Here is a 288358-nt window from a genome sequence, read left to right as displayed (position 1 = left end):
ACCTTAAAAACTGAAGAACTAATACAATAAAACATATTTTTCTTGACTTGATAACTACTAAAAAAATACTTTGATGACTTTCAACCTTATAACACACTCAGAAGACTACTGACCGTCTCTCCAGGAGTCCAGTGAAGTTTGCGAGGTACGTCGACACCTATCAGACTGGTGTACATGATGACTGAAGATATAAACACTGATAGGCTGTTGAGGACTGTTTTCAGAGTCATCAGGACATCGGATATAACAAACAGTCTAAAAGACCGATGCAGCTGCCGATTATGGACTGCATGTTTTGCATCCTCGGTATTTACCCTTCGACTGATTGCCTGGTGATATTTTCACAGGAAAAACTGGATTTAAATGCTTCACCAGAACATTTTAAAGGGTTGTATTTATGCATTTGCAGCTATTCATGCATATGCTTTTATTATTTTTGTGTATAATGTGTCTTTTTTGCTTTTAAAAAACTTGCTTATACAAAGAGTTTAATTGTAATGTTGGTTGAAGCCAGAAGTGACCTAGAGAGTGGTTATTGCTAAATTATCATCTAGCACGTGTTAGCATGATGAACTGCACTTGTGCAACACGCATTAATCAGTTAGTTGACATTACTGCCAAGTAACTGACTGAATTTTATGGAACATAAACTTTTAAAGAGGCTTGAAAAGGCATGAAAACAGTGCAATGGCTCAACTGACTAATTCTGGAGTGTTTTATAAGCACACTTGCCAAAGAAACAGCCAACTTGGCTGAGGAACAAGAGGCACTGCTTCTATTGGCTTCATTCTCAGGCCCTGAGTTTCCTGCTTGTTTTAGATTAAAGCAAAAATGACGACTACACAGGGTCAGCGGGTCGAAGGATACTGCTGATGATGCTGCCCAGGGTCCAGAATCCGATGCAGAGGCGCAGCAGGTAGATGGTCCTGCTGTGGATGTGGGGCTGCATGCAGTAGGAGAGCACCGACTGAAGCATGATGTAAAGAGCCCCGAACCCAAAGGTGAGAATCGCCCCCACGAGGTGCATGTAGAAAAGGGTGGTCTTCTGCTCAGACAGACACAGAGATACACTGATAACACGATCGATGCGTCAGAACCTGAGCAGGTAGAAAATGATTCCAGACCAGCAGCAGCACGCACCTGGAAGTTGGCCACCACGCACATCCCGAAGGAGCTGGTCCAGCCCACCCAGAGCCCGATGCAGTTCAATCTGAGGAGTTTGAGATCGTCCACACCCAACAGAGCCTCCACCTGTTTGTAACGCACGTACATCGTGGCCATACCTGCAAGCACAATAACCATCAGCTACACTATGTGTTTGAGCACTTTTACTGTTATGAGTGTGTGTTTACACCATTTTTACAGAATAGAGCCGTGTGTGTGTGTGTGTGTGTGTGTGTTACCTAAAAAGGCTGACACATCCATCATGATGCCAAACACACACCTCTCTGGTGCCATCGTTCCTGTGTCACTGTAACACCAAACAAATGCTGGTTTATAAAAGTCTGGTTTGTTTCTTAAACAGATCAAAAGGTTGAATAAATTATTATTTAACATCAAAAATACTTAAATTTCTTCTGTGTTTGTTCAGACCTGATGTACGGCACAAAAGGATCCACGTGTCTCAGCACCACCGCCGTGATGTAAGGGAAGATGAAGGACGCCGCCGTCCAGACGACCAGAGCGGCAGGGAGGAAGCACATTCCCTGCTGGAACCACCACATGGCGCCCTCACTGGATGTGTGCACTGATGCTGATTCACTGTGCCCTGTCCAAAACATCAGCATCATCATTATTATGAGAGCACTCCATCTTTTTTTTTTATGTCAGTTTCCACCTGATCTGCGAATCAGCTGGGGAGTTGTGCACCATTACTTTAGCACATTTACCACTCAACGTAAAATTGAACATTTATACTGTGAAACACAGGAAGACTTGCAGCTCGCAAAGGTGAGCCTGATATCTAAATGTGAGTAAAAACAAGACCTTTCATATGCTCTAACATTCTTTGACCAGCCACCTGTCACACACAATGACACGGCCTGTTAAAGTTTACCCAAAAAGCACTTTTTGAAATTTTCTCCAGCAAATAATCAGAAACAAGAGCAAGTATTGGCACTCTGGATGTTTTATGTGTTACTTAATGTAACAGCCATTAAACATGCAGTTTCAATATTGAAACTATCATATATCCTATTATATTGATGGTCAAACTAGGTTACAGAAAAAAAAAAGCCATTCTGCTTGGATTTCAGCCTGACTTGATCTCATAACAACATCATTAACTTTAAATATTAAACTTTAACTTGTTAAGAGGCCAAAGAGGGTGAATATCTTGTTAAAAACAGCCCAACTCTACTGTATTTTTACACTGATATGTCCAGATACTGAGTAATGCTTTCACATGCACAAGTAACTGTGAAGATGTACATGCACCCAGTGACGAATGTTTTTAATCATTTTGTTTGTTTTTGCATGTGAAAGAGTTTAAGTGGGGTTATATTCTCCTATTTGAGATTGTGATTTAAGTGATCTGAAAAAAAAGTGCTTTGATCATTGTTTGTGACTGAGTCATAACCCTTCTGTTGAAAACGGGAAGTAAAAAAAAAATGTTAAAGAACTCATGAGACAGATTGTTACAACACAACTGGTTTGGAAACCTGTTCTGGTCCAATGATGATGTAAACCAGGATGATTAAAATAAACCTGAAGTGAATCCTTTCAGTTATGGAGGAGACATTTTGTATTCAGTAAGGAAATGTATATATGCACATTCACAGGGAAGTAAATGTAATTTTGGTACTTCTAATACAGAAAATAAACATTCATACAATATTTTTCGAATGCATCCTTTACTTTGTCTAAACGGGATATTATTAGTTTGTTTAAAGAAAACAAAATATCATCAGCTGTGTCTTTCTGAAATGTTTAAAAGAAATTAATCTGAACCTTAATCAGTTAACAACATATTTATATTGATATAAAAGCACTGTTCAACATAACACTTCCCCACACAAAAACAGCCAAAGTCAATTATATGGCTTTTAATGTCTAAGAAATAACAAAACTAGATTACAATTTTAGAAGGAGAAGCACTCAGTAAATTAAACACATACACCAGCATTAACCAAAATATCCCAGCAGCTGGTTGTTCAACATGCCCAGCATACTTTTTTTAATGGCCCAGAGCCATTGTGTCATTTTTTTTTACCTGTAAAGTTTAAAGAACAACACTTTCATGTTCGTAATAGTGTGACCCAAATAACTACTTGACATGGACACAATTTTTATCCTCAGTCCTCCCATCCCACATATCGAGACAATGGCCAGCATTTTTATTAAATGTAGTTTACTAGATATAACTAAAGAAAATACAGATTTAAAGGTGCATCCTCACCAAAAACCCAAATCAATAATTATTATAATAATTTTATTAAATATATACAAATATAATTAAGTTGTATTGTATTTTGGATTATTCTGCAGTAAAATTCTGCTACTTATTTTCTAAAAACGTACTTTTGAAGAAGTAAGTTTCAGTAAAAACCCTTGAATAATAACAGGTAATAGTTTATACTGTTTTTGCCCATTTTTGTGTAACATGCCATTTTCACTGAAGGGCAGGTAGATGAGTGAAATCACAGTTACCAGGTGAGAAAGAGGGAATGCAGAAGTGTACAAAGACTATGATATAAGATCTTAATTATTATTTCACCTCTTAGCAATAATGATGAGATGCACAAAAAAATGCTAAATTTTACTGGGAGCTAGCTTAGAATATACAAAATGTGTTTTGATATAGCACCAGACTTTCGTTTAACAAAAAATAACCAATACACCAGGATGGAATTTTTAAAAAGAAAATATCCAGGTAAGCCCATGTGAGTTACTGCATGACTCGTGAGAGACAAAAATGTGTTAGGGTACAAACATGAGTGCAGGAAATTCCCTTGTTCTCACTGAGGAAGCGAAACAAAGTGAAAATATCTCACAGGGGAGACGTTTCAATACCAAAGTGCACTGTAAAAATAGACAATTTAAGGCGTTTGACAACACATTAAGCTGCAAATGAACGCACGTATTTAGTTACACGTGAAAATAAACAACCACCTACAAACAGAAGGACCAAAACAAAGCATGGAGCTAAACTGGCAACATAAAGCCAACAAATACTGACAGAGACGTCTACAAAACATGGCTAAAACATGGTTAAAGCATGGCTAAAATCATAAAATTTATAGCAACCAGTTAGCCACCTAAAGTTAGCTTCGTTAAGTAGCCTTCACTAATGAATTTGCTGAATAGGACATCTTTACTTTAAAGTTTTCTCTCTTGAAGCAGACAGCTGCTACAGCGAGGAACCAACAATCGCAAGGAGAGAAAGTCAGTTTTTCTCTACTTCAACATAATGACACTCACGTTACTTGAGTCCTCCTGCGACCATAACCCCCCCAGCGCGCACAAAACTGCTCCAGTCACTCGTTTCACACCCCGAAGCAGTTTCTCAGACCTCCGGTAATCACCGTAATCGCCGGAAAAAGGAACCGACTCTCATTTATAATATAAACTTTTTAAAGCGCCTACAACGTTCGAGTTCCTTACTGAAAACTGCGCATGCGCCTGTCAGAAGCAACGAATATTACTTTACCTCCTGAATTTTGACTCGCAGGCGAGCTTGTAGGCATTAAGGACATACACTCAAAACTCATAAACTCAAACATAAATAAGTACATGAACAGCTAAAATATTAAATGCATTAAATATCTATGTGATGTTATTTGATTTTATTTTTCTTTATTGATTTTATTTCATTTCCCAAAGCAATGGACAGTGTGAAGAGAGGTAAAAAAAAGAAAAAAAAGAAAAAAAGAGTGTGTGTGGCGTGTGTGGAAACAAATTTCAAGGACAGCATAAAGCACAAAAGGAAAAATTTACAGCATATTGGTGAGACCTACTGTGATGTGTGGTTTGGTGACAGTGGCACTGACCTAAAGACAGGAGGTGGCAGAGGTGAAGATGTTAAGATTTTCACTTGGAGTGACAAAGATAGACAGGACATGTGGAGAGAGAGATTCATATATGTAGTGAAGGATGACATGCAGATAGTTGGTGTGACAGCTTAAATATTCCCATTTATTTCTCATTCATTCATTTTATTTCTAAAGTCAGTTTTAGTAGCCCATGGACAACCTACCTTAGGAGGTCACCAGCTGGTGTACTCCTATTGCTGGTCTCAAGTCCAGATAAATTGGAGGTCTGCATGAGGGCATCAAATGTTATAACAACTCTGTGCCAAATAAAAAAGTGTTGATTCATACACTATGGCAAACTTGAGGAAGTAATGGAGCAGCTGTCTTAGTTAGTGTTGGTCGTTTATAAGGCTGCAGGTTCTCTGAAGAAGATTTGGAGTGCTGACGTTTATAGTTATTCATCAGGAGAGTTTCTGGGATGTTTGTGTTTAGTAAAGTAAAATATTTTTGCATCATAGAAAAAGAACCTAAAGTGAAATTACCCACAAATCATTCTATCAATGGGAGTCCTTACCTGTTAAAGGTATTGTAATTTGTTTTTAGAGTTATTCAGTCTGACATGTCAGATAAAATAAATTTCAGCTTTGTTCAAACAGACTTTGCCAATGAGATGTTAGTTTTCATTAATATCTATAACATATTTCTGAGAGATGAGATCTGCTTTTGATATCAGAGAGTCAGGTTTCAGCTGTTACACATCATGACTTGAGTTGCTTTGAAGCCCTTTGATGTTCAAACGTCTTACAGGGTCCAGACTAATTTTTCTATGTTGTGCCAGATGGTTGTATGGTACAGGGCAACCAACAGTCCTTGGACACCTCATGTTCAGAGCAGTATTTTGTGCACAGAAGCTCTGTTCCTTGCTAAGTTCAATGTCAAACTCATGGCGGGAAAAACAACACCTGGATGGTGGAACAGGTGCACTAACTGGTGTGCATTCGAATTCAGATGGTGTTAATAAGTGTTACTTTAACCCAGCAATAGTGGTTCCCATATAAAATCTGTGGGAGAGTTTATTTGAACTCTCAGACTTTTTTTTAATTTTTTCTTTATTTTGCTGTGTGTTGTTTCTAGTTTTCCAACTAATCTCAATTCTGTGCTCTCAGAATGTGCAAGTCTGGTTTTTAAATTTTTCTATTTCAGTCAGGGTAAAACAATCATTCTAATAATCACTGATCAAAAAATATTAACCAAAGAATTTCTTTTGAATTTTATCTAAAAGGCTGTAATTGGGTTTTCACTTATGATCACTTGGGCTTTGAATGTTTAAAGGGAGAAAAGTTTTATAGCAAGATAAGATGGATTTTGAGTTGCCATGTAAATCTACTCCAGTGGAGTCAGAGAATTAAAAATATGAATTTTGAAATCAGCATTTAATCTCATTTATGTTATTTATGTGCATGTTTGTATAGCAGACACATAATTCTGTGGCTTAAGAGACTTTAGATGTTGATCTATCAAGCAGAACCTCCAGGGAAGCATCTGATCCTAAATCCCGCTGCAGCACAACAGAAAGCCCAAACATACTGCCCGACTCAGCAACAAGAGGAGAAGGAGCTTTAGCAGATGGTGGATCCCACTGAGCTCTGATCTTCGCATATTACATTCAGTCTGAGTTACATGAAAAGACAGAGAATACTGAGACAAACTAAATCCAAGGAGGGGCTGTCAAGCTGCTTTGGGAAGCTTTCTAGTAGCATGAAAAACTGTGCAAGTGTGGCGTTTAAAGGAACTAATATCACCACTGGGTGACAGTGTTTCACCAGAAGGTGTTTGTGTAGCTGTAGAAGAAACAAGGAAATCCTGTATTAGATCAGGGCGGTGCAGCGGTTTGCATGGTCACCTTACTGCAACAAGGTTCTGGGTTCAGACTTCCTGGTCAATGAGTCCCTTTTATGTAGTTTGCATGCTCTACCACAGTCCAAACACATACTTTTTATCTTAACTGTAGATTCTAGATCAGCCATAGGTGTGGACATGAGAGTAAGGAGTTCTCTCTTTTGGCTGGACCTGATAGACTGGCAACATGTCAAGGGTCACCCTGCTCTCACCCTATGGCTGCTGAGGTAGATCCAGATCAAAGCAGCCGAGAAACTGAAGTAATTCCCCCAGGTAACTGTTTTGGCAGATGATGATGATTTCTTTAAACATTTACAACAAAAACATGAAAGAAAAAATTATGAAGAAAATTCTAATTCCAGCTACTTGAGGTAATTCGGCTGTCTTGCAAGGATGCTTCCTGTGCGTCTCCTGCATGAGTTGCTTCGGGCATATTCCACCAGAAGGAAGCCCCAGGCCTCGAGTTTGACACGTATACAAAAGGAACATTGTCACTTTAGGGGTCAAGCAGGTATTTCTTTTAATTTCCATAGTGCACGCCCATATATATGAGGAGGATAGAAAGATCTAGATAAGTTCGTTATATTTTCTTGAGAACATCAAGACCGTCAACATCAAGATCTCCCAGTTTTTCTCATTTCATTTTGATATGCATTTGCAAAGATACGACACAAAAGATCCTACCTCACAATAGTAAAGCTCGTAAATTCTTCCAAAAATTCCTGGATCTGTTCCAAAGACAGTTCCTCTGACGCTGGGCCTCTAAAAACCTCACCGTTCATTACGTATTTCTTCAGATCTGTCCCTAACTTATTGAGTAATTCTGCAAACATGCATTATGGAGACAATAAATATTAAAGCACTCCTTTGACATTTATCATCTTGTTCTTACATCACTGTTTAAAACTCAAGGCGCTCTGTGCATCACCAGTCTTTTCCATGGAAGACAGAAAGGTACAGAAGCAGGCAGGTGAATCCATCACTTTGATGTTCACAGTAAAAAAAACACAAGTACAAACCTGATTCCAGGCTGGAGTATGAAATTTATTCGCAATGGCAGGTGAAGGAGAGATTGTCAGGTGACTTTGTTTACCATCTTAAGAGAACACAGTGTTGTGCACACTGATGAGATACCTGAGCTTGGCAGTCTGACCAACATAACCAATGCACACATTGACAACACGCTGGTCTCTGTACAAAACAATAGAAAACAAACGGGTTTAAGGCAAACCTTTACTGGTAACAATGAGAGATGTGACCTCACATCAGGAACTATATATGTGTTGATGCTGAATCTCTCAGAGTCTCTAGTTACAGTACAAAACTATACAGCAGAATACTACACATGCGTATTAGCTCATTTCTCATCATCTCCTACATCAACGAACAGACACCAACTGCAGAATTTAGAAGGATAAAAATGAATATTACTAATAAAATAAATGTGACATTGAGTCAGTACTGTTCTTTATTGCACAACGTGCAGAATTTACAACTACAAAATCTGTCAAAAACAAATCAACAAAGAATGGACTCATCAGTGTTCTTCAAGACGCACTTCATCCAAACCGCAAAACCACCTCAGAATTTTCTGAGATTTTAATTTTTCTTTATGCCTTCAAAGCAAAACAGAAATATTAGAGAAATTAAGGTTTTCTCTGTTTATCAACTTAGTTTTACTTTGCCCCAAAACTGAAGCTAGATTCTGATATTGTTAAAATGATTTTATTCTTTACAATTATGAATAAACTTAAACTTAAAATTTTTTGTTTTTACCATATTTAAAATTTTACTTTACCATTGAAAAATACATTGGCATTTCATTATGAAGTGATTAAATCCAGAAATATCTTAAAGCAGTTTACCTACTCATAGCTATTTTACCTATTTTCTACCATACCAAACTATTTTTATTGCCCAGCATTTTTTAGAAAACATCCACTGAATATAATTTTATTCTCAAAGTATTGCAAATTTTCTTCTTTCAGCACCTTTATAGTCGATTCTTTCCTCTGCCAGCAGCTTTTCAGTATTTATTGTAGTTTTAGTCTCAGTATATTAAAGCTTTTCTTCTACATTAATTTCCCATTTAGTCTAATTATAATATTCACATTTTCTGTCAAAAAGGGAATAACAACTTAAAATATACATTATATGAGCTGTCAAGACTTTAAATGTGTTACAACTTTCCCATTTTCCATCACATTATACACAAAACATTTAAGCACTCTACCCTCACTCCAATGTTTTTCTTTTAACCTTTATTTTCATTAAACCTCTTTACTCAAAATGACTTTATTTGCATGATATAAAAACACAATACACTGAGCCATAATATTTCATCTTAAGGCATTAGAGGACAATGGTTTGTGTGATTTTGGGTGAAGTGGTCCTTTAACACTTGTGTGTAGAAGGCTTTGTTTACATGAATCAATGGCCATCAGTCTCTTTTCATCCAGATAACACCACCACCGCTGCCCTGCACAAGAACTCATCCAGCTGAGACAATGACGCAGCTCGGAGAACAATGTACACTGAGAGCCTCTCAATTCAGTCAACATTTGGCATTGTGGGTCATTTCAAACACGGCGCAGAGGCAAAGCACAGTATCTGCAGATGGAAGTATTCAACAGAAAGTAAATAAAACAGGCACAAAATGTAAAAGCAAGAAGCTATCCCCTGCTGTTAAGGACAAACATGAGCTCCACGTGAATACAGGCCGTCACTACAGGTCCTCTCCAGCAGCCACAGCGATAAACACACTTGGTTTGAGGCGTAACAGCATCAGACGACGACGACGATGTGGAGGCAGAGCGACCAGCAGCCACATTTCAAATCAACACATTTTTATTAAGTTTGATCTGACTCAATCAGTCACCACCTTAAAAACCGTGACATCATCAGGTGACCTCACCTCCCGCACACTCACATGTGCACCTGTTCTGCTGAGGCAGGCGTGTGTTTTGGAGGAAACGTGATGTACTGTGCAGGCGGATGGTAACACTGAAACACACGAAGGACCATTTTTCATGTGTATGTTTCATTTTCACATTTTCTGTTATTCAAAACTGTTCTTTGACAAATACAGTGAAAGGGAAATTTAACCGACCTACTAACAAGCATAGTCTATGTCTCAAAGCCAGATAAATCATTAAAAATGAGCTAAACCGTTGCACTACTGGAACACACATGGAGTGCAGTTTTATTTTGACATGCTGCAGGGAATGCATCTAATATAGAGCACAAAATGCATGTTAATCTGCTTTTCAAAACAATACCACTCCCCCCAAATGCACCATTTCAACCTGATTTTTTTGCGAAAAGTACACAGGATAAAATGTTTCAGAAAAATTAACAAAAACAAAGAAGCAGGCGGATTATTTTTCTTATCATTGTGGAATTTGACACTTAAAAACAAAACAAATAAACAAAAAACACCAATAAATAGAGCAGAGATCAGTAACAGAATTGGATGAAATAAGTCTACTGCTTCACTCCACCTGTAGATGCTTTGATCTTTGCTCTCATCAACTGAAAAATGAGAAACTTGAGTTCATTCGTACATGAGGTCAAAAGGAGCTGACGGACCTTTCACTACAGCACACTAAATGACCTTTTGCCCTCGTCCACAGCCCCCTTTACGTTTACAATATAAATAAAAGAAAGCCTATACCCCGTAACAAAAGTACCAACTTCATGATGACTATATTAGCAAAAAGCTTAACAAAAAAACCAAAATCTCACCTGAACCTAAACCCAAAGTGCAAATTTAACCAAGAAAGTGGCAGTGAAATAATTTGCAGGCTTGTACAAAAAGGACGTTCTGATTTGCTTTAAACAGAAAAGAAAGAAAGAAAGAGGAAGTAACATTGGCATCAGGTTTCCTCCAAAACCACATTTTGCTAATGTAAAACAGCTGCACTGTTTTTGTGTAGGGGATGGAGTGTCTTTAAAAATCATACACATGAAGGAAGGTTAAATAAATGTGTCAAAATAGGATTTTTAACTTAAAAGAAAGCACAGACACTGTAACAGTTTGGTATTTACAATAGCAAAAAGGTAAAGTTACAAAAATTATAATCATGAAAAGCAAAGAGAACGATTCGGTTCCTATACATTTTCTTGCACGTGAACAGTTAAAACACGCTGTAAGTTTCTGTCGTTGAGCATACTGAGTAGCACCTGTACGCTCCTGAATATCTGCTCTTTGCAACCGTAAGTTTGTCAGAAGATTTCTTAGTACTGGAGCAGAAAATGAAACTGGTATAAATGTAATTCTGCACTGGTGAAAAACAGACAATGACAGTAATATTCCAGTATCTTAATATATATTATTTGTCCTGACATTCAGTTGGCAGAAGCACACAGTTTACACCACGTCACCCCCCCTTGCGTCTCTATGTGGAAAACAGAGGGAAGAAAAGGTGAGTGCAGCTAACAGGAAGGGTGCAGAGTCAGTAATGGCTGGCGTGTCCTCAGTGAGGAGCTGAGCCGAGGACTGAACAAGGCTTGATTTTGAAAACAAAAATGTGAAGATGGCAGGCAATCTGGTTGCAAACACTGACACAGTAACGCACCAAGTCAAACAAGGAAAGGATCTGCGGGAGAGAAAGAAACAAGGTCACTCTTTAAAAGCAGAAAAACAGGAGCTTAACACACTGCGGAAACCCACTGATGCCAAGAAAATGAAAACTAGATACTGATATACGGGCTGGCCAATTAAGACACATTTAAGATATTCCAGCATGCGCCCGTACGACCCTTTGATAAATCACGGTAGCACTTTTTATGATAGCTCAGCAGCAGTGTTGTCATAAGGAGAAAACAAGAAGATATTTCAGAACCTGCAAGTTATTAAAACTTATTTACCACATAATATGTAAATAATTAAGTAATATCTTGTATCAGCACTGGGTTTAGCTGAGTAATATTACACAGCAAATGTATGGCTATGAAGCAAAACCAACAGGTAACAGTGGTATAATACTGATACTGGTATACTGGCCATGCATACTGTGTGTTGTGACGAATGCTGGGGACATATGGCAGGACTAATTCCAGCATTATAACACAGTAATAGTCTCCTAATATGTTAAAAGACCAATCAATACTTTGTCATCATTATGAATTAATACCACTTTAAAGCCAGCATACAAGAACATTAAATGGACAAATGTTTCCATTTTATTCTAAAAGATTTTAAAGACGATACTGATTACTAACTGGTTTTCTCAAAATCATGCATGTTTCCACATTATCCCCCCAGTTTCTGACACCTTATTACAAAAAAAAATCAAAAAAAAAAAAAAATCACATAAACTTCAGTGTAACATTGCTCAGCTAAAACCACTGTTGATACAAGACGATTAGTTGGCTTTTACTCAAGCATTTAATTGGTAATAACTTCTTGTTTTCACCTTATTAGCCCACTATTACCACATTATTATTATTATTTTTTACAGAGCTGCAATAACAAATGCAACCAAAATTATAAATATATTAAAAATATCTGCTTGGGTCCACTGGATACAAATCTGTTTCTACTCGACAAAAGGACAAAATTGGTTTATTTTAAACTGTAAATTTAGATATATTTAATTTTACGGACTTACGTTTTGTTTCTAGGGATGATTTGTATTTGAAGTATGCCAGCAATTCATTAAGTGATGTGGTTTGTCCTTGTTAACAAGCATAAATGTTTGGGCTAATTTAGAAATAACATCATTGTTCATTTATAACAGTCTTGACACTGGCCTGGTGGTGCAGACTGAAGCAGGGTTTTTGCACTGAACACCAATTTCACTTATTGCTTCGTACCTTCGTACCGCAACAATGGGCTTCCATACAGCACAGACACCATCAGTGTAGGGCTGCCACAAACGATTATTTTGATAGTCGACTAGTCACCGATTATTTTTGCGATTAGTCGACTAATCAGATCATCATCCATTGGACGTAAAACATACAGCTTATTGCACCAGCAGCATCTGCTCTTATATAACTATCATTAGCTTACAGCTTTAAGTGTTTAAGGTGCTAACTAAAAATAAAGACAAGATGATAGTTTATTAAATTTTAATGACATTTGCAGATTGTTTCGGTGAAGTTTAATAAACTCCTTGCTATCTAAAATATAACAGGACACTGGAGTAAATTCTCCAGCATCTCACACTTCTGATAATCAGCTGTCTGCTTGACTTTATTCAGCTGTGTAAAAACTATAACTTTGATCTCAGCCAAACCGATTTACTCAGGAACAAATAAAATACTAAAAAAAGCCAAACAATAACATTTTTAAGTTATCTAAGTGACTCATATATGTTTAACCTGAGTAGCAAAAGAGGGAGGTGGGTTTGAAGCCGGGAGTCCGGTGTTCTCACGGCTCTAATGAGCCTTGAACCCCGGCTAGCTATCGAGCTAGTGGGTAACAGACGTCTCCGAAAACGTGGGAGCGCTTTTGAAAATATGTGGTGTCTTGATAAACTGAGCAGATATTTGAGGTTTACACAGCTACATTCTCGCCTGAAAATATGTTAAACGTTTATTTTGTGACCCAGAAAGAATAATAAGAGTAATATTAAAACTAACTAGCTGCCGCCATTGTTGGAAACTGAGCTGGGCCGCGCTATGAATTCTGGGACAGCTTCTTCTTCTTCTTCGGGGTTTAACGGCAGCTGGCATCCTTGTACATGCAGTGCTGCCATCTTCTGTTTCAGTCCGTTATTACACTCTTAAATCCTACTACTTATTCCTGCGTCTTTTGGGATCTTACAAAGCTTCAAACGATGCGTCGACTATTAAATCAGTTGTCGATGATTTTGATAGTCGACTTAATCGTGACTAGTCGACTAATCGTGGCAGCCCTACATCAGTGAGAAGGTGTAACGATTATGGATTAAACAGCAACAATAACTGACTGAAGGTGACACTGTGACTATCAGAGTAGGAAAAACACAAAGATATAAACACTGAATTCTAGACCTGCCAAAGCCTGGACATGACCCAGCTAAATGGAACACATCCATCACTCATATTATTAGTTACCTCTGTGATTTTCCAGCTTTTCAAAGTATAAATGTCATGACCACATTTATCCAAACTTGGCATCGTGCGTACTTACCAGTGCAATCCAGAGCACCAGGTACTCATCAATAAAACTATTGAAATACTGATCCAGGAACAGTAGTCCTGGTCCCAGGAAGGCTAAATCGTGGAGATGCATCTCACTTTTTGTCATATGTGCTACCTGTACACAAAGATCACACACAAACAACACACACACACACACACACACACACACAGAGTTTCAATTAAACAGTCATCTCTGCAAGGCACTCGAGTTGTTTGAAGTTTCAGTTTTCTACATAAATTGCATCAAACGTCCTCTGCTACAGTTTGATGTGGTGGCCCGCCTAATAAATCTTGCATGCAGCTTAAATTATTGGGGAGTTTTCCCACCCCATCTCTGTCCTAATTTTATAAAGTTTAGTCTGTGAACATCTTCAGAGATGCCTCTCATCCAGCATCTCTCCAATTTGAGCAGGAAAGGAAGACAGTTTTAAACATGAGCAGTTCAGAAGTCTCTTCCTGGGGATGTTTAGACTATTGATCCCCCCCCCCCCCAAAGATTTATTTATTTTTTTTACAATAACAGGTTTTAGAATAATTATTTGTGGCATTTGTGAATCTTAATGCTATTTTGAAACCTGTATTTATAACTTTTTGTTATGATGAGCACTAACAAACATGTTTTTTAATGCCAGCAGAAACTCAAGGTCCAGTAGAAAACCTGGGTGAGAACGAGGAGACAACATGCAAAGTTCACTCCAAAGCCCCCTGCCTGGATCTGAGTCCCTTTTGCTGCTGTTGGCAACAATGTCAGCAACCAAGCAACTATGCTGTTAAATGTTTTTGCACTGAGCTACATCAAACGCTACCTTGTCTGCTCCAATAGCTCAGCTTTAAAATGACCTGCAACTAAATCAAAGCAATAAATTAAACTGAGAGTCAAATGTTGAGTTTTAATGTTAAGTTTCAACCGTGTGTCATGATTGTTGATGGAAAGCGGCTGAAAAGCCAACAGTGTAAATTAGAGAAACAAACAATCCTGTTTTTATCCTCCTGCAGTGTCTGCAGTGTTTTGGATGCTGTACCAAAAACCTGGAAGCAGTTTTACTGGTTGGCAGTCTTTGTCCTTACGTACGGCTATGAGCTGTGGGTAGTGACGGAAAGAATTACACACTAACACAAGTGGTGGAAATTTACTTCCTCATTGTCTGGGCCCTCAGAGATAAAGGAGTTTGGTTATTTGGGAAAGGCTCAGAGTAGAGCCACTAATCCTCAACACCAAAAGGAGTTAGGTGTGGTGTTTCGACATGTTGAACAGAGAAGAGACGCCAGGGCAGAGCCAGGATAGCCTGGAGAGATCATGTCTCTCAGCTGGCTTAGGAAAAATAGCTATGTTTGTCAGCATCTATGCTTTTTCAGGAATCCTTTCCCAATAATTATTATTTCATTGATAAGCTGAAGTAAAGCTGAAACGATTAAATATGCACATTAGCTACCGCATGCATGAGGTTTACAAAGTGAAAAATATAAGCTTTTTTTGGTTTGTTGATGGAACTATTCAAACAGTTTTATCCTACTTTCAGTCTTTATGCTAAGCTAGGCTAATCACACCTTTGATGCTCACAAGTAAAACTTGCAAAATGTTAAAACCTCTCTTGAACACTGAGCATCGTTCATCCTCTCCAGACTATCTTTATGCAGGATATCAGGAATAACAACTGTGAAAAACACAAAGCGCAACCATAATTCAGTAAATATAAACTAATGATGATTATAAAGAGAGAAAAAAGTATGTTTGACTTACAACTAATTTATTGGTGATTTTGGCCGAGACAAAGCCAAATGCCAGGATATAAAGACATGGATGATTTTCAAAGAGCTGGACAGCAGACTTTTTGTATATCATCATCGCCAAAATTATGACTGAACCAATATGTAAGACTGGAGAGAGGACACTGGTTCCCTGCAAGACAAGGAAGGAGAAAAAGACAATTAATATCAGTGGAAACCGACAGAGGAGCTGCTCAGGTACAAAAAAACTGTAACACAAACTAAAGCTAGCCTAACAATGCTTTTATTCTGAACGGAAATGAAACTTTATTCTGCTCTGACCTGCACCAGAAGAACAGCTGAAAGGCTTCTAATACATTACACATATACACTTGGCTGATCATACAGAAAATGTAAACCATTGCTTATCCCTCATATCACTATTGCCAAAATGCTGACCAAAGCACTGCACCACAAAACCGGTGGGCCACAAGTTTGAGCCACTTTTGTCAGTAGGGCTGCCTCATAGGAAAATCCGATTTGGACAAACTGTCCTGTAATTAAAAGGTAAGAAAATATTGTTATATCTTACCATGGGCACCAACAAAGTATTGTGTACCGTTTGTCTGTTATTTGTAATGTTGTTTTGCTAAAATCTCATGTTTACATTACATATTTTTCTACAGATATCCATTAGCATAGGTTTCAGCTGTACATACTCTGCTACATAAGACACAGCCTGCAGATCAAGTTCCCCCCGTGTGTAAATTACCCCATCATCTGCTATGTAAAAATAGGCTGTCAAGCTGGTCAAAACACTGGGCAGTTCTCATAAGGCACCAGGGCAGAGCTGTGCAGCGCATCAGTCAAAAAGAGGCATTACAAACCAGGACAGGACACTGAGGGCTTACTGCTATTGTGGATCCGTTTTTGCCCACACCTCCTGTGAAAATAACTCTGAAATAATTGGTGCAGGAGAAGATGGCTCCTAACAAAGTGCAGATGGCAGGAATCATTTTCATCTGGATATTTAGGATCGGAATCTGGAATTCGAGACATTGACATGGAAATCTTAGATGTTTTTATGCAACACAAAGTCATCAAAACAAATCCTGATCAGACAGAAAATTTGCATTTTTGTACTTTGAGAGCACTTCACTACACCACCCTCATTTAAACAATCATGACTAATGTTAGAGACTACTAAAAGGCACTTACTTATAACAATTACAGTAAAACAGTTCAAACATGACTGTTAGAGCAGCATTACTGTAAAATGATCAAGTTAAACGTCATGACATTACAGTCTCACTGTCATTGGTTCCAATTTCTTCAGATTAAGATCAATCAGAATTACCAGTGACTGCCAAAAAGCAGATCCTCCCACGGCGGCCAGCAAATACACGATTATAATGAAGATTTGCACCTCAGTCACATCAATGCTGAGTGGGAGGAGAAAGCAGAGAGTTTACGGTGAGGATTAGTGACGTATAACAGCACACAGTCATCCTGCAGCATTCCTCCACAACACGCTGCCGGACACGGAGCCCGTTCTTCTGCTCGACACGTTTGATTTGGAGGTTAAAAGGTGCGATCAGTAATATTTCACTGGCTCGGTCAACAAAAGGACGAGTTTTGTCAGCAGAGTGAGTCACTCCCCTGATCTCTTTGACTTGAGCAAGTTTACTGCAGGGCAAACTGTGACATGGGTCTAGTAAACGTCACTAGGACATCAGGTTTGATGCATGTAGACAATACCCGAGCAAGGCTGCAGTTCCTCTACTGCTCGTTTCCACCTTATCTGCTTCTTGCTGTGATCATGGTGACAGCTGAAGTTTGTCTTATATTTTGATTATGAAAACCATCTGATAACATGTTTTCATTTATTATTGGCTCCAAAGCTGACAGTCTGTCTTGGAATATACTGCACTGTGTGAAAGTCTGAAGCCACCGCTCATTCGTTCATGCTTTGCTTTCAAGAAGCCAGATTTAATTTTTTTGTAAGCGATGTTGAGCAGTAATTCTACAAGTTTTCTGAGGGTCTTTCAAAGTTTTTCCTCTTGACATTGGCTGCTTTTTCCACTCATTTTCAGTCAAGTCCTTCAACCTGACCATTTCCAGGACTTTCTTTTATTTGTTTTTTTTAAGCTACTAAAGACTGACCTATGAATCATTACAGGATAAAGGCACCCAACTCAAGAGCTAAACCAATGTTTTGTCTACACATAACAGAGACTTTGTGACTAGCAGCCTGTTGCAAAAAGCATGTTATGTTTATACCCAAAGAGCTGTAAGCTGAATAAATTGGCATCTGTCAGCTTGGTGTGCAGTGTGTCTTTAAAGATTTTGAGGAAACTAAACTGGAGTACAAAAGACGACGTGGGAGGACTAAAAAAAACAACAACAACAAAAAAAAAAAAAAACCTGTGTAGAGCAGACAGACAGGATCTGAAAGTCATATTCTTAAGAGGCGAAAAAACCCTATTAAAGAGAGATGCATCTGGCCCCTTCAGTTAATACACTGTTATACTGCTTCATCAAAAATAGTCTCAGTGGAAAGGTGGCTGTCAAGCCATTCTCAGACTGACATATGCCTAATTACACAAGTCATTGGCTGAAAATCAGTGGGAACGGGTCTCAGAGTGATAAGTCCAAGTTTTAAAGTTTTGGTTCACTGCCCATATCTTACGGTTGACATGAAGAGAGAGGTACAACAGAGAGCGTGTACAGCCACTCTGTAAAACCAGGTGGAGGCTCTGTCATGGCCTCTAATCAAAATATTTAGTTTATAAAAATGTAAACGCATAAAGTCCTTCTTAACAAAAGTTTGAAACTAAAATCTTATAAATGTTATATTTGACAGATGAAAGCTAGCTGCCCAATTGCTTCAGCTGATGCTACTCAGAGCCATACTTTACTGACCGCACCTTCAAGCAGAAATGACTACGAGCTGATCTGACCATGTGACTCCATGCAGGTCAGAGTTGACTGTGGAAGCGGACAACAGTGAGCCATGCAGGCAGCAGCCAGCAGCCAGAAAGTTTACCATTACGTTCCACAGGCAGGGACCCACAGTGGCTGTGAGCATCTGTAATCCTGCTAGACAGAGCTGCACCTCTGTTATATCAAATCTACACACAGAACACATCCACATTTACTGCGGGTCACCTGAACACGTAAATGCTGTGATCTAATGACAAGACTAAACCTCAGGTCTAATTAACTTGCTGCACCTTTTATTAACTTTTTCAAAGCTTTGGACTGAATTCCTGAAAAACCTGTTTATGACTACCTCACAGGTTTCAGTAGGTAAAGTCAGAAGGTGTTTTAAATGACGACATTCTTTCTATACTAATAGTCCATTCTGCCTAACATGAAGATGTTGGCTTTAAAAATCAATCACATAAATCTAATATTTGTGTTCAAAGAAAAATCAGTGTTTATATTTATACAGAAAGTGTTCAATAAAAGTGAGAGCGCACATAAAGGTCAAGTAAACAACTAGAACCTTTCAGGGTTTTCAATTCTTAAGTCAGTCACCATAAAATTTTTATGTCACCCTCATTTGTAATGAAAATCAGAGATTATTGGTTGACAAACTGAGCAATTTACTACTAATAATAAAAAACTCAGACTAGCTGACTAGTTTAACAGCCAGAAAAACATCTGAAACCTAACAGATTGAATTAAACAGACTCTACAGCTGTTGTGTGTGTTTAAGTACCATTTGAGACTTAATAACATCCTTTGATAATGAAATCCGATGAATTGTGCGGCCATTTGAGTCATGCGTAATATTACGCATATAAAATGCCAGAATACACAAAGTGGGGCTAATGTTAGCAGTCTTTGTTGCTTTCAGTTTAAAATTTTGCATAACTGTGTAAAATTGGCCTGGCTTCATGGCAAAACATGGAATAGTTACAGAAACTCAAGTAAATCGAGTTCATGGCCATGAGTTGTCCTGTCAGGAAGTATTGCCTAAACCTAGCAGAGTATTTTTTTTTTTTAATAATTAGGAACACCATTAAAACAGCACAAATGTTTTGAGGTAATCTGTCTGAACTTTGAACTACTCCAGCCTCCAGATGTGGACATTTATTAATCCTTTAAATCCTACATAGAGCAATTCTATGTAGATAGACATGACAGAAGAAATGAGACTGACAAAAAATGTAAAATGAAAAAAACCAGAAAAGGAACATTTGCACCCAGAAGTAAGAATCGATAGACTAAAAATGTATTTCATGAACAGCAGTGAGGCTGTGATTGCATATTGCAAAGTGGTTGCATATTTAAACCCCACCATAAATAAACAGTACTTAGCCTCCCTGTAGTGTTACCTCTTAGCCTCCCTGTAGATAAACCGATGGTATCAATTTCAAAATCCTTCATCACCTTGTTCTCAAGTTATCGTACTCGCAGGATTTTCAGAAAACTTGACCTTAAGGTCGAGGTCACTGAAATTTGAACTCATCCAAGATTTTTAGTAGGTGCACCTACGATATCAATTTGAAGCTCCAGCATTGCCTTGCTCTCGAGTTATCACATTCACAAATTTAGGTGTCCACGCCACCCACCCGCACGATGGGTGGACAACAATACCCCATCAGCCTTTTACGGCTGAGGCGTACAAATAAAATGTTAGTTTACTGAGACACAACCCACGCACAACTGCTCACTTTGGAGATCAGAAGAAATCTGTCTTTGTCTTACTTTCCACCACAGATAGAGACAAAGGTCTTCAAAGCAACAGGTACTAATGGTGTGCGGTGATGAGATATTAATAAATTCTTTAACAAACTCAGCACAGTGAAGCATCAGTAAGAACTGCTGTGAAATCAGAAATGAAACAGGCTGGTCTTAAGACGACTACGTGTGTTGACAGATAAGAAAAATGGCTGCAAACTGTTCTCTTAAAGAAGAAAAGGAAAATAAGCAGTTTTTATTGACTCACATCCCAAAGCGCAGCGTTCCTGACACATATGTTTGCCAGTGTGCACAGTAGAACATAAACATCCCGGCGAAGCAGCAGAAGAACATCCAGTCTGGGTTGGTGCCCAGCTGCGCTGCTATACTGGTTCCCAACACCACAAACACTGCAGAGAAAAAACACACAGATTGTTCACTGAGCTTCAGATTTTCTGAAACACAGAATCAAACAGGATGTAAACTGACCGGTGGAGAGGGAGTCACAGCCGTGGTCAAACAGCTCACCCAGCGGAGAGCTGCTGTTAGTGCGTCTGGCCTGCTTCCCGTCGATGGCGTCCAACGACTGGTAGATAAACAGACCCACCGCACACAACAGGTATGCCCAGAGAGGAGCCTGGAGCAAAAAACACAAAAAAAAAAAAAAAAATCACATGAAGAAGAGGTCACTCTATGGTGATGCTCACGAACAGGTGCAGTCCAAGGCAAATTTTACATGCCGTGGCTGGTGGAGGATTGGGCAGCATGAACATGATGGTTTCTTTCACCTCATTAACATACATAAACACAGAGACTGCAATTGTTAGGGTTGTGCTAACACCTTTCATAATGAGTACTGTGGTGCTGGTGAAAGAGGAACTGGGTGGGGAGTTTAGTTCCTACTATGAAGTAAAGGCTTCAGTGTGAGGCCTTGTTCACATACAATGATGAATGAATGATGTAGATTAATTAAGTGAGCGGAAATGAACGGAGATCATCTGAACAGTCATTAAAATTTTTTTGCCTTTAGGCTTGTAGTTGTAGTAACTCATCCAATTCAGTCTATTATTACATGTGTGTAAAATGCCTCACTTGTCGCTCTCATTCAAGCCTTTACAGACAAACACACTCAAATCAGAATCAGAATAATTTATTAAACCTTAAGGAAACTGGAGAAACAAAAGCACCTGTGCAGTTTCTAATGTAACAGCAGACAAAAATACTCTCACTTTTCCCCTCTCATTGTGAGATTTGATATTTCAATGTAGCTGAAACGCCCACAGATGACAGAAGCAGCAGCAACATGTCAGTGCTGGCTGCAAGAACGTCAGTTGCCTTTTTACTCCCCTCTGTCACCCAAACAAATATCACCAGATTAAAAAAAACCAATATATATGGTAGCTGAAGTAATTATAGAAGCTCTCATATATTTGAGTCCTAAGAGCTCACATATGAAAGTCAATAGTTTTTGTTGGAGGTTGAAGGTAGTTCCAAAGGAAAGTCACTGGTATTCAGGTATGTGGACTCTCCAGACCAACCAGGATGTTTTCAGTGGAAATTAAATACAGTTACAGTCCGATGGGTTAGCATTACAAAGACTAAAAGATCATTACAAAGCTGTCTACATGGATATAAGCCAGAGCAAGTGACATGTCTTTATGATTTGATTCATTCATGCGGACCCTTTGTCAACAAATTAAGTCAGCTCAAAGTGACTTTATTCAAAACATGCATTTAATACTTATTACCCTGTTTAATAAGATTGATATTGATAACCATTTATAACCTCCACAAAAAAAATGAAATCGTGACCAAGCAGCAACCTCAGCATCTGAACAACGAAGTTAACACCAAGAACAAAAAAGACTGCAGTCCCTCTAATGGCCACTTGAGGCTGACCCTCAAACTTCATCAACCCCATAGATTCCCATGTTAAAATGTCCAACTTTATAGAATTAATAAGCACATTTATATTATTTTTCTGTTGTTTTTTTGAAAGTTCTCTCCATCCTGTGTTCAATTAACATCATTTCTGTCTCCAAAAAAGCAACACTGAGGCTTAAATGTGCAGAAACACACGGACAATGTTTTTCTTTTATATACTAATCTAAAAGCATCTTTACCAACACTGCTTTCAATCATGAGTTAACTGATGATTTTCTTATAACACTTTTCTTTCTCCGAGCTCTTCTGATGTTTCACATTAAAAGCCTTCCAGCAGAAGAGCTCGGAGACCTAATCTTACCACTTTGATATCTGGTTATGTTTTAATATAAAACACTGACAGAAAATAACAACAGTAGCGCTGTAGCTATGGACCTCATCCTCTTTAAGATTATCGGCTAACCTGCTCAGTAGCAGTTGGGCAGTAGTAGACGAGCACGAGGGTGGTGAAGACGTTGGTGGCCAGGCCAATGATGGTGATGAGATTGGGTGCAATCCAGGAAGGGACACGTCCTACCAGCCATTCCCAGTAGCGCTGCATTAGAGGCTCCAGCAGGGAGCGTCCAGCACTGCTGTACCTGCAGGGATGGGCAACAGGTGGCGGCAGTTGAGACACAGAGGAGCGACAGATATGAATGTTTACCGACTTTTACGAGGGCTTGACAATTATTAACTGTGTTTAAATATATCTCGCCAAGCTGTAGAAACAGAGTTACAGCTAGAGTTTCTTGAGTTTGTGAGCTGCAATGAAGAGTTATCATCAAAGTACTCAATGAAGGTTAATGCTCCAATCAGCACGAGAACAAAACACAAAAATCTCATCCAGACAAATGGGACGCTACATTAAATGGCTTATGGTTGATCTAAAACATTTTGCTTTAGTACATAGGTGTTTCGTCAAATACATGAATATTTGTTATAATTTTACATTAGTCTCGGACGGTTAAAAGATGGTAGATTTGTTCCTCTCAAAGGTTCACAAACTTTTTCTTGCAAAGATTTATGTTTTAATTACTTAAAATGTCTTGTGATCTTCATCTCACTCACAGTTACAGACACAAAACAGAGGATACAAAAATATTTATGAACTGAAACAGTTTTCCAGTGAGGACTTGTCCGTAAGTCCTCCTCGTGCTTGTTTAAGTCTCATTAGCAGCTTGTGGGAATACTTCAAGTTTGGTTCTGCTAAAGGAGGTTCTGTGAGTTATAAACTGAAGGGTTCACCTACTTTTCTCAGCGTGTGCTCTAAATTATAACTAAATACATTCTAAAAAGACTTAAAGGTACAATTTCATTTCTATAGTACCTTTCAGACAAACATAACAAAACCCCTTCATAGGTAAATACCATAGACATCAAATAGCATCATTAAAAACTTTAAACCAATAACTATAAGTCCTCTGAATTCAGAGGTGGCTGGCGGCCAGTCCTTTAAATGTTAAAATGTTTAAGATGTTTTCAGATTTAATAATAGAAACATTAGTCAAAGGAGCTTACAAAGAAAAGCGTCTGGACTTCTTTAAGTTGCTTGAAGACGTTTCACCTCTCATCCGAGAAGCTTCTTCAGTTCTGAACTGAAGAAGCAACTTAAAGAAGTCCAGACGCTTTTCTTTGTAAGCTCCTTTGACTACGATGACCTGGATGACTGAGAACCTTCACAGACAATAGAAACATTACCTTAAACTCCATTTGGATGGATTTTTAATGTTCTTAATCACGTCACTGCAAGAAATTCCAGCACCGTTTCACCTCCTACACATTTTAGATAACACACTGTGGCTGCTTCTTTAAGACTGCTATTATATGTGTAAATCCAGTTAACAGTATCATTAGCCAATTTATCTTAACAGCCTAATTTAACATCTTAAAAATAAATAAAATCCCAGCTGCTTAGGCCCAAGAGGGGATCAATTTCACCCCATCGGGCTTGTAACACCCTGATGGAAACACTAAAGATGATAATGAAGATGTCGGTTTTGCTAGCTCATTAGTCTCAGACAAGACTAATGGCTTCAAAATAACAGTTCACCAGAACTCTGTGGTTAAACGCAAACAATGTTGTTAACTTATTTGGATTAAGTTCTTAAATTCAAACAAGTACTTTTGTTGAACTTTTTTTTTAAATTTTGAAATGACTTCCTGTTTAACTGGGAAGACTATGTTTTCACTTCTGATGCATTATTTGACCTTAAATTAAACTGAGAGTGATAATAAGGTTTTTGACTCAACTCGAGGTGTGACTCAACCCGACCGGTGAGTCTGAGAGGGAAACACGAAGAAGGGAAGGGAAAAAAAACTCAGCACAAGCTGCTACAGGCCTGATCTGTTAACAGTAACATAGCTCGTCAATCCTGACATACCAGCAGTTTTTTTTCCTAAACCAATCATAATAACTACGTACATCTGTTATCCATTAATGTAACACTATTTTCGAATTACATATTTCAATAATAGAGAGCGCTAGCACAAATCTTGACAAATATAAGCTTAAGTCACAAATTTTCCTGGAGAAATTGGGTTTAATTTAGGAGGTATTGTGTCTGAGTGGCTGTGGGAATCATTTCATTTTTTTTTTTTCACGTTGAAACAAGTCTGTGAGAACACTTGGTGCAGGCAAGTCGTGTTTCATGCTGTGGAGACCACAAACACAGACCTGAAGCTAAAGTCTCTACAGAAAATTATTACAATTTGAGTCACTATGCTAGCTATAAATATGAACTGGAAACTGATATTGTAGACAAGGGCTGAGGACTCAGCTCCATTCTCTTCAGACTGTTAAAAGGCAACCTATTATAGGGCCAAAAATGATACTGTCTGAGATAAATGAGACGATTATTTAACACAATTATTCCTGGACTTTGGAAAAATGACAGTCTTATTACGGTTTGAAAAAGAAGAAATTTAGATTTCCTTGAACTTTCATTTTATTTTAATCAAATAAACCCATTATAAAAATGTGAAATTAAAAAACGCTGCCACACTTTTTTAATATTTGGTGTAGAGGAGCATCTCGTGACTCAGTGTCAGCCCTCTTCTGACTGGATGCCCCTCACAAAAAGATTTGAACACTGCACCTGTGCGCATGAGATGATCATATTATGACTACACCCTCTCTTTGAAATCATACACAGCCAAGAGTAGAACAAAAAACTGAGCATGTGCTTTTAGCTCACAGGGATTACTGTAGAAACGCTCACCTCCTTATTTGAAATCTTATACAAGCATCCAGTAATGCAACAGTACACATTTGACATAAAATAGATTTCCCACATTTCACTGTCTTTTCACTCCACTTACTAACACTTTGTTTTCCTGAGTTCAGCGTACACAGCAGAAACCTGCATTACCTGTGCTCCTCCAGTCTCTTGAGTTGGTGTCGAGACAGGGGGGGTGAGGGCAACTCAATCAGCCTGCGCAGGACTCCAGGGGACAGCCAGCAGGTTGCCTCCATGCCCATGCCGTGCCCGGGGTCTTTGTCCCGGCTAAGGCCTCGGCGAGTACGCAGACCCCCCCCTTGCTGCTGCCCTGTGGCGCTCATGAAGCCCTGCTTCCTGCTGGTCTGGTCCCTGATGGCTCTACCTCTGCCACTGCCACTGCCCTGCCCGAGGGGCTAAAGATCCACAGTGAGGCCGGATGATGCCTAAGAAGAAAAACCCAACATCATAAAACTGCCCTGTGGAAATATCTCAGCAAAAAGAAAAAAAAGAATGCAGCTCCTAAAATCCCAAAAACCAATTTCAGAGGCTACAACTAAAAATTATTATTATTTCATAATTATTTTATAATTATTCTTCTAGGCTACTTGTTATACATCAATGTTAAATCTGGTGCTTAAGAACTTTCTCTAACAAATCCTTCAATTGGAAAAGCTAAAACTTGAAAACAGCTAAAATTTAAAAAATAACATACTTTTTTTTTTTTAACTAAAATTAAAAAAAACGAATTCACTTCACTAATACCAAGAGCCACATGGGAATACTGCATGACCAACTGCAACTGTTATTGATGGCATAGATTTTTTTTTCCTGCTTGAATAATTTTAGTGAACATTTACCTATTTTAGGTAAATGAAACACTTACTATGCCCTAGTTTTAGCATAAAGTCAGACAAAGGCTCCTGCAAAGTGAGCTGTCAAAAGCCTAAACAACCAACCTCCCAAATACCTCTATAGCCCTGTTGCACTATGGAAATGTGGATGCAATACTCTTGAAAGTGAAAGTGCAATGCAGATATCTGCAGCTCCTGTAACACCCACGTAGACATGCTCAAGACTGGTTAAAGAATGCAAGTCTGATGCCATGTTTAACCAGTGCTAAGGCAACAAGTAAAGTGGAAATGCATCAGTATAATAAAGGAGGGTTTGCGCGCCCCCCCATGATCCTGTCTCTATCAGATGAGTAGCACGATGACAAAAAGCTCTTTTACACTTCACCCATTTCTGTTATTCATGTTTTATAAACCTAGATTAATTACCACAAAGCCAAATAGGCTCATGTATTATTGTTTTAAAAAATACAGGGGTAAAGTTTAAAATGTGACAGCAGATGTTTGGGTTAATCAGCTGGTCAATTATATCGATGTACAATCAACATTAACTGACAGTTTCAATATGGAGAAAAGAGCCATTAGCAGATCAATAGAGACGAAACTCTGACTAAGTCTCTGTGATGCAGGCCCTGAATGCTAATGCTGATAGAACAAGTTCACAGCAAGACTGCAGGTTTTAGGCAACTGACGTGGTGGAGCAGCAGCAGCAGCACTAACATAACCAGACTGGACTTACAGGGAAGTTAACTGTACGCTGTTACATAACATGTGAAGGAAAAAGGTGCACAATTATGGATTCAACATTTTCCTAGTACATACAGACTATTTAACACTTCTGTCAGTGCTAGACAAAGAAAATTTTCCTTTTTGCAAATATTCAGGATGTTATAAAAATTAACTAAGAACAGCAGAGATGCCTCAACAGCCTGTCAGGCATCTGTGCGCCCACTGAATTTAAACTGCCTGCGAGTTGTTGGTTTAGCGAAAAAACACACTTTTAAATGTGGCTTTGTTTAGACTCCTTAAGGTTTATATTTTTTGCTGTACAGTACAAGCAGTGCTTTTACATGGAAAAAAAACTTATATAAGCGTATATGTAATAGATGCCATAGTTGTAAGTAGGGCTGGGCTATATAATACCGTTCACGGTAATACCGGTGTCATTTTGGGCAACGATAGGAAAATGAAATATCGCGATAGAATATGAGTTAAACGCGCATGCGCAGTGCCTATGTTTACATACGCACAATGGCGTTGGCGCAGAATGAGAAGAGCGAAAGTGGATCGTTGAATGAAACAGATGAACCAGAATTGGTTTGTAAAAATGCTGCAACTTCAGTGGTGTGGAATTGGTTTAGCTTTCGTCCGTCAGATACACAACAAAGCACTATTTTTTGGTAGAGCATGCTAGCGGGCCGTGGTTATTACCGTGTTTTTTGGAAAATACGGCACACTTAAAATCAATCCTTTGATTTTTCTGAAAATCGACAGTGCCCCTTATAATCCCGTGTGCCTTATGTATGAATTCTGGTTGTGTTTACTGACCTCGAAACCATTTTATGTCGTACACGGCGCTCGAAAATCTGTCAAATGTTTTAGTACGACTTTGCTAAGCTACGAACCCGCACCACTTGATGGATTGTCGGAGCATTACGGCTATCGTAGGCAGGAGCCTCCCGGAGTGATACGTACTGTGCTTCAACATAATATTACCGTATTGTGTGTGTATAACCTCTTTTTAAGTTTTGTGGATATTATACATGGTTATGCTGAGGATATGTCGGCCAATTTCCACTGGAAATGCCTTTTGGTTAAACTGTCAGCAAGGAATTTGCACTGTTACATTTTTATATAACTTTAATGCACATAAAAAACAGCTGCTTGTTTAAGTGAAAATACATTGATGGGTTTTTTTTGCACTAATAAAGTTGTGGAGTTGTAAAGTATTTTGTCTAGTGTCAATTATATCGTCAGTTATATCTTTATCGCAAATTTTCAAATGTATATCGTGATAAATATTTTTGGTCATATCGCCCTGCTCTAGTTGTAAGTTTCCTTGTGTCTTTGCAGGAGCAGATAGATGAGCCCATAACTATGATAATCTGTCTGAGCTTTTAAAAAAAAAAAGTATAAGCCCATCCATCCATCACCACTTGTTAGGAGTTAGGTCATAGAGGCTGCAGCCTAAGCAAAGAAACCTAGACCTCAGTCTCACACAACAAGACATTGCTAGGCTTTACTGGGCCTGAACACCAAGGTGTTATCCCAGTAGGACATGCCCAGAACACCTTAGCTTCCTCCTTTCGATGTGTAAGAGTAATGGCTCTTCTTTGAGTCCCACCCAAATGACCGAACTTCTCACCCAGCCACCCTTTGGAGAAATCTCATTCCCACCACTTGTATCTATCTCATTCTTTCAGCTGGAGCTTGTTCTCAACCAGGAAAGAGTGGAGTTCCCGCTCCAGGTCAGGGATGAACTGCTGCCCCCAGTGAAGGAGTTTAAGTATCTTGGGGTCTTATACAGATATATATAGAAAATGCACACTGACAAGACATCCACATGACGACGTCATCCGGAAAATGACTCTCTGTATTGAGCTTGAAAAGACACTCCTGCAAAGAGCCACCCAGTTATAATCATAGGTGGATGTGAGTAATCAGCTTAATTATGCTCCCCATAATATTCTGAGATTAAAGGCAAGTTAAGACTCGTAACTGGGACAACAGGGCACATCTAAATTTCTGTAGTAACAGAGAAGGCCCATGTGTTGCTGATGACAGGACCCAGAGCAAAGATGAAAAAAGATTAAATCAATAACGCAATATTTATTGAGACATTACTGACACTGACAGGGGTTAATTCGCCAGCGGTTGACGCTGTCGGTCATTAACCTCGTCTACGTTTCTAAACTACTTCTTGTGACTGTCACTTGAGCTGCTGACAAAGCTCGGAGGGCACCAAACAACCTGCTTCTTGAAACCTAGCACACTTGCTGTTAGCCCAGTCCCCATCAGTTAGCGTGTGCATTAGCTGGACTATCTGCAACGTTAGCGCAGCGAACGGCTACGGAACACTCATGTCAGGGTGGCAATATAAATTTACACGCTTGCAGCAAGTTTATTGACTCTTTTTCATACTTATTTTGCTAAAGGCACCGGTGCATACTCAGCATATTGCCGAGATCAGACGGAAACTCATGGACCTCCCGTGGTGACTGCGGCTAGCCTAGCTAGCTAACCCATACTGCTGGCAGGATGCTGAACGTAATGCCGACTGACCTGAGCGATTAAAGGACGAGAGTCGCGGACAGTCGAAGGGCCAGGTGGGAGTGCTTCAAGTCGACAGACAGCACCTTTCTGTCCTCGGTTAGCTTTGTGATTTCCCCTCTATGACTTGGAGTATCAAAACAAGCGTCTGCATCTGTAAGGTGGATCACCACGACCGGTGTCACTGTGGTTTGACACAGCAGGCTAGTTATCGTTAGCCATCACAGAAATCTCGCGAAGTTTCCTTTTTATAGTGAGTACATTTTGCCCTGAACACATCTCACAGGCACACAGCCCGCTCAAACGCCCTCTAGTGTAGGGGTGTCAAGTTCGTTTAGTTCGTTGGCTACATACAGCCCAGATCTGATGTCAAGGTGGTCAGACTAACAAAACCACTGCATAAAAACACTCCACCAAAGGCTCCTATTTCCTTATAAAGAAGATTGTTTCTGCCAGGCAGATACGAGTAAAAATTTGAATTGTCATCTCTAAATTTTGAATATCGCAAAGTTTTGACTTGAGTTGGCTTTCAAGTAATTTGAGATTTGAAGATTATTTAAAAAATGGACTTGCTGACAGTGGTGAGACTTGCTTTGACAAGGACTTTGGGTCAGTGCTACAAAGAATGTATTTTAGTAACTAAGCTCTGATAGTTTAAGGTTTGAAGCTTTTTTAACATGGATTTAAAGGCTTCTCATACCCAAGCTGCAATAAATCAATCATTATCTGATAATGAAAAAAACAACAACAGTTTTTTTTTAATCCTCACAACCAAAAAAATAGCACTTAAAAACACAGAAAACCTTTTGTATTTGGCCTCAAGAGAAGTTTTGAGATTTTACCTCAAAAATAATATTATCTAGCTGTCTTTTCTTCTTTGTTTAGATAACACAGCCCTGATTTAGTTTCTCTCATCCACTTCAGATGCTGCAAACCTTGCACCCGACTTTATTACACCCAGAACTGATTGACAGCAACAAGTGGTCTTCAGGAAGTTCAAAGTGCAGCAGTTGTTATCCAAAAAGTTAGATCATAATTCTCCTGTCCGGGTGTCTTTGCAATATAAGCCAGACCTGATTTCAGAATCTTCCTCCTGACCTTCAAGGTCCTAATCGGATTATCTTTCCCCTGACATTTCCAGCCCTATTACTCAACATACACCATCACACCCTTCACGCTGGGCTCTTAACTGTCCCTGGATTCAGTAACTAAACTCCTTTGAGGATACAGCATTTGGCCACAGAGCTCTTCTCCTTTGGCACAAACCTCCAGTCCAAGGTCGCCAGGGTGGCTAAGTGCAGATTTTCAAATCCAGACTCAAACTTTTCTCCTCAGTTCTGTAGCAGTAAAAGTCCAGGCTTATCAAATGATGCCAAGTTTATTTCAGCTCATCTCCAGCTGCATATTCTTTTCATTTTTGGACTCCAGAGTAGCTTTACATGATTCAGTATTCAAAGAAATCCTACTTATACTTCTCTTATACGCCTGTGCTAAAGCACTTGTTGGAGCTGCATCAAGGCTCAGCTCAACAAGCTGCACGCCTGTCTCTCTCTTTAAAGCAAATGAGTGTCTCTCCCTTATAAAGAACAGATCTGAGCAACAGGTAACTGGAGTGTCTGTGCTGAAAGCCAGCGCTGACCACATCTGGAACATCAGCACAGTTTATCACATGAACCTTTGTCTCACAGAGATTACACAGGCTTCACTGACCCAACGTCCCAGCGCAAGTACTGCTACTCAACAGCCATCTTGAAATGCCCTTGGGTATTTATAATAGGTATTTTGAAGAATTACATAAATTTATCTTAATTTCAATGGTTATTGGAACAAAACTGCAGCTGATTAGATTTGATTAGGATGGAAGGAACATGTGACACAATTTTCTTAATTTTGCTTCTGTACACAATAACAGTGGATTTTAAATCTAACCATAAAGATGTTAGAAAGAATTACAATACAATACAATACAATACGACTTTATTTATATAGCACACTTAAAACTGAAGGTACACCAAAGTGCTTCACAACAAGGTTAAAACATAAGATATAAGATAAAAGGCTATAACAGAGTACAAAAGTACAGACAAAATAAGAAATAAAACATTAGAGCATAGTTTAGGAGATAAAATTACTGGGTATTCATAAATATAAGGTGGGGGTATTTATACAGGGGAACATTAGTAAAAGATAAATAACATCAGGGTAAAATACAGGAGATGTGCACTAACTAACTGAAAACGCTCGGTCAAACAGGTACGTTTTTAACTGAGATTTAAATGAATAGATGGAATCAGAGGTGCGAATTGCAGCAGGAAGATTGTTCCAGAGGCTCGGGGCTGCTAGGGCAAAAGCACAGTCACCTCTGGTCTTTAGCCGGGATCTAGGCTGCACTAAGAGGAATTGTCCCGATGATCTTAGGGCTCTCCTAGGGATATAGGCACTAAGGACTTCAATGAGGTAGCACGGTGCAGTATTGTTTATGATTTTAAAGGTAAGCAACAGAATTTTTAACTCAATTTGGTATTTGACAGAGAGCAAATGCAGGTCAGCAAGGACTGGGGTAATAGAGGCAATCCAAATTTTGAAACATACTCTCCCGTTCTCAGAGGCAAAGTAATTACACATTCCCTTATTATTCCATGACAAATTTAACAGATATCTGGAGTTAATTGAGCTGTCAATATGAGGCCCAAAGAGGTGTTGAATGCAAAATGCCTCAGAGACCACAGAAGACACCTAAAGTGGATGATTCCTGAACTCTTTCCTGGGTTAAGAAAAACCCTTCACACCTGTAACCGAGTCAAGAACACTCGCGAGGAGGTTCCTTTATCATTGTAAAAGTCTCTAATCATGAGATTAGATACAGAAATACAGAGGGTTTGTGACAAGGTGCAAACAACAGGTTACACTCGGGAACAAGAAAGACAGATTAGACTTGACCAGATAACATCTAACACTAACTGCACAGCCCTGAAACAATGCACAATCCCTGGTTTCCTGGTACCAGGAAAAACCTGAACCAGGTTAGCAGGTTGAACAGGATGAACTCTTTGCTCTCTGCTCAGATTCAGGTAAAGTCTGCGACACTGATTGATGCGACAAAGCATAATGAGTCCCCTTTAAGCAGTAAGCTGACACAGACCGTGACCGTGTGTACAACTGTGCACCACTTAGTTTAATATAAATATTCACAAGGTAAAATTGCAGTCATTCAGATTAGTGTTGCATACATACTTGCACATTTCTTTATACACTGATCACACAAATTTGTAAATGTTACTGAGACTCTGGGTAAATTCAAGCTGCACTATATGACATGTTAAACTTAACACAGTTTTGCATTTTCACAACTGAACCAACCACAACGCACTGATTTTATTTTACACAAAGCACTGGTCTAACGCAGCCAAGAAAAGCACAATGACCATGCACATTTTCCAACATGCTGACAGCTGCATAAAAGTTGCACAAAGCCAAATGCAAATGATTTCAAATATTTGCAATAAGATCTAAAGGTGTCATCATTTCCCTCCTTTCCTCTCCCTCTTACACAGTTGCATCAGTCTTCTTGAATGTAGTAACTGCAGCTTAAAGCCCCTCATTCCTTCCTGTATTGCAGGCTTTTTTGTGTCTGTAATCATTCACTTTGTAACATGAATTCACTGAAAAGGCTGAAAGTCAAAATCCTCAGTCAGCTTTCAGTATAGGAGTTAAATCAGACCATGCTGCTGTAATTGAACATAACTCTCTATTGCCTTTTCTGCTGTACATATAACATGGTCTTCACCTGCAGCCACATCCTTGTTTTGTTAGGCAGCACATCTTTGTCTGGGTCTTGGTTACTGTATAATACTCATTGGACAATAGGACTTTTTGTAATCGTTGGATGGAGATGCTTACATTCAAGGGCACCTCTTAAATCTCTGTGGTCTCCTTGTAGTCTGCGTCCCTCTGTGTGGTTTTCAATAGTTTTGACTTTGCTTTTGTCAGACTGGCTGCGTTCTCAATATGTGTTCAGCTTAGTTTTTTCAATTTTTCTGTTACTCTGTTCGACTTAAAGCTTGCTGTTACCTCTGCATTTACTTTCTCGGGTTCTCTTTTCAGAACGTATCATAGCACACAGTGCTACGATGCGTGTTAAGTTCAGGTTAGACTCCCTGCAAAAACTGTGCAGAGAGGGATGCTATAGGCAGCTGTAGGATGCAGAGCAACGGACACCTCCAAAAAATCAACAACACTGTTGGGCATCAGGCAAATTTGCTAAAAGCAGCACAATAAAGGACAAAAGAGACCAACCTGAAAACATTTCAGTTAATGATAAAAAGCACTACTGAGGTGTGGGAAAGGCATAGCTGCAGGTATGTAAATATGTTCAGTCTAATGCTTCAAGGACCTTTTAACATTACAAGAAGATAACATAATTAAAATGCTATTTTTATGTTATAAAGTGGACATTGAAGAGGGTATTTTAAAAAAAAAACCAAATTAACCAATTTACGCAATTTAAGTTTTGTTGAAGTAGGAGCGTTGTTTTCTCCCAAATGTATTTGGGAATCCCATGCTGCTTCTCTGCCAGCAAAATCACATAAAAACTATTTAAAAGAACCCAATAAATTTTGGTTCTCATCCAGATCAGGTTCTTTAAAACTGCTACATGCCTTTGTGCCAGTTCTCAAAGTGTCTCTGTCCCACACTTTTTTCTGGGCTTCATACTTTCGCCATCTTTCTGCCGAATCAAAAATTTGTATATTTGCATTTGATGGACAAGAATGAGAGCTAAAATATGTAGCAGAGCTGGGTCACGTATTATAGCTTTTATATATCGGGGGTGATGTGTTTATAATTCAAAGAATTTATACAGGAAAAATCTGCATACAGTCTTTTAAATATTTATGCTTGCTGTTACCAGGTGGTCATTTTTTTCCCAAAATTGAAAACTAAAGGGTTACAGCATTTCGTTTACAAAAAGTAAGCCTATTCAACTTAACCAGGTAACCAGCTGTAGGAAAATGGTCAAAAAAAGAACGTCACAAATTAAACTGTCCATTTTAGTATAAGTATGACTTTTTAAGAAATATCTGAACAAAAAAAGCTTATTTTTCCATGAATAAATATATAACAGACTAAATCATGTATCTTTTATCTGTCACAGTTAGGTCTGTTGTGACTTTGGGTTTTCCAGGCATCATCTGCAGTTATGAAACTGTCTAAATGACGGCTTTCAAACACATGAATATGCTGGTCCTAAAACTAAAGCTGGATATTGAAAAAAGTCTGCAATAACCCACAAGTTTTATATTCGTTTTCTAGATAATTTGTCGTGTTTCCCTTAACGTGTGATATTCAGTCATGATTAAAAAACAACAACATCAAAAAACCCCAATAAATATTTTTTAAAGCCTTTGCAGTCATATAGACGTATGCAGTCATACATTGAAACCTTACCACTATACCCACTGGTACACTTTCATGCAGCTCTATTAACTAAACTTAAACTTACAGCTGCTTTTAAACACTTGAGACACATCTGCAGCTGAATGGGTGCTTTGGGCACTCGGGATGATTTTGTAGTTGTGCTTTTTGTGCATTTTATTATTCAAACAATTGATACAATAAATTTTTTATATATGTTCAGCTTCATGTTTTGCTTCTGTGCATTGTTAGTCGTCTCCGTTTGACAGGTACAGATTAAAGAAGTCTCTCAGGAGGCTCCTGACTCGGGCATTCTGGGGGTTTCCATCATCAGGGATCAGCTCTGGATTCAGAGCCAGGTTTAAGACCTTTGTGGGGCTGAAAGCAGCAGAGTGGGTCTGTGCTGTGTGGAGACCCTCAATTGCGCTGGACAGCCAGAAGAGTCTCTTGAGACTCTGGATGGTTCGGCCACGGTCGTGCATCAGCTGGTGTTCGGTCACAGCTCGGCGACTGCAGAAAGAAAACAGACAGCAGGAAGCAGCTGCTGGTCAGCGCACAGTCTCGAAGTTCATGCAGCAACCATCAATGACATGTTCTATCCAACACACGGATTCATTTATGGAAACAAAATCAGAGCCGCAAACGCAGCACAGCAAACAGGGTCCATTCATCTCTCAGCACATGAATACATTTTAAATGAGTGAAAACTGTTTTAGATTCAAAGTGACACCAAAAACAGAAAATGCGTAATAAATAAGTAATAGTTGTTATTCATAAACTCTGAAATAAATTGGGAACAGTGAGCCCACCTGTCGCTTTGTTGGCCCTGGACTGTTGTAACAATGACAAGAAGCATGACAGCGAGCCACTGCACAGGCCTGTGGGACGTCTGCATCTTCTGCATGAAAACAGCAGCCAAGACAAAACACATTAAAACCTCTCATACGAAAGGCAAAAAACAAACGTTCTGAATGCACATCAGCTATTGCTGAAGGTTGGTGATACTGAACCCTGAGTTGCCTTTGATGGGTTCATCTATGGGAATGTTAGATTAAAAAAACCCATCCCGACATAGAAAACAGTGCTTGTATATATGTGTGTGTGGATGGGTGAATGAGACATGCTACATAAAGCACTTTGAGAGCTTAGGTAGAGTTGAAAAGTGCTATAAGAACCAGCCCATTTACTTTATTTATTTATTGGAAACATTTTTCTTTCTTATGGATAAAAATCATCCACCGGTTCCCAGGCAAAAGGAGCACAGGCTCAACAAACTGAGGAAAATGAAATTTTCTTCAGCAGAGATGAGTCGTTTTCACACATGAACTGCAGGAGAATCGTTTATGGGCATTTTCCACAGTGGTCTCCTCTGACATGCAGCACACAGCAGGAAACAGAGCACCTCAGACACTTTAGCGCTGCTGGAAATACTCGGTGTGTTTTAGGCCTGCACAGAGCGCGCAGGAACACAATGCCCACTCGCAGCGGTTAGCTGCACTATATGGAGTGATGCAGTATGACATCACATAAATGTCAGACTGCATCTGACATTTGTGTTCTCGTGCTTGTGTGTTAGGTAAACTGTGGAAATGTTTAGTTCAGCGGTGTACGTGTGAGCGAGTGAGTGCGTTTTTCTTGTGGCTATGATTAGGTGCCCAAGTCTATTCAGCGACTGCGCCACATTTTTATCCCCAATCCCCACGATCCACATACTGAGACAATGTCCAAGCTTTTGATTGGCTCTCAAATCAGGAGCCCATGAGTCTCATGAGAAAAGTGGCACTCAATAAGAGACGTGCTGATCTGTGGATTCATCCCTACTGAAACTCAAAGATAATCAGCAGACAGAAATGCAGCTAAAATTAAAGTTAACAAGTTCTTCTGAATGAAAAGAGAACATGGGAACATGCAAAGACTTTTGCATGAGAATAAACCTCCCATTTAAGCTTATCGTATTTTCTGATTAGAGTTTAAAAACTTGTCTTCAAATAAACTGCTAAATAATAACCTGTAACGCAGTCCTTGCCCTATTTAGATAGCTGCCAACAGACCTTTAACCTATTACCAGGTCCTGACCACTTCTTATGGAACCACTGAGTTATGCAAGTTACTGAAATATAACAATACAGAAAATATAAGATACTACTTTAGGTGTCTGCTAAGAAGAACAACTTATATTTACAGAATATGCTATTTACATCTGCTTTTCTTTCATTTCCTGTAAATATAAAAGCACAGTAATCAGCCTGAAAAATACCAGAAATAAATGTGCTTGTAGAATATGAACACAAAGCATCGTTTATGAAGGTTTTGTTTGTGTTTTAATGTTTGATGATGTGGACAATCTGGATGAATCTGATTCCAAGTGTTGGAGGATATTTTTGGTTTCATTAGTGGATGCAACCAAATTATCTTCCACTACCTCACAAAGAGATAATTCTGTGAACCCACAAACAACAAAGAGTTCTCCACACATCTGATTCCTCTGCAGCCATTCATTTTTTCCCCAGCATCAGAATCCAGAATGAACACAGCAGCTGTTTTCTGCCTCGAAGCAAACTACAAACTTTTCACAAAGCTGGAAGATCGGCTGTATGCAGAGAAAGGTGTGATGGGTAAGTCTTGATGAGCTAATGATCTCCCAAAGTCAAAGACAAATCAAGCTGATGGATCCTACTCCATCTGGGCCTCAACACACAAAAAAGAAAAAACACGTAAAACGAGCATGCAAACGTTTCCGATATTGTCTGTTTCGTCCCCATTGGGTCGGTCTGTCCACAACAAGAAACTGCTTCAGTTTTCTTTAAATGAATCTGGATTTCATATCAATTTCAATTTTATAAAGTTCAATTAACTTTTAACTGTTTGACTGACACAGAAAAAATAAATACCAGCAACATTTAAGTACAAAAAAATTAAATTAAAAACTACAAAACTATCATATGAAAAAAAAATTAACTAAAAGCTTCTTTAAAGTAATCCGACTCTTAAAGAGGTACTTACATTGCCCGTGTTTGCGACTGCAGTCCTTCGGACGATTAGACACTAAACTGACTTCAGATTCAACCTCGAGACCTTTTATAAAGCCCTCTCCGTCACACACACACGGACACACACTTTACTCAGACCTCCCACTCTCTTAATTGAAAATGGTTTGATTTGCTCCTGAAACAAACGTCAGCACCATCATCTCTGACATGTGATCTTTGCGTCTGAAGAGTGAGAAAAAACATGAAGCATTTTTTGGGGCTTATTCATGTTAATAATTTGATCCCCAGTGTGACAGTGGAGGAGGTTTACACACTTATACATGCTCTTTACATAAGCAGGTGTTTTCAAAAGGAGGATGAAATTCAATTGAGGGATTATCATTTTTCTATTTTCTCGTCTAATCCCCTCTGGTTCCTCTTGCAGACTCACGCTGGCTAACAATGGGGGGAAGAAATGGGGCTGAATGGTTGTATTGATGTTGAGGGTGAAGACACGGAGAGGAATGAGTCAGCGTGAATGACGCGAGCGTCAGCAAACCGTCTGCCAGTTCAGCTCTAAACTTTGCTAAATGATCTGTCTGCAGTTAAGATGTTTGTCGCCTGGAGCTCTTCTCCACATTATGACCACCGTCACTAATGAACCCAAACAAACTGGAGTCACTGGTTGCTGTGGTGGCGCCGCAGTCGCCATTAGAAATGCAGTCGTCGTGACAACATCATGCAGGGCGAGTTTCCCTCAGCGAGAAATGTGGGCTGCCATCAGAGGCTCGTGGGTGGAGAGATGGGAGCGAGAAGAAGTGATTTAGGTCATTAAGGAGTAAATGATGGCAGTCTGAAGAAACTCAGAGACGGACAGCAAGGGAGGAGTCGTGAGGGTGAAAGAAACCAAGAGACAAGAAACTAATCAACCCGATGGAGGTTAATTTCTCACAGCAGGAAGTGAGTGTTTACACGACTCACGTCCAAACCCAATACTCAAATTCTGTTTTATATAGAAGACTCATTGTTAAACTTTCACAGTGGATTAGCACTGTTGCCTGGGTTTGAATCCACTGGCCAGCCGAGGCCTGTGCGGCGTGTCTGTGCAGGTTCTCTTCGGGTACTCGGGCTTCCTTAAAAAGGCATGCATGCAGGTTAATTGGTGATTTTGAATTTAAGCCAGTGGCTATGTGATAGTGATCTTTCCAGGATATATGCAGTGTATCTATTCTACATAGCATCCAGTAAACAGATGTTCGTACAACAGATAAGGATGAGAGCACGTTGGTAAAGTGAAAACTGCATCTAGAACAGAAACAGCTGCATTATACTGCTAACACAACTCTTTCCAAGCACCTGCACAGACAGCATGCTAATGCTAAGCTAGCCAGAAACCCAGAGTGATGCTGTGAATGTTGACCCCATCGCAGCAGCCAGACCCTGAACTTCCACAGTAACAACAGCAGAGATTAGCAGTCAGGGTGCAGCCTCTGTTTCCACCTGTTCATGTTTCTACAGTAGAATCACTGCAGTTAACGTTTTTAAGTCACTGTGCTGGTTTTCATCTTTGCTTTGTGTTGATACCTAAAATACTAAGACAAAGATCATGTGGTGTGTCCTCACAGGGACTTGTGTTGGTGTGTGGGACTGTAGCCCATAGGTTAATATTGTTAAATGGTAATTATATGAAAAGGCATTTCAGGCATTCTGTGTAACATGTGTAATAACGACCCCCAACACTGATCACAACAATGAAGGGAACTACCTCCAACTTGCACAAACATTTGAACACAAAGCTTGTAATTAATTTACATGAATGTCTTTGATGTGCTGCTAAGAGATGGTGGTGACTCAAAGTGGAGCTAATGAGAATCTAAGAGAATCGCAATAATAACTGATGTCAGTATTGGATTTGGAATTCTTATCAATTCCCATTCCTACTCCCACTGCATCTACTGCCCTGAAGTATTAACCTGGAATTAAGACACTACAGTTTTGTAGTGTCTTTTGGGCGTGTTTAATTTGCACAAGGTCTGCTCTGCCGTTCCTGTGTCTGTTTTGTACCAATGAGGCACTTTTAAGATGTCTCACTGTCCAACACATTACTGAAATTGGTAATTTTCTGGTAATCAGTTGTACAGATAACTGATTACATAATTTCCTTTGGGATAAATAAAGTATTCTGATATCTGCTGGTCTCACAGTCACTATGACGGATATATGAGATAGAGCTCATACAACAAAAACCATGACCTGGGGATCATACCAGTTGCTTGGCTGTTACGCACTAACAGTGGTTTACCAAATTCTCTGTCTTTGATTCTCGCATGAATCAAAGGTTTGCAGCAGTTCCAACAAGGATCCAAATGCGGGGGGGAGGCGATTTGATACTAAGATGATTCAAGGCTGCAGAAAAATATTAAACAGGAAAAATAACAAACAAACCCAAAAACAATGAATCCACCAAGGCAGAAAAAAAGAACAGACAGCAGAGTGAGAACAGGAGAAACCGATGAGAGTAAAAAAAATAGAAAAAGACAAAGTAAAAACAAACAAACAAACACAGAAAGTTATCCTTTCAAAATAAAAGAGGAATCTACAGAAATGTGTAAAATTCTGTCGTGAACCACAATGTTCAGATAAGGTCTATAAATACCAGTGAAGCACAATAAAAGTTACAGATTCTTAAAAGAAATCGAGACAGAGAAGTTCAAGCATGAGTAAAATCAGGGAACACTTTCCTGTGAAAGTTTTAAGACAACTTAAAGGAAGTCTCTGACTCAGCAAACCAGATTTCCTTCAGTAGAGCACTCCTCGCCTCGAGGTGCTTCTATAAATCTCCTGTCCTCTTTAGTTTTAGTTGTGCTGTATTTCAGTCTGGGCTGAATGTTGTTTAAGCTACTACAGATACCTGATAAAGGAACTGTGTTTATACACAGTTCCCAGACGACAGCGTTTCCAGGGAAGTCCTTGCATGTTTTGACAAGATAATGCTAATCTGCATAGTGGGGTTTAGCTTTACTGTACACATTCTCATTTTAAAAATGTGATGTGTTTTCTTTGTTCAGTTGTAAATAAAAAAGGGGTTGCATTTTGTTTTTACAGTTTACAGAGCGTCCCAGCGTTTTTGGAAGTGGGGTTGTAAAATTGTATATTTGTCCAATTACTTTTGAGCATCTGAAAATGTGAGACTATATGTATAAACAAGAGTGTAACTCCTAAAAAGTTTATGCAATACTTTTGTTAAAGCCGTCAGTTAAAGCTAAAAGTCTGCATGTCAGTCGCATCCTGATGGTGAAGATAAGTTTCCACTTCTAGAACAGACAGAAGGAAAAAACAATGCGCCCAAGCAAAGGACCTTAAAAGGGTCATTTATAAGGTCCTTTAAAGTGTTTTTGGCTCAGACGCACACAGCAGTAAGCTCGTCCCATCAAATCACAGCCACCTTCACTCACAGCCTGCAGGCTCTTTAAGCAGCAGAGGAGATCCTTGGTGTAGTTGTTCAGGAAAAGGCACCAGGAAATACAAATGGACAAATTATGGGCCACATGGAAGAGAGAAGGAGAATTACCGTGGGCCATAACACACCAGCTTTTCTCAAACTTTTTGCGACACACCACCTCAGAAAAATTATTAATAATAAAAAAAGATGTAATTTTTAGTTAAATAATGATTGGCGCTGATAGCAACAGTAAACTGTTTATTTATTTCTCCCTAAAAAAAACAAAAAAACATAACAACCAATATTTCAACATGCAGTGGCTGTGCCCCATCGTTTGGGATGATATCCTCAACTGTAAAGCAACCTGTATCCACATGGGGGCAGTGTTGTATTGAGCAGCTGAGTGTTGCTCATGAACCACCAAACAGCAGGTTTAAGACACTGCAACACTAAATTCATCTGCTGAGTAACATACAGTAAAATACATTAGGACTGCTCAGTAACGCCCCATAGAGGCAGCAGCGTTCATTACAGTCACAACATGAGCAAACATCTTGATTCTGTCCTTCTTACTGTCTTGATGCATGCTCAATCATTCAGGTAAGTAAATCCTAAAAGGTTGATTCTGTTCATCTGGACGTAGAGTTTTCAGTGGGAGAAACGTTTCGTCACTCATCCAAGTGACTTCTTCAGTCTCAGCTGACTGCAGGTTTCCCCAACCGTATAAACAGGTTTATACAGTTTATACTGTTTTGTTTATAAAAAAAACAAAACAGTCTGTGCAATACTTTTATTAAAACCCTCAAATTAAAGCTGATGGTCTGCACCTCAATCACATCTTGATTGCTTGATTTAAAATCTACAGAGTAATCTAACTGTAAGTGGAAGTCCGTCAATAACATTCAAGTGTCACATGCAACTGGCACGGCCTCGGGCAATGTGCACAAGATCTTTCTCTTGGCATTTTTGTCTCTCGGTCCTTGAATCACTCAGGTCTCAAAGAACAGAGCCAAAAGGATACACACCTGCATAATGAAAAGCACTACATCAAAACACTTTAAATGCAACACCTTTTTAACGTTTATGAAAAGCATGAGCAGCCAATACACGGTGTCTAATGTACCTGCATTGGTCAACAACTATGAATTCTCTTAAAGACAAATCGCATTGTTACCATGACGTTACTATTGGGTTTTTTTTTGTTTGTTTGTTTTTCTAAGCCTCAAAATCATCAGCTGATTTGGTTAGGAAGCTGCATCTATAAATGTCTATGTGGAAGGCACTATCAAGTGCCAATCAGTTGTTTGATAATTTTATTCAATAGGAGCCCGGCAACAGATGGGTGACCTGTCCAAGCTGTACCCCGCCAGTCGCCCTGTGGCAGCTGGGATAAGCTTGGTGTTTCCCCTGCAGTGACTGCTCCCTGCTCCACTCTGTGTTACTGGCCAGGAGCAAATATACACATGTTGATTTAGCCATCTTTGAGAATCAATAATCCATTCCTAACCTGGGTTTGACCAACACCTAACTGTCAAACCATTATTATGCATTCAGACCGAAGTGAAGTGAAGCTTCACTGAAAATCTGTGAACATTTGCCCCTAACTCCGAACTGGTGGAAGAGTGCACCCTGACTTGTTTTTCCTCACTTTTCTCCCAGCTTTTATTTTCTTCCTTTGTCTACATAAAAGAAAAGTTTAATCACACAGTAGGTGCCAAAAATGATTACATGTGCCCCACCTAGTGGCTGGAAAAGGAGATAAAGGTAAGTGATGCTACCTGGAGGCTGTGGCTGGTAGTGATGTGTCGGTGGCAAACGAAATGGCTCTTAGAGCCGGGTCTTTGAAGTGAACGCCGCGAGCTGACTCCTTATCGCGAGCCGTGGGGCTTTTTTTCCTTTTCTGTCCCTCTCTCTCGCACTTTTTTTCCGCTTCACTCGGCACGCGAGCCTTGTGCTTTGCGCTGGGCAGAGGGGGGAGGGGCGGTAGTTGCACTCGCAGTAGCACAGGAACAGAGCGGGAGGGAGAGAGAGAGAAAGAGCCAGGGACAACAACGTCACATTAGAAAGGTATAGTAATCATCCACAACTATTTTCAGTTGTGGATGATAAAGGATTCAGAAAGTTTATTCATGCAGACCCATATGACAGAGAACGTGCATCTTCTTTTTGTTTTCATATTTTAATTTATATTTAATTGTGTTGTGGTTTGTAGTGTTTTGTGTTGTTTCACTTTAAATTTGTTTAAAAGGAAAAAGATGAAAACTTAAATAGTTAAAAGTTGAACTGTGACTAGTTGGTTTTTGTATTATATGTGTAGCGCCCCGGACTGTGTACTCCACTGTGGAGTGAATAAATAAAAGCATATTTATGGTGGCCCCTAGAGACAAAGCACGTACAAACTTCAAAACACGTACAAAACACAACAGAAGTGCTCCAGGATGCTAGGCGCAGTGTTGAGCTTTTGTTACCTAGTGGCTACACAAGCCAGCAAGTACCAACGACCGGATTTGGTTTGTGGTAGTAACAGGTAAATGAACTTTTTTTTTAAAATTATTTGAATATATATGAGTGCTTGTGTATAAATACACAAACCATACACATATGTTTTCAATTGTGTAATTTAAGTGATCTAGGTAGCTCTGTTTTGGAAGTTCAGTTAACGCTAGAAATGTGTTTTGGAGTTTGTACGTGCTTCGTCTCTAGGGGCCACTGTAAATATTTATATATAAACATATATAAATAAAACCACTTTTTTTTACATTAGTAATTCCTTTTGTGCATAATTTTATATTATTGTTAATAATAAATTAATTAAAGCAACAAAACAACCCGAAGAGCCGGTTGGGAGCCGAAAGAGCCGGCTCTTTTTAGTGAGTCGAGCCAAAAGATAAGATAAGATAAGATAAAACTTTATTAATCCCTCGGGTGGGTTCCTCTGGGAAATTCGGTTAGCCGGTTCTCTAAAAAGAGCCGGAAATCCCATCACTAGTTGCTGGAGCAGGAAGACACAGTCTTTGACCTCACAAGATCAAGACCTCTACAGACACTGCTCCTCAGAGGTGGAAAGTAACGAATTACATTTACTTGCGTTACTGTAATTAAGTAGTTTTTTTTGTGTATTTGTACTTTTTAAAGTCATTTTTCAAGTCTGTAATTTTACTTTTACTTAAGTATATTTTTAAAAAAGTATTGTAGTTCGCTACGTTTTCAATCACACCCGTTACTGAGTAAATTAAAAATAAAAAAAACCCATTGCGCTTCGGAAATACTGCAGGGAATGATGGGTAGTAGAACAAATTGGCGCTAAGGTCACGTTAAAGATGGAGTCTGACATCGGTGTTACGGATCCAGCGAAAAAAGAAGCCCCGTCGAATTCTGCTGACCCTGAACTCCCCTGGCCGTATTTAAGGGACCATTTCGGCTTCAAGTGCAAGAAAGGCAACAGCTTTATTATGCAGTGTAAGCTGTGTTTGCCCAGAGAGACCGAGTTAGCAGCTTTTAAAAATTCCACATCAAACCTGCGCAAGCATGTAGAGGTAAGTTAAATACAACTCGTACCGTTATGGTAGCAAAAAGGCTGTGTTCAAATTAATCACATTAAGTTAAGACATCTGTGAAGAACACAGATAACGTTGGTTGGTACTAGCAACTTGCTGTAATCGGGCACGTTGTTGTCCACGCAACTTACATTTTTTTTACTGGGTTGGTAAATTGCCAAAAGAAAATGTGTTTGCCTACGTTTTTCCTGTTTGTTAATAATAATAATTTATTTAAAAAAATAGTTAAATTAAAGACAGAAGCGGCTACTTTCTTACTTAACCCACATATGTTCACACTGCAGGCAAAAGAATAACAGAGCGCTCACTTACCTTAGATTAGTCAAAGACAGCTGACTTCTGTTACTTGTTAATTAGCACTTGCAACCTCCCGTTAACTAGCCTGTTACTGTCCAATAAAACAAAACACGAGGTATATTGGTATAATTTACCAGCGGTAGCTATGTAATGCATTGATGTCTTATTAGGGACGTCAAAAAACTTTCTCTCAAACTTAACACTGGCCTGCCTGCCTCAGCTGCCTTCGAGCGTTTCTTTAGCTGTGCTGGACTACTGTTCACTGCAAAGTGAGCAAGGATGAACTCTACTAACTTTGAAAATCAACTGCTCCTCAAAATTAACAGGAAGTTCAGAGAGTAACACTCTAGGATGGATACAAAGGAACTTTAATCTAGAGGTACAGTAGGGCAGGGCCAAGTTTAAAAAATTAAAAAACATTTTTAAAGCAGCTGCCGTTCAGTTCAGTACTTGTTCTCTTATTTGACAGTTTAGAACACATTCTCATGTGAAAGAATCATATGGTTTTGTATTGAAAACACTGTGATACCTGACAGTTTGGTTGATTGGTTTGGTGACCATTATCCATTTTCATGTATAGACTTGCAGTTTAACTGCCACTGCACTTTAATTTGTAAAGTTTTTCTTTTCACTAAAAAAGAACTACTTTGAGATTTATATCCCACTGTCTTTTTTTGCACTACTCAGAAGCGGCTGTCCTCCTGCTGACAGAAAAGTAACTATGTAACTTTTACTCTGAGTACATTTTAAATGAGCTACTTTTTACTTTTACTTGAGTACATTTTTAGACAGGTAATAATACTTTTACTTGAGTAAAATATTTTAGTACTCTTTCCACCTCTGCTGCTCCTTATCTCACACAATCCTTAGTTAGTCTTTGAAATCCTTATTTTTAGTTTAGTTAGGTAATGTTTGCATTTATTGCAAAAAATTAATACTGCTTAATCTTGGCAACAACGCTTCTCTGTGGACCTTGGATTATTTTGGACATAAAGAGTCAGTCACTGTCTGTGGCATCAGGTGAATCCAGTCTTTGGGAGAGTCTCTGCTAAAAGAGTTTTGTGACCCAAATTTTTCTCCAAGGTTTAAACATGAATGAAGTCAGGTTGATTTCCGTAGACTTTGTTCAGCAAAAGATGAATTCAAGGCCACAGGAAGTCATTCCTGCCTGCGGCCATCAAACTTTATAACTCCTTCTTGTGATACCTGGACTAATTTTACTTTTCTGTACTATCCATGTAGTATTTCTAATATTTAATTCTAATTTAACACATCACTTTGACTGCTTTTATTCATTTTTGTTTTATATATTGAGATTCCCTTTTCTATCTTCTCCCAGGATTAATAAATACCCCTGAGTCTGTGTATGCACCATTACTCCAACCTAGCCCAACCATTATCTCTAAAACCAAGTGTTGCCTTCAAATAGGCCTTTGAAGGGGCAGACCAGCCAAACAGTTCCAGCTTTTACAACGGCAACTCTGATGGACTAAACCTTTGAGACTGTTATGGTCGCAAAAGCACATAAATCTGCGCACACACTGAAATACACACATGCGCACTCAGAGATAAATGCACAAATGCTTTTGCTTCAACGATGACCTCATGTAAACCTCTAATTTGTAGAGACTTTCATGCAGGCAGCGATGTGAAATGATAAACACTGTATACAGTAGTGAGTAGTTGTTTATCTAAAAGCCACTGAGGTTAAGAGAAGGCAATCAGATGTGGAAAGATGCAAACTCACTCAGGTTTTATGACCCCTGCGGTGCTTTTTATGATCGCCTTCGTGTGATGCATTAAGGGGACATCTGTAAATAACAGCTCTTACAAAACAGTCTGGTTTTCATCCCTCCAGCAGGTTCAGGTCTAGTTTTATTTTTAAAAAACCTGACATTCAAAATCTGACAAAATAAAATAAAATCACAAGTTGACACAGCTTTATTTCAAATTTCAATGGCTTTATTTTATGTGTATAGATTTGTATATATTTATATATATATATATATTTATATATTATATATATATATATCTTTATGTAACAACTTGTACTCAGTTGCTTGATTATCATCTTTTGTTCAGCTTAAGTTCAAACGACATGACACTAAGACCAAGGCATTCCACATGTTCATATTTTACAAAAGAGTAAAGAAAACGTGTGCGCGTGTGTATGTGCATCTGTGTGCACACAGCTGCTGTACACAAACACACACACACGTGCGCACACACACACACACACACAGACATATATCAGTGTACAGGTGGTGTCGTGGTTCTGTCTGTACAAAGAACTGGAACACAAAAAGCAGATAAAAGACGGAGACGAGCGGACAGAGTGAGAGCGCGAGGGAGAGAAACCGGATGAACCACTGGAGGCGAACTGAAGGATTCTGTTGCATAGATTGAAGCAAACAGGAGGAGGGTGTCTGACAGGAACGGACAGGATGGGAGTGAACAACAGGGAAGGTGACACACACACACGCACTGAGGAAACACACCTTTGTCGAGCCAATACATCCACACGAACACACTCACTCAGGGAAGCACAGGATGTTTTATTTTGGCTCAAACAACAAACCACCACTGCGGCTCAGAGTCTAGCAGACAGGACCGAAAACACAGAGGTCACGACCTCTGCGTTTCAGCCGATGGAAAGCTAAAGGACCACCAAAGCTGTTACACCTCATTCAAAGGGGGACACCAAATGTTTTGTGCAAAACTCCATGTCTGTCCGTCCAATAAAGTGTCCAGATATTTCACTAAAATGTCACCCTCGTGTTAGCACTGAAGGGAAAGTCAGTGTGAAGGATTTTTCTTTTAGGGAGTCTGATCGCCACTGTGGCCGACCAGATCTGTGGACGCCATGAAGCCAGCCAGGCTCCCTCATCTATCACGGTGTTCCTTTATCCCAGAGGGAGAAGATTCCCTGTCCGAGAGTCACGAATGTTTGTGCAGAGATTTCAGTTCTGACAGAGCATCCAACGGTTACTCCAATATTCTAGTCTGGACCAAAGCAGCCGACCAGATAACCAACACTGGTCAGCTGTGATGATAGAGCACGGTTGAATTTTGGGATTTTTATCTTTGTTTAATGTCGTCGCATCACATGTTTTTTGTAAAGCACTTTTTAACATTGTTTTGATTCATATTAATTCAACTAAAGCTGAAAAGTATTACAACTTGGACACATAAACTGTTTTACAAGAAAGGAAGAAATGCAGTTTGAAACTTGTACATTTCACTACTTTTAGGCATTAATGTCAAGTTTCAAGTTTACTCGATGATGTTGAGAAACAGAACGCTGATAACAGAGTTGCAGACTTAATAAGGATCAAAATAATTAGAGACAAACATTTTATCTTTGCTTGCGCTGGGGGCTGAATTGTGTTCATGACCTCAGTGTTGCTTTAATCCTGTCAGTGACCCTGCTGTCAGATTTCATGCTTCATGCACTTTAACGCAGTCCTTTCCACTGTGATGCTAAATTCTACAGCCTGATAAAAACAAAAAAAAAAATCTCAAATAAACATTGAGTCCATAATTGTTTGTATCTAAGCTGCAGCTGTTTATTAATGTAGGCTTGAAGTAAAATGTCGTTCTCTTTTGTGGAAACTGAAGGACTAAAGGATTTATTTTGTGTCTTCAAACAGGAAACGTTATGGCATTTTGCACGCCGCTCGACACAATTAGGTGCCGCTTGAGATTTTAACACTAAAATATGGAACGTGGCTGTTTTTCTTTGTATTACATGGAGGGTAAATGAAAATGGGGAAACAAGGCAGAGCCCACATTTCACAGCTAAAAAAAACAGTTCAAATCCCTAAATCATATCACATGATGACTCCATTATCCTCATTTTTCTGTCCAGCGTAGCCTGTAGAGAGATTCAGGAGGATAATGGATCGATGAATGTGATCGGTGGAATGAATGGACGCCCACCTGAACCACATCATGCTGAATGTTTCAGGCCTGTTTAATTGCCATCACCTTCCTCCCTCCTCCTCCTCTTACTGCACACAAGAGGGTGATGAGTTCAGGAGAGTCTGTAAAAGTGAGTGTTTGTGTGATATGAAAGAGAATAAGGAGAGGAGAGACGTGATGAGTGGACTTATGTGTTAAATGAGATGATGAAAAAAAAAAGAAGAACCTTCATCTTTCATCAATCCATCCACCAGAAGTCGCACAGTTTTAATTTCCTCAGTGTTTCACCTCACAGTGCACATACCCGTGTGTGTGTGTAATGCTGCATGTGTTGGGGGGCGCGTAACTGAGATTCATTTGGAAAACAAGTCAACATTTGGGATGTTTCATTCCATACTAAAACATGCAGAACACAGAACATTGAACACATATACTGAACAGTTAGTTTTATCCAAATGCAGTTTCTCTTTTTTTTGTTTGTTTGTTTTTTTTTTTTTTTTTAATCTTTTTTTCCCGTACAGAGTGATTTTAGGATACACAGAACACGACGGAAACCAATCGCACCAGGTTGGACATATTGCTTTAAACCACCAAATTTTGTATATATGTCATGCATGCCACATAGATGATATTATGTTTATACAAAAATAACACCAACGCCTATTACTGTGTATCATAGTAATTACAGAAAAAAACTTTCAGTGTTTTTTGCAATGAAGTTCAACTGAGAAACCTTATACATCTATGTATTTATATCTAATACACATATACATACAAATATATATTAGATATAAATACATAGATATACTATATAAATATATAGATATATATGTTAAATGGTTATGACTTTTCCAGCTGTGATATTCCAGTTCGACTGAACCCCTTTTTTTTCTTTGTTAACGTTTGATGTGGTTGTGAAGGTTCTTTAAAGATTTCCTGTTGTGAAAAAAGGCAGTGCTCTGAAGAAGAAGAAGCAACGCAGTCAAAATGCAACAGTGACCGGATAAGACGTGAGTTCCTTCTCCATACAGAAGTCCTAATGAGGGAAGAAAAAAAAAAAAGAAGATCTGTGGCAAAATGAGATCTTATCTAGTCCAGAAATGAACTTTCGAAAAACTAAATCCAGGTGAGGATTTTCAGTCTGCTGAGTCTCGTCCGGACTGTTTTTTTGTTTGCGACGTGGCTGAAACCAGTAGCACAAACAGGCCGCCGCAGAGTCTCTGATTGCATGGCTCTGCTTGTGCAGCTGGCATGAGACGTGAGGGGCAACCAGTCCAAGCAGTCCAACACATGACCACCGCGGCCACAGTGAGGCGATGGCGAGAGCACGGGGTGGGGGGGGGGGGCACTCTTATCCAGACAGGAGGGAGGAGAAGCGAGGCAAGGGGAGGCGGTGACAAAGTTGTGCAGAAGAAAAAGACGACTTTGGCAGAACATTCTTAAAGCTTTGCTGGGTGATGATTGGCTGATTGCCCCCTCTCCCATTTCCTGTCACCGACACAGACAGCAGGTACACTTCATTCACTTATTTGACAATATTTACACTGTACTGACTCTAAGGAGGAGTGCAGGTGTTGAGCAGTTAGACAAAACAAAGAGGAAACACGTCATCGTTTGGAGGGCGTGTCTCGTTTACAGCCAACGGACACGTGTCGGGAAGAGGAAGTGATGTCACCAGAGCTCTTAAGTTCCTTCTCTCTTCCCGGAAACAGTTTCTGAAAGCTGTTAGTCGCATATAAAACGGTGATGACCTCCACAGCTGCAGCTGTGTCCCTCCACAGGCTCCGCCTCCTCCAAGATCTGAATTTCATGACCACAACAACAAACAAACTGTGGTCCAGGGCCGGACTGAAACTTCTTAGGGTTCTTACAGACAAGTCCCCCTTTACCCCCAATATGTAACCATGCACATTAACGCCTCAAGTAAATTCATAAAGCTCCTGCTGTTCCTGGATGCTGTAATAAATATTAACTCTACAAAGTGAAGCCTCACCTTTATCAGTTTAACCAGTGACCGAGTCCTGAACACAAAGCCAAGTCGCTGTGGGCTCAAATACATTCAGTCTAACCTGGTTTGGGCGGAGCGCTAAATTTTAGAGCTAACCAGACCACGCCTTGTGACAATTTTGGACGAGGGCTCAAAGACTTACAGCAACACTAAGATTACCTAAAGCTTGACTTAGAGTACAGCACTGAATCCATACTCCATCCTGATGTGCACGACACAGGATTGGTCTACTCGGTGGTACCAAAGTCTTTCTTGAAGCAACTCACAGAACTCGTTATCCTGCAAGCCCTTACATGGGCATTTATTTTGAAAAAAAAAGCTTAAAAAGTCATTTTTCAACTTTGCCCCAGAATAAGATTTTCAATAAAGAAGTTAGACTTGTCCCACGATTCTTTCTCTCTCTGTCGCCTGTGTTTGCTGTGCATACACTGTAAAACCCATTGATTAGCACTCTGTTAATGCCTCTGTTGAACCAAATGTAATAGGCTGTGATTGTATCTAGTGCGATCACAATGCTAATGCAATGGCTGGTATTCTGCCAGTGTACATGGCGTTTTCTCATTTTTACAGCTCAGTTCCCTTCTTCCTGCTTTAAAGTAAAAGTAACTGTTGTTCAGAGTCCAACGTGAGCAGCTCAGCTAGTAAAAGCAAAGATGGCCGCTCTGGGGTTTGTGACGATTCAATGCAGGACTTCAAATTAAGCTTAAAGTCTTTGACCTTGAGTCTGGGAGGTCAGAGCTTACTTTGTGATTTGGTCCGTCTCTGTACTGACTACAACTACATGGAGCTTACTTTCTGAGGTTTTTCTCGCAGAGGGGTTGGGAAGTCAATTTGGACAAAGGTGGGCGTGCCTTCACGGACCACGGCCCCTTCAAAACGGAGGCGGAGCATGACGTGGGACACAGCTTTGATCCTCTTTAAAGTCGTCAGCTCCGACACCTGCAAGCTGGAAAACAGCATCAATCCACTCATTCAAAGAAATCAGTCGCTGTAGCTTCAAAGCAGAGAAACAAACAAACCCAGAGGTTGGATAAATAATTATACACTCCCATTTAATGTTTGATACAGTTAGCTGATGCATTTTCTGAACTCTAATGGAGTTGGATAACTGCGAAAAATCACTTAACGTGTAGTGTGTCACAACATCTCAGGTAAAGTGATTATACTCATGTAAAAGGGGGCTGATGGGACTAGACTGTTCAGATTCAAATTGATTGGGCGACAGGAAGTAAACAAGTCACTGCAGGTTTCTGAGCCCTAACGTCAGGTGACCAAGACGACACACGTGGCAGAAATATTTAGAGAGCTGTAAAAAGACAGAGTCCACGGTAGGTTCATCTCATTCATGTACGGTACTGTCACCAAACTCTTCAGCCTATACATATATATTCATATATCTCCAAAATATTAAAAAGTACTTAATATAAAAATACAGAAGAATTGTAAAAAATGAGCAAAACATTGAATTTTATATGAAAACCATGCAAGAAAGATTCCCCATTTAGTTAAATAGTAACTCTAAGATTCAGGAAAACAAGGGAGTGAAAGGGAAGTGGTCGGATGAGAGAAGCGCAGACGAACTGCCACCGACTCGCTTTTCATGTAAACATTGTAGAGGTCCTTTTAACTTGGTTCGGCAGTGACGACTGAAGATTTTTCTCCTTGTTTTTTTTTCTTCTTTTGTTTCTTTTTTGGTCGTGTTTGAAGTAAAAGGGCCAGGGGAGGAGAGAGGGTGTGTGCTGGGACGGGGTTAGAAAGGGTGAGGGGTGAGAAAGTCCAAAGCAAACCTCGATAACAATGAGATTTAAAAAAAAAAAAAAAAAATCAATACAGACAACCTATAAAATATGGCTCTGAGTTACATAGAAAAAGCTCATCAGTGGGGAAACCTAGTCATGACAAAAGTTGGAAATATGGCAGTAGTAGCACATTACTTCAATAACGTGTCCTAGTTCAGAGATAGGTTGATGGCTAGTCAGACTAAGAGGGGATTAGATGCACCGCTGCTTCTGATTGGAGGATGAGTCTTTCTTCTTTTAAGACAGTAATCTGCAGACAAGCAGGAAGTACTAAGCGGCAGCGGGAACACAGTGGATTTAAATCTATGGGCTGACTGGTGACATCATCAGTCTCCCGTAAACCTCAGCATGGCCGCCACACTGATGCCTGCCAATCAGACACAGCAGAGAAGAGAGCAATGATGTTGATGGTGAAGATCAAACATCTCCGCTCCTGGCTGTGTGATGTCACTGACAGCTGATTTAAGTTTATGTTAAAGTTATAAAGTCTGAGAAAGGAGCTAAGATTTGTCTTAAACACAGGCAGACGGTCCAGACGCTGTTTAAAGCTCCATTTACTTCCTGTCTTTGCCCCAAAAATAGACTTGTCAGCGGTGCAGTCGTTTTCTGTTTAACACGCGTTTAAACTCACTTCTTTTACCAGCGCCACAGTCAGACTGCAAAAATGTGAGTGACACCAACAGATTTGAGCTGCCCGTAGGCTTAAAATGCTTCAGATTCACTGATAGCAAAACTAAACTTTGTGGCAAGCCTACATTCTGTATCGACCTGTATCCTCATGTGATGTCTGTGTTGTGTGTGTAAGGTCGGGGTTCCCATTTCACTGCAGGGCAACCTGCACGTGGCGAATAAAGCCTTGATTGATTGATTGATTGACATTCCTGGATCCAGACATGAAGCACCAAGAGTACAACCTGACCTCTGACAGAGACGATCTTTAAGAAATGGGTAGAAGACTAAATAAGATCTGAAATGCTTTACCTAAACTTTTCCTTGCACAAACTAAAAGGTTAATATTCCTTCATCATCTGAAGGAAATGTTTACTCTTTAAGCAAATACCCTAAGAAGCCCAAATTATACATCTGCACAGCAGGGAAGTTAGTTGTGATCAATTGTAACTTGCTGATGAACCCAGGGTGGGCGGGTTTTGTCTAATACGAGCCTGTCGGAGTGTAGAGTGAGGAGACACAAACGAGTGTTACAGTTTTCACACCTATCGGTGTGCAAACATCTGCTTGGGAGTGACATAAATTTGGTCAGCAAAGGGTCACGTCCCTGTGCCCGGTGTATCGAGAGGACAACCGTGATTCCTCTCAGAGGAAGAGCACCGACTTAACCTCGGTGTCCAGGGGCGAGTATTACAAGACCAGAGATGAGAATGCATGTGTTTTAGTCTGTCTCTATCCATGTATTACTATTTTGATTGTATTCAACCTCTCCTAGCTGAAAGCATCTCTGTGCACAACTGCCGACATGAGATTGGAGTGGGCCGGTCGCAGCCGCGTGGCGAGCGAGCGACACGGTGGGGGTCGAGCAGTGGAAAAAACAGGCTGCAGCTTTTGTTTGTTGTCGTTGGCCCTCGGGGCTTTCCGTGTGTGTAGTGACCTCATCTTACCAGCGATACCTGTGTTGTGACAACACCGAGACAGACATTGGATTTCAGGGCTTTGTGACTTCGCATTACCCCGATACCGAAACTTTTATTGCACTCGCCTACTGTGAAACACAAGCGGACGCCGGGGTATCGATTGTGTTAAACACCCTGATGGTTTCCTCTGCCAGAATATCGATGAGGCTGCCGTGGTAACAGGAGGTTCAGTCCTACAGACAGGAAGCTCATGGAGCTCTGAACAGACGCTGCTGCAGACGCACAAAGTTGAAACAGAATCCCGAATATTCATTCCTACTGTACGTTATCATGCGACTCAACACGAATTAAACAAAAACATGCATCCTACTAGAGACGGAAAACATGAACCACACTCCCGTTTCCTATCCTCACAGGGGACAAACTGGGGGAGGGGCAGAGAGAACCAGAACCCTGACTGGATGAGATGAGGTCAGAACCCCCACTGAGCAGAAAGCGAGCCCCCTCCAGACGCTGCCGTCTTCAGTATTTTTGGGTAGTAAACATTCTGTTCTTCCACATGCAACACAGCAGCTAAAAAAAAAAAAAAAGCAACACATACAGACACGATAAAGGGAAAAACATTATTTTAACCTTGAAAGCTGTAGTGTCACACTCACAAGACATTCTCAGGAGTCTGAATCAACCATCGATTGACATTCGTTAGAAGGTTTCAAAAAGAAATCAAGATCAAGGTCTAAAAAAACAAACAAAACAAAACAAAAAACAACAATAATAATAATAAGGTTACATTTTTGCATTTGCCTAAAAATCTTCTGATCAACAAACCCGGCTTATAGCTGTGTAGAAGAGCGGAAGCGTATGTACATCTGATTCACTGCACTCTTTGAAAAGTTCGGTGCCGTTTGAGAACGCAGGAATGAAGCGAGTACAGAACACAACATGCTGCTGCTGCGAGTCCTGCAAGGATCGAATCCAATAAAGTTTAAAAGCTTTTCAAAAAGAATGTCAAGTTAAAAAAAAAAAAGAAAGAAAAAAAAAACATGAATGGACTAGAAGAGGCCTTCCACTGTGGAGACTCTATCAGACTTACAGGCAGAACGACGCCACAGTCAGTATGAAAAACACAACGTGGCAGGAATGACCGAGGGGGGGTGGAGACGATGTGAAGCATGTGTGTGTGCAGAATGAGTCATGACTCCCTTCCTCGGTGTGACAGTTCGGTTGGTGGGGTGACAGATGATGCTGATGAAGAGGAGAGAGGAGGAACTCAGATGGATTAATCGAGGTTGAGGGGGAAGGTGGTGGGCAAGTCTTCTCCTCCCCGGATCAATGATGAGGAGCTGGGGAGGGGGTCGATTTCGTCTCCAGTCTCCTTAATGGTGGGGATGCGAGCCTCCTCCTCCTCGGACAGGGGCACGAACTCAGGATGGGCCATGAAGCTGTGGATGGAGCTACGGGACTCTGGGCTCTCCAGCCCCGCGTACAGGGAGCTACGGAACGCATTCACCACCTTAATCTGAAACAAAGAGAGGAAACGAACGTCAGAGGAGGTCTCGTAGGTGGGCAGCCATTTCTACACAAACAAAAACAAAACTGGCAGCAGGGGCTGATGGGACACGTGGCGGTCGTGCGTCTGAATCTGGGCACGGAAATGAGAAAAAAAAAAAAAACACAACGAGTGGAACAGCTGAATGAGAACACGGTTGGAAAGCTGAAAATATCCACAAAACATCAACGCAAAAAGGTCAAAAAAGGTCAATGCTGGAGGCAGCTCATAGCAGGAAGTGCATCAAAAAAAACCACAACAAAAACAAAAGCATCATCAGGGAGTCACATGTGGAGAAGCACTGAATCACAATCACCACAGTACGCACACCTGCACACAAACACACACGTCTGCAGGGAGAGTTTGATTGATGCTTCCTCTACATCTATAATTCTGCTTTTTAATATCTGACAGTTAAATATTGATACAATGTGTCCAAAAGTCTGTGGACACCTTAGTTACGGTTAAACTGGGTTCTTAATGTATGAGCACATCGACGAAAGAATGCATCATCACATGTTTTATCTTTCTACACACGAACTCATGCCTAGTTAACTTTTAGCCATCACAGCCGACTTAACCTTAACAAAACCGCCACTGTAACCGTCACTTCACTAATGTTCAAAAACCCCATTTAAACCAGCGCAGATCTCACAATTAGCAATGTTAACTAAAATTATCTGATGTGTTCGTTTATCCCTGAGCTGGCACTCAGTCTCAAAACTTCCTGACAGAAGACGCTGCATGTTATCAACCCGCTCCCCCACTCGTCTAGCTCCAGATGTCGAAGCTGTATGCGCTCCCATTCAGCCACTGCAGTATTAATGAGGACGGATGCTGGCGCTGGGTGATGAGGCCTGACACACAGTGGGTGTTGTAGTTCTTTCCAGAGTGGATGGATTGGGGCTGGGCTCTGTTTTTGTCCCCCCTTTCTTTTTTCTTTTTTTTTTTACCAAACTGGAAAAATATTTACTAATAATTCTTTTTGTACATTGGGGAATCGTCACATTGTGTCACACTGAAAGAGTAATAGGATTACCTGAAACGTAATACAGACTACAAACATATTTGTTTTCAGATTTTCTCTCACTGGAAAGCCGGGGCTAACACCAGGACAAACGCACTCATACTACATAATACAGTAAAGGGTGTGAATGGTCTTGATTCACCCAGCCTTCGTGATCTCATACCTGATGAGAGATCACCCAAAATGACTCAAAAACACATGCTCGTAAGGACAAGTCTTTCGTTACATTTGTAAGAGATCAGTCTCTGAGAATGAATTCCTAAACTGAACTTTAAAAAAATTTAAGCACAGTATGAAATGCATCTGTGGAGCTATTTGTTTAGACAAAATTCTTATTCTGCTGCCCAGTTTTAGATGACAAGTTTGTTAAATAAAAATTATACTGTAGGGAAAAAAAGGCATAATCACGAACACAGAAGCGTCTTTATTTGTATGGTGCTTAAATAACTGATTAAAATTTCAGTTTCAGTAAATTTGTATTATTTTTAAAGCCAATGGGTATTTTGTAAACCTTAGTTTACAAAACTAATTGAATTATTTGAATTTTCTTCATTCGCAATCTCAGTGACACTGAAATTATGTGCTCAGCCAACAGAGCCCGCATGAACCAATCACAGCGCTTCCCTGCACTGGGCAGCCTGAAATCAGGTTCAGGCAATACAGCATCGCCTCGCATGATTATAGTCCCAAAGTGGAAAAACCTGGATCGGATTCAACTTCTTTGTCTACAAAGAAGGTTTAATTAACAGGAATGTCCCACAATGTAACAGTGACAGCAACAGTGGCCTAAAAACCCCCAAACATTTTCTTCTGAGAGATTCATTGGATGATTTTTACATTTTAAACTGTGAAAGCAGTGTTCGCATTCCACGAAAGTGTAATAAAACCATTTTTGCCACTAAAACCAACAATTAATATTAAATTTTATCCTCCCGAGTCGGTTCCTGCGTGTTAAAAGTTTTCCCCATTGGATGAAAGGGTTACTTTGACTCGAAAAACGGGCTCCGACTGCGGTTTGTAGCCACTCCAGTTCTTGGCCTGATTGTTGGAAGCTGCACCATCTGAAGTTCTCAGCGCTTACCTGGGAAAGTGAAATCTGGAGGCTTGTGACTGGGAGGTCTAATCTGAATCTGGCTATGATTTAACCTCAATGCATGATCTCATCTATGCAAATAAGATATAAATACCATAAACTAACTGTCCTGCAGCAAACTGACTTTCTGGGGTCACTGCTGGTTGGAGGGCACGTTTTACCAACTCGGCTATGATGGCGTCAGCGGGAATACCGAAATATTTCAGCCGATCCCCGACCCCAGTAAACACCACACACATAACAAACACAATCTCACTGTTAAGCATTTCTAATCACGTTCCGAGTGAGAATCGTTTTGTCCTCGGCCTGCTCTCCTCTCTCGGCCTAAAGTCGTTTTCTGTGTGATGAATCCGCAGAGGCTGCAGCTGATCACACTGATTTATACGCACCAGTAGACACTCTTCATTATAATTAATAACCCTGCAGTTCAAAGCTCTCTATTACTGAACCACAAGAGAGCTGCAGGCTGAGCTCTGCAGCTTAGAGCATGCATGCAACAACCACAAACACTCGTGCATACACAAAGCTCACAAGTTAAAAAGCTCTTGGCTGTTAAACCACGAGGGAGACTTGCTGAGCCTGACAGATTTAACCCTACACAGGATTAACCCATAAAATTATCTCAATGACCAGGATGTTGCCTCAGAGAAATAGAGGGGGAAAAAGCAACAAAGAAAATGGGACGGGGAAATGAGAGCGATTCATCGTCTCTTTCTCTTCTAGTAGGTCACACGTGCCTTTAGTGACTTGTCAGGCACCAAGTCTCATCATGGGTTAATAGATGCATGGTGAGAGTTTAATTCTTCATGCAGGATGGAAGTGATGGAAGCAATAACAAGAAAAAAAGATGAATATAAAAGCACAGGAAGGTGAAGTGGACAGCACATGGAAGCAGAGAGATGGAAACAGATCAGGTTGTCTGCAGGCTCTCTCAGTACTTTTTTCTCTGGCTTTTACAGTCAAACTGCAGTTCACACTGGTGTCTATTCAAAGCCGTAATGTACGTACTGAACACTTTAAAAGGATTTAATAAAACACATTCAGTGTAATTTTTCCTGTACAGTAGAGCTGAAAATGTTTGAATGTGCTAGAAATGCTGAACTGAATGAAAGAAACATCTGAATGCTGCAACAAATCATCTAAAAGAATCTTAAACCTTTGTTTCTCACTCGCACCACTGTTCGAATGAAGCAGGGTAACATGAAGCTAATTAGCAAGCTTTAAAGATGTTCACTTTTTCTCCAAATCTGCTTTTTAATATCTTGTGATGTTCAGCTCTTACTATACTCACATCTTCAAACTTGTTTACTTATAGATTTCAGCAGCAGCATCACAGCTTTATTTGCGGTTTTAATTGCAGTGATTGCAAACGGAGCTTTTTCACCTCGCTGCTGGTTTACATTTAAAGCTCTCCACCAAACCTTTGGGGGGCTTTTATTGTAAAGCTGCGGTAGACAATACAACTTAGCCACAAGTGTGATTAGAAGAGCTTTCTAAGCTATGCTCCTTGTGAAGGAAGGAAAGTAGAAAAAGAAAGAAAAGTTTCTATTTAGTGAGCACAGGTTCAATAATTGCATTATCTTTATTGCTACCCTGCAGTGGGCTATTCCCAATTCCACCACTTCCAGTTAATAAATAGCCTAGACACACTCTTCACATGAAAAATTCCAGATTAGTTCAGGGCGTGCAGACACCCGGTTACGACAGCAGCAGTGGAATGGCTTCAGTGTCGGTAAGTCATGCAACGTTCAAACAGAGGAAAAAAAAGACAGAGTCCAGCCTGGTGGAGCGTGCTGTTAGCTGGCCTCCAGTCACCGACTCACTGCCTGCAGTGGAGGAGGAAGCAGCAGCAGCGGGGGGCAGAGCCCCACCCGAGTTGGTGAGAGAGGAGGAGGAGCTAAGCCCTATGTGGGTGGGGCTAGAGAGAGTTTTGGCAGCAGTGGCATCATTGTGCTGGCTGACGACGGACGGCTGGCGGCGCAGGGCACCGGGCACCGCCGCCTGGCTCGTCTGGAAGGTATAGACCACATCCATCTGAAGGAAGGACAGTCACAACACACTGTTAGAGAGCAGAGAGAGCAAGGAGACAGCACAGAGGAACAGATTTCTGCAGAGGTTAGAGACAGTGCAGTCTGACCTTTTAATTCATTCGGACGTAAAGAAGAGGTAGCGCAAGTACAGCGATGAAGACAAGCACATCGGATTAAATTACTCAATTTCAGGGTAGTTTACATTTAGTGTTAGCTGGCAGGAAACAGTGCAATGGCATTAGCTGATAAAATGTTGTGCATCAATCTACGATGAGACTCATCTATGTCATGCTTTGCTGCTAACAGCGTGACTGGGACTGTATCAGTCTGAATATGTCACACATTCAGTGGTAAGATTTAAAATTGTCCTGACAAAAGGGTGACGCTATGTTTTCAATGAAAGTTGGCACTGGTTCTGAGCCTTTCCCTGTCATACTGACTTGAATTAATCATCCAACCACAGAGATCAAAACTGTAAAAAAATCATCTGATCAAAACCAACTAATATTTCATTTCATTCATCAAGATCAGTGCCGATGAAATAGACGGATTTTATTAAGTGGATCCGTTCTTTATTTTCTGTCATGTATGTATACACTGATGCTGGATGGTCATTTTAAACTTTGCAAAGTTTCAAATAATGGATGATTTTGAATTGTGAATCATGGAATGCTTCTCTGTCAGAAGCTGGGTATCATACTGTCCCCACACTGAACAGACTGTATCCAGCATTTAAATTCAACAGTTAGTTTTACTGAAAGAAAACAAATGGACATTATGGCAGTAAGAAACTTTCTGATTTTCCATTGAGGTATTTCTTGCATATTTAGTACATTTGTTAAAGAAAAAGCAAAATAAAATATCAAATCTTCCAGTGGGATAACCTCTGCAGTCCTTATCTGTGCTGCTGCAATACAGAAAAACTGAGCTACTGACACTTTTAGCAGGTAGAGACACTAGAATATGAAGGAGAAACAAAGATGAGAAGAGGAGAATGAGAAGGAGATCAGGACAGAGGAGAAGTTGTAACAGCAAGGAGAAGTTTGAGAGCTGTCATTTAGTTAGTGTCAAAATGTGAAAATCCTCTGACAGAACGAAGGGATGAAGAAAGAAATGGAACAGTGAATAAAGAGCTTTTGAATCAGGCTTACGGCACTCTGAGAGAGAGAGAGCTGAGACAGGAGAAAGAGAAATGTGTCATTTGGAATGACTGATAAAGTTTCTGCAGCGAGGTGCTGCATGTAGCAATTATTCCCCCACTGTGTCTGACTGTTGAGGCGTTGAGCGGCACAACACTGCCCACCAGGATTAGAGAGGAAGAGGACAGGAAGAGGAGCGTGGAGAGATAAGAACCTAATTAGCTTGCAGCCTTTCGTCGCCTCCCTCTCCATCCCCGCTTCCTCCCATCCTCCCATCCCGAGAGGACAACACTGATATTACAGATACACAGCCCGAAGAGAAAAAGGAGAGCGTCCTCAGTTCTGTACAGCAGATCCGATGGCAGACAGAGAGAAGTGGAGGAGAAACATCCGCCTTTCACGACACCGATTTACGTGGACCGGGTGAAGATTATCGTAAACCGCACACGTGGATCAGGGTTTTCCGCTCCACCTGAAATCACACTTGCCCTCGCCTGTTCATTTGTACCCGCTCTGAAGCTTTCAATCAGATTATGTGATGAATGAGCATTTTAACCTCTAGACATTTACCAGCTCACCGGTAACACATCGATGGTTAGGGTTTTGTTTTAGCTTCATGCAAAACAGGCACGTTTTAAATGAAGTATCATTTATTAAATTTGATATTGCCAGATTTTCCTACAGTTCCTATATGAAACCACCGACTTACTAAATAATTAATTTGTATTCTTACAGTTTTAGTCTGTTTGTGTGATAGATAGTGTATTTTGGATGTTTAATAGTCTACTTTCCAGTTTTTTTTCTGAACAGCTGTTGAACACTTTGGCCATCACCTGCTGTTTTAATCAAGGTATAATGTATAACACAATAATAAAAAGGACAAATGATGGAGAAGCACCAGAGCTCTGGATTAAGAAGCTACACTTATTTGTTTTGGTGTTTTATTTGGAAGAGGTCTGGTTTAAAATGAAGTCTTATTTTCTGTCAGTTACAGAATTGAGTGAAGAAGCAGAGAGTCAGTGTTTCTTCAGAGGTCAAACTGAGAAACTCAAGACGACAAACCAGAAAAAATTCGCTATTATTATTCAGACCTGGTTACCCTCTGGCCTCAGTAAGTACAAGCAAGCCCACTGGTAAGAGGAAAACACCTGACCTCGCTGACTCCATGTGTGTGCGCGTGGGAGCAGAGCGATGACTACTGTTACTGTAAGTGGGCGTTAGCATGGAGGCTAATGAAGCCCACAGAGACTGAATGGAACTGCCCGTGGACATGCTAAAGCTCAGTGAGCTGTCCTGTAGGAGGAGGATAACACAGACAAGTTCCAGCGTACGAGAACAGCGACTAGTAAGAACACCAGCTAGATTTCAATCCAAATGCAATGTAGCATGAAGTTAGTTTACTGACATAATAATTCACTAATGACACTTACTCTCCAATTCTGATGGAAGAAAAAGATGATAGCATTCGTGTTTTAAAATCAAATCCGGTTTATCTCTTCCTCTGATTAGAGGAGTGTTGACTCTTGTTTTTTCTTTGTCCTTTGTGCTGTTTTTGCTCTCGGTCGCTCTTTTTGTTTACTTTGTGGTTTATTTTGTGACTTTTTTTTCCCTGACCCATGTTATTGGTTTGATTGTGTCTTATTGCTTTCTTTTTAACCCCTCTCTCTTCCTTGCTGTCTGAATTTAGTCGGAATTTCAATCAGTCTTTGCCAGGCTGTTGCATTTTCAACTTCCTCTTGTTCCTCAGTCTTCCTTAGATTCACCCCATGTTTTAGATTCAGTGCTTTTTTTGGACTAACCAGCCTAATTGTGCTGCAGGTTTTCTAACTAACTTTCTCTTTACCCTTTCTGCGTGTCTGTCTCTGTGATTCTGTATTTGGATCAACCTTGCGGTTCTTAGAAGTGTTCCTAAAGATTTGCTCACTAAATCTGGCTTTGTTATTATTTAATCAGTAACTTTTTCAAAAAGCGTGACTTTTTAATTTCTTGTGGTTTCCCTCAGGTTACACAGGAATTGAAAGTCCGGATGGAAACAGGTGGATGGAGACACGCTTGCTGACATGACTGATTAATTTACTGACTAATGAAAGTACTCAGGAAGGTTTCTGCCGCTGTAGCCGTCTTTAATTTCTGTTTTTTAATAAAGTGGTTCTGTGCCGAAGCTCTGCAGCAGAGTGTGAAATTGACAGGACAACATCTGCAGTTGAGTGTGTGTGTTTAATCTTCAGTTCAATTACACACACACACACAGACACACAGTGTGTGTCACAGAGGTGCCGACATGAAGCTGCAGTCGGAGATACAGCTACGGTAAACTTTTATCGAGAGTTCTGGTTGACTGCACTATGTTGTACAGTATACATATGATAAAGACTCTACAGGCTTCATTTGGCGTCTGATCTGAGATGGATGCTGACAGAGTTTAGAGGCTCCACATGGAAAGTTTGCAGAGCCAATCAGGCTTTGCGGCACAGCTCCACGCACTCATTAAATGTAGATACTGTGCTTTCTGTATATATTTTTTCTCCTAAGCGGCGGTCAGCTTGACTTCAAAGATTTTTTTACACCCTCCAGCTGTTAATTTCACCGTAAAGCAGCTTGATGCAGTTTACCACTTACTGCTTTTATCTCAGTAAGAGATGGTAAGGAGATTTCCATGTATCTGAAAAAAGGTAATTTTTTCTTTTCTTGCAACGAGAAGAGAACGTCAATAAGAAAAAAGATGTACTGTACTGTGAGAGCGCAGAAAATGTGTAGAGCATTTTATGTTGAATGAAAGTGAACTTGTCGTTTTGCAACAGAGTCTGGCTGGTCACCAGTGGTGATAAGCCAATGCTTGAGGTGATGCTCTGCTTGAAAAACACAAATGATGTTCGAGAGATCTGAAATAAAAACTTTGGTAAGGAATTTGTTGATTGTGAACCAGATCAAAAATGGACCCGGCTGTTGGATTCCATCGATTGTGATGCATTCAGGTGTCTGCTGGAAAAAATATTTTTATTAAAGTCTCTCTTTGTCATCTTGATGAGAGAATGCCTCTCAAACAACAATTCAGATAAGACAATAGACCAAAAACAAAACAAGCCCTCAGCCGTTGCCATCAAAGGGGGAAACTGATAACAGAAGTAACCTGCAGTAGGTGATAAAGTTAGACATGTCGAGGAGCCGAGGCGAGCATACCTGTGTCTGGATGCGGTTCAGACCTCTGAACCAGAGAATCTGGCCTCTCCTCAGCTCCATCTCGGCGTGGTCGATCTCATCCGTGCCTTCGTTCAGCTCCTCCTCGGGAATCTCCTCCTTTGTGATACCGTGACCGGCCTCCTTCAGGAACTTCAAGTGGTGTGTGGGGATGGCCGAGATCAGCTGAGGTTGAGAGAAAACCATCGTCAGCAGATCAGATCTGGTGGTGTTTACGCCAAATCAGCAGATGAAAACAGCTGACAATATCCGATAACATCGATGGTCAAACTAATAAAACGTTTTATGAATATATAAAGACAGCCTGTGCTATAGGACAAGTTTAAAAAATGTATGAGAACTGCATTATGGGAAATGTAGGATCCTTTGGAGTGTGACTGATTAAAGTCCTCACAAGTTAATAATTCACGTGTTAATATGTGTAGTGTATAATGACTCAAAAATAGACAAAAAGCAGGGTGTGCAGGGTGCTTTCCCAATCTAGGACCAAGACTTATGTGAGACAACAGGACTAAGGTGTTACTAAGAGGTTGTAGGAAGTATTTTGGGTAAAGTTTGCCAAATTTATTTTAAAAGATAAAAAGCTAACAAATGAACTCATTACTTATCAGCGCTTTCATTTTTTTTTCTTTTACTAACAAGCAAAATGTTGCTAAAGCTGCACTGAAGCTTGATTTGACCTCAATTTTAAAACATAATATACAAAAACTAATGAAGCACAATTAACTTGTAAGTTGGTTATGCAATCATTATTTTCCTATTGCTGGTGAACTATCTGTTCATGGTTGTTAAAAGAGAGCGGAGAGACACCCAGCATCCTGCTGGAGCTGCACATCAGCTTTTTATATCTCTGTCACCCTCCTCTCTCTCTCCGTTAGAAACAAAAGATGTTTTTACCTCTTAAATAAATCACAGACTTCAGATGAGTCTGTTTCTGTTAGCATATTTCTGTCTCTCTGCCCTCCACCTGAACCCAGCAGGCTAGCTATGACTGAACAGTTTTGCTGTGTGTTTGCATGCTAACAGGATCATGCGTGTGATGGCGCGTTCGTGCGCGTCCACAGAGGCGCTGACACGCCGGGTTTGTTTTCCCTCGGCCCTCGTAAACAGGAGTCGCATAGCTTTCATGTGCTGAGCTCATTACCATGGCGATGGTCGTGATGGCAACACCGCAGCAGCGCGAGTGTGACAGGCAACAGTTTTCTGCCATAAACCTCACATATCCACCTCTTCATCAGCTCCTGGGTACACGCTGCTTATTCTCACAGCTCGGGCTGGTGTTTGTTCTGCTCAGCTGTTTGTGCACTTGAGGTTTTTGTCTCACCTGTCCCCACAGCAGCTCTCCCACGCCGATGAAAACGCACCACAGCCACTGGTCGATGGTCAGAGCCGTGCAGGAGAACGGCTTTCCTCCGAACTGAACAATGACGATCTGGGAAGGAAACAAGCAAGCGGCATGTCAGCCGTGTGAACGGAGCAATAATAGTAAACTTTTAGTCGGCAGATCTGGTGGTTTAACAAAGTTATGTTAGACTATTCTATAGTGTGAGATTGGTAATACTTTTACTCATACATTAGTCCAATGCTAATGTTAAGGCAAATAAATGAGATGACAGGGTAACAGAGGAAACTCCAATTTCCAGTGTTACAGGTGGGAGAATCAGTGACACCTGCACTGACCACTGGCACCCAAAAGAGACAGAAACGACACAACTTATTATTAACTACTAAGGTTTTTCGCCATTTGGGCACTACTTTTTAAATAATACCAAGGTGAGGTGTTAGTTAAGTTGCCAATACCTTCTCTGTCATTTACTGTAATCATTAGCCAGCTAACTACAGAATCAACACGACCACCACCTTTCTATTGTCAACCTTTCGACACTTTGTCCCCCACACAGCACAGGCAACTGCTCATCTCGTGATCTTCCACCTGTTTTTGGTCAACATTTTGGATGTGTGTGATTCATCGTACCACCAGTCCTACTGTTAAGGTCTTAACCTGATGTGCTGATGTCTTCTCACCATTTCTAATTCAGTGAAAAAAAAACCATCAGAAGGTTTCAGCTAAACTCTTTTAAATGTAACCAAACTATGTGGAGCAAAAATGCAGCTGCAGCTACTGAGACCATGAATCCATCCAGACTCAGCGGTAACATAACAGGAAAACCTTGGTAGCACTAAAGGATGTTGAAGGTGTTACCTGCAGAGCGAAGGTCCCCAGTACAACGCTGCAGAAGATAGGGTTCCTGTAGACACCTTCGAACACGTTCCTCTCTCCGTGGATCTTCCTGGCATTGATTTCGTTGAAGAGCTGCATCATGACGAACACGTTGAACACGATGGTGTAGTGCTCTGACGGTGGGGAGTGCAAGGGAGTGTTTCGCCCACTGTCGATGTCGAAAAAGTTCTCACCTGATAAAAGATGAAGGAAAATACCCCAAAAATGTATCTCAACTGTTTCGACAATGATTAACAAACAGCAGCGTCTTAGTATCAATGCATTACTCCAGAACCAGGTTTACACCCAACTTGGATGGAGTCAGACTCACCAGCGAAGAGCAGGGTAAAGATGATGACGAGCTGGTACACAGCATGGCCAAGTATGTTCTTCATCATGGTCCTAGAGATGAGGGGCTTGTCCCGACCGTAGGGTTTACGTAGCAGCAGAGACTCAGTGGGCGGCTCCGTGGCAAGAGCGAGAGATGCCAGAGTGTCCATGATGAGGTTGACCCAGAGCATCTGGACAGCTTTCAGGGGAGAGTCCTTTTGGAGAAGGAGGAGTAGTTTAATTTACGAGAAGAGAATATAACATCAGGGATATAACAGAATACAAATATGATTCAGCAACCAAACAACAGGGAAACATACAAAAAAAATCCTTATGATCTTTAAAATGTTTTTCTGCAATTGCACCATGTCTACTCCCAGTTTGTGCTCCTGGTTGGGTCTGTTTGTGGACCTCTTGCAGACCAGCAAAGAGCATTACTCCCAACTACAGCTTTGAAATTCCCACGTTTACAGCATGAGAAACTGTTTTGGTCAAATTTTCCTTATTGTGACAACTGGAATGGTGTGACTGGTTTCAAATTTTGAAAAGGTATCTCGTGATCAAAAGACCCTGTTAAATGCCACCTGCTTGAAAAGATGGACTCAGTTCAGTTGGACTCAAATGTAGTATAAACGTGTATTCATACTAGATGACTGAACTCCAATGCTTTCTCAATGACACAGTAACACACACGGTAAATAACAAACCTATAAAACATGTGAGAGGACAGTGTGACCACTACTGACAGAGGAGCTGAGATGCTGAGAAGAACTGATCATTCAGGGAGCATGCTCTGACACGGTACAGGGCAATGAGTGGCCTGCTGTCTGGAACAAATATGGAATCTCTGTGATTCAAAAAATGTTGCCACTGATACTGATGAAGTTATTGTTTAAGAAGGTTCAGGGAACCTCATGGTGGACACATCCCATTTTTCACATGGTGTCTATGGTTATATCTGAACTTCCACATATTAGGATTGCATTGTTAGGAAACAAATATACGGGCAGGTTTTATACTGCTGTCACTGTGAGAACCATACTGTAAGAACTGATTTGATCTTAGTGCGTCTAACATCAAATGAGTAATTTAACTGCATAAAAAAAATGAGGAAAAAAAGTACACACACATTTCAAAGCACCCCCTCCACTTCTAAAACCCAGTTTACGCCTCTGGGTCCTGCCTCTGTTCCTCTGTACACACACCAAACACATAAATCGCCTTTTAATGATCTTTTCCGTGCACTAACAGAGACCGAGCGCCTGATGATCAGTGAGCAAAATCACAGCACAGAGACCACAGACCCGCTGAGTCCCCCGTTATATTTCAGGATTATGACGGTGACGTGTTGCCATGGTTTCAGGCTGAATCTTAGCCTACTTTGTGTTCTTCGCTCTGTAGTCGAGTTAGTTATCTGGTCTTGCCAGCTGTGAGCCTTTCAATTAATACACAGCCCCAAGACTTTCTTCTTTATTGTGTCAGGGGTTCAGCTTTCTGATTACAGGCACATTATGAAACAAAGAAAATGTGACACGGCCAACTCGCCTCCTCGCAGCACTGAGACGGTCACATCGAAATCACAAATTACTCTTTGTTTCTATGGATATTTTATCAAGCAGAGATTTAAAGATGTTTCCACAGCATGTGACGAGGTACATCAAACACACCAGCCAGCCTCAAAATCGAATCAAAACATGAGTTAATCAAAAGCATAAGTGAAGGCGATGTTTTTACCGTTTTTGAATTTGAGATGAAAACCAGCAATGACACAAACACAATTTCACACGCTGTTTATATGCAAATAGCACACTCATTTAAATAGTTTTACATTCAAAACCTTTTAAAATCTATACATTCAAAAGCATGTGATTCATTGATCACTGATTAGAGATACTGTAGCACAAATGCTAGCAGCTGCTATAGTGAACATACAGTGGCTTGCAAAAGTATTCGGCCCCCTTGAACTTTCCCACATTTCGTCACATTACAGCCACAAACATGAATCAATTTCATTGGAATTCCACGTGAAAGACCAATACAAAGTGGTGTACACGTGAGAAGTGGAACGAAAATCATACATGATTCCAAACATTTTTTTACAAATAAATAACTGCAAAGTGGGGTGTGCGTAATTATTCAGCCCCCTTTGGTCTGAGTGTAGTCAGTTGCCTTGATGAGTGCTAATGACTAAATAGAGTGCACCTGTGTGTAATCTAATGTCAGTACAAATACAGCTGCTCTGTGACGGCCTCAGAGGCTGTCTAAGAGAATATTGGGAGCAACAACACCATGAAGTCCAAAGAACACACCAGACAGATCAGGGATAAAGTTATTGAGAAATTTAAAGCAGGCTTAGGCTACAAAAAGATTTCCCAATCCTTGAACGTCCCACGGAGCACTGTTCAAGCGATCATTCAGAAATGGAAGGAGTATGGCACAACTGTAAACCTACCAAGACAAGGCCGTCCACCTAAACTCACAGGCCGAACAAGGAGAGCGCTGATCAGAAATGCAGCCAAGAGGCCCATGGTGACTCTGGGCGAGCTGCAGAGATCTACAGCTCAGGTGGGGGAATCTGTCCATAGGACAACTATTAGTCGTGCACTGCACAAAGTTGGCCTTTATGGAAGAGTGGCAAGAAGAAAGCCATTGTTAACAGAAAACCATAAGAAGTCCCGTTTGCAGTTTGCCACAAGCCATGTGGGGGACACAGCAAACATGTGGAAGAAGGTGCTCTGGACAGATGAGACCAAAGTGGAACTTTTTGGCCAAAATGCAAAACACTATGTGTGGCGGAAAACTAACACTGCACATCACTCTGAACCAGTGTTGGTCAAGTTACTTGAAAAAAGTAATCAGTAACTAATTACTGATTACTTCCCCAAAAAAGTAATCCCGTTACTTTACTGATTACTTATTTTCGAAAGTAATTAATTACTTAGTTACTTAGTTACTTTTTAAAAACACGATTTACAACCTGAGTAGGTGATAAAGCGATAGATCTGTCAACCCAATTCTACTTTTTCTGCATAATCCATCATACAAAATGTAATCAAATGGAAAAGTCTCTTTTTTTAAACTTGTTTTATCCGTTTTAATCTTTTAACTTTATGCATCAAGCAAAAATTAAATTATATGCACCATTCTCTGACTTGAAGAAATTAGTTTAACATTTAAACCTATTTTCTGCACATTCCAGCACATAAAATAAAATATTTTTTGTGTTTACACTCAGTCTTTCAAATAGATGCAAGTAAAACACAGCAGAAAGTAAATAAAATCAAACACTGGCAGTCCTGTTGCTCTATTTTCACCTGTAAAGCAGGAGTTGGGTAGGCGGAGGTGTGCTCTGGTGCCGGTGTGGCGCAGCGGTCAGTGGAAGAATCCGAGAGTTTCTCTGTGAATTTCCCATTACGTCGTTGCGCACTCGGAGCTTGTTTAGGGTTTTTTTCGGTGTAAAAAGAAGTTTTCTTCCCACCACAACGGACGCTAATGTTTTTGTCACTTTTTATGGAATCAAACTCAAAGTAAGATCAGTACTTCCAAGCTTTAAACGCTGCACGCTCATACTCTCTCCCGCACTCGATATATTATCCATTGTTGATCTGCAGACAGCTGTTGTCACAAGGTCGCACTCGCTTACGTCACTGTCATGAGACATTCTCGCAAAAAAATCACGGTTTTAGTAACGCAGTAACGCAGCGTTCCTACGGGAAAGTAAGGGTAATCTAATTACCGTTTTTGCAATAGTAATCCCTTACTTTACTCGTTACTTGAGTTACAAGTAACGCGTTACTGCCCATCTCTGCTCTGAACACACCATCCCCACTGTCAAATATGGTGGTGGCAGCATCATGATCTGGGGGTGCTTCTCTTCAGCAGGGACAGGGAAGCTGGTCAGAGTTGATGGGAAGATGGATGGAGCCAAATACAGGGCAATCTTGGAAGAAAACCTCTTGGAGTCTGCAAAAGACTTGAGACTGGGGCAGAGGTTCACCTTCCAGCAGGACAACGACCCTGAACATGAAGCCAGGGCAACAATGCAATGGTTTAAAACAAAACATATCCATGTGTTAGAATGGCCCAGTCAAAGTCCAGATCTAAATCCAATCGAAAATCTGTGGCAAGATCTGAAAACTGCTGTTCACAAACGCTGTCCATCTAATCTGACTGAGCTGGAGCTGTTTTGCAAAGAAGAATGGGCAAGGATTTCAGTCTCTAGATGTGCAAAGCTGGTAGAGACAAACCCTAAAAGACTGGCAGCTGTAATTGCAGCAAAAGGTGGTTCTACAAAGTATTGACTCAGGGGGCTGAATAATTACGCACACCCCACTTTGCAGTTATTAATTTGTAAAAAATGTTTGGAATCATGTATGATTTTCGTTCCACTTCTCACGTGTACACCACTTTGTATTGGTCTTGGAATTCCAATAAAATTGATTCATGTTTGTGGCTGTAATGTGACAAAATGTGGAAAAGTTCAAGGGCGCCGAATACTTTTGCAAGCCACTGTATGTATGTGCTCAAAATCTGACACCTGACATTAAGATTCAGCCACACTGGTACTCTGCTTTTTGGTTGTGGCATTTACAAACTGCTGTTAACATACATGTGAAAAATGAAAATTTGAAATGATGTTTGGAAACAAAAAATCTAAAGCAAAACACTGCAAAGAAGAAGCACACTGAGCACACAAACCTTTGCCAAACAACTCACTCTCTGGGCAGTTCTTACTAGAATTGTATTTTTTATTTTTTTTTGTATTCACCACAATAAATTCACCTTTAAAACTTTGGCGAATTGAAGCCAAATTTAAATGGATTGCTTCCATGACCCAACACTACACCCCTTTTCAAGCTATCATTTTTACAGACAGAGTGATGACACACACGCACACAAACACAACCAAAAATAGAACATCTGCAGTTTTTTCTGCCCACTCGTACTCTAAACTTTTTTTTTTTAATAAACACAAGCAAACAATATCAAACTGTGAGACTGAATTTAGACAGAAGATTTTAAAAAATCCAGTGATAGTGATGTCCTTTTCTTTTTGGGTTGTGTGAAAACAATGTAGTTACAAACATTATGTGAGATTTTTTTTTAAATTCTCATTTACACGTGTTCGTTCCAGCTTTTTCAGCTCATATTCAGGAGGTCCCACTGAGCCGTCTGTCGTTATTCAGACTCAAACTGGTGTGCTAAATGAGCTGTAATTTCAGACATAAGCGGTTTACCTGTGTGATGCAGGCGCCTGTGAACGCCACAATCACGGCCACCACATTGACGGTCAGCTGGAACTGCAGGAACTTGGAGATGCTGTCGTAGACGTTCCTCCCCCACATGACGGCCTTGACAATACTGGTGAAGTTGTCGTCAGTCAGGATGATGTCAGATGCCTCTTTGGCCACATCTGTGCCGGCGATTCCCTGAAAGGAAGCAGAGAGGCATCATTAGTCCTTGAATAAGAGCAAACAGTCTCTGTGATGCCAAGTTTCCAACAAATACGGAAACTCTGTTCACACAAGATCCACACAAGCAATGAATCAACTCTGCTAAAAAGTGTTCATCGAAACTTTCGTATACATACATTTTTGTATTTTTATGGTATTTATGAAAAAGTTCTAAATATCTGAATCTGTGAGAAACGGTGTATTTGGAGCTAGGGTGGTGAGTTAGAGTCATAAAGTACTGGAAGAGACACAAACTACAGTTTTATTTTTTTAGATTTCAGTCAAATGACATCTCTGGGTACAAAATCACAATTTTTCTATTTTCCTCCTCATGTTTAAAACACTGCTCTTAAATTACCATCCCAAGCACCAGGTGTGGGCCTGCTGCTGTTTATTGATGCTTAAGGTAATTTCAAATCGTTCCTCCAAAAAGTCGATTGGCTCCAAAATCCATTCAATTCTCATAGGTCCTGTGTTCAAATGCCCAACTTCAGTCATGAAGATAATGTTTACAATAACCAGGCTTCCCCCTTGAGCACTACAAGACCTATAATGTAAAAGACTAAAGTCTGGCACTCTCTTCCAATCTGATTTTTTTGTCACAGGCTATGTGATTTTACATAAAGACTGCGCAGTTTGCCTTAAACATAATGTACAAAGACAAAAACTGTTGAACAAAGACAGAAACGGAAGATGCTCGGGATCACGGCTGAAGAGTGATTTGCTCAGATAAAGTGGTCCAAAAGAAAGAAAACACTTTAGATACCGTGGACACGACACTGATCACATACTTGAACATCAACCAAAGCAAAACTTGCAGCAATTTGTCTTTGCTGGAACACAAAGCAGAGAGCAGAGCAGGTGTAAGACAGTGCTGAGTTTTACAAGCAGGCTACACCAAACAACTGAAAACTCAGGATTTTATTGTTACACTGGACACTGAACTTGCTTAAAAATGCTACCGTTAGCGAAATTAATTAATGAAACCGGCCCTCTCAGCTGTGTTTGTCACTTTGGTGCCTTCTGGAGCACTTTTCATGCAGTTATTCAATAAATAATATGGCTTCCTGTGGAATATTATTATTGGTCTATTACTTTATGGTCACTTTCTATTAGTAGTACAGCACTTTCATCCGCAGCTGCTACTTCTGTGTTTATGAATAAATCTGAGTTGACTTGACAATCCTGACAAGCTCCATATAACAAGATGGCCAACAAGCTAACTGAGGCTCTAAAAATGTGGAGACCAAGTCAAAACATCAGCCTGGCTTTGTACTAAACTGCCTCTCAGACTCGCACTTATAGATCCCCAAAGTGCACAACACATAAATCTGAGGGACTGTAAAGTGATTAATAAGGTAAGAAGACAGAAACAACAAGTATTTCTGCTATACAAATTCCACATTTACTGCCATCTTCTTCCAATGCTTGACTGATCACCACTCAGATAGACCAACTGTGGTAAGCGGTCACAGATAACACATTGCTTTATCTTAATGAGTCCCAGTAGTCACAACCTAAAAAGCCTTGGAACCGTGACTAACTAATTGTGCATAAACATCTCAGCTGTGACCAAGAGAACTCTGGTTTACTGAAGCTCATCTAACACCAAAATGTTGAGCTGGAGCGCCCACAGTTTCCTCAGAGATGGATAAACGATTATCTTTCTGTGGAGTTTAATGTTACTGCTTCCTAGCTCATCCGCAGGGTACAAGCGCAGTGGAATAATGCTGCCGAGGTTGTAACGGCAGAGCAGTATGACAGGTACAAGGAGAAAGTCCAGCTGTTCAGCTTCACTATGGATAAAGCGACGACTTATTGTTGGGTTCTTTCTCATCTCCTGTAGATGCGAACAATCCGCCAGCAGGACGTTTAATTTTTAAACCTCCTTTCATCTAAAGTCTGAAAAGCTTTGACAGAGAGTATTTTATGCTGCTCAACTGACAGTAAAGTAAAAATAAAACAGGAGGGTCGGCCTTGTCTTAAACAGCAATTCTAAAGAAGTTCTGAGCTGCTGTGTCTCTCTACGCAGGCAGACTCGCTCAAACAGATGGAGGTGAATCGCTTTCAGTTTCCCAGCTAACCAGGCGATAATTGAACAGGGACGCTGGAGTTGAAACTGAAAATGTTCCAAATGGGACATATAAGCGCTGAAAGGTCACTGCTTTAAATCCACAAATTGCTTTTGTGATGTGTTTAGGAACAGTAGCTACTATCAGGGAATTGTTTGACAGCACAGCAGCTGCTCAGCACCCTGCAGGAGAGCCTGATGTTCAGATGACTTTCCCCAGTAAATAAAGGTCACAACAACACACAGAGGAGTCAGCTGTGAACTCGTCCACATGCATGTATTCTGTTTTTAAACAGATACACATTGGCAAGTCGTCAGCTGATCATCTGTTCAGTGTTACTCTTTAGAGATGAGAGTTAGGACGCCACAGTGTTAATTCATTCAGTTTCGAATACAGCAGAATTGGATCCTTTAAATCTACAAACACTTCACTCGCAGGCTGTCTCTGTTTTACAAACTTGCGCGATACAAAGAAATGCTATGATTTGGCACTGGGTTGCCAGGTCTGTGGTTTTCCTGCAGAATTGGAATACTCGCCTCTCTCAGTGCGCCCCAGGGCAGCTGTGGCTACAATGTAGCTTGCCATCACCAGTGGGTGAATGGGTGGATGACTGAATGTAGTGTAAAGCACTTTGGGGTCCATAGGGACTAAGTAAAGCGCTATACAAATACAGGCCATTTACCATTTACTTTACAAGTTGCAGTTGCCATCCTGAACTCCTGTACAAGTTTACTTAAAACAGTCTTCACTTTGAGGTAAATATGATGAAGATTCGGTTGGTGCGTCAAAAGTGTTACATAACAAATGAGCTGACGTAGGTGCAGCGCTTGGGAATCATAAAACTGGGACAGTGAAAACAACTGAATTTACACAGCAAACAAACGTTTATGAGTGGCTGTAGGAGAAAGTTTACTGAGACATATTTTGACATATGTCAAACAAAAACATGTTTATGCAATTTTTCTCTTTTTTATTTCCTCCAAAGATAAATATGGTTTTAACTTTTGAAACTTTTAGGTGATGTAAATAAAGAGTGCGATGTTTCCCCTTAGTGAGTTAGCTTTGTGCTATAAACACAAGCCCCAATATGTTTCGTTCCAAAAGTTCTACTGGGAAGATGATCATTTTATCCGAGCTGAGCTCAAGTCCAAACTTGGACGTCTCATGTTCTCATTTTCCATAGTAACAACTTTCTAAGCCACCTGGATGAAAGCTATAAATATTGTAAATAATGATGATTGCTGACCATTTTCAAATGTATCTTGAAAAGCAGCACATTTTCCAAGACATATTTCCTTACAGCATGCCACTGGTTATAAATGTATTTCCTGATAGTCTCCAAAAAAAAAAAAAAAATCTATTTCCCTACTTAAAACTTGCTTGAGGTGTTTCATTTATTATTGATGTGCGAGTCATGTGCATTAACAATACTTTTACCAGAGTAAATGTAACCATCATGTGATGGATTACTCAACTCAAGTTTCAGGAGTCTGAAAATTAATTTGTTAATGAAAAATAAAAACTAATAAATGTCGTTTCACTTAAATCTATAAAACACACCCAGATCGCCCAGAGGATTGTTATTGGTCATATATAAAACACAAATGGGAGTTTCAGCCACCCACCCACTACCTTTTGATTGCTATTCTTCACGTTTAGTGACCACTTTCAGGCATTTCTCAACATCATTACTTACTTAAACTGTTATTACACACTTTCAGCTATGAATTTACCACATTTGTGTCTTGATAAAGTGCTAGTCACACTTTTAGCCAAGAAGCTCCTTCTTTTAAATTATAATTTTAGCTACTATAATAACTGTTTATCTAGTTTTTCCAGCTACCAATTTCATTTGTTTAACTTTCTTTTTCTTTTTTTTAAGCAATCAGTTGGTCAACAATAATATGCATAGTCACCACTGCTTATACAGCTTTCTAGTGTGATTCCTATTTATGGTTATTCTTCTGCTTTTGTTTATTTAATTAAAGAATATGAAAACAGAGCATGAGATGTTTGAGAGAAAGAAAAAACAAACAAACTTAATAAATTACAGTAACCAGATATACTTGGATATTAACCTAATGAGGAAATATCTATCTAAATCATAAAAAAGTACTGATATAATGAAATTAAGTTATAGGAAGGGCATTTCAAGGAGATACCATCTTTCCACTTTTCCTCAGACTGACCCTCCTGTAGCCTCATGAACCCAATATCAGGGCAAAGTGTGTAATAGACACGGCGGTCCACCATGTGTATGTCATGCTTTGCTTCTCCAAAGCATGAAATGCACAGGCATGCTGAAGTTGCATTACCAGTAGAGGGACATAGTATATCTAAAAAGCCAAGATGTCGCTCGTGACCCAGGAAGGTGTAAAGTAACTCCAGGATCAATCTATGCCAGAAACAATTAAGCTAGGTGGCTAATATGCAGTTACAGATAAATATTTTAGTGATGTCTCTTTAAACGCTTTCTCGTGATTATTTTCAAGGTGAAGTAATATCATAAAATTCTTAAAGGGGGCGATATCTGACTCTCTGTAAATTGAAGTGCTGTGAGGTCTGGAAAGGTGGGATAAGATAGCCAAACGTTCACCATGAAACAGAGCTTGATATTTTTCTATCTAAATGTGTTTTTAAACTATTTTGTTTGTTCACTTTTACTTTTACCTGAATATTTTAACTACATTTAACTAATAAATTCCACATATTTTTAACCAGCTATTGTATTTTTTTCATTAAGTTTGTTTAGCTAAAACCATAATGTTTTTATCCATACATGTGTTGAACTAATATTTCCAGATTTTAATAATTCAGGATTGTAGCTTCACATTATGAATGATTATCCATAACATGTTTTTGTAAATGGGTGAACAATCTAACAGTTTCAACTGTTTTGTTAAGCGAATTCAACTTTTTTCCACTTCGTGACCATTACTTATTTGTTTTAATCATTTTAGCAATTAATTTTGGCTGGGTTGGTCTTTTTATCTATTAACTTTAGTTAAAAGTGTTAACTTTCTTGCTCAAACACGTTCTGCTCTTATCACTTCTTTAATTAAACTGTAATTTTAGTTTTTTCTTTTTTCCTTTTTGAGAAAATCTGTCCAAATACCCTCAAAAATGTGCAAAAATGCACCCCAGAGTACATGCACTCTGGTTGATAAAACAGACAACATAAAGAAACAGCATTAGTCTCACTCTCTGTGAGTTGATCTGTAGAAAACAAAGGCAGTGACAAGGTGGTAGAGTGGGGCCCCACTGTGCTGAATGCAGCCGAACTCAACATTTATTGATTTATTATTCCATTTCACAGCTATCTTAATGAATCCGCGGCATTAAACTGAAGAGTTATTGTCAATGACGTTTAGAGAAATGACCTATTTCATGGCTGCATTAGAAACATAATTAACTGAAAGGCTTATTCTTTTCTTTAGGTAATGATGCAGAGAAACTTAAGTAGCAGAAGAGTGAAGCAATGAAGAGCCGTGAAACAAAGGCAACAGAAGAAAAGGACGAGGGGAAAAAAATGAAGAAGTGGTTACCATAGCAAAGCCAACATCAGCTTTCTTGAGGGCGGGGCCGTCGTTGGTACCGTCTCCTGTCACTGCAACCACCTGTCGGGTTTCGCCCACTGTGCTGTCGATGATGCCTGATCAGCAGAGTGACACAACAAGAAACTCTGTCTTAGTGAGTGCATGATCATTCAAAAAAAGAAGGGGGGAAAAAGTAGATCCATTTACAGCAGCTTGACTAAAGGTTTACAATTACACGCAGATTTAAAGCAGCTCAACAGTCTCCTGTCAGAACAAACCCACCTTTGACCAGAGTGTGTTTGTCTGTGGGTGATGATCGAGCCAGAACACGCAGCTTGGGCCAAACTTTGTCCAGACGCTCTTGTTCCACCTAGAAATGACATGTTTAAGTTTCAAATAATCTTTTTCTAGCATATAAAAATAACCATCCCAGTTGGGTACAGAGCAATAATGGGGACTTGGAGCTTCATCTTTAACTGGACAAATCTGAGCACTTTACTGGGCAGAGCAAGCAAAGCATATGTCATAAACCTAATGCATGTGTTTGAATTTGCCTCGAGGCCATTTGCTGTGTCTGTCCTATCCAAATAAAGACAATGTCCGAAACTCCAGGACAGGCAGTGAGAGAAACAGCCAACCGCTTAAGAGTTAAACTGATTAATTGGTTAATGGGCTGCACTGATAGTTATATAAGCTTTTCTAGATTTACTGAGCACTCAAAGCACTTTTTATGCTATGAGCTGCATCCATCCATTTACACACACTCATGCAGCACTTTATGTACACAAACACTCACACACTGATGGATGCATCAGGGGCAATTTAAGCTTCACTATCCGTACAATCAGTAAACAAAGCTCTCTACCTCCCAAACCCCCAAAAATCAGCTGATATAAGCTTAATGCAGACAGATCAGTTTAACATGAGACTGTTGTAAAGAGTGCTGTGTGGACGGTATCAGCTGAACAGGTAAAACACTACCAAACACAACATCTACCTCGCTCTAATAAGATAGCTATGAGATACATTAGGAAACTTAATGTTTGCTGCTTTTGTACATAAGCCTTTGGAAGGGGGTTAACTCAGGGCTGTTAGGCCACCAGAGACGTAATGGGCTAGTGGAAATCTGGCATTAGCAACAAAGACTAATTGGGCCATATTGACTTAATTTGGTGCTTGTTTTGAGTTCATTTCAGAGTCATTCTCTGGTCAAAGCTTCTTTTTTTTTAAAAACTTAAATGCTCATATGAATGTTGCTTGCAGTTGGATTCTTTTTGTACTCGTTTTACCTCTCCCTTGTCATTTCTTATTTGTTGGTTGAACTCTTTGCCCTCCAGACACAGGAAGTCCTCCCCAGGCAGCAGGATGCCACACTTAGTCGCAATGGCACGAGCAGTGTTGATGTTGTCTCCGGTAACCATGCGCACGGTAATGCCTGCACGTTGGCACTTAGCAATAGCCTCGGGTACCTGGAGGAGAGTCAGAACAAAGGGACTTGAGCATTTTCACAGTAAAAAAAAAAAAAAAAAAAAACCTTGAAGATGAATGCAGAGTGACAGAAAAGATGAAGATGATTTTGAGTCTGAAACATAAGGAAGGTCCCCTTGCCTTTAACCCAAATAAAAAAACTGTCACGAACATTCTGTTGGTTGTTTCTTCAGGGTCTAAAAAGATGTTAAAGAAAGAGTTTATACTGCAGCAGAGCTTGTGTGTAAGAGGTCCAATTCCAGCAGCAGCAGATTTTACATGAGAACCACTGTCGTTGTTCTTAAACCCACCCTGAGATTCATTCATCTCGGTCTGGGAGAGGTGATAGTGACTACACAAAGGTACACAGACGCCTGTGAGGAGTCTATAAGGACCTGATGGTCAGAGAGGTGCTGACTGCTTCTTGTGCTCCTCAGGTGGTCCGACTGATATGACCAGAACCCAACAGAGGGCACATTTTTTGCTTACAAATACATACAAATGTTGCACAGTTCTCATTTAAAGTGCCTCAGCCAGGGTGCAGCATACTGTTTCCCTTCCTTAAGAATGGCTTCTTAACAGCCATCCCTCCACTGAGACCATTTCTGACGAGGAAGTGAACAGTGGATCACCTGAACGGCCAGCTTCATCTCTCTGGTCCTGTGTCAGGTCTTTTTAGGCATCCCACTTCTTTTTTTTTGTCTTCCGCGTCTCGCTTTTCCTCATAATTTTAAGGACATGTTACACAGCATGCCAAGATATGCCGAGATTCTTTGGGAATCAACTTGTTGGAAAAAAAATACAATTTCTGCTGTCAAACTGTATGATCCTTGGGATTTTTAATGGATTCGGCTAAAGAAAAGGTACAGATGTGTTTTTCTTACAGGCTGTGAGTAACAAAGTGCCCAAAGACACAATTTAAAATTGTTTTTTGCTAAGTTGTCTGCTATGTGTAGACACAACACTGGTTCATTACCTGGAGTTAGTGACCTACGAATCATTCAAACATCAAAATGCACCTGCTAAATTGCTTAAGAAACAAAAAAAACATTCTGTCAAAGGTTTATGTACAAGGGCTGGGCTGAAAATGAGTGAAAAAGCAGCCAGTGTTCAAAGAAAAATGTTAAAAGATCTTCAGAAAGCCTAGAGATCTATTGCTCAAGAGCATTTTTAAAATTAGTCTGGCTCCTTTTGTAGCAAAATATAAAGAAATAATGGGTGGCTCAAGACTTTGGCGCAACACTGCGGACACTTACATTAGTTATAGTAAAATGTTGTAGGAAATGCTCTATGAATGGACTGCATACATTACCCTTTAAGTTAATGAACCAATCAGGTTAAAAGGGGATCCTTGTGTTTCTTAACTTTCAGCGCAGACTGCTTGATTTTGGGGTTACTTGCAGTTACAAAAACACTTTTTCTGAACATGAGGAGAAAAAATTTTTTGTAGCACAAAGCTAAAATACTCAGTCTTGTGCCCATCACAAGTTGTGAAGAGATAAACACTGTGCTGCTGATTGACTCCTGCTGCTCTCCGGTTATTTCCATCCTGTTGGTGATCTTTGTGCTCTGACATTAAAGCAGCAGGCAGCAGCACTGATGCTTTCTCAGCTTCATTACAGGCCTCATTTAACACTTCAGAGCATCCGGACTGTAAGATCTGGCTAGGACAAACTTCGGTCTTCATGTTAGGAGAAAGTTAATGGCATACTTACACAAATATAACAATATAGTCAAGAGCAGCCTCTCAGATGAGTTTCAATCTCAATGAAGAAAATTTAAGCTCCCTGTTTGGTCTGTTTAACTTATTTTTGCATCATCAGAAAAAACAAGCTGCACACCACAAACTCTGATTATCCCGTAGATCTACTGATCCCTGCGTGAAGTCTGGATTATTGCAGGCAACAGAAGCAGCAGCCTCTTACTGCTGTTTATTAAAGCAACAAAGCTATTTCCGGCGCTTTTCATGTGAACAACTGATTGCAACACTATGAACGTCTTTGAAGAGGGACCTTCTGGAAGTGTGAGAAACAAAAACACACACAAATCGCACAGAGCTGTTAGCGAGAGGATAGGGAGGAGGACAGCGGGAGGTAGAAACAGCTGGATTATCTGTCAGTCTGCATGCATAGACAGCTTATCAGTCCTTTTACCTTTTTCCTAGGCAAAGTGGAAATTATGTAAATTCATCTCCCATGAAAATACAATATTTATCAAGGCACTGGGATGTGACATATGACTGAATGGTAATTATGTAATCCATAATTACAGTGTGTTTCTTGTTGAATAACATCATGGTCTCTTCCTCTCTGCTCTCACTGACTGTTAGATTATCCACACTTCAGGTCAAAAGAGCAAATGACACATCGTGAATAGAAAAGTCTTTTTGGTGAACAGCGAACATTGTTTTATGTTCAGCCTTTTTATTCGGAGCTGCGGTTTCGCATGGTTAAAACAGATCCACGATTTTATCTAAACAGCAAGTCACAAACAAATCTGAACAAAAAACGTCAAAACCATATAAGACGTGAAATGGTAAGCCCATGCAATTCCATACTAACCACTGAAGCTGCCATGGAAATCTATGGAAAAATGGTCCTCATATCCCTCAAATCTTAGAAATATGGTATCTAACCAGATTCATACTCTGGATGGCATTACCTTGGCCTCCAGTAACGCTGTGAGGAACCTTGGAGTCATTTTTGACCAGGACATGTCCTTCAACGCACATATTAAACAAATATGTAAGACTGCTTTCTTCCATTTGCGCAACATCTCTAAAATTAGAAATATCCTGTCTCAGAGTGACGCTGAAAAACTAGTTCATGCATTTATTACTTCCAGGCTGGACTACTGTAATTCATTATTATTAGGATGTCCAAAAAACTCACTGAAAAGCCTTCAGCTAATCCAAAATGCTGCAGCAAGAGTACTGACAGGGACTAGAAGGAGAGAGCATATTTCTCCTGTTTTGGCTTCCCTTCATTGGCTTCCTGTTAAATCCAGAATTGAATTCAAAATCCTGCTCCTCACATACAAGGTCTTAAATAATCAGGCCCCATCTTATCTTAATGACCTTGTAGTACCATATCACCCCATTAGAGCACTTCGCTCTCGCTCTGCAGGCCTACTTGTTGTTCCTAGAGTATTTAAAAGTAGAATGGGAGGCAGAGCCTTCAGTTTTCAGGCCCCTCTTCTGTGGAACCAGCTTCCATTTTGGATTCGGGAGACAGAAACTATCTCTACTTTTAAGATTAGGCTTAAAACTTTTCTTTTTGCTAAAGCATATAGTTAGGGCTGGACCAGGTGACCCTGAATCCTCCCTTAGTTATGCTGCAATAGACGTAGGCTGCCGGGGGATTCCCAAGATGCATTGAGTTTTTCCTTTCCAGTCACCTTTCTCACTCACTATGTATTAATAGACCTCTCTGCATTGAATCATATCTGTTATTAACCTCTGTCTCTCTTCCACAGCATGTCTTTTATCCTGTCTTCCTTCTCTCACCCCAACCGGTCGCAGCAGATGGCCCCGCCCCTCCCTGAGCCTGGTTCTGCCGGAGGTTTCTTCCTGTTAAAAGGGAGTTTTTCCTTCCCACTGTCGCCAAAGTGCTTGCTCATAGGGGGTCATATGATTGTTGGGTTTTTCTCTGTATCTATGAAGCGCCTTGAGGCGACTTTTGTTGTGATTTGGCGCTATATAAATAAAATTGAATTGAATTGAATTGAATCCCTTACTCTGTGACTTCAGTATAGTTTCCTGATAAGTTTATGGTCTCAATGACTAGCTTCAAATTATACTGATCACATTAAGAATCAGAAAAGAAGATCCCTGTCACATTTCAAAACACCAACATGGCTACGTTGAAACCATTCACCTTGGGGTTTCATAGCAGTCTGGTCAGTCACACAGTCCTCTTTAAATATCTTCTTAAAGGGGGCCCTCTATGGTTGTCCTAATGTTTTTGTCATATATACACAAAGCGATGGATACTCTTCCAACAACAAGGTCAGTTTATGTGCAAGTAGTGCCTATGAGCTAAAAGCGCAGACTCCTTAATACAGATAACTTTAATATTTTGTTTATATGACTGCTTTGCAACACACTGTTTTCAACAATGCTACAGAAATAAAGATTGTGATGTTTGGCCATAAACACGCCCAAAGAGAAAAGGTGAAAATGATAAGAATAAATAAGCTGTATAAAGATTCTTCAGCAGGTAACATCGTTGATTTTGAAACCTAACGGCACATTGGCCAACATGAGCTGTTAACTACAGAGAGCGTTTTGATCGGTGGTGCTGTACCTCAGGTCTGACGGGATCTTCGATCCCCACCACGGCGATGCAGGTCAGTTCGTTGAGGATGTCATTCTCAGCGTCCCAGTCTGGCTCTCCAGCCTCAGCAGGAAAGTCCCTGTAGGCCACACAGATGGTCCTCAGCCCATCGCACGCCATCGGCTCAATCACCTTTCGCACCATCTCGTCACGGTCCTTGGGCTTGAAGACACGAGGCTGGCCCTGGGCGTCCAAGATACGAGAGCATCTGGGAGAAGAGAGAGAATCAGAGAAAGTGAAGGGAGATTATAAAGGTATACCAAAAAGGTTACTGTGTCCACCCAAGCAGCCATCTTTCCTCAGACTGTTTGTTCTTACTTCCTCAGGATGATCTCTGATGCTCCTTTGCTGTACATCCGGAAGCCTCCGTCAGCGTTCTTTAGCACCGTGCTCATGGATTTGCGGGAGGAGTTAAAGGTGTAAACCTTGTAGAGTTTCTCTTCGGGGACTTCATCTCTGATTGGCTGGTAGTCCCTCTTCAGCTCCAGCACCAGGCCCAGCAGAGCACATTCAGTCTTGTTACCCACATGGCGAGGTAAGCCGCCTTCTTTCTCCGGGGGCTGAGGAGCGAGAAAAAGTTTGGAGGTGCTTAAATATGATTAAAGTTACAAGCAAAGAGGGTCACTAGGAACATCCAGCGGTTCAAGTTTGTTTGATGTTTGCTGGTTCAATCAGAGAAGCTTGGGCTCCAGAATTAATCAAATTTTAATCATTTCATTGGGTCTATACACACAAAACAAGACCATCTGAAGAACACAACGCTTCTGTAGCTGCAATTCAAGTACATGTGCAGGTTAACAGTAACTGTCAGTCATGTTGGTGCCATGAAACAGGTTTAATACTATAATTTAAAATCACTTAACACACATGGTGACACATATCTAATAAATTAATATAATAAATTATATCAGATAAATGACTTTAATTAAAATGTTAGTATTCATTTTTCTTGACTTGACATGAGCCAGCGTTAGCTTGGGTTTCAAGTCCAATATGAACACAGCGATGTACTAGGAGATTTTAGAGCACTTCATGCTTCCATGTGAGGACATGCGTTATGGAAATGACAGTTTCCTTTTCCAGCAGGAGTAAAAACCTACACACAGTGACAAAACCGCTACCAAACAGTTTGTTGACCATGATTTTACTCTGTTTGATAAGCGCGCCAACTCCACTTACACTGAATCTACGTCCAATATAAAAAGAGCTGAAGGCTGATATCAAGCACTGCGGGCTTCAGTGACACCTCAACAGTGCCACAAGCTGATCATCTCCATGCCACACCGCACTGATGTTGTAATTCGTAACGTGCCATAATCATCAAAATGAAATAAAAAAAGGCTTTATATCTAACATATACAAAATATATCAGAGATTACTTTTTTGAGATATTTTCATTATCTGACTACCTCTTGTTTTCTCTGTCATGATGACACTCGCTGAGAATGAAACTGACTATAATAAAACTGTGGACTACCAAACACTAATAACACTGTCTACATACATACACACATATATATATACATATATTTATATACCGGTATATATATACATATATATATGCATGTATATATGCATGTATATATACATATACCTATATACATATATATATATATACACATACATATATATATATACACACATACATATATATATATATATATATATATACACACATACATATATATATATATATATATATATACACACATACATATATATATATATATATATATATATATATATATATACACACATACATATATATATATACACATATATATACATATATATATACATATACATATATATACACATATACATATACACATATATATACATATATATATACATATACATATATATACACATATACATATATATACATATACATATATATACATATACATATATATATCTATATCTATATATATAAAAGTGGAAAAGAGGACAGATGACAGCTGTACAAACCAGCACAAGCCTGCAGTACTTTGATCTGTAAAATGGATGGTTACTGTGGATGGTTACTGTATGTAGGTAATGCGTTACCACTTCCTGCTTGGGGTGTGGACGATAAACAGAAGGACAGAAAGCTCCCGGAGCGAATGCTGCTCACATTTATGCACACCTGAGGCCAAATTTTCAGAGTATGGCAAAGTTGTATGTTTGTGAAGAATGCGATCAACAGTTTGTATTGGCTCATAAATACACTCAATACAAGAAGGAATGATGCTGAATCTCATTCATTAGATTGTGCTCAGTTTTTTCTGGTATGTTCTTTGCTTAGATGTTTTGTCTCCTGTGTAATCAACAGGAAACATTGTCCCAACTATAGTTACTGTCTCAGCCAGGCACTCATGTTGCAGTTTATATGCTTGTCAGTCTATACTCATAACTTACGTAGTGAAGACTTCCATTAATAAAGCATTTATCACAGCACAGCTTCTTTCTTTAACATAAATGAAGTGTTAGGCCCATAAATAACTGAATATTCTCTGTTTATTATTATAGATGCTCCAGAGCCAAATAATTGCATTTGGAACAGCCTGAGTGTCAGTATTTGTCGATGTGATAGTTAAAGACTCACCAGGATCTTGGTGGTGTACGCTGAGTTGATGGAGATGCTGTTGACCATCATTTCCAAAGTCTCCGGCTTGATAGCATCTGGTTCTGGGACAGTCTTGTAGTGCGTATCGCCGATGTATGCCTGCACCACTGTCATCCGATTCATAGTCAAAGTACCCGTCTTGTCGGAGCAGATAGCCGTGGCGTTGCCCATGGTTTCACAGGCGTCCAGGTGACGCACCAGGTTGTTGTCTTTCATCATTTTCTAAGGGATGGACGACGAAGGTGCACTCATTAAAACCTCAGCGTCTCTGACATGATTTTGAGAGGAGTCTATTAATGTTAAATTTACATAATTCCTTCCTGCTCACCTTGACAGAGTAGGCCAGAGAGATGGTGACAGCAAGCGGCAGCCCCTCAGGGACAGCGACGACCAGAACTGTCACACCGATGATGAAGAACTTGACAAAATACTGAATGTAAATGGGGGTGCACTCAGCTAACCACTGCCGACCCTGGACCCCAAAGGTGTCGATCACAAAGTAGAGGATGAGGATGATAACTGTCACCGCCGACATGATCAGACCTGGGTGGAACAAGAGCAGTTTTCCATTAAAGTCAAGTAAGCTTTTTTAAGGGTTTTAAGGTTTCTACAACACGTATCCTTAAACCTTCAGTTTCAATCCTTTGGGACTGAGACTGTTCTTTTGTTGCTGTGTTCCCAGTTTCTATGGCCTCCTGTGTTCCTCCATCTCTGCTAACTTGTTTAGTCTCTGTCTTCATGTAATTTTGTAGTTTACTTTCAAGTTTTTCATGTACCTGGTTCTAGTTTTACCTCCGGCTCTTTCCTCCTTTGCGACTGTTTTTCTAGCACTCATTAGTTTTACCTGTCCTTAATTACTTTCCATTGTTTCATGTAGTCAGTCTCTGTTTGTATATAATCTTGTCTTTCGATAAATCCTGTGTTTGACATCTGGATTCCTGTTTTATTTACTCCTTTGGGAATTATGTTTACCATTTTTAGCTGTTAGTAAATAAAGGCAAATTTTTTTGTTAGCATGCCTGTCTTCTCTAACCATTTTATGTCATGTATGATGTTATAATCTTGGTGATCCATTACCTATTATCTTATTTTTTATTCAGCAACTTATACTCACATTTTAAATTTACTTACTTGACTGATCTGCACTTCTTGTCCACATTATAAGAAGTATAACTGTTTCATTTCATACTTTTACACATTTTTTTTCTAAGCAGAAGACACGTCTGCAGTGACAAGTGCAAAGACTCACGGGACTGTTAATGTTTACCTTTAAATGCTTAATTTAATGACATTGTGATTGTTAGTTGAGTGACGACGTTTGTGTGTTGAAGAACTTAGCTATTAATAGCCCACCATGACTGTGTCTGCAGCGATTAATGACACTTGTTCAGTGAACCTATTCAAGGTTGTTAAGGTTAATAAAACCAGCGTTCCTGGAACGCAGTGTATAGAGCACAGTGTGTCTTAACTCATGATGGAAATACTGCTGCTCAACTTCAGCTTTCTAAAGTTGGTCAATCTTAGTGCATTTTCAGATTGTATTCCCCATTATTTGCTAAAAAAATCCACCTGAGAACTGACGTAAAAAGTATCCTTAACTTAAACTATCTTTTTTTCTGATTTCCTGCCTCATTGGAAAGGCCGGAATGTCCTCTATTGAGCACATCAGTAGGGTAGCTCAAATAAGTCAAAAGATATAGACCAAAACCAAATGTCCATTACCGAGGACATTTGGAGACTATGGTTTAGTTTATTAGGTTTAAGTGACTTGTCCTCATTAAGTACTGCAGATTCAGTCACATTCAAGTTATTAAAAACCTTCTTTTATTTAAATTAGCATTTTTTAAGCAAAACCAACCTGGCATTTTTCACAGTGCTGTGGCAGCACTTTTCAGATCTCTTGTGGTGCTTTTAAAGATGATCTGATGAGCAGTCCTGCTGAAGACCTGCTGGCAAACTCTCCCTGTGGTCTAGCCGTTTGGGAAATATTTAACCACACTGTCCCCAGTCTGATGCTTCTACAAAATGATTTTGATTGCATGTCATCCCCTTTGCTTTCCATGTCTCTGTTTCTATAGTCAACTACCAAAAGAAAATACACTTTAATCTTTAAATCTATTTACGCGTTGGTGTCTAACTGCACTGATTCCGGACTGCCAACACTTGAATATGTCTCGCTTGTAAAAAATTGAAAGGTGGTTAAACTATGATATTTAATAAGGCAGTGAAGTCTGGATGCCTGTAACCAGACAACATCCTGAATATCAAACAGGTGAGGGGAAGTAACAGAAAATTCCCCTGTTTGTGTTTCTGTACTTCATCTTTCCTGTCAGTCACCTCCAGTCAAAGTGTTTGGCCCAAATTCTATTTCTGTTCGGTAATGATGTCCTGAAAACCCCTTGGTGTATTAAGGTCAATTGAAATGACACAGAAAATGCTTTCAATTCCGGGATGAATCGTGTTCCCAATAAAAAACATCCATCCAATAGAACTGAGTGCATTTTGACCCTGCGCTGCCTGATTAGAGGGCAAGTCACACTTTTTCTCGAATGTCGTCTTTGTGAGAGTCATGTAGCAGCATAAGTTTCATTTCTATGTATCTAATAAAGAGACTTGTTTAGGATCTACTAGCCTGTAAAGAAATAAAACTGCAAAGATCCTCTTAGTGTAATCAAAAAGAGACAAAACTGCCTTTCCAATAACTTCAGATATGTCTGATGTTGAATCAATCCTGTAGATATCTGGGTTGACCTAACAGTACAGTCAAACCCAGGCACCTAATAATGAGTAGGATCACATAATAAAACAGCCAGTTCATTTTATTAGTGATTCTGTACATTTTATGCTTTATTTATCAGTTTTGACGTCCTTTGGTATTGTGACTGCGTTGAACTGCAGCTGGAGACTCACCGCTTATAGCTGTAATATACTGATAACATTAACTAGCCTTCACAGAGGCTGGCAAGGCGATGCCGTCAGACATGATCACAGTGTTTACTTAGCTCAGGGCACTCTGAACTCTTTTGGCAACAGAGCTGATTTAATAACTCTGGCAATCTCTTACATTTTTATTTAACACCATCATTCAGAGGCAGAGCAGTAATACTTAACGTATGACTCAGGAACCAACTCAGGATTGCCACAGGACGCTGGCTGGCCCACAGACATTTTATAATTCACTAAATAAAATCTACTGAAGGGGTTCCAGTTATGTTTAATGCTGTACAGAGTCCTTCAAAAGTAACCAATTCAATCAACTGCAGCTAAAACGCAGCAGCAGCAGCAGCTTCCAAATATGGTAAAATAAATGACTTGTCATTCTGGGCGGGTATTCAAGTTAATATAGATAAGAAATAAGGAAAATATAGGAAAATGTTAAATATTATGTGAATACAGAAAACTACCACAACACTTTGTCTTCCTGGCGAAGTAACACTTTAAGTTTATTCTTCTAAATGGCAAAAAAAACAGACCACTGCATATCAACTGTAAGCTTTCATCAGGGTCTGATAAACACATAATCAGTGTGAATTAAATTACAGTAATGCTAACACTTGTGTGGAGGAGATTACCCGTAGCTAGTGCTATGGGTGATCTCCATCAGATGTGTTTGCTTGTTTAATGTTTATTAACCAGCCTCTGGTCTCCAGTGATTGTGCAAAAGTGGTCCCCAAACAAAGCAGCGCGAGTATCCCTGTTGTAGGCTCTCAGCATAAAAAAAGTAAAAAAATAAAAATAAAAAAAATAAAAAAAGAAGAAGAAGGAGAGAGGTCCCATCAGAGTTTCACAGGGGTTTAAAAACTCAAATTACTGACATTCATTTGTGGTTGTTAAAGTATTCTTAATAATCAGTTAAAGTTGAAAGTTCAAGAACATGCAAACCTCAAAATCTTTTACAAAACTATTAGCTTCATTCATTTGGCATGTCTCTTTAAATGTGGTCTACAAAACTGCGCTGACGCGACTTTTACGTTTTTGGAAAGTGAATTAATAAAAATACTCCACCCCAGGTTGATGCTAGACCAGCAGATTCCCCTCAACCTCCAGCCTTTGTTCTAAGCTAGGTTAAGATTGTTCGTGTGTGTGCGTGTGAGCTACTCACCAGCCTTCCCAATCTGCACAGCTAGTCTGGTCAGTTTTCCCTGAAGCACAGACTTCTCCTTCTTGGTAACATTGACCTTTTTCACTGGTTTGACCTCTTCCTTCTCCTCAGACTCAGCGGCCTCTTCACTCTTCAAAGGCTGTATCTCCAGAGCAATGCCATCCTGGGTCTTGGCTGTTAGGATGGAGGCGGTAAAAGGAGGAAGCGGAAGGTTTTACGGGGAATGACAGAAGGAAGGAAGTAGGGTTCGAGGTGGTGAGTAAAGACAGATGAGGACAGACAGAATAATGGAGAAAATTGATGGTAGTTGGAAAAGGAGGAAGGTTTTGGATGGGAGCAAAATAAAATTTGAATGAATTAAATTGATGTTTAATTGGCAACAAAATAAAACACAATGAGGGAGCAAGGTTCAGGAGTGGTTAGGGGATGAAGGAAGAGAGGCAGAGAAAACGTTACAGAATCAGTCTGAGGGAAAGCTGAAAAACGACAGGACGAGTTTTCTCAGAAAACAGAAACACCTCTGACTCCTAATCATTACATGGTGAACCTTTGGCTGAATGCAGAGAGCAGCATTTCATCGTTTTATGATCACACAACATTCATGATAAAAAGGTCCAGGTAGCTTTCAGAGAGTGTCACAGACGAGTTGGGTGCAGCAGTTCATAATGAAGTGCAGCAGACAGAACAGAGAACAGCAGATACAACAGTGAGGATTTAACACGGGGCTGTCAATCACACACAATCACACACACAATCACGCACACAATCACGCACACATACAGTTTGTTTGACATCAGAGCTCCGAGTTTGAGATCTGAAGTCTGATGTGGAGTCTAGCTTCGCGTCCTGCTCGACGGCTCTGCTCTGCATTTGCATAAACAAACTGTGTATTTGCATTTCACTTCATCAGCAGTGATCCTGTTTGGACTGTAGTAATGTATGTGGAGCTTTTGTGATCTGTTTGATCTCTGCTCTCAGCGAATTCAGCTCCGCTCGCTCCATCCGCCATTTGTCGTATTTCCATACCAAAGAAATATGAGCAGGTGATGAACGAAAACAAAACAGATCTTCTCTAATCTCACACACTGAGGTTTGATATTTGTCCTCATGAACGACTGAGCTGACAACTCTGACTGGATGATTTTATCTGAAAATTCCTTCATTTCCATGTCATGTTATTCACAATTAAATACTGGAAATGCTTTGCTGGGTCAACAAACTGGGGCAAAATTACTCAAATTTACATCATTAAAGCTATTCAGACTGACTGCTGGTAAACATTTCAACATCAAATATGGAATCAACATTTCCAACAAATCGTGGATATAAAGCAAGTTAGACAGATGACCAGAAAGTAACAAGTACTCTTGTATTGCTAAGGTTATAGCTCTACTGCTGTGAAAACATAACATTTATTCAAATTCTGAATTTTAGTTAAAAAAAAATATTCAATGGAATGAACCAAAGGAAAAAACAAAACAAAAAACAATCCAACAATAATAATGTGAACTGGAATGAGGAGTAAAACCATGTCGTCCAGTTTTGCTTCACTTTTGCAGAAAGTTTCAGCAATAAGTTTAAAAGAAACTGAATTAAATCAAACTGAGATACTGAGCCTCAAGCAAGAACCGATTTAAATGTTTTTAAGGGAATTGATTCTGTTTTTCCTTTTTTCTGTCAAATATACAGTCAGTTTGCACAGTCCTGTGAAGTACACCCTATAACCCAGCAGCTTTAGCATTTCACAGTGTGACTATCAGCTTCTCACATCGTTGTGGAGTAATTTTTGCCCACTCTTCTTTAAAATGTTGCTTCAGTTTATGCATTTATTCAGTTTATGAACTGAAGTTGATGTTTGGGATCAATTATTTATACATGTCTCTTAAGTATTTTTCAGTCAGGTTAAAGTCTGGACTTTGATTGGATCATTGCGGCAACCTGAGTTTTTCCCTTTTCAGCCATTCTGTTGTAGATTTACTGGTCAAGCTTTAGCCGTCAGACTGATGGCCTCGGATTTAACTTTGGAGTTCACAGTCGACCCACTGACTGCAAGGTATCTGAGAAAAACAAATCCTCAGCCCTCCACCACTGTGCTGACAGTTGGTATGAGGTGTTTGTGCTGATCTGTCCAAATGTGGCGCTGTGATTCACAGCCAAACATCTCCATTTTGGTCTCATCTGTAGAAACCTGCAACAGTCTTTTTTTCCTTTTGTTTTTCAAATCCTCTTTTTTGTTTATGCAGATTAATTTTGAAATTCTTATGACAGACTGACATAAATCCTGGTATTAGCTGATGAGAAAAGATGATGTTTGAAATGTGTTGTATGTATATAGTGAGAATCTGAGCCCAATCTAACAAAAAAACTGAAGATTTAAGATAGAAACATTAAAAAAGTCCCTGCATGAGGCTCCTTGTCTTTAACGGCTATATTGCCTTCTAACCTGGGTAAAATGAAAGAATTTGCATGCTCAACAAAGCCAGGGAGTGTCGCCCTAACATGTTTTTTGTCTGACCGCTTTTATCCACTCCTCAGTACCACCACCTTGCTCTGAGTTTCATCAGGTTGTTAATGAGAAACCCCCGACACAGATTATTTCCAGAAGGGAAGTAATTTCACAACAGCACGACCTCAACAAGACATTTAACATTCTGGATGTGGGGATGGGTCGGTGTTAAACCGGGAAGCTGCGGAGCCTTATGCACATAGTCCACTCTGAAGACAAGCCACAACATAGAACTAACTGACACAGCTTCACACGAACAGGACTGAGACCCACTGACCAACCACAGAAGTGTAAACAGGCGCAGCACTGAACCATGGGAGAACGCACGGCGAGCAGAGGGGAGGGGGTGTCTGACAATCAAAAAGTAAAGCAAGTCAACAAACAGAAGATGAACTCAAAGGATCACCCCAAAAAAATGAAAAACAACAGCGATGCAGAACCACGACAGAGAGAGACAGGAGGAGGTAGTGGAGGCTGCAGAGCTATGGAGGCTGCAGGAGACTTCAGCAAGACAAAAAGGAACAGAGGAGAGAATCAAACAGTGCCTACAAGACAACATGAAGTCCTGAGCAACGCCCTGCGAGGAGGCAACAGTGAGAGAAATGAGAGGAGTCAAAAGGGAAAAAGAAAACAAACTGAGGATAATACACAAACAGAACAGACGACAGCCCACAGCCCACTGATACTGCAAGGGTGCAACTCCCACATCCTCGCTTCAGCGTCCCCACCCGCAAACCCCCCCGGCCATGTCTGTTTTCCCTCAATACTGCCAAGAGAAGCTTACATTGACCACAGCATGTTAAAATGTGATTTAAAAAACAAACAAACTGTGGGGTATTTTAAAGGTGAAACATCAGATTCTCAGATTCTTCTTTTGCTGCTGCACTTCCTGCACAGATGTTTCACATTAAAAGCTTTCCAACCGCTCAAGGGACAAACACCCACATGATATTAAAGTGAAACATCTGCAGGAAGTGTTGTGATACAAAGAGTAAAGAAAAGGAAAAGCAATTATTAAATAAATGATAAATAAACTATATTAAAAATTAAATCTTTAGGTTTAAACTAGAAACAAGCTATTATGAGATGTGACCTTGGGCTTTTTAAAAAACGTGCAATGGGCTACTTAATCAAAAGACAAGGGTTAGACACCTTTGTCAGCCCATTTGTGGAATCTGCACCTCCCAAGACACCTGCAGTATAGGGTGTCACCACCATAGACAGTATAAAAGATGGTAGTATGGTAGTGCATCAAACATGCATTACTTTTAATGGCCAGTAGGGTGTGCCTCCTCTGGTTGCAATAAGACTTTAGGTTGTCTAGAAGAAAACAACACTCGGCTTCCTCGCACTCTGACCTCAGTAAAAACTTTCCATATGACTTTATGGCTCCACTGCTACTTTCAGGTCACACTGAAGAAAACAGGAAGTTCATTTCATAACTTATGGTTGGAAAAAATAAGCGGCTGGAAACATGACTGATGGGAGAACTGGGGCTATTTCATGTAGTTAATGTGCTGCTAAAAAAGGTGGTGACAAATGCATTCAGGGCTTTAAGGTTCATAAAAATGAGCAAAGATGTTCCTAGAAATGTTGTCCAGCTTGTGTTTTTCAGCGGAGGTCGGCTGTGACTGCAGCACTGACTATAATTTCTGTGTGAAAAACAGTGATGAGCATCCAAAAGCTGTGTGTGCGTCTTTCTCTGTACATGAAGAAGCATTCTGTCTGCAGCAGATGCATTAACCATGGGAGGTCTGGATGAGGGGAGTGTGTCGGTGTGTGCGTTTAAATGTGTGTGTGTGTGTGTGTGTGTTTGCTGAGACAGCTTGCAGAGGAAGCTGGCCATGTGCTGGAACACCCAGGACATGGAGGGCATTTGGCTGATTTTGGAGGTTGCCGCAATGACGTCATCAGCAATCTCACACACAGTCATTAAACCCATTAAACAAGGACACCTCAGAGGTCAGAGCAGTATGTTAGGAGTTAGCAACCCTCACTGATGGTCTCGTAGCCCAATTCTGACCGTGAACTGAGAGACTCTGATGAGGGGAAAAAAGGTGTTTAGCAAGCACATGACTTACATTTAAGAGATTAGTAATAACCGTTCAATGTTTTGTTTTTTTTCTTTCAAACAGAAAATAGCGATAAAGATCTCAACAGTTGTATAAGTTAGTTTGCAAAGTGAACACTGATAACATTTACAAATCAGTAGTGCTTTCATGTTTGTTTGAATATTATGAAAACAACCTAACTTGTTTCTGCAATTACACTTTTTTTTTTTTTAGTGTGAATGTCTGTTGAATGTTTTGTGACATTTAAAGATTTGCTGATCAAACAAGAATTAATCATCATTTGAAGTCCTAGCTCGTCAGTCTGGCTAATATTTAATAACAGCGCTCTGAATGGACCTTCTGCAGGCGATTAACCATTGATTAGTGTTTCTCCTTATAGACATAATATATTAAGTAAATCTGAATTATTACTAATTGATTGTTGTTTTTAACATTATATACTTGTGTTTCTTGTTGACTCTTGTGTATGCGTGCACCTGAAGCTTGCAGGCCTCGCTTCTGTGTACTCCTTAGCAACAGGTGTCACCACAAAAACATGCCAATGGGTATGATGTCACTTTTGGTACACGTTCCTGTTGGCTAGTGCGACATGAACTTCCTGTAAGTGATCATAAATGACTTGTATAACCCACGTCTTATTTTTGTTTTGAGTGCTGCAAATAAACGTGATTTACACAAAGATAACCACTAGCCTCACATTTTTAAAAATTTCCCTGTGGCTGATTTCTCACCCAAACATAAATCATGTGCTTCCAAAAAACATGCCCTGCTTTCAGGGTTGAGGCATTAATACACTTCTACAGGGCGACCGCAGACTCGGCTGTTAGAGACTTGAAGGTTGAGAGTTGCACCCTTGGACAGGTAAAGCAAGGCGAGAGAACGTCCCCCTTTATACAGCAGAAAGAGAGAGAGAGGGAGAGAGATGGACTGGACACTCCCCTCCTGCCGCTGGGTGAAGGGTGAGGAGTGGGTGAGTAACAGGGAGGATGGAGGGACAAAGCGGGACAGATGGATGAATGGAGGGGTTACCTTTGTTGCGATTTTCGGGGGGTCCTTGTTTTTTACCTGTTCGGACAGAGAGAGAGGGCGGAATGCTGATAAGATGGCTCAAAGGAAAAATAAGATCAAATCAAACTGAGGGACAACACAAAGTTCAAACTGATAGAAACCCACAGGTGTGTGTGTGTCGTGTGTGTGCCGTGGGCAGGAATGGACGAATCAGAGGAGAGAGACACACGACTTCCCGCTGCGGAGAACCGATGGCCAACGAAATCGAAAGTTTTAAAAATATTCATCAGAAATTTAAAATGTGGTTTAAAAGTAATCAGGCGATCGATTTATTTGTACTTTCCTGAAGCTCTGCATTACTCTGTTTCTATCATTTATTGTGAGAAGGTAGACCTTTCAGGAAGTTGTCTGTCTGTTTTTGAAATGACACTGAATTCATGTTATTGATCATTTCTTCCTTAAATAAGCAACAATAACATGTAAGACCCACCAGTGTGCTCGCTTCTGTATTTCACTTCACTTTATGCAGTGTGAATTCATCTGTACCAGCACACTGTGGCCTTTTTTAAAAGGTGATGCTTCACATGGTACATAACATTGTTAATATGATACTTTATCTAAGCTTACTGAGGTTTTGTTCATTATGTACATCGTCAAATAGACTGCATGTTGGTCTGTTCTGACACATTCTTGTAAGCTGCGTTATTTTCAGATTATAAAATATAAAAATATATAAAAAAAATAAGTTGATATTATGGTCATTTATTTATCAGAGTGTGGATTTTTTAAATTTTTTTACTTTAAAGTGGAACGTAATGAAAAATGTTAAGACTCAATTATTTCACACAATTATTGAAGGTTGTGTGATGTGAATAATCAAATCTATGTTAGCACGTTCACCGCATTGATTTGTTTTTAGTACTGCCTCAAAAGGCTGCCAGCACAGCTGCAGACGCTGTGATAAACAGTGACCACGTTTACATTTTATTTTGAAATTCGTTCCTTGTTTGAGCAGAAAGTGAGAGTTAACAGAAAGCTTTGTTTTTTAGGGCACTCCCTTTGTAGAGTGGTTGTGAGATGCTCTGACATGCATCAAAACATCATTTTATTTTTGTCTGCTGATTTTCTTGAGGTCTGATTTTTTTTATATGACTAACAATGCGTTCACTTCCTGCCAAGATGCCGTCTGTGTATCCTCATTATGTGCATGATGTCCTGTGGCGTTGGTGCCCCGAAGAGCCGGCCAAGGCAGTCTTGGAGATAATGTTCCCCTTTTATATCCCTAATGGTCCCCTTTTAGAAGACTTTTAGAGGATGGCAGAATGGCATTGATTTTTTTTAATCTTTTATTGACTTTTTACTTTTGCTTTCATTTGCTGGATATGTATATTTTTGTTTATTTATTTATTTTTTCAGATTTAATCCTCAAAAAAGTATTAAGGCTTAGGAAAGCGTTGCAGTTTAGGTTAGAAGCTGCATCTTTATAACAGTAACCGTGCACATGTAAAGATAATGACTTGAGAGTTACAGTCACTCTCACTAGTGCTAAAACTCAGTGTGTCAGGGCACATATGCCAACGGACACTTTGTGTGTAAATGAGCCATTCCAGTGGCTTTGACTAAACAGCACTAATTGATGCCCTGTGGATGAAACTGGGCTGTCTGAATCTTTAAAAGGGATTTTATTCACCCCAAAAATGACTGAAAAGCTAAACACATGGGCTGATGCTGTCTCTGAAATTGATCTTAACGAGGTGCCATGTACTGATTAGACACAATAAAGCACATCACAGGTGAAGTGCAGGTCAGGTACGTTTTCCTGCTCATAGGAAGTTAACTTCCTGCTGCAGTAAAACTAAGCTGTCTGCTTTTATTATGAAAGGAACTTTGGCAAGGTCAGAGCTAAACAACACGCGCGCGCGCACACACACACACACACACAGACAGAGAGCTCTTTGTTATTCAGTTGGTGGCTTGTTATCGAGAGTGAACTGGTTCAAGTATGTGTGTATGTGTGCGTTTGCAACACTGAAGGCTTTTATCCCCGCAAGATAACTGATGGGTGTGACTTGACACGAATGGATGAATGTGTGCAGTGCATGTGTGCGTGTTTACAGCGGATTGATGCAGCCATGTGTGACAGTGAAGTCTGCTGTGTGTCTGCTGTTAAAAGAACACAGAAACCTCATGACAGTGCCTGCGTGTGTTTGTGTGTGTGTGTGTGTGTGTGTGTGTGTGTGTGTGTGTGTGTGTTTGTGTGCGCGCTTCTGTCTTTGCGAGGATTCACTTCCAATTTGGAAAATAAGGGCTTTTTTTAAAAGTTAAGATCCCTTTTGAAAAGTCTGAAAATATCAAAGCAAGGACTTGTTCTGAAAAGTGATGACACTTCTCACTTCAAAGAGTTTCTGAGGGTTTGTGCTTTGTTTCAGGATAAGGATTAGTAACACATTTTAAGATTAAGATTAAAGCTTTGACAATGTAAACATGGAAGTAAATGTCTGTGTATGAGATGTAAATGTAAAGGCTCTTTTCTTTAAAATTTAGAATTTATTTTTAGCTGAATCTGTTTTGTGGTTCTCCTCATTAGGAAGTCAACACCAATTTTGTTTTTGTCTGTTTGTCTGTATTTTTTATGAACCAGAAACTTGAGGCCGAAATGCAAACCTGAGCGTCTCTCTCCGCTGAGCTGGTACATTCAGCCAGTTCACAATGAATGCCTGACAAACTCAAACTTTAGCCAGTAAAACAAAATGATAAGACAAAAACAAACTAAAGGAAAAGGATACATGTGTAAAAGGGGGTTAGCATGATCACAAGCAAATCAAAAGCAATAGAGACCGACTGCAGAAGCCTGTTGTTTTACATCTGCTCTGACATAGTACAAAGATCATCTGGACGTTGGCTTTTGAAGGGTCCTTCTATAAAAGAAGCAACTGTGTTTCACAGTTAATTGATATTACGTAACTGGCCAATTTACTCAGTACTGTGGCCATGAATTTACATGAATAAATGAGACCATGATGAGGTGTTTGCTCAGGTGACCAATCAATCTGTCTTTGAGTCTTTGTGAAATCACAGTTCAAAGTGTTGCTTTACTGAAATATTAACAAAGATTGTTTGCAAGCCCACGACAGAGAACAAAAGTTTAAATGGCCTGTCAAGATTCCCATCAAGCACTTGAACATAACAACTGAATAATGTTAAAAATTAAAGTATTTTTTAAAATTTTACATCTGGGGTGTCAAGCTCATTTTAGCTCATAGGCCACATACAGCTTGATTTGATCTTAAGTGGGCAACTGCAAACCATTGCATAAAAACCTCTAAAGTGATTTAGTGTACAGAAGTACATTCTGCACACTTTCCTGTTTAATGAACCGTCCACTTACAAATGACAGCTTGACGTGACTGAAAGTGAACCTATTATGCTTTTTTGAAATTATTTTCTGCCATGTCACATAATGGTGGATTCTCTTATTAAACATGGCAAAAGTTTCAAATAAAGAGGTGAGTATATCCTTGAGTAATTTCTGTGAGCCAAAAGTTCAGGCTGCAGTGTGCTCTGAATGCTTGATTTCATTTTTTCTACTTTTGGATCTGTATGATGTGAATAAGAGAGGATATACATAATATGGTCCCCTCAGGCACACAGCTCCACCTGTGAGCACAGACGCCCCACCTACCTGCTATTCAAACCTGTTCAATGAGCAGCCAATCAGATGGTTTGAACTGAGGTGCTGCACCAAGGACCATTAAAATATCAATAAGCGTTATTTTCTAACTGAATCATGCAAAGCTATTCTGAGTCCAAGAATTATGTCTGACTCCTCAACAGCCTCCAAACTCTGGAGATTCATCTAGTGGGCAGCACTGAGTCCTTTGAAGGACTGGGGCTGTCTGCTTAACTTACAGAATGAAGTAGGCTATAATGATCCATGGATATAATAGCCATTTATCCCCTTAAGGATACATGGTCACATGCATTTCTTTGAAATGTAGCTTTGGTTACAACCATAGACTGTATATAAAAGAAGGACAGAGCAGAAAAGTGCAGCTAGTGCAGCATTTTTCAAATGTCCAGCAAGAGGTGACTGTTTGCAGACGTCTAGGAAGTACTTGTCCTCAGTACTTGTCTGATGAAGCACATTTAACATTTCTAGCCAATGACGCCGCGATATGTTTCTGAATCAGCTCCACCTCACATCATATCCTGTTTGTAATCACCAAGATTGTCATACCAAAAAAGGTCAGCTCAAGACTTCAAAACAGGACTTTGCTAATTCATCTTTTATATACAGTTTAAGCTAATTACCTGGTCATAGCAAATTAACTATAATCTTACAAACTCTTTGGAATCGGTCACTAAAAAGGTGTGCATGCCACTTTAAAATTACGATAAGCTAAGTTTGGTAAGATTGCGGGAGCTCCTTTGTAGACGTCACTTTTATTTCACTTGTTTTGGGCCGGTACAATCACAATATTACTCATCTTTGGTCTCGTGTATTCACTATGGAAGGTTTTTGTGCTTAGATTGAAGTTAAATAAAGCTTACAGATCACATTCAGACCCTTCAAAAAGCTCTGCTGTTATCAGCTCAGACTGGATGAACTCTACCTGCTGACAGAGTCGGCTGGTACGACAGGAGAAACGTCAAATCAACACCAGCTGATAAAAACGGGCAAAATATTTCCGATCAGCCTGTTCAGAAATATTCAGAAGCTGACACGGTGACAGTCATTCTAGCCAAACTTTCCTCACACTTCACAGACTTACTGTCCTCGTATGACCTTCCACACTTCAACATATGTTGTGTTTCTTGACATGTGTGACAGGCTTTGTCTCATGTCTTACTTTTCTTGACCTTCTTCTCTTCGTCGTTCTCGCTGGCGCCCAGCAGAGTAAAGATGATGCCTGTTTGAGAGTTGAGGCCGACAGCTGACACCACCATCCTGCCTGATCCCTCCATCACGTGGGTCCCTGAGGAAATATTCAAAAAGCTACGAGTCAAAAAACAAGCTTTATTTATTTAGTTTTTAAAACTGTTACTGTGTTACTGTCATTTGTTTTCATTTTAAATCAATGTCAAAGCACTTATTTATCCATCTAATCTCATTTTAAGACGCATTACTGAATATTTAAAATGACATGCTTTTACTTATGTTGCTTTTTTTCTAGGTAAATAGTCTTGCACTCCTGTGTAGCCCTACTCTGCATCCAGATATCCTTCTGAATCAAGGGATTGAATTCATACATGGGAAATTTTAGCTTTGGCGGGGTCTCAGACAGCTCTTGTGTTATAAGCAGGACATCCATCTTTCAGTCAAACACCGTGAACCTGATTTTTTTAGGAGAACAGTTTTCCAGGCACTCACCGGACAGCAGCATGGGGTCTTTCTCCATAGACTTGCGAACCTGGTCAGATTCTCCTGTCAGAGAGCTCTCGTCAATCTTCAGGTCGTTGCCTTGGATCAGGATACCATCAGCAGGCAGCAGGTCTCCTGCAAGCAGATCGATCAGATGGGTCAGAATCTTTTTCCCCCATCAGCCACAGGGTTTGAACAGGATCTTACACAGAGTCCTTTTAAATTTAAATTTTGTATTGTAAAGCAGCTCCACAAAGGTCGTTGCTGTAGTCATAAAAGCTTGACAGTTAAACATCACATGAAATAACCAAATAACGATGTTTGAGTTTCATACCGTATTTGATCTGAGCGATGTCTCCAACCACGATCTCGGCCACAGGGATCTGGATGACCTGACCTTTGCGGATGACCGTGAACTTTTGTTCTTGCTCGATGCGACTCTGCAGCCCGCGGAACTGCTTCTCCTTGGACCAATCGTTGAAGGCCGTCACCAGGACCACAATGATGACTGAGAACAAGATGGCAGCGCCTTCGATCCAGCCAGCCTGGGCCTCGCCCTCGTCCTCTACGCCACCCGAAGATGCGCCGCATGCTGTGAAAACATGAGGACATGTTGAAATCAAATCCCATCGTAACAGCAAAGACAGGTGGCGAGATGGAGAGCTCTTATTGGAAAGGTTAGGCAATGATGGCTGACTGTGTAATGATTTAATGAACAGGTAAGGCAAGAAGCTCTAAGCTGTGATGAGGTTTAACCCTCTCAAGCCCGAATTAAGTTTTTTGTTGCTAATGCACAACCAAGTCCTGCAAAAAACTCATAAAATATGTATGTGGGGTAATCAGGTTGTTATGTCTTAACTGTTGCAAATCTGCAACGTCTGCCTGGAGAGGGTTAAGATGACATATGGTATTGTATTGTGCATTTAAAGTGGGAATCCTGAAATTCCAAGTTTCCAGTTGCAATTTTCATCTGGATGCTCTCTCAAGTCAGACTTTCTACTTAGAATTTGGAGACGCAACAAAAAACCCAAATCTGAATTCTTAAATTGCCGTGACAACCATAGACCAGTGGAATATGCTCCACTCAGGCATAACATCATCACATTATAATTTTTTCTCTTTTGGATTTTTATGAAGGCACAAAACACAACATTGCACAACAACTGTATCTCAGTTATCCTGCTTTAATAATTGTAAAATCGAATTAATTGCTCAGTCGTCTTTCAAATTAGCAAAAAGCAAAAATGACCTGTATCCTTCAGTCAGGAATACTGTCAAAAGCTAAACAAAAACTTTACTTAAACAACTTTATTTACAGTACATATAATATATACATCCCCATATAAATAATAATATAAATTAAAATATAAACCAACTATCTACACATATCAGAATACTGAAAATAAATAATAATAATTAATAAATACATGTTACTTTTGGAATAGATGCAGTAATTGTGGGACGTGCAAAGGTTTGGGCTTTCAGTAACACCTATGGGGTTATCACAGCTTGGAAAACCTTAACCTTTAATCAGCTGAAAAAGTTTCTACTCCTAATTTGTCATCTTTCAGAAATTCGTGACTAGCAGATAATTTCCTGTTTCTAGATATTTTTAGACTCCCTTCACAATCCACAAACATACTGCTCCCTTTTTCAGCAAATAGAGCTTTGATAATTAAGGCCAACAAAACATATTTTATCTCAGTCTGCACACAGCAGCTGTTACTCTGATCCAAATGCTGCTTTGCTGACCACACACACTGACTTTTGTGACGCAGCAGCAGGTGAGGTTTTTCCTTTGATGTGGGCCCTGATTGTGAATGAACCCCACGCAGCGAAACAGTGCAGCATCACTTCTGTGTCAGCTAAACATTCCCATTGCTGCTCCTCTGCAGACATCTTGTTTCGATTCCTGGCGCTCCCATCAACCACCACTACTGAATGACATTTTAGACAGCAAGCTGGAAGTGCTCTGATTTCCTTTTACAGCCTTCCCTGCTTTGTAGGCATCAGCTTCATTTTCAGATTCTCACTCACTTGATTAGAGGAGCCCGTGAATGTGTGAGTGTTACCACGAGGCTTAAAGACTCAGATAATTTATCAGGCTCTGAATTGTCATCAAGTGACAATTCCTGATGGCAGTTCTTAACCTCTCTTAGCCAACTCAATTAAGGCTCACCGAGCTAATGAAGTTCTTGCCACAATTATCGTTTCATTATTTGCATGAAATAAAACGTATCTGCGTGTAAACACTTGAAGAAAGTCACGTTTAGATGTTTGTTTGCTGCACCAGTTTATTTTCTTACTTCATTTTAATGCAAAAATTGACAGTAATGGAAACTAGCCCAGTAACTACTGACATTTTTAAACAAATCAATGATCAGATTTCTTGTTTTATAAAAGTGGATTACGTAAAAATGAAAGTAAATAAATCCACTTATAATGTACCCAGAAAAACATACCTGATAAAAGCATGTAATTAAAATAAACAACATGGATATAGAAAAAAAATACAGGTGGCCGCTGGTGCTACCCCTCAGCCCCTTAGTAGATACATGTATGGTATTCATTTGAAACTCCCATGTCGCCTCCTTTCACAAGATTTCACAAACTTGAGTGTCCACATTAAGTTCTAGTATTTTATAACAGTGCTCTAATTAATCTGCATCTGTGCATGACACCCATTCAGTTGTGACCAACCCAGCCAGTCAGCTGATTGCTGGGCTTGCCTTTTTCAGGTGTTGCCATCCACCTCACAAAGGAAATGATTTCACTTCCTGGGAGTCTAATAAAACGGTGGTTTTCTCCTCCAAGTTAGCTTCACTTGCTTTGGTTAATGTTGGAGTTCCCTCTATTTTAAGCCACGGGTAGTTTTGTCTTAGCAGTTATTTGATTTCTTAACTAATTTAACTTAATTCATTTAAAATAATAAAATTATCCAGAGAAAACTCCAAAAACCAGACGACACGCTGCAAACAAGCGCTTGGCGACAGTGGGAAGGAAAACTCCACTGGAGAAACAACCCTCTTTGTTATGTCTATGTGTGCAGCTTGCTATACTGATAACTTAGCACTGCCACCTCTCCATATATGTTCATCTCTGGCTCTGAAAAACCACCAGCTGGCAGCAGCTAAAATGCTCAGGTTGAGTCTTCAGTGTACCAAAAGCAATGGGTAAAGACACAGCGTCTACGACGATCTACACTGACCTTCACTGTCACCGCCAGGTGGATGGTAGAAAGACAGGCCCAGTGAGATGATTGCAGCGATTTCCAGAATGATAAGCGTGACGTCCTGCAGAGCTTCCCACACCAGCTGCAGGAATGTCTTGGGCTTCTTTGGGGGGATAAAGTTCTGTCCAAATGCCGTGTGACGTTTTTCCAAATCGACAGGGTTACCAGACAGACCTGCAGACACAACCGAAAGGTCATGAATATTGACATCAACATTAGTTATTGTTCTTTAGTAAAACAGTAATTATTCTGACATGTGGATGGAAACTTGGAGAAATGTCAAATGAATCCAGCAACATGACAAAGAGTGCAGACATACAGACACAGTTACAAAGAACAAGGACTTTTCTATATCAATTTATTTTCGTTTTTGCACTTTTTTTTAAGGCTTGGGTTTTATTTTATTTCTGTTAACTGAAATTATTTAATATTTTAAAGAACTGTACAGAGATATACCTTTACTTCGTTTTCCGTATTTCTGTGACGTCTCTCTGTGTGTACCTGTGTTGCAGGTGAATGAGTGTTGCAGTCAGACTGAAGTGTGTTGCTGTGTTAATATTTAGTTAGAGCAATGCTGTTTATAGTGCTAAAGTTCACCGGCCCTAAATATCTCAATGAATTTGAAATATAACTATTACAATCTTGTTCTGCAAGACATGCTTTTTCCACCACAGCTTATCAGCAGCAGCAATAGCAGCTGTGTATAAGGGTCAAACCTCAAAGGCTAACTCTTGTCTTCAAACTTTATTATGTTAACTCACCACACAGGGCAGAAGATGCACTTTAGTAATAGAAAGTCAAGATCAGCCCCCTTTTGCTGCAGACTGCAGCATTTCCACACACAGTACTTATTTGAGCAATTCACCAAAACAGACCTGTTCCACCCAGAAACCATCTGCAATGACATACTCATCATTTCCGCCACAAAAAAATGACCTAAAGGTCAGAAATCTGGTACACTCAGGTTCAGCTACAAAGATTGGAAAAATAAATCCCCTGATCAAGGGTGAATTATAAGCAGCTGTGATTGGGTGTGTTGTTTTATAAGTTTCAGTGACGATTCCTGAATGTTTCTTTTTGTTTCGCTTTGTTTTGTAACAGCGGCTGAACTTTTGTGGCTTGTGACCTCTAAAACAACCCTTCATTCCAAGTTACAACCGTCTACTGGCTGCAATTAGTTCAACCAAAGAGAAATGATGTAATTAACTTTTAGAGGGTGATGAACTGAAAATCACAGGAAACCTAAATATTAGCGGAAAGCAGATAGAAATAAAACTTTATCCTCATCCTTTCAGTCATCCTGCCACCCTTCAGCTTTATTCTGTGGCCCCTCGTGTTGATCATAGTCACCGGGTCAGGGGCCTCCAGTGTGTGTGTGTGTGTGTGTGTGTGTGTGTGTGTGTGGTGTGTGTGTGTGTGTGTGTGTGTGTGTGTGTGTGTGTGTGTGTGTGTGTGGCAGCGATGAAACCAAAGCAGCCTGAACTGACCCAAGTTCCCCTCCCGCTGAACACGCAATCTGCTGCTCCACCAGAGCCAATCTGCTCCACGTCAACACAGCACCACCCGTTCAGACCAGCCCAGTCTGGATGAGTTGCTCACAGGAAACTAATGAACCATCCCGCTAATCAAATTTGAAATCTAAATGAACAAATTGACAGATTATACACATTTTATACTGCAGCAATCATGATTTAGGGCTTATCAAAACCTTGAACTAAAGCTGGAGCCTGTCCCAGCCGACACTGGGCAAGAGGCAGCAGACTGTGGACAAGTTGGCAGTCAACTGCATGTCTAGAATCATCAATTAACCTGACAGGGAGAGCACGCAAACACAAGTTACAGTCTCGGTTGTTGTGTCCTTGGGCAAGACACTTCACCCGTTGTCTACTGGTGGTGGTCAGAGGGCCCGGTGGCGCCAGTGTCTGGCAGCCTCGCCTCTGTCAGTGCGCCCCAGGGTGGCTGTGGCTAAGATGTAGCTTGCCATCACCAGTGTGTGTGAATGGGTGGATGACTGGATGTGTAAAGCGCTTTGGGGTCCTTAGGGACTAGTAAAGCGCTATACAAATACAGGCCATTTACCATTCAACCAGTTTAAGGTGAAAAAACTACTGGTGGACTAAAGTGGGTGGGTTTTTGTGTCTAAAGGGGCGTCCCAACAGGAAGAGACTGACCAGACCATTAAAGGTCCACAAATTTCAGCAAATTTTGAGATTAGCACCTGAAACAACTACCAATGAGAGCGAAGGATAATACTGACTGAACTTGTTAAATCTCTCCAAAGAGTCCCTGGTCTACCCCGGGGCTTTCTTCCGGTAAGACAGGCCCAGAATACCTCACCTAGAAGCCATCCTGGAGGCCTCCTAGTCAAATGTCTGAATCACCTCAACTGGCTCCTTTTGATGTGGAGGAGCAGCTGCTGCACGCCGAGGCCCTCTCGAATGGCTCCACACCCCACCTCTAAGGGAGAAGGAAACCCATTTTTGCCGCTTGTAATGGGTGGAAGTCAGAGGCGGAGGAATGTACAAGGAATGTCACCTTGCTTTACAGGAACATTTGCTCTATGTTGCAGTGTAAATGTTTATTCAGCACTGTTTTCTAGAAGGACTTTTCATAACGTTCACCTCAAAACAGTCTGAAAACACCTTCTGTAACTGCAGTCAAACCTCACCTTACTTAACCTTATTGTTTAAGAGTAAAACACTTTCCTTAAACACACCATTAGAACTTGCAGATGATGTTTGCTATTTTTGTGGAAGCATCCCTTCTAGCAGAGTTGCATCAAATTTCTGCTAATATCAGTCACTGGATTTCTCCAACTAATCAATGAGTTCACCGAATTGAAAAATGGCAATGTTTCTCCTCTTATCACTCTGCAGAGAGATTGCTCCCAAGCCTCTGCTTACCGAGGAACAAACAATATCACTGAGTTATTGATTCCAGAACTGTGACTGTCATTTTCCAGCCGTGGCTCATATCTCGCTGCTCATTCATTCTCCATATAAAGATAGTACAAACAAAAAGATTTCCCAGTCGACCCAGATGCTCAGAAAGACGGAGACACCAGGGCTTCATCCATCTTCAGAGCTCCTTACTTGTGGTTTTATTGAAACTGGGCTTAAATTAGATTTTAAAAACACCAACTGCAGTTTGCTAATTAAAAATGGATAATCAGCAGCTTGTTTCTGTATTGATTTTCATTCACCGGAAGAATCTCAACAGTTAGCTCTTTAAAATCACGTGTTCTCGTTAACTTTAACTGGTGTTTGCTGCAACTTTAATGACACACACATACAACTGAATGGAAAAATAGTGTAACCACTTGTTTAATTATGTATTTTTCCACTAAAGTCTGATCATCAAAGACGTCCTCCTCATGGTCGCGCGGGCACCAACATGGCTGCTGGGGATTCTTAGAGAAATCGGGAGGTGTGCAGTGGAACGTGATCTGAATGTTAACAGACCCCACTGCCAGGATCTCTCATGAAGACAGCCTCCAAGTCAGCATGAACACGAGCTCAGCCATGTCTCTGCCGTCACATGTTTTAATAACGGACTCTTATTCTCGCTCTCTCTGATGATGCTGTCCAGACGGACCGAAAGAAGAGTTCCTCCTCTCCTCCTCGTGAATTCTCCCCCGTCTGTCACACTCCTCTTTGGATGCAGTAATGAGGTGAAACTATGAGACACTAGCTTCTGCCATTTTGAGGGTTTGCCTACACACAGCACAAACAGTTGTACTAGTTTCATGCCATCTAATCTTAATTGGACAGCTTTAGCGGCAGAAATATTCCACATTAAGGCTGACCGAGATAAGGTGAAAGATTAGATGTGGTAAAGGAGAGATGAGAGGAGGGCAAATAAGGTGAGGGAAGAAGAGATGGGGTGTGGATGGTGTAATGATATAAGGTTAGACGGAATAAAATAAGGAGAAAGGACACAACGCGAGATAAGAAGAGACAAGTTGAGATTAAATAAGTTCAGTGAGATCAATGAGATGTGAGGGGGCTTAAGACAGTAGAGGTGAAATGTGATTAAAGAAAATTAAAGTAAGGTGATCCTACGGCATATTCACACCAAACCCATTCAAAACCTATGCAAAGACACAAAGTAGGGGATGTGCATAGAAGTGAATCTGTGTGTGGATGTTAAAGATATCACATTTTCACTCTGTGTCTCAAAAATCTATCAGCAGACACTGGCTGTCCCACAGACTGTGGATGCTCCTGAACCCACTGACAGTGCAAGTATCTGTAGCTAAACTCATCGTTTCCAACAGGTCAGAGAATGACTGCGATCTGGTAGTAAGTCAACTAAGTGAGCTGACTTTATACTATCATACCTTAAATAGCATGAGCTAATTCTGAATCAAGTAAGCTGATCTGAAAACAAACTTTGACAATTAAAAAAAATATTTGAATATTAATATTAATACTAACAAATTGTAAATTGTTATTATTGGACTCACACTTTGCATAATTCACGGTTCAAAATAACCCTTTTTTTAAATCTCCATCAGCCTCGGTATAGCACCTCAGTTCATCTTTTGTCTGAAACAAGCAGCTTTAGCCTTTAAGCTAGCTGTCTTTTGTTGGTTTAATCAGAAGGCAGGCAGAGCTCTGTGCCTGAGATGACCACGACATGCTTAGAAATACAGACCCAAGAGCAAAAAAAACAAAAAAAAACAAAAACAAAAAAACAACAACACAAAACTGCCAAAGTGAGCATTTACAGCAGTCTGAACCCTGAATCTGTGGCTCATAGGGATTAATGTTCACCAGTATAAATATGAGAAAATAAGGAATGAAGTCTTTTTTTGTATACTTCTTAATGATCCTTGTCTAATGTGGCACTTGTTAAATCTCTACATGCTGCAAACCATTTGCATTCTTTGAACAGATCATTTCCAAGCTTTTTGCCTTTTTTTTTTGTTTTTTTTTTTGTTTTTTTTAGCAACTAAAGGTGACATGACATATATTAAATATAAAAATGAGAGCACCCTACCATGCAGTGGGATAAGATAATATACAGTAATTCTGACACAACATAACAGAGCTGAGGACAGAATATCTTCATGATGAGCTATGACACACTCCAATATTTTAAAAATACACTTTCTGTCACAGGCACCATTGGCCATGTTTCATCACACTGTGGTTTAGTTCAGAGTCCAGTTTGATCATGCTGAGGCCAGTGATTGTCACTGAAAGCTGCTGTCAGATTAAAATAAAGACGAGTTCAATCACAGAGCACCTTTACTGAAGGTTTGAACGATATGAGTCTGTTTTTTTCCCCATTTAATGCTGTGATTGTGAAATCGTGTTTCATCTAGTGCTTGGCATCAGCTTCCTGTTAGCAAGCGTCCCCATGGAGATGCACAATAAAGCTCTAAGATGACGTTCCAGTAAAAGAAGAGCAGACCGCCGCACACTCGCCAGTCACAGATGTTTGGAAATTTCAGCTTCCAGCAGAAATGGGCTACCTCGGTCCAAAATGAGAACTCTTCCAATCTACAGTTTTATCAGCCACCACACAGTTCTCACTTTCATTCATTCTTCCTCTACTACAAAAAGACACCACTACAGAGACTGAGGACTATTTGTCCTTTCTCTGTCCTCCATGCTGCCAAAACGTTTCCTTCATCCTCTCTGTGGTTCTTCCACCTCGTCGTTTGTTTTTTTTTTTTTCCTTTCACCACTATCCCACAGCTGGACTTATTGAGAAAAACAGCAGCAGTAACAATTCATGCTGAAGTCACACACCCGGATCTAATAACAAAATAACAAACCCTGTACTGATAATTTAGTTTAGGAGTGGCTCAGGAGGTAGGGCAGATCATCTATTAATCGGAAGTTTGGTTGTTTAATCTCTGGCTGCTCCACTCTGCATGCCAAAAATAAGAGGGCGAGATACCGAACTCCAATTTAATCCTGATGTGTTCATCAGAATGTGAATGTCTGATAGAGATCACTTAAGCGTAGAAAAAAGTGCTCATCATGTTGTATAAACATGCTTTAAGAGCTTGAGTAGAAAAGCGCTATATATATAAGAACAGGTTCATTCAGTAAAAGAGAACCTATTATGCTTTTGCCCATTTTCTGTCAGAGATACAGTGGGGAACACTCATAATAAACATGGCCACTGTTTGAAATAATGAAGTCAGTGTAACTGCAGGTAAATCTGCTGACCCAAAAGCCTTTCTCATTGCAAAAATGTGGATTAGAAACAAAAAAGCAATTTATTTGTTTGTGTTCATGGATATTAATTGTCAAGTTTTTTTTATAACCATCAGCAAGATTTTGAAAATAACTTTCATTTCAGTAGGGCACGAATGAGTTTGTATGAGACCAGTCTACAGCTTCATTTTTAAACAATTGCACTCAGGAACACACAAAGCTGATGAACTGAGGCGCTGCACTAACGCCTAGTTTAAAATCCAGAAGTTATTTGTGTGTGTTGGATGAATCCACATAATCACTAAAAACTAGCAGTCGTGCAGACGTCTACACGGAGCCTGAAGCAATTTAAGTCAAGTGTCCCCCTGTATACTCCGATATGGATACAAATACACTGTTAGTGTTAACAAAGTAAATATTGTATTATAAAAATGAGCCGAACCCATCCAGCACAGCACTGATTTAAGCTGTGCGAGAATAGTTCTCTTATACTTTGCCTTATAAATTCAGAAACTGCACAGTTATTTCTCGGTTTACATTTCAGAGTCAAAGATCCTCTGATGATATTTTTTCAAAACCCTTAAGCTGAGAAAAGAAGCAGGTATAAAGTAACAAAATCCAACACAAGGTACAAGGCTTTTTCTACAAAGGGCTCCGCTTGTTTCATCTTTTGCTCACACAAAAATATGTTATCATTAAATAATGATAAGACAAACTGTTGAACAGAGAGTTCATGCAGAAGTGGTACAGCGAGCTGCAGGGCATGTCAGTAGGCGACAAATATTTAACAACAAATGAAACAGAAATTACTTTTTTTTTTTAGGCTGTTTAACCTTTTGTCCATGTAAAAAGGCAAACCTATGAGTTTGACTATCGACGATGGTTTTTCCAACACCTTACTGTGGAAAAAAAGAAGACAGTTTTTGAGCTTTCAAATAATAAAATAAATTATTAAAACTTAAAATCTGGCTCGGACATCTTTCCCACGACTGCTACCTCTGATCTCCTACAAAAAAAGTTTTTAAAAATTTACAACTGCCAGTTAAATATATTCTTCTTCATTTAAATGGACCTGTTTGATATGCATGCTGCACTGATGTGACCTGACATTACGAACAGTGACTGAAATGATGTCACGGGCCTAAATTGGGAACCATCTCGTTAAAGAGTGATTAACCTCTGAAATTCCACCAGGTCATCGGTGAACCACGGAGTGGAAGGGTTGGGCTGAGGCTCCATTTAACCACAAGTGACACAGATGCTTTCAAAAAATAGACGACGGCAGCTTTCAAACCAGCCCTCTGTCATGCATTAGATGAGATAAGATCGCCTTTATTAGTCCCACAGCTGGGAGTGAAAACTGCATATGAGAAGATAAATGTGAGATTTACGCTACCCCGAAATAAACATGCTGTAAAGTAACAGTCATCACTACACTGTTCTCTCCACATGCTGTAACTGTCCATAGTGTGGGGATTTTTCTGGTAACCATGGCACTAAATTGCCCCCCACAGCACAAAGATCTTTTTGATATCGGGATGAAGCATTTACGGCCCTGTTCTCTTGGTCTCCATAATATTCCTGAAAACTGAGAGCATGAGCGGTAAAGGATGACTACATCACTTTTTCCCCACATCCCTCTAGACCAGATCCTGTAATGTTCACATTACTGGACTCTTAAATCTGCATTCATCTTTGTAACGAGGTGTTTATTCACTGCATCCCTGCTATAATATCCCTCTCTAGGTAATTGTCTTGTCTTGTTTTCTCATGTCCTGGATTCTTACATCTTCTCTCTTCTGATGAAGAACTTACCTTCTGTTTGTTTCCTTGCGTAATAACACCAACACATTTTTCTGATATAATGTAGAGAAGGGCCTCATATTGTGAGAAATTGTTATTATAGTGGGATGTAAGTACATTTTAAAGAACTGAGGAGCTAATACCCCTGGTCACTGTGAAAACGTGGATAAAATTTGTTTTTACTGATGTCTTTTCCATAGATGTTAAAGCACTTGTCTCTTTAGTCACTGTCCCTCTAGAAATACAAGCATGCTGAGGACTTTGTTACTGTAATGCCTGCTATTATTTTCCTTTTCTCTTGCTATCTAGAAGTAAAATCAGAATTTGTGTCATTGCTCAGCATTTTTCATATTGTATATGCCACAGAGCAGGAATAGATATCAATCGGTTGACTGTACAATGCAGTTTTATTTGGTGGTCAAGTTTCTATTCAAAGCCATCACCAAGCCCTGTTTAATCTGGATGTTTCTTTCATTGTTTGAGGCCTCAAGCATCCTCGGAACCACTTGCTTTTCTTTCAGTGCCAACAGCACCTTAAATGGAGCCTGGTGACCGAATGAGGCCCATTTGAATAATTAGATAAAGAGAAAGCACATCGGCCAACACTAGCGAAAACAGGCACAGATGTGGATGCAGAACAAACATTTAACACAGACTGCATAAAATACAGGAGCAACTATGTCAAGATGTCTAGAGTTTAGCTGTGATGCTTTCACCGTCTTGTTTTGTTTGTTTACTTCTTTGTTGTTTGGAAACAGTTGCATGGCAAACATTAGCTAAAACTGTACAGCTGTGGTATTTCTATCAGCTATTGTTAGCACTGGCTAACCATTTTGATTAATAAGGTGCATCTGATTTAATGTGAAAGGCTATTAAACAGGGTGCTAATTTGGGTGATCGTGGCTCAAGAGTTGGGAGTTTGTCTTGTAATCGGAAGGTTGCCGGTTTGAGCCCCGGCTCGGACAGTCTCGGTCGTTGTGTCCTTGGGCAAGACACTTCACCTACCGGCTACTGGTGATGGCCAGAGGGGCCGATGGCGTGATATGACAGCCTCGTTTCTGTCAGTCTGCCCCAGGGCAGCTGTGGCTACAACTGTAGCTTGCCTCCACCAGTGTGTGAATGAATAGTGGAATTGTAAAGCGCTTTGAGGGCCTCGATTGCTTTTCGAGGCCCTCAAAGCGAATGCAATCCATTATTATTATTATTATTATTATTAAAAAATTAAGATAATTAAAGAAAATTGTATTGTGTTTTAAGAGAGGAAATTCCCCCACCAGTCTCTGAAAGCTGCATCACCCCTAATATTTTACATTTTTAAGCTTCAATATAATTTTAAGCCAGCCTCAAGTGGCCACTGAAAAAGTTCTTTGGCACTTCAGCATGCCATTTTTAACCCTCCTGAGGTTATAGCTTAATCCAATATCTGCCCAAACTAACTCCACCTGCTGTTGTCAGCAACACATTTTTTAAAATTTAATGAGAGCAATAAATTGTAATGTGTGACAGATAAAAGCATCCTGGCTGAACGGAGGACCAATAGTTCACCTGGAGCATTTCATTCACAGGCTAAGGCAGAAATGGAGAATGATGACCGTGATGACCATATCACCGGTATGAAGAGACGAGTGTCTACAGGAGATAGATTTCTCTTTAACACAGACTCACATCCTCTGTTGCAGAATGACACAAGGCTGAGCTTTATAAGTCCTCAGGTCTATCCTCTTTGAACAAAACCAGAGACCAGGTACGCTGCAAAATGACTTACACTGTATTTAAATGTGTACGTCTCGAAAGAAAGAAAGAAAGAAAGAAAGAAAGAAAGAAAGAAAGAAAGAAAGAAAGAAAGAAAGAAAGAAAGAAAGAAAGACTGCCACAAACGATTATTTTGATAGTCAACTAGTCACCGATTATTTTTGCGATTAGTCGACTAATCAGATCATCATCCATTGGACGTAAAACATACAGCTTATTGCACCAGCATGCATCTGCTCTTATATAACTATCATTAGCTTACAGCTTTAAGTGTTTAAGGTATGTGCTAACTAAAAATAAAGACAAGATGATAGTTTATTAAATTTTAATGAAATTTGCAGATTGTTTCGGTGAAGTTTAATAAACTCCTTGCTATCTAAAATATAACAGGACACCGGAGTATATTCTCGAGTGTCTCACACTTCTGATGTGGTGTCTTGATAAACTGAGCAGATATTTGAGGTTTCCACAGCTACATTCTCGCCTGAAAATATGTTAAACGTTTATTTTGTGACCCAGAAAGAATAATAAGAGTAATATTAAAACTAACTAGCTGCCGCCATTGTTGGAAACTGAGCAGGGTCGCGCTACGAATTCTGGGACACAGTTTCTTCTTCTTCGGGGTTTAACGGCAGCTGGCATCCTTGTACATGCAGTGCTGCCATCTTCTGTTTCAGTCCGTTATTACACTCTTAAATCCTACTACTTATTCCTGCGTCTTTTGGGATCTTACAAAGCTTCAAACGACGAGTCGACTATTAAATCAGTCGTCGACGATTTTGATAGTCGACGTAATCGTGACTAGTCGACTAATCGTGGCAGCCCTAGAGGAAAGAAAGGAAGGAGGAAAGAAAGAAGAGTGTCTTTGTAGCTTTCTTCCTCTTGCTGATTGCTTAGAGGAGCGTTCAGCTTGAATTGGCAAAGACATGGATGTCCTGAGGCTGTGTGTGTGTGTGTGTGTGTGTGTGTGTGTGTGTGTGTGTGTGTGTGTGTGTGTGAGAGACAGTGAATAGGACTCGGGTCATGCAGCTAATACTGAAACTCTGATAGGGTGCTGACTTCTTGCACCAAAGAGTTCAAAAAGATCTGACAGACCAGCAGGCCGAGAAACCTCTTAACCTACATACGTGTACACTGTGTGTGTGAGTGTGTGTGTCCGTGTGTGTGTATGGGAATTCATTTACATAAAGCTCAGAACTGAACTGTGGCTGATAATTAGCCCTTTCACAGTACACACAGACAGGTGACACCATAATGAGGGGATCTGGAGGCGTGATTTTAAAATACTTCTGCTCGTATTTAAAGGCCATGTAACATTTCTGTTTGTCTGACACTTCATGTGCAAAGTTGCACTCCTAATCCTCCATGACTGAACTGTTAGAGATCTGGTATTCGTTGAGGAGAAAAACTGGGGATGCAGCTTTTGCCGTTTATGCCCCCAACATTTGGTGCTGCTTTCCTCAAACTAGACTGATAATTTTAAAAACTCTTAAACATCTACTTCTTTAATCTTGCATCTAACTAGTGTTTGCATCACAGACTATCATAGAAGATGACGTAGCTTAGGGTCTGACAAATTGTGTCAAACCAGAAAGACCTTAAATCTGCATTATTAAAAATGATTTATTTTTTTTTTAATGACCTGGGGGTGACACCTGCCCAAGAGAAACAACTTCCTGTCACATACAAGTCTATGGAAAAAACCATTGGACTTGACCTCTGTAAACACTTTCCTGATGCCTTCAGCTGCTCAGTCACTCATTTGAGTCATACTGAATAAACCATTAAGTCCATTTTGTAATAACCAGTACGTGAGTTCTCCCATATTTAGTATTCAGGTCAAAAAGAGCATTTGTGTCAATATCAACGTCAATATCACGTCAGCTTTCTACTTTTATTATCTCTGAGTTTGTTTTCTCTTGCCACATCGCTCTTCCTTTGTCCACTCCAACAACCTATGTCCTTTTATTCTTTTAAATTATTATTTTTTCCCCATAAAGCTCTTTGAAATTTCACATGTCAGATTGAGGTCTACAAATAAAACTGACTGCACTAGAGTGGCATTCTCCTGGCATGGTTTGGATCCACTTGCCCTGCAAGAGGGTGGCTTCTGAATTTGTCGATGTTCATTTGCCAATTACGGCAAACAGGATATGGCTGAGGTCAACACAGGAAATACGCACCCACCAAACATTTTAGGTTTCCAACTTATCTTCTCAGGAGTTGGTGGTTTATTTTGATGAGTGCCAGTATTTTGATTATGATTAGAGAAATCCATGCAGCTCCAAAAACCAAAGAAACGGACAAAAGTCAATAAATAGGACTAATACAAAAAATATTAGTTTATTTATCATGATATAGTTTTATTTCATATTGGTTCCATTTCTAGTTGCTCCCAGTCACTGTATGTGAGAGGGAGGGTGGAGGAACCAACTGATTACAGCTCATGAGCCCAAAATAAAATCTTTCCAATGAGTGATAAGTCATCTAAAATCACAGTTAGGTAAACTCAGACCCTTCACAAGCTTCTGGAAATCAGATTATTTGGGAACCAGTCAAGGTCACACTATTGTCGCTCCTACTAAGTTATATCTGAAAAACCCAACAGTAAAGGTCACACGTTCATGAGTGCAGAATAACACACTGAAACTGAAAAATACATTAAAGATACTTTAAAATACATATATTTTTGGCCAAAACATGGTGGGATTTGACTTAGGGGTGATTTTTTTTCCATCACCAGACTACATTTTTGATGAGTTTTTCTAAAATGATTCAATGTTCTCAAACTTGAAGCACATTTTTGTTTATAAAATGGTCAAAAATATGAAAAAAGCACGCACTAACATTTCTGCACTTGAACTACACCACAGGAACATCATAAAGGCAAACCCTTTAGAAAGCTTACTCTGCAAGAACTACAACTTACAACTGTTCAGTGCCATCATTCCCTGTACCATCATTAAATTCTGCATGAAATTTCAGCTACTTGTTCATCTGCTGCCTTTAATCTTTGTTAATAAGCTGGAAGTGAGAAACTACAACCCCAGCTAGTGTTTCGGCAGCAAATTGGAGGCACAACACGTACAATTGCAAATCCTGGCAATGGTGATTTGTGTAGGTTATCACATAAATAGACTTTCAGCTTCATTCACTGGTCAGATTTAGGCACTAAAAACTCTTGGTTAGCTTTGGGAAAATGGTGAGAGCAACACTGCATGTTTAAAAATGACTACCGGGTGTGACAGAACTATCTCCCTAGTATCATTACCTGGTTACCAAAGAGTAGAGTGTGCATAAATGAGCCGCCCTAGTGTGGTCTTTGACAAAATGGCATCAACTGACAAGCTGGGAATGGGTTGTTGTGCAAGAGAGATTAACACTAACAGCGAGAATAAAAGAACAATTTGTTTCATTACAAAACCCCATCTCTGTTGTTATTGAAAAGACTTCAAGTGACGTGACTGATTCACTGCAGCACAAATCGACCAATCGGAGCTTTTGACAAGCAGTTAACTAATCAGAAAGCCATTCTGATGTTAAGTTAATTGTTTAAGTCATTCATCAGTCATCAACGGCAGCTCTTCTCTGGCTCCACTTTCTCCAGCTGTCTCACATCACCATAAACTGCATTTCGCCTTTGCTGGCTCTCAAATGAGACCGATATTTGTACACAAGATAAACAGGAAGACATCTGTGTGACTTCCATGCCGTTTGCGCTTCAAAATTAGCATGAAACTGAACATTTGATCATTAGCTGATGCCACAGTAAGAAACTCTCTAAATCCATTTTTATCTGCCACTTGCAGCTCTAATTTCTTGAAGCTATTAAAAAGCGATGACACAAAATACAAAGGGAATTATCTCCTGTCTTCTTCTCACCTGAACAGTGACAGAAAACGCTGCTGCTCAGTGGCACTTTCCTAAAATAGAGGCTTATTTTAAGGCCCGCATGTGTATTTTTATAAAGTTTACATCTGGCTCCGTGTGTTATTTTCAAAAGCTGCATGTCATCGCAACATGAAACACACTCAGACTTTGATTAATCAATACACATTAACCAACAGGATGCACAGCTGCAGCTGAGCCTTCTGTTTTAGGATGTGTGCGTCTGTGTGTGTTAATGATCAGGTTCAACTCAGGATGACGAGGTCTGTGTCCATTCATGAGCTGGTTTTACAGACTGAAGCATCTAACTATCTATCATAGCCATCAAGAGAGAGCTGCTAAAGACGCGCCTCGCATGTGGTTAAATATAACTGTGTGAAATCTCTATCTAACTGCTAACATAACGACGAACTGAGCTGTTACAGAGCTAATCAGGTTAGTTAGCATGGCAGCGGGCTATCAGAGAGAAGGAACAGGTTTTCTATTGTGAGAAGCATGATTCATCTGAGGCTCATTCCAGATCTGTTTACATCAACACAAGAAATCATGCGATCAATGTGAGAAAATTAGCTTAAGGTGAGAAACAGACAACCCCTGTGTGGGACTCGGGTTTCATGCAGGTTTCCCTTCTGTCACAGAGACACAATAAATGAGATGTACATGCTTTAAGGGGCAAAAAACACACAATATTCACTATTTAACTTCTCACATCTGACACTGCGTATCCACTGTATCATTGATATTACAACATCCTGACATGGAACGAAACCCAGATTAACAAATAAAATGCTGTTTAACCTAAAAAGCTTGCAGTTTCCCTTTAGTTCTAACTTACTATGCGTGGTAAGTTATTAATTCTGTATATGTTTTTGGTGTATATCACAGTATTGCTTTTCATTTTTGGTTTAGAGTCACAGGAAACTGGCTTCCATCATCTACCACTTGGATAGCTGAATGCTTCGATGTAAACTAACAAACTATGGTATAGTTCACATTTCTAGATGGAGAATAGGAGAGAGGTAAAAGAGGATTTTTATCAATACAGCTTACCTGCCAGGCAGACTGTAAAAATCTATTTGGAGTTTATTATTAGGATGGAAAGTGTGATACGTTCAGCCAGTGTAGCAGTGCTGTCAAAATCCAGCAATAAACTTTAAATCCTGCACTGAAACAACCATAAACCGTGACACAAACAACATTTAGTAGGTGAGTCCACTAATTTTACATGTGAAATGATCAGATTAGTTAGGATTGGTCCATCTCAGAGAACAGTTTTAGTAATGCATTGCCTTTACCACAGCCACCTTAATGATTAGGCTTGGGCTTTTCTGTTTCATAGCTTAAACATTTTCACTACGTAGGCTACATTTTATAGGTTTATTGAAAAGTAGGGACGGGGTGATATATCAGCCACATAACAGCACCTCCCTGTATCAGCCTGGGTAAGAGAAAGAAACGTATCGACAAATGAGGTGGCCGATGTTTATCTGTTGTCAGCGCAGCTTCCCTGAATAAACGTTCAGGGACAGAGACTTTCAGAGATTTCTTTGTTTTCATGTTAAAAGTGAGCATCTGTATTGAACCACAATTTCAAATAACTGGTCCATCAGAATCAGCTTTTTTTTTTGACAAAGTAGGTGGACACATTCAAGGAAACAGGATCGTTTTTTTCTTTGCTCTCAATGTTCTTAACAGAATAGAAAACAGATAATACCAAAAACAGCAACATGACAGACAATAGCAAGACATATGTCATATTGATGTTTATGCGCAATAATGCAGTGGTGCAGAGTACATAAATAAATAAGGATTGGATAACTGGTTAATATATATATAGAAGGGACTTGACAACATACATTTATATAATTAGAAATAACACCATATTTACTTTAAGGTATTTGTTTTGTCATAAATTGTTGATTTCATTGAGCTACATATTATATATCATTGTACACCTTGCAGCTGTAGTAGTCAGTCAAACTGCCGTTTAAACCATGTGTATACTGTCAAATAACACTTGTACTAAAGACTTTCAATCAGAGCTGTGAATCTGAGATGAACATATTAAGGCAGGTTTCAAATATCAGTTATGATGAATCTAAATGTATTTTAATTGGTATCAATGAACTTCCTGTGTCATTTTAGCCACTAACAAAAAAACACAGAAACACACACACACAAAGAGAAACTCATATGATGTACTGGAACAATCATACATAATTGATATAAACGAATCTAAATCTCATAAATGTTTTATGGTTTATCAGTTTTATTGAATAACCAAAGGCTTTAAACCACTGAATTTAAAGCCTTATGATTTATGAAGTCGTGTTACGTAAACATCCATCAACACTATAGATGCAACAGCAAATACTGACTGTGTAACAGAAAAATAAATAAATAAATAAAAGTCATTTCTGGACTGCACTAAATGGATGGATTTGTCTTTCTCTTGAACCTGTGTAAAAGGACTCAACAGTAGCACAGTGACTCTGTGCTGTAGCTCACCTGTTTCAGGTTTAGTAGGCTGCGATTCAAGGTTAGGCCCTGACCTATTTTCTCTGTGTGTCAGGAATAATTGAATAAATAACAGTCACTGCTGTAGTGCCATATGCGTAAATGTGTGCAGTGTCCTGTTAACGTTTTGTCAAACCAGGATTAGGCTGCGTTCACTGGCGAGTCTCTTTATTAACCTCTTACAGGCTCGTGCACATTTGCAAATTAAGCACATGAACTTTATTCTGTGCTCCCTGATGTTTATGGACTACTGTTGGTGCAAAAGAAGCCTGATGTCAGAAAAGAAACTGTGTTTTCCTGTATCTGGTGTGAGATTTTCTTGGACATCTTATGAGTGTGAGATAAAATCATGTGTCTAGGAAGCAGCGTCAAAAACAACTAGTCTGTGGGATCCACTTATTCACTTCTGTGCTAGTTTTGGTTTCCAGATAAAGAACTTCTCCATCTTGAAGTTAAACAGTCTTAAAAACAATGTAAACTGTCCACTGCTGCTGCTGTTTGCGCTTCTCTTAATGCTCTTTTGATCCCTTGTTGTCTTTTTTGTGCTTTTCCCCCTTTTGATGAACTTTGTTGCCCCCTTTTATCCAACAGGCATTCGACCTATGCTTAGCAACTTCACCGTCAGGCTATGTGCTGTCAGTTTTTTAACTCTAACTCCCTTATATGTGATTGTTTGATTAAGGCAAACAAACTGAGCAATAAATGGCACAAAAATGTTGTCTGACAATTGACTTTTTTTTTTAAATTGTCATAAAGCTTAAAAAACACTTCAGTTTTTTTTTTTTTTTTTTTAAAAAGGAATTTACTGTCAATTAATTCATGGTTTACATGGTTAAGTATATTTGCTCTCACTGTAGCAGTGAGTAGTAGGAGCAGGCTGAAGCCTGAGATTTAGGTTCAGGGGGATTATTTGCATTTATGAAGAAACTTTGACCATGTAAATGGCCTGTATTTGTAAAGCGCTTTACTAGTCCCTAAGGACCCCAAAGCGCTTTACATATCCAGTCATCCACCCATTCACACACACATATTCACACACTGGTGATGGCAAGCTACATTGTAGCCACAGCCACCCTGGGGCGCACTGACAGAGGCGAGGCTGCCAGACACTGGCGCCACCGGGCCCTCTGACCACCACCAGTAGGCAACGGGTGAAGTGTCTTGCCCAAGGACACAGCGACCGAGACTGTCCAAGCCGGGGCTCGAACCGGCAACCTTCCGATTACAAGGTGAACTCCCAACTCCTGAGCCACGATCGCCCCGTGTGTAATATAACCCTGCCCCACAGGAAAAGCAGGAACCCTTTAGATGGCAAAATGATGCTCATGTAGGACATGATGTTACTAATAAACCTGGATTGATGTCTTTACCGTGTAACACACTAACAGTCTCATTTCATGCGTGTTTGCCCTAAATCTTACATCCAGATTTCCCCGTTGTTGTTTTTTACCCCCTCCCCCCTCTGCAGTGAAAATATAATTACACTTTCTTCATTAAAGTGAGTAATTTCTTGCGTGGAGGACGCGACTACAGCTGTCCTCTGATTACTAAATGGAACGGAGCAATGATCTATGGAGCCATTAGGGGAACGGGCTGGAACTAATTTCAATCCTGGAATGGACCAGTGGCTGCAACACACACACACACACACACACACACACACACACACACACACACACACACACACACACACACACACACACACACACACACACACACACACACACACACACACACACTCACACACACACACAGAGGGATCAAAGGATGAGAGTGGGAGAGAGACATAACAAACAGCCGCATGTCGGCCATTTTCTGGTCTCACATAGAGCTCCAAAATGATCATCTTTTAGCACAAAATAACGAGGGTATCCATGTTTCACCAAACAAGCGTGGCTCACACACACTTATCTCCTGCTCTACTTGTGTTGTCAGTGTAACTGTTGATGCACTTCCATCAATATACCTGAGCAAGAATTTTGAGAAACAGTAATATTTATTGCCCTGCCAGCTACAGTCACTTTCAGAGTTGCTGAATAAGGCTGCAGTCTCATCATGTTTGATCTTATCAGACTAAATTCTCATTGGTCTGACAATCGCTAGCTTTACTTGCATGAGGGGAAAAGTGCTGCAATAATAGCCTTCAGTCCAATCCATTACTTTTGGCAGTGTGAACAGACCTCCCCTGAATTTCCACAACCATAACTCTGGCTATAAGAAAACTTGGACAACTAACATCTTTCTTAACCATAACCACAGATTTTTATTGCCTAATCCTAACTAAGGATTATAAAAAAAGACTACGGATTCCAACCGGAATATCAATCAATGGATTAGGAATGGAAAGGTCATCGAATCAATCGTAAACCCAACAAATCCTAATCCTAATAGTACACAGCAAAAATGCCACGTCCCGTCACCGCTGTTAATTAGTGCACTACTGTTAAAGTTGGTTTCTTCTCTTGCAATGACTTGCTTCTTTCTTTGTGTGTTTCTTAAATGCAGAGATTTATGAAGAAAAGCTTGAACTGAAGTACAATTTTTATGTTCACAATTAGAATCACTCTTTATAAATGTGTACTAATAAAAAATGTTTAGTGTGCATAATGTCATCAAAATAGTAGCTACAGATTAAGATTTTATTCCTCCTGTAAATTAATAAATAATTTCTTAAATGTATGTTTTTCCATCTATTTAATGCTACTGATTAAAGGTTTTATCATCATTTTTGTACATGCATTACAAAATCAACATTTTTTCTTTTTCGGTTTATTTGATAGGAAGATGTGACCCATGTCTTTCAGTTGCTTAGCAGCAAAATATGGTGTATTAAGACAGCCACATACTGTGTATTTCCAGGATTTTTACTGTGAAAGGCAGGGACAAGAAGCCCTTTTTGTAGAACAAGCTGAGTGTATGGTACAGATCTCCACTACCACCTGCCCAGACTGAAACACAATCCCTGCATTTTTCAATTTAACAGAGTAAGCAGTTTCTAAGTCTTTGTTTTTAGGGCTCCTAAAATCCCAGAATTTGTGTTGTCTGACTTAAATGCTGTTAGGAATGTCAAAGATGGAGGTTGCCCCGTCCCCACCTTTAAAGGGCGATTCCACAACACTCCAACAGGGAACGAGTACATGAGCCGGTTGTGTTGGCTCACGTGCTCATGCTTATAGCAGGTTCAGCTGTGTGCTGCCAAATCTAAAGGTAAACATAAGAGCAGAAATGTACTGGGCCCGGGTGTGTCGTTCATCAGACCACGTGAAGCGTAGTTGCGTAATACTCTGGGTGTGATTAATCTGGTGTAAGTGTAGTTATTGCTTCTTTTTTTTTAGCATACTAAATAATTTCGTACAGTCAATTAAAATGGTACAACCTTCTGGCTTTAACTACTTGTTGTTCAGATCCAGAGCCAACCTTTCGAAACACTATCACCCATGATTGTTGACATTGTTTGAAATAAAAAAGTATCTTCATTAAAACTGTTTAGATCATTCTGAGGTATCAAAAGCAAACTTTCTTGACTATACACAAGGCTCCAATAAACAAAAAACTTCCAGACTTTTTAGTACATAACGCTATATATGGGGTCATGAAGAGGTGGGCTGGAGCCTATCCCAGCTAACACGTGTTGACAGAAGTTAAATTAAGCAGAATAAATGTGATTTCTGGAGGGAAAACTTTCCAAAAGTGTTTATTGATGATATAATGGTGACCACTGCCAATCTAATTCACCTTGGATCATTTTTTTTTATTGTCACAGACTAATAAAAATTGTAGGTTGTGAACTGTTTCAGATCCACTGACTTAAATGGTTTGGTGGTGTGTATTGAACCGGTCTTACCTTCTATAGGGGATGTTTTCAGGCGGCGGCAGATGCCCTGCACATCTCCGTAAGTGTCCTGTATCTTGTTGACGGCCTCAGTGCTCCGCAGCTCCATCAGGGTCCTCAAGTCCACCATGGTCACCCCAAAGTCCCCTTCATGGTTGCCCTCAGCAACCGAATTCCCTGGAGGGTGGTCTGCAGGGTTGTTTGCCATGGTGGTCCTCTTCACAGCAGTGTCGTTCTTCTGACTGTCTTTGTTTGTAGTGATCAAAACGTTGGCTATGTTATTAGTCACAGGAATTGTGGGTAGTGTAGTTCTTTTAGATGGCAGCCGGAGGAGACAAACTGTGACGTTAAAGCCTTCTCTGGACGTGCATGCTCCTCTCAGTAACTATGGAAACAGTGGAGTAAACATGTTCTGCTGGTTTTACTCTGCAGAGAAAATAGAAAACATGAAAACAGTTGTTTAGAAACCAGAACCAGAGTGGAAACTGTCTGAAGACATACCAGCCCAGCATCAGAAGCAGCACACATAAAAAATAAAGAAATAAATAAATTAAAGGGACTCCTGAAGTAATCTTTCTAATTAATAGCAGAGAGACTAATTTGCCCAATTAGAGAAGAGATTTTCTCATCTTAGATTATTAAAGGAGTCCCCTGAATCACCGAGGTCGTTATGATATAAACTTATTATCAGTTTGCGCAGCTCCTGTGAGACTTGTGGTTATTTGGTAAATATCTGCTCTCCATTAACCATCTGCTGTGAGTTTATCACTCTGGTCAGAAAAAGCAGCATTTTGTCTTTTGTCGTATTTATGAGGGAGTCATAGTTTATTTCCTTGAAAACAGCTGTGGATTGAGTTCAAAATCAAGGGTGTCAAATGTAGTTTTACTAACAACCACACTGGGAAATGAGAACGAAATCAAGTGCTGGACAGATACGGTCTGTTGACAAGGTTTACCTTCGTTGAAAATGTATGTCTTGTGCTAGTTTTTCACATTAAAGCCCTGAAGCAGGCCACACAAAAACATTTATTAGCCTTTATAACATTTAGTCAAGATCACGTAGTATACCTGTGCCATATAAAATAAATACCTCATTGTATGGTAGGGTTACTACTGCTTGCCAGTGGGCGTAGTACCATCATAATAATTTCATAATTTACATAATTTCCTCTTGGATTCATGAAGTATTCTGAATCTGATGCTACAGAACTGCCACTGTGTCATTGAAAAAGGGTCCAAGGGCAAATCCTGAACCCCAAGTGGCAATTTTTCCACCTTAGTTAACATTTACTCATTACTATCAGAAAGAGCTTTCCATTTCCTCTGCCGCACCAACTGGCCAATTCCTGCAGAAATAATTTAAAAAAGTGGAAGAAGACTGACCCCACTCGGTTACACTGGTGTGTGTAGACCACAGCTACAACGGGGTGGATCAGATTTGGTCAACACTGAAATTATATGTGAGCCATATAAACATTTTGAAGGGTTAGAGTTGGCCCACAGGCCTTGATTTATTCACATATTCTCTTCTTCTCAGCCTTACTATGTGTGCAAAAGCACGGCTATACAGTGAAATAAAACACACTTCAAGCAAATGTTGAAGACAGCAGTTGGCCTCTGAATTCATTAACTGAAGCATCTGTGAAAACAATATCAGGCAGCAAATTTAATTACAGACTACAAATCAGGAAAAGATTAGATGCTATAATCAAGAGTTTAGGAAAAACTAAATTAGCCCAGCGACAAGAAATCCAGACTCACAGATGAAGAGCCAGAGGTCACGGTAAATGCAATGCAGCTCTGAGAGCCAATCAGCATCAAGCAGGAGACAATGAGATGGAGGATATCCACTGGGTCAGAGTGTGAAAATGTGTGTGTGGCCAAACTCTGACTCTCCAGCCCATCGCTACAGATTATGTAAGTGCACATCAAAGGCTGTCCTCCATTTTTCGCAGTTTAGTGCTCTTTGATGGACGAGCGCGTGCACACACACACACACAGACCCTGTTAGAGAAGTACTACCATTACTGCCGGGGTTAAGCATTTTCTGAGTGGTGGTTTTTGGTACAGGTGTTGCAGGATGATGCTTGGGTCAGTGGTTCTCAGACTGAGGAGGACAGACAGAACAATTTCAAAGCTCTGGTGAATGCTTAATATAACAATGGGAGCTTCAGCTGGCTCGCTGTGCAATAATTGGCACCTGGTTCACTTAGAGAAATTACCAACTGAACATCTAATCAAAGCATAGACCTCATTTACATTCGATGGCATCTGGACTCCCAAGTCACAGACAGTTAAATGTTTATTGTGTAAAAATGAGCTAAGCTAAAAAAATTTCGTGATGCTTTCCTCTTCAGAAATTTGCTTTGAAGTCTTTATAATAATCCTAACATGGTTTGCTCGGTATCAAATGTAGACAGAGATTGTTGTTCAAACAGGAATTGCTGATGGCCATCTCAGTATGACTTTACATAATGCAAATTTTCCCAACCTGAAACAAAATACACTGCACAGGGAGACTCACTCCACATCAGCGTGGCGGTACGAGTGAGAGCTCACAAGGATCAAAGACGTTTTTCTTTCTCGACATGTCACGTTTGCAGTGCGATATTTGCAATGTGATACTGTAAAATCTACTACAATGGCATTACTTTTTACAGGCCACAATACAGGAAATAAGAAAAGTTTACTAATGAGTGAAGAAGAAGAGGTGCAGTCTCAGTGTATGCTGTTGTGCTATGACAACTGCACACTGTGCAGATTTCCAGTTGGGTCATTTAAATTGTAAAAGTCAAGTTTTTTGACTGACATTTTACCAGTCTTAATTTTTGCTGTTCTCATGCCAGATATCTGCTTCCACTCACGTATTCCCCTTTACAACCTAATCCTGTAACGCCAAATGTATCATATTTCATACATGAGTTCGGCAACTATTTCATGGTTCAGCATTTACCAGGCTAATAATAGACTACTATACTCTCTATTGCAATAAAAAATATCCAAAATAAATATTAAGGGTGGATGGATGGAAGAAAACCAGATAATTCATATTAAATAAACAGTTTCCCAGTCTGTGTGATGATTTCCTTTGTGAGGGTTTTCACCATATCCTGCGTAATGTTCAACTTTGGGTTGACTCCAAATTCTTCCCGTTTAGAGCAACGCCAGCGTTCACAGTGACAGCTTAGCCTGAGCTTGAACCCGTGTGCACACAGTTTGATCGACATCCCCCTAAGGGGACGGGGCCTTCCCCGCTTTCGTCACAGCCACTGATCAGTGGCACATTTGAGAAAACTTTCTGTTCTGCAGCGTTGAATATTACAGAGCTAATGAAAAAGAATAACGTGGTGCATAAAAAAACACAAATAAACAAAATTACATTAACATGTTTGCAAAGTTGATTTGAATAAATTGTAAATAATTGCCGTAAAGAGTTTACAGATTTATCTGTGTCAACATCTGTGTCCACGTTTATTAATGATTGCTGCACTTTTACAAGTAAAAAAGAGGAGCTGGATGAGTTTATTTTATGCCCCACCTCTCGCTTTTTTTTTTTTTTTTTGGTCTTTTTGTTAACTGGAAAATATTAATAAGAAAAAGCTTGTGTTTTTCTTTTTTTTTGTATTTACACGCTTTATATTAATGACCGCCACAGTTTCACACGGCACTGGCCTCTCCCAGACAATTTAACAACCCTGTAAGTCAGTTTCATGTTTTCAGTAACTATTTTTGAGTCATTAGTGACAACATAAGAACGCGGTAATAAAATGAATGCCTGTTTGTTCTAAGTTATTAAAGAAATTGTTGATGATGTCACTGTGATGGAATGTGTTAATTATGGATAATGAGATTACTTAATTACAGAGGCAATAAGAGGATGAAATGTGCGACTATTTAATTAAAAAAGATCGAATATCTACGTTTACATTCATTATTCAGATGTGCATTAAAGAAACCAAATGAGTTACCATGTTGTGCTTTTAGTGTGTTTTGATGTACATGGGCAGAGCTTCGGTGTGCAATTCATAGTTCAGTTTCTTATCAATTTACTATTAATAGCAGTATTTTCCAGAAGCTTTATGACTGTCTTATCAGCATGGATATAATCAGCAACATTAGTCAGAACATTAATGTTTGTTACTTAATAAAAGGCCCTCATTCATGAATGTGTAATGGAAATAAAACAAAACTGCACAACCCACATATTTTGGGTGGAGTTTCACAAACAACATACACCTTCTGTTTGTTGACTATACAACCACACCCAGCTCAGTTCGAAGGTAAGCATTTTGACCTTAAACCCTAATGACACATCTGCTCATTCAAACAAACACACATTTTCTAGCCTGTCAGGTCACTGAGTGTTTGCAAGGTTGTCAGGCTTTAACAAGTTGTTTCCTTATCACGAACATAAGTGGGGGAACAAAGTGATGACACGAAGATACACCACCAGGTTGCATATACTGTCACAGTGCAGAATAAAATAGGTTTGTTTCATCTGCTTTGCAAAGGCATTGAAACCCACAGAAGCTGTCATCTGATAACTGTCATACATAACAAGCTGCAGAGCCATTAAGCTCATGTGCAGGTCAGCTTGCTACTGAATATTAGTGTAGAACTTGGCCAGAAACCATGTTATTGTCACTGACGACTAAAACTGGGTGGGGAGACACATTTCAGTTAAAATACAAATAGAAATAGAAACTAGAATAGAAAAATGGAACAAATAACTGAAACAATACTGGGCACTTACAAAAGACATGCACTATGAAGAAGCACTGGTATATAAATTTACTGAGATGTGTATATGTCAATACACACGTGTATTATTAATGCTGATTCTTAATTTATAGCATCTTGCATCTGACAAATTCATCTATCGCTAACAACAAAATCTCTCTCTGGAAACCAAATCTAAAGTAAAATCTAAGATTTAAAATGAAATCAAGAACATAATAACAACTGAAAGTTTTTAAAACAACAAGAAAAAATCCTCCTGAATCCTCATGCCAGTCAGTAGAGAAATGGGATTTTCACCTCTTGTGTTTGAGAGCAAGACAGGAAAAATGACTTGCACAGACACAAATCAATACAGAGATGAGAGCAAGTGAAACCCTGCATCCTCTTCTCGTGGTTCATTTTTGATCATTTTCAGTTTTGATTAGATCTGCTCTCTGCTGCTGCACAAACAAACAAACTAATCAAGCATTTGTGGTTGGGGCTAATTCAGGGTTAGTAAATTATGTAATGCCAGGCTCAAACTACATGATTTTCTGTTTGTTACGTTAGTGTTTGTGTAAGATTAGGCGATTATAGAGTCATAAAATCCTGCTTTTTTCTTACTGTAATCTGTAATGAGAGGTGTTACAGATTACCGAGTTGCTCCTGCTGAGTTGCTAGTTAGTGTAAACATCTTCTTTTCCTGGAAATCACTAAGTGTATTAAATTTAACTAAACTAAACATAAAGGCGGGGAGCAGGAGTGTGTAAACTTTTAAGTGAACTGACAGAAATGTGAAGTAAAAAACTTCACATTTCTGTGCGGAAAAACAAACTAAAATAAAAAAGGCAATTTATTTAGTATTGTATTTATTTTTATTTTTTAGCTTGTTTGTGTTTTTTTTCCTTCGAACTAGTGTATTATTCTATTAGACTAGCATGTCTACATGACAGTAAGTCATCCACTACAATGCCTGACAAATACCCAATCTCTGTTTTTAGAATTATAAAAATGTAAACGATCACTAAAACTTACAAAAACCTTATCAGCTGGTTAGAGAAACACGTGGATGACCGAAAGGTCTTCGAGCAGCTGCAGCATTAGTTTCCATCCATTATGATGTGAGAGTCACTGCATGAAACCCATTTTCATTTCCCTACATCGATATCGTGTAGCCTAAACAATAGATTACAAAAACAAAGTAGCCCGCCCCTAACATGTTACAACCACTTGCCGCATGGGAATGGAATATATTTGTAAAATCTAAATCACAAAACCACAAGGTTGTAACACAGGTCCAACCACCTAACGCTGGAAAATTCTCCAATGTGTAATCACAACTACAAACAAGCTGCACAGAATGATGTACATGTGAAAACCGACAGGTCCGATCAGGTCAACATACACAAGCTAATCCTCCTGCACACTTACATATCACTCGCACAATGACTTGAACAAACCAGTTCTTTCCCAGATTACTGGTGATGAAATATTTCCACTAGCCAACTGCCAGCTGGAATGAGAAGTAGCTTTCTAATACACTTGTGTGCCGGTTTATTATTAGCTAAAACTAATGCAACAATCCTCTTAAATGCCCTTTCATGAAGGTTATAATGAGTAACAGTTTTAAAGAGGTGTTAATTCTGTGAGATCATTTTGGAGGCTGCAGCACATCTACAATATAGAAGTATAAATACACACACACACACAGAAAACGCACACTTAATTTAGACTACTGAGTATAGTGTACATTTTTAAATCTTTTTAGGTGGAAGCTAGTTATTAAAAACTGTAAGCAAGAGTTAGTGATCTAATGACACTCACATCAACACTAAAGGAAAAGCAGGTCATTTAGGCGGAAATTTATCCACTGGGCAAGAACTAGTTGAAAGATGACTTTCCTAGACATCCAAACTACGTCATGGATTTGATTAAAAACGGAAAAGTGTTAAGTCGTCTTTCCAAGTTTTCAAGTTATAATTGTTATGATTTTTGCCTTAAATGCAGAACTGCAGGTGTTAACAAGTTACGTTTTGACTGAGCACAAAGGCCAAAGAAATACTTTCATTACGCAAGTACTATTCAGATTTTAGTCTTAACGTGAGGTCAAGAACACCCAACAGCACTGTTAAAAGAAACAATGATGTTAATGCGTTACATTTACTTTCTAAAAATGTTACTTTTGATGACTCGATATAGCATTACCCAGACTTAGATATGATGTGACAGATACGTTAGTTTTTATGTTGTTCTGCAACACTGCAGAAGGTCTGGTGATTTTGAAACCACAGAGCAAAGTTTCCAAGACGTCACCTGTTGGTAATAACCAAATTATGACCAAATGCTACACTGGAAACAGGTGTTGTGTTCGTGAGAGTATTGCTAAAACTGCACATGCCCTTGCAAGTTGTTCATCTACACAGAGATCATTCATAGAAAGATAGTATCTGAGAGACTGGGCAACAAACATTGTTCATATATGCGTGACAGCGGCATGCCTATAGTATGTCTGTCTGCATACTGAACGCAGCTGCAGGATATCTCTGAAACTTGTTCTGTATGTTTGTGAGCCCTGATTCACTGCAAGACAAAAAAAAGAGAACACGCATTGATTTCCAGGCAGCTTTCCTTGCCACAGTAATGGGCCGATTCCCATTGAAAGTTAAAGATTTAAAGGCGTTAACATCCAGTGTTTGGTGGAGAACCTTTACTAAACATTTCCTCTGGAAATGCAGTGGGAATGCTGTCAGCTGAAATAATCCAACATTTTCGTGTTTCAATATTTGACAAAGAGAAGATAAGAAAGTCCCAAGAGGTTTTGAGCAGACATCTAAATATAGATGGAGCATCAACGTGGCATTAAGACAACCAGTTTCCGTGCATGAGAGGCAGTGTGTCTGTTCTTTGTCTGTCTTATCTATTTCTTACTGCAGATTAAATTATGCTGCAGTTGCCATGTTGCCAGCCACTCAACTTATATGCATGTGCGATAGCATAAGCTTGTGTGTGTGGAAAGCGAGAAAAAAAAAAAGACTATTTTGGATTATATGTGTGGTTTGAAGAAGCCTTAAAACACTTTATAGTACAAGAACCCAATTGTTACAGAAGCGAGGCATCCCACTTTCACATCATGTGGAGATGGAGAAAGCGCCGTGTTTATAACTTGGTAAGTATTATTCAAAAACTGAGGGCAGTTGAAAGACTGCAGAGCTGGTTATGAATAAATATTCTCATAAACGAGTCTCGCTTTGGAGCCCATTTCTGAGAACGTTTTGGAAAACACCTGAAAACATAAACATGTAGGCACGTCTTTTCACATGTAAACAGTTTGCAGACACACTCTGCCTCAGAGAGGATTGAATTCATGTTTTGGCAGTTCTAACTGCATTTGGTTAAACTAAACAAAACCAAAGTGCACAATGAGTCACGCACTGACATCACATCATCACATTGTTATTATAAAGAAACCTGCGGGACATTAACACAATAGAGTTATGTTAAAATGTTCAAAAAGGCACCTAAAACGTCAGTAACACCGTCAAGATGACACAATTATCTAGGCAGCGCGACTCCTGAATAAATTATTGGCGGGACTGCAGACTTCTGCAGTGCAGATGCTGGACTGTGTTTGTTGGACACGTGGAAGACATTTGCTCAATCTGAGCTCCACCAGGTATCACCATTTTCTGAAACGTACTTAATTAACTGATACAAATAAAACAAGTCACCTCAAATTCAGAAAACTGACCCCTGGCATTAATGAGGCGTTTGGGGTCACTCTGAAATGCTGCCATTAATCAAAGCCAGGTAAAGGATAAACTGACAGACATCGTCACGTTTGCATCTCTTTTACCTGGTTAATTAGCAAAGCAGCTGATACTCATTATAACCTTGTCTGAAGCCAGTTATGTTCAGAGTTTTGTTTTTCCCACATTTTCCCTGATGGTTTTTTTTTTTCGTTTTCTGTACGTTCCGTGAGCGAAACGGATTCTCTGCAGAAGAAAAATGGTTTTTTTTAATATTCTTAGCCCATTGAGCCGTATAACACTAGAGAAGGAAGTTGCGCAATAAAGTTACAGTACAAGTTACAAAATCACATGAAGTGACATTCAGCTGGTGATGCAGAAAATACACAAATGTTTTATGCTTGATTTGATCTGCTGCCAGGTCCCATTCAGGCTGCTGGGGATGAAGTAGCTAGAACACAGATTAGAAAATGTATCATTATAGGTTGTTTATTACCAAGAATATTATAATATATAAGGTCAAAGATCAAGCAGGTAACTAGAAAAAGGACATATCGCATGTCAGAGAATGATAGAGGATACGGCTAAAGGCTGTGACAAAGGCTGATAGGCATATCCATTCAGAAGAAGGGCTCTATAGTAAAGTCTGTTTTCAGCCTGCTCTGTCTCAGCCAATGCCATTAACTCTTTTGATATTGATTATCTTACAGGACTGTGCCTTTCTGTTTACAGCTTTTTGCACGTCTAGTTTCTGAGCCTACAGATAGAAATAAAACCAATCAATCATAATACTTTAACACACTCGTCTGAAAAATGTTTTTCATTGCAGTTTAATGAAGTCATTGTGCGCTACTCTTTGGCCTTAGACAAAACGATGCTGATGTTTACAGTGTTTTTCCTGCTTACAGAAATTTTTGGCATGGCCCGGAGGTCTGAAATCATCAGCACTGATGTGAAAATAACAGGAAAAAGCAGTCAGATTTGTTAATTAGACTTAATGCTTCCCTTTACACAAATTAACCCACCAAAGGCCAAAGCTAAGACAGGAAGGAACCCTGCTTACATTTTATTTTGAAAGTTAAGCTAAGCTGCAGGCAGACCACAATTTATCTCAGGAAATGCAATCATGCAGCAAGGCTAAACACACTGGTGGAGGACAGGAAGTAACACAGAGGGCTGTAAATGTAAACTCCAGAAGCTAGCAACTGTAACTCTGTTGTAAATCACACAGCTTCTTATCAAAAGCTTCACTGTCATCAGCAGCTATAAAAATGTTTGGAGGGTCGGTGAAGCTGTGCTAGTTGAAGGGTGTCAAACATGTGGCCCAGGAGCCATGACAGACCTGCCAGCAGGTCCAAATCAGCTGTACTGATGATGGCTAAATGATTTAAAAAAATAAAATAATGGGGTCCCTGATGGGCACAGGAATGCCATCACACATGGCAGGAAGAACACGCTCCTAATGGATTAAACTTCAGCCGAGAGAACATATGAGACAAGTCCATTCACAACACGAGGACAGCCATTAAATCGATGCTGTGTGCTTTGGATTGATCACTAAAAAAAAAGAAGCCCTGGTCCTGAGTTTAAAGTCCACACTGAAATCTTAGACGGCCCAAGAGTGACTCTTTTCTGAAGCCTCAAAAATCAATATTTGGAAAAAGCATGAGGCTGGAGGCTCAAGTGTGCACCACAAGTTTTTAAAACTTAAATTGAAGCCTTGCTGCACATGAATAGTGCATACACAAAACTGTAGGGACTGAGAATCATATGCCTCTACAGTATTTTGGGGAGTTTGTGTGCGTGTGTGTGTGTGTGTGTGGGGGGGGGGGGGGGGGTCCTCATATGGTGGAGACGCTTGGACCAGGAAACAGGATCAATACCTCATCACAGCTCAGCCTGTCAGACAGTTCTTCTCTTCCTGTCTTTAGAATATTTAATCACAAACTGTTTCCTAAATACTTTGATCTTTTATTTGATGTTTCAGCCACAGTCCAGCTGCTGTCACTTATATTATTTTGCCTGCTATGAGAAGGCTGCTGGCATAAGGAAATTTGATTTGAATGTAAATTTTAAAATTTCTGTCTCTCTCTCTCCTCCAAACACACAGTGAAACACACACACAATAACAGGTCATAAAAACAGTTTCATTCATCTCTCTCTTTTCATTATCTTCCATCAGACCGGTCTGCTGTTCAGCTGCTGTTATCCTCCCTCCTTTTCCTCCATCTCGGTTCTCTGCCTCTGCAGACACACCTGCTCTGCATACTAAAGGAGAAGCCTGCACCGCCCTCCTCCACACACACACACACACACACACACACACACACACACACACACACATACACATAACACACACACACACACACACACACACACACACACCTACTATTCAACCTCACTGCTGCCCACACCCACCACACAAAGAAGAAGTTGATTCTTGGTTCGCTCAACAACCAATCACATGCAAACACACACACCCCACACACACATACAGTCCTGAGTCCTGAATCATGTCACAGTGACTTCATACAGGCTTTTCCACATGCAGGACACGTTACACTGAGCTGGTGTGAGTTAAGTCTAGACGACAGTGTGTGTGTGTGTGTGTGTGTGTGTGTGTGTGTGTGTGTGTGTGTGTGTGTCTGTAAGAGAGAGAGAGTGTCGCAGGATGCCAGATGGCCTAAGGAGAGCAAAGCAAGAGGCCAGGAATGCAGGAGACCACACCCATATCTGCAGTCATGTGACCAGAGTGGAAAAAGGAAATCCCCATACTGCAGAGAGAAGAAACGTCACATATACACAAGAACACACAAACACACAGTCATGTTTCCATCACTTCACAATGGAAGGACTTGCATTAATTATGTTGAGGCTTACCCAAACCATACCCCATGTCGGAGTCCCCACAGTGTGTCTATAGATTTTTGGCCCCTCAGCATGGCTAATACACACACACACACACACACACACACACACACACACACACACACACACACACACACCACACCGGGGTGTGTTTTTTTTAGCACAAAATAGGCTTTTACTGGGTGACTATGCAGCTAAAAATATTTGGGTCCCTTACAGTGCACACAAATGTGTTTTCTGTGTTACCTTACTGAACAGTACATGTATATTTATATTCTATTCTATTACTATTACTATTTGTCCCCTCTTTTATGTAACATATACACTGTTATAGTGGTAAATTTCATATTAAATATGCCCAGAGTTATAAATAATAAGGTCAGGGTATGTACAAGTTATCCTGTACATGCACTGACCTTGTCAAATTATTTAAAACATGAGGAATATGCCCATATTTATATGCATATTCTTGTTTCTATCAGTTTGATGATTGTATGAATGATAATTAACCTAAAATATGATAAACATATTTTGTTACAACCCTGGTGACTTTTCTTTGGGGTGGAAAGCTGAAACATCTTTGGAGGGAGCCACAAACAGACACACCCACACACATTGCCTTTGTGTCTGTTAATGATGTTCTCACACAGCGACACTATATGGACAATTAGCAAGATTCATCTTACAGTTTTCCACTGCAAAAAAAAAAAAAAAAAAAAAAAAAAAAAAAAGCTCCCAAGGCTCAAAGTCACACAAGCACACTCATTCACTGGTTTGTAAATGACTCATGATCACAGGAAGCAAGACATGTGTGCAAGCAGTGCCAGCTTCCCGTTTGTCTGTTTATTTCAGGCTGCGCAATTAACCCTTCAAACTTTATAGGGCAGTCAGCACAAACTGAGGCTCATCAACTTAAACCCTTTAATTTAATCTTCCCATCACAGAGCAGAAAACTGCAATTAACCAGTCAGATCTACGAAACCTGAATCTATAAACCTGTGTTTTGGAAGTAAAAGAGCCTTTTATGAAAAATATGTGAATAGTTTTGATGTCTGTCAGTTTACATGTTTGTGATCAGGACTTGGGAGAACAATGTGTCTAAAAGTCAGAAATGGCCAATTTTAATATTTTTGTTCTGCATAAAACAGTGAAGAAACCTTAGCCACTGCTTTGCTTCCTATATTGACTTCTATTCTTCGAAGATGGGACTAGAGTAAACCGCACTGAGATGCTGTGAGAGTATAAATGGATACCGAGCTGCTGACGTCTCTGTCTGCATGAACAATGACAAATCTGTCAACCATAACCACAGTTTAGGTAGTCAGCTGATTGTTTATCTAGGAGTGACTGTGCAAAGAGATAAAAAGCAGGATTTAGAAATATTACTGTCCTTCATTTGAAACAGCAAATATGGTGGATGGATTTATATTAATATATAAGATATATAATATATAATTTCTACTCCTGCTGAGAACTCCAAGCAACTTCACACTACAGGCCACACTCACTCCGCTATGATACCTGCTAAGATTTACTCTTGAATTGGTGAAAATGTGTCCAGCCCAAAACTGCAAAGTCTACAACCTGTCACACATGTCTCAAGTATCACCTATTAAGGATTGCTGACGTGGTGAAGCAACAGCCAAGATAGTAGGCTAATTCATTCATGAAAACACATTTTTACAGATGACTCCCATGACTTTTAAATCTATTTCATATGAAAAACAAATAAACCAATGCATAAATGAAGAAAAGGGGTGGGGGTGGTGATTTTTGTGGTGAAGAAGGTGGCAAAGAGAGCCTGGGGTTTCTGCCCACATCACCTCCATCACAGATGAACTGACCTGCACTGTAGCAGCAGGGCAACCGCTGGAAACGCATGCTGGCAGTTGCTGTGTTTCGCCAAAAGCAGACCAGGAAACAGACCTTAAGTGATCTGCAGACAGTCAGCTGCAGCAACAAAAAGTCCTTGTACACGATCACCTATGAAAACTTTGAGAGTTTTACTTCCGCTAGATAGATCTTGTTAAACGAGGTGTATCTTTACACCTAAAGAATGACTTTGGGCTTTTAGTCAGGGGCAAAAAAGGTAAAGGGAAAAAATAGAAAAATAAATGGAAAACAGGAATCTTCTTACCCCAATTATCTTGTTTTTACAATCTTTGGAGATGGTCTTAAACTGCACGGGAAACGGAGGCAGTGTCATATTTATAGAGCACTTTTATCTTTGGCGCTTTAATTGCTTTTAATCCATTATGTACATACTCAAAATCAATGGACACAGCATGGAAAATCTGAGACTCAGTATCTCATCCGAGGACATCTCAATATATGGGATCAAACAATCGACCCATTAGTAGACAAGCCCCTCTACCTCCTGAGCTACAGCTGTCATCTGTGCCAAAAGAACCAAACTAGGGGCTCTAGTGTTGAAAAGTGTTTTTATTAACTCTAGATAAGAGTCAGTGCAATCCTAGACAATCCAATCCATCAGGGCGATGAAATATGAGACCCCGTAGATTTACAGAGGGCTCATTTTGGATCAAGTGGAAACCTCTTTGCTGTCATGGATAGGTCAGAGAGAGTGCAATCAAGCATGTTGGTAATCAACTCTGAAGGTTATAACATGCAATTTCAGAAAGAAGCAACACAAAAATAACCAGAAGAGATCTCAAACTTTCCTATTTCAATTGGTTGGAAAACAAAAACATAAAATTCTTCATTTGTAAGATGTCCAGTCTGCCTCTGACACACTACCAGCTCTGTTAAAAGATCTACAGGCAAACTTTAACAGGCAGTTATGGTGCAGACTGTGGTCCTGTGGTAAAAGAATTTAATCTACTGAGTGCCACAAATAAGTGACAGACATTTAAACCAAACATCATTTTATTATTCCAGGTTTTTCCTGTCTCAAACTGAGCCTTTAGGAATAACTATAAAATATCAGACATTGCTATTGCTATGATGACATTGTCTGAAGGTCTTCTCCTCCCCATCTAAATGGCTACAAGGGCCCATGTGACATCTGTAAATATAGTCCAAACTTCATGACCACACAGGCTGAAAGCACCAACAAGCACATCCACATGAGCAACTGTTGCATAATAGTGTCATTATTTCCACTCTTTGATGTTTTCGTGCCTTTTTGGAAGCTGCTATGGAGACTTAAAGTTAAAAATAAATTTCCTGTTGCAAAGTTTTTTCCCCTTGTATCAGTAGATTTGGGAGTTGCACAAAATAGAATCTAAAAAAGGACAAAAAGCCCAAGTTCCCTTCAGCCTAACAAGAACTTTATTTTTCACATAAGTCATTAGCTTTTCAGCTTGATCCATAGCATACTTGAAAATGAGCCGCCTCTAACTGCATCAGAGATCCCCATCTAGTACAGCTTGCAGGCTGACCTTTAAAAAAAAAAAAAAAAAAAAATCCCAAATAGCCACTGTGAGATTTTATTGATCATATATTTTTGGTTATATGTGTCTTAGTCTGCACCTTAAGCTGCATTGTACATCAGGAGGAAGCCCCCAGTCAACCATACATTTTATTAGGACCAGATATCTTTGGAAGAAGGGCAGAAATTGTACTGCGAACAGAAGGTTTGATAAAGGAAATTAAAAAAAAAAAAAAAAAAATTACAATCTGTTCTGCAGCTGAGTGCAGTTTTATATCACACAAGTCTCAAGACTACAGCTTCAGGTACAATCCAATTCAGTTATATTGAAAAGCTCACTACAGTTTATATTAATCTTGTAACAGCCGCCATAAGGGAAATTAGACTGTGAAACTTCTAAAACTGAGTGGCAGCAGACTAAAATTTGTGACCCTCAGAAAATCCTGAATAATCAGGCTCTCGGTCGATCAGTGATTGGTGATGATGTGGATAAGTCTGATTGTCTTAGCTGAGCTGAGCTTCGTCCTTAACGTCTCCTGAAGCCTTGGTATAGAAAGACTTGAATCCTCCATTAACTGTATCAATAATAGCAAACTGTTCGCCATTTTCACGCAGGATCCTCCTGGAGAATCAGCTCAGGATTATTTCCAGTTGTCCTTTCACAGATGTAGCACACAGCAGGAAGTAGTCCACTTCAGATGTTTTAGGCGAGGGAGGTACCACGACAGCATGCAAGAGGGAACGCTCGCACACCGGAGCATTCCAACGCCACATGGATTTTGTGCAGGCACACTGGCAGTTTAAAGAGCAGCTTATATCCAGTCAAACTGCACCTGGATGTTTGAGCTCTGATATGCACCTTTGTTGGGTAATGCCTTGAAAATGTCAGGGCTGCAGTGCATGTATTAAAGCCACATAACAATAATGTTGCTACCATAACATTAACCACTGGCATTTTAAATCCTCAGGATTAGCATTCTAGCTATGGCTGTGTTGTTTACTTGCAGTCAAAAGTCTTGTGTTTGGCTGCGATCAGATAACAACTGTGGAATCACAAACACACATATTGGCTAATTAATGCTAAGGTAAAAGACCAAAATAATACTAGAATTTTCTGGGACTGCTGCCCTCCCCTGGGGGTACCGCAAGGCTATGTTCTTGGACCTTTCCTTTTCTCTTTGTACCTGCTGCCACTTGGTAATATTTTCTGGAAACATGCCATTTCCTTTCATTGTTACGTGGACAATTGTCAAGTTTATTTTCCACTGAAGCATACTGGTGTGTTCTTGGACCATCGCTTTGATTTTAAGCATTCCTGCCAAAAGATTACTGCTAAATCAATCAATCAGAAAATTACTGGTTCAGTTGTTTGTTTTGTTCTTCCTCAACTGGAATTAAAAACATTTTATTGTTTTAAACATTTGAAAATGTCAACTTTTCTTTGAAAATGCACAGTATTCTATAGATTAAATTGTCAATTGAATAATCCTAAAAGAAATTAAGTGAGCTAATCAAATATGACAACTGAAATTATTCATTAGCTGCAGCCTGACACTTGTGTGAGATAATAAGCATGCTGTGTGTAAATGAATCCATTATTTCCCGCACTTAGATTAGGCAAGTTGTCACAGAGAAAGTAATAAGAAGGGACAAGAGACACAGCATTAAAGAGGACATGACCTTATTGTCCTTTTTTTTAAGCCCAAGAATGACACAGAGGAGAAGACAGTTCTGAAACAAACAAAGCAGCAACATCTGGAGAGCGTCCAGAGATTTAGTAATCCTGTTTACAGCCCAAGGCTCTGAAGCCGTTCATCACTTGAATCCTGATCCACGCTGATCATAACCCAAAAACACTGAAGAGGGGAGGGAAACATCAGACACTGCTGCTGCTGGTCAGTCCCCAGGTGTGACTGTCTGAGAAGCAGGTTGATAAAAGCCTCCATTGTTGCCGCAGATGAAGGGAAACAGGCTGTAAAATTTAAAAACACGCCGCGCAGCTGAAAGATTTAGAGCACTGCCCCTTTAATGTTTGTCCTTTGCATGACACAATATTGCCCCTCTGGGCCGCCACAGCCGTTTCTGATCCAACAGATTTGATTCTTAGTTTGGTTTTCATAAACGTATCCAGACACTTGGACCAAAAAAAGAATCTTTTATCAACTTCAGCCCACATCTTTGTTTCCAGATGTTTCAGCCATGAAACCTTACATCAAAATTTAGATTTTGACCAATTCAGCTCCCTTTTGTATCATTTTCAGTTGTTTATTTGTCATTTTATTTATTTATTTCATTGGCTAAAATGTCTGCTGTTTTCAGCTGGTAAAAAAATGCTTAGGTGGATACAAACCCATACATTCCCAAACAGCACACTCATGCACTTTTGGATTTTGTCTCAACCATACTTCATATTTGCAACTGTACAAATACAATATAATAAATGAGATTTAAACTCATTGCAATAGTACACATCAAAGGACCCGATTCATAGTGGGGAGCTAAAACAGACTTTTCTTGCTTTCTTGCATGGAGCAAACTACAATGACCAAATTACAGGTGTCGTGCTAAATGCAGATGCAGAAAATGTTAGTTTTACAATCGTAACTATCGGTTATTTAGGTGTTTACTTAACAGGTACTGCCTCCATTACAGAAAGGTGAAAATTATTCCCTTTTAACAGGAAGTACCAGGCTCACTGAAGGGCTCTTAGGGGTTTGGTACAGGACAGGACAAAAGACACACTGTGGAAGGAAGCCAGAGATTGATAATAACTAATCATTAAATACAGAGTGATGAAAAGAGAAACACTCAGTGCACCATCAGGCCTATGACTAAGGGAGGGGTCAGGGTCACCTGATCCAGCTCTAACTATAAGCTTTAGCAAAAAGGAAAGTTCTAGCCTAATATTGAAAGTAGTGATAGTGTGTCTGTCTCCTAAATCCAAACTGGGAGCTGGTTCCACAGAAGAGGAGCCTGAGAGCTGAAGGCTCTGCCTCCCATTCTACTTTTAAATACTTTAGGAACCACATGTAAACCAGCAGTCTAAGAGTGAAGTGGGGCTTTTGTAGCAAGATGGGGCCTGATTATTCAAAATGTGAGGAGAAGTATTTTGAATTTGATTCTAGATTTCACAGGAAGCCAATGAAGATAAGCCAACATGGGGGTGTAGTCCCTGTTGGTACTCCCACTGCAGCATTCTGCATCAGCTGAAGGCTTTCCAGGGAACTTAAGTCTGACATTTCTTTTAAAAAGATCATAGAGATAGTACATCAATGGTTTCCTGGTAATGGTGGATTCATGGGTATTTATAGTTTTTTCAAATTATATTATCCTATTTTGCTTCCTCTTTCTGTGAAACACTACAAGATTTAGATGACTCATCTCAAACTTGGGGGCAAATACTGTAAATGTATAACATGTAATTTGATTTTGGGCCAGCAGCTCAAGGCTCTGCTTACCATATAAAAATGCATAATCGCTCATGTATCACAGCTTACCAGAGTGATATTACAGGAGTGGGGATATCTTGGCAAAAAGAAATTTGGGAGGACGACAACAGTCCTCTACAGCCAGTAGCTTTTCTGCACCTCTTCTGCACCTCTTTCTACACTGCATTCACCGTTGAGCAACGCAGTCATACCTGAGACTTTGATCAAATCCTTCTCATAATTAGAGCATGTTTTTGGGTTCGTTTTGGATGAAAATCACCTTACAGAAGACAAAGGAGCTTTGAAAAGTGATGCATTTGAATTTTGAAGTAGAGAATTAAATAAACCACCATGTTCTTTCTTAGCTTTGTGTCAGCAGTTTATAGTTTGACCTGTTCCTGTTTCAACACCCTGTGGTCAAAGGCCCGCCAATGAAGAAATGGCTTTCCCCCGTCTGATGTGAGACGTTGACATAAATACTGATTTTTACATCTCAGGAAACGAATTGCAAGCTCACTATGTGTTAGGATCTGAACTAACTCAATGAGACACCACAGTCAGAAAATACCTCAAACTATGTTACTTGGTGTCTGTCATTGGAGTCTGATGGAGCGTAACAGAATCACGTATTTGTAACAAAAAAGCGAGTAAGGTGGGGAAAATATCAAAATATACTCCATATAGTGTAGTCAAATGAATGTCACTTCTTTAATAGGTGGATAAAATCCACAACAGTTCATGGCTTTAGTTGAGTACCCCTAGTGCCTTTTTCTGGTTGGGGTTGCGGCCTGTAGCCTTGTGCATCAGGTAAATGATTCTCAAACTTTGCTTCAAAGAAACTGAACTCTGAGTGAAACCTGTTTACTCAGTGAAGTGTTTGATTATTTCAAACATCAGAAAGAGATATGTGAAACTGTTTTAAATATGATATAAAATTACATTTCATGCGTTAGACAAAGATTATTCTGTTGTTTTGGGAAGCTTTTCCAGATACCTAGATAAGTAAAAATAAAGATGACACTGGCCTTCCTCAGCCCCATCCAAACCCTTCGAGTGCTTCCATTTGATGTGGCGTCTCATACAGTTTTGTTCCAAGGCTTCAACTCACACCGCAAACATTTCAGAAGCTGAGTGTTTAGCCTGCACAGTTTCTTTCATTTTGGAAACCAAATTCATCCCCAAACAGATTTTCTTCGCCATTCCTGTGTTTAACATTCTACTAGCTTGATGAAGCTTTCATTTAAAAAAAAAAGAAAAAAAAAAGCAGTATTTGGAATGACATGGAGCAGAGACAATTTTTGAAACATGCTCTGTTACATCTGGTAGAGTTACAAGCATTGTCTTGAGTGGGGGTTATATTCTCTTTTGGGTCTCGTGATGTTTTCCCAAGATGAAGAGCCAGGCCTGATGAAAGAACCCATTCACTAACCTGTTGGGAAGTCTTTCCAGAAAATATAGAGGCTGCCACAGCAAAAGATTATGGCTGCACAAGCTTGTTGATGCAAACACAATGCAGATTGGAAATGTTGACAAATTTACCAAAGCCAACAGAAAATTATTTATACAAAGAAACTCCAGGTTCTCCACTCTGAAACGAGAAATGAAATCATGCATTTATTCATATCCTCCTTCTATTCCCTCTCTGACCTGTCTGCTCTTTGAAGGGGAACTCCTTTGAAGTGCGTCAGCATCTGTGCAGTGAAGACCCTCCAATTAGCTCAGACAGCTAACAAGCTCCACAGGGCGGCTCGATACAGATGACAGTACCTGCAGCTGGGGTCACAGACAGCTGACCCTCTCTGGGCTGCATGCTAACAGCTGTAGGCCCGAACCAAAAGTCCTCTAAGGCTTTGATCAAACACCGCTTGACTGAACTGGCGGGATGGTGAGAGAGCAGTTCTTACAGAAAATCCTGGTTTTATTTTCCTTTCTCTCATCTTTGTTTTTCCATTTAGTGCTTAAAGAGGAAATGAAATCACTGAATGAGGATTAGGTTGAAACTGCTTTTGTCTGGTAGCTAAAGTAGCCAGGCATCTTACCACAGCACCGCCAGTAATGAGAAAGGTACTATCCCATCAGGCACACACATACACACACACACACCACGCTTTTATTCTATGAATATTAATGTCATCTGAAGCCCGCGTGATGGCTGAATTAAAGCATGTGTTTGCTGCCTGAGTGCTCTGTTTCAGAGGCCGATCATCATCTGATCCATCTGTTAAACATCATTTTTAAGCATGATTTTTTGTTATGGGTTTGGTCCTAAATAGGTAATGGGTATATAAGGCCATTATAAGGCCTTAGAAAGCGTGAATTTACAAAGAGCTACTTATATGCATGTTATTGACACATATTTGTTTATAATAGCATTGCAAAGCCATTTATTGATTGTATTAATCTATATGTACATTTCTTATTAGAGAGAGCTAAAAAACTGTGAAAACAATAAATTGGTGCAGTGGTCACTTTATAGCAAGCTGCAACCGGTTCACATTCACCAGCTGGGATGTTTGGATGCTCTCCCTGTGCCTGTGTGGGTTCTCTCCAGACTCCACAGACAAACATAATGGGCTAACTGGTATTTCTAAATTGGCTGCAAGTGTGATTGCAAGGTTGAATGATTATCTGTCTCTCCGTGTTAGCCTTGTGATAGACTTGCAACAGTAAAACACCAAGTCAAGAACTATTCAACAAAACAAAACAAAAACAAACAAACAAAAAACACTTAACAGCCCACACATTTTTACCTCCTGCACAGCTCGCCACAACGTCACAGAGGTATGTTTAAAAACCAAAATACTAACAAATTACATCAAATCAAAGTGTTTAAATACCCATCTCTCTCCTCAAGTCACGCCACACAGCTGTTCTGACTCTGACAATCACAGGATAAAGTACTGATAGTACTCTGTTAAACCAATTCATTTTCACATTTGAATGTTTTTTTTCAAAACAAGCTAAAATATAATCAAAATTAGGCCAATTGAAATGTATATAATCCTATTAACACATATTGTAATATATTAACAAGCTACAAAAGTGTGAAAATACAGTGTGGGTGCAATTCCAGTTTATTTCTCTGGTAATTCAGAGCAATATGTACAATATTTTGTGCCACTCGTTGATTAAATTAGGTGAGCAAAATCCCGAGGCTGAGACCCCAGTGGAGCCAAAATCATCATCATTAAATCAAATCTGGATCAATGTGATTCAAAAGAATCTAAATGTAATCAAACCATGAGGTTGCCAGATTCTGACCCATAATAACCCTTCCCAGGACATTGTGCATCGTTTAACCTTTAGTCCGCAAGTAAAACCACAGAGATAACCAGTGTGATGGTGTGACTGTTTACAGTTTCTCCTTTTTGAAAGAGGTATGTTTTACAGATTCTGGGAAATGTTACACACATCCTTACATTAGGAACATGAATATTTCATGGAGTCCCTACTGGAACCACAGCATCCTTTTATGTAAGAAAGCATTAAAAACCTTAAGAGATTTGGAAGCCTTGGTAATTTCAGTAAATGTTAGCAGTCAGTTCAGCGCAGATACGTTAAAGTTACCACAAACATCGAACAAAAGTGCGAGAGCGGAATGTGGAGAATTCCCAGATAAATGTGGAGTTGCGTGGTCCGTGACTGATGAGGTTTCACAAGAAGAGGAAAAAAGGTGCATAAAAAACTTTAAATAACAATTAGAAAGAGAAAATAAAGTGGAAATCAGTCTGTGCTGTGATTCACACTTGGACTGTGAATACGCTATAACTGCTTAATCAGAACATCTGTGATTTGGGCCAAGTTAAACCAATATAATAAAAATATACGGAAAAGAAATGAGTCTTGAACCAGAGCTTTTTTTTGGCAGCCAGAGGGACAGAATTAAATTAAAAACAAATAAACAAACTGCTGATGAATCTCCATCTCTTAAATGCTAATTGTATTGTTTTGAGGGCAAAATCTCACAGGCCAAATGTTCCACACTGGATAAGACAAACTTTCCGCTACAAAGAATTACATATATTCTCAAAGACTGAGAGTTTGGGGACCATTTTTGAAAGATTTGTATCCAAGAAAAAACCAGCCTGAATAATTGATCTGTATAAGCTATGCAGTGGATATAGATTCTCTTTCTCTTTCACTGTTGATATTAATGTTCAATAAAGATGACCCCCCCCCCCACCACCCCTAAAAAAAAACATGTTTCTCCTTCTTAAAGAACATCACAAAAGGAATTTACAGCAGTGCATGAGTCTATGTTGATGTGTGAGAGTGAAAGCCAAGGCATGCCAATGAGACATGGAGTGCGTCTCCAACATGTTAGATAACAGCTGTTGTCTGCAGCACGTTGATAAGCAGGTCGCACCGAGTGGGACATGGCAGCATTTTCCTCAAGAGGTAAATGAAGAAGAAGAAGCAGCTAAAAATACGACAACAAACATCCTGACGAGAGACATCACACATGTCGAACCGCATCATTTAACACGCTTGGATATGAGAAAACTGCCATTAACACTCCACTTAAAATTCAACTCCTCGTGTCAGTTATTTTTCCAATTACAATTACAAAAACAAGATATTAAAGATAAAACTAATATTGGTGGTCTCGTTCTCCAGTGCAACCCTTTCCTTCACAACTGTGCACTTTATCCCCTCTCTAAAAAGCTGAGCTCACTCTGGTCAGCAGTTTTGTAGATCTTTCTTTGGACAACCAAATGCAAATTTAATTGAACCCCAATACATCTTTCTTTTATATGTGTTTTTAGGATTTTCCAAAGCAACAATTACCAAAAACCTCTGAAATCAGATGCGCTCTCCGTATTGGGAAAAAAAAACCTTATCTAGGGCTTATTTTGAGTTTGCCTTTAACAGCAAATGTCTTTCTCACCCTCGACCTGTCTTGGCAGAGTGTCGGCCCTCCCTGAGCCTGGTTCTGCCAGAGGTTTCTTCCTGTTCAAAGGGAGTTTTTTTCTTCCCACTGTCGCCAGTGCTTGCTTATAGGGAGTCGTTTGATTGCTTGGGTTCTCTCTTTATTATTGTAAGGTCTTTACAGTACAAAACAAAGTGCCTTGAGGTGACTTTTGTTGTGATTTGGTGCCAAAATGTAATATTTTATAACAGACTAAATTATTAAGATTGATGTGTTTGGCAATCGGAAGGAGCCTTGCTAATAAAGCACATTTCCTGTTTTAAATAGTACCAGTTTATATTAGTTTGAGATGCAGTTATTGTGTTAAGTGAGCAATAAATTACTGCATATGCACTATATACTTGTGATTTAATACAAGTTTTGTAGAGACTTGGTAATAAATCTGACTCTACTAAAGCCAACATTTGGATATGCTATGACTGACAGAGATACACACTATAAGGCCAAAAGTACTCGCTCGCCTGCCTTCACATGCATATGAACTTGAGTGACATCCCATTTTTAATCCATAGGGTTTAAATGATGTCAACCCACCATTTGCAGCTATAACAGCATCAACTCTCCAGGGAAAAGTTTTCACAAGTTTTACGAGTACATGTCTATGGGCTTCCAGAATCGCATTTGTGAGGTCAGACACTGATACTGGTCAAGATGTCCTCTCTAGTCTCCGCTCTAATTCATCCCAAAGGTGTTTTGTCGGGTTGAAGTCGGGACTCTGTGCAGGCCAGTCAATTTCTTTCACAGCAAACTCACTCATCCATGTCTTTATGGCCCTTGCTTTGTGGACTGGTGCACAGTCACGTTGGAACACGAAGGGGCCATCCTCAAACATCCTTCAAAGTTAGGAGCATGAAACTATCCAAAATGCCTTGGTATGCTGAAGTATTAAGAGCTCCATTCACTGGAACTTAGTAAAAGGATGCAGTGAAGACCCTCCAATTAGCTCAGACAGATGCAGTGGTCTAAAGCACCACTGCAACCAAAGCTTTGGATTGTGCTTGGTGATGTAAGGCTTGGATACAGCTGCTTGGCCATGAAGTTTGGAGGTCTGTAGGGATCTACAGAAAGTTGCTGACCTCTGTGCACTATGCTCGTCAGCATCCGCTGACCCTGCTCTGCGATTTTATATTGGCTACCACTTTGTAGCTGAGTTTCTATCATTCCTAATAACTTCCACTTTGTTATAATACCACGAACAGTTGAATTTGGAATATTTCACAACTGGACTCGTCACTTATTTGGAATCCTATCACTGTATCACGCTGGAATTCCTGAGAACAACCCGTTCTTTCACAAATGTTTGTAGAAGCGGTCTGCATGCCTAGGTGCTTGATTTTTATACACCTGTGGACGTGGAAGTGACTGGAAGACCTGAATTCAATGACATGGATAGGTGAGTGAATCCCTTTGGAAATACAGTGTATGTCTTTCCGTGTTATATTCATTAAAATATGCCTATGCTTCAGTAGATGAAACGTTAAAAAACAAACAAACAAAACCTTAGTGGATCTTGAAATATTTCTTTCTTCTTTTAACAGCTGGGTCTACTGTAAATGTAATTCAGTTTCTTTGCATCTTTCTGAAAAATAAAATTCAGCCAACAGAAAATGCAAATGTTTAAAAATGGAGAAATCTTTGTCAGCAGAAAAGTTGAAGCAGGTTGAATGAGAACATGCAGCACCTGAATGAATAAACACATGAATAAATGAATATGTCAGTGAAAGCCTGTCTGACTCACTGGGCTGCTTCACATGTATACATGAAGTACTAGCCTTTACTGCGCAAGTCATTCACAAACAGCTGTGTGAAGCACCTAATCTCGATGGTTTCAAACTACAGAGATCAGTTCTGTGTCAGTCTCAACACATACACACTCTTTTAAAACATATCGAGAGGCCAAAAGCCTACAAACCCACCGCAATTAGAACACTCCGCGAAGACAGCAGCTTCCTGTTCTGGATAAACAGCTACAGCTACAAGTCACTGTGTATCTGTTGCTTATCAAGAGGGAAATGTTAGCACCGCAATCACTTTCTTTCCTTCCTACTTTGTTTCCCAACCTGCCATCAGTCTCATTTTCAGGCCATGACTCGCACAGCTGACTGCATATTAACACAGAAACACAGCAAAACCCCATAAGAGCCTGCACTCAGCTCTTAGTCATCATCACCACTGATTGCGGCTAATAGCCAGCTGAGTAGACCTCTTAAGGCAGCAGAGCCAACACATGATGTCTCTTCTTCACTAAAATTCATTGACACTAGTATTACAGCTTCTCAATGCTGCCAGTTATTCTCCGTTTCTATTTGGGCTGGGAGATCTTCTCTGTAGTCCAACAGATATTTTTATTAACTCCAGTGCCATTGCTAATAAGTGAGATAATCACTGGATGAGTTTAACACTGCACGGTTAACATTTTAACACCTGCCAGGTCATTGGTGATTGGTCTAGGGTTAAGGTTAGTTTTTATTTTCCCCACATGGAAAATGGTCAAATTCTCAGAAATAGAAAGATGTTGCCTTTCAAGTGAAGTGTCATGTTTTCATTTTGACATCACAGTGTTCCTTTTAAAAATGTTTTCCATTCGGGTATTCCAAAAGTCAAAAGTACATCATGACTAACCTTTACCCTTCACACACGCACACACAAACACACAATACAACACTGCTGAGCGTGTAAGAGTGTTTACAAGATCTTTGAGTGTTTACTTCCTACTTCAAGTATGTTGACAAAGACTACATACCATAATCATTGGATACCACAGCTAATGACCGCAGATGGCAGTGCAGCAAAGTTTTTATGCTTCTCACTTTTGAATCTTTAACTTAAGGCATTGAATTTTCTAAATGGCCACAATTTTTCAGTTTAGGGAAACATACTCTCTTTTTTTTTTATGTGCATGTTTTTGAACAATGGGGAATTTAAATGTCCAACTTGGTCTCAGTTTAGACAAAAAAAAACATGTAAACAAGAATTTAAAAAACACCAGACATGATGGAGCTATTGTGGAAAAATATAAGCACCAGTGTCTGAAAATAATGTAAAAATATTACTCCTAAGCTCGGGATTTCTATGCAGCCAACAATGATGAGACTCTAATATCATTCAAAAAGTGCAAATCTAATTGATGCTTAAAAAATGACTTGTTATCATGGATTTTCAAATGGCTAACAAAACACTTCTTTGTAACAACCATTACAAAAGAGTATGCATGCCCATCCTGAAATGTGTGTCGAATTCTCAACCATTTCCCTGAAATATCAACTTATGTGCTCCACCCAGATTCAGTTAAACAGCTAAAAAGATACCAGGCCATCATATTTGTTTGGCTCTTTTTGACTCCCTCACAGTCTCCTTTCAACCCTCTCAGGCTCAAGTTAAACTTTTTGTTGCTAATGCACAACCAAGTCCTGCAGTGGTACTTCTGAGTAAAAAAAAAACCCAACTCATAAAATATGTATGTGGGGTAATCAGGTTGTTAGTTTTTAACTGTTGCAAATCTGCAACGCCTGCCTCGAGAGGGTTAATGTGTCCTACCTGTTTGTCCTTCGCTGGTTTCCTCCACAGCTGATTCTTTTCACCAGCAAACACAAAGCCCTGTGAAAAAGAATGAAAAGAGGCCACTAAGTTTTAAACACAAGTTAAAGTTTTGCCTTACTCTATGATGAGAAATGAGTATATTCGCTCCAGATACACATACATTCATTTCAAAGTGTGAAGAGTTGCGAGCATTAACTTGCACATAACCATGTTGGTTACATGCCAGCATGCTAACATGAAACTAGCGTGGCTGATTAGATTTATTATCAATCTAATTATAATGATGACATTAAATTAATACGCTGACAAGAAGATGAGTTGGAAAGAAATCCCCTTGAATCCCCTCTGACGATCATCTGACCTTTAGATCATCCTCCATCGACACAACCCTAGTTTCCAGTTCTGTCTCTTTTAAAATAGGGGCCAGTTTCAATTTCCCATAACATGCACGACTGAAGAGCCAGCAGACCAGACAACAGTTGAGACTCACACCAGTCTTATCAAAGCATCTTGTGCAGGGGGTTTTTGCATCACAATAATGCAAATGCAGCTTCCTTTATAAGAAAAAGAGGATATTAAAATTAATGGTAACACTTCTTGCAGGGAAACTGAGCAGCACTGCAGATTTTTACAACTTGGGTCAGTAACCTTTTACATCATAGGAACTTTTTCATATCTCCAGGATGTCACAGTACTGTTCTTATTGGCAATGCAAACCCAAATAGAAAAAAAAACTCCACACATCCCGAGGATGTAGTTATTCCCCAGTGACTATGGAGTTCAAAAGCACCTTGCAAGCGACAAATTTCAATTAGAAGACACAGAAAAGAGTTGCATTTAAACATAAATATTGATTTAAATACCACATCAGAGTACAGACAACAACACAGTCGCCTCTCTATTCAATTGTGTAACTTCCATCTGTCTAATCAATATCTTCCACTTATCCAAAGTTGATTTGTGGTGGCAGCATGCTGAGGAGGATGTTCCAGTCATCCTTCTCCCCTACAACTTCTTCCTGTTCCTTATAAGATCCTGAGGTATTTCCAGCAGGTTATGGGTCAGTTATGGGTACCTGAAAATCTTCAAAAGAGAGAGGCTCTAGAGGTATTCTAACCAGATGCCAGAACCACCTTGACTGGCTCCTTGCAACACGGAGGAGCAGCAGCCCTATTCCAACGTCTCTCTTTAAGGCCAGCCCAGCTACCTTCTAGGAGAAGCTCATTTCAGTCGCTTGTAATCAGTCTTATTCTTTAGTTCATTTCCAAGATCTCATGACCATACTGTAGGTCAGAGTTGCAACACAGACAGTCTGTTAATTCAAAAGTTTATAAAACTTTACCTAATTTATCTACAAGGGGAATGGAGATAAAAATCTTAAAATAATCTTAAGAAGTTGAGACTCCAGCAAATGGATCTTAATAATGCAGATGAGTTAAGAGTGTGTAAAAAGAGTCTCTAACATGTCTCTCCAAAGCAAAGTGTCTCAAATTGAAGTACATAACAAGTATAATTTCCACAGGCAGCATGTATAAATCCCAAGCGTTGCATTAAGGCCTTTAGTTTCAGACGTGCGCTTTCCAGCGTGGTTGTGGGCATATAGAGCTGCTGTGGGCTGGGAAATAAAAATCAATCACTCAGTCAATAAAAACAATACATTTTTCTTTCCGTTTATTCCTCGTGGAACTTACTGTTAAACTATTTTTGTCCAGCAAAATGTCTGATGTTAACTTTGAGGCTGGAGTCAATGTGGACTAAACGGGCACTTCAGTCGAACCCTGCTGACATCAGGCGTCTGATGGGAATATAAAGCCCATAGATGTGAAACCAACCCTTTGTTTTAAGAGATTTCAGCCCCCTCACAGGGATGTTTGCCTTCACTTAGATTGTCTGTGAAGGTTCTCAGTCATCCAGGTCATCGTAGTCAAAGGAGCTTGCAAAGAAAAGCGTCTGGACTTCTTTAAGTTACTTGAAGACGTTTCACCTCTCATCCGAGAAGCTTCTTCAGTTCTAAGGTCAAATGGTGGAGAGTCCCAGATATAAACCTAGTGGGAGTATCCCCCCACAGAGGGACAAAAGGACCCCCTGATGATCCTCTAATCGCCTGAGCCAAGGTGTGAAACTGGGTGTGGGTCCCAATCAGCCAGAGTTTCGGGTGTGTTCATTGTGAAACCTGGCCCCACCTTATCATGCGAATTCCTGAGGTCAGATGGCCCAGGATGTGAGTGGGCGTTAAGGCGTCTGGGAAGGGATCTCAAAACTGGAATATAGATGGCAGAGAGTTGGTGTCGTAAACCCCCGCCTCTGTTCAAAGATGGTCGCTCACAGTGGACATAGATGGCTTCTTTCACTCCTCTTTCAAACCATCTGTCCTCTCTGTCCAAAATGTGAACATTGGCATCCTCGAAAGAGTGTCCTTTATTCTTAAGATGCAGATGGACTGCTGAGTCTTGTCCTGTGGAGGTGGCTCTTCTGTGTTGTGCCATGCGCTTGTGAAGTGGCTGTTTGGTCTCTCCAATGTAGAGGTCTGGGCATTCCTCGCTGCACTGTACAGCATACACCACATTGTTAAGTCTGTGTTTTGGCGTTTTGTCTTTCGGGTGAACCAGTTTTTGTCTGAGCGTGTTGCTGGGTCTGAAATGCACCGGGATGTCATGCTTGGAGAAAACTCTCCTAAGTTTTTCTGATACACCGGCTACATAGGGGATGACAATGTTGTTGCGTCTGTCCTTCTTATCCTCCCTCGCTGGTGTCTGGTCTTCTTTTCTGTGCCTCTTTGCTGACTTTAAGAACGCCCATTTAGGATAGCCGCACGTTTTGAGTGCTTCCTTTACATGTGTGTGTTCCTTCTTTTTTCCTTCAGGCTTAGAGGGAACATGTTCTGCCCGGTGGTGTAGGGTCCTAATTACTCCAAGTTTGTGTTCCAAAGGGTGATGGGAGTCAAAGAGGAGGTACTGGTCCGTGTGTGTGGGCTTCCGGTAAACTTCGATGTTGAGTTTGCCGTTCTCTTCAATGTGCACAGCGCAGTCCAGGAAAGGCAAACAGTTGTCCTTTGTGTCTTCCCTGGTGAACTTGATGTTTTTATCCACAGCGTTAATGTGCGCAGTGAAGGATTCCACTTCTTGTGTCTTGATTTTGACCCAGGTGTCGTCCACATATCTGTACCAGTGGCTGGGTACTCTTCCTTTGAAAGAGCCAAGAGCCTTCCTTTCCACTTCCTCCATGTAAAGGTTGGCTACAATAGGTGACACGGGGGAGCCCATGGCACAGCCATGTTTTTGTCTGTAAAAGCCTTCGTTGTATTTGAAATATGTAGTGGTGAGGCAGAGGTCTAACAGTGTGCAAATCTGATCGGGTGTGAAGTTGGTCCTGTCCTCCAAGGAGCTGTCTTCTTGTAGTCGTTTTCTGACAGTCTCCACGGCCTCCGTGGTGGGTATGCAGGTGAAGAGAGAGACTACATCAAAGGACACCATGGTTTCATCTGGATCCAGGGTAAGTTTCTGGACCTTGTCAGTGAAGTCGGTGGAGTTCTTGATGTGGTGTGGGGTGTTCCCCACAAGAGGAGCAAGGATGGTAGCAAGGTGTTTAGCAATGTTATAAGTGGCTGAGTTTATGCTACTGACTATGGCTCTGAGTGGGACAGCTTCCTTGTGGATTTTAGGAAGTCCGTAGATGCAGGGTATGGCATCCCCTGGGTAAAGGCGGTGATATGTAAGGCGGTCAATAATTTTGTCCTTTTCAAAGTCTTGAAGGCACGCTATAACTTTCTTTTTGTAGCTGCTTGTGGGGTCTCGCTTTAAGGCTTCGTAGGTATTGTTGTCACTGAGGAGAGAAGTGATCTTTGTATGGTAATCTGTAGTGTTTAGGACCATGGTGCATCTTCCCTTATCAGCTGGTAAAACAGTGATGTTGTGGTCTTTGCTCAGGGAAGCGACGGCCTTCTTTTCCTGTATTGTGAGGTTGGATGGAGGGACTTTGGCACTGGAGAGCATGGCTGAGACTTTCATCCTGATTTGCTCTGCTTCTGTCTGTGATAATTTATTAATCCGTATGGCAGATTCTGTGGCTGTGATGAGGTCCACTATGGGCAACTGTTGTGGAGAAATGGCAAAATTGAGTCCTTTGGCTAATACTCTCTTTTCAGGTTCAGTGAGAATCCTGTCTGAAAAGTTCTTAACCCATTTCTCCTGACTGACTTCAGGTGTGTTTTCATCTCTGGGTTGTGTAGGTTCAGGATGAGGAGTGTGTGTTTTTGAAAGCAAGGTGTGAAATTTCCTGCGTTGTCTTTCTTTTCCTTTAGAGTGTTGGGCCCGCTGAGCCTTGTCCACAAACTTGTAAACCTCTTCTAAGACCAGACACCAGCGAGGGAGGATAAGAAGGACAGACGCAACAACATTGTCATCCCCTATGTAGCCGGTGTATCAGAAAAACTTAGGAGAGTTTTCTCCAAGCATGACATCCCGGTGCATTTCAGACCCAGCAACACGCTCAGACAAAAACTGGTTCACCCGAAAGACAAAACGCCAAAACACAGACTTAACAATGTGGTGTATGCTGTACAGTGCAGCGAGGAATGCCCAGACCTCTACATTGGAGAGACCAAACAGCCACTTCACAAGCGCATGGCACAACACAGAAGAGCCACCTCCACAGGACAAGACTCAGCAGTCCATCTGCATCTTAAGAATAAAGGACACTCTTTCGAGGATGCCAATGTTCACATTTTGGACAGAGAGGACAGATGGTTTGAAAGAGGAGTGAAAGACGCCATCTATGTCCACTGTGAGCGACCATCTTTGAACAGAGGCGGGGGTTTACGACACCAACTCTCTGCCATCTATAATCCAGTTTTGAGATCCCTTCCCAGACGCCTTAATGCCCACTCACATCCTGGGCCATCTGACCTCAGGAATTCGCATGATAAGGTGGGGCCAGGTTTCACAATGAACACACCCGAAACTCTGGCTGATTGGGACCCACACCCAGTTTCACACCTTGGCTCAGGCGATTAGAGGATCATCAGGGGGTCCTTTTGTCCCTCTGTGGGGGGATACTCCCACTAGGTTTATATCTGGGACTCTCCACCATTTGACCTTAGAACTGAAGAAGCTTCTCGGATGAGAGGTGAAACGTCTTCAAGTAACTTAAAGAAGTCCAGACGCTTTTCTTTGCAAGCTCCTTTGACTTCACTTAGATTGTTTTTTTAGTGGTATTCATGGAACAGTTTTGTTAGCAGCCAGCTTGTTTACTTATGGACTGGACCTAACAGTGATGTTATCAGCTGTGGGGAAAATTTGGAAACAACAAGTCAGAGGAAAACTTGTTGTTTGGCAACTCAGTACTCGAGTTCATGTTTAAAAACAGCTTAACAGCTTCATCCCGAAATCAAAATGACCTACTTTCTTCTCTGTAATTCACACCAAAGCAAAAAAGTTCCCTCCTGTCTAATGGTTCTCTGCAGGTTGCTCAGGTTGTTTTTGTTGTGCCTTATCCCACTGTCAGACATACTCCAAATTGGCGACGGTAGTATGCTAGAGAGCCTCCCGGAGCTGGAGCTGGAGGGGCCACTTTCACCACAACCTGGAGTAGGTGGAGAGCTGGGACCACTACACTGAGCTCAGAGCAAAACAAGGACTTTAGTCGCCAGCTACAGCTCAAGATGACAGAGCTGGAGTCCATCCACGGGGTGAGAAACATGTTCGAGAGGCAGCTGAGGGGCACAGTTTAGTGTCTTGAAGCATTTATGGTATTCTGTCACGAGTCTCTCTTCCCGAGTAAATGGAGGCGTTGTTCTTTACAGCATTACATTTGGTGGGTGTAGTCTGATAGAAAGAAATGAGTTCCTATATGAACTGTGAACATGTTTTTTTCCCTTTCTGCAAATAAAGTGCCATCTGATCCTGAGTATATTATAGAGAAAGGCAGACATCTCTACAGCAGATATCTCCAAAACTGGGCAACAGTTTTGCAATATTTCAACACAATAAAAGCAAAAAGCAAATTCTGGGGTCCAAGCATTTAATTAGGGCTGTGCGATATGACCAAAATCTCATATCCCGATATAAAACATCTATCGTCCCGATAACACTGTAAGTCACAAAAAATTTTATATTTTCCGTAAATTCTGTGAATCTCGGGTAGGTGAAGTGTTTCCAGCTGGGCGTCATGTAGCTGGAGTCGAGTGTTTTAACCGATGCATGAAACTACACATTTTTAGACATAGGTGAGTATTTATTACACGGCGTGCTGCGGGGAAAAGCCTGTTCTAACGTTTGAGTCTAAGGTTTATTTTTTAGCACCTGACGATTCTTTTTTGCTTCTCATCCGTCAATACTCTGCATACTTTTTCACGTGATTCCGTTTATTTCGAAAAGTCTCAACAGGATCTTGAGCTTTATTGTGAAAGGTTTATGTGGAAAATAAACAAGCGGACATGCGATGGTTTTACCATCGTTGTTGCTAACGACAACCCATAAAAACAGGAGCTTGTCCGTCCGTAGTGTGGTTATATTAAATATAAGAGAAAGAGAGAACTTTAAGAAATTAATATAGCCACTACAGTGACCATCAAAACGATGAAAAAAAATATTGCCGTAAAGTTTATTTTGCGACACCACGAAACAAACGATAGCGTAAAATGAAACGATAGACGTTTTTAAATCGTCATCCGATATATATCGTTATATCGAACAGCCCTACATTTAATCATACTTTTTTTTCCTATTCTATAACAAACCCATCAGCCTCTTTCAGCCCTCATCAGTGAAGCAGCACATTACTCAGCCTCAGATGACTGTTGGTGGAGCATCTTGTGACTGAGAGCAGAGCGGAAAAAAAATCCTCACAGTCTGCTGTTTGTTGGGCTGAAAACCAGCTGGACAATGTGACACCAAACATTCCTGGGTTTTGTGAAAAATAACTGTTCAGGCTGACAGAGTGGAGAGTGTCTGAACACAGAAAACACAAGCTGCCATTCATACCAGTGGATGGGAGGAGTGTATCTAACAGTCCAATCGGTGAGCAGCTGAATGTGTGACAGGGTCAAATTCACAAGAGGAATGTGACCAAGGAAACATGTTTCTGTCTCGAGTGTTCAGGACGAGTATCCACGGCAGTGTTGGCAACATTTTTTCCTCAGAGGGCCAGACTGACTTAGATACAGTAAGCAGAAGGAAACAAAGTGCTTAAAATCCACTAGAAAATTCCTGAAAAAATTATGAATGTGCCAGTGTCCCTGTTTCTGTGTAAAATAGCTTTGCAGAGATTGCAGCAAATATTGTAAGGAAAATGTAGACAGCTGGAGAGAATAATAATAATAATAATAATAATAATAATAAGAAGAAGAAGAAGATAATGACAAAAAATCTGACAAATAATAAATAGTCAGCCTTAATGCTATTGCACTGACGCACTCAATTAACTTTGACAGTCTTGATAGATTGCTTTAAACTCTAAAAGCCAAAGAATGTTGACTTTTCTCTGTCAGGCTGATGTGAAATCCACTTAAATGCCTAATGCATGTATTAACATGCATGTTTGCATCAATGAATGAATAAAGAATGAATACATGATCATAGTCGTGGATATGACTCAGGGTGCATACCTGAACCAAACGGCCATCATAGTACAGACCTGCATCACTGAATCAAGAAAATCAGCTAACACCATTTCCCATGCACATACATTACTCATTAGGGCCACTCAGACATATTTGTTCCTTCATCCGAGACAACAAGGACTCTATTGAATGATCTCCTCACGCTTGTATTGAAAGTACACTGACCGCTCCCATTTCGTATTCCCCCCAAAGTTCCATTTAGTACTGCAAACTGTGCATTGGACCTCAGCACTATCCTGACACTCTATGCCTGGATTGCTTAATCTAAACAGGATTAAAGTTCATCTAATCACAAGTACTGGTCTTACAGTTATGGGTGTGGTTTGGTACTGAGTGAACCTGTTAGCCTGTGTAGAGCTTAGGCCTCTAAGTTAACTTTCATTATTAAAAAACTAATTTAGCAATAATCTTTGGACAAACAAGTAAAAAAAACATCAAACAATTCAATAAAAACAAAAAACAAACAAATACTAAGTGTGGCAAAAGCTACACACAAATTGTGTTCCCCTTGTCGTTTTGACTTTATGACTACTTTATGACTTTCCTCAGGCTCCTATCAAATGAATGTGGACTGAGTGTACAGAAATTTATGAATTTGCAGAAAGGAAAAAAAAAAAAGTTGGAGAACCAGTTCAAAGACACTCAAAACCAAAATACCTATTAAGTAAGTTAATGACACATACACACTGATATCAGTGCAGGTAAAAAAAAAAAAAAAAAAAAAAAATCACACAGAGATCATGTATGAAAAATGCATTATTCTGCTGCAGTTTTTGAATCTGCTTTCACTAAAACTTGCCTGCTTCACAAAGGCATTGCCATCTGTATAACACTCAGTGTCAGAATTATTACAGGCCTCCAAGTGTGTTTAATTCACTAGTCTCAGGATAGTGTTCTTTTGCCTGGCAACTAACCAGTTATTCAGCTAATCATATGCGCACCACCTTCAGTGGAACTCCCATCAGTATGTGTACTTCAAATAACTCCGTATCAGCTGCCAGCTACTTCAAGTTCATCTGTTATTGCCACGTAAACATTTCCAAAGCCAAACGCACTTAAATGCAAAGATAATTAAATTTATTTCACTACCAACACACACACACACACACACACACACACACACACACACACACACACACACACACACACACACACACACACACACACACACACACACACACACACACACACACACACACACACACACACAGAGACCAGGAAACTTGTATGTGATTAGTATCATGTTCAAGGACACTTCAGCCTCTAGAGGTGAGGAGCTACAGATGAAACCACCAACTCTGCAGTTAATTTACAACCAGTTCTAAGGACTCATCTACTTTTTTCCCCATAGTGTTGAAAAAGCTAAATTTCTCCATTTTGAAGACTCTGTGTGTGAAAGCAGAATCCAAGAATATGACACAGAGTCACATGAAAGCATGCACAGAATGTTCTGTGTGGACAATGTTCTGTGCCTCTCCTGTTTTTGTTTTTTTTCCCTGGTGAACTTTGAAATGAAAAGCCACTTCGGTTTTATTGAGCACATGATCTTACACAGCTGAGCCCAAAGGCCTCGCTCACTGGACTCAGAGTCAAACTGTGGAAAACACAAAAACGCACAGGCAGGTCACTGGACCAGACCTCCAGAGCAGTTTCTGGTCCTCAGAGTCAGAAAGTCACCGAGTTGTTAACAACAGCCGGAGATGAAGAAACAGAAATGGAACAGCTGAGAATAAATTCAGCCTTTGAATTTATTTACTTATTTATTCTGCTTTCCCAAACAGCAGAGGAGCGAGCGGGTCCCTGTTCCTCTCTGATGTGTTTTATGTTTTAACAGATTTCATCTTGTCCCAGTTTGGAGCATCTTGGCTGTGATGGCAGTGTGTGCGTTCAGATCGGAGCCCTGCGTGTCTGTGCGTGCACGCTGTGATGAATGCCTGCGTGCTGATTGTGAGAGCTACGCCCAGCTCTCCAAAACAAACATTACATTCCACCGATCCTCTGCACCAGTCACAGACTGGGAACAGGAATGAGGCCTGAGTGGGATTCCCACCTGGTAGGCAGAGGAGATGTGTACGTAGCAGAGTTCCCTGCTGGCAGAGCTCCCGGTCAGCTCAACAACACATTGACAGGAGGATAGAAAACAAACCACAGCGGGGACTCTTTGCAGCGTCTGCAGTCTGAACATGAACCAAACTGACTACTGGCAGGGATTCCCCCACAGAACAGTGCAGTCCACCCACATCCTAAAACAGCTCATGTAAAACCAGACCATGGCCACACCGCCTAAACTATAGTGACCCTCATCTCGTCCCACACATCGGATATGCTGTGCTGAGGTTATACATTCACTAAATTTAAGGTATAAAAGAAGGCTCTGTTTATTTAAGGCGGGGTTGGACACCTCTTGTATAAAACACTAATCTTTTTGCCACACTTGGCTGGATTAGCTGGGATGCATTGCAGGGACATAGTCTTTGGGTAATTGGGCTGCAAATGTTGTTCAAATATCCTTGAAAGGTCTTTTACCCATGGATCACTGCAAACAATTGCAAAGTAGTGATAAGAAGTGGAAAATGACATCAAAATCAAAGTTCAAAAAACAAACATAAAACATTTCCAGCACAGTTTAGCTTTATCCTTGCCACATTAGCGGGCCATTTCCGGTAGAAATGTGAACATAATGAGTAACAAATATTAAAAAATATTGCAGCAGCACATAAATATGAGCTGGACTCCAAATGTTCACTTGAAGGTTAAAAACATAAACAGTGCGCACAATATTGATCTAAATTTACCATATATGATGTGAAATGCATTCATTTGATGTCAATCAATACGCAATTTAAATGTTGCCACAAACATACCTTAATGCAGCGGTCCCCAACCTTTTTTGCGCCACGGACCGGTTTATGCCCGACAATATTTTCACGGACCGGCCTTTAAAGTGTCGCAGATAAATACAACAAAATAAAACTAGTACCGGTACCGAAAAAAAGAAGATTTATTCATAACACACGTGAAAAGACCCAGGAAAACCGAGTTAATGATAAAAACGATAACAAAATAATGCTAAAAACCGATAAAAACCCTGAAAACCATACATTTCACAGCCGAGCCTCAACTCTCACGGCCGGTACCAAACGATTCACAGACCGGTACCGGTCCGTGGCCCGGGGGTTGGGGACCGCTGCCTTAATGCATCCCTAACAATGCCTTCATTAAAACAAATAATAAAATGGATGTTGCTGGCCCATTAAACAATGGTACTGACACCAGCAGTGTTCAAAGTACCCTTTAACTGTAAAACTCGCTCTGCAATAAGATGACTCATATGTTAAAATTCTGTAAAATTATCCAGTGGTTAATGAGGTGTTTTTTTCCAAGGGGAACAAACCACATAATTAACAAAATATGGCAACATATATCATGCTAATGGCCAAAAACCAATTGTTCTTCTCTGTGAGTCTTTAAAATGATGCTGCCGATGCTCCAACTGCATTCATGTGAGAACAAATCTGATAAGGAACTATGTAGGTTACACTGATATTTCCACCAAATCTTTTACAGTACTCAGCCTCCAGTGGAGCTTCAAAGGATTAGATGACAGAGAAAGACAGAAGTCTGGTGGTGGGGGAAAAAAAGAAAGAAATATCCTCCACCTCTGCTCATTTTATGGAGAAAAATAAAATGGTTCAAGCACCAACACCAACACTGTTTTGAATTTTAAAAAAGTTTCTGAGGTCAAAAAGCAACATGTCAAATAAAGGGAGGAAACAGACACACAGAAACAGCACCTGTTGGGAGTGTAAGTAGAGGGAAGTGAAATTTTGACTGTTGCCAACACAACATGAGGAAACCACCGAGCCTTCACTTCCTGTTGGCTCTCCATGTGCCCTCCATCTGCTCACTTCCTCCTCTGACTGGTGCCTTTTTTCGGACCGTCTCTGAGAACAGAATCTTCCTATACATCTGAAATTTTAAGAAGCTCCTCTGAAGTCATGAAGTACCAGATTGAAAAAAAAAATAAAATAAATGACAATAATAATTAAGAGAGAAGGAGATGGAGGAAGAGTCTGATGCCTACCTCAAAGTATTTTGTATGACTGACTTCCACACACTTTGTCACAAATGCATGATGATGTTTTACTACAGAAAAGTTGCATATAAAAATATTTTTCAGTGTTAAACATTATGTGTGTGTTTGGGTGTCACTTAAAAAACCAGGCCCACACCCACATCACCTTCACCTCAAACCTGGTCGTCACGCACACTTTGTTTCAGCCACCTGAGTGGAAAAATCCTGTGGGTTTTCTACAGACTTATACAGAGGTTCAGCATTTTCCAAGTCAAGCAGAATGCGGACTGTTGTGTGAGACATTGTTATATCCCTTGCATCTCTTTAGCCTTTTATTGAAACAGAGACTTTCTCCCTCTCTCTCTACGTGCTGCAGCTGAACAGCATTCTGGTCAGTAGTGAAAGTGCACATCTAGCCCCCGACAAAGCGCTCCTTGCCATTTGGGCTCTCTGTTGTGTGGTTGCTAGGATTAGTGGTGTTTAGTTTCACTAGAAATCTGTCCTTTGAAACAGACTTGTGGCAAACCTGTAAAACCTCAGTATGCTTTCTTTTGTGTTTGAATAAATCTGGCTGCAAGCTTGGTGGGAGTTTTCTGACAGTATTTAAACACTTTCTCTCCTCTTTTGTGGCTAGCCAGGGAGCCTAGGTTTTATAGTTTTGCTTTGTTTTGTTTTGTTTTTTTAAACCTGCAGCTCGGTGTTTCTCTTCTTTCTAGAAAAAGTGGATAGGTGTGGGGCTGTTTGTTGTTTTGGCCTTGAAGACCCAGAAGGCTATTTGCTTGCTTTCCTTTTCCTAACCAATGCAATATAACCTACAGAACTGTACTTCAAACAAATGAGCATCAGGAAAGCGTTTACTGGGGTTAAAGGACAGGGGAGCCAACAGCTTATTCCCCATAGATTTCTATAAAACAGTAAGTCTTTTACAAACCAGAGGAGTCGCCCAATGCTGTCAATTAAAAAAAAAAAAAAATCAGATTTCACTGGCTTTACTTTTCCCAAAGTAAAGCCACATCCCCCTTTTATACCATCTATGGTATGCACAAAAGCACTATTGTTCCGCATATTTTTAAGGCAATGACTCTACGTCACCATCCTTAACAGAAGCCTGTTCAAATTCCTCCTATTTCCAGCCATTTCTGCCCATCCTGATGATTTCCCTTTGGGAATAAGAGCAAATACAAATTTCAGGAAAAACATAACTAAACAGATTAAAATATTTACCTCTGAGTCATTTCACTTGGAGTTCTTTTTAGCTGGTTCAAACCTCTCTGGTCTTGGACAGACACTTTCTCCTGTGGCTTCCGTCTTTTTATTCCCTCGTCTTTATCAGTTGGTAACATGTAGCAGAGGGCTGCCAAGTAGGCTGCCCCTCTTGAATACATGCACACCCAAACACAAGAGTGGGCTGCACACTCTTCACAGACACCAACCTGAATTACACAGCCGCTCGGCCAAGGAGCTGAGTCAGATTACCGCAGTCTGTTTAATATACAACATCTAAAGGTGAGCATTATGGAGCTTTCGGGAAGGGAGTGGCTCTTGTACCTGCCTCTATTGGAACCAGTGTAAACAGGACTGTAGCCACTCCAGCTGGAGAGTCGGCCTTTCTTATCACTCTGCCAGAGTCGATGATGGTTTAACCTTTTTTAAATAGTGAGCACACAGGAAGAGGATGCACGAGCAGCTTTTACAGCTGTCTGAGTTCTCTGAATCAGGAGCAATAGGACTAAAGAAGGTCATTTACAGCAAATAAGCTCCATTTTAATCTCTATTTTAGATCTATAAAATCTCTATGTGATATCCAGAAAAAGTATATGAAAGTGTACTTATATTTGCAACTGGGGTTAGGTGACTATTGTGCTTGTCTTTTTGTTAGCAAAGTTACATTAGTCAACAGTCATGAAAGGCACAGACTCATTATAGTCATTCATGTTTAGATTCATTCGGGCTGCCTTCTATTTTTTTTTGGTTTTTTTAGGGTTATTCTGTTTTCCTTTTTTTTTTTTTTACCATTGTGAGACAGGTTCAAAACTATACATATCCTCAGGATATTGGAAGAATTGTCTTGATTTTCAAGAATTGTCTTGACAAAAAGCAAGAAAAATATCCAAAACTAGTCTTGATCCAAATATCCTTCTGGATCTTGATTCCTTCTGTTAAGGGAATTTTCATTCTTAACAGAGGTCTCGGATTGCTCTTATCATCAATTAATTTGCTGATTATTTTTGCAACAAGTGTTTCGTCTACAAAAGATTACAAAACTGAGAACTGGCAACCGGAATTCTCTAGAGCACAAAGCAGCGCCAGCAAAATTTCATTTTCTGTCTGAACAACAGTCCAAAATCTGAAATATTCAAGTTGCTCTAAGGTAGACAAGGAAAAGCAGCAAATTCTCACATTTTAAAACAGAAACATTTTTGCCGTTTCTGATTGAAAATTAAAAAAAAAAAAAAAGCATAATTCAAATAGTTGGGGTATAATTTTCTACTAAATGAACCAACTGTTGTGAATATAACTTATCCTCATAGCAACAGCATAGTTATCCAGCATCACCTGACATCAACTGTAACAACCCACAGAGCAAAAATCCATCCATCTATGCTAATACAGTCACACAGACTCACACAGCCTGGCTCACTGCAGCTCATCACATTCACAACAAGCTTCAACACTTCTCTGCAACAATGGCTTCATCAGGATTAACACACACACACACACACACACACACACACACACACACACACACACACACACACACACGCCTGAGTGTGTCTTAGCAGCAGCTTCACCTTTGTGAGGTGAGAAATGTTAAAGTGAGAGCACCAAGACAGATAAATGTGGATTAGATTTGCTAAGATTTTTTTTTTTTTTTTTTTTTTTAAATTGTATATATCCTGTGAGACACACAAACATTTAGTACACACGTGTACAGTACGTCAATGTCAAACAGCTACATGTGGGCCAGCATTATCGTAGCTACATATGCCAAACGGCAGCCTGATCTGAACCACTGAGTCATTGTCCACATATCTGATTTTTTTTTTCAGTGCTTCCAACAGGTCTCTTTTTGTGCTAATCGATAAGCGTTTCCATGGATGGAAAAACAAATAGCCAATCACAGCCTTTGTGGGTGGAAGGACAACATTTTCATGTCCCAGAGCCAGAAAAAATACGAGTATGTGCTGCTTTCTGAATTTCAGCTTACAAAACATGACAAAAAGCAAACTCAAACCATGAGCACTGTCAGAATAATGAATAAATAACGAACAATGAAAAGGAATTGGAATTCAAATGGATCACCGGTGCGGCAAACAGCAGAGAAAGGTAAAAGCTGGTGGCAGACAATTAAAATTATTTATTACCCAGATTGAATCTAATCATTGTCGCCACATAATGTAGATTGGAAATAATTAGACTGACTGCCTACAAATATTTATGCCATAAACCCACAGAACAATCCCCAGTCTTTCAGGAGTAAGGGACAGACTGAATGAGTCAGCAAAAGAAATCCTTATTTATACTGCAACTTCTTCTTCGATGTTGCTTCTAAACCACGTCTCATTCTGCTGCATGTTGCTGTGATTACAGCTGTTTTGTGTGGACTAGGACTTGGAAACCAGGACAAAGCTCGATGTCGGTGGGAATCTTTGCTGCTTATAATACAGAAAATACAGTGCCTTTTGTAACTTTTAATTAGGCTGATAATCAACAGTTTACCTCCAAAGACACAAAGTCCTTTATTTTTATCTTTAATTTAATTTGTCACCTCAGATTGTGCACAGATGGAGCTGTTATTTAATTCTAAAAGAATTCTACTGCATGGTGCATGTCAGGAAAAAAATTGAGATTCAGCTAAATTTCTAGTTTTGTTTCTTTCTTACTTTTGTCTTTAAAAAAAAAAACTCAATTAGTTAATTAGTCACTATGATCATCCCCAACCCAAACTGAAAACGTTCCCTCACTCACGTCTGCAGCAAAGCAAATTATTAATGGTTAACAAACAGATTATTGACAGTCTAAGTGTTAGTTTAACTTTGGGTTTTTGTGCATTATGCACAGTGATGGATTATGTAGGAAAAATAAAATCCAGGTCACTGGAGGAGCGATCATGGCCTTGATTAGTAGTCTTCTACTCACATACTGCCCATGAAAACCTCTAACTATCCAGGCTGCCGGAAGTTCATCACATAAAAGAGTTTAGTGAAATATATCCTGCATTTGTTAGCAGCTAACAGCTCTGACTCCAGACTTTAAATGAACCTTTTATCACCAATCATTATGTTTTTATTACTAAAGCATTAGAAAATAAAAGCATGCACAGCAGGTAGCGGCATCTTAATTTTAGCTGCTGTGACCCTCGCTGAGGTTGTTGATTAACATGACAAACATCAAAAGCAGCAGCTTCAACAAGCAGCAGATAATTAATGTTGATTCCATAACAGCTAAAATTACCGTTTTGGTTGTTGTCCAGTGAAAACTGTCTCTACAGCCAAACAGAAACATGACTCTGACACTGAGCGCTGTTTCGTATCAGATAAATATCAGGAGAACCACCCAGTTTAACTTCTAAGGGTATAATATAAATTTCTTATCAGCTTCACAGTGTGAATCAGGACCTCCATTATTTGAATCTGATTCATATTTAATCAACACTTCATATCATCTCCTGCTCATCTAATTTTCTGGTTCAGGCTACAGGCTGCCGATGTTTATTAGGGCACTAATATAAACTGTAACGCACAAACAAAGGTGATTACCGATCCGAATTCAATATTTGACTCATAACTTTAGTTACTTTAAAGTGATGAAAGCTGAACATAATTACATTGGATGAGCAGATTTGATAAAATAGCAATGCTCATCACATCTCAGGAACTCTGCCAACTACTGAGACTGACTCTTTGGTTGAGTTCATTTCAAGAGTGTTGACAAAAATGCTGTTTCTGAATGTTCCTCCTGCTGCTCAAACCTTCCTGTCTATCATAAATGCACAAACACCCACATCTCCACCCACTAAACACCTGCCAAGCAGCACACACACTCACACATCCACACACAGGCGTTATGTAAGTGTGTGTCAGGAGGACACTCTCAGACGGTCCGGTTACAATCATCAATCCTGCTGACGCCTCCATGTCATCTGTGTGGATATTTCCATAAAGCAGGTGGACAGTGAACCCACTGCAGTGAGGTGGAGGCAGACTCCCATCCAATACTAGACTCACACATGGCCAAAATATGGTCTGTGGACCAGATGCCGGCCCCCTGACATCCTGAAGGGAGAATTTAACACGTCCCCAAAATAAAAAAAAAAATGTAAAAAGCTTTAGCTTGGGGCAGGGAGCATGCGAAAGCAGGTACACCCAAGCCTTCAAAACTCATTAATAAATACAATACTTTGTGATAATAAATAACAGGTATCAGCTGTCTTTTTGCAACGTTTCATCTGGCAGGCAAACTCTAATGCCTTGAACTCCAGTTTGCAGCTGTAATTCCTGCCCTCAGTGACCTCTGTATAGCCAACCAGTTCTCTGCATGCTGCAGGTTCAGGTTAGAATGACCCTTGTTAGTTGGTCACAATCGATATCCAAGAAAAAACAAGGACTGCAGTCCAAGATATTGGGAGCTAGAGTCTGTTGAACCATGGGATGAGAGTCTTGGTACCACCACAGCTGTGACCTGATAACTCTACAGGTAAACACAAGATGGGAGCTAGCTAGCTAGTGAATGAACATTCAGTATAACAGAAGGGATTGTCCAATAGTAAACTGATCATGAATGTTAAAAAAAAAATTAAATGAAAAATATATTTGGGTGACTAGTAATATAGCATGTGGAAGACATTGTATCTCCCCGCCCCAAAAAAAGAGTTATTAAATAGTAAACATACGCTAAGCTCAGTGATGCCTGTGGTGGTACCGCAACGTATTGAAAATCTGAGTTACCTACAAAATTTAAAACAGAGGCTAAAAAATTTATTTTAATTAAATCACAATTATGAATAAAATTATCCTTAAATACATTAAACATTGATATGAACTGTAGACACTGAAAAATCAAAGGTTTCTTACTGAAAATCCTTGATTTTTTTTTACCAGATATATAATCCCCACGTTTTTGTTATGTCTGCAAAAACGTGGGGATTTTAACATATTTCAGGACTGTATGTGTTCATGTGTCTGTTTAGTCATTTAATGTGTGGCGCTTCATTTATTATATCCAATTCAGTCTGGCCCTCAGAAGAAAAATGCTGCGTGCTCTTGCTCTCTCTGGACAACTGTGAGTCCATTATTGTGTATTCTGTCATGTTCGCTGATCAGAGGAACAAAGGCCGACTGTGCTGAATCCTCCTTCATGCTTTGAAGGGTGTTTGTAGTCACTTTAATCCGTCATCTTTAACACTGGACTAGTTTCACCAGTCTAACGCTAAGAAGCCTTAAGCTTCAGTACTGTTGCTATGGTTACCTGCACTTGAACATACAAGAACAGGTCTGATATTTCCATGTCTTGCACATGCTGCTGGCGCAAGTGAGTTGGATTGAAACAAAGACCAAATTATCACCAATGTGAGGCTCATGATAGATTCTGCATAACGTACATTTTATTTAGCCTACTTTTTGGTTTTTTTGCCATTAAATTACTTGCAGTGGATCTCAACTTTGTATTTCAGAGTATTTCAGTGCCTCCAGAATTCAAAGTTTTTTCTTAAAGAAACCACATGTTTTCTAATCCATTTGATATTATTTTTAGAAGAAAGTAAAAAAAAATATGCTCAAGCAACCTGCAGACCTTCTTGAAATGAGCTAGTCCAGTATATCTTGGAGCGGATCAGAAAACATTTAAATGATTAAAAGAAAAAAAAGAAAAAATAGCATGTAGCTCACTGGTTACTGCACTTTTCAGAGTGCATTCCCCAATGTTAGTTTTGGGCACCACTATTTTGTTTTTGGAGCCAAAAGTGACCAAATTTGGAAAAAAAGGTTTGAGTGCAAAAATTATCAGCTAAAAATAGAAGACGTGGTTTACAAGCTGTATCCATAAACCATATGGATACAATGTGCAGACAAATACTTGTTAATTAGTGCTAAATAGCAGACTGATAAAATATTGCAATAAACATAGAGCACTAACTTCTTGGATCATCAGAGGTTTTCATTAAAATTACTCAAAAGCCACCTACACACATAAATATTAAGGCTGCCACAAACAATTATTTTGATAGTCGACTAGTCACCGATTATTTTTGCGATTAGTTGACTAATCAGATCATGCATCCATTGGATGTAAAACGTACAGCTTGTTGCATCAGCATGCGTCTGCGCTTATATAACTATCATTAGCTTACAGCTTGAAGTGTTTAAGGTATATGCTAACGAAAAATAAACACAAAATGATAGTTTAAACTTTTAATGAATTTTGCAGATTGTCTCAGTGGAGTTTAATAAACTCAGCCGTCTGCTCCTTGCTATCTAAAATATAACAGGACACTATCTCACACTTCTGTTTAATCAGTTGTCTGTTTGACGTTTATTCAGCTGTGTGAAAACTGTAACTTTGATCTCAGCCAAACCGATTTACTCAGGAACAAATAAAACACTGAAAAAGCCCAACAATAACATTTTTAAGTTATCTAAGTGACTTATATATCATGTTTAACCTGAGTAGCGAAAGACCGCAGGGGGTTTGAAAACTTACCGGGAGTCCGCTGTTCTCACCGGCTCTTGTGAGCTTTGAACCCCGGCTAGCTATCCTAACATATGTCTCCGAAAACGTCGGAGCACTTTTACAAATATGTGACCGAACCGAACAGATATTTGAACTTTACACAGCTACATTATTTCCTGAAAACATGTTAAAAGTTTATTTTGTGACCTAGAAAGAGTAATAAAAGTAATATTAAAACCAAGTAGCTACCACCATTGTTGGAAACTGGAATTGGCTGAGCTGTGCTATGAATTCTGGGATAGGTTTGGTCATACGCCCGACCCATCCTTCAAATCAGGGGAAAAGTAGGATGCGTTTGTCGGCTGCATTTGCAGAAGTCTTCGAATTTGGACAGGCTTCGTCACGTCGCTGTAACGTAATCGCCTTCAAATGCTGCCTCCGAAGGATGCGGTTCCTGAATTTGGACACAGCTATGATACCGGAGTTGCTTCTTCTTCTTCTAACGGCAGCTGGCATCCTTATGCAGTCAGTGCTGCCATCTTCTTTTTCAGTCCGTTATTACACTCTGAAATCCTACTACTTATTCCGGTGTCTTTCAGGATCTCACAAGGCTTTAAATGAGGCGTCGACTATTAAATTTGTGATCGACGATTTTGATAGTCGACGTAATCGTGGCAACCCTAATAAACTTGGTGTTGAAATTCAGTTTCAACATGTTCTTTTCAAAGTTGGGAAACACAGGAGTCTATGGGGATTGAATCACTTTTGGAACCAGCCTCAAGAGTCCATGAGATGAAATGCACTTTTTGGTACATTTGAGAGTATCTTGTTATTTGATTCAATTTCAAATAAAAATGTGAGCTAATGCAAATATTACACTAACCCCAACCATGAGCATGCAAGTCAACCACAAAGACTCCCTTTGTGAAACACACTAGAAACAGAAAAAGAACATTTGAGCCCCTTTCAAGGGCTTCAGCTCTCATGTTATTCATAATTTTAGTTTGTTAACCTCCAATTCGTGGCGTATTTTGTAATTTATCTGCAGCTCATGGGTGCTGCTGCCTGAGTGAGGATTTCCTGCTTAAATATTTTACAATTGAATAAAATGGATAGCATGCAGTCATAGTTCAGCAGTTTTTTATTACAGTGGGATGACCTCTTTTTTTTGCCAGCAGGGATATGAAAAAATGATAAAGGCCAATGGCTCTATTATAACCACAATCACTGAGGCTCTGCAGAGCAGAGAGCATCCATATCTTAAATATAGGTCTGAGCTTCTCAAAGCTGCACTGCATTCATTAATTTTTGATGTGAACTTACATAAGAGACAAAGTGAGTGCTGCAGGGTCTGGCTTACAGGCAGGGACTCCGCCAGCAGAGGGGTTTCCACATTTCACTAAATCTTAAAACCACGTCCATACAAGTGTAATGGACGGTGTTTTTGGATGCAACAGGCATGGATGATACCGACTGCTACATGAGCATGAATCTCCACAGGTTGTGAGGTGGATGGTGTCATGACAGTGACAGTATAAACATGTCCACCTTTGAAGATGTTGCTATACTTTTTTTTTATACTTTTTTTTTTTTTAACAATAGACTGATGCCTTTATATGTCTCCTTGTAACAGCAAAACAGCAATATGTAAATTATTGCATTTTCTTAATTTATGTGCAGTAAGGTACTCTAATGTGATAGAAGGATTTCCTGTATCAAAAATGAGAAAAATGACAATGATAATATCCCAGAGTTGATGTCTTTAGATTGATAGTTGTTTTGGAAGCAACCAATTGTCATTATATAAAACATACATATATATATGATAATGGATTTTACCCATAAAAGAGCCTTTCTTTTGAAGAACAGATCATCACAAACTTCGTACCAGTGTCAATGGTAAAAAGTTTAAATTAAATTTTACAATAAAAAGTCTAAACACTATAAAATGTCAGACAAGAAAATAAAAGCACCAAGATAAAAACAACCTGAAAGCAATAAAAGAGTGAGTTTGTTCAAATAATTTCCAAACCGAGTCAAAAGATGAGATGAGATATATATTTGTATTATTTTAATACTTGAAAGGAAGCTGAAAGGAAACGGAGCTCCGATAAGAAAATGTAATAAAAAAGGAAATACATTTTTAAAAAGTATTTTCAGCACAAACAGCAACTTTAACATACGGAAGAATGAACACCCAGCGGTTCAAAGTTCGGCAGTAAGGGAGGAAGCGGTTTTGCCTCGGGGTGACTCAGATCACATCGATCTGTAAATCAAGTCCCAGAAGGTTTAGACTCCATCTGGGGTCTGAAGGTCTGACTCAGTGAGATCACAACAACACACTTGTTTGCAGTCTCATTGTCAGTGTAGCAGGTCAGCCTGAGATGTCAACACTTGCAACGAAAAAGGCATATGGATAAAAACCAGCACGAATGTCTCGATGTACATCTGCGTCACGCCTCTTGTTTTAATGCCCACAGCAGCCAAGGAACAGCTTGCATTTAAGCAGGGGCGTGAAGTAAGAGCCACAATTGTTTTTCGCTTTTACTGCAAAAATGGCTGCTAAGCCAGTGTCTACAGACTGAAAACAGAATCAGATGAGACTGCAACAAACAGACGCTTCCTATGCAGTGCTGCAATTTAATAAGTAAAAGCAGTGCATGTAGAATCTTAGGGCGAGGGCTTTTTATCGAGTCGCCATTTTGAAAGCAGAGCTGAATACACACAGTGAGACAGCATGTACCACACAACAACATGTATGGCAGTTTTACTTGGTACTTCAACAACTACACAGACGCAGAATGAAGCACCAGCTCCTCTTTTCCGTCCACTTGGTGGAGAAGCGCTGATTTACAGCAATCTACCAAATGGAACAAAAATAAAAACACACATGCTAGAGCCGCTCTTCCATACAGAACAAACATTGGTTAAAATTAATATAAATATATATCCGGCCACTATACGAGTCACACCGCTTTACATTTACTGTCTGATATTCAATATCTAACCTAAAACAAACATTAATTGAATGATGAAACCTTCAGCCTGCCCCTGAACTATTAATGTTAATAACACTGTTAATAACAATTTAATTTTTCACAACAAAGACACCAGCTATGTGCTGCATGTGGTGCTGTTAAATAGTCTTCTTAAGAACTGTTCTGGAAGCAGCAATTACACTCTGCTGCAGACACGGATGAGTAGGCAGTGCTGTTATACTTCTTAGAAGTCTGACTAGTTGCTACATTGTAATGTGAGGTCTCCACTTCTGAGTTGCCATCTGACTGGACATTTATGCTTCAGTGGGGAATCTATGGGGAATCTAGCTAAGTTGTAACCGCAAACTGTGGCGTCGACACAGCTCACAGCCTGTATATATCCAGCTACTCTTACACTGCAGTTTTTCATTTTAAGAATACCCTTCATCAATTTAAATATAAGGAGTAATAATTAAAAAAAAATCTAAATTCATGGAGGGAGATTGCTGAAACTATCAAAATGGATACAAGGGAATATACCAGCATTGCAGCATTTTATTTGTTTCTATCAGCTGGTACCCCACATAAAACATAGGGACACAACCACACGGTAATTAACACAATGCACCTCGCACGAGAAATGTTGACAGCAACGGCGGCCACTTAAATCGGTTACATTTTAGGCTCTACAAGTAAATCACTGCAGAAGTTTAAATCAGGCCTGATTATGAAATTCATATCCCTCTGACTCAACCAGAGCCAAGCAGACTCACAGACATGGAATCTATAACATGCTTTTAACTGACTGACACGACCGGAAAGCATCTGCGTGGCAGCCATAAAAAAAGCTGGTTAAATTCTTTGAATACCTATACTGCTTTTTTTTTATTACCACTTTTAGCAAAGAATATGCCTGCGAACAGTCTGTAAACAGCGTTGTCAATGTTATGTTGATGGTGTTGTTCAATAAATATTAGTGTGTTTTTGTATAAGCTAGGATGTGTTTTGAACCTTCACTGACCAGCCATGTTAAACCCATCTGTAAATCCTGTGTATTCTGAAGCTAAATCTTATAAATCTTTTGTGCATTGTGGTTCCCATTTCCCAAGTCCTTAAATTCTCTCTCGCATTGATGGAAAACGGCATCAAGGTCAAGGAAAAGTGATTAGACAAAGACACAGGGTTACTTTTTGGACTTTTTGACCACAGTCTTGGTTAATTCTTCTTAGGCTAAAGGAGCTAGAGCCTCATGCAGGCCGTTCAAATGACAGACGCACTGAGTCAGCATCCGTCGTCTCTTGTGGTCATCAGGATGACGGCAGCAGCTTGAGACAGATACAGAACACTCGACTGTCTGCAGGTAGGCGTGACCGTGTGTCTTCAGTGGGGACGAGGTCGAGGTTGGTGAGATAATAATGATCAGTATGAGAGCTGGAATTTACAACGTACTTTATTTTTAGACATTTTTATTAACATCACTTCAACTGCATGTAATATAGCTACTTTGTATTGCTTTAGAGCACAACTGGCTCCACCTGTCTGTTACAGAAAGGCAAGAGATATACACCCCCTGCTGCAGTGGCACCCATTACATGGCTCTGTAATACACTGTTATAACCAAGAAATCTATTCAGGAGATAATTTAAATAAGGCTGGGCAACAAAGATCCTAATTTTGAATGTGATCTGCTCTTAAAATGCATCACCAAATAAATAGCAGTGCAGTATGAGGCCTGCTCCATTAAGGGAGAAGAAAAACAATCATAATTACTAGGGGTGCAACGATACAACGATACAAAAGAGAGTTTATTACAGAGAAATGGCTCTTTCCAAAATAAAAGCTATACTATACGCTTCTTCTGGGCTATATTCTCAGCAGCATATAAACATATCAGGTGCCCATAAGGAGAATCATGTGCTAACGGCTGTCTAAATGACTCAGGTAAAGTTTGTAGCATGCGTGCTTGTTGTTTTTGTCTGCTTCCACTTGTCTTTGCACGAGGATGATGTCGGCGTAAATGTGCAGTCATATTCGTTGTGTTCCCACTAGTGCTGTCAGCATTAATCTCGTTAAAATGACATTAACGCCATAACGCGGCAAATCTCCGTTAACAAGTTACCGCGGATCGCCCCGTGCTTGGGGCTGGACGGCGTCAACACGTTAACAAGCTAACTGCGCTAACGCACTAGTTCCCACAAATTGAGCATTGCATGGCACATCCGACATACTGTTTTACTTTTGTCCATGACGCGCTTACCATAAGGGTCATGCTTCACATGAAAACCAAGATAGTTCTAAACACCAGATCTGAATGAGGGTGGGGGAGGTTCAATTTCGGCTAGCGTTGAGGTAGTTGCCATGTTGCAACGAGCTTAGCTTCTGTCTTGCTAGCTTGCGCTGCGCTCAGTGGATCTGCACTCGACAGTGCAGCCTAGGCGGAGTAGTCGAACGCAGATCCACTGAGCGCTCAACACAGACAGCATCGTCAGAAGAAAAGTTGATAAAATAAATAAAAAATGTTGTATTGTTCGATACATATGCGTACCGAAAGCACTGTATCGAACAGTTATTTAAAAATAATTATGCTAAGACTTTGAAAAAACTGTACATATTTTTTCTACTTCTTCTTTTAAAATTGGATTTTAATTATAACTTAATTTGTTTTATGTATATATATTATCTTGTTTTAATAATCACTGCAAGCCACAACTGTAGCTGAAATTAAAATTAGACGAATGCCTTTATTTTACATGAACTTAGCAAAAGCCTGAACAGCTGTGACATTACTAAGATGACACTTAGTTTGTAAAACAGAAGAAAGCATGATGGAGGAAAAAGGTTTCAAAGACGCAAAGAAATGGATGGATTTTAATTCTGCCTCAAAAACATCACCATGTTGGATTTTTCTGCATCTCAGTATGGATAGTAAGCATGACTAGGCTGCATATATTTAAGTCTTACTTAGCAAAATGCATGCTCTATGTGTTTTCCTGTTATTTTATTTTTTATGTCAAATGAAATTGTTGAAACATATTTTTCTCACAGGCTTGGTGAGTTTTCTGTGGCGGAAGGACAAAATACTTTATACACAGGAAAAACCCAGCAAGTGGTATCTGATGTATGCTGATAATGAAACAATGTAATGTACAAAAGAAAAAAGGTAAAATGTAAAAACCTTTTGACTGGGGTGAGATGCTGCATCAGCTAATTCAATAGAAATCTCTTTTCTTGAGCAGAGTTTTTGGTCATTAAAAACTTTTCCACTATAAATAACTGTTCCTGCACCCAAGTCCATAGGTTTGCCTTCTTGTGGGTCCCAATTCCCAGGAGAAGAGTGGGAGTTTAGTGTTATGTGGATTGAGTGGTGGTCAGCCTAACGGTGCAATCTTCAGGTACAAAAAGTGAAGACAGATCATTTTATTTTCTTGGCCAGTCCTGCAGGTAAGATCTGTGTGTGGGAAGCACTAAAGTACATCCATGACACGTCAATATCATCAGATACTGAAATCATAGTCAGAACAGTTTCAGCCAAGTGCTTTACAACCAATCTGCCACTACAATAAAGGCAACAGTCCAATTTACACATAAAACTGCCACTGGACTTACCAGAACAGGTTGCCTGTCTCTCACATACCTGACACATTTCTAAAATTATCGTAAAATTATGAAAACGAGGTTCATTTGTTTCCCAATTAACTGATGAGTATAGATAATGTGAGAAAACAGTGAAAATGTCCATCACAGTTTAATCACAGCCTGGGGTGATTTGTCTAGCCAGCAGCTCGACACCCAAAGCAGTTTAGAGTGATATAAGCGATCAATCAACTAATCTGTTCAGTTCTAGTTCGATCAGATGTAGGCCACCTTGCCTGAAACAGCGCCCATTTAACCTCATAATTTATTTATCCAAAAATACAGCGTTAACCTTCAGCGGCAAAAATCAGTGATGCTGCTGTTAAGGTTTAGCAACAAATAACATCAAGATGCACCAACATAGGTGTGGCAGGACCACTTCATTTGAACCACTTAATGAGAAATCGAAATAATCCTGTAAACTCTACGAGATGGTCTAATAAGACCATTGTTATACATGGAAATAGCATTGATCTATCCACTGAAGACATTCAATGAACATGTTTTGTTAGTTTAGTCACCTAATTCACTGACTTGCAACTAATTTGATTACCAAATGACTGTAAAAAGTTACCCGCATAACATCTACTCCATAGACACAGAGTAGTGTTACCAGATGGCCATTTTTAAAAATATCATCATTACTTTTAAGACACTTATGTATAACTAGGCGTGAATCCTGTCTCATCTGTTGTATGGTGAAGTGAAGGGGTCCTTGTAGACCCTATGGTGTGAACACAGGGGTGTCCTTAGGAGTTTTTCCTGGCATTCTTATGCTCATCTTGAATTATAATGTTTTCTGTCACATTTTCTTCTACTCAATTAAGATTAATATAAAACAATTCTTTCATCAACTTCCCAAAACATTTTGACATTGAATAACCATTGGCTGTCCATCTTTTCTTGATGTCTAGTCTTGAAAACACGCCATAAATCCGACTCAAACTCTTGACCTCTCTCTTGACCATTCATCCATTTTCTTCTGCTTATCCAATTCAGGGTTGCGGGGAGGGCTAGAGTCCATCACAAGAAGGGCAAGAAGATGGGTACTTCCTGGACCCTGCCTCAAGGCTGACACTGAAACAGACAACTATTCATGCTACCATTCATTTAACACCTACAAACAATTTAGAATCACTAGTTAAATTACATGCATGGGTTTAGGTTAACTGTGGGTTAGCTTAGCTTTTTGACCATGTTTGCTGGGTTTCCAACAGGGATGTCCAGATGATGTTGATAAGATAACACGCAAGAGATGGCAAAATTTTGTTTTCAACTTTCATTCTGGAACCACATATCAACCAAGACACCAACATAAAACAGTGGTTTAACATAAACTTTACTTTGCTGTAACGTCTAACAAAGACACCCAGGCGAGAAAAAGTAAGCCTAGCAGACAGTAAACGTTTGTCTCCAACATTGGCACAACCTTTATTTTGGAGCCATGCTTGATCCAAGGCTAGATGTTGACTAGAAAAGACAGCCAGTAGGCAGTTTGGCAGTGTCAAAAGGTCAGGAGGTTGAGTTTCCCTCATAGTATTTTTTTTTTAAATTCGTTATGTTGTTGTAGTCCATAAATAAAAGGATAATATACAACAGTTCCTTATCAGAGACTTAATTTGTTAGAAAGTCCAACCAGAACATCTAGGTGATAAGGAGGTACGTCCAACAGACGACCCTTGCTCAACTGTCATTTTCAAAACCTTGTCTAAACAAAAGCGAGACCTTAGAAAAGTGGCTCAATGCATTTGCCTGACAAGAAAATGATCCCTTCTCTAGCCCTAGGGGGGAGACACAAAACCTTTCAAGGTTGCCAGGAAGAGCATCTGGTGTCAAAATATGCCAAACCAAATAGGCAGTGCTACCTGCTGTGCTTGTGAATGGAGGACTAGTTAAAATCTTTAACCAGAATTGAGAGACAACGGTTATTCAAATTTGAAATGTTTGCTTGGTGTTATCATAATGGTTGGAAGCCACATAATCATATTTCATTCCAAACCTCGATAAACTGTACAGACTTCGGTGGAATACAAAAAACTAGCCATTTTCCCTTTAGAATCAAGCAAACAGCAAAGTCATTGCTGTCATACCTATAATTCAACCCTTTTCAACAAAGAGTCTTCAAAGTTTCCCTTTCTACTAATTTTATTTTGCAAAAAGCCTCTATGTTCCGTTAATTTGCAGCAGCAGAAATCAGAAGGAGCAATGCCCTCTTTTGGAGGTCACAAGCTGAGGAGGAGTCACCTCATGAGCCAAGATGCGGGATCCCCCCTCCTTTCTAACGCAATAAGGCAGGACACACCCAGCTACAGAGGGGAGAAGGAGAAGGTGGAGATGGATGAAATGAGAAGAGAGGAAAAAGAAGCAGAACTGCTGCTGCTCCTCCTCATCCGCCCATCTTAGCCGATGACGTAAGGACGGTCCTTCGTTAATTAAAATAAAGCGCAGTCGGTAACGATTTTTCCACCCTTGTTCAATACCGGCAGCCTTGAAAACGCAGAAGTAGTATTTACAGTGCGAGTGCTAAATATGGGGGAACCACTCCAACAAGCTTAACAAGCTCATCCTGAAGGCGCCACATTCGTGTCAACAGTGTGAGGACACCACAGTGATACAGAAATATACACAATTAATATCACAACAGGGACAAACAACCGCAGCAACCAACGCTCGCTGCTCAGAGAGCTGTTTTTAACCAACTTACCACAGGTCCTGTGTTTTTTCTGATGGTAAAAGGCGCCTTTTCCGGTTACCACTGGAAATATCACTCGGAAAGCAACACACTCAAGCCAGAGACTGTTAACAAATTGTTTCCAGGCGCCCGGAGACATCCGCGGGCGGTCTGATTCCTGCCTCGCAGCCAATGCACCAGCAGATACGTGCCTCGCTGTCGCCCGGGGAGACCTGGCACCAGAGCACCATTACGAATCTGCTCTTTTTGATCTACATCTCCTTGTTGGTTTGTGAAAACGCAATTTTGTAGCCATTAATGAAAAATTACAGACCTTTTAGAAACAACCCTTCAATTCGGCATACCCCAATGACACGTAAAAATTTAATATTCAGAATAAAATAACAACTTTTACCAGCAGGCTCCTTAGTTTGGCAGGCGGCAAACTAACTAGCAGTGCGTATCCAGTTCAAAAGTTGTTTTTTTCGCCAAAAGTGAGTCATCGTCTGTAAATTTTACAGGTGTCTGATTGGAAACCATTGCACAATATCACAGTGTATGCTTTATGGGTATTTTAGTTTGTCGAAAAGCGTTTTAAGTTGGATTTTAAAGTCCGCATTATGAATGAAGACCCGACAGCGTTGACTGCAGAGAGGGAACGGCACGTATCGGGGCTGTAACCTAGCTAACAGCCGGGACGTTTGGCGAGGTGAAAGAGACAGAAACCGTACCTCGGGATTTCTGAGAGACACTGTTGCTATTAGGGAGGAAAATACGCCAAGATGCGTGTTACAGTGCGTCGGACTGGGATAGTTGTGCGTTCACACCTGTGGAAAATCCCAAAAATATGCCTGTAGTTGCTAATAAGTGGGTGTCAAGGTAAAGAAACGGCAGTTATGAACGTTACCCGGATGCTGAGCAGTGCGGACAACTGGGGGGGGGCACGACAGACTCCTTAAAACACAGCAAAATGTCACTTTCACGGTCTCCGACAGACTAAGCGAGCCTTTCTTGCCTTTCAGCCACAAGTGAATTGAAAGATTGTGCAGACTCGTGGTGAGTTAAGTTTAATTAAGAAACAAAAAACACTGAGATTAGACGTTACCTCCACTCCGTGGATCTTCGTCCAAATCACGTCCTGTGGCTGAGTCGGAACGGTTGGGAAGCGTCTTTAGTTTAGAGGGGTTTGTCCATTTCCCAGCAGAGCTCCAACTTGAAAACTGCAGTGGCGAAAAAAATGACTGACAGGCCGGGTGGTGGTTGGTGGATAAAACCTTGAACCGTTCCTGACGTTTAAACCGTTTTTAAATACATCAGTAGGGGCACCAGCTCTGTTCCTGCAGTGGTGGCGGCAGCCCCGAGCAAGGAAAACAAACCAGATCCAGATTCAGTCAGAAACGAATCCTTTAAAAGGAGAAGATAAACTCACCCTCTCTCCCTCTCTTTTTCTCTCGCTCACTCACTCTCTCCCTCTCCTGGAATAAAAGCAGAGGAGGGAAAAGGCTCTGTTAACAAAGAGCAGATCCAGAAAATGAGGACTGGTGGTGTGTTTGTGTTGCTTAGCGGTGGGTGGAACTGAAGGGGGGGTCCGGCACACTCAACCAGACCAGAGGAAACACCAAAAGTCCGGATCAGATCTTTTCCTGCCAAGCTGGGAAACTGAAAGAGAAGGAGGTGAGCTTGTGGTGGCGAGCAGGGGGGAGGGACCAGACCGGGATTGCCCTGTTTTTAAGGTGGATCTATGAATTAATTAGGTAACGAGGCAGAAACAGAGCCCTGCTCTCGAGAACAGCCCCGGGCCACAGATGCAGTCTGGAAACTCAAGGGGGGGGGAGGAGAAAAAAAAAAATCCAGATCTGGATCCAAACAAATCAAAGCATAAGACCTTGACTCATTTGTTATTATATACTATTATATACTATCATTATTTTGATGTTTTTTAAATATAAGATTTGACAACGAGAATACTTTTGTAGCCCATTATCTTAACCCAAACGTTTTAGTACGTTTAGAAAAACGGTTGTCAGACTAATTTTGAGATAAAGCTTTTTCAAGACTAAAGCCATAGTTACTTCACGTTTTCAGAAAACCCTGCCCTGATTCAAGAAAAAGTCCAATTTTTACCAAAAAGTCCATTTTGGTAAAAATAAATAAATATATAAATAAAAATAAAAAAATAGTTACTAAACAGTAATAATTTGAATCAAAAAATAATAAAGCCAAAATATGAATTTTTTTCTTTTTTTAGAAGAAGTATAGTTTGAGGCAAAAGCCACGACAAAAGTCATATTAAATAATCACTATACTGGTGTGCATTTGAAGCCATCATATCAATTCCAAAATAATTCAAGGCTAAAGTTTCAGGATAAAAATCAGAATATTTTTAAGTTTTTTCATGAATTATCCCCCTTTACGTCTTTTTTTGTATTCGCTTATTTTGTCACAAAAGTTGGGGGGAAATTAATGGAAAACACCAGTTGTAATGTAAAACTTTTTTTCTTTTTTGAAAATTCTAGATTAAATCTGAGATCTTATTATTAATTAATAAAATTGTAATCTTTTTACTTTAAAAAGTGTTTTAAAGGTAAAGTACAATTCAAAGATGAAAATCCAATTTTTTTTAATATAAAATTATAATATAAAAATATAAAAGTGATTGATATAATCTGATAAAATTTATTTTAACATTTACCCATTATGCCCACCAACTGACTGGCAGCCTGTCCAGAGTGTATCCAGCCTCTTCCACAGTGACAGCTGGGATAGGCTTCAGCCCTCCTGTGATGTTAAACTGGATGTTTTCTGTATTTTCTTTAGCTAGGCATTGAATGGTATTTGCCATTTACCATTTATGGAAATATTTAAAAACTTATTTAAGTGTTTCTTCTTCAGTCACCTTTTCCAAATTGCATTTAATCATTATTTATTATTAATCTCTGGCTATCTTCCACAGCTAGTCTTTATCCTGTCTATCCTGTCACTCTTGATCAGTGTTTCCCAACCTTTTGGAGCCATTTCACATTAGAAAAATCACACGGCACACCACCAAACAAAAATGTCACAAAAAGCATATTGATAATTTTTCCCCATGCACCAGGTATAGCGAAATTGGCTCGGTTTGTCCACAACAGAAATGGGCAGTAGTGCGTTACAAGTAACATGTTACTGTAATCCGATTACTTTTTCAAGTAATGAGTAATGTAAGGGATTACTATTGCAAAAAAAGACATTAGATTACTTTTACTTTCCTGTAAGCACGCTGTGTTACTGCGTTACTAAACTGTCATGATTTTGTTTGTGAGAGTGTCTCATGTTATGACGTTAAAAAAATTAAAATATTAAAACTAATAAAACAATTTTTAGAAAAAGGCTTTCCATTTGATTCAATTTTATATGATGGATTATGCATAAAAAATAGAATTGGGCTGAAAGGTCTATTGCTTTTTTATGTATTCAGGTTGTGTATCATGTTTTTGAAAAGTAACTAATTACTTTTGAAAATAAGTAATCAGTAAAGTAACGGGATTAATTTTTTCAATAAAGGAAAAACGTTAGTAACTAATTACTTTTTTCAAGTAACTTGACCAACACTGGTCCACAATATATATTTTTTGCTTTCTTCTGACCACTACTCATGCTAGGGCCTTCATCTGGGTCGGAACTTTCTCCAGGACCCAGTTCAGATTGACTACTTTTTCTTTACAAATATTTATCTATTGCTATTTCATGCTGCAACTTCTAACAGCATGACTAGTATGTAATTTCTTCTTCGTCTTCTTCTGTTTTACGGACGGTTGGCAACCCATTTAATTAGAGCAGGTAGCTGTACTGCCCTCTAGTGGAAGAGAATGTAATTGTTCTGTGCGTTACTCACAATCGCGAGTACTAATCAGGTGGAACCAGATAATCTTCCACAGCACACCTGATCATTTCACACACAGTGGTTGGGAAACACTGCATTAGATGACTGCTCTGAGCCTTGTTCTTCTGGAGGTTTCTTCCTGGTTTTTTTTCCTGTTAAAAGGGAGTTTTTCCTTTCCACTCTCACCAAAACACTTGCTCATAGGAGATGATCTGATTGTTGAGGTTTTCGGTTTTCTCTTTATTATTATTTTAGGGTTTTAACTTGTAACTTTTAAAGGACTTTCTTGAGGAAACTGTTTTTGTGATTTGGTACTATACAAATAAAACTGAAGTGAATTGAACCACAGTTATCAGATTACATCATATTGTGTCCATCTGTTGGACACACCCAAGAGTCTAAACAACTCCACCCTTGTAACCATGATCTAACCACTGTGCTGAAGACAAAGAAGATCCATGAGAAAATACTTTAAAACTTTTCTCAGCACATTTATTTTAACATCAGTTAAGTTTCATAACTTTTTCACCCTGACAAGAATAAGCGGAAGAGAATGGATGGATAGAAGTGTTACATTAAGTTCCTGAGTTTTGTTGCCTTGAAGTAAATACAAACAATAAGAAAGTGGATGCTGCAACACATTAGCAACCTGTCCACCTCTCAACCCATGACTGTGACAGCCCTCCTGTGACCTTGAACTGGACAAGTGGGTAGATGGATGGTACCTTTTATTATTATGAATATTTTTTTAAGTAAAATTAAAGATTAAAACATGACAAAGATACCTCTTTGGTGAGGTGTTTTGGGTATGACCATCTTGGAAGAGGGAGGTCTGGACATCTGTCCCTGAGACCCAGACCCAGACATAGTACAAGTACAAGATGAATTAGTGAATGAAATAAAAATTTATGGAGAAAAGTTAGAAAAAGCCAATATTATTGAGTAGTAGTTATATTTTTTTTACTCAGATTTATTTGGGGACTTCCAAGAGGAGTCTTGACCCTCTGGTTGGGCACTTCTTTTGATTTATGTTCAGTTAAAAGACATTAAATTGAATCTGTCTTGAATTTAATTGAATCTCCAACAATCAACAAAGGGTCTGCTTGAAATAGCAGTCTACTGAATTGTTCTTGTGTCATCTGTTCCTTTATTATGGGGGTTTGGTTGGGTTTCATTCTCTTTGTTGTGTTTAGTTCTGGGTAAAATCTATTGAAGTTCTTCCCTGAAAATGATTTATTTAAGCCTCCAAGCTCCTGTGCACATCTGTTTAATATGGAGATATGAAAAAAAAAACAGAGACCACATCATTATAAATCAGAGGTGGAGGTGGATGTTGATGAGATGGTGATTTATTTATTTATTTTATTCGTGCAAATGCAGAACTTGAACAAAGATTCTGAAAAGAAATTTCTCTCTGACTGCCAACTGGCCACTCAATCAGCTCTTCCTCCTACGCTATGCTAATGACAGAGAGGCAGAGAGGTGGTTAAAGCTGCCATTTAACAGCACATTACACTGCCTCACTTTAGATAAAAAACTGACTGCAGATGAAAGAGAGCCGCAGAAATGTTCACAGTCCTCATCAGTCCCTATCTCATCCTTACTGTGTGCATTTGTGAGACGGTTTTATTAGTCTCAATTTACACTTGAAACACCGTATAACCTTTGCACTACACAGTTTCCTTCCAGTTATTGTTGGAGATGTCAATATAATGTATTTTAAAACTCAGCAAATAAGTTGTACATTCAAGTAAGCATTTTTCAAATAGCATATTTACAAGGAAACTGTTTTTTTCTTTTTTTATTTGAATTTTTGAATTGGTCTGACTTATATTTTGTATTGTTTTTTGTTCCACCTCCAAGGCAAAGGATCATTGCAAGTTGTTTGTCTCTTTGTCAGCAAGATTATATGAATGACTACCAAGCAGATATTTCATCAAACTTGGTGGAGAGGGGATTTAAGGAGCATTTTGGTGCAGATCCAGATGACTTTCTTTTAAATATTTGAATAAAAATGGATTCCATTGGTTAACAGAACATTTAACATTATGTGCATATTTAAACCATCCATCCATCCATCCATCCATCCAGTTCTTTTAACATTAAATCTTAATAACATAAATTCACAAACATTTAACTTAGAGGATCCACTTTGTTTTAATTCCAGTGGTTAGGGGGTCAAGACTACAAGGGTGGGGTTATAAAGACTTTTGGGTGGGTGTGTCTAATTGACAGGATATGATATAATGTGATTGTTAGTATAGTCAGGAAAAGCACACTGTAAAAAATGGAAAACAGCCTGGTTTTGTTTTTTCCAAGAAGTTTATGAGCATACCATTTAGTAATATTTGACTTCAATACTCTGTGGAAAAATATAGGAAGACATCTAATAATATTATGACATTATGTATTCATTCTAACATAAATAATAAGCTTATTATGTCAATTAGTTATTAGGCATTGATCTTGAATGTTGATTTGGTGGTCTGTAGAAACAAGCTGTAAACTAACACATGCCACATCTTACAGTTTCAGAGATTTCTTTGTGTTTCATGTCAACAATAATTGAAAAGGCCATTCGCAGCATTGGTATAACAGGCGTCCAGACTGGAAGCGACTAGCAGCAACTAGTGTCATCTGGCTGACCACAGACAGATGAATGAACTGCTGGTGAGCAGTAGCTATTACAGAGTCTGTTTGAGGCTCAAAAATTCACAAGGAGTCCTCCAACCAGATTCATCACCATTATGTTAAAAATATTATAATGAATTAATAATAATACCAGTTTAATATTTCTTTTATGTTGGCTGAAGTAAAATGACAAAAAAGTAACATGGCATATCATTTTACAAGGATTATTTAGAGTGCAATGCATGTACAGTATAATAAAAAAGTAAAATTCTGAACTTAACATTATCAGCATTTGGAGGGGGTCACCTTATCCTTCTATTCTGGTGTTGATGCCAGAAATGATTTGGGGAAAGATAGCGTGATATAGTATAAGACACTCAAAACAGTTAATAGCATCAAATTACAAAGCTTTAACATGGCAGATATGGAATATACAATAAAATGCACACACCACAATGCACATATAGCACAATAATATGCACCAGTAATGGATGCCAATGTACTTAGAATGCATATCCAAATTTCTTTATATCAGAATTTTTTATCTTAGCATTAACAGTTTGACAGTTAGCTCAGTCGATCCGCTTTTTTCATTTAACTTTAATAAAGTCCAAAATTACAATAAGTTCTCTTATATTATTGTTTATTGGCAGCTGTCATTATTTTTCCCCATCTGTTCATCCATCCATGTTCTTGCACTGATGCAATCCAGTCTGTGTTTGTGCTTTGCATCCATACAGCTAATAGATGCTTACTTCATTTGCTAGAATTAGCCAGCACCTTAACACTCCACCCTTTCATCTTTTCAGCATGGTCAAATTAGATAACTGGCAGGAGCATCCACAACAGTTTAGTTTATTTACAACATATGGTGTCCCTCAGATCTCTTAGGATGTTTCAGTGAACTGTCTTTGCACAACCCTGCAAATGTATAAATAAATAAACAAACAACAACAGGGTTGCTCCTGGTCACTCCCCTGAGCTGATCTGCCACCACCTGGATGGGGGCGGGGATTCTGGAGGCGTCCCTGCTTTTGGCATGGTCACTCTGGACTCTTTTGCTGAAAAACACTATTTAGGTTTGGGAAGAGAACTTTAATGACCACAGCTGATTCTCAGTACTAAAGTCGAGTCAATTTGTCATAGAAGTTGCTCCATAGTGAAAGTGAAGTGGTTCCAAAGTATAGCAGCAAGGAGCTCTTGATAGGAATAGCACCTACCTTGTACCTTTAGAGTTGAGAGCTAAATACATGTGCTTATAGGACTGGAAATCCATAATTTAGTGAATTTCTTTGCTGATTTCTGTTGGTATGGTCTGGATCGTTATGTCACTGCAACCAAACAATGCTATCAGATTATGCTCTACATTTATGTATCAGTGGGCCAATAAAGACCCCCTCCTCTTAAGATACTGTGGTGTTGAAGATAGATATTTTCATGTTGCCCAAACTCAGAAGTGTCTTCTTGCTGTAACTACAGTATCAGCAAATGTACAAGTTGCTGAGCTTTGTGTCAGGACGCAGAGTTCATGGTGGATGTAGTTGATACAACAGGTCACACCTCAGTTTAGTAAACTCAAAGGGCTTGGAGCGGGTTGTCTTAAAATGTTTTTAAAACTTAAAAAAAATGGTGCAGATTTTTATTTAATAAATCTCAATAAGTGATATCAGTGAGTGGAGTGTTTTACTGGAAGTCAAACTGCCACTGATCGTCCTGCTGTTAGCTCTCCATAAATCAAAGCTGGACACTGTTGGTTCAGACCGTTGGAGTGTCATAAAAGGAAAACATACTTGCAAAAGGGGGTAGTATTTTTATTTATTTATTTACTTTTTAAAATATGGATATGAAATTGAAAGTTTTTGCAGTGAACTTCAGACTTCAGATTCTCCCCATAAATTCAAACATTGTCTGATAATACTGGTGCTCATTACACCTTGTACCATGTCAGTGTTGATGTTAGACCCGACCCCCCAACTATAACTAAAATAGAAATAATGTGCCTTGTCAAGACTTACCTGCTTGATTCATTGCAGTCCTTTACCTCCCCTCTGTACCATACTGTTGTCACAACACACCCGTGATTCTAAGGTCAATATATCCTGCAGTGGCAGGACAGGCGGAAGAAGAACTGAACTTTTAATCTGAAAAAGTCCAGCATCTGTAAATACAATAAGTACTAGGCTCTGATTTTTTTGTGTGTTCCATCTATAACGTCAAAAAACAGGTAATCCTGATATTTACTTATCGATTGTAGATAATATTGTTGTAACCTAGCTATGGGTGGGCCACAATCCACTGTACCTCTAGTTCTGTTCCCAAACAAAACACGTGAATCATGAAGAACTCCATACTGGATCAGCGGGGGCCCAGGTTACCAGCAACCACCTCTGGTGCTGTTTGCCAACTGGATGCTGGTGAAAACTGTGCTACTGTTGGCTGAAGACAAAGAGAGAGAGAGATGACATGTAAAGTGCTGGTGTAACAATGAGGGATGCAGGGTACAAGAGGGTTAAGATGATATTTTAGTGATTAGTTAATAAAAACAAAATATTAAAACTAGTAGGATAAGTTTGTATCTGTTGGTTTTTGGTTCCCCCCCTTCCTGGTGAACTAGGGGTCAATTTGTCCTCTCACGAACAGTCAGCTTAACTGTGGTTTCGTATCAAAGGGGAGTGAGTTGACAGACCTTTCAGAATCCACAGACCAGCTGCGACTGTCACTCTTACCTGTAGAATGCATTCTGCCACTCACAGTCCGTGGCATACAGACCCAGGTCCACATACACATGGATTCTTTCTCTTTCTCCCTCATAATATTGCATGTTATGGATGTAGTCCTGGTGAGATTTTGAGGGTGTTAGCCTATTTTGAAAGGTCAGTGTTCAGAATCAGAATACTTTATTCACTCCGAAGGAAATTATGTGGTTATAGTTGCTCCAAAACAGTCAGTACCCGACTGAACAAAATTAAATAAGAAATAGCTCTGATATATACAAATAGTTCAATTATAAATATCCAGAATATTACAGAGGTGAAATATACATGACTGACATTTTACTCTAAACTGTAAAACTTGTTATTCGTTATTTTACTGTAGAGCATAAGTAAAAGGGTGTAACTATTGCACTGTGTAGTGTGCATTAGATGGAAGAGTACAGGGAGATAGGAAATCATTCCTGCCTGTGGCTGTGTCGTTCAGTGGTGCATTTGGGTAATCTCAGTCTCTCACTGAACATGCTTCTGTGACTGGCCAGCACCTCATGGAGTGGGTGGGAGGCTTTATCCAGTATTGTCCGTATCTTGGACGATATCCGCCTCTCCGACACCTCCTTAAGCCAGTCCAGCTCCATTCCCACAACATTACTGGTCTTGTGGATCAGTTTATTGAGTTTGTTGGCGTCTGCGACCCTCAACCTGCTGCCCCAGCATGCAACAGCATAGAGGATGGCGCTGGCCACAACAGTAAAAAAATCCTGTGCATTGCACACATGTTAAAAGACCTCACCCGCCTCAGAAAATACAGACAACTCTGGCCCTTCAACAAGGTGCTGTGAACAATCCTCAGAGATTTTTGATGCATATTGACATGATATTGACATATTGGCAAGCACAGCTTGATTGTACTGCCTCGCACTCCTCTGGGGAAAGCAAGGCATTATCATGCCAGAAAAGAGACATAATCTCTTCAGCATGTCTTGGTTCTGCTCCAGGGTCTTTTCCCAGTTAAGCATGACCAAGCTGCCTGTAGGCATCATCCTGGTCAGACACCTAAACCATGTCCAGTGGATCCTTTTGTAGCAGTGGGAGCATCCATTCATCTCTGACGTTACATTGTGTTTCTCATTCTCGATGCAGTAATTGCATTGGTGTGGACTACACCTAACACAATTAAGCTGATAAGGTTCTGGAAATTCAGTTTTCTGAAATATAGAGGGATGTTTCAATGGACTCATTGAATCTGAAAGGGTCTTTATGTCCTCAGTGTCCTCTTGACTGCCTCTGGCTTTAAGCTAAATTTATAGTACAAGCCTCTTACGGTCAACATGCTGTTCATTTTGTTAAAACTTTGGGTTGATTTGTGACATGATAACCTTGTATCAGATCAACCTCTTTTTCATCAGGTTGAGTTTTAAATAGCTGGAGATGATGGTGAAGTCAGTAGTGGCAGTCAGGAAACAAAAACATTCAGCAATGGCAAAAAAACAAAAGACAAAAGAAAGATGGCGCTTACATTGCCGTGTTCTGTGGTTAAAAAAAAAACACAGCAAAAAGAAATTTTAACTTTAATAAGAGATTTGTTATCGTTTGAGCTTTACAAATTCAGGTATTTAGGTTATTTAATAATTTAAAATAACCTCCTGGAACCCATCCCTATACTCAAGGTCGTCTAAGTGCTTAAGTGCTTTCTGAATTGCTCTTCCACAAACCCTGAGAGTCTTAAAAAGGAAATTAGAGGCTTTTCAAGCTGAATCTTATGCTCATAATTGTGGGCTGTTCTGACTATGGGTTACACTAACTTTGCACTTATGAAATGCACTACGGGGGTTAACCAGGCTCTCCACATTGTTTCCTTAACTATCCTTCTGAGATGAGGACCGAAACAAGCTAAAGAAAACAGATGTGTTGATGAACAGACAGCTGTTTGGCTCGTGTCCATCTGACAGAACATATCCTCCTAGTTTAATCATACATATTCTTTTCATATATTTTTGCTTTAATAATAGTGCATTTATTTGTACAGCACTTTTAAAATGTAGTTACAAACCTTTTCCAAGACATGGAAAAAACTGTGCATTCAAAATGAAAACACAATAATTGTTTGTTTGTTTGTTTTTTAAAAAGGCATAAAATCTGAACAAACAGTGTGAATGAATCCATTTCCTGCTTTTTCATGCACTACTGCCGCAGTCAACATGTTTTTGGGCTCTTCTAAACTGTGCCTGAACGCCTCCTGTGTAGAAACAGATGAAGAAGTGAAGCTGCTGCTCTGCTTACATGCTGCTCACACTACGCCCGCTGTATGCCCTCTAATGGTGGGAAGTTCTTTCTGTGTTTACTTTTGATTTGACTCAGAGACATGTGAATGTATAAACTGATTCATGAAAATTTTTTAAGACTTACGGAAAGCTCTGAGGGGTGTCGGACGACTTCATTCATATCATAGTCACATCCAAAAGGATGTGCTGAGAGTGATGCGCAGTCAAAAGAATCGCAATGAGAGTACTGTACCTGCAACTGACTTACTTTGCAACTTAGCATATTTTAGTTTGCAAATGTTTTTTAAGCGGGGGCCCTGATTCATAACCTAAACCATTCAAGGCATCTATTTAGTTGCTGGAGCTTGTCCACAGCCTGGAGGGAGAGCATCCCAAGAGACTCAGTTCAGGGCAAGAAAGTCACCTCTCCATCTGCTCATGGCTGCAAAGGCAGCAGGAGCTCTCTCACACACACACACAAAGTTATGTTTATGACACTTCAGAGGACATTTCATTGACTTGTATTGATTTCCTGGAGATTTACCACAACCATATCCCCTACTTGCCTAAACCTTACCCTGACCTTAAACCAAACCTTCACCCCATAATTCAATGGCTTACTTTATAGGAACTTAACTTTTGCTTTAAAATGGGAGATGTGTCCCCACAATGTGACCATATAAACAGATTTATGTCCACACAAGATGAGTAATACAAACACACGAAGAGGCAAAACAGAAGGGATACTTGTAATTTCCCAAAATGTCCTTTTGACAGCCTCAACATAGCCTCGACATATCTGAGTATCCGTTTTATAGGATTTATGTGTTTCAGCCAGCCTCAATGGAACAGCAGCCAGGAATGCAGATTGTGTCCTGGACATTTTCTCAGTCAGAGGATTCCTGTCTGACCGGTGCAGTCTACCCAGCCGTGCTCATTCTTTATGACTCAGATTACATTAAACATATTAAATTTGCTTTTTAATCTTTTCGTCCATTACGTCAGCTTATGATCAACTGGAAATTGTTGCTCTGACTCATTCCACAGCCACTAACAATATAACCAGAATATTGTTTACCATAAATTGATGATCTAATGAAAAATGTATTAATGGTAGAAATCACTGAAAGCTGTTGTTTAAAAAAAAAAAAAATGTGCGGCACAGACTGAAGCAGGCTTCTGACTGATCTTGTTGTCTGTGGTGTAATAGCGTCATACATCACTGTGTGGTGTGTTATTGGTGCTTCTGCCCTGCAGTTTCACAGATACAAAAGACTGATTCCACCTGCGGCTCAGAGTTACTGCAGTCCTGAGCAGCTGTGGTGAATTTCATGGAAATGTAACTTTATACTTTGTGTTTATTTATAACTGCAAGACTCAGTGCTTCAGAATTAAACTTGTTCATCCTGTTTGAAAATACAGTTAGTTTCAGATCTTCAGCATCCTCAGAGGATAAATCGTGTGGCATTTAATGCAGTGTTTGTGCAAATGTCTGGTTACTCCTCAGTATCTGAAATTAGTGCATGTCCCATCGTCTTACTTTCAGGGACAGCTCAGGTTGAGCAATTTGGAGACTAAGTTAGAGAAGGAAGGTAGAGAGGGTTTGGACATTTGCAGAGGAGGGATAGTGGGCAAAGGATGTTAAATATGGAGCTGCCAAGAAAACGGAAAAGAGAAAGACCACAGAGAAGATTCATGGATGTAGCAAAGCAGGACATGCAGAGGGTTGGTGTGACAAAGGAGGGTGCTAGGGATAGATGGAAGCAGACGATCTGCTGTGGCAACCCCTAAAATGAGCAGCAGAGAGAAGAAGGCGGCCTATATTTTTTACAGCTTTACCAATAATTGGAGAAACATGTAGGGAGCATTACTCAAGTTTATTACCCAAACTCTGTATTTCAGTTAATAATGTTCAGCTTCTTCAAATGATATCTCATTGCTGGATTAAAGTTTTAAACATGAAAATATACACAAAGTAAAAGTATTCACTAGACAGAATCTCTCAGCTGTATTACAACAAATAAAAAGCTGTTTACATTAAGCACATAGCTTTATCACTTATTCCAGATTAATAATGAACTCTCCTCACCTTAGCTAAGTTGCTAAGACTTATAACAGCAGTTTTCTCCTCATAATATTTTCTGTTTAAACTTTCTGTACAGATACAGTTCCAGAAACACATTGTATTTTGCTCCTTGTAGCGTTGCTTTCCAAGGTACTCAGAAGAAGAAAATCATAGATTTAGGTGCCCACATGACGGCCATGCATGACTCAGGTTTAGAAATTGATGTGAAAACCTCTGAATCATGGTGGTGTCATGGTATCTGGTGGTCACCAGAAGTAAAAAGGATCACAGAATTGCCAGGGGGATGTATTCAGCTTAACAAGATTTGTATTTTCAAATCTGCAAAACAATAAATTCCTAAAGCTTTAAAGTAAATTCTACAGAGCATATCAAATTCTGCTTTCAAAACTCCACCACAGCCCCCTCAGGACACAACCCGGGGAAGATATACAAACTTTTTTATTTACTTGTACTTTCAGTTACTTTTAAGTTTCCTTGAGCATCTTTCTTTTCCTTTAATAAATAGAAATAAACCGGCAGCCTTAGTGGGACATTTAACTTTTGTCCCTTGAAGAAATCAACACTCATCCTCCTCGCAGGTTTCTAGATTGACTGTGCTCAGTGAGTGGGAGAGAACAGCAGCACCTTTGACTAATCCACAGGCAAAAAGAAACATGAATCAGCCCTGAATGTGCCTACCTGAATGATCTAAATACCAAAATAAATAGCTATTTAATTTTGTTTATATTTGCATTTGCACAGAATGAACAAGTTTATTCTGATATTCCTATCCTCTGTGAAAGCCTAGACATTATGTTTCTTTCATTTACAGATATAATTTGAGTCATATTACTATTCCCTTTGCTTTTTTCTTTCTTTTCTTTCAGCCGCTCCCTTTAGTGGACGCCACATATGCCTCCACCTCTAGCTTCCGCCTCTGCCACACCAACCTTCTGCACACCTCCTTCACTACATCACTGAATCTTTTCTGTGGTCTTCTACTTTTCCTCCTGCCTAGCAGCTCCATTTTTAATGACCTTTGTTCAGTATATCCACTATCCCTCATCTGCACATGTCCAAACACCTCAGGCTTGTCTTGGTTATCTTATCTTATCATACATGAACTTTTGTCCATCCTTTGTGTTCTTTCCCCCGATGCGTTCAGTTATGGCAATAGTGTAATAAGAGTGCCACTCCCAAATTACAATTTTTCCACGAGCAGGGTTTTGGTTGTAAAGATGCATATTTTAATCCAAACCACTTTTTTCCCCCCTAAACCTAGCCAAATAATTTTTATTGCCTAAACTCCTGGCCTCGGCCACGCATCTCTAATTTATGCCATTGTTTCTCCTGTCAATGTGAGCTTTATGGCCCTCAAAAATGACCTATGAATGCTCAGCATCAAGTATGACATTGTGTAAACGGTATCTGCATTTTCTTAAATAAGCTAAAGTTTAATTTAGCTTCACACTGCAAAGCTGGAACAACATTAGTAGCTGGCTATTATATTGTTAGCAGGAGAGTGCACAATAATGCTCTACTGTAAAAAAAACAAACAAACAAACAAAAAAAAAAACCCTGCAAAGTGAACATCAAGTGATGTCCGTCAAAGATCCTGCTAGACCGTGAGACAAATGCATTTTATAATTAATAAGAAGTGTGTGTCGCTGTCTCACTCTCACTAAATCAAATGGAGGTGAACGAAAAATAAATACTATAAACTGAAAATATGAGTCGACATTATAAACATATTCATTTACAGTCATGTGATAAAGAACGTTTTCACAGGTTTGTAAAAGTAGACTCAGCAGATGGCAGGGATGTGAGTGGAGTACTTCAGTTCCTTGTTAGTGTTCTGCTTGGTTCCACTTGCACCTGCACTACAATCACCTGCATCCAGGACAGAAACAACTGCTTTATACAGCTAACACAACTCTTTGCAAGTGCTCGTGCAGATAGCATGCTAACGCCAAGCTAGCCAAGAACCCAGAGTGATGTTAAAGCTAACCAGACCCTGAACTTCACACAGGTAACAAAGGGATGAGCAGTCAGGTTGCAGCCTTCGTTCTTACCTGTTCATGTTTCTAAAGCGATCGCTTTCATCTTTGCTTTGTGTCATCAGGTTTTTGCACATCCGCCAGATGCGGATGTGCAGGCAGCTCAGTGCGCACTCGCGGAGCAGATACTGCACATGGAGCGGACATTCCCGGACTCTCTCATTATTGCTCTTGGGGACTTTAACAAAGCCAATCTGAGCCATGAGCTTCCCAAATACAAGCAGTATATTAAATGCCCGACCAGAGAGGAGAGGACTTTAGACCACTGTTACAGTACGATCAGCGGGGCCTATCGCGCGGTGCCCCGCGCCTCACTCGGACTTTCTGACCACGTCATGATCCACCTAATCCCCGCGTACAGACAGAGGCTGAAGCTCTCCAAAACTGTCGTGAGGACTAAAAAACTGTGGAGCAACGAGGCTGTGGAGGAGCTTCGCACGTGTCTGGAGTCTACAGACTGGGACACAATGAAGGCTGCTTCTAACAGCTTGGATGAGTTTACGGACGCTGTCACCTCCTATATCCACTTCTGTGAGGACAGCATTGTGCCATCACGCACCAGGGTGAGTTATAACAATGACAAACCCTGGTTTACACCTAAACTCAAAAAGCTGTGGCTGGAAAAGAGAAAGGCGTTCAGAAGCGGAGACAGGGACTGCTACAGAGAGGCCAAGTACAGGTTCACTAAAGTAGTGGGCATTGCTAAACATCAGCACTCTGAGAAGATGCAGCAGCAGATCTCAGAGAATGACTCGGCCTCTGTGTGGAAAGGTTTTAGGAATATCACCAACTACAAGCCTAAAACCCCCCACTCCACTGATGACTTGCTCTTGGCCAACACCCTTAACGACTTTTACTGCCGTTTTGACGAGCCATCAGGCAGCCTTCACACCTCCAATGGCCCCAACAATAGAGACACTTTGGACACTCATTCCCCCACCTCTCCCCCCTCCATAGAGCCATCACCACCATCAAACACTTCACCTACAACACCCCCCTCCTCACCCCACACAAAGGAGGATTTCACACCACCTCCTCCCAACACACCTCTTCATATTCATGAAGCAGATGTGAGGAAGCAGTTTAAGAATCTGAATGCTCGAAAAGCTCCTGGCCCAGATGGTGTGTCTCCTGCCACCCTCAGACACTGTGCAAACGAGCTGGCCCCAGTGTTTTCACTGCAGGCATGTCATGTGCCTGCCTGCTTCAAGTCCTCTACCATAATCCCTGTCCCCAAGAAACCAAGGATCACTGGACTAAATGACTACAGACCTGTGGCTCTGACATCTGTGGTCATGAAGTCATTTGAGCGCCTGGTTATCTCCTATCTCAAGACCCTCACGGCCCCCCTCCTGGACCCCCTGCAGTTTGCATACAGAGCCAACAGGTCTCTAGATGACGCCATCAACATGGCTCTACACTTCATCCTGCAGCATCTGGACTCCCCAGGAACCTACGCCAGGATCCTGTTTGTGGACTTCAGCTCTGCCTTCAACACCATCCTTCCAGACCATCTCCGAGGCAAGCTTTCCCAGATGAATGTGCCTCATCCCATCTGCCGATGGATCACTGACTTCCTGACGGACAGGAAGCAGCACGTGAGGCTGGGAAAGAATGTCTCGGACTCCCGGAACATCAGCACCGGCTCCCCTCAGGGCTGTGTTCTTTCTCCTCTGCTCTTCTCCCTGTACACCAACTGCTGCACCTCCACCGACTAGTCTGTCAAGCTAATCAAGTTTGCAGATGACACCACCGTTATTGGACTCATCTCGGACGGGGATGAGTCTGCCTACAGGAAGGAGGTTGAACGTCTGGTGTCCTGGTGCAGCCACAACAACCTGGTGCTGAATGCCCAGAAGACAGTGGAGATTATTGTGGACTTCAGGAAGCACACAGCCCCACTCCCCCCCCATCATCCTGACTGACACCCTCATCACCTCTGTGGACTCATTCCGCTTCCTGGGTACCACCATCACCCAGGACCTGAAGTGGGAGCCCACCATCACCTCCGTCATTAAGAAAGCCCAGCAGAGGATGTACTTCCTGAGGCAGCTGAAGAAATTCAACCTGCCAACACGGACGATGATGCAATTCTACACTGCAATCATCGAGTCCATCCTCACCTCCTCCATCACCGTGTGGTACGCTGGAGCCACTATCAGGGACAAACAGAGACTGCAGCGTGTTGTGCGCTCTGCTGAGAAGGTGATTGGCTGCAGTCTCCCATCTCTGCAGGACCTGTACACCTCCAGGACACTGGGGCGTGCAGCTCGGATCTCAGCTGACCCTTCTCACCCTGGACACAGTCTGTTTGACCTGCTCCCCTCAGGCAGGAGGCTCCGGTCCATTCGCACCAGAACCTCTCGCCATAAGAACAGTTTCTTCCCCTCTGCTGTTGGACACAATAACCGTATGACTGTTCCCACCACTAACACATGACCCTACGCTGTGTTCACTGCATCATTCCATGTTTGGCACTGATCACCACCTGCACTCATGTATATATCAATCTACTTAGCACTTTTAATTCTTATTCTTATTTTTTTTTTCCCTCATGTCTATTTAAGCGTAATTTATGACAGTATGTTTGCACTAAGCACCGCAGCAATTTCCTAATGTTGTAAACCTGCTCAACATTTGGCAATAAAACCCTTTCTGATTCTGATTCTGATACCTAAATATGAAGAGAAGGATCATGTGTGTCCTCATTAGGATAGGGATTTGTGTTGATGTGAGGGACTGTAGCCTTTAGGTTTATATTATTTAATGGTAATCACGAAACAATGTGTTTCAGGTCATTTTACGGAAAACATTTTTAAAGTAACATTAGTGTAACAAATTACTTTCTCGTGTGTATTTATGTAATAGATTCCTTTGTTTGCATAATGACACCAAAAGAGGGGAAATATATCTAACATTTAAAAAAAATGTGACCAAGCAACATGCAATTAATTTGCATAGATGTAATGTCTTTGATATGCTGCTTAGTGATAGGTGGTGATCCTAAAGCAGAGCCAGTGGGAACACAATGAGAGTCGATAAGATAATCAATAAGAATCGATAATGGAATTAGAAAGGGTAAATTCTTCACATCACTTCCCATCCCTAATAATCAGTGGTTTTACAGGTCTCTGAATAAAATCTTTGCTTAGTAAAAAATTAACAAACTCCAATTTAATGAGTGAAATGATTCACAATTTTATCTTTCACCTTTGAGAATGAACAAAGGATCAAACAGGTTGTTTAAAAAAAAGAAAAAAGCTGAATTGTCCTTTTATATTCCACTCGAACGTGTTCGGCTTTTAAACTAACATGTTTACACTTCAGCTGGAGGGTTTTATGAGGTGTCGTATGTGGGAGTTTTCTGTGAAAACAGCAGGAACCGGTCAGAAACCATTGATACCATGAAATCGCGGATCAGCAGTCCTGCTGGAATGAGACACAGTTTTCCAGAGAAACTTTTCAGTATTAATGTTAATTATGAAATGGAAGCTGTGATTCAAATCCATCAGGCTTATGTAACGCTGTGACTTCCTAGGGTCAGGATCCACCTACACGGCAGCTATCTGACAACACACAGCATTTAGACAACTACTTGAGGTGGAAACACATAAATCTCTCCATATATGCACTGACAAGGGTGACTGGATGTTGTATCCATGGCTACCTCCTCACGTAATCTGCATTATTTTTATCACAAAAGCCGTCCTGCTTTTTCTCCTGAGCCTCCTGGTAGCATGATATACACAGATTCAGTTCTATATGTGAAGAAACTAAACTGAAGAGGCTCAGAGAGACACAGGGAGGGTGTGATCAGTACGAGCAAACTGGAGTCTGTGTGCCTTTAACTGGTGAAATGATTTCCATTTCAACTGACAGGCGTAGAGCTGCGCCTACAGACCCTTTCAATGAAATATAACTTTTTTTCTCCCCACTGATTTTCCTCTGGACTAAGGATGAAAAGTATTTTGTTGCTGCGTCTGTATGGGCCAGGATGACAAATTCTTCAATCAAGAGTAGCCGATGGGCTGTGTTAATGTCTCTCAGAAGAAGTTTTTAAGACATACAATTTGACTACACTGGAAATCAAATATATTCACAGTCATTCAGAGTGAAAAGCCAGCTATCATAGTGAGGGGGAGGAAGGTGGAGGCATCATATTTTTCTAAAAACATGAATAATGCCTCTCATTTTCAGAAAATCTCTGTCTCTCTATTTTAAGGCGAGAGATCTTCTGAAGCTGCTAAACTTCCCCTGGGAAAAATAATTTTTTAATCTAATGCACACAAATTATGTATGTTGTAATACAATATAAATTCATATGCACCTCTAACAATATGGAAAGAAGCCACTTAAATATTCAATTTTACACACAAGATGATTTACTATAAAAATTTCTGAGCGAGATTCATTATCCAGTCATCTGCTATACAGCTGTTTAGTATGCGCAGAAAATGATTCCTCCTGATGACAAGTCGAGATGCAAAGGCAGCAACAATTTCACTGGGGTAAAATAAAATTTTATTAGCAGCCTTCTCTCCACTATATGATGACGGTGTGCATTTGAGGTCGTTAGAGACTCGTTCGTTTTCGTGCCCTGTGGTATCCATTAGCTTTTAATAGTTTCAAGTGTTATTTTTTTCACGTGACTTCTGTGCTTTCCTTTTGTTATCTGTGTTTCTGGTCTTTCTGTCCAGGATCTTCCTGGCTTATTTTGAGGAGATTTTGTAAAAAATGTAAACTATAAAGAAATACTTTTGCATCTGAGATATCTTTCATGGTTGAATTAATGCCAGTACATCCAAAGTTACCTGATTAATTACCTGAAAATGTCCCACTAAAAGTTCCATCGTCATTATCCAGTCAGCTGCAGGTTTTTTAGTGGACTTGGCTTTCAGGCTATCAAAAATCATTGCACACTTCAACTTTTAGATATGTTTTGCGCTTGATCAGGTGTTTCCTCAGATTAGATCTGCTCTACATTTTGTACTACAAACGTTCCATAGAGTTTTGAAAAGTATAACCACACCTTTGACCTGTGTGTACTTGTTGCTCCTCAGCGCATTGAAAGCACATGTCATATTGTCTCATTGTCTAACACTCTGCTAAACCAGATATGCTCTGGTGCCTAAATTTGGCATCGCCTTATTTCGTGTAACTTTGTTCTAATTCAGATGACACTCTAAAAAAAATTCAATACCCAACCCTACCTTCATGATCGTCTTTTCTGTTGTTTTGCACTGTAACATGTAATTTGGCATGTCAGTATAACAATAGATTACCAAAGTTATTGTTATAACGTGGAATTTGTCATGGTCCTGGGTCGCTGACCCAGTGTTTTGAGTTTATTGTTATCATTTTCTAGTTTCTTCTGTTTTTGTATTAGTTCTTAGAGTTTGGGTCTTGTGTTTAGTGTTTCTGTTATCCCTACCTGTGTCCTCTCCCGGTGTTCTGTTCGTGTCTCTGAGCCTGTGTAAAACAGTCTGTGAATTTCCTGTTTTACTTTGAAGGTCTGTGTCTCGTTATGCCCATTAGTTTCAGCTGTGTCCACCCCTGCGTGTCATTTCCTCATTACCTGGTGTGTATTTATAGTGTGTGTTTGCCTCTGCTCGTTGTCACGCCGCCTGTGTTACTTGGTAATCACTGCATCTCTCTGCTCTCCATTCCAGCTCTCCATCCTCCGCTCGTCATCCCCTGTGTCATCTCCACATGTTTCCCTGTGTGTTATTCCGTTAGTTATGGTTTCGGGTTTCCCCAGTTTAGGTTTATGTTTAGTTCTGTCCTCGCTTTTGTTATTTTCACCGTCCACAATAAAGCTCCCGTGCATCACAGCAAGTGCCTGCATTTTGGGTTCTTCTTCACAACACCACACGACTGCTGCCCCAGCCGTGACAGAATTACAAGTTTAAAATGTCTCAAGTATGCAAATGTTAACTTGAAAATTCATGTACAGCTAAAATCAAAAACATACACAAAAATGACCAGAATGGCATTACATTTCCATGACTGTCATCGAGGTGCATCATGAACAACTGGTGGTTAAGGGCATGCTCACATTACGTGGACATTTCATCATCATCACCACTGGAAGCTGTTTTCAAGGCGAGTAAAACTGGTTAGAACTACAAGGAAAAAAGATACAAAAGCTGAAACGCGTTTTGAGTTTGCTGAGGTATAAACTGTGGTTTTCTTGAGACTGCAAACTTTACTAAAAAGTTTGTTTCAGCTATGTTAATATTAGTCAACCGTTACATAAGATGATCCCGACACCCTTTTTTATGGCGCACGGACCAAATTAAAAGCAGATTAAGTGTTGTAATAAGCCTGTCTGTTTTCCCACATGTAATCACTTCAGTTGTTATTTACTGTAGCCATCAACAGTGCACTCTACACATGGTCTATTGACTAGCCTTAAATTAGTTTTGATGACCTTGCCAGCATGAGATACACACTGAACTGCCACAAACCAGGTAATGTTAAGTAGTAATTTCCCTCATAACCTGTTCACACAAAAAACACACTCAGTTTCCTTTTGTGTATGTTTGACAAATACATCAGGTAATATGTCATGCATGGTTGCAGGTTATACATACGTCTTCTAAAAAGTAGAAATATATTTCTCTCTGAAATACTTGACAGTTAAGAAAAATATCTTTATTTTTAATATGTGTTTGAATTCTTGCAGTCAATATGATCAAACTGTGTAAGCTTCCATAACAAAAGAGCTAACGTGATAGAAGAAACTGATTTTGGCATGGTATACTGCAATATCCCCAGAGTTGTTTCACTGATTTGTTGCATAATTTGGCAAACTTCATCCCTTGTGCTGCAATAAAAATAACATTGTTTATATTTTCTTTCTTGTTTTATGTTCGTGTGACAAAACTTGGTGCTGGATCTTTTGTATTTTTATGTTTTCATAGAAATGAAATGGTAAATTAGGTTTTGTGTATTTTTCATATTACTCGATTATAGCTTAGTTCAATTGCTCTGTAGAATAACTGATATGAAGGTTATAGTGTCAAGGCACGTCTTAAGTAGTAGTATAGGGCTATTGATGATCACATGGAGGTAACATAAAATAAATAGATATACTACCAGCAAGTTATTCATCAACAGTAGCAGTGCAGTATGTTTACGTCATCATGGTTATAATAGCATTTATAGCTGAAGGTTTTTCATTCAGTTATTTTCCCAGGTCTATATGATCACATTTGTTTGTGTTTTTTGAATGAGGAGGACTTGGAAACTTTGAACTGTTTTTGTGGGAATCATTAAACAATATAAAAACAGTCACAGACATTACTGAAAAAACTGTCCACTACCCTGCACACACACCAGACTGTCTGCAGCATTCAAATCTAAAGAAAGCTCTCTGTGTCCATTTAAGAGATCACAGTGTCATAGATGAAGAACTAAAATGCCCATTAAGCGACTTTATCGAGCCAGTTGGATTAAATTAGTAAACTGTTTTGTCCATCAAGGTAAACATCTGAGGAATAGGGAAACTGTTACTTGCTGTTCTAATCTGTGTCCTTTTAAATCACACATTTACCCCAGTTTTATGTCAGAGAAAAGTTGTTTTCGTCCGTATTGTACTTTAAAAGATTTCAAGAAAAAGAAACTGAAGAATTGGTAGAATGTGAAATAGCTGTTCATTTGCAGTGAAAAATTACTGACAGTGATGTTCAATAATTCTGACATGGAGCACCATGCACCATGACAAAATTCAGGAAAGGCTTGCATCTTTATTTCTGAATTGATAAACCAGGAAATAATCAGTGATGTTTTTGAAACTGGCATTTTGATTGATGATCTAAACAGGTATAGAGTATTACTTTCACAATCCTGTGTCTGACTGGTGTTGGGCTCCAGTTTATGTTGTAGCTTTTGATAGACACCTTATTTCTGGGCTATTAAGAGCAGAATACAATAATGTCAGCCTTATTTGAATTCAGAAGCGGGAAATTAGACATTTCTGCAGCTTAACAAATTGCTATTTCATCTGGCTTCTTGAGTAGATAAAGCTGAGTATCATCTGTATAGCAATAAAAATGTTTGCTATGCTCTTAAATGATACTACTGAAGGGAAGCATGTATAATGTAAACAAAATTGGTCCTAGCAGAGAACCCTGTGGAACTCCATAATTAACTTTAGTATGTGAAGAAGACTCCCCATTTACATGAACAAATTTTGATCTATTAAATAGATTTGATTCACTCAGCCCAGTACATTTAATATCTGCTCTAAACTTTGTAAGAAAGTATTTTGGTCAACAATGTTGAACACTGCACTGAGGTCTAGCAGGACAGCGAGCACAGAGATGGATCTACTGTCAGGCCATAAGTAGGTAATTTGTGACCCTCACTAACACTACTTCTGTACTGTGATGATTTATGAAATTTGAAGGCACTGATGAGCTGTGTGGCTTGTTTCTGGTCAGTGACGCTGGCAAGACCTGGCTCATTAAAGTGCTCCATAAAAACCCTCAGAGCTGTGCTGTGGTTTTCCTCCCTGACACATCTTTTTGGATTCTGGTTGTGCTTTGGTTTGGGTTATTAAAACTAAACAACATCGCATGTATCATTTCTTCACCCATACACTGATTTACACCACTGATTGTACAAACCGTGGTTAGATCCTTTCAAGTCTGGTTTGTGACAATCTGTGAAAAGAGCATTGGTCTGTTAAGACCATGTGAACTGAACACTGCTGAGATTGCCACCACTGCTAATTGATGGTGTTGTGGTGATATTGCACTTGAAAATCATGTAATTCTGTACCCAAAATATATTGTGGAACTCAGAACTGCAGAGCATCTTCTACTTTTACAGAGGAAAGCTTGTGTTACCTTGATGCCAAAATGAGTAAGACAGGATTGCGTTTCCAGGCCAGAAATTCAAAACTAAACACTACTTCCTGAAACACTAATCTCATTTCATTTCAAAACACAGAATGCAAGACAATGAAAGGCAACTTGTAAAATAGTGAAGTATTTACTGAATGCTAGGTGGGGACTGGTAACTGAGGGACCCAGCAGAGCTGTGAGGGACAATAGGGTTTTTTTTGCATCTTCAGGGGTGGGTGGGGTTCGTCCACCGGTTTTCTCCCTGGGAAGGAGGATGATGGATAGTGAGCAGGCAAGCAGGGAAGTGATGTGAATGTTTCAAAGCAGGCTTTCTGAGGAAGCTGACCAGCTCAGTAGACACAGGTTGGTTTGGAATATAAGAAAATCACTTTTTAACCAGCAGGGAGGCACCGAGAACAAGGGAAAAGGACATTGAGGTAAGTTCATAAAGGTGTTACAAAAAGACCCTGATTACCACACTTAAGAGGCTGAGAGCATTTCTTGTGCATGAAGGTATTTTTTTGTGATGTATTTAAAGTTTATTTTCCTCTAAAATTAAGATGGAAGTAAAAATAATGTGTGGGAGGTTTCAGATTTTCCAACTGTGCCTACATTTTACCAGCTTTTTTAGAGCGTTGTATAAAATGTTTCATCTGGACACGTCTCCTCTGTATACACTCATTTGACTCACCAATTAAGTTACGCAATTGCTTAACTTGTATTTGAATATGTCACGGCAGGGTTTTGTTGGTGTGTTTGGAAACAGGACCCAGAAGCAGACGCTGAGAGAGGAACTGCAGGTTTTCAACAAAAAAAGAGCCTTTAATTGTGACTGATTAACAAAATTACAAAACTGGAAAACACGAACCATTAGCTATGAATTGTTAACTGTGAACTAGAAGAGAACTATGAACGTGAGAAAACTAAGGCGTAAGACAACAGATGACCTGACAATGAACAAAGCTAGACAGAGGACTTAAATACACACAGGAAGTGATCAGGGGAAGTGGGAACACATGGGGAAACAGCTGACTGAAATAAACATAACGACACCATGGGGGAAGTGAAACTAATGAACAAAGAACACAAGACTCTTTCAAAATAAAACAGGAAACAGGAAGACGTAGACATGACAACACAAGAACTAAATATCACAACCTAGCATGAGAAGCTCACAATATAAACTCAAAAACGCTGGATCAGAGACCCAGCCCGTGACAGAATATCAAGAAACCAGATCTCACCTGGCCCTGTCATCATGGGGCTTCTGTAGACTGGAGAAGAGATTTAAGGGCATTGGCTCGGAGTCAGTGGAATATTGGATGAAGATCAACGTAGATGTTTTCATTCAGTCCCAGATATGCATCCTGTCCGACCATGTCTAGATGCTATTTTTTCATACTATTGTGAATGTGCGGAAAAAACAATGAACTGTTTCCATTAAGGAAGCACATTCTGATTCTGTCCAAATATGGATCTTTGGAGCTAAGATCAATATTTAAGTTTAATGTGACTAGCACTGTTCTAACATTTAGCACATTAAAAAAAATATTTCCATAACCTTCAAATTCTTCTTTAGACAAAAATACAAAATTATGGAATCACTTACGTAAATTGTTGTTCACATTGTGCAATTAGAGAAATGCTCTGTGATTTATCATTTAAAATTTTTAAATATGATCACTGTAAGAAATGGAGTTACAGCTTGGGTGGATGCTTTATTCTGAAAAAACTTCAACTAATAATGGTGACACCCAAAGCCAATCAACGCCTCTATTTTAAAGTAAGGATGTTACATGATATTTTTTCTTTATTTGAATTCTTTTATATTCCTAAGATAATGAAGACACGTTCATCAAGGGGATTAAAGTTGCGTTGGCATTGTAATGTTGAAAGAAATAGAAAACATCATCACTGTGATGGTAGTCCTTGAGGAGGCAGTAATCCTGTCTGATGTCCCAAGTGCTATTGCCATGATGATGGGTCTTTTTTTGCCCATTCCATCTAAAGAAACTTAAGTACACCTTTGAAGTCATTCATAGGGGCTTTATAACCATTGGTGGAAGGCAGGGTTCCTTTCTTGTGCATAGTTTAAGAAACAGACTCTTCAGGTGTGAATCTCAATCAATCAACCAATCAATCAATCAAATAAAACAGATTATTATGGATTTCAAAATCGTATTTGGTTTTCATGTGCATATGTACCTATTTCCGGTGATATTAACTTTAATAGCAGGTAATTAACTAGGTATATAATTATTTTCTTTCTTTCTTGTTTACCATATTTTTCAAGCAACCTGTATTTGGTGACAGTATAATAAAACTGAATATTCTGTTTTTGGTGTGACACCCCAATATTTTTAGTGGTCCCCATATGGCCAATGTAAATGTAAGATCTAAGAGTAACCTAACCTTTGCTGAAACAGATAGCAGAAAATTCAAAGAAGCTCAAATATATTATATTTACTTATATTTACTTTACCTCCTATTTTTATGTGTGGTTTCTACGTGACCTGTCTGTCTACATATTGTTTTGCATTAGTCTTAAGAATTTTTGCTAAACCATATCCTGATTCTGTAGAAAATTTCCTTCTCAAGATAAATAGCTTGAGCACACAAGATAATTAATTTGTTCTCACAAGACTGAAATATCACTTATTTGAGCAAAAAAATAACTTGATCCCACATGCCAAATAACATTACTTTATGGAACTTATTGGGCTTTGTAAAAAACAAAAATATGGGGCTAAATCAGTACAGTGCCAACTGATCTCTGCAGAAAGAAAGTGTGAATATTGCCTGTCAGCTTCTTGCCAGCTACAGATAATGTGCAAGACAGATAGTTGCTGACATCTAAAAGGTGTGGGTGAGACAGGTTTTACAAAGCTGTCTGACATGCCATCCAAACAGATGAGATTTCAGTCAATGTTTTGTTTCTGTTCAGGTATTTAAGAGCTGCAGTCTAAGAGGCTGTAGCATTAAACCAACAGTGCAGTTCCTTGAATGAATGTTTCTGTCAGTCAGAGCTTTGGTGAGAATCTTGAAATATGGGGACTGTATTCACCTTCATCAAACTGATGCAACTGCCAGTAGCATTAAGGCTTTTCACTTTAATTTACAAAGACAACTCAAAAACCAAAACCAACTTTGACAAGTTTTGCCTGGCTTTGTTTTTGCTTTTTAGTAAATTTTTAAAGGATTTGTCTAACAAATAATTTGGCTTGCTGAGTGGTTAATATCATATCCAAAAACAATTGGTGTAGTCTTTCAGGGTGAAATTGTATTTGCATTTTATCTAGCAGTAAGTGAGACAGGCAAAATATACAAAAAACTTTATTGGTGTCACAGTTTGTGCAAAGGTTTCAAGGGCAAAACGTGCTGGAAAAAGTGCTTTGTGCCCACGTGTTGCTGGTTCAGGTAAGTAACTACTGCATTTTAAGGAAAGGTTTCAGGTGAGTTTCCTTTGGTTTACAGCAGCACAGACGTAGATAAGCGTTCCTTCACATACTTGAGTGCAGGCAAGTGTTAGCACGGTCTACGAATTTGAGTTCAGGCAAGTATTTCTTTGTGGGTGAGAGTGGGGCAGGCAAATTTTTATAGAAAGCCAGCAGGTGGGCGGGCACATCATGACAAGATCATACTTGTGTAGTATAGATACACCCATGCACACATTCACACATCAGAGAGGAAGAGACTGAAGACAGCAGGTCTGAACCCGAGAGCACATGGGGACCATGGCAGTTGGCTTACTTAAACCCAAAAGACCAGGGGAGCAGCAAGAATATATAGACTGTCTACACACAGAGGCGACTGAACACAAGTGGCTGCTGCTCAACATGTGGAGCAGGTCATCTACTGACTGAAATGTTGATAGTTTTCCTTTGAGTATTCCTTTGAAAGTATCCTTTGAGCAAGATCCTAAACCCTGAGTTGCTCTGAAAAAACTTCGAGTGCAAGAACAATAAGAATAAGAACAAGTCCATTTACTATTTAGGTGAAACCAATGTGGACAGGCCAGATAATCGTAAAAAAAAGGGAAATCGGACACAAGTGGAGGTTAAAAGGGAGGGAAGACACAAACTGGAGGTTCAGGTGTCACAAACAGGATGTGGAAAGTAGAAAAACAAGGACTACATTACAAGAACCCAGAACTGTGACAGCTTTGCTTTGATCTCATACAATATATACAGTACCATCTCTAATGAGAGGAAACTAGGTAAAAGTGACCAGGGCATATCGAACTGTTTAAATCATTGCATCATCCACAGTCTGGATCAACCAATAACAGCTTCCAAACACAGTTCTGTACATTAATGTGCCAAATTTAGCTAACAAGACTTTAATAATCGCACAAGATAAAAAACTGAGGAGCCATCAAAATGATTGCTGTCTATTTCGATGAAGACACGAATTTGTGTGCCAAGCTTCATGCAAACAACCCAATGTTGTTGAGAGCATTTGGTGACAGCAGAGATAAAGTCAGGGGAAAATCTAAGTTATGAGCGCTGATCTTCTTTTCGCCATTAAATCTGGATAAAATGTCACTGCAATCCATGTAATAGCTGTGATATTTCAGCAAAGTGGCGGAATAAATGACCGTCAGACATTTTAGAGGGTACTAGAATCAGAACAGCAAAAATTATTTTTTAAAAAATAAAGGAGAAGTACAGAAGTCAGAGCAATTTAAAATGACTACTAGTTCAAAACTAGTACTAGTATTACAGTTTAAATATGCGTGTGCGTGGAATTAACACATTTTTGCCTATAAGGTGTTGTCTTAAATGATAAATATTTGATATCCTGAAGATTTGTGCCTTTAAGGCTGTTTCATTGTTCATTCATTGTTTATATAAACAGATCTACCGTCTCACATCGAAAACGTTCCTGGTTTGAAATTCCCTGTTATCTGGAGACCTCCTGATTTTCTGCATCATTTCCCTTCTGTTCCTGAGTTGTCCTTGTTTTCTTTCTGCGGGCTCCCCCCCTCTTGGTTAATTCCTGTTGCTTTTTCAATTTTATTTGTTTGTTGAGTTTTGTGTCACACCGTACAATGCCCTTTATTATCAGTAAGTTTTAGATTAAAGTTTTTTGTTTATCCACCCACTTGCAAGTTCCTGTTATGTCTGCATATTAGGTCCTCTGGGGTCTTCAAACATAAAAAATAAAAAGAACAAATGTCAAAATTACTCTTTTATCTGTGTTTTTGGAGTTATTTAGCTTTGTTTGTATTCACTGATAAATTGTCAGTTATTCATAATTTAATATTTTTAAAAAACAGTTCTGTGTGGTGGGCTGTTTAATATTTTATGATTGACTTCAGTAGAACCAAGCCTACACTTTACATTTATTTTAATGACAAATTTTAAATGCATGCAGTGTTGTGTCTTTAGTTGTTTCTACAGTTGATCGAGAAGAAATATTGCCTTGACAGCTGGGGTGAAAGGTCAGGAGGGAATCCATACGAGGCAACATTAAACATTGATCTCTGTAACCTATTCAGGGAGTCTAGCAGCATGGCTCCTGCAGCTGGTTATGAGGAGATGGATAACAAGGCAGAGGAGTCCCCACAGCAGCGTGAGGTTTCCCTCGTGGCTTGGAGCTCTCCTGGTGGTCCCTGACCTGAAGTCCAACCTTGTCATTATTGCTGTCCAGGTGGGAGGGGTTGCTCGCTGACACCATTAACATCATTCTGGCTTTCGACTCAGGGAAGCTTCCCTCTCTTTCTCAGATGTACCGTGTATACATCTAGAAGAAATAGACCACACACTCTACGGTCTTTCTGCAGCTTCATCCATCATTTGAATGACATGAACTCTCTTACAGAAACAATATAAACCTTTACAGTTTTTACAGATTTAAGTCATTAAATCTTTTGGGGGTTATTTTAGCAGTTAATTATGCCATCCCACAAAGATTAATTACCACCATCCAGCCTTTTTAACCTGCGGTTTTTCACATCCCAGAATAAGCACCGCCTCAGATATGTCCCTTAGTGAAGGCCTCTGCACACTATAATGAGGCATATTAAACCATAAAGCTAAGAGTTCAACACAGAATATCGCTAATACTATTTTGGATTCATCTAGAAGGTTTCTGGCAAGAAGTCACGGTTTTTAGTTGCACAACTGAAGATGAATCCTCCGTCAAAATTACCCAGACAGGCTGTGTTATTTTAATTAGATAAGTTGGAAATGAAATGTGGGAGAATGTTCAGAGTTTATAAATTACCCACCTTTATTTCTAAAGGTATTTTTTCTTGTATTATGTATTATTTTTACAGTACTTGTAAATTGTGATTCTACTCTGGCTGCCTCTGTGCATATTGTTTTATGCATGACAAAAAAATAAAATAAAATGCATGAATAAAATCAGTCAAATAAAAAACAACTCTTTAGAACAGAGTAGGTGTTTCTTTCTCTCTTTTCTGCAACTGCACATTCATAAACAAGTCGTGCAACATTACAGTGTCTATCCAGAGAAGACATGGCATATTGCACACCTGTTCTCTTCTTCTGATTCTCTTTGGAGGTGGCGGTCTTTGGTCTTGACGGAAAAAATATGTATATAACATATATGTAGTGATCAGTAGATGAAGGACTCCTTTGTTTCAGAAGCCATCAGATGCATGAGCAGCTGAATAAAGGTGAATAACTTTGTTATGTATCATAATGAGTGGGCTGAGAAGTCAGAGCCATAACTGTGCACAGACATTTTGTGCTAAGTGGCCTGATCCGGGACAGAAGAGAAGAGAGCTGCTTTTTTTCTTTTAATTTTTAGATTCATTCATGCATTCAGAATGAAGAAAGCATGTATTCAGCTTTGCCTGGAACATCTCTCCAGCAGTCATAAGTCCGATTTGATCTTATAGTTTTCTATCTATTCTTTCTTTGAGTTATTTGTCTGTTAGTCTGAGGGTTGGAATGTTTACAAGGAAGAAAAAACTGGACTGAGGCCACGAACAGTGTTAAATTATTTATTCATAATGAATCTTTTGTGAATAATTTTTATTCTTGCACAAATACCACACACATTCGCTTGGTATTTATTTAATTTAATTTTATTCTGTTTAATAATCAATAATTTTAATCTTTTATTTGGCAGTCCTGTTTTATGTGTTCACATAACTACTGAATATCACTAGTTATGTCTTGCTGCTTAGTCCCTGAACTTTTTATAAGCTATCAAAGTGGTACTGTCATGATCCTGGTGTTGGTGATGTGGTGGTGCTGACTTCTACCTGGAGTTCATGAGCTACTTGGCTGCCTCTCTCCACCTGTAGCTCGTCACCAGTAGTCAGCGTGGTAGCTTTCAGGACTGGTGCAGACCATCACTCTCCACCAGATTGTCAGCTAAACCGTAGCGGTAAATCGGTCTTCATGTTTCGCTCATTCAAGTGTTCCCTTGTGTGTAATCTCGTGCGCCTTCTCCAGCTGCCTTCTCCTCGGGTTCATTCCTCACCTACCTCTGTACCTACCTGAATTTCTCTGAAACTGGCGTTTTGGTCCCGCTGCTGCCAAACTAAATTCACCTCCCAGTCACGACTGCACCTCCTGTGGAATAAATGGAAAACTTACCTGCCTGCTGTCCTGCTCTCCGTAATCATCCACAGCTCACCGAAATCATGAGTGGACATCCCACCTCACCTGCCGCTCACCTTACCGTCTTCCCCAGAGAATCTCCCCTCCCTTGATAATCTCTCTCGCCTGCCTGCCAAGTGAGTCATCTCCTTTCACTTTGTTGTTGCAAGACCCACCTAAAGCAATCATTTCTGGTAATAATGCCTCTCTCTTCCCATTGCAGTGGAGCCTGTCCCTGTGAAACTCCTTCAGTGCCTCACTTTATCTGCAACGATTCTTTTTTTTAATAAAATCAGTTTAAATTTGAACCCTTCGTGCACTGAGTATACTTTTGGGTTCATTCTCACACTGGCCTCTCAGCCCTTTCTGACAGTATGTTCTGTCCACACATGGACCCAGCACACCCAATTTGCTCTGCAATTAAGAAACAGGACGCAGTGCTTGGTGTACATGAGCAAGTGCTACAATACCTAGATCAACACTGTCAAGCCATTAGCGACACTCGGGACAAGATGTTTTCTGTTCTCCAAGAAATTCATGCCATCTTTATCTCCCACTTCAGCTCAGACAGCCCAGGCCTCCACAGCTTTCCCAGAAACCGTCTTCAATCTGCACTCCCCTCAGGCCCCACTAACTCAGACCCTGCACCTCCTGCTACGGCAGACCTCTAATCTGTGTCAGAGGAGTATCAAGATTATAGGAGATAGTAAAAACATGGCGCTGTCCTCTCTGGACAGGCTGCCGACCTTCTTCTTCCCTCCAGCCATTTATACAATCTGTCACAGCAGGAAAGGGAGGCAATGGAAAGTACATCCGTGAGTCACTGCCTGCAGGAGTCACCTGCCCGTCCTGCTCCCCAGTAGGAGCTAAGGGGTTTTTTTTGTGGCAAAAAAAGATACAATCAGACCGTGTATAGAATATTGCAGGCTTAATGAAGTCAGAGTCAAAAATAAATAACCACTGCCTTTCATTAACTCTGCCTTTGAACCTCTCCACTGAGCTTCACAAAGCTTAAGCTTCACAATGCCAACCATCTCGTCCGCATCCGATAGGTCGACGAATAATAAACAGCTATTAATACCCCTCTCGCACACTTTAACTACTCACCAATGCCCCAGCCGTCTTCCAGGCCTTAGTTAATGACGTTAAGAGACTTCCTAAATGTGTTTATCTACCTTGACAACATTTTGATGTATACACGGTTTTGATTTTTTCTGTTCCTGGTAGAACACCGTGTTTATGTCCGCAGTGTGTTGCAGCAGCTTTTGGAGAATCATCTCTACATGAAGGCTAAGAAGTGGGAGTTTCACTCCCTAGCTGTCTCGTTTCTGGGCTACACGGACCCAGTCAAAATTGTGCTGTCATTGATTGGCCCACCCCAACCTTACAGAAAAGCTGACAATGCTTCCTCAGATTCGGCAGTGTCGCTGCTTCATCTGTAACTAAACAAGGTAGCCACACCACTCACTGAACTCACCTCACCTAAAGTTCCATTTGACTGATCTGCAGAATCCAAAGTAGCCTTTTCCAAACTAAACTGTTCACCTCAGTGCCACTGGCTACAGGGAACCGAGCAACCTTTGATCATTTGGACAGACCATAAAAATCGTTATATTCAGCTAAAAGATTAAAAGCTTGCCAGGCTTGTTGGTCTTTGTTTTTTGGACACTTTAACTTTAATGGATCCTGTCGCCCCAGTTCTAGAATCGTCAAACCCGACGCTCTTTCTCGCATGTTCTCCGATGACACCTGCAAGTTGGAGTCTTGCCCGCCTCATGCACCATTGGCAGCCTAACTTGAGATACGGAGACTATGATCCAACAAGCCCTGCAAAATGACCCTGACCCTGGCTCAGGTCATCCTAACTGTCATTAAGTTCTCTCCACAGTCCACTCCCCCATTATTCACTGGGAACACATGGCACAATTCACCTGCCACCCGTAGATAAGCAGAACAGTCTTTCCTTCTCGTGCGCTACTTCTAGCGGGACTCCTTAGAAAAGGATGTCAAGTACTATGTAGTGATGTGTACCACCTGTGCCAGAAGTACAATGCAAACACTACCAGCCACCGGATTGCTTCAGATGCTAGCTACTCCTCATCATCTGTGGTCACACATCTCCTTAGATTTCATCACTCGTCTGCCAGCTTGTAATGGTAAGACCATCTTCCTCTTAATCATTGACAGGTTCTCAAAAGCAACCAACTTTGTTGCCCTTAATACATTTTCTACCACTTCAGAGATTGCAAAAATCCTGGTTGACCATGTTTTCAAGTTGTACAGGCATACCCATAGAAATTGTGTCTGAGAGAGGTCCCCAGTTTGTCTCCAGGCTTGGGAGACAAACTGGGGTTTGTTGTCTGAGCTCAGGTTTCCATCTGCAGACCAATGGACAGACGGAAAGGCTGAATCACCTGAAGACACCCTGCTCTGCATCATGGCCCAAAATCCAGCTCACTCTGTGAGCAGGCGAGGGACCATCGGCGCCCCATGCCCCATGCCCCAGCCCAGCGACGGGGAAGTGTCCACTCTGGCGGTCGCCCGCGCATCCAGCAGCGGCGGTTGACAAGATGGATCCAGGGGCTGTCCGCGCCTCAGGCAGCAGCCCCGGAGCTGGTCCGGGGGCCACCCATGTGGCAAGCAGCGGCGGCGCAGCAGGCGTGGAAGTGAGCCGGAGCAACATACCAGCCTCTGTTGGAAGAGAGGCCAGACCCTCGGGCGTGTAAGGACCCTCGCGCACCTCGACCTCCGTCTCCAGCTTGGCAGGTCCCGCTGGCACGCCAGCCTCCAGCTCACCCCCAGCCTGTCCGTCCTGCGCGCTGTCCACCTTACAATAATCACACGGTTGCTGTAACAGTACATTCAACAGCTGCAGCTCTCCCGCTGCCAGCCATACATATCACCACCAAAAACAACAACAACACAAGCAAGGCGTGATTGTGGATGACGTGCAGGTGAGTCCACGTCCGCCACAATAATAAAGTCTTTTCTATTTAATTATAGACTTTGTCCTAATTATGTCCTGAGTTTTTACTATTTAATAATAAAAAAGGAAACATTACAAAAAACACTTCAGGTCATGAAAATTAATTGCGATTTAGCAATTCAATGACGCATCCACCTTATTTATTGAAAAGGATCGGTATCGGCGATACTGTCCCATATTTACATATTTAAATATGCAGTATCACACATCACTAATGATAGACTGATCTCAGCTTTTCAGCAGAACTTCAGTAAATTACAGTTCCACCACATTTATACGAATGGTATACATCACTTAGTTTGCCTTAACTGGCAAAATAACTACCACAGAAGACTCCCATGAGGCACTCAGCCCACAATACTGGAAATGTGACAAGTGGAATCACACACTCGTTCACACTGGCACCACATACAGCAGGGGTGTCAAACAAACGGTCCACAGGCCAGAGCCAACCCACTAAAGGGTTCACTCAGGTCCACTGGATGACTTGAGAACATGAATCCCCTTTATTTTGCATGCAAAAGCATTGTGCTGCAAATTGTTAACCTGTTGACATCCACTAGATCACCAGCAGCCAATCTAGATGGGATCATCATAGGACTGAGAGTATTTTTGCCCTGCTTTGGAAAGACAGAAACTGTAATGTCAAAATGAACGTGTGAGGCTTCATTTAAACTGCAACATTTTCTTGTTTCTTAAAATTGACTTCTTTAGACTTTTTTTTTTCTTCAAAACAACACTCAACCCAAGCCCTAAATGTGCTTTTACAAACTGCACAAATTTAAAGACTGACTGCTATATGACACACGCAGATAGAGATGAACAGATAGAAACAAAGGATCCAGCGAGCAGGAGGCAAGGAACAAAACATGGAAACAACATACATGACATTGTGTGTCTGAGTTATTCAGCATAAGTTGGCGTTTTTATTCAGACCCAAGAAGGAAAACTCTTTCTTAGACAGATTCCAATATCCAGTTCCAATATAAAGCATGTGTTTTCAATGTCATGTAGCATTTTATAGGTCAGCAATATCATCTTATCATGTGTTCCTGTCCGAAACCTCGGACAGGGAGATTTGCATAGTCTGAATATTTTGCTATCCTCTCTGTCTCCCTTGAACAATGGCCTGAACAAAGCAATATTGCATCCTGTGTGAAGACCCCAAAACCCTGACCTAAGACAAGTTGCAGGTGACCAACTTTCATGATGTTAGATTAAATCATTCAATGTTCTGAATCATCTTCCATATTTAAATGTTCTTACTGACATTAAGACATTACCTATGGCCAGTGTTGGGAAGGTTACTTTTAAAATGTATTCCATTACAGAATACAGAATACATGCCCCAAAATGTATTCTGTAACGTATTCCGTTACGTTACTCAATGACAGTAACGTATTCTGAATACTTTGGAATACTTAATATATTATCATGCTTTTTACAACAACGTGAATGTACTATTGCTGTGTGATTAATTACTATTACTGAAGGTCCGGGACTCCGAACTGTAGTGAAGGGACCTCTGACTAATACGGCGGGGTCCCTGTCGGCTCGTAGCCGAAAAATAGCTTTACTTTGTTGTGTGGGTCAACTTTTCTTGCGAGAGACAGAGAGAGGCGTTGAAAGACTGCTGCAACGGAACTTATTGTTTTCGGAGGAAAACACGAACACAGTGTACAGTCGAGTCTTAATAGCTTACTTACAGCTGGGCTCGTCAGGCTCTCTTCTTGGCTACAGTGGTTATTATTATATTTACATGCTTCCAGCTCCCGTTTTTGCTCGATGACAACTCGTACCTTTCCACTCCCCTTTTTCTCCCTCCTCGCGCTCACAGACCCATAACGTGTATGGCAGTCCATTCTCCCTGCAACACGGACTACACTGCCCATGATGCTACATTCTTTAGAGCTATGCTTGTAGCATTCTGCCTGTTAGCTTAGCACAACAACAACAACAACGAAAAGGCGCTCTCTCACCCAGGAAACACACAGTTGCAGAGAGAGAGAGAGCATCGCCCTGTAACCATGGCAACCGTAACGCTGCCGCCTGGAACAACAGAACGTAGCTGTCAAACAAAACCCAAACAGTCCTGACCCGCGACAAAATGAAACAGGAAAGTACCGCAGTGTAATCCATTTATTTCAACAAAGTAACTGTATTCTGAATACCACCTTTTTAAACGGTAACTGTAACGGAATACAGTTACTCATATTTTGTATTTTAAATACGTAACGGCGGTACATGTATTCCGTTACTCCCCAACACTGCCTATGGCCTGCCGTACCACACCAAGGAACCATGTTGTCACGGGTTTGCGACCCAGTATTTGTGTTTCAGACTCTGGAATTATATTCTTTGATTATTGTTGTGCATGGTTTTGGTTTTTAGTTCTCAGCGATCTTCGTTCTCCCTCCTTTTGTGTTTACCTCAGCTTGTGTTTAGTCTGTGTGTTCTCTGGGCTGTTCTTGTGTTCCTTGTTTTTTGTTGAGTTACATGTGTCTCTGTGTTCATTCATCTCCTGTGTCTCCCCAGCCGTGTCTCCTTGTTAAGTCTGCATCTCTGTGTATAGTCATGTATTTCCTGTTTTACTTTGATAGTTCATTTTCCTGTGTTCAGTGTATTCAGTTTTGCTTCCTCCCGGTCTTGTTGTGTCATATTAGTCCCAGCTGTGTTTCCCCCGTTTCCCATTCCCTCATTACTCCCTTCTGTATTTAAGCCCTGCGTTTTCCTCTGTCCGTTGTTGCGTCATTAGCTTTCATGTACCCTCACAGTGCTGTGTTTCTCCCTTTGTGTTTCTGGTTCATTTTTAGTTTCCAGTTTAGTTTTGTATGTGATGTTATAATTTTTTTCTAGTGAATAAAGCTGCCGCTTTGAGTTTAATTCCTCCCCGTGTATGAGTCCTGTGTTTGGGTCCTACTTCCTGCCTGCCACACAGCACAGCCATGACACATGTAGACTCTTCTTTGATTTATGAAACAATAGTAGACTGACTCCATGTGTAATAATTGAGTAAAATTGTTGAGATTGCACTTCTTTTTCTTCAGAGATCTGTTTTAAACTAGTTGAGTTTTTCTTAAAGTGTGCAGATAAAGCCAATGTGAGTGTCCAGGTGAACTCCAGGACTCAGTGTCATCCTTAATAGTGTTGTTAAAGTGAAACCCACAGTATGGAAAAAATTCCAGTCCAGCCCTCACTTTGCTTGAGCATTCTCGTGGAGGTTCTGCCACTTTAGGTGCCACTTCAAAGCAACTACTTGTCACTGGCACTGTATTATAAAGCCCTCCAGCACAGGCTCTGCACCAATGCAAGTTTATTAACCACACTCTGTGATGGTGAAGCACCATCTGACATGGAGGAAAGTCCATACACTTAAAATACGAGTTCCATTTGATTATTTCACAGCCTTTCCAGTAATAAATTAAATCGAGAAGTGTCTCAACCTTTTTTTATTATATTGTTGATATATGTCATCTCATAAGTTATTGAGTTACAATGAACAAGAAAGAACAGAGGAATTAAGATGGGAACATTTCAGATGTTAATAAATAAATTAAACAGAAATAGAATACCATTCTATCTAATAAAAATTTAGATGATTTTACTCTATCCTTTAGAGAAGTATAGATAGCAATAGAGGCTTATTGGTAACAGTCTGTTTCCCAAGAAACGACAGAAGAGGGTATATCCCAAAGCTTGCTGCTGTATTTGTATCCATCCATTCATCCACCCATCGGTCTTCTGCTGCTTATCTGGATCTGGATCATGGGCCAGCGTTCAAACCAGAGATGTTCCCCTGCCACCTCATGCAGCTCTTCTCTCATTCCCAAGCCATCTAAGAAATTTCATCTCTGCAACATCTCTGGGGCCTGCTCCATGTTCCAGTTGGTCATGCTCACCTTGGAGGTGTCCATGAACCAATCCCAAAACTAAAAAAAAACCCCAAAAAACACTTCCAGCTCACAGTCCCAAGTCAGACCACGCATCCAGCAGCGGCCGATAACTATAACAAAAAGAGTTCAGGTGGCTTACCTCAGCTGCAGTGGCTGCGACGGTGTCGCGGCTCTGGCGGCCTGCCACGGGTCCAGTGGCGGCGGCGCTGCAGCTCCAGCGGGTGGCCATGGGTCCGGCAGCAGCGGCAAAACAGTTCTGGGGGCCTGCCACGGGTTCGGTGGCGGCAGTGTTGCAGCTCCGGCAGGCTGCCACGGATCCAGTGGCGGCGGCGGCGCATCTCCGGATCCATGGCGTGCTGGCCGTGCCGGACGTGGACGTGCTGGATGCGCTGGTCCCTCCGACTCGCTGAGCTCCTCCACAGGCAGCGCGGCCTCCTCCGGCCCGCTGAGCTCCTCCACAGGCAGCGCGGCCTCCTCCAGCTCGCTAAACTCCTCCGCGGGGAGCGTGCGCTCCTCTGGCTTGCTGAGCTCCTCCAGCTCAGGCTGAGCACTTCCGGGTGGCGCCATAGCAGCAGGTGGTGGAGAAGATGGCAGAGTGGTGGCTGCAGGCAGACGAGACGATGGTGGCACATCCGCTGCAGATGGTGAAGCAGCGAGTGGTGTGGAGACCTCTGACTGAGGTAATGCTACCTGCGCTAACGGCTGGCTTACAGCAGCATCAGCGGCGTCACCGTCCACTGCAAACACAAAAACAGATGGTGTGGGAAGTAAAAAAAATTGTCCTTATTACTCACCACAGCCGGCTGTAGATTCCCGGAATGTCGTTTACGTGTAGACGATGGGGCTGGCGTGTCAGGCTGTGAATCTACCGGCTGTCCAGGCCGGTGAGCAGCCTGAGTTGGAGGGTGGAGGTGGAGGGTGGAGAGCAGGAAGTCCATGACGACTGGGTTGAGAGAGTCCACCAGCCAGGGAAAATTAAGAAGCGTTTCCTGCAGCTGCCTCTCCACGGCGCTACGCAACACTTCCTCGGACTTCTCCCACCACAAGTCACACAGTTTATAAACTTTATTAGTCACCTCCCTCTCCTTAGCCTCTCCATTGAGTCTGCTGGATCCATGTCTGGCGGGACCATTCTGTCACGGTTTGCCAGGGCAAGCCGTGGCGATGTGAGGAAGGAGGACCCAAATGCTGGACTCTTTAGTGAAGACAGTGCGTTTATTTACAGTGAGGTAAATAACAGATGCACAATAAATCCCTGTTGCTCTCTAGACTCCCGTGTGTGTGTCCCACTCCAACGTCCGTGCTCGTGCTCTCCACTGTCGTGTTTCTGCACACCCTGTGCGTGCTGTCCTTCTTGTTCCACGTTCCTCCTGCAGGAAAACAACAGAAGCAGCCGTCAACCACTGACCCCCGCGGGCATACATGATCCACACTACTGTACACTGACACACACTTGACTTGGCATTTAACTCAATGATCCCACGTTGGTGGGAGCTCCATCAGTCTCTTAAATAGCTCCCCCGACGAGCCTGATCAGCAGCAGGTGTGTGGCAATGGTCTTGAGGTGTGGCCCGCCTTCTAGCAGGGCCACACCCACCAGGTCTGAAGGTGCTACGGAAAGCAGCTGCACATACACACACATACACACACACCTGCCTACATACAAATGTGGACACAGAACAGTAGCACAGTATCACATATAACACATATAATTCGTAACTGGGTAACATTTCTGAATAGATCTCGTGATCTCGTGAGTGCCCTGGCAGAGTACAACACCCACCAAGAACAAGTCTATCTTATTGCCGGGAATGCAAACCAAACTCTCACTGCAGTTGTGTAGGAACTGTCAACGTGACTGATCCCCAACTCGTGGAGCACCCACAACAGGACACCCTGGTTTCCCTTGCACCCTTGAATATCCTCAAGAGGATACAGTCCTCTTTTCTATTCTTCTATTCTCATTTAATGAAGAACCCCTTCTGCAGCTGCAAGTGTGACTCCACACAAAGCTACACTCATTTGTCACACTCATTGTAGAGAATGGACTGGAATTGGGCTAGTGTCTGCATGATGAAGAGAAAGATGAAGGTGAGCCACTTCAGTGGGTTTGTCACCGTCCACATTTTATTTAGTGAATGATCTCATTCATTAGCACAAACTGAAGTCAGAAAAAGCTGAATGCACTGTACATACACAAAGATTTTGTTCTTATAAATAAATGCTTCAAACACACTGCCTCAAACTTGAGCTCCGTTGAGAATTAAAATATCTCTATTTCTCTCAGAGTTCTCAGCGTTCAGCTTTATTTTCTACATAATGTTTTTCACAGTAGCATTTCAGATAGTTTGATCGGCTTATGCCTCTGTGCTCAGACTCAGGCCATTACTGCTGACATTTCACTCTTGGACTTGTGTTTCTTTTATGGGAGCAGAAACTGGTAATGAGGATTTCCTCACACTGAGGCTTCATGTCTACCATTAAGCCTCACTGTAGAAATCAGGAACACTATGATTCGCATATGAACGCTTTTTATTCTTATCTTGTTTAATATTCAGCTCTGTTGCAATTATGTGTTATATACAAATATCGGACAGAGCGTAAATCTCCTTGAGGTACATTTTTGATTTGTTTTCTGATTTTTTTGCAAATAATTGAAATGACCGAGTCTTCCCTCCCGGTCGAAGATGCCCAGGAAGAAAGTCTGCAGTGCGCTACCTCCCAAATGACTCCGACATGCTGCAAAAACACAATTTTCTAATCTGCAGGAGACCTGTAACACCAGTCCAACGATGGCTGACAGAGCTTTTGATTAGTCTGTGTTTGTGGGTTTGATCCTCCTGATTCTCTGCAGCGAGGCAGCAACACATCAACACATCCAGCCTGTTCTGATTCTCCACCAGGAAAGGTGTGAAATGGCAGGTTGTGATTATGTGTGTATGTGTGTTTGTGGGGGCGTGCTCTGGCCTTTTCCCCTCCTCTCCCACGTCCTCCAGCTCTGCCGCAGCATTAGCATGCAAACAGCAGCTGCAGCGCTGCACCCCATCGCTCACTTCAAACAGCAGCCCAACCTCAGCTCCCACACGCACACACAAACACACACGCTTAGACACACACACGCACACACGCACACTCTGACCATGTAGTACAGTTCATATATCACAACAGCAGACGAAATAGCACTTTGTACATGTCAATGAGATGTATTCATTTGACATTCAACCCACGCAGTCAGTGACACACGCACACAGTTACCAACCCACACAGAGGAAGCACTGCACACGCACACAGTCTGCTTCTCTGCAGAATCAGTTCAGCTGTTCAGGATGTTTTCTTGATTCTTCGCTTTCTTCCCAAAGTACAAATTCAAACAGTCTGAGTGCAGAGCTAGATTTAAACTTGTGCATTAGGAGGTAACAGCACAGAGGCAGGTCCCAGGAGCCTCTGGAGCTGCACCACAACCGCCACCGCAGCCGACATATACCTCTTCAAAAATGTAACTCATGCAGAAGCTATAGAAACTAGACTAAAAATGAACATAAGTCTTAACTACTTATCTGAGTCTACACACTGGGTCTACATTGATCGATCATGTAGAGTCTCAAAGCACAGTTATCTGCATGCTGAGAACAACGAGAAGGAACATATATGTAACATAGCAAGTTTAGCTCTCCTTCAGACTCTTGTATGAATCCAGACAGCAAACCTGCTCCCAAACCAACACCCACAAAGCTCACAATTATCCCTAAGCTCACTGTGCACCCAACCCACTAATAAAAGACTGGACTAATAATGGCTCAGAGCAGCTGATGAACAGTATAGGTAAAGGTTTAGTGTTGCAGGGTTTAGTATATTCACAGAAGCGCCAAAAGAAGTCCCATAATTATAAAAGATTTATATGTGCTCACTGCAGATGTCTTCTGTGTGCTTTATTTACAAGGGTGCCTGTTTGAGCACAACAGTAGTTTTCATGCCTTCCTATCACCTGTATCTACTTGGGGTAACCCTTTATTCTATTTCCTGAACTGAAGAGTTTCTATGACACTTCAGGTCTGCTTCAAGAACAAAATGACTGTGTGTGGATTGGAAGTTAATGAGGGTGATCTCTGCCTATACAGCTTGGTAGAAATTATCTTGGAAAAACCCCTTAACCAAAATAATAAAAAACAAAACACTTTCCTGTTGAGCTTATAGGCTCAGTCACATCGACTAGTCATAAAACTTCGACTCCATTTTGTAAATTTTGGTGATTCTCAGCTTCAAAAAGGACGATTATCAAGGATATCCTCATTGGTCAGTGGCTGTTGGCTGAAGTCAATCACAAGTGATCAGCCAGTCAGCATTAACTGTTAGTCACATGCACACTTCACTCGTCACATCCAGTTTTAAAGCACCAAGATGGCGAAAATGCTCATCTTGACGCTTTATAACAGGACTTCTTGAACCAATGGCTGACTTCATGTTAACTACCTCCTATCTTTCATAGTGTCTATGGTTTCCTGCAGGCTAAGCATGGTAGTCTAGGTGTCCCTCTCCCCGGCAACATTTTCCATTTCCTCCTGTAAGATCCCAAAAATCTCATAGTATGAATACTATGAGATCCCAAAAATCTCATAGTATTCATACTACGAGGAAATGCCTGGAATAACTCTAATGAAAAGTGTAGAGCAGGCATCCTGATTCGAGCCATCTCCTCCTTTTGATGTTAAGGAGCAGTGGCTGTACTCTGTGCTCTCCTCATCCTGTCTGTCATGGAATATTCTGGCCAAGCACAGTGGAGTTTTATCCCACATTACTTGTACAAATACAGTCACAAAAGCGTTTTTGGAAAAATCATAAATAATTACAAAAGCCAGTGGGAGGAGGGAGAGGATTGTAAGTGATAGCTAAAACAAAGTTACAGGAACATATTTTCAGAACATACCAGGAGTCTTATTATGACAGTGAAGTTGAATGATGCAGCTCTGGCTGACCACACACAACAATACGCCTTTCCTCTATTTCTGGTTGTCAGCAGCATCAGGACAGTCTTTGAGAGAATATCAGCTGATTGGCTTTCTCAACCCGACATTTTTGTAGATATTTTTTAACTCTCACAGATGCGGCTTTGCCTCTGCTTGTTTCTCCTAGCATCAGCAATCTAGTTCTTTCAGCTGAGTTCTAAACAAAGTAAAGCAATCCATTATTTCCACCTGAGCACCTCACCCTCAGACTTGGAGGTGCGTAATCAGCAATTACACTAGAATCTAATGAGAAGAGCAAGAACATTATGACCCCACGTAGATTAAATAAACAACTCCAATAATGTCAATGCCACATTCAAAGGTCTAGGATGTATTTAGGTGAATTCTGCTGCTGAGGTTACATGATGCTGCTTTAAATGTCTCAAAATTTGGAACTAGCTCAACAAGAAGGTGGAGAAAAATTTAAACAAAAGTCAAACATGTAATGAGGCTAATGCTATTGCTATAGTTCCCGGGGTTTACAGGCTTCTTTTGGAAAATCTACATAAAATGCAAGATGTTAATGACATGTGAGGTCTAGCAGTGATTTCAGTCTCTCTGCTCAAAGCAGTCCTCCTGTCAGCAGCAGAGAGGGCAGCAGGAGGACAAACCGTCTTCATCAGCCTGAGTTAAACATAGCAAACCTCACTTGAACCTGCCAGCAAGGATCTAAGCCTCAAACCTGAACAGTCTCTTAAATAAAACTCTTTCTGTGGGTAGACGTGCAGATTAGCTAGCTCATTTTGCACGTCACAGCCGTCCCTGGAGAGCCTCCCAAGCTAGCAGGATAAGCCCTGTAATAACACAACCAAAGCAAGTCTTCATAATGTAAAATCAATGGATTCATGTGTGGGTGACCTCAGAACTGATCTGAGCTTCAACACAGATGGTAATTTCTAATTACACATTCCCAACACTTGGGAGGTTGGTGGGAATGAGAGCAGAGTGCATTAATTAGCAAACTGGATGCTGCTCTTCAATGAAAACAGGTCCTGAGCTGCAGAAAAGACAGAGTTCACTGAACCTGAGTGTTGCTGATTGTTTTAACTTATGTTTGTGCATCTTTGTATTGCAGCTTCTGTGAGTGCATCTCCATATATTGCTAATGACCACACCAGTAATTGAAGCTGACTTCACTCACCGACGTCAAAGAAAGCAAAAAAACGGTTCTTCACTCGGTTTCCCGGTTTGTCTGCAGACAACAAGGATCCAGCCTAGATGTTTTATTTATTTCCTGCGGAAGCTGGAATTATGTCGGTGACACAGTGATGAGGAAGTCTGACTTCATACCTGCAGTAGCAATGCAGTCAGCAGATTTAGAAACAGGGCTGTCAAATGGGATTTTTTTTAGGCTTTTTAAACTATAGAACCACTAAAGAACAAAACAGGTTAAAAAAAAATCAGCACCAGAAACAGAAAATGCTTCTTTATAGGTTTTACAGAACAATAAAAACGCTGTGTGGATAAAACATTTCCCAATTACACAAGTGAAAATCATGCCTCAAAATGCAAAACATCAGTGAAGGCACTATGATGTCACCCACTGGTTTATGGACTAATGTTCAGAGGAATTTTTGGTTTATTGAAACCAGACACTATATGCAAAGAGTGAATCTGAAACTCAAAAACCAAGGAAAATTCAAGTTTACATAAAAACTTGTAAATAAAAAGGTACCTGAGCTTTAAATCACATGCTTAGTTATCCTTATGAGTTATCCCTGGCTTCTCTAATCCAAATATTGAAGTGTGCTAAGATACTGAAACACGTTGCATTGAGGCATTTTCAGCGTTTAGTCTATTAAATTCTATAAAACTGGTGCTATTCATTTGTAGCTGAATGTGGGCCAAAACAATTGCACCAAGACCTTTCAGAGGTGGTTTCAGCCTGGTTGAACTCTAGAGCAGCAGAGTAGAACATTATCAGACCAGAGTAAATGAAGTATAGGTGTAAAATGCCCTAAGTGACCACTTTGAGTGCTCAGTTCATGTAGAAAAGTGCTATATAAATATAGTATAAATACAAATACATATATTACCAATTCCAATTAACCATGGAGTTAGGCCATGAAGTCAAACGCAGCCCACTTACATTTGAATACATTTTTAAAAATCAGCAGATGTGTCTCTTCTGAGAAACCATGTCCTGGTTTCTAGTGTCTGTATCCACTAGTGTTACCAGACGAATCTGACAGTGACATATTCCTATGACAGAGAGACTGATTCACAAGATTTGTTTCCTGAAAGGTGAAGTAACTTTGCTGATAAGCGACCACTGTAACACTCTGATTAGCCTAGCAGGCAGCACAACAGAACAACAGCCAGCTAAATATAATAATATTTAAGTAGGATTCCTTCATTTATCAGTCATAAAAGCAGGTATAACCCAGTCTTAACTACATGCAGCATCAGGAGCAAACTAAGCTGCTATGACACACACAAAGAAAAAGATTTTGTAAAAATAAAAGTTTTCCCATAACCCTCTAACAAAACAACCTCAGCATCAGTTCTGTTATGGCAGATGTTAATCATCTGGAGGATCATCACCAGCAAAAGACATGAGTAGATGCCACTAATGGCGACCTACATGGTTTAAGATTCGCATCATAAAGCTTGAACTAACTCACTAATGTTTTTTACATAGTCTCAGCGGAAACTTCAGAGCTTAGGATAGTTGGCTTTCTGTTTCATAAACCTAAAAAAACAAAATGAAAAACTGCATTCGTTTGCTTTTTTTTTTTAAAAACTATTATTTTTAACACAGAAAATCCATTATGCAGCAAAAATGTAGGGCTCTTTATGTGGCGAATTATCTGCAGGCTTCATCCGAATCATTTCTTGCAGTAACTCCCCTCAAAGCCACGACACAACTTTGTGCTCAGCAATTTCGTGATGCTGTGTTTGTATCAGCTTTTTGTTACGGCACTATAGACTGTATATAAAACACTAAGCTAGGCTGTAATCAGCATTTAAGCATCCTGGCTGCAGCCATTTTGGCTTTGGAACCACAAGTTATCATATTTGGGCAAGCTTGGTTACCAAACCGCCTTCATACATTTTATGATTATAACACAGAGACACAGGTATCACCAATCCAGTTAATCCAATACTAGAATTTCACTCTCAAGCATAAATTTATTTACCCAGATAATTCCAATAAACACGCTACACATGAAGTACTTTTAGAGCCTGCTTCAAGTGGACATTAGAGGAACTGCATATTTTTCACAGTTTTAATGCTGCCTGTCTTTTTGTGACTAAAATGCATGGATGCAGTTCTAGACTGGGCACCAGCAGTGCTTCAGAGCATGAGTTACTATCGATTTTAGATGGAATAGTTGCAGAAGAGCATGCACAGACTGCTCTTATATATACTTCTATGTCTTCTAAACAAATACATGAAGCATAAACTGTATGTATGCACATATACAGTATGTATACATCTCTTTGGATGAACACAGTGTATAGATACGTCTAAAAGAAGATACAGTCAGCTCACAGAGGCAGATACTAAATACTGTTTTCTTTCTTCTCCCACTGTAATGAAGTGTGTGCGCTCGTTTGTGTGTGCCTGTGTGCGTTTGATTCAGATGTGACTGTGCCACCTAAATCATGTAGGCGCTGCAGCAGAGTGTTAGATATCGACACCATGGCAACAACACAAAGCTGTGTGGTTACATAAGGACGATCAGAGTTTCAGAGTGAAAGGACAAACTGATCAAAAACAGCCGTAGACTCACCTGGGGAACTGAAGCACTCAGTGGATCTAAACTGATGCGATGGCTACAGGTCTGATTGCACACTCGGTTTAGATCCTGTCAATCAGAGTATCAGGAAGGCAAAATGACAGTGCACTAAGGGAGCCTTACTGACATCCATCTCTAACTGTCATGGTGCCCTGTGTGAGGCAGGCAGGATAGGACCCCAAAATACATTTTTGGATACCTTATTTTACAGCTTGTTATTAACGGTCCACTTTTATACTTTCACAAAACTGTGACCAGAGGTTCCAGATTGAGGCGTATAAATGTGTATATATAATAAGGATGTTACTGGTGACTAATTTACTGGTTATCTAAACAGGATATGAGTGGAATCTAAAAGTAATAAAACACAATTTAAGAGCCATTTGATTCCCTTAATCTCATTATTTGATCATCAAGTCAAACTGTAAATGCTGCTGAAATAATCATGACTTTGCAGTAGCATTGCACACTTACTGTCTGCACACAAGATTATTGTTAACTTGCTTGTTACCACTTGGCTGTGCAGACTCAATACTATGTACATATTGTATTGAAAAACTGGTTCACAGAGCTGTTATCTGTCTTAGTTCCACCTTGATAGTTTTTGAGTTGTGCAGCCGTCTATCAGGGCTACAGTCACAGGCAATGCTGGTCGACGTCCTAACATCTTAATGGATTAATAATAACGGACCAAAGTCGACTGGTGTTGTACCAGCTGGTGTTAATAAAACATGAATGTTTGTGTGGTGTCGACTAGTAAGGCCCCACTGTCTAATCAGCAAATCAGCAAGTCAAGCACAACCCTGCAAAAAGTAGCCCCTGCCAACGGTGCAAACCCCAATGACAAGCCACTGTGATCCTGAATGTACTTTGTTTGCTCTGCCTGTGCTGATAATTTATTGATAATCTAAAGAGATCACTTCCAGTTTTACATTAAAAGCTTTGAATCTTTACTATTAAACAACAGAAAACTCTGTATTCGTCAGCAAAACTAGCATAACCAGGTCATTAATAATCCTTTGATGTAATTACACCAAATCTGTTTTGCCTCACGCGTCTCATACTTCATTGTGAGGACCTCAAAACCTACTGACTTTGTGTAGGAGCTGAAGTGGGCAGTTTCTTTATGTGGAGATGTTTCTCATTTACCATTGTCAGAATAAACAGGGATCAATTCCATGGAGACCGCAGCGTGTCACGGCATCTTCTCTTCATAACCGACACAATAGAGAGGTTTCTGGTTACACTTATCGATTTTAATCATCATGACATCACTCATTAATTCGTGGACTCCACGTGGTGAACCCAGTGAGCACCATGCCCGATTTTAATGGTGCAGCTTAACTCTCATAGCATGGAATATCTCCAGCTAAATATAAACCACTTTTATCCCCAGCAGTTTAATTTTTCATTCCATAATTTATATAATCACATAAACAACACTATGGTGGGAGGGACTGAGATGTAAGGAGAGGATGTAAGAAATGGAAAGGAGGACCATCCTCATGAAGCAGATGATGAAAGACAACAAACTCTTACTGGTCAGTGAGCGGCATGTCTGTCATGTGTCACAGCAACCAATTATCACAACCGTGATCTCAGCATTAGACTCATTTTGAAAGGTGTTTTTTTTTTATACTGAACCTCCACTTACACTTTATATAAAATTCTCAGATAAAATGCTTTCAGTGACATGCACCTAGGTAACTACCTTGCATGCTGTCACATTTCTTCAAAAGACCAGAACATTAAGAAGGTATTGCCTGGAAATACCTTTTGCCTTTTACAACCGTTAAATTCAGCCCAACAGTGACTGATGGTGCTGTGACACTTGGCTGGTTTTTGTTTTCTGGTCCAGGTGTCCCTCAATCACCCAAATTCCTCTCTATGTTTAGAACGGGACTGTTTGCCGGCCTCTCCTACCCAGATTAAAAGTGCCCCCTCAGTGTAACGAGCTGTACTCATAACTAGTGATGGGACTTAATCACTGCTGAAAATTTAATTAAATGTTAGGAAACAGCTAAAAAATGTGACCCAGCATGACTCATTGTGTTGTACGGTTTCTGGGCTGTGACCCAAGAAAAAAACACCACAAGCCCTGCTTTTCACTGCAGATATGCACACACTCCCTCTTCAGTTGATTAGTTATTTATTAAACGACAAGTGTCAAGAAAATAAAAAATCCAAGCTGCAATTAATATTTGTATAACAATGCCTCAAATGACAGTGTGTTAACAACAAGATGACACAAAAGGAGACTCTGAGAGCGGTGGTTGTGATTCTCTCTGCAGAGAATTATCTCCTGAATCTACAGCTTCCCACAGCATTATGGATCTTTATAGTCAGTATTAATGAAATGTTTAGCTTTCATACTTTTATGGTTTGGTTCAGCTCGCTTTGCTAACCTCAGCATCAGCAGTCAGGTCAAGATGCTCAGTGACTCAGTAAGCAAACTCAGGGTTTATCAATCTGAATGCAAATGAGTCCACATGAAAAGGATGGCCCTGGCGATGTCTGACCAATCACATACAGGTTTGCTGACAGCAAAGTGGCTGATTTTGCAAAGAAGAAAAAATTACACTGCTACCCAAAAAACATTAAAGGAATGCCGTGAAAACACACCAGATCTAGGTAAGAACAAAAAAGTAATGCTGGATATCTATACTGATATGGACTGGGTAATGTGATTGGAACAAAAGGACATTGTTTTATTAAAATGAAAATTATCAACCTACGCGGGGCTGAATTTGGGATCTTCTCCCAGATCTACACCAAGGCATCGCTGAGCTCCAGGACAGTCTGAGGTGCAACCCTGCGGCGTTAGATGGACCAAAACAAAATGTCCTAAAGGTGTTCTGTTGGATTTCATTCAGACGAACATGCAGACCAGTCAGTAGAACCCACGACTCAGTGCACCAGTGTAGGGTCTGACAATGAGTCCAAGGATTTCCTCCTGATATCTAATGGCAGTCAGGGTGTCGTTGCCTAGCCGGCAGGGATCTGTCCGCCTCCCCAGACCATCACTGACCCATTGAAATGGCCATGCTAAACAATGTTGCAGGCAGCATAATGTTCTTCACAGCTTCTCCAGATCCTTTCATGTCACAGGGTGAACCTGCTCTCATCTGGGAAAACCACAAGGTGCCAGTGATGGACCTTCCAATTCTGTTATTTTATGGCAAACTAGAGGACATCGGGTCCTCACACTACCCTCATGAAGTCTGTTTCTGATTGTTTGGTCAGAAACATTCCCACCAGTGACCTGCTGGAAATTATGTTGTAGCAGTGCTCATCCTGTTCCTCCTTGCATAAAGGAGCAAATACAAATCCTGCTGATGGGTTGAGGACCTTCTGTCCAGCTTCCCTAGAGTAACTCCTGTCTCCTGGAATCTCCTCCATGATCAAACCTCCTTGCAATGGCACGCTCTTTCATTAAGAAACGGGAACATCTGATGGATTAGAATTGTAATTCCATGAAATTAATATTAAGATATAGCATAACATAAGTTAGTTTTAGTTTTTATTCTTTCAGCTCCAAGCGAGTGGTGTTTTGAGGATTTGAGAGTAGAATGAAGGTTGAATATAAAAACAGAATGGAAACATGCAAATTTTGATGATGCTTTTCTGTGGATTTATTTCATCAAAATTTATAACAATTCACAATAATTACAAGTGGAGAAGGATATATATCTGTATACATCTGGATACAATTCTGCTGGAGGGCACCTACAAAGATGATCTCTAGTAGGCATGAATTGTTGTTGCAAGTTTGCATTTCAGTTAACTATCATTTAACCAGAGCAACGTCTGTGTAGCTAGGTTTTACAGCATTTTATTACATCATTTCTCATTAGCAGACTGGCACACGTCCATGGGATCGGTTATTTGCATGTTTCCATTTGTTGTCAGTGGTTTTCAAACTTTGTCTGCTGAAGACACATCAGAGGGCATGCCAACATTTTAACGCACACCTGCATTTATATCTGTGCAAAATAGTCTCCATATCTTCTGACATGTAGTTGCTTTCTCTTTTGTTTGTCAGTTGAAGTTGCTTTTGATACACTGTTTGTAGCATGTGGACCTAATGTGAAGGATGACATCTGCAGTTTATTTCGAGCAGCATTTACGTTCTCTCCATCACCTTATTGGACACTTTTCCACAATCCAGCAAACGCACATGCTGCCATTGGTGCAGTTTCTGTGCTTTTTTCTTTTCTCTCTATGTGCTCTGGCACAATGGTGGTTAATTTTGGGTTGTTCCGCAAAAGAAAGTGATCGGTTCTTCCCGTTATTATTAACCCCCTCAGTGTCAGTCAAGCCTTTTGATGTGTCACAGTCTCATAATTTCCCATATCTTGCAGCTACATAATCAGACTGGGTTCCCTTCAACTGCAGTTTTTTTAAGGACTTTTATAGTAGTGATGCAGTAAATTCACAAGTCAATGATAACTTTTTCTCTAGTTGTATATATTTCTGATGTTACCATGGTTCCTGTATTGCCTCACAGCACACCATTTGGATACCACTGGTCTATGTAACCTTTTCTGTGATGCACTGTGGTTGTGCTGCATTGTGTTATGTTGTGCTTTGGCAGCTTCTCATTTCCATTAACTTAAAGTCCAGGGTACTTCATGCAAATCCAGTACGACAGCAACCCTGGAAACTTTAGTGGTTCAGACTGTTGGTCTAAACTAAAGTTTGAATAAAAAACCATGTGGCTTATTCTTGCCTCAAACATATAACATTTGAGGAAGTTTGCAAACAAGCAGCCGTGTTGGTTTTGCTTGGAAATATGGGAACAGAAAAACCCACAAGAGACTTAGCATGTGTGCAGGATGTTTGGAGAGCTGAAGGACAGGAACAGCTCTTGTCAGTCATCTACTGTAACATGCTACTGCCAACACTGACTCGAACCAACACTTAAAACTGACTGAGCATAAAAGTGAGTGGTGAGGTCACAGGTATGGCTTCAATCATCACATCTGGATATACAGGGTGGGCCATTTATATGGATACACCGTAATAACATGGGAATGGTTGGTGATATTAAAGTCCTGTTTGTGGCACATTAGTATATGTGAGGGGGCAAACTCCTCAAGATGGGTGGTGACCATGGTGGCCATTTAGAAGTCTTGGATCTTGGATACAACTTTTGTTTTTTCAATAGGAAGTGGGCCATGTGACACATCAAACTTATTGGTAATGTCACAAGAAAAACAATGGTGTGCTTGGTTTCAACGTAACAGATGATACCCAGCTTTACGTATCCATGAAACCAGATATCATACACCAATTAGTTAAACTGCAGGAATATCTTAAAGACATCAAGACCTGGATGACCTCTAATTTCATGCTTATTTTAGTTGGCCCAAAGAATTTTAGAAACTCAGTATCTTACCAGATACCAACTCTGGATAGCATTACCTTGGTCTCCAGTAACACTGTGAGGAATCTTGTCCACAAGTCTACCCCAACTGGTTATGTCAAATTGCTGTCCTTGTATTGTATGGTCTTTACAATACAAAGCAAACTGACGGGATCGTTGTTAAGAACAGCTGCTATATAAATCAGAAATGAATTTAAAAAAAATTTCAAGTTATTTGGTTCCTTGTATAATGTCAGAATCAGTGTGTTTTAACTTAAAATATCTGTATTAGACAATATTTGTGTGTTGTGTATTTACATCATACAAATATTGTAATTAAACAGTAGCAGTCAAAATTTTGGACACACTCAACCATTCACATAGGTAGTGATTATAATGTATAATATATAATGATTATAATGATTATATGGACAGAACTAGAGAACCTAAACAAAGTACATATGTATAGCATATGTTTTTATTTACTGACCCACAGATGAGGACAAACTTAAGGTTTGTTACGAGGCTAAAGTTGACATGCTGTTTTATCCTGCCTGAGACAAATAATAATAGTTCACTCATTTAGGAAAAAAAACCTCTTTGTGTAGTTTCATCTTTAAAAGTCTAACAAAGGTCTTGGTACTTAATATGTATTAACTGTTGGGAAGGTTGTCTTCTGGGCTGATACACAGTTTTTATTGTCATTTTAAAAGTTAGTGTGCTGCATCTCCTCTTATGGGATGATAAATATTTCACCAGGCGTCACAGCGTTTGACTCCGTTGCTTCTGCTGGAACAATTGAATGTGAATTCTGTTTTTCTGAGCATCCATCCAAATACACTCACCTGCTTCCAGGGAAGCACTCATGAATAATTATTTTACACTTTCCAACCACTTAAGCGCTTTGGCTGTGTACCGACCCAGGGAGCTGGCCTGATTATGCTGTTTGCTTGTTTATGAACAACATTTTTGCCTGGAAGTCTCTACAGCCGTTTGCTTTTTTTTTTTTCTTTCCTGTCTCAGGAGTCTGAAGTCGTCCGGATGATGATGCTGCTACTTCATCCCCTCGAGCTGAAACAGCCGTCTCCTATTCTGCAACAGAGTTCAGTGATGCTGCGGGTGAATTTATCAAAGCTCTGCTCCAGAATAAAAATATACATTCACTGTTTTGCCTCTGGGATTTAGCATTGCTGTGTTATACCACATGCATATGAATTAGTTAGTCCTCCAATCTAAACACATGTTTTTGCTTTCTAGCTTGTCCTTAGGAATACTGAATACAGCAGTTCAGCATCACTACATCTGCAGTTACAGGATAAGTGAAAGTCAAACAGTATGACTTGGTTACACCAAAAAAAATCCACAAAACAAAAAGTAAAAAACACGTATCAATAGCAATTTGAAGGGGACTGTTTCTCTTTATTTCTGTAGTTTTGTAGGGTCTTTACCTTATTATATACAGTGCCTTGAGGCAACTGCTGTTGTGATTTAGCATAATTTGAATTGAGTTGTTTGCTCTGTGTGCTGCCTTTACAACGGTACAGGTGGCAATCTGAATGTGTACCAGCCGGTGGAAACGGTGAGAGCAGAGAGTTGAAGTCAATAAAACGTGAAAGTATTCAGGGTTGACAGCTGACTCTGTGACCTTTCACTGACCTTTGGTGAACATGTTGTTCAGTGTGGGTGATGATGCTGCCCAGATCAATAATGCCCAAAGGATCTATCACCAGCCTGGGGAGCTGACAGCAGGGTGAAGCTGAGAGGACAGCTAGCAGCGAAGAAGAAGTTTGTCAAGAGTCTGAGAGCAGTATGTCACTCTCTCTCTGTGTGTGTGTGTGCGTGTGTGTGTGTGCGTGTGTGTGTGTGTGTGTGTGTGTGTGTGTGTGTGTGTGCGTGTGTGTGTGCGTGTGTGTGTGTGTGTGTGTGAGCGTTTTGGGATGAACAGCATTAATTTTTCCAATTTACAGGATCTAATTCACACACACACTCCAGGCTGTGAGTTGGGTGTAGTGACAGCACCATAGTCCTGCTAGCGTCCCCTACAGGCAGCAGTGTTCATTGCAGGTCCATTATTGCAGAAAGTGACACAACAACAATATGTACATTTCAAAGAAAAGCATTCTAATTATAAAGCTTCATGCTGATCATTAAAACTACCCACAGGTGACGCAAGTAACATGAACCATGCCATTACAATGCAATTTTCTGCTGGTAAATTTTGGGCCCTGACATTTATGCGTTAGCACAGAACTTCCAGTATAATTGAGAACTCCCACTCTCTGGACTTCCAGTTTCAGACGGGGCGCTTGCGAGACAGAATGAATGGGGCCCTGAGGAGCTGTAGAACATAAATATAAATTTGGTGAGGAAATTGTTTTTCTTCTTGCAGTTTTCACCATGTTTTTGATAAAGGAGTTTGAGACAATAAATTCATTCATTGGCTTGCCAGAAAATGTGCATGCATATATCTGCCCTGGTGCAAAGGCACTGTTTTTTATATCATCCTGGCATGCTTGGGGGTTTGTCTCCTTTTTTCCCCCTCTTCTCCTTTGAAAACCTCTTTCTAAGTCTCAGGAGGAGTTGTGGGCTGACGCTCCTGCTGGCACACACATGGGTGGGGTTCCTCCTTGCATCAGTATGCTGTTAATCAGGCCCTCTTTGAATCCGACAAGTTCTTGTGTGTTTTAACCTGTAGCTCTCTTTCTCCGTCTGTCTCATGGTTGCCCATCTGAAGCCTGTTTTTCAAGTCATTCTCCAGGATTCTGGTTCTTTTAAGGAAATTAATGGACACTACCAGCCACTCCCAGGCGTTCTCCGTGCCTGCAAAGGAAAGTTACCTATCTGTAACATACCTGCCTCCTCGCTCTCCATTTTTGCCCTTTCTGGCCACTTTGGAAGTTCGACTGTCTGCCAATAGCATCTCCAGACCTTCTATCCAAGAAACAAGTAAAGTCACATACGAAAGGGAAGCAATTCACATCACTTTCGAGCCCCATGTGACCAGCAGTTATTTGACAAAATATCTTTCACTCTCTATGGTCTCTGGTCACTATGTTGCCACAAATCGCTTCCAGTGAGTACGGTCAAAATCCAGAATCAAGTCTCAAATCCTGCAAATCAAATCCTCACCTTGGGCACAACATTTCCTTTCTCCTCTGGCAGAACTCTTTGGCTTGTGTTGAATGCTTCATGATGGTCAACAAGTTTCATGTGCAGAGAAGGTTGTAAACAACCTGCCAGACCACCAAGTGGGCAAGAATGATTTTATCCAGAGTCTTTCTCTCTGGCTGAAAAGCTAGAATAAATAAAGCTTTACTTTTTGTGTGATTTGTTGATTTAAGAACATATATTGAAGGTGGAACTGAAACAAGGGTTTGTATGGATGTGCTTTCACAATGGAAAGCGACAAAAAATATCACAAAACAGGTGCTAAGCTGATGGCCTGCTCCAGGCAGGCAGGTGACAGAAATGGAAAAAATAGTCTCAGTGCATCCTGGGGAAATGCCAGTTCGCCCGCTGTGTGCTGCATCAAAACAAAGCCCTTAGTAACAAAAACTGCCAGCAATCAAAAGTTTTAATTTAATCCTTTGTTAGGTCTTTAAAGCTGTTTTGCTAGTGTGCCAGGGCAGGGTTTTTACTGCACAGAGAAACTTTGTCACCACTCAAAGACATTTTTGTTAGAGGCAAAGGAAAATCACCAGCGCTTTAGTGAAATTACTCTTTTTTTTTTTTTTGAAAATCAGTTAATTGGGGTTTTATTTATTGAAGTGTAACAGACATTGTGATGATCAGAAATGACTAGAAAGTGTTCAGACTTCTGTCAGATTTTCAGCCTGGCAGAATCAAATAAGATTTAATCAAGGTTATATTGCAGAAATTGATGTACTGTATAACACCAGTGTGGGTATTTTGAACAACATATGCCCTATGTTTACACTATTACACCATTTCCAGATATATGCATTTAAAAGTGACTAAATGTGGTTTATTTTTCAATCAATCAATCAAAATTTATTTATATAGCACATATTAAAACAACAGTGTTGACCATAGTGCTTCACAGTCAATAAAAACATGAGACAGTTAAAACAAACAATAAAAGAGGACAACAAACAATAGGTAACAACGCAACAAGCTAAAACAGCCAACTAGACAGAATCAAAAGCCAAAGTAAAAAAATAAGTTTTAAGACGTAATTTAAAAGACTGGATAGACTCGGCAGTGCGAATATGAACGGGGAGGTTATTCCAGAGTCTGGGTGCCACGGATGCAAAGGCCCGGTCGCCTCTCGACTTCATTCGAGTCCTAGGTTGTGCTAGGAGCCTATGGTTGGACGATCTAAGTGCCCTGTTGGGATTGTATGAATGGAGTAAATCAGAAAGATAACTGGGCGCTAAATTATTCAAAATATTAAAAGTGAACAAAAGAATTTTAAAATCTATACGATATTTAACAGGGAGCCAATGTAATTTGGCTAAAATTGGAGTTATGTGTTCATGAATTCTCGTACCTGTTAAAAGACGCGCAGCTGCATTTTGAATTAACTGGAGCCGGCAAAGAGAGGAGTGTTGGAGGCCCGAGTAGAGGGAGTTACAGTAGTCCAATCTGGATGTAATAAATGCGTGAATAAGCTTTTCAAGGTCCTTTAAAGGAAGGAACGGCTTTGCTTTGGAAATCTGACGCAACTGGTAAAAGCTGTTTTTTACCACAGTGGACACCTGTTTCTCAAGTTTAAAAGAGCCATCCAGGAACACTCCGAGGTTTCTTACAGTGGACGAAAGATGGCTAGCGAGAGGGCCTAGGGCATCAGCTAACTGGTCTAGCGGAGTGTGACTACCAAAGACTATGATTTCGGTCTTATTCTCGTTCAATGTAAGAAAATTATGTGATAACCAAATTTTAACTTCATGCAAACAGTTGAACAGAGGTTGCAAAGAAGCAGTCACATCGGATTTCAAAGGTAAATAAATCTGGATATCATCGGCATAACAGTGAAAGGAGATGTTGTATTTACTAAAAATTAATCCCAAGGGGATTTTTGGATAGAGATTACCACAGACATGAATGTGTGGAGGCAAAACAACTAAATTAAGTGATCTAGACTGACGTTCTGGGCTCAGCGTGCCTCTGTCAATACTACAAACATTTCTGGTTTATTTCTTGCTCATTGCACACTCATTAAAGTTTCCAGAGTGTACATATGGGTTTGTTCACTTATTGTTGATATAGCCAATGATCTGTAACCTGTAAGAGTTTTTCCACAGTGGATTTTTACCCGGAGCAACAGGTTGCACTAACCTGTACAGACCTCTGTGAAACCACACTGGATATTACCTAACTCCCTCAGCAGCATGGCAAGCAGAAATATTATACACTCAAGACTTTCTTCAAGGTCTGTGTAACAACCAGAATATCAATTTGTTTTGTTTTCTTGGAGGTAAAAAGTTGCACAAAAGAAGAAATCCTACAGTCATCTTATTGGCTGCTCTTTGTCCTTTTTGACTTTATGCTTTCAGACATTCTGAGGTGCACCGTCAGCTATGTGAAGGAGCTGTGAGCCGGCTCATCACACTTAACAAAATATGACGAAGGTGTTGACATGTCATACATTAGACAGCCTTCGACCTCTATCAGGCCTGAGGAGCACACTAAAACACTAACGGGGGGCTGACTCAGCATCTTCTTACATTCAGCAACTTTAAAACAGCAACACATCATGTAGACAACTTAGACGCAGTGAAGGATGACCTTAAGTCCTGCTCAGGTCTCACAAGGGGCAGCTGATCCACATCCAACCACATCTGCCCGGTAACATGCCTGTTAAGTCCCAGTGCCACGATCAATCACAATCATGTTGTCACTGCCTTTAACACGGCACTGTGTCTTCCCTCTTTATCAGCCTCTACACTGTTTCTATTCAGGTTTGGGTTCATTTTATATTCAACAAAACCTGACAGACCTGACATACAGTTGTTAACAGGAGTATTTACATACAGAAGCACATTTTAATTTCATCTAAATATTCAGCAGAGGCCTGTATGATAAAGCAATATTAGGCAGCTAGTTACATAAGTTCAAGTTTAATCCTGGGTTTTCAATATTTTGATGGTCATCACAGGAACCTGTTGTACGGCGGCCCTGAAAGGTCAAACGCACTTCAAATTAAGATTGAAGTGCGAACACCAACAAATAGAAAAAAGCTGCAAATGCATGCAAGACACAACAGAAGTTGAATAAAACAATATCTCACAAAAACGTAATAAGTGTTTTTGGGGACACAATAACACAATGGAACAGCTGCAAACAGGTGACAGACTGCACTGAGACACGCTTAAAAAAGTTGTGAGTGGATAAAAAACGCAAGGTAATGTTTAATTTTCACTTTGATTTTTCAATTTGATTTATGTAGCGCCAAATCACAACAGTGGTTGCCTCAAGGTGTTTTATATTGTAATGTAAAGACCCTACAATAACACAGAGAAAACCCCAACAATTATATGACCCCCTATGAGAAAGCACTTTGGCAACAGTGGGAAGGACAAACTCCTTCTTAACAGGAAGAAACCTCCAGCAGAGCCAGGCTCAGGGAGCGGCGGCCATCAGAGTGAAGGGAGAAAGGCAGGACAAAGACACGTTGTAGGTGTTGTAATTGCATGATTCAAATAATACTGTTGATACATGTTTGCTATTAGATTGTGTGTCAAGTTATTGTTTATTAGTGGGTTGTTTCTTTTTTGTTTATTTGTTTTTTGTGTGCTTTTGTAGCATTTGTGTATTTTCTGGTATTTTCGTAAGTTGCATTCTGTTGATTTCTCAAGGCTACCATATCATTGAGATTGGAGATTAACATGTGCACAATCACCAACTCCTTACCATTCTTTGATGATCCTTTGAGGCTCAGTGCACAGGTAGTTAGAGGGTCTTAGGTTTTTCAGGTGTGCCTTAAAGTATCTGCATTATGCCAAAAAGTTGGAATAGAAGCAACTTTATTCCTTGCTTATTTCCCTGTTGGATGAAAGCAATTTTGAAGCAGTTTTATATTCATCTATAAGCCTCCATAGTGAGAGGAAAGTAAAACAGAAGGCCTATGCCTTGCACTATCTGAACATTGTGTGAAATTTGCAACTTACCAGTCTGATTCTTGGTGTTATATTTGTTCACCCCTCCTCTTAGTTTAACAGCACCAGGGTTGCAGATGAAAAAATAAGAGCAAAAGTGGCTCATGCACATCTAAACAACACATTGAATTAATGGAATTTGTGATATTATACAGTTGGCATGTAAAGAGCACTTTTCCAGTCTTACTGACCAAAGCACTGAAAGCACACATGCAGTCTAACACTAAACCTCTGCTGCTTTGTCCGCAGCAGCTGTGTTGCTTTCAGCCTTTATTATGTGTTTAAACTGCTCATATTTTTCTAATATCCATATTTGTGACTGGTCAGATGCTGCCAACACTGCCCCTTTCATGTGAATGCTCTCGGAGCTAGACTGACCCTGTGTTGATTTATTGAGTTGATTATCCTGATTCTCAGTGTTAGGGTAAGCTATGCCAGATATAATGGTATCGTTCACTTATTTGGTTTCAGTTACCCTAGCATCAATCGTGTAGCACAGGCCCCAGTCAAATAAAACATTACAGTTCACATGTAATCATAGAGGTATCATAAAAGGAGAAAGAAGGCACAATGCTTATCCTTTACAGATGCACTGAAAACATAAAACTACCAATTAAACCTCATATTTCTGTCACCAAACGTCAGCTTCTCGCTGTTATCTGCAGGCAGAAGCACAGTGAACCTATGACTGAATTAATAAATAAAAGGCCTGCAGGAAATAGCAGCACTTGTCACTCAGCACACTAATCAGTTTTAATTGACTGCAGCTGTCTGGTTAAATGTCCGGCAGGTGTAACTGAAACAAATCATCGCTGTTATTTAAACAACTTCAAACAGAAGAAGCAAATGATTTATATGGAATTTCTGGGCATCGGTAGGAAAAGCTCAGTTTGTTATTACTGTAGCACACATACACACGGTGCTTTATCCTGGCTTACGAGATGTGTCTCCAGCTCAGTCTTGCTCTCTTTTTCAAGTTCCAACCATGGAAATGCTAAAACTAAATAACAGAGAATAATCTTCCACAGGTGAAGATATTTTATACAGATATTGTACTGCTGTGTGTAAATTTGTAGCAATAATTCACGTTTATGTCTCCGTAATAATACATGTTCGAGGGGGCTATGTGTGTTTATGGAAACAGAGACATATATGAACATCGGTCCAGTGAACAACCATGGTGATGAACATGTTAGTTGTTGCAAATAAAGAGTCTTAGCTGAATCTAACGTAAAAACAGACGGAAATCACACACGAACAGTGAAAAAACAAGCTTACACTAACTTCTCCCACCACTACCTTGGTTTTAGAAACACGGTCTTAAACTGTTTTGGCAACACAAGAAACTTCCTTCTGATGTTTTTCTCTTGTACTCCGTGAAGAGTTTCACTGCATGAATTTTTCAATCTGTCAGATGCTCAGTTGTGGAGTCTGAGATGACTGAAGAGGAATTTAGTGCTGATTATGAGGAATGACCTGTTTGCTGAGGCAATATGGATAATTTAGGAAGTGATTGTTTTGGCAGCATTTGGTGTGGTGTTTTCTGTTTGTTGTGCATTTATCAACAAGGATAAAACCGGAACAGATTTCTTCCTTTCTCTTTCTCTTCCCTTTTTTTTTTGCATCTACACTGTTTGACAAAATTGTACTAAATTTGTCTCTTTCTTAAATAGGTGTTGTGCCAACAGCAGGATATTTGTGTGTTTCAGTTATCAATTTCATTTTTTTATATATATATCTATAGCACCAAATCACAATAATAGTCACTTTAAAGTGCTTTTTAATGTAGAGTAAAGACTCAAAAATAATAATAGGAATGAATTTGATTCCAGCTTGAGTGCATGAAACTGGGCTTAAACGTAAACATGCTTAAACTCACGTAGCCACTGTGACATCGCCCTTTGCTATCTTGGTGTTTAGATATGTGCATGAAGCGTCGTCCACTCATTCTTGAACTCCCAGCCTGAGACCCAAACACAGATTAGCATACCAGCCCAAGTACCTATTGCACACTAACTGGCTCTCAGAACCTGTGAAATATTTACCGTCTCAAAACACCAGTTATTTGCTTACCTGCGCTTAGTACCTGCTAAATACTTAACTCTTCAAAGTATCTGTTGCACATTTACAAACTAATAGTCCCTTATCGGTTCTAAGTGCACATTTGCCCTCATCCTTTTCATCCAGCTTGACAAATCGTTAATTAAAACTTCTGAACTTTTCAGCATTTGAGTCTATAAAAGTAGCCTTTGCACACAGACAGGTGCCGAGTGATTAGTGCCCAAGCAACAACAAAATAAATCAATAAAGTACCATCATCTGAAACACAAACTTCTTGGGCAGTCAGATAATCCCATTAAAATTTCCCAAAATGCACCACAAACAGAGGTTTAAAAGCTCCATTTCAGTGGCTTGAAGGGATGAGGCTTAGCAAACGGTGATTAGCTAGAGCTTCCAGTTCCTTCATAAAATCCAAAGAGGTGCCATCAACAAAGTACACCCCCTGTAGAGTTGTAGCTATGGAGACCAAAACTGTTTGTTGGCCATAAACATGTTTATTTCTGTTGTAAAGTTGGACCTTTTAAAAGGGAAGCTTTGGGGAATTACTTGTTTTTGCTGTCGGATTCAAGTGAAATAGAGGAACTGCTATTTTTTTGGCACTTCTTCATTTTTTTAGCCACAACTTGGCTGAAATTTGTCAATCTTCAAGAAGCGATGCATACCGTGCTTCCCTGTCTTTTCTTACTGGGACAATAATTTACAAAAATGAACATGTCTGTATTTGAGGGGGATTCACCACCTGCTGTCCTATTAGAAAGACTCCAGGTTTTCTGAGCTGGAAGCTATATCCATCTTTTATATTTATGTATGGATAAATCGTGTGATGACTTCCGAACTGCTTTTGAAGATTTATTTGTGCACTTTAGTAATAATCTTTGCTTTACAGGCTCACCCTGATTATAAACAATAGGTGTCTAGTTTAAATTACCTTCTACACATCTTTTGCTGAAAGAATAATGACACTGAATCCAACATTAATACTCACATTTATCACATTAAATATCATGCAGGGACTTGACAATTAACAACTCTGTCACACACAAACCTCTGACGTGTGTGGGTGTTTGTGTTGTTAGCAGGTCCTAAAACACTGTGGATGTTGGGATGGGTACACAGACACACACAGCGGTACATTTTGTACTCCGTAGCACGCTCCAGTGGTGTCTCCCCTCCCCACCCTTTACCGGGTCGACAGCCCAATTGGAAATCCATGCAGCTAAAGCTGAAGCCTCTTCCCCAATGGCTGCTGGCTCATTGATTATCTGTCAGAGAGACAGGGGGTGAGAGAGTAGCCTTGGGTGAGCAAAACAGAGAGACAATGACTAAGAGAGAGGGAGAGAGCTAACGGCATGGAGCTGAAGACAGAATGAAAATGAGGAAGAGTTCTGTACATGCTAAAAGGAAGTGAGGAGAGATGAAGCCAGCGGGAGGGGAACCTGAAACCGAACCACTCCTTTCTTGCTTGCTCGCTCTGTCCGGCACAACAGCTGTGCTTCATTTTATATTTTATTATTATTTATTATTTATTTATTTAGTATTTTGTCAGAAACAAATTTCTCCAATTATTATTCTTTTTTTTTTGTTTCACTTTAATTGTATGAAAGGAGAGGTGCTGAAGAAGAGGAGAGTCCATCGATTGGTGGAACCTCAGATTCAGGATTGTGATTGTCCAGGCCATGGACAACAGCAACCTTTCCAGGATAATCAATATCCTTGATAATCAACAGGACATATAAATTATGTCCTGTTGATTGTGTTCTGGAAGTGTGGGGGATTGGGCCTGTCGTTGAAGGCCATTCAGTGAACCCTAACTGAGAACTTGTTTTATATCAGTAATTAGTCTTGTTTCATGCCTGCTTGTTGACACAGTTCTGTTCTTAACTGTGAAAGGGATTTCTAGGCATAGTCTGAGGTGGAGGGTATACACCTCAGAATTATGTTTTAACCTTTTGCAAATGATGAGCTCCTTTTCGGTCACTGATCCATGATTTCCAGCTCACAATGGAGCAGTTTGTAACTGAGTGTGAAGCAGCAGGAATTAGAAGTAGCTCTGGGTAGGGGAAGAGTTACCCCCCAGCTGCAGCAGTTATCTTAGGGTGGTGTCATCAGTGAAAGGAGGATAGAGTGGGAGACTGACAGATGGATAAGTTCTAAACTTCTCAACACATCTCAGCTGGTTCCCTTACTGCCAGATTCCTGAACCGCCACCTCAGTGGGCTGCATGAGGGAAACAACTGAGGTGGTTTGTAAAACCTGCTGGGATGGCTCCTGTGTGCCTCCTAAGTGAAATGTTTCAGGCATGTCCTGCTCAGACTTCAGGGTACAACCAGGGCAAGCTGGAGAAATTATGTCTCCAAACTGCCCAGGGAGCCCCTTGGGTTCCCATGGAAAAGCTGAAGGTGGCTGCAGAAAAGAGAGATTTGCTACCCTTGCAACTCAGATTTTTGCAAGCTGCGGAAAATGGATAAATGAATGAAATTACCGTTAACCCTATTTTATTTATTGTGGGTTTTTTTGTTGCTTCTAAACAAGCTGAATTTATTTTTTCCTGAATTTTTTAATTTTACTTTGTATCTCTTTTTAAGATTTATTGTTTTTATATTGACTTTCCCAAAGTGCTTTATATCTGCTGTCTGTGGAAAAAAACACACTATATAAATTTCAAATATTAAAATGCACATTTCTTATGTACACTGGAGCTAAATGATAAATGCCATTTATCTCAAAAGACTCAATAGCTCCGGTGCACATATGGAGCCTTTTGGGGGAAATACAATGTTGGTATTTATTTGTTGCTGTTTGTCTTCACTTCTCTTTCTGTGCTTTGTTATTTTTCCTTTAAGGGAAAATTGGGGGGGGGGTTGTGCCTTTGGGGGGTTTTGTGACATTTTTGAAAGATCTCTGCAGAAGTTTGGCTGGGTCCAGAAATGAAATTCAGAATAGATTGAATAGAAGTAGTGGCACTGCACTTACTTCAATGCTTTATAACAAAGTTGGGTTTTTTTTAAGTCTTTGCAGATGACTGTAATAATTTCCTCTACAATGTCTGTGATGACTCAATCTCAGGAACATGATACACAGCTGGTAGCAGCTGGGGGGAGAGAGAGAGAGAGAGAGAGAGAGAGAGGTTTCATCAGATTTCCCTGCAAGTGTGGATCTTCTGCATTTGTTCTAAACTGCATTACACTTGACAAATGTTGAACGGCAGCCTCTCTTTATTGCCTCATTGGATGTTGCTTTCACGGTGGTAGCTCTGTGGCCGAATTGGTGAGCTGTAACTTGATACCATCTTTTTTAGTCAGTCAGCCTCTTCAGCTTTTGACCACCCTGATGGAATCAACTCTAGTGCCATTATCAGTCGTGCTTATAGGTGCAATTTGATATTGATTCCCTCATTGATTTCTGATCTGTTTTTCTATGTAAAAAAAAAAAACAGTAAGACAACATAGCTATTTATCATCAACACACAGCTTTATTACCTCAGAGTCTGAACACAGTGGAGCAACACAAGGTGGACAAAAGGCTTGTAAGTGACTCAGGTGTGTAAAAACCCAAAGGCATCATAAAGACTAAAATTAAATGGCCTATGTTGACATTAATCTGTACACCAACTAAAGCATAACTAACCTCTAGGAAAGCAGGTACTTCCCTGGATTAAATGGATTAAATAAGAGAATATTTGTAGAGCTTTTTGTTTTATTCAGTTTTCTTTATTTGTTTTCTTATTAAATATTGGTTTTTTTAAACCAATATTTAATAAGGATTTTGGCCTTTGGAAATACGATGTGCTGATCAGCTGGAAGACTGTGGAAAATGCTGGTGAAAAATTATTTATCATGTTGCTGTTTTTTTATAGTTTTAATAAGTTCAAACATTGCATTTACTGCATCGTGATGAATTTCTATACACCACTTTAAACCTTGTTGCATTATTATATGTCGGAAGTGACCTTATTTATATAAAGGTCTGTGCAAAATCAGGCACTGGAAGACAGTTCATACAGGAACATAATGCAGTGGGAACCCCCCCAAAAAAAGAGCCCTTTTCTCATTTATCTCATTCAGTTATCCCTGCTGAGTCAACACACGTATAGGCTTCTGTCCTCTTTAGTGTTTGCCTGTTTCCACAGACAGTCAGAGTGTGCTGAGTTGATGTTTGTCTTTTATTGAGAGAGTTACCCCGTACGTGGGTATCATGACGATGGTAATAAATTCCCCTGTTGAGGCAGGCATAAAAATGAGTGTTTTGTGGGTCATGTGACTCACAAAAGGATCCCTACCAGTGCCTCCTAATCTAGAAATATGATGATGAGGATGAAATAAACTGTTGATGAAAATCTCTAAAGAACATAAGAAATATAACAGTAAAATCAACACTTTTGCAAATGAGACAAGAGACTAATGCTGCAGAAACCTTCAATCTTCGGATTTATCATACAGAGACGTAATATAAACATTTTAATTTGAGGTTATTGTGTAATTGATGACTGCACTGTCAGTGCTGCAGTTTATTTCTAAGGTTCAGGTGTGCATCAGAGCTCTTAAACCGGATGCATTTAATCATTAAAGGTTACTCTCCCACAGTCTAATAAAGGAGCGATGGAAACTGCTTCACTTTGTCACAGATCCAAGTAAAATTAAATTTACTGATTGAACAGGTATTCTTGCCTTGTTCTAGTTGCTGCAGTTCTAGCAGTGCAAAGCGGACTCAAGCTAAGCATTTATATGTTTTCTGAATCACACACACATTCCTGTGACAATGTGGCACTTCTGTCAATGGTTTTATAATATAATGTAATATAATATAATAATAAATATATTTTTTATTTTTAATAAAGGGCAACTTATAAAATGTATTCCTACTACATAAAATCTATAATGTACTTAAAACGTGCTCTAAATAAAAGAATTAGTGAAAACGTGGTGTTTCTAGTCGATTTTAAACCTGCTCCTTATCGGGTTATGAGTTAAGTTACCATGGTGATTTAACCAGGCAAAAGAAGATCCACTTGCTCAACACAGAAAGCTTGACATGGCTCACTAAAATATGGTGACATAGTACATCCCTCTTTTCTGTGGGCTAATCTTATTTGCATTTGGTCCTTTAGGTCAGACGCTGCTGCAGAGAACATAAATGTTGTAATATGCAAAATAAGTGTTGTGAAGGAAAAACAAATGTTAAAAAAATAATGAAAACTTTCAAGTGCAGCCATCATCTGTAATGATATTTGTGTGTTTCTGTCTGGGGTTTTTTTTTTTTTTAACTTTGGCATTACTCCCTTTCTCTTTCAAGCTAAGATTTCAAACAGTCAACATCTCTGTGTAGGTTGCATACCCAAAGTCCTTTAATCTGTTTAGCCAAACACTCATGCAAATGGACTAAAATGCAGTACCATGAATTCTGTTTTTTTTTATTTATTTAAGGTTTGGTGATAGCAGCTTAATTTGTGCGAAGACTCTGGTTCGTCCCTCTGAGACCTTTGTGTTCTGCACATTGTTTGTGTTTTTCCTCCCTCGTTTTTTATTTTTTATTTCCACTCACTTGTTAGATTGAGTCACTAAAAAATGTAGTTTTAGGAAAAAATGGTAAATGAATTGGTTCTTGTCCAGCACTTTACATAACATGCCACATTTTTTCCATGCTTAAGTGCTTTTTTATCAAACATTCACACTCCAGTGAATACATCAGAAAGCAACTTGGGGTTTGCATCTTCCACGGATATTTGACATACAGAATAGAGAAGCCAGGGATCGAACCCCCAGCCTTCTGACTGCTAAAATCACTTGCTCTACCTCTGGACCTACAGCCACCCTAAGCTCATGGTTTTGGTTGAAACACAATCCTTTACAACAGTACACCTGCTCATTGACAAGTTGGAAGTTACCCATCACTCTCACTAATATCATATCCCAGTGTGACAAGGTGCAGACACTAAAGCACAATTTGAGCTGCACCAACAGTTTGACCAAATGGCACTAACTGATGCCTCAGGGATGAAAACATGCTGACTGTTCAAATACAGGAGATAGTAGGAAAGAGGAAACCCTAACATAAGCTTAAAACTGTTCAAGTTTAAATTTATCAGTAAATAAATAACTTATTTATTTATAACAGTGAGCTTAATATACAGTCAGTACATTTTCAGAAACGGGTATAAAAAGGTGGAGCGGTGTTGGCCCCGAATGCTGCTATCATTTGTATTTGTATACCTCGCAGCATGTATTAAAGTCTCGTCAAGGCCAAAGGGCAGGTCGGTGAACTGCCAGTGCAATTTCTCTGTGCTGCCTCCAAATACTTAACATACATACATACATAAGTCATTAACCTGCATATTTATGATGCTGCTTACTCGTGTAAATCCTACTTATCAGGCAGATTAGGCGACTAGGAGCGTTGGGGGCTAGAAAATATTTTTACATTTTAAAAGGGGTGTTTTGGAGGTAAAGTTTGGGACACAGTGACTTCCAGGACTTGTTAGTTAATCCACATATTTTACCAGCTGCTATCAGAATGTTGAAGTGCATGAATAACTGAATGGAAGGATTACAATTAGAAAGACGGACGGTTAATGTGTAATTTGGGGGGGGAGAATTTATACATTAATGGGAAAAATGTAACGGATAGATAATAAAAACAAATTTTAAAAACCCACAGACACATGAATAAAAAGGTGGTAACAGATGGGAAATTGGATGGCATATGGATCATAGAGTAGACTTATTAATGGATGTCTTGAACAGAAGTGGTACTTTCATCGAGACATAATCTCTCAGTTATGATTCAGCAGACCTGGGAGGGTTTGAGTTGTTTGTTTCTATTTCCTTTTCTTTTCTCTACTTCCTCTGTTTTCTCAGGTGGAGTTGCTGGTCTCATCTGTGGTCTCCGACTGAGGGCAGCGTCTCTTGGTGTGGGTCGAGCCCTCCTCACCTGTGGGCAAACTGATTCATCAAGCATTGAGTATAAGAGGGACAGGTGGTACCACAGTTCCCTGCCTGACCGCTCCTGTTGTTATGGCAGCTCTTAGGCTCTTCACAGTTCGAAGTCTTGTTTGTTCTTACCTTTTTCTCCCTCTGCCCTTTATAGCTGCTCACTTAAGAGCCTTGCTTGGAATCTGCTCGCTAAAGAATCAACTTAACTACAATCTGGTGATAACTCGAGCTGCCTTACTACTATTTATACCAACCATCATTATGCACATTGTGGGCAGTTAATTAACTCCAATTCTCTTTTCTGGCAGAGCTCCTGTGATCCCTCTCACACTGAAGTGATTCTGGTTCTCTGGTCTGGTCATAAACCCCCATTTGATCATTGTCCTTGCAATAAAGCTCACTTAGTTAAGTCTCTGCATGTCAAGTCTGCTTCATGGGTCTGGCCAGTCTATCATTATGACAGTCTCAGATACAAACATGAAAGCATGCCCTTTGGATACCTTCTGGCATGCACTCAGATAGTTGATTAGGTGCACCTTTCAAGTACCCATTGGATTCCCTTTTGCCTTCAGAACTGCCTCAATTCTTTGTGGCATAAATTTAAAAGACATTCCTCAGAAAATCTGACATGGCAGCTGCTGCCCATCTATGATGTCTTGTGGTTTCTCTGCATCCCAGAGGTGCACTAATGGATGGAGATCCATCGATCGGAGCTTTGTGACATGGCTTTTTATCCTGCTGGAAGCAGTAATTAGAAGATGGGTACACTGTGGTCATTTATGACATGGTCAGCAAAAATATTCAGGCAGGCTGTGGCTTTTAAATGATGTTCAGTTAGTAATAATAATAATTACTATTTTTATAGCACTTTTAAAAACAGAATTACAAAGTGCTTCACAGTTTGAATAAAAGACACACATTAAATGCGAGGATCGTATAGGCCAGCTGCAGTGGTCAAGGTCTCAGAAGCTCATGGGGCCGCTAATGTCGTAACAGGCCTAAAGAGTGCCAAGAAAACATCGGAGTGCAAGTGTTAACAAGCAGCTGAACAGGAATGCCTTAAAAAGTAGCCAGTGAGTGTATATTGAACCAAGGTAGTGTAAAATATTTTCCAAACTCCAAACTTGAAAAATTAAATATTTTACGATGCAACCAAAAACAGCAAAACACTGAAAATGAAAGCTTAGTAAAAATGAAAGCAGTCATTCACGCTGGAATTAAAAGTTTATTAGGTTTTTGTTATATTCTTGGACCTGCACGTGCCTATTTCAGAAAGTGAGATGATGAGGTGCTGCACAGAGTAAGAGCTCATTTTTGGGGCAAAAAGACGAAATGTAAATGTCAAATGTTAATAAGATTAGAAAAGACACTGGATCAGTTGAAAAGAGGAGGTGAAGCAGCACAACGTGGGGGTACAGCTTCCCTCTGATGTATCCCAACTATCATATCTGAGCGCTTTAATGATTCTCTCTGGATGAAGGAAAGAGAGACTAAAGAGAGATCAAGGGAGCCGAGGGGGTGAGGAAGGAGGGAGTGGAGGAGGGTGGAAATGAAGAAGAAGAAGCAGTGAAACAGCAGGAGAGAAGTGCCCTTCTAGACATACTTATTCTGCACGCCATAATTTATTTTCCATGGCTGCAAATGTATTAAAGTTAAAATTTATGTTAAACTCTCCTGACTTCGGTTTGCACCACTCCAATCACGAGTTTCCATCAGAGAAGAGAATTTAATGGGTACTAATGAAGATCAAATTAAATCCTGGTGTTATGCTTTCACCTGAAGAGACGAGGTTAAATGAAATGCTAAATCAAAATTTCAAAGCACTGTTCTCTTATGACCAAAATAATGAAGGCAAAAACCAGAACACTTCTTTACTTCAACAAAACAATGTGATCAAATTATAATTTCAACCTTTCCAAAATGATTAAATTGTGTGTTGAACCACATCAACACAATTCATGATTTATAAAAGCAATTTTAACTTCCTGGAGGTCACTGGCATTTGGTAGGTGAAACTGGTCACAAAGAGATATGCTGCATGGGAGATGCTGACTTGACTACAAACACTCGTCTACTATTTCTTAAACTGTTGTGAAACTGAAGAGTGCAATATGCCACCACAGAGTGGGAGTGAAATTTGAGAAAGTGTGACACAAACTGGCCCTTCCCCTTCAGAATAAAAGCTGCACGATTTGAAACATGTTGTTTAAGCTCTTAGGCCCAACCTGTCAAAACTGTTACAAAATCTACAGACAGAAGAAACCAGAATCTAAAACAGACAGGAAAGACACTGCGAGGTAATTAGATAGTCAATAAGAGGTTTATATAAATATAATTATCATATAAAATTTACTCAAAGGAAGCCACGGCTTAAATATTCAATAATGAAGTAGCCTTAATCAAGGGAATTAAACACAGGTGGGCAGCAAGTCTCAGCTGAAAGTAATCAAAACAATGACTGGTATGAAGTAAAATTTAAAGCGTGACACAGGAAATAGGAGACAAAAGAAAACAGGAAATAACGCAACAGGGAAACACTGGACACAGAGGCGATGACTTTACAAGACTAACCCTAACACTAAAATAAAGTTTGTTTGTTCTTCAGGCCATTATATTATTTTATGTCTCTTTATACAGACTTTTTTTTTTTAGACTCGTATATGTTTTCCAAGTTTGAAGAATCCTTTTGGACAAACATCACTTGTGAAATATTCCTCCACCAACCACCAGCTTCTTTCCCCAGGTGGAGGTTTGAGATTGGTAGAACACTGCTAGAAAACAGCTTTTGTTTCCAGGAAATCGATTTAACTCCCAGATGAAGAGTTGTATGTTGTTGTGTGTTGTCCTTATCGAGTTCTATCACTTTAATAAATGCTTTGTTTTATAATTCTACCTCTAATGTCTCAGCTAGTTTAAATATCAACTGACATAGCCAGGCACCATTTACACCACAATCCTTTCCTTTTTATTTTACCAAATAACTTCTGAAATATTAAAGACAAATATTTCAGAAATAATGCATTGGGTTATTTATGTGGCTTTATGTAATGTAAATTCCTTATAAAAGGGGGAAGATAGCTGAAGGAAACCAGCGCTCTGCTTTCTGTTCACGCTTCTATATTGAGTTAGACAGCACAATTTCCACACTACCAAAGCCCTGAGGCGGTAGCCATGATGCACAATCAAACCACAAGGATCCCAATCTACTATCTGTCATCCTGCAATGCTTATGTAACCTAGGTGAAGAAGATTGTGAATTAACACAGGTGTACTACAGGAGGGAAACCCTCCTCAAAAACAGACGGAGCAGTGGAGCAGCCAAGGGAATGCCCCAAATTAAAAAAATGTACAATATTAAAATATTAAAAAGGTAAAAAACAGCAAAGCATGCATAGTAAAAAACCCTAGATAACTTGTCCCTTTCCACCCCGTGACATCCCCCCACACTGAAAGATTAGCAGTCCCTGCTAAGGCCCAGCTTCCAGTCATGCAGCCTTCTTGGAGTCCGGTTGCTTTTTCTACCCCCAAGCGAAAATATAACAAAGTGCGCCATACAGTCAAATGCCACAACGAGCGATCCCTTTCACGTCCCCATAGCATAGCTACCCGGAAGCCATAAGGTCCTAAACTGCACCTAACTGGTACTGTGGGGATACTTCCAGGCCTAACCTGGGCTTCGTGCTTAATTCCAAGCACTGCTGCCTAGCAGCAAACCATTACCCCACATCCCGCAACCCTGCAGCTGACCTCCCATGACAACCTAAGTCGGAAGTTCCTCATTTACTCTTCTTGTGACCAACACTCATACCTGCGCACACTGTCCATACCCATTTGCTCAGGTGGCCCTTGGCTAAAACTCCAAACAGTTAATCCTCCATCTTCTTATTTGGCCTATCCCTTTAAACCACAGCAATACTGAGGCACTGGAATACACATACATCATCATATTTGCTATTCCCCTATGGAAGAAATATAGTATCATCAGAATTCAAGTATTTTTAGACATTGAATTTATAACACTGAATTTTTATCCTCCAAATTTCCCTGCAAAAAATTCACCTGCAAAAATTCACCTGCAAAAGTGATGAACTTGAATGACCCAAGCCAGAGCAATCAGCACTAGATCGAGTCGAGCGGCTCTCAGCCAATTAAATTACGATGTTTGATCACATGACACCGTTAGCCAGCAGTGTGTCTCCTAAAAGAGAGCTGTTTAAAGGTGAGTGATTAAGTTTTTCTCCTAAATAGAGATCATTACAGAACGCCTAGTCCTACTTAAAATCCCATTTATTTTTATTTTATTTTATCATCTACTCGAACTAAGGAAAACGTTTGACTAACTCAAAGACAATTTCCACGCCTCCCCTGCCTGTCTGCAGAGGCAGTTTTGAATTTAGGAGCAGCGGCAAACCCTGGCGATTCTCCGGTAAGTATATTGTTTTTTATCTTCAAGTTTGTCTTTTGAAACGTTAATTTTATTTAAATCCGTTGCTCACGTATAAAGTACACAGACGGGGTCTTTGCTCAACTCGTCTGAGGCGTGTCTCACTAAGCGCTACATGCTAGCATCCTGCTAACCGAGCTACCCTTTACATGCTGTGCTTTAGAAAATAGGATACTCGTTAAAAAAAAATACTCCGCCGATATTGATAGATAGACGAACACTGCAAATATAATGTTGTAAACGAGAACGGCCTTTGGTGAAGGGGTAAAATACACCATGAATAAAGCCATAGAGTGAATGGCTGCAGAACGGCCTGATTTAATGACAAGAAAGGGGAAGAGTGAGGTGAAGTGAACCAAAGCCACAAAACACGGTCAGACAAGGCGGCAAAAGGGCAGTGATCTGTCCGTCAGTATGAAGTTGGTGTGTGCTTTGGTGAACAAAAACTCCAGACCGGTAGCAGGAAGATGGGAGACTCGTGTTTCACTGGAATAGTGGTGAATTAAAACATCCTTTGTTGGGGACATTTAGGTGTAAATGCATCCATACAGGCAAGACGGAGGCAGACCAGACAGTGAAGAAAACAAGGCAAACATTAGAAATATTAAAACGGAAATATAGGATTAATATAACATACAATTAGGGAAAATGTAGGGAAAATGTAAGGAACACAATGTAAGTGATATTGTAAAGTCATTAAAACAGCATACTCTGATTAAAAGAAACATGTAATTGGGTAGGATAATAATAATAATAATAATAATAATAATAATAATAATAATAAAAAACATGCACAAGATGGGTATGTATACTTGTACCCAGAATCTAACAACTATAAAGTTGTAGCATGCCAGTACCTTACCCCAGCCATTATATCCACACTTTCAGAAAAGGATATGGTCAGTATCTTTACAAATACTATCTAAACTTAAACGGGATATTCCCTCTGCTTCTTCTGCTTCTCGTATACACCCTCAGGGTTTGTGATCAGCCAGCGGCTGATATAATTAATCCTGTAAAATAATATTCTTTCGGTTTATGAATCTGTTTGCATGGATTTCTTAATCCGTTTCCACTGTTAGCAGAAGTTGTGCATGCAGTTTTGGCGTGCTGCTCTCCAGGCCTACAAGCTGCGTTAAAGTTGGAAGTAACTGGTCGATGTTCCACTGTTGAAGATCAGCTGTGCCCATTTGTTGCACATTGTGGGAATGGAGAAGTTGAGGCCCTTGCAGGCTACCCACAATTTCCCCAAACTGAGCGATTATACATCTTGCTTCCATATTTGTATCTTGTGTCACTAAAAATATATTTTATTTTAATTTTATACATTGATTAATGACCTGCAGAATCTCCTTATCATATTAAGTGATTCATAATTGTCACTTTATGCTTTCTCCATCTCTAAAGTGATGACATCCTTTCATTACATCCTTTAGGTTCATTTTCTGCAGGCAGGTTTCTGAGAGAGAACAGGCAGATTTACATTTACTTTGTTACATTTATGATAAAGTAGATAAAACACATTTATGTCGGCCTTGGCTCATAGTTCTTGTCTTTAAATTAACTTTGTCTGTGTGTGTTTCAGGTCCTGCACTCTCAAAGACTGAATGAACCAGCATTGCAGCCATGGGTCACTGTGAGCATCACAGGGAAGGTTGAAGCCGCCCACTGCACCTGTAAGGCCGGAGTCGCGGAGACCTGCACCCACGTCACTGCTCTTCTGTTTAATGTAGAAGCAACAGTGTTGATCTGTGGCACAAGGACTGTTACAGACGAACCTGCATACTGGGTTTTACTGGGTAATATGACCAAGATACAGTCAGTGGTTGGCCGTAAGATAGACTTCTCTTCAGCTGCCCAAAAAAAGGCTCTTGATCAAAACATAAACAGACCATCTGTAGTGACAGGTAAAAGGAGCAGTCCTCAAAAAAGAAAAATCCCACCTGCTACTATGGAGGAATTGTCACTGCTATAATGCCATAATGTTTTATCTAGGGGTCTAGATTTATGCCTGTAGTACACTGCTGTGTAAATAATTTGCATTTACTGAGTGAGTATCACTGTTCAAAAATTGAATAAAGAAACAAACTAATTTTTGCCTTTTTTTTTTTATTAAAACCACTTTATAGAACATCACATCAGTTACAATGTAGAATCCATGTCACTGGAGCATTTTGATTCAATAAACAGTAAAAAGGTGAGCTGTGAAGACCAAGGACAAGTGCAGTTCACAGGTTTTCTAAGGAATCCCAGAAGATTGCATGGTGTCATTGCCCAGCAGTTGTTCGCAGGACATATGGACTCAACCTCAACAATCCCTCACACTGAGCAGCATGAAGTGACAGTGCAGAGGAAAAACTCCCCTTTAACAAGAAGAAACCTCCAGCAGAACCAGAACCCGGTTCAGTACCAGCAGCCATCTGGGTTTGGAGGAGAGAGACAGAGACACAGAACTACCAAAAGTATTTTTTTTTTTTTTTTTATGTGATTGACTATTGTTGTAATTCAAGCCCTGAGTGTCGAGCAGGTAAGATATAAAGTTGCATCCTAAATTGCATGCTCATGCAGAGTGTTTAGTTTATGACTTTTTCACCTGGTCATTTCTTGATGAACGGATGGTCTTTCAGGGTTGACCAAGCTGGTACCTTGACTCTGTTCTCTGCAAGATGTTGCAAAAAACAAAATCATATGGAGACAATATTGGACACAAAAAATATATAACAATTTAGTTAAATGTAGCATTAAGTCACAAGTCTTGCTAAAGTAAACCTTGATGATGTCAGCAACTGCAGCAAGTGTCTTGCTGACTGAATAATTTCATCTTGCATAATCTGAGACAAACACATAAAGACAGAAACAATTTATAAATTAACGTTCGATAAAATTTAAGAATTAATCATTTATTAGATACCAATATGAATATGTCTACCATAAAACTTGTGTGGAGCGAAGTTACATTCAATCAAGATGGTCTGGCATGCTACAACTTTATAGTTGTTAAATTCTGGGTACAAGTATACATACCCATCTTGTGCATGTTTTTTAATATTATTATTATTATTATTATCCTACCCAATTACATGTTTCTTTTAATCAGAGTATGCCGTTTTAATGACTTTACAATATCACTTACATTGTGTTCCTTACATTTTCCCTAATTGTATGTTATATTAATCCTATATTTCCGTTTTAATATTTCTAATGTTTGCCTTGTTTTCTTCACTGTCTGGTCTGCCTCCGTCTTGCCTGTATGGATGCATTTACACCTAAATGTCCCCAACAAAGGATGTTTTAATTCACCACTATTCCAGTGAAACACGAGTCTCCCATCTTCCTGCTACCGGTCTGGAGTTTTTGTTCACCAAAGCACACACCAACTTCATACTGACGGACAGATCACTGCCCTTTTGCCGCCTTGTCTGACCGTGTTTTGTGGCTTTGGTTCACTTCACCTCACTCTTCCCCTTTCTTGTCATTAAATCAGGCCGTTCTGCAACCATGGCAGCCATTCACTCTATGGCTTTATTCATGGTGTATTTTACCCCTTCACCAAAGGCCGTTCTCGTTTACAACATTATATTTGCAGTGTTCGTCTATCTATCAATATCTGCGGAGTATTTTTTTTTTAACGAGTATCCTATTTTCTAAAGCACAGCATGTAAAGGGTAGCTCGGTTAGCAGGATGCTAGCATGTAGCGCTTAGTGAGACACGCCTCAGACGAGTTGAGTAAAGACCCCGTCTGTGTACTTTATACGTGAGCAACGGATTTAAATAAAATTAACGTTTCAAAGGACAAACTTGAAGATAAAAAACAATATACTTACCGGAGAATCGCCAGGGTTTGCCGCTGCCATCTTGCTGCTCCTAAATTCAAAACTGCCTCTGCAGACAGGCAGGGGAGGCGTGGAAATTGTCTCTGAGTTAGTCAAACGTTTTCCTTAGTTCGAGTAGATGATAAAATAAAAAAAAAATAAATGGGATTTTAAGTAGGACTAGGCGTTCTGTAATGATCTCTATTTAGGAGAAAAACTTAATCACTCACCTTTAAACAGCTCTCTTTTAGGAGACACACTGCTGGCTAACGGTGTCATGTGATCAAACATCGTAATTTAATTGGCTGAGAGCCGCTCGACTCGATCTAGTGCTGATTGCTCTGGCTTGGGTCATTCAAGTTCATCACTTTTGCAGTTGAATTTTTGCAGGTGAATTTTTTGCAGGTGAATTTTTGCAGGGAAATTTGGAGGATAAAAATTCAGTGTTATAAATTCAATGTCTAAAAATACTTGAATTCTGATGATACTATATTTCTTCCATATTCCCCCAGCTATCACCAACTGCACCTCCGCATTCTGTCGACAACACCACTTATGTAACCGAGGTGAAGAAGATTGTGAATTAACACAGGTGTACTACAGGAGGGAAACCCTCCTCAAAAACGGACGGCGCAGTGGAGCAGCCAAGGGAATGCCCCGAATTAAAAACTGTACAATATTGAAATATTAAAAAGGTAAAACACAGCAAAACATGTATAGTAAAAAACCCTAGATAACTTGTCCCTTTCCACCCTGTGACACTTATGAAATACAACCTAAATAACTACTTTTACATGTCAGAACTGCAGTAAGAGCTGACCTTCAGCCGGAAACTCACTTCTTTCAAAAATCTGGCCCACAAGCAAACTTTAACTTAGACAACAACTAGGCCTTTACTGCTGATTTTCATGTTTTTTCCCCTTTCTTGTGGAGAATAACCAAACATTTTTACTTTTTTTTTCTCTGTAAAGTTAGAATCACCAGAATCATGTTCTGCTCATGCTTTAGCTATTTGATGTTAATTCCATATAATAAACCTCTGTGACATGATTATTTATTGTTTTTTCAATTTGATTTTGACAAAGATCAAGTAAAAATAAGTATTTAATCCAGTGTGTGTGTGTGTGTGTGTGTGTGTGTGTGTGTTATCAAATAGTTATAGTAATGCCCTCGAAATTCTTTTTTTTCTTCTTGCTGTTGTTTTCAAGCCAATTAGTACTAATTGGAGTAAAAATTCAGTGCAAAAACACATTAAGATTTGTCTTAACGATTTGTCAAATATTAAATTGCAGTTTTGCAAACAATAGGGTGATTCTAAAAACGTATTAACTGTAAACACCACATATCCAAGCACTGTGTGCAGTAATTCTTGGAACAAAGTTCAAGAAATTGATCAAGTGGAGGACATAAATACATGGAAGGCATACAACAACGATGCACAGCAGGTGAACTGCATCTAAAAGTTCCTTCCTTAATAAATAGCAAAACAAACAAACAAGAAAAGATCTACCAGCTTTTCCGTCACTGCTACAAACAAGAAGGGACCTAAAGTTGATCCCTGATGTAGTCCCACTCACACCTTCAACTAACTGATCTTCTGCACTTCCTGATTCATTAACTTTCACTTCATCAGTCCTCATCTGTCACTCTCATGAGCTTCGAGAAGTAAAAGTACTCCTTCAATCTCCTCAACACTCTCTTCACTCAATAGTACATTTTGATTTCTGTCCAACATTAATCACCCTGCTGCACATCGTTTCAAGGTCGATTTTTCTGCCATCCAATCAAGACAAGTCCTTTTCTCTTTCATTGGTGTGGAGCCTCACATAACTCACATGCATTTTCACCTCTTATTTTGATGTATGTCAAACCTCCCAGGACTCCTGGCTGCTTTCTTCAGACTATCCCACTTTTTCTTTGCCAGCTTCTTCCTTTAAAGAGTGGCTTGCATTACATCACCTTGTCTCCTTGTCTTCTTTCCTCTGTCCAGAGGATACATCGTAACAAGTGTGGCCTCTCTAAACTTTAGTAACTAACAAAACATGGCAACAGGTATCCTGGTAATTAATTAATTGAAGTATCATTGTTTTCCTGTGGGACTTCAAGCTTTACAGAATACACATAGGTCTCTTTCTTTGGGCTGTTTATAGGGCCAGTTTATCCAAATGACCAACTCTGCATGTATACCAGATACTGTCAGGCTACAAATTTATGCATCATTGTCTTCCACAGCCCACGGCTTCGTGTTTTAAAGAACTCTTGTAGGCCATTGTTTTACTGCTTAAGTTTACATCTACAATGAGAAAATTGGGATAAACAGGAAGATCATATGAAACAACATGACCCTACAGCTTGGCTTTTCATCCTCCTTTTCTGAATCAACACTCGTCATTTGTATGCATCTTTTCACAGTATTGACCCAAGGACGGCTATAGCCTACACTTTATTCAGTTCATAAATAAATAAATTGTAGTCTACTTTAGTGCAAAATAAACTGTTTTTTTAGCAACATGAAAGTTGCATGAAGTGTTTCCATGGTGACCTGCCTGGATGTGAGGCATAAACAGAGAGCTCACAAGACAGATCTAGAAATTTGCATTCTTATATTTCAGCCGTAATTCTCCTCCAGACATCATAAACTGTTCATTTCCACAGGACAAACTATTAAGTTTGGAGTACTTTTTTACTTTTAGGAAATGTGAATTTAAAAATCTATGAGTTTCAGATAAATTAAGAGTGTTCATAATTAAATGCTTATTTTTATTTTTAGGTTGCAGTGATGATGAATAAATTATGGTTATGTAGCAGCAAATCACACAACGGTCACCTCAAGGTGCTTTATATTGTCAGGTCAAGACCCTAGAATATTTGAAACTCCAACAATCATAAAATCTATGAGCAAACAATTGGTGACAATGGGAAGGAAAACTCCCTTTTAACAAGAAGAAAGTTGGTGATGGGGAAAAAAGTAGAGAGCAAAGAGAGACAGGACAAAGGGTAAACTATAGGAGAGAAAGCCATAGTTTAATAAATGCTAGTGGTTAAATACAGTATTGTATAAACACACGGAGGGTTAAAAGAGACAGGTGTGAGACTTCTGTGTCATTACATCAAAAAACCCCACCACCAACAAAAAAAAAAACAAATTATAAGAAACATTGTAAAAACCAAAAATGGGGTTTCTTGCCTGAGAACAACACTATAAAGGCATACCAGCAGCTCAATCCGGTCGTTAAGTCTGACGTCGCTAGCCGTGTCTGGGCCTAAACTGCGCTGCAGGTCCATATATCAAACGATCACTATGGCATTACTGAGAGTTGAAAAACTGTCTAAAGTCTTTCATCTTTAATAAAATGATCAGCGTTCTGCTCTACCAGGTGTAACAATTGAGTTTAACATCCAGGCATCCATGAAAACGGAATTTATGACATTTAACGGAGTTAGAAGTTAGCAGGAAGTTAGCTTGCTAGCTTCTATCTAAATACAATATAGCATGTCCTGACTGCGGGGTTTTGGAAACAAATTAAAACGTACAGCTCTGTTATCACTTCCAACATAAATGAAGACAGAAAACTAAACAGCAGTGACATTTGTAGGGTTACTGAAGTTTGGCTAGCTGGTATATAATGATGTGCTACGTGACCGCTAGCGACACAGATATGTTAGCATAATATAAACAAGCTAACTTTTTTTCCACTCGATAAAAGTTAACGTGAGTGTTCTCGGTGGTCAGGAACAAATGTAATCGCATGGCAGGATGCTGTAAAAGGACCAAACTTCAGCCAGGAGAACAACTGAGATAATCCATCCACAATACGAGGTTAGTCATTCATATACTGCTGCATGGGCTGGGCTGTAGTTACATCCTAAGGTTTTCAAAACTGAGCTTAAATAAATGATTAGCGGTAATAAAAGCCGAAGGAGGTCAACAGTGATCACTGACTGTTTTAGGAGCGTTTTGAGATTAAATAGAAGAAAATACAAAACATTAAACATGTTAACAACACAAAAGCCATATTAAACGCAGACTACTTTAGGCCCGGAAGTAGGATTCGTCACGTCATCACTTAACGACCGGATAGCTGCAATCCCCCCTGTAGACTTTAAAAGTACCACTGGCATAGTCACAGTGGCATCACCCGTTCATTAGTGATGCCTTTGTGATGCCTTGAGTTGAGCATTTTCACCTTACCGTTTTTGAAACTAGATGTGACAAGAAAGGAGTGGTTAAACTCTCATATGGTAGCTGACCAGCTCTAAAGTATACCAAACTGTATCTACCTTTTGAATTCTGATTGGTCTCCCTAATTCACTAACTGAACATTATTTTGTATTCAATACAGCTTTTTTAACAACCAGGAATCGCCTCCTGCTGGCTGTTTAAAAAAAGCAATGCAGGTTTAAAGCACTTCCCCACTGGCTTCAATTTTGAGCTATCTTTTATATACAGTCTATGGACAGTTTCTGTTCAACCTCTTATTTTGGTTGGTATATCTTTGCAGGAAAGTTTTTTTTAAAAAATTTCTTTATATAAATAAAAACATGGTTTCACAAATATTAGAATAGGGTCTGCGTTTTTCCAAAAGTAGCCCTAGTAAGCTATACAAGCAGAGACCACCCTCACTAACCTCTGGTGGACGCTCAGTCATTTTGTTCTTGAAGCAGACCTGATATATGACAGAAACCACTCAGTTTAGAAGAAAGAAACAAAGGTTACCCCAATAGACTTCAAAAGAGCAAAGAGTTAAAGCAAAATAGCCTTTGAAAACCAGCTTTTATTTGAAGACTGGCTATTGTGAAAACTTCCCAAGACAAAACATCCCAACGTCCCAATTTCCAGTGATTCTGATACACTGAAAATATTTACAGTCAATGTAGGAAGTGTCGCATCCATATACAGTGTGGGTAATGAGAAACAATGGAAATTGGTGACTCAAATTCAAAACACTTAACTTTTCTGTAAGAAAATAATCAACCTTTGTTTCCTTCCAAGTTTAGTGTGCAAAGGTGGAGGAGAAGGTTGAAGAGGAGATGAGAGGCAGACACTGGAGTCGTTGGTGGAGCGTGGCAGGCGGGGTTTTTAGCTGACAGCGGAGAATGGCAGGTAGAAAAGAAGCTGAGGAAACAGGTTGCCAACAATCAGAGGATGCTAGCTGACACTTTCTAGAGGTCTGCAGCACAAAGGAAGTGAGTAATGAGTTCGGTGAATACTTTAACAAGAAAAAAAATAGAAGAGAATAGCCTCAGTGCTGTCCACCACAGCAGGCTGACTGATAATTTGCTAAGCAGGGGATGACAGGCCATATATATACAGCAGGTGGTTGATTACATGATGAGCAACAAAGACATAGACAACTCCAGAGAAGGTGGGGGGTTGGGTCAAGAAAAATGTGATGGCTGTATTTGAACAGATGCCGAAAACTGTTTTTTAATTACTTTTCCTTGACCTTGATGGCAAACATTATGAAGTCAGAGGGGAAAATATGTGAAGAAGAATTTATAAGGACTTAGAAAAAGCAGACCATGGTTCTTAAAAAACCCAGCTGCTCTTTCAATCAACTCTGTCAGGATGTAACTGCAATGTGATGGGCGACAAAAAGCTTGTTCAAATGAGGGAAGGTTCCATGTTTATTACAGTGACGCATTGAGTGTTCTCTATGAGCCGATTTGGTGGAAATTCAGTGCAAAGGATGAAAAGTATAACTCAACATGTCCTCAGTCTGGGTGTTGTTTTCAGTTCTGAAACTCTTAATGTTGCTCATCTATGAGTGAACAGCATCAACATTCATTTAGCTTATTTTAGCAGTAAGCTTTCTTTTTTCTCAAAATTGCAACCTTGGTAATAAATTGGCATTTCTTCCTCTGCGATGCGTGCATTGTAAAAAAGTAAAAATAGCCTTCCTTTTTTTATAAACTCACTGTCTATCTCTGGTTGGGAAGGTTGAAAAATATGTAGCCAGTGGGAATACGCCATGTGAAGCAGGATTCATTAGTGCTCTCAAAGGGACACAGTCATTTATAATTAACCGCTGAAGCTGATCAATAATAGATGACCAGGAATGAAGGTTTTTCTAGTGACAAAACACAGAGGGAAGCAAAGGAGAGAGCAGAAACACACACAACCGTCAAGGTGACTGAAATTAATCATGTGTGAAAAATAAGAATGTACCTCAGAAGAGTCTTAACAGGCGGGTTAGCAGCTGTCGCTTCAGCTTCTAAACCTGGGATCAAAACTTAATCTCGTTATTCTGGGATAACAAGTTGTGCTCTTTGTTCATTTTTAAGCCTTTTTAGTTACAAACAGTGCTGACCAATGCTACAACCCTACTAAACAAAAATCGTTCACCTGTGATGAGCAAATCCATTCAGAAATTCATAAAACAAAAAAATGAATAGCTCCAAATCAGTCTGCATGTCTGAGAAAGTACAATTAAAATGAACAACCCTCTGTGTCTCAATGCTGTCGTAACAAAGCTTCTTTAACTGTGATTTCTTCTTGTTTTGTTATTGTTAATCAGTGGCTCTTCTTCAGCAAATATCTTTCCACCACCACCTAAAAATGAAACATTGTCTTCATTTACTAGTCCTCCATATTACAAGACAAAATCTATTGTCAGTCTTTGTGCCTTTAACAATCATTACAAATCACCGTTTCAGTAATGACACAAAGTGGTTAATGTTTGATCTGACTTTGGCACAACACGACACTGATGGTGTTGAAGGAAGATAATGGGTTAAATATTCCCTTGAGACACACACACACCTCTTGTGTTTTTTATGTCAGTCTTTTATTATTGTGATATCAGCCTAAGCCTATGGCTCAAGAACATATTCTCATCTTTTATTACACATCTTAATAATGTCTTAATAATGTCCATATAGAAATTCCTAAACATTTCATCAGCTCTGTTTTCCCCCCTTTCACAGCAGGTTCTTCCTACACCCTGTCAGTGTAAAGATGGAAAGTGCACGTATTATGCTTTCCCCTATTTTCTGTCATAACCCTCTTACTGTGAGAAGATGACAGTAGATGAACTGAGGGGCTTTACCAAGGCCTAGTATAGCATAAATAAGGATTATTCTGATCTGTGAATCAGCAAAGGTACCTCAGTACAATCCAAGAATAAAATTATGAAGTTGGAAATGTAAGTATAGTTGATCGTTTATAGTATCTCATACTTCTGTAGCCAAAAAAGAAATACATCTCACATCTCATGTATGAGGTTCATTATTCAGGAAGCCCATCATCATCAGGTAGCCCAGCTAGTCAAAGCATCTCCAGATAGTAGTGATCCCCTTTTTTCTGTACTGTTTATGAAATGAAACATACAGTCGTTGATAGTTGATGGTTGTTTATAGAAGCATTTATTTAACAAACACTAATTCAGGATGTACAAGGCAGCAAGAACAAACTACAAATACTTTATCTAAGGAGAGAAAGGAGCAGGAAAAGAACAAAACCCAAAACTGGTTGAAAGCTTGACTTTCATGGGACAGGACAGTCTGACCAGTGAGAAGTATAAGGCTATGTCTACACTAGCTACTACTCGTCTGAAAACACTCCGCGTCCACACTATTGGTTTCAGTCGCTTTCACAGAGTTGTGCGTCCACATTGAAATGGAGGAAAATACTTATGTTCCAGTACTGCGCATGCGTGAAACGCAAGGCAGTTCGACCTGCCTAATTTCTGTCTGCCATTTATTTACTTTCCGGCTCTTTGAAACATCGCGGCAAAATGTCGAGGAAAAGCACCAAGTTTTTTAAATGGACTAACAATGAGGTGGAGTTCTTGCTGCGAGTAACAGTGAAAATTGAGCGCAAACAAAACAACTGCTGTATAATTCTCTCCTCTCTCTTAGTTTAATTGGTTGCATGACTGCATCACATGACTAAAATGTGTCATCGTTTTCGAAAAGGCTCCGGGTTCGCTGTCCACACTGCGACACGAAAACGCCGTTTTCAAATGTATCTGCTTTGGAGAGCGTTTTCCTTGCTGCACTTTCCTTGACCGAAAACACCGTCTCAGTGTGGATGGAAGGCCAAAACGGAGAGAAAAAGATGCATTTTCAAACGAAAACATATTAGTGTGGACATGGCCTAAGACAGGTAGTACATATACACAGCTGGGACCACTGGTGCCACCAATTCAACACAGTTGTCAGTGAGATGGGGTTGTTAAGACAAAGGCAGGAAGTAAATCAACAGGAGACACACGAGGAAAAAGCAGTTACTAAAATAAAACAGGAAATGAAGCTAAAACAAAAACTCAATAATACGACAATACGATGCATCTCTCACTCTCCACCCAGAGAGTTTGCCTGTGATTCCTGTCCCTATTGTGTCATTTTTGTTTCTCTTCTTATTTCACCAGGATAATAACACTGTGAAATTCAAGAAAATCTCCTTTGCAACAGTGTTGTGGTCATGACAGACAGCAGTACAATCAATGGTAGCTGCACAGATGAGCAGAGGAGAGCACAGATACAGCTGCATTGCAAGCCTCAATTTGAGCTGGAATGACCCTGCTGGGAGTGAGCGAGACCTTCATCTGCTGGTGTGACTTTCCAACGCTCAACCAGAAGATTACTCAATAAAGGTGTCACCTTTGCTTCTGAAACACAAAGAGGAAGGCAGCGACTGTTTGCTCCTCCTGTCACATCCCAGCATGCCCTGAGCAAACCATGAGATGTGCTCTAACTGCCTGCAGGTGTTGCAGTTGTATCTGTTCCCTGTGCAGTCATAGCAAGAGCTTAGCTCATGTTGCCAGCAGTAAGTCAAGCTTGTTCAGGTGGGTGTAGTTCTCCACAAGATCTGCTGTTTGTCACCAATTCTACTCATAATGTGTATGGACAGAATTTCTAGGCAAGAGTCTGAAGGTGGAGCATTTCATGGTCTCCGGATCTCGTCTCTGTTTATCCCAGATGATGCAGCTCTGTTGGCTTCATCAATCCATAGCTGAGGAAGTTTGTAGCCAAGTGTGAAGTGATTGGGATGAGAATTAGCACCTCAAAGTCTGAAGCCGTGGTTCTCAGCTGGGGAAGGGTGGAGTTGCTGCCCCAAATGGAAGTTGAAGTATCATAGGGTTTGTTCATGAATGAGGGAAGAGTAGAGCAGGAGACAGACAGAATGTGGTTTTGATAGTGATGTGGATGCTGTACTGTGATGTTTGTCAACTGTCAGTTTATTGGCTCCTTGGTCAGGAACTGTGTGTAGTGACTGAAAGAACAATATCATATTTATTATAGATAAATGGATACAAAATACATGGTTCAGACTCACAAGCTAGACTTGGTACACCGACACCAGTTTAGAAGGTTTATTGAACTGGGTGAAAACGTGCTTGGGCAACCACCGGGCAGCAGAAGAGAAGAATCTGCGAGAGGAGAGGTGGCACTAATCTGGGCCAAGGGCCGAATGGAAGTGTTGCTTTTGAAAGAGAGGTTGGAACGATCCAGGTTTGAGTAGTGTGAGGATTCCCAGATTGGCAGGCAGGATTCCAGTGAAGTGCTGTGTGAACAGGTAAGCAGAGTTACTCCGAGACAGAGTGCACGTAACTGAAATGATCAGGCAGAGATCCGACATCCTTGCAGCCACTAATTACTCAGGTAAATGAGTGGATTCAGCACAGGTGTGAACAGCCACCAGCAGAGGCTACACCTGAGGCCAAACTAAGGAAAACTTAAGCCCACTTCTCCACCTGTCCAGAAAAAGAAACGAGTATGGGGAAAAAAGGGAAAATGAAAACCTTGAACCCACCCCGAAACATAACAACAAGTGGCAGAAATGTGTTTCCTGTCAAGGTAGCGCATTTGCTGTCCGCTGCACTTTTTTAAAGCTTTGAATATTCTTTGTGGTTCCCCTGTTCCCGGTGAACTCTGCCATCGCTCTTCTCTATTGCAACTCATTTGTCAACCAGTCGACATTCAGCAGCTGCTTATGTCATCCACTTCTAGCAACACACAGTCAGGATATTGGAGGACTGCATGGGAACACGTCTTGTGTGGGTGAAAATCCCCCCCTCCCCTGCTGGAGTCTGCTGGAGCTAGAGACACAGTGGCCTGTTAGAGCTACTTCTTTGACATCTGCTTAAAGTGCACCTCCTGGGGAGCATGCATCGTTGGTGCAATGTAATGTAAATTCTCCATGAAGGTGTCCACTTGGTCACAAAAAACAGGCAGGACCATGGACATTCACATTAATTTTCCTGCTAATGGTCCAATAATGAAATTTATTTCACCCAAAGCATCCTGGCAGACTTGTCAATATGGAACATATAATATATGCTTTACTAATAGAGTCAGGAGTTTAATAATTTAGGAGGAGCTCGGGGTAGAGCCACCTCAGGTGGCTCGTGCATCTAATCAGGACGCCTCCTGGACATCTCCTAGGTGTTTCAGCCATGACCTACCAGGAGAAGGCCGCGGGGCAGACCCATAACATGCTGAAGAGATCTCTAGCAGGGTTCATTTAAATGATTTTCTACTGGCGTCAGAATGATCCAGATAGGTTTCATCATAAATAAAACACACATCATGTTCATTTAAAACTACCGAAAACAAACTGATATCAGAAAGTTCATTAAAGTTTACATTTCATTTTACAAAATATGCAAATTAATTACAACATAGCAAAAGTAATATTTTGTTCTTTGGATGTCATTAATAAACTAATAACACTTAGAAATAAGGTTTGCTGTCATTATAATTTTTTGCTATTATATTTGCTTCTTGCAGTAAATCCCCAGTAGTTTGTGTATGTTAAATACGTTAGTAAGACGAGGCAGAGCAGTTCCTTAATTTCTAGTTGACTTTGCAGCTGAATCTAGGAGGCAGCTGCAAATTTATAACACTGTTTTCCAAATGTCACATTTCAGGACAGACAGACTGAGTCTTGGGATAGAGAGTAATTTGCCACACATCACAACAAGTAAGATCATTTTGTGTCTAGAAATTGACAAAGCAGACCATCCACCCTGAGTTTTAAGGTTCTTTCTGAAAACATTTAAAGCATCACTCCTTATAATCCGTTCTTTTTTTTGCTAATATAACAGAGAAAAAAACAACAACAAAGGAAAGATTTTTTTTTAGAAACAGTTGTTTTTGTTCACTTATATGAGAAATTGAAGTCATTCTGATGATTTGAAGTTTCAGTGGTTTAATTTATTTACTTAAAATAAATAAATGAGTAAAGATATATCAGCCGAAGCAGATGAGACTTTTTAAGGAGCACACACAGAATAAAAACAGGGAAGCCCTACGCCTGAGGACAGCAACCGAAGAAGAAGTTATTACCTTCATGTCTAATTTAACAACACTGAGACGAATGAGCTGTGGACCTTCTTTACAACCACCAGGGGAAGAGTATTATGGAACAGATGCAAGGTCACCGCCTAAATTGGTAACGCTTCGGCAGTCGCGATGATATTGGTACCGTCAGAAAGCACGGGGGAGTAATAATGCAAACAGAGCATAATTTTGCAGAAACATTTCCACAGACTGACGCATTTCTTGGAAATGAATCTGCATGTTTCACCCCCGTGCTCAGCAACTGCAGCCTGCAGTGCTGACTGGCAGCCATAACTCTTCCAGCACATTTCATTCATCTCTTCCCTCTGTCACCTCCCTCTGGTCCCATTTCTTTCTCCATCCTTCTTTCCTCCCCCCCCCCCCCATTCTTTCTCTTTATAGGCAAATTTGTATCTCCACCGGTGAAAACCTGAGGGCTTTAATGTGGGTGTGAAGAATCAGATATTGGTGTTCACTTTTTTTGCTTTTTCCCTTCGTATACTGGTGTTTGTAGATCTTGAGGACAGGGTCACACACAGTGAGGGCCACCTCTGCCCAATCACTATGGCTGAAATTAAATGTAATTACATTTCTCCATTCAGGGTTTGTGACCAAATTAAAAATCAACTTGTGTGGGCTTTTCAGACAAATTGCTCTTGAAAAATGGCCGTTCAACCTGGAGTTTCCGATACCAGAACCTGGGTGCAAAAATAAAAGGTTGCAAAGCACAGCACACTCGGTGAGGAGGCTGACGATAGCACGTATGTACCATGCTTCAGATTGTTTTAAACACTTGCTTTATAACATCATAAAGATATTTTTGATGTCATACAAAGTAGAGGAGAGCTGCTATAAAAGACAAAAAGGACTTAAAATCGATCGATTGTGCTGTTCTTTGTTTATATACTGCTACTCCTCTTTGCTGTTGTCTTTTCTGATGTCTCCCCCTCGTTTTGTTTAAGAGCTCACCCAGTTTCAGCCTTCCATGATCCACGGTCCAAGGCAGTTTCCTCCCAGTGGTCAGTGGGTATTTGGTGCTCTTCATGTCTCGTTAACGCACATCCATAAACCTCAGCTGGGGACATTCCCTTTTTTCATTTCTCCATAGAAATGGTCTTTTGGGATGCATCCATCGTCCATTCTTCCGACATGTCCAAGCCAGCGAAGTCTTTGTTTGAGGATGGTGTACATGGTTGGTAATCCTGTTCTGACAACTCTCTCCATCTTTCCATGTTATGCCCAGATTGTGTCATAAATTCCTCATGTTGAAAGTGTTCAGCTTGTGTTGTTGTTCTATGCCATTCACTGCCATCGAGAAGCGGACATGTATAAAGAGACCTTCGACTTCAGGTTGAGCAGTTTGTCGTTGCAGCTCTGATACAGATGCTGTCAGAGGTCAGGCCACAAAATCTGCAACAGAGTGGCAGAACTGGACTCACTAGCCACTTCAGAAACTGTTCCATGACTTCACAGCACTAAGCGACAAGGATTTTATAGATTTCCTTAGCGTGAAAGAGGCTGTACGGGGACTGTGTGCAAACGTTTAAAAAAAAGCGGTATTTCTTCTCGAAGCAGATTTTAGCAGTAGCATTGACGAGCTAACATGGCAATGCATGTGGGTCGTGTTGGCGAATATAGTGAATCAATGGAAGACTTTGAGTGATATTTGCAGCATTTGGAGCAATGGATGTTGGCAAATGATGTTTCAGATGAGAAGAAAGTATTCGCATTTCTCTCAGAGCAGATACGTACAAGCTGCAAAAAAATCTTGTTTCCCCGAAAGTATTGAGCACTATGGGATATGACAGAAGCATTAAGTGCACATTATAAGCCAACTCCAGTGGTGATAGCTGAGCGGTTTTGTTTTCAGAGACGTAATCAGAAAGAAGGGGAGTCAGTTTCTGACTACATTTTAGCCCTGAGGCAGTTGTCAGCAACATGCAATTTGAGGCAATATTTAGATGAGGCCCTGAGAGATCGCTTTGTTAGTGGGCTGTGTTCTGATGCTGTGCAGCGCAAGCTACTATCGGAAAAAGATCTTACATTTCCACGTGCATGTGAGATGGCCACATCCATGGAACTTGCTTTGAAGAATACGATGGAGTTCTCAGGACACCATGAACCTCACCAAGTAAATGCCTTGACAAATGTTCCAAATTTTTCCAATGAAGGATGGAAAGGACAGAACACACAAGAGGGTAATAACAAAATGAAGAGCTGGAAGGGACCTAAAAAAGGCACAGGAGCAAAGCAACCATGCTATCGTTGTGGTGGAAAACATTCAGCACATGAGTGCAAAATTAAATGTGAAAAGTGTCATGTTTGTGCAAAAATCAGACACATTGCACGTGCTTGTAGGAATAAAACAATCAGTCAGCAAACTCAGTATATAGAACCTGAGGATGAATGCTCACGTAGGAATGATGAAGCTGAACGTTTTGGAGTGTATTCAGTGTACTCCATCAACAGTGAAACAGTGAATTTTGCACTGGGGAACAAGAACACCACCATGTTGCTGGATACAGGATCAGCAGTGTCGGTGGTATCAGACAAGTATTACCAGACGCATCTTACTCATTTCCCTATAAAACCAGCCAGAGTCCTACTCAGGCCAAAACATCACTGTTCTTGGAAATACTATGTACCTCGCGACTCACCGGACAATACTGCAGAGGAGGGGAGTATCTTCTATTTCTCACATGGGGAAGAGCCACCAATAGTAGCGAAAGACACTGAGAAAGCAACCATGAAAGATCCAGTTCTCAGCAAAGTCTGGAGCTACACCATGAATGGGTGGCTGAGTTATATGCAAGATAAGCCTTATTTTATACGCAGACAAGACTTGTCATCAGAACAAGGATGTATTCCTTGGGGACAACGAGTTATCATTCCACCAGTTTACCAACAGAAAGTAATGGAAGACCTGCATCATGAACATCCAACCATCCTATGAAAGCTCTTGCCCACAGTTACCTGTGGTGGCCAGGCTGTGATGGTGACATACAGGAACTAGTTCAAAGCTGCTCAATCTGTCAGGCTGTACAGAAGTCGCCAGCAGTTGCACCACTCCATCTGTAGAAGTGGCCTGGGAGAGTTTGGCAACGGATTCCCACTGATTTTCCTGAAAAAGACAAGCAGTATTTTTTAGTTGTCATAGACAGGCATTCAAAATGGTTGGAAGTTTTTCTTATGTCACACATTACTTCATAAATACATACATACATAATACATAAATTCATAAAGTTATTTGCTGTATATGGACTCCCAGAAGAGCTTGTTTCAGACATTGGACCTCAAATTGTGTCAAAATAATTCAGTCAGTTCTTGGAGTTAAATGGGATCAGACACACAGCTTCATCCTGAATCAAATGGAGCAGCAGAGAGGTGAAATCCTGAAACGATCCCTGATGAAGAATGTGCTGGAAGCAGATGGTAAGGCCACGTTGCCACTCAGTCATCGATTGGCAAACTTCTTTATCATGTATCACAGTACACCGCACACTGGTCGTACACCAGCAGAGTTGTCACTGAAATGTCGGATCCGGACTCGTTTCAGCCTGCTCAAGCCTGAACTCACCAGACACATTGAACAGAAACAGTCTGAGCAGAAGCGACACCAACATCACAGAACTCCACCTGTACGTGTTTTTTCGGAAGGAGAGGCTGTCCGTATCCAAAACCTCGGGGGAGACAAAAAAAATGGACTCATGGAACAGTTCTGAAGAAAATGGGAAGTGTTACTTATATGATACAAGAGGGACAGAAAACATGAACAATACATGTTGACCACCTGTTACCATGGAGACAAACTGTTGAGAAATCCCCCGTTATATCTTCACCAGTTCCAGAGGGAAGACCAGAAGTGATCATGGACTGTGTTGTTCCAGAGATAAGAGGGATTTTAACATCACACTCCTTACCTGCTGAATCACCTCAACAGACAACCGATGAACCTCCAGTATCAACCCCAGAAACCACCCAAAGCCCATCTGTGGAGCGTGAGTCTGCACACAGTACATGACAAGTTCATCGTTCAGTAGTGTGACCATGAACTAGGTCACACTACCGAAGGCTCATATTAAACATGGCCAAAGTTTTTGAGGTCAGTGTATGTGCAAATAATCTTAATAAACCATAATGTCAAGCCTTAGACTGCTCTAAGCACTCTGCTTACAGTTTTTTTATTCATTTTAATGATGTCACACAAATAGGATATTATTAATACAGTCAACTCAGGCACACTAACCCCACTCGCCTGTGGCTCAGACCGCCTGGTTTAAAGGGAGAGGAGCTGAAACAGCGGATCGACCGAGGGGCTTCACCAAAGCAAATTATAAGATAAATGAGGATTATTGTGAACTGTGAATCATGCGAAGCTACTCTAGCAAAATACAAGAACAAAATCAGGGAGATGAAAATGAGCATGTTTTAAAGTGGAAATGTATGAAGAGGAACTGAGATCCTCTTTTTGATGACTTTTCACAAATTTCCACAAATTGTTCATGCAGCTCAAATGTGACTTTTGCTGGTTCTTCTTTTCATCCAGACCTCTCTGGTTTGTGAAAACAAAGACTTCAGCTGTTTTCAGGTCAGAGCAAAAAGAAGAACTGAAAACTGCTGACTTTGCTCTCAGATGGATCAGCTGGCAGTTTCGAAGGGCTTTCCCAAGGCTTCCTGTGCGTGTGAGAAAGAGAGACCGGTTTTCCTTCTTCTTGCTGAGCATCCCACAGGGTGGCTATAGGTCATCTACAGGATGGTGGTTCAATCCTTGCCTGCTCGGTCTCCCGTCCGCGTGCCTAAATGCCTTTGGGTAAGATACTGAACCTAGAGTTTCTCTTTGAAGTGTGAGTGTTACACAGAAAGTACCTAGGTGTCGAAGAAAGTTCTTTAGTGCTTATGTGGAGTAGAAAAATGCTGTAAAAGAACCAGTCCGCATGCCATTTACGTGCAGGATCTTAACCTGTTAATCATGAAATTCTTTCATAGTTTCCATTTTATGAAAACCATTTTGTAATTTACATTGAAAAAGTAAAAAGTGTAAAACTTGTCATTTTCATTCCAGTCTGGTGAATCTGTCTGACCTCGTCTGCCTCCTCCTCGCGCCATCTTCATCATCTTAAATACTGTCTATCAGTGGCGAGCACATGTAATGTTTAAATACTTTATTACACTGGGGGAACATGCTGCCATGTGCATTTTACACCCACCATCTTTCAACATCCATCAACAGAAAGATAAAAGCACGAGTACGAATGCATTAATGGATGGGCATGTAGTGCAAAAATCTGACAAATCATCCTAAATTGAGCTCTAAATACTCCTCAACTACTTCCGACTTGTCGCATACATAAATCTACTTGGTTGAAGCTGCGTCTCATTTTCTACCTTAAAAGGTAGTCCAATAGACTTCGGTAAAATTCTTTCTTAAATAAATGCTATGAGATTGTAGGCAAATGTATTAAACAAAAGAATCTGTGTTGAAGTTTTTGGGAGATATAGGTTTGGGTTTGTTACATGCTCAATCTTGTGAAAAGATGTTTTAATCAAAAGCATTTATGTCTGACTAAAGCCTTGTTGTTAGTTAAATCTTTTTTTTAAATCAACTGCTAAAGCTCCAGTCACATAGGCCAAAGTTAGTGATGCCTTGGTAAAACATGTATTCCCCAACTGATTGGTGTGTGGTTACGAGAGGATCCTTTCAAATTAGTTCAATTTTTATTTATATAGTGCAAAATTACAACAGCAGTCACCTCAAGGTGCTTTGAATTGTCAGGTAAACCCACTACAATAATACAGAAAAAATACCAACAATCAGACGACCCCCTTTGAGCAAGCACAAACAAACAAACTTTATTTTTCACATACACAATTATACAGAGTACAACATGTAATGAAATGCTTTATGTCCGAGTTGTGGACAGGCTGCAGACATAGCCGCGCCGTTCCAGGGCTTGTTTTTTTTTAACATGGGGGGTCTAGCCAGGACCCTTTCTGGATACCGGGTGGGAATCAAACTTGTGACTCCCGCTCCAATTGTGTGTAGGTGTATGCGACAGTGGGAAGGAAGAACTCCCTTTTAACAGGATGAAACCTCCAACAGAACCAGGTTCCAGAAGGAACGGCCATCTACATGAAACATGCTGACTTGTCTGCAAACAGTAACACCTGCAGTAGTGAAACTGTGAAGCGTGCAACGCAAACAAGAAACAGCCTTCAAAGTAAGACTTGTGCATTCCAAATATGATGGTTGCAGTGGTGAGAGAAAACTTTTACTTTGAAAACCGTTTTCGGTTAGTTAGTGAGTGTTTGCAGACCAGTCAGCATCTTCCACGTCAATTATGGGCAAAAGCAGCAACCTGCTCACAACCAAAGTAATTCCATGGAGGTTTTAGTGGGATACACATTTTTCCTCAGAGACCAGAGGTTTTAGTGGGTTGCTGACTGGCTTCTAGGCCTGTGTGACTGAAGCCTTAATTCTCCCCCACATTCAAACATTGTCACTTATAGCTCCAAATAACAGACACAGTGGCTTCCCATCTTTTATATACAGACTATGGTGACCAGTTAATCTGAGCAGTAACATTATGAAACATTTGGATTTGGCACCAGTGACGGAAATCCTGCAATTTTAAACTGACAATAAATCTCAAGTCATCCAGTGGAGCCAAGGCAGCTCTAAAGAACAGAGCAGGAGGTTTATATCATATTTTAATAACTTGTTTCAGGTTTGCCATTCTTATTTTTTACAGCTGCTTTGGTACTAAGAGCAAATTTAATCCTAACAGACTACAGAACATTATTGCACTAACACTGAAAAAAGCCTGCATCCTGTCACAGCTTCAGCTGGGGATTCCTGCCTCTCTGTGTGCTACAAAGAGTGGTGCAGTACTTATTTATGTGTCCATTGCGGCATCTAGCTTCAGATGCTTCAAAAAAGTCCTGCAGTCACTTCATAGCCCACCCTTCCCCAAATACACATACACATACACACACACACACACAGACACACACACCCCGTCCTTTGTTAGTGCACATGCTTATGCTTATGCACTGCGTGCTGTTGCATGTGTCAGCTCAGCTCCTCTAATCCACATTGATTCGTGATGCTGAGAGGAAACTGCTCCCAGCAGAGAGTCATTCTGGGCTGTTGTGTCCATCAGCTGCTGTTTGTGTGTCTGAGTTCAGAGCGAGTGTATTCCTGGCTGCTTTTTCCTTTCTAAATGGATGCATTCAGTCTAAATACATCAGAGAGATGAACTGAGGTTTGAAAGCTTTAGCTAAATCAGGATGCACGTTTAAAAGAGCATCAGGGTCGGAGAGAGTTTAGTTCAACAAGCACAGAGAAGCGTTCATAATTAATTCATATTTAACTAACCAGTCCCAATGAAGTGTTGTCATCTGATTGTGTCATCAGTGGTAAACTGGTCAGAAAGTAGATAAAATATCTATAGAGTATCTCGACCTTAGAACAGTGAGTGGTGCTCATTGAAATGAATAGAGGTCCAAAAAGTTGAAAAAATGGTGATTGTGAAATGTTGCTTGTTGGTTAGACTGGTTAAAAGACTGGACAAATGATTGATTAGGAGAGATGTGCATGACATGTGAGTCTGTCAAAGTGTGGACTAATTTCTGGAAGAGGAAATTTACTATCAGGGAAAACCTGTGTCAGATTTAACACGGCCTTCAATTCATTGCAGGTTTGTTTGGGTTCTGATATTTAATCCAACTCTGGTCTTTGTTCCTTTGGTATATATTCATAGAAACTGAAGGGTATTTTTTTTATTAACTTAACTTCCGTTTGCAAATTACTGCATCAGGTAATGTTACAAATCAACAACCACAAATACCCTAGCTGTAATTCGCCTGATAAATTCATCTATTTTTTTGTAATCAGATACACACAGTTCCTATATCCAGCATAGTCATATCAATAATACTTCAAAATAACTGCATAAAAGAAGTGTCTGCAGACATCTGAAGATGGCTGAGTGCAGAAGAACATTGGACACATCCAAGTCAGTTTTGTTGCCATTATGCTGATGGACAGGCATAAGCTGGCCTCTAAGTTTTGTAAAAGACTCATGACTGAGTACCTCCAGGAGTATGTGCTATAATATACATTTTAGTGCAGGACTGTCTTGCAGATGTCTCATCACTATTTTCGGCTTGCTCATGGAAAGTCAGATAAGGCTGGCTGCATTTCAACAGCTTTTCATGTGTCAGGCGCTGTGTGCGCAGGAATGGAGGACCCAAAATGCAGACTCAAGGAGGCGAAAGTAAACTCAGAAGACAGCTTTATTGCTGAATACCAGATATACCAAAACTAACTAAACTGGGAATACACAATAAAATGAACGGGTAGGTATGCAGGCAGAACACACAGCGAGGGCTGAGGGAGAACACAACACCGAGCAGAGGAAGACACAGACAATAAATACAAGAGGTTAACAAGGGGATGAGGACCGGGAGGGAAACGAGACCGGGAGGAAGCAAAACAGAAAACACTAACACAAAACGAGGAACTATCAACGTAAAAGGAAACATAAGACACACGCTTAGACACGTACTGGACGTGGGGACCGGGAAAGAACAGACATGAAAACATAACTCAGTCAACAAGACACAAGAAAGACAGGGAAGTCACCGTAACAAAGCCTAAGAACTAAAAACCAAGAGTTCCTAAAGATAATTTTAGGAGCTAGAAATACAAAAGACTAAACCATTAGAAAAGTCAAAGAATATTGATAATCAAAACAAAAACACTGGGTCACAAGACCCAGATACCGTAACAGCATGTTGTTAGCAAGAATTTTTATCTAGAACTTGCTAAGTGCTCCTTTAAAGGTATTATTTGTAATAACCATTGGCAGAATGTAAGTACAATTTTCACCACCAGAGGGCAGCATTTTACTAGCAGGTATGTTGAAATGTTTTTAAATGTGTGCGCTTGTCTTTTAAGTTTCAGTACTCCTTTTTAGTCCCACCACCATTTGTTCAAATTTTTTACCTTTAGCTTCAGACCTTTTGTAGACCTCGACTGTGAACCGGAGTGTGAGTCGATTAGTTGACTCACTTTAATTTAGCATAAAAGTACGGCCCAGTCATAGTCATACTTCACTTAATATCTCCTCAGACATGAAGCCAAAGCAGTTGTTTAAAATTCTGTCGATATTTTTACTAAATCTTCAAAGGTTTAGTTTGAATTTGTTGCAAAGTAAACAGTCAGAAACAGTCTTTATTTTCTTTCTTTTTATTGGCAATTTGATGATTAGCATGGTTTTAGATGACGCATGTGTATACGAGGAAATCAAGATGAATGTAAACAAAAATGAAACAAACTGCACTTTTGACGGCCTTAAAATGGGCTGGATGTGTGAATTTGGCAGCCACTCAATAAACAACACAACAAAAGATAAAAATGGGTCTTTCTTGTTTTTCACACACACACTCTGTTGTTCAGGATGGAGCCTTGTTTGTTTTGTTTTGCTGTGAGACTCAAGGCAGCTATAAATATTCAACCTGCTCCTGTTGCCCATTCATACTGACACAAACAACAAGAGGAAAGAAGGCTGTAAAATCCATAGTTTATGTTCTTTGCCTGGACCTACTAAAACAGACTGAGCTGTGATTTCAGGGAGCAGGTCAGCGAGAGAGAGGAAGAGAGGGTGAGAAAAGAGAAATGGGTCATTAAGAAGGCGAGTAAGATGATCAAGAAAGATATAAAAGACGTCAAGGAGGTCAAACTGGTGGATTAGAGATGAAGCTTTTTGGTGATACCTCTGTCTTATTACTACTTATATATGTAATTTCCATCTGTTCAGACTTCTTGATGTCTACCGAGGATGGTTTGAACACTGCAAACATTCTGACCCATTGTCCAATCAAGAACATGTTCCCTAAACGGGTCAAAGTTTCTCTTTCCTGCTTGTCTTTGGACTTTCAGCCTCAGAACGTGAAGAAAATCCACAGACATGCAAGAACATCCAAAGTCAGCAGAGGAAGACCCCAAGCAGGTTTGAATCCAGAGGAAACGTTGTACCGCCCGACCCTGGATTATTGTCATTACCAGTGTTGGACAGCAATAAATGATTTAGGAATATGCTACAGTAATGTGATTACTTTTTTCAGCAAGGACACGTTTAAAGTTCATGATTATTTCATGTTTCTTCTGTAAGTTGTGATGATCTGTCTGGAACAGTGTTAGCCTTTATAGCTTTATCCTGAATCACTGCACTGGGGTGAAATTTAAATTCATAGTATATATTTATAAATCACCCATTTGGGTTTTATTATAGTTTCTGAAGTTTATGTGTGGCCTCTATGATTGATTCATGTGCTGATAGCTGCTTGCTAGGAGTAATTCCAGTAAGTGAACTGGACTGCATTGTGCCTTTGCCTCCTGCCTTTGGACCAGGAGTGACATGTTTGGCTGCATGTTCTCCTAAAATTGCTGGCCGTCTGGGTGGTGTTCAAAAAAAGGTGTGGGCTTTATATATATTTGGGACACTTTCTGAGGAGAAAAACTGGTCTTATTAGGAGACCCACTTTGGAAATCTGGCCAAATTTATTAAACCCTCCCAAAACATGATTATCCAGAGTTGGGACCAGGAAGCAGAGCTGCAGTCTTACCTGCCTCTCTGCAGCTTCTCTCCTGTTGTTATCCCCCAAATCTGCCCCCTTAGCAACTGTGTCAGTGCCCAGAAAAAAAGAAAAATCAGGAAATCAGCAGGTCTCTCTCTTCTAAGTCTCTGTTAGTACATGAATTAATAATTGATCAACAAATTGACTTACTCTGCCTGACAAAAACCTGGTTACAGCAGGATGTAAAAATGACAGCCTCAGCACGGCATTTAATATATTATTAGACTCAACTGGCTTCTGGCTTCTGTTGTGACATATGCAGTTTGGTCAAGTTACTTGAAAATAGTAATTAGTTACTAATTATTGATTACTTCTCAAAGAAAGTAATCCATTACTTTACTGTTGCTTTATGATTATTTTAAAAGTAACTAGTTACTTTATTACTTTTACTTTTTAAAAACATGATAACCTGAATTCATAATAAAGCAATAGACCTTTCAGTCCAGTCCTATTTTTTATGCATAATCCATCATAAAAATTGAATCCAATGAAAAAGTCTCTTTTTAAAACTTGTTTTATTAGTTTTAATCTTTTAACTTTTGCAAATCGTATCAAGCAAAAATTAAATTACATGCAACATTTTCTGACTGGAAGAAATTTGTTTAACATTTAAACCTATTTTCTGCATATTCCAGCATATAAAATAAAATAATGTTTCGTGTTTACACTCACTCATAATAGATGCAAGTAAAACACAGCAAAAAATAAATAAAATTAAAGATTCAGTGGTACTAAGTCCTGTCACTCTTAAATCTATTTTCACCTGTTTAGCAGGAATGAGGCCTGTGGAGCGTGGTGGCCGCAGCGGTCATGTCAGTGGGGAGATCCCAGGGTTTGTCTGTGAATTTCACATTCCCGTGGCAGCGTGCCAGGTGCTTCCTGAGATTTGAAGTTTAATTTTTTGCTGTAGAAAACAGTTTTTTTTCCCACTCAGAGTGTACAGCGGATATGTTTTTGCACTTTTTAAGGAATCAAACTCAAAGTAATGTCCACTCCAACAGAGGTCGATTACGTTTTTAAAAATGTTATTTTTTCAGTATGTACGACTCAGAAGTACTTGTCTCCCTGGTATAACTCTCAAAGTGATTGAAGGAAAATTAGAACAACTCTTCTGTAGACCCGGTCTTGGAGTGGACCACAGCAGCACGTTGATTCTTTTCTTTTTTAGCCGTTCTGTTGTAGATTTGCTGCTGTGCTTGGGATCTTTGTCCTGATGAATGTCCCAGCACGGGCCAAGCTTTAGCTGTCAGACATTTGGCCTCAAATTTGACTATTCAACACTTTGGTATAGAGAGGAGTTCATGGTTTACTCAGTGACTGCAAGGTGATCAGGCCCTATGTTTGCAAAACAAGCCAGAATCATTGAGTCTCTACCACAGTGCTTGATAGTTTGCATGAGGGGTTTGTGCTGATATACTGTGTTTGAATTTTTATCAAACATGACACTGTGCATTATGACCAGTCATCTCCACGTTGATCTAATCTGTCCAAAGTTCAATGTTTAAGTCTTGAGGTTTGTTAAGGTGTAATTTTGCAAACCATGACATGATGTTCTTTTTTACGGAGCCCCGCAAGGGACATGGGAGAAAAAAAAATTAAGATGAACTTTCGCGAGATCTCGCAAAACAAACTCGGGATCTCGCATAAGTTTTAGCCGCATTCGGAGGCCGCCCGCTCAAAGCTGACCGGGAGGTCGAGGCACGATGTACCGGGAGAGCGGTGTTCCCCCTGGCTATAGTAGGTCTCGACCTCCCGTTAGCCTCGAGATGGTGGGTGTCAGACGTCTCCGAAAACGTCGGAGCACTTTTGTAAATATGTGATGTCTTGTAAATCAAGCAGATATTTGACGTATACACAGCTACATTCACGCCTCAAAACATCTTAAAAGTTTATTTTGTGACCCAGAAAGAGTAATATTACAACTAGGTAGCTGCTGCCATTGTTGGAATTCAACTTTTGCGAGATCCCGAGTTACCTTTGCGAGATCTCGCAAAAGTTTTGCGGGATCTCGAGTTTGTTTTGCGAGATCTCACAAAAGTTCATCTTAGTTTTTTTTTTCTCCCATGTCCCTTGCGGGGCTCCGTACTTTTTAGGGAGAAAAGGCTTTTCCTGGAAAAAGCCATATTTGTCTTGTTCTAATTGTGCTGTAGTAGTAGTTTCTCTGACCTTGGGGTGAATCCAGTCCTGGGAAGATTGTGGCTTTGTGTTAACACACCTGAATGCACCACACCTAAAAACTGCCAAAACTTTTGCTTTTATAGAGGTGATATATGGTTACATTTGATCACCAGCACCTGCCTCCCATAATTTCTATTGAAGCATTAAGGGTATATCTGACTATGTTTCCAGCTTTGATATACAGCCTATAGTGATTTTCAGCACTGGAAAGTAACTTTCAGTGCCCTGTTCTAAAATAGCAGAAATATGACTCCAGGAAATTCCAAACTTGTCATCTCTAAAGGTTGTGTTTCTTAGATGGTTCGGTCACGACAGTCACTGACACTCCGACATTTAGAAGTCACTGACCCAACTCTTGCTCGTGGTCAGTAAATCCCTTCATACTCTGGGCTGTTTGCTGTTGAAACCAGAGTCTTGTTTTTGGTTTCTACATGCCTTCATGGCAAAAGGTGCAACATATGTGTGCAGAGGAATTGTTATAGACACTGAGGTAATGTGATATGTTAAATTTTACTCTCCATTTTTCCCTAATTTTCATGGATAAAAATAAACTCCCAATCTCACCATTTAAGCAGTCAAGTAAACTCAGCAGAGTAAAAAGACCACAGGGCCACAGGGGGAGCCACAAGGCAGTGTACTCCTAGTGTCCACAAGCACGGATAAAATGGGAAGGTTACGTCACGAAAGGCATTTTGAATGTTTTCCAAATCAAATCCGTGGGTCATCAGGCATTCGAAGAAAGAGGCTGCAGATTAACATGCAGATAAACATGATTAACAGATTGTTTGTATAATATGAGTATGATATAAGGCAATATTTCCCTAATAAAAAACTGTTTTTAGAAGTTCTTCTGCATTTTGCTCCCAGCCAGGAGTTTGTGTTAGCGTCAGAAAAAAAAAAGCTGTGAAGGTAAAGACAAGCTGCAGTATGTGAAGAAAGCAGGACGGACATCTATAAAGTCCTCGGGGCTTCTATGGGAAACTGATGTCACTCCGTGAATAATGTAGGACTCATATAAGGTTTAGCTCTTATGGCCATGCACATTAGACCAAACCTGCTGATTCTGAGAGGCAGCGGGAATGTGCAACATGGAGTATGTATACTTATAAGCTTGTAACTGTCCTAACTAAAACCAGTCTCTGCGCTCTAATTCAAATTGAATTCAAAAGAGGGTGTACTCCATGTTTCTCTTGCTGACGACAATAACCATGCAGACTGTTCGTGCAACGTGTATTAATTCACGTCTGAAAGTAGTTCCCAAAGAAGGGACAATTTCTTCTTATTTTAGTAACATTTGCTGAAGCTACAGTGACCAAAAAGAGAAGGAAATTGCTATCTTTTAAAGGAAATGAACTATATTTATGAGTCAAGATAAAAAATGCACTTTCTCACCCGAAACCAGTGGGTTTGAAGTTGAGTACCACAGACAGGGGCATCATAAAGTATTGAGAGAACTCACAAGTTGTTGTCTGAGGTCAGTATGTGTTTGCATGAGAACAAACAGCAGAAGGAGTTGAGGTACAGCAGGTTCAACGAAAGACTTCAAGAGAATGGGAAAATGAAGCCTTGGTACTTGAGTCCAACCAGCTGACATTTTACTTTCTGCACAGATCTCACAGTCAGCAGTTATTTTAACTCAGCTTCTGCTGGGGAAAAAACACGCAGTGTTTTCTGTGGGTCATCCAAAGTTAACGGGGACAGTCTTCCTAGAGAGATGTGTTGCTCTTCAGTCTCTTAAAAGTAATTTTTCAATGTTGTGCCCTCAGTTTCCGTACAAACATGCGGTGCATTATCGATTTGCTAAGCCTGGCTGCAGCGGCAGCAGAGGGATCCCCTATTAAGATGCTGCTTGTAATTATTGGATTATTGAAGAGTAGAGGAGCTGCTGGCCAATCTGAGGCCTTCACACTCATGACCACAATCATAAATATCAATGCCCTCCTCCCTTAGCTGCCATCCATTCTGCAGCCCCCCACCTCTCCTCTCAGACTGCTGAGTGGAGGAGGCAGAGCTGCTGGGAATCCCACAGTCATACATTATATAACCAGCTCTGTGCTGCAGTCATGGTGCTCAAGCTGTGACACTGATTAACTGGTGGCTGTTCTTCTAAATCTAGCAGCCCAGCCTCCACATGGAAAAAATTTATCATTTTTCCATCTTCTTGAGGATACACTGCCTGATTTGGTTTTGCGAAAATGTCCTTATATATATATATATATATATATATATATATGTGTGTGTGTGTGTGTGTGTGTGTGTGTGTATGTATATATATATATATATATATATATATATATATATATATATATATATATATATATCTCTTGGCATTCTCTCAATGAGCTTCATGAGGTCGTCACGAGAAATGGTTTTCTTACAGTCATGAAGGAGTTCCCAGAGATTCTGAGCACTTGGTGGCCACTTTTGCCTTGACTCTGTGGCCCATCTCATCCCAAACCATCTCGATTTGGTTAACATCAAGTGACTGTGGAGGCCAGGCCATCTGGTGCAGCACTCCATCGCTCTCCTTGGTCAAATAGCCTTTACACAGCCTGGAGGTGTGTTTGGGGTCATTGTCCTGTTAAAAAATAAATGATGATGGGATGGCATGTCGCTGCAGGATGCTGTGGTAGCCGTGCTGGTTCAGTGTGCTTTCAATTGTGAATAAATTACCAACAGTGTCATGAGGAAAGCACCCCGACACCATCACATGCAGAAACCATCCATTCACCTTTTTTGTGTTGCACAAACACGCAGCGAGTGGAACCAAAGATCTCAAATTTGGACTCGTCAGACCAAAACACAGATTCGCACTGGTCTAACGTCCATTCCTTGTGTTTCATGGCCCAAACAAATCTCTTCTGCTTGTTGCTTTTCCTTAGTGGTGGTTTCTTAGCAGTTATTTGGCCTGATTCACGCAGTCTCCTCCCAGTTGATGTAGAGATGAGTCTGCTACTGTAACTGTGTGGCATTTATCTGGGCTTTAATCTGAGGTGCTGTTAACTTGCGATTTCTCAGGTTGGTGAGTAATTAATTTATCCTCAGACTTTTGGTCTTCCTTTCCTGGGGCGGTCCTCATGTGAGCCAGTTTCGTTGTAGCGCTTGATGGTTTTTGTGACTGCACTTGGGGACACATTCAAACTTTTAGACATTTTCCTGACTGACTGACCATCAGTTCTTAACGTAATGATGAACTGATGTTTCTCTTTACTTAGCTGATTGGTTCTTGTCATAATATGAATTCTAACAGTTGTCAAATAGGGCTGTGAGTTGTGTACCAACTTGACTTCTGCACAACATAACTGCTTGTCTGAAGCGCATTAAGAAGGCAAGAAATTCCACAAATGAACCATGACAAGAGAGACATGTGAAGTGAAAACCATTCCAGGTGACTACATAATGAAACTCATCGAGAGCAGGCCAATGGTTTGCAGTGCTGTCACCAAAGCAAAGTGTGGCTACTTCCAGAAATCTAAAATAAAATACATATTTAGAGTTATTCATAATTTTGTTCTTTGCTACATAATTCCATGAATCTTATGATATCTGATATCTTCAGGGTTACGGTCAGTTTTTTTTTCTACTCTTGGCTCTGGATGATGTGATTGTGAGGGGATATCCCAAATGTGGTCATCCTGATCAGACAGCTCTGCCTGTGATCACAGCAGCCCGGCTTACCTGTTATTCAAACTTTTGTGCTTATCTGTGGCAGTCAGTCAGAAAAGAGTTGCCGTACTCCATTGTTGGGGTAACCCAGTTTGTGGAAGTATTCAGATTACCACTTGCTGTAGCAAGTAACATAATAGGTTAGTATTGCAGTTGCTGTTTTTTCAAATAAGCTATCTGTTAAATGCCTGTTTGGTAATGTGGGAGAGAACAACAAGAATTCCTCTGGAGCTTAAAATAAAAGTCAGCATTCTTTTTTTTCCAAAGATACAGATTTTCATGAGTTTGACATAGTGGCTGAGAGAGGTAAAAGAAAAAAAAAAGCAGAGCATGATTTAGACTTATAAGATTCATCAAACGTGGCTTTTCTGATAAATTTTAGAAAGCCTGGACAGCCTTTGTAAACCACTTTCAATCATCAAACCTTTTTTTGGAACCCAACACTAGACTGCAGATGTAACATCTGTTTTTGTTTGGTATATTTTCATATTTATGCTTTGAAAGTTAATAAAAATAGGAAAAATGTTCTGACAAAATAGGGGAAAAGAAAACAAAGCAAAGTTCAGCTACTGCAATGATAGAGAAGAACTCCTTTATAGTATATAAGTATTAATAATATTTTATGGCAGGGTGATAAGTGTTAGCTGCTAAGAAGCTGTACTTTGCATCTGCCAAACTCAACTCCACAAAGCTGGTGGTGAGGCTCACTGAGAATGAGAATGATGCCGGTGCTGCAGCTCTGAATCTGCAAGCTTTTAGCTGTCAGATGGAAATTAACAACAAGCTTCTTGGCCAAGGAGCTTGCAAAGAAAAGCGTCTGGACTTCTTTAAGTTTACTTGAAGACGTTTCACCTCTCATCCGAGAAGCTTCTTCGGTTCTAAGGTCAAATGGACTCCCCTGATGATCCTCTAATTGCCTGAGCCAAGGTGTGAAACTGGGTGTGGGTCCCAATCAGCCAGAGTTTCGGGTGTGTTCATTGTGAAACCTGGCCCCACCTTATCATGCGAATTCCTGAGGTCAGATGGCCCAGGATGTGAGTGGGCGTTAAGGCGTCTGGGAAGGGATCTCAAAACTGGATTATAGATGGCAGAGAGTTGGTGTCGTAAACCCCCGCCTCTGTTCAAAGATGGTCGCTAAACATAACATTGCTAAACACCTTGCTACCATCCTTGCTACCATCCTTGCTCCTCTTGTGGGGAACACCCCACACCACATCAAGAACTCCACCGACTTCACCGACAAGGTCCAGAAACTTACCCTGGATCCAGATGAAACCATGGTGTCCTTTGATGTAGTCTCTCTCTTCACTTGCATACCCACCACGGAGGCAGTGGAGACTGTCAGAAAACGACTACAAGAAGACAGCTCCTTGGAGGACAGGACCAACTTCACACCCGATCAGATTTGCACACTGTTAGACCTCTGCCTCACCACTACATATTTCAAATACAACGAAGGCTTTTACAGACAAAAACATGGCTGTGCCATGGGCTCCCCCGTGTCACCTATTGTAGCCAACCTTTACATGGAGGAAGTGGAAAGGAAGGCTCTTGGCTCTTTCAAAGGAAGAGTACCCAGCCACTGGTACAGATATGTGGACGACACCTGGGTCAAAATCAAGACACAAGAAGTGGAATCCTTCACTGCGCACATTAACGCTGTGGATAAAAACATCAAGTTCACCAGGGAAGACACAAAGGACAACTGTTTGCCTTTCCTGGACTGCGCTGTGCACATTGAAGAGAACGGCAAACTCAACATCGAAGTTTACCGGAAGCCCACACACACGGACCAGTACCTCCTCTTTGACTCCCATCACCCTTTGGAACACAAACTTGGAGTAATTAGGACCCTACACCACCGGGCAGAACATGTTCCCTCTAAGCCTGAAGGAAAAAAGAAGGAACACACACATGTAAAGGAAGCACTCAAAATGTGCGGCTATCCTAAATGGGCGTTCTTAAAGTCAGCAAAGCGGCACAGAAAAGAAGACCAGACACCAACGAGGGAGGATAAGAAGGACAGACGCAACAACATTGTCATCCCCTATGTAGCCGGTGTATCAGAAAAACTTAGGAGAGTTTTCTCCAAGCATGACATCCCGGTGCATTTCAGACCCAGCAACACGCTCAGACAAAAACTGGTTCACCCGAAAGACAAAACGCCAAAACACAGACTTAACAATGTGGTGTATGCTGTACAGTGCAGCGAGGAATGCCCAGACCTCTACATTGGAGAGACCAAACAGCCACTTCACAAGCGCATGGCACAACACAGAAGAGCCACCTCCACAGGACAAGACTCAGCAGTCCATCTGCATCTTAAGGATAAAGGACACTCTTTCGAGGATGCCAATGTTCACATTTTGGACAGAGAGGACAGATGGTTTGAAAGAGGAGTGAAAGAAGCCATCTATGTCCACTGTGAGCGACCATCTTTGAACAGAGGCGGGGGTTTACGACACCAACTCTCTGCCATCTATAATCCAGTTTTGAGATCCCTTCCCAGACGCCTTAACGCCCACTCACATCCTGGGCCATCTGACCTCAGGAATTCGCATGATAAGGTGGGGCCAGGTTTCACAATGAACACACCCGAAACTCTGGCTGATTGGGACCCACACCCAGTTTCACACCTTGGCTCAGGCGATTAGAGGATCATCAGGGGGTCCTTTTGTCCCTCTGTGGGGGGATACTCCCACTAGGTTTATATCTGGGACTCTCCACCATTTGACCTTAGAACCGAAGAAGCTTCTCGGATGAGAGGTGAAACGTCTTCAAGTAAACTTAAAGAAGTCCAGACGCTTTTCTTTGCAAGCTCCTTTGACTACGATGACCTGGATGACTGAGAACCTTCACAGACAACTAGCTTGTTGCTGATTATGTGTTGAAGAAGATCCAGCCAATATGATCTTGTTGTGCAGTGTGGTAAAGTCAATACGAGCTAGTTAATTGACAGTAAGTCACTCAAAAAATACAACCAGTATGTGCAAGCTGA

The 288358-nt window shown here is 40.1% G+C and overlaps 7 protein-coding genes and 1 long non-coding RNA gene across 11 annotated transcripts in view; 2 read left to right on the top strand and 6 right to left on the bottom strand.

The window, feature by feature from the left end:
• LOC146387485 (DNA damage-regulated autophagy modulator protein 2-like) overlaps positions 1-4616 on the bottom strand; it is a 7489-nt gene extending 2873 nt beyond the window's left edge. The window contains exons 1-6 of the mRNA XM_084929128.1: positions 4420-4616; positions 1594-1768; positions 1404-1471; positions 1141-1283; positions 868-1045; positions 114-196 (exon numbers count right to left, since the gene is read on the bottom strand). Of these exons, the coding sequence (XP_084785254.1) occupies positions 114-196; positions 868-1045; positions 1141-1283; positions 1404-1471; positions 1594-1724 (603 nt within the window). The 5' untranslated portion in view covers positions 1725-1768; positions 4420-4616. The remainder of the gene's footprint in view (positions 1-113; positions 197-867; positions 1046-1140; positions 1284-1403; positions 1472-1593; positions 1769-4419) is intronic.
• A 3276-nt stretch (positions 4617-7892) lies between these two features.
• On the bottom strand, positions 7893-29889 carry cept1b (choline/ethanolamine phosphotransferase 1b). The gene is made up of 10 exons (XM_084929126.1): positions 29668-29889; positions 25688-25980; positions 22744-22918; positions 20886-21033; positions 20665-20806; positions 17065-17149; positions 16619-16750; positions 15742-15900; positions 13990-14115; positions 7893-11467 (listed from the first exon to the last, which is right to left on the bottom strand). The coding sequence occupies exons 2-10, from the start codon at positions 25876-25878 to the stop codon at positions 11345-11347; spliced, it is 1281 nt and encodes a 426-aa protein (XP_084785252.1). The 5' UTR covers positions 25879-25980; positions 29668-29889; the 3' UTR covers positions 7893-11344.
• A 2910-nt stretch (positions 29890-32799) lies between these two features.
• pth4 (parathyroid hormone 4) lies at positions 32800-38180 on the bottom strand. Its single transcript, XM_084929125.1, has 3 exons — positions 38071-38180; positions 35877-35965; positions 32800-35577 (listed from the first exon to the last, which is right to left on the bottom strand). Exons 2-3 carry the CDS (start codon positions 35960-35962, stop codon positions 35316-35318), a joined length of 348 nt encoding a protein of 115 aa, XP_084785251.1. The 5' UTR covers positions 35963-35965; positions 38071-38180; the 3' UTR covers positions 32800-35315.
• A 14107-nt stretch (positions 38181-52287) lies between these two features.
• On the bottom strand, positions 52288-181854 carry LOC146387482 (plasma membrane calcium-transporting ATPase 1-like). 3 transcript variants are annotated; one of them, XM_084929121.1, is made up of 23 exons: positions 181324-181854; positions 151573-151632; positions 124966-125379; positions 104965-105162; positions 102091-102348; positions 101766-101891; positions 101245-101370; positions 96416-96451; positions 90809-90982; positions 87035-87249; positions 86686-86928; positions 84417-84658; positions 84069-84306; positions 79587-79766; positions 78580-78667; positions 78307-78413; positions 72474-72665; positions 67238-67451; positions 66889-67100; positions 66010-66117; positions 64668-64850; positions 60142-60352; positions 56057-56168 (listed from the first exon to the last, which is right to left on the bottom strand). In XM_084929121.1, exons 3-23 carry the CDS (start codon positions 125159-125161, stop codon positions 56164-56166), a joined length of 3552 nt encoding a protein of 1183 aa, XP_084785247.1. In that variant the 5' UTR covers positions 125162-125379; positions 151573-151632; positions 181324-181854; the 3' UTR covers positions 56057-56163. The 3 variants fall into 3 exon arrangements, with proteins under 3 accessions (XP_084785246.1, XP_084785248.1, XP_084785247.1); XM_084929120.1 differs by lacking the exon at positions 60142-60352 and having other exon boundaries at positions 52288-56168; XM_084929122.1 differs by lacking the exons at positions 60142-60352; positions 96416-96451 and having other exon boundaries at positions 52288-56168.
• Positions 181813-197535, top strand: LOC146387481 (uncharacterized). Its single transcript, XM_084929123.1, has 2 exons — positions 181813-181892; positions 195874-197535. The coding sequence occupies exon 2, from the start codon at positions 195943-195945 to the stop codon at positions 197524-197526; it is 1584 nt and encodes a 527-aa protein (XP_084785249.1). The 5' UTR covers positions 181813-181892; positions 195874-195942; the 3' UTR covers positions 197527-197535.
• A 21126-nt stretch (positions 197536-218661) lies between these two features.
• LOC146387480 (uncharacterized) lies at positions 218662-220577 on the bottom strand. Its single transcript, XM_084927238.1, has 2 exons — positions 219943-220577; positions 218662-219850 (listed from the first exon to the last, which is right to left on the bottom strand). The coding sequence occupies exons 1-2, from the start codon at positions 220049-220051 to the stop codon at positions 219249-219251; spliced, it is 711 nt and encodes a 236-aa protein (XP_084783364.1). The 5' UTR covers positions 220052-220577; the 3' UTR covers positions 218662-219248.
• Positions 220578-253499: 32922 nt separating this feature from the next.
• On the top strand, positions 253500-255745 carry LOC146387479 (uncharacterized). The gene is made up of 3 exons (XR_014800282.1): positions 253500-253551; positions 253712-253758; positions 255362-255745. It is a non-coding gene; the product is annotated as an uncharacterized LOC146387479 (long non-coding RNA).
• Positions 255746-256084: 339 nt separating this feature from the next.
• LOC146387478 (uncharacterized) lies at positions 256085-257912 on the bottom strand. Of its 2 annotated transcripts, XM_084929119.1 has the most exons (5): positions 257820-257912; positions 257602-257714; positions 256546-256607; positions 256370-256435; positions 256085-256196 (listed from the first exon to the last, which is right to left on the bottom strand). In XM_084929119.1, exons 1-5 carry the CDS (start codon positions 257878-257880, stop codon positions 256142-256144), a joined length of 357 nt encoding a protein of 118 aa, XP_084785245.1. In that variant the 5' UTR covers positions 257881-257912; the 3' UTR covers positions 256085-256141. The 2 variants fall into 2 exon arrangements, 1 of the variants encoding a protein (XP_084785245.1); XR_014800281.1 differs by lacking the exons at positions 256085-256196; positions 256546-256607 and having other exon boundaries at positions 256323-256435.
• Between the last annotated feature and the right edge of the window lie 30446 nt (positions 257913-288358).

The sequence above is a fragment of the Perissodus microlepis genome, chromosome 5, assembly GCF_051167445.1.
Source record: "Perissodus microlepis isolate ML-2025 ecotype Zambia chromosome 5, ASM5116744v1, whole genome shotgun sequence".
Classification (NCBI taxonomy): Eukaryota; Metazoa; Chordata; class Actinopteri; order Cichliformes; family Cichlidae; genus Perissodus; species Perissodus microlepis.
The sequence above is the reverse complement of the archived record's forward strand: the minus strand, read 5'-3'. Positions and strand labels throughout refer to the sequence as shown.

Bases quoted from the DNA above. Each gene is read 5' to 3' on its own strand.
- cept1b (XM_084929126.1), bottom strand. From the start codon at position 25,878: ATGAGCGCCACAGGGCAGCAGCAAGGGGGGGGTCTGCGTACTCGCCGA. The intron at 17,150-20,664 runs GTGAGTCAATAA...CCTCCCACTCAG, and splicing joins GGAACGCTGCGCTTTGGGAT to CATTGATGTGACTGAGGTGC. The intron at 11,468-13,989 runs GTAAGTACGCAC...TCTCTCCCGCAG, and splicing joins TGGTGCTCTGGATTGCACTG to ATCCTTTCCTTGTTTGACTT.
- pth4 (XM_084929125.1), bottom strand. From the start codon at position 35,962: ATGCAGACGTCCCACAGGCCTGTGCAGTGGCTCGCTGTCATGCTTCTT. The intron at 35,578-35,876 runs GTGGGCTCACTG...TTCTTTCTGCAG, and splicing joins CAGGGCCAACAAAGCGACAG to TCGCCGAGCTGTGACCGAAC.
- LOC146387482 (XM_084929120.1), bottom strand. From the start codon at position 125,161: ATGGCAAACAACCCTGCAGACCACCCTCCAGGGAATTCGGTTGCTGAG. The intron at 87,250-90,808 runs GTGAGTAGCTCA...TGTTCCACCCAG, and splicing joins TGTGCAGATTGGGAAGGCTG to GTCTGATCATGTCGGCGGTG. The intron at 56,169-64,667 runs GTATGCTCGCCT...TCTTTGTTTCAG, and splicing joins TGAACCGCATCCAGACACAG to ATTAAGGTGGTGAATGCGTT.
- LOC146387481 (XM_084929123.1), top strand. From the start codon at position 195,943: ATGGAGCGGACATTCCCGGACTCTCTCATTATTGCTCTTGGGGACTTT.
- LOC146387480 (XM_084927238.1), bottom strand. From the start codon at position 220,051: ATGGACTTCCTGCTCTCCACCCTCCACCTCCACCCTCCAACTCAGGCT. The intron at 219,851-219,942 runs GTAAACGACATT...TTGTGTTTGCAG, and splicing joins GCCAGCCCCATCGTCTACAC to TGGACGGTGACGCCGCTGAT.
- LOC146387478 (XM_084929119.1), bottom strand. From the start codon at position 257,880: ATGTTTGATCACATGACACCGTTAGCCAGCAGTGTGTCTCCTAAAAGA. The intron at 257,715-257,819 runs GTGAGTGATTAA...ACTCGAACTAAG, and splicing joins TAAAAGAGAGCTGTTTAAAG to GAAAACGTTTGACTAACTCA. The intron at 256,608-257,601 runs GTAAGTATATTG...TGTTTGTCTCAG, and splicing joins CAAACCCTGGCGATTCTCCG to ATTATGCAAGATGAAATTAT.